The 260,146-nt window shown below is 36.3% G+C and overlaps 8 protein-coding genes across 10 annotated transcripts; all 8 read right to left on the reverse strand.

Annotated features, from left to right (window-relative positions):
- Window positions 1-9,507: 9,507 nt before the first annotated feature.
- On the reverse strand, window positions 9,508-110,794 carry LOC112043482 (uncharacterized). 2 transcript variants are annotated; one of them, XM_024078902.2, is made up of 7 exons: window positions 110,445-110,794; window positions 22,507-22,703; window positions 18,883-19,011; window positions 16,851-16,970; window positions 15,868-16,030; window positions 14,832-14,960; window positions 9,508-14,328 (listed from the first exon to the last, which is right to left on the reverse strand). In XM_024078902.2, the coding sequence occupies exons 1-7, from the start codon at window positions 110,513-110,515 to the stop codon at window positions 14,103-14,105; spliced, it is 1,035 nt and encodes a 344-aa protein (XP_023934670.1). In that variant the 5' UTR covers window positions 110,516-110,794; the 3' UTR covers window positions 9,508-14,102. The 2 variants fall into 2 exon arrangements, with proteins under 2 accessions (XP_023934670.1, XP_023934671.1); XM_024078903.2 differs by lacking the exon at window positions 110,445-110,794 and adding an exon at window positions 76,488-76,654.
- Window positions 110,795-111,404: 610 nt separating this feature from the next.
- On the reverse strand, window positions 111,405-115,452 carry LOC112043449 (uncharacterized). The gene is made up of 2 exons (XM_024078856.2): window positions 115,275-115,452; window positions 111,405-111,652 (listed from the first exon to the last, which is right to left on the reverse strand). Exons 1-2 carry the CDS (start codon window positions 115,449-115,451, stop codon window positions 111,473-111,475), a joined length of 357 nt encoding a protein of 118 aa, XP_023934624.1. The 5' UTR covers window position 115,452; the 3' UTR covers window positions 111,405-111,472.
- A 2,552-nt stretch (window positions 115,453-118,004) lies between these two features.
- On the reverse strand, window positions 118,005-128,497 carry LOC112043481 (sorting nexin-4). 2 transcript variants are annotated; one of them, XM_024078901.2, is made up of 10 exons: window positions 128,307-128,497; window positions 128,128-128,234; window positions 126,998-127,136; window positions 125,840-126,017; window positions 125,130-125,268; window positions 124,843-124,970; window positions 124,318-124,480; window positions 123,257-123,418; window positions 121,691-121,805; window positions 118,005-121,112 (listed from the first exon to the last, which is right to left on the reverse strand). In XM_024078901.2, the coding sequence occupies exons 1-10, from the start codon at window positions 128,382-128,384 to the stop codon at window positions 121,062-121,064; spliced, it is 1,260 nt and encodes a 419-aa protein (XP_023934669.2). In that variant the 5' UTR covers window positions 128,385-128,497; the 3' UTR covers window positions 118,005-121,061. The 2 variants fall into 2 exon arrangements, with proteins under 2 accessions (XP_023934669.2, XP_052740692.1); XM_052884732.1 differs by lacking the exon at window positions 128,128-128,234 and having other exon boundaries at window positions 128,307-128,447.
- A 47,139-nt stretch (window positions 128,498-175,636) lies between these two features.
- On the reverse strand, window positions 175,637-176,754 carry LOC112043456 (cytochrome P450 6B4). The gene is made up of 2 exons (XM_024078863.2): window positions 176,574-176,754; window positions 175,637-175,806 (listed from the first exon to the last, which is right to left on the reverse strand). Exons 1-2 carry the CDS (start codon window positions 176,752-176,754, stop codon window positions 175,637-175,639), a joined length of 351 nt encoding a protein of 116 aa, XP_023934631.2.
- A 1,999-nt stretch (window positions 176,755-178,753) lies between these two features.
- Window positions 178,754-183,780, reverse strand: LOC112043505 (cytochrome P450 6B1). The gene is made up of 2 exons (XM_024078970.2): window positions 180,419-183,780; window positions 178,754-179,921 (listed from the first exon to the last, which is right to left on the reverse strand). Exons 1-2 carry the CDS (start codon window positions 181,788-181,790, stop codon window positions 179,752-179,754), a joined length of 1,542 nt encoding a protein of 513 aa, XP_023934738.2. The 5' UTR covers window positions 181,791-183,780; the 3' UTR covers window positions 178,754-179,751.
- A 3,110-nt stretch (window positions 183,781-186,890) lies between these two features.
- LOC112043446 (cytochrome P450 6B1-like) lies at window positions 186,891-190,698 on the reverse strand. Its single transcript, XM_024078852.2, has 2 exons — window positions 189,348-190,698; window positions 186,891-187,732 (listed from the first exon to the last, which is right to left on the reverse strand). The coding sequence occupies exons 1-2, from the start codon at window positions 190,696-190,698 to the stop codon at window positions 187,566-187,568; spliced, it is 1,518 nt and encodes a 505-aa protein (XP_023934620.2). The 3' UTR covers window positions 186,891-187,565.
- A 5,993-nt stretch (window positions 190,699-196,691) lies between these two features.
- On the reverse strand, window positions 196,692-198,059 carry LOC112043444 (cytochrome P450 6B1-like). The gene has a single exon (XM_024078851.2). The coding sequence runs from the start codon at window positions 198,057-198,059 to the stop codon at window positions 196,692-196,694; it is 1,368 nt and encodes a 455-aa protein (XP_023934619.2).
- Window positions 198,060-206,940: 8,881 nt separating this feature from the next.
- LOC112043442 (cytochrome P450 6B4-like) lies at window positions 206,941-209,149 on the reverse strand. Its single transcript, XM_052884792.1, has 4 exons — window positions 209,038-209,149; window positions 208,555-208,665; window positions 208,027-208,209; window positions 206,941-207,107 (listed from the first exon to the last, which is right to left on the reverse strand). The coding sequence occupies exons 1-4, from the start codon at window positions 209,147-209,149 to the stop codon at window positions 206,941-206,943; spliced, it is 573 nt and encodes a 190-aa protein (XP_052740752.1).
- Between the last annotated feature and the right edge of the window lie 50,997 nt (window positions 209,150-260,146).

Consider the following 260,146-nt stretch of genomic DNA (forward strand, 5'->3'; position numbering starts at 1 on the left):
CCTCATGTCCCAGTTATAATATAAAATGCTTTTTATATTTTTATTCTTTACAAGTTCGCCCTTGACTAAAATTTAACCTGATGGAAGTGGGCTAACTTGTTAGGAGAAGGATGAAAATCTACACCCCATTCGGTGTCTATACGACATCGTACCGGAACACTAAATCGCTTGGCGGTACGTCTTTGCCGGTAGGGTATCTAGCCAAGGACGAAGACTCCCACCAGCTAGACCTGGATCAATTAAGAAAACCTTAATCGGCGCAGTTGGCGATCGAACTCTGAACCTCCGTCCTGTAAATCTATAACCGCGCATACCGCTGCGCCACGGATGCTGTCAAATTATTACTCCTCGTATTACTTGCTGCCTCCAACTGGTTAAGCTATTGGTTATTTGGTCGATTTTAGGCTTTTTTGACGGCCTCCGTGGCGCAGTTGTATGCGCGGTGGATTTACAAAACGGAGGTCCTGGGTTCAATCCCCGGCTGGGCAGATCGAGATTTTCTTAATTTGTCCAGGTCTGGCTGGTGGGAGGCTTTGGCCGTGGCTAGTTACCACCCTACCGGCAAAGACGTATCGCTAAGCGATTTAGCGTTCCGGTACAATGCCGTGTAGAAACCGAAAAAGGGGGTGGATTTTCATCCTCCTCCTAACAAGTTAGCCCGCTTCCATCTTAGACTGCATCATCACTTACCACCAGGTGAGATTGTAGTCAAGGGCTAACTTGTAAAGAATGTAAAGAATAAAAAAAAAAAAATTAGGTTTGGCGATTTGGATATCTGGGTTAGGTCATATCGACTGAGCTGGCTTAATGAATGTATAAATAAATATATCTGCTCATAAACTATACTAATATTATAAAGCTGAAGAGTTTGTTTGTTTGTTTACTTCATCGCGCTAATCTCAGGTCTGATTCGAAAAATTCTTTCAGTGTCAGATAGCCCATTTATCGAGAAAGGCTATAAGCTATATATTATACTCGTATTCCTACAGGAACAAGAACCACGCGGGTGAAACTTGAAGATATTGGCCCGGTGCATATTTTATATGACACCAACTCTACGAGTGCAACTAATGGTCGTTGCCGACTTTATTTTGATTCGAAACGCAGCCACCGATGAGTCGGAGCTTCGAGCTGATGAAAACAAACACAAGCTTTTGTCCTAAGAGAATGTTCGACGAACTTCGTAAACATTGAGGTGAATGATTATAGCAAGTTATTTTGCATACAAGGTTACAGGTAATATTTTGCGAAAATATCTTGACTTACTCGTATAAATGGAATATACTCTGATATTAGATATGTAGATGGGCTTACTTTATCGAGTTGATTTTGTATTTTTTTTCAAAACAGCCTGCTCTGTATGCTTACTTTGGGGCTAGATAGTGATGTGTATTGTTTAAGTATATTTATTTATTTATTAAATAACTAGCGGACGCCCGCGACTTCGTCTGCGTGAAACCCTGCTACTACACCTAACCCTACTGTACCCTACCCCTACCCTACCCCTACCTTACTCCTACCCTACCCCTATCCTACTAGCCCTATGGTAGGGACCATGCGACGGCGACGGAAGCTTAAATAATGGAGTAACTTCTCCCAGTATTGACCACTAATCACCCCCTGATAGTTATTTTGGAAATATATTTCATGTACAGAATTGACCTCTCTATAGATTTATTATATTTCTCAGCTTCACTCGACCCGATTTTATATTAACATATTGTAGTATACTCCTATGCTACAGCCAATGACACAGTTTTTTAAAGTTAATAGGAATTTTTCAAAATATCACCATGGCAACCCAAACACCACCCCCGCGCGGCCATAGATCGCCATCTTCATTCTGTGTTTCTGTGTTCAAAGCCTAGACACGCTAATTCAAATAAAAATAATTTTAATCGTGGAAATCTTAGAATTTATAAAATTTAAATAAAATTATTTAGTTAGTCATGCCAAAAGGCAAACGTAAACGTAAAAGTAATGAAAAATATGCAGATATTAGGAAAAAATTACGGAAAATCGAGGCAAGACTCGATAGGTCAACGCGGCGTCGAACCGTATCTTCAGGGGCGATGATGTTAGAAGAAAAACATCATTATTCAGGGAGTAAGTCGTCAGGTCAGTTCAACATCTTGTATAATATAATATACCCACATTTTCTTGTAAGAAAACGATTTGCTATCATAATTTAATTTCATACGTAATATGATGACATTTAGTGATGCGGGATGCCATCTGAGCTATCTATCCCTGTCACAAAACCTTTTTTCACTTAGCCCAACTGGGGCTAGGTCCATTCTCAAAGATCATATTAATTTATGATTCTTGTTACATTTTTACAATGTAAATTAGTGATGCGGGACGCCAACTGGGCTATCCCTGTCGCAAAACCTTTTTTTCACTTAGCCCAACTGGGGCTAGGTCCATTCTCAAAGATCATATTAATTTATGATTCTTGTTACATTTTTATAATGTAAATTAGTGATGCGGGACGCCAACTGGGCTATCCCTGTCGCAAAACCTTTTTTCACTTAGCCCAATTGGGGTTAAGTCCATTCTCAAAGATCATATTTATGATTCTTGTTACATTTTTACAATGTAAATTAGTGATGCGGGACGCCAACTGGGCTATCCCTGTCGCAAAATCTTTTTTCACTTAGCCCAACTGGGGCTAGGTCCATTCTCAAAGATCATATTAATTTATGATTCTTGTTACATTTTTATAATGTAAATTAGTGATGCGGGACGCCAACTGGGCTATCCCTGTCGCAAAACCTTTTTTTTTTCACTTAGCCCAACTGGGGCTAAGTCCACTCTCAAAGATCATATTTATGATTCTTGTTACATTTTTACAATGTAAATTAGTGATGCGGGACGCCAACTGGGCTATCCCTGTCGCAAAACCTTTTTTTCACTTAGCCCAACTGGGGCTAAGTCCATTCTCAAAGATCATATTTACGATTCTTGTTACATTTTTATAATGTAAATTAGTGCGGGACGCCATCTGGGCTAAAAAATGCTGGTCACGTAAAAAACACTTATTAGGCATTCTTATACTTCTTGTTACCACAAAAAAAAAAACTGATAATGCTATGGCATTGATAAACATTTCGGTTTTAATCGCTTATATGGCTTCACTCCTTGACCAGCCTGACGAATATAAATCAAACCCTAGCATGCAGAATATGCCTGTGGCTTCTACCACAAATCTTTCAGCGATCCCTATTTGACCACCTCGAACAGTACTCCGAGCCCAAGCTCAGCGGGTAATCAATCTTGCGCCCGGAGCCCGACACCAGCCACTGCGATCGTGCTAGTCTCAAGTGATGCACCGGCAGAGTCCCAGGAGCCAGAGATCGATGAAGAGATGCTCGCTCTATTGGGTGATTGTATTGTAGACAACAAATTTGGGAAGGCTATCCATAAAGACCTAAAGACCATCATGATGGCTTGAAATACTTAGTAAGAGGCTACAAAAGGAGGTTAAAGATAAGATACTCCAAGAATATTGAATACCCGAAAATTGCGATTTGTTGGTCGCGCCCGTCCTTAACCCTGAGGTTAAGGCAGGCAATGGTCAAGAGGGATTCATCACTAACGACTAAACAGAAACGCCGTTGCGGCTATTAATCAAGCTATTGAATTATCACTAGCTAAGGAAAATCACACAAAAATATTGAAGATGTTTGTTTTTCAGATTTCTTAAGAAGTAATAATAATCCTAATAATAATCGATTAATCTCGAAAACCCTGCCTTGGAAAACGGGGCTGAAGTCTGAAACAGAGAAGCCTCGCCGCAGCCAGGGTCATCGTGTAGCGCTGAACAGCTCTCAACAGCGGGGGATATCCGACCAGCCAGCACCGAGAACTTACAAGTACCCGAGACAGTACCTCTAAAATTATTTAGTTAGTTTGCAGCGCTATATTAAATGTTGGAGTGATATTACAGATGATCCCATCATTTCATCGTGGTTACATGGATATGAAATTCCTTTTACTTCATTTCCAATTCGTATTCGGAATAATACTTCAGACTTTGTTAATCAATCTAATGTCTGTTAGATATAATTGCTATATCTATATCTATATAAATCTGTCAATCTAATGTCTGTTATATATTAATGCAAAATCTAGATGCACGCACACATTAATGGCGAATTTATTTTAAACATATTTTTAGTTCCGAAACCAAATGGCGATAAAAGATTACTTTTGCATAAATAGATTTGTTATCACATTTTTAAAATGGAGGTATAGAAATATCTCCAAGCTTATTACACACAACTATTATTATATGGCAAAAATTGATATATGAAGCATGCCTATTTTTTTTTTTCTAAATCATTAGAAAGACTTGGGACTTACAACTCACAACTTGTAATTTTTTAGGTTTTATGTTCGATGCGATAGAAATAACTATAAAGTTACCTATTGAAAAAAAAAAAAAAAAGAGATTAAAGAATCATTAATAAAATACATTAATCAGAATAAGTGTAAATACTATCAATCTTGAAATGAAAGTAGCTTGCTTTGGTCTGAAAGTTTGTGCTTAAAAGCTTAAATAGTAACGAAGTATTACTGCGAATTGATAATGTTCCTGCTATATCATACATCTGAATGAAATTGCTAGAGAGATGGCAAGATGGCAGTAGTGTGAAACAAGAAATATAACAGTGATTGCCTCGTATACTATAATAGTTTCCCTTGTATGCTAAAGATAATCTTGAAGCCTATTCTATAAGGCATAGGGACATAGGAACTTTGTGAATATGTTTCTTTTAAAAATAGTTTATATTTTCGGTAAATCAGAGATAGACCTCTTTGCTTGATGTAATGTATGTGCCACTTCTCGTTACATTTCTCGAAAAACGTTCTCAATGCATGGGCTGTCAATGCCTTTACTGTTTCATGGTTTCATTTATCATTTTATGCATTCCCTCCGTTCTCCTTTATTTTGAAAGTGTTACAAAAATAATATGCGATAAAGCAGAAGGCAAAGTATTTGTGCCCTATTGGCCAACTCAAGCGTGGTAATCTATCCTTAAAAAAAAAAAAAAAAAATTACAGTAAAAGATCCTATTTATTTTGGTCCAAGTATTAGTTTATTTGAAATTTCTTCTAGGGTTATCCTGGTTGCCGTGACATATTCTGGCAAGCTTTATTAAACAAATCAATGTTACCTAATTCAGTCGAGATTATGTGAGCTTCTTTAACTATTAACACGTATCAACGATGGGTGTTTTAAGGAATGGCTGGATTATTGTAAAAAAAAAAAAAAAACAAATTAATTATTTAGATCCTTCCAAACCTACCTACCTATCCTACCAAATATGGCACAGTTAATAGTTACAAATCAGCTTTATTGTTGTTCATAGGTTTTCAATCTGTTAATGACAGAATGAAACGGTTTATAAAAGGTGTTTTCAGATTAAGACCACAAAGGTCCTAGGTATAATCTGACCTGGCCCATCATCCCAGCATCGTGCTTAATTATTTATCTGATTTTTGGCCTGGGAACACTTAAAAAAAAAAAAAAAAAAAGGAGTCTTCTACTTTGCTAACCTTGGCCACCACACTTCGAGTACAAACTTTAGCTCTTATTTAATTAACTAACATGAAAATATTTGAGAATATTGAAATAATTATAAAAATTCCAGATTTGATAAAAACTTCAAATTTAAAATTATTTCAACCTTTATTAAAACTACCGTTTTTTCAATGAAAAACCTGAAATTTGTCCCGCTAAAGATATGAAATCGTATACACAAAAAACTAGATTATTACGCACAAAAAATTAAGACTGCTTGTTTCATAGTATCAAAAATCATCATCAGAATATTTTATCCCAAAGGCTTAGCCATTGGATAAAAGACACAATTCAAAACAGTGGTGAAGATACGTCAATATTCTCTGCACATAGTAGGTACTCGACATGCGATCATTTCAGCAGCTAATAGACTTGGGGTTAATTTTGATATAATTAGGAAGACAGCGGGATGGACTCTGACATCCTAACGGAAATGATTAAGAATTAAAATTCTACATATGTAGTTCACATAACTTTTATTTACTCTGAACATCCTACAATATGTTAATATAAAATCGGGTCAAGTGAAGCTGAGAAATATAATTAAGGATCAAACGAACTTACCTGGAAGTGAAGTTCGATCATAATTATATGATCAGCTTCACTCGACCCGATTTATAAATAAGCACCCTCCCATATGTAGCAAATATTTATTTACTTCCCTACCCATTATGTGAACTAGTCAATATCCCTAACTCTAAACTAAATGAAGATGGCGATCTATGGCCGCGCGGGGGTGGTGTTTGGGTTGCCATGGTGATATTTTGAAAAATTCCTATTAACTTTAAAAAACTGTGTCATTGGCTGTAGCATAGGAGTATACTACAATATGTTAATATAAAATCGGGTCGAGTGAAGCTGATCATATAATTATGATCGAACTTCACTTCCAGGTAAGTTCGTTTGATCCTTAATTATAAGTATAGATGTAGAAGAAAATCATTCTATCCAATAATTTCTAATTGCTTCCTACACTTCTGGACTGAGCTTGGTTTTTCTTTTCAGTTTTTTTTATACTTTATGCAGTCGGGTTTTTTTTATTTGTTTAATTAATTTATTCAACTTGATGCATTTCTAGAGAGGCCAAGGTCTTTACGCAAGTTAGAGAGATTTTGCTAGTAATCCTCTCGCACATACTTCTATGGCGTACAGGCCAACCACATAGCAATTTTTAGTTGGTTCATTTGTTAAGTTAACGACGCACTTAAAAATACGTGAGTAAAGTGGGTACTTGTTTGTATACAGGGTGCTCGGGAGTATTTCCCATTACTCTAGGGTTATGTTCTGTAAGGAAAATTAATAAAAATGTGTTCTAACACTGCGATAAGTATTTTAAAATGAAAGGATAGTTATAGGCGTGTTTTACATGGATAGTCGGAATTATTTGAATTACTTTGTTTTAAAACATATTTTTTTATTTTAGTTTAAAAAAAATAGTTATGCAGTTTGCTTCCTATAAGTGGATCAACACTTTGAAGTTATGGGAAACTAGCGGACGCCCGCGACTTCGTCCGCGTGGAATTCAGTTTTTCACAAATCCCGCGGTACCATGGGTTTTCCGGGATAAAAAGTAGCCTATGTGTTAATCCTGAGTAAAATCTATTTATATTCCAAATTTTAGCCAAATCGCTTTAGTAGCCGCAGCGTAAAAGAGGAACAAATATACTTACATAACTTACACACAAACTTTCGCCTTTGTAATATTAGTGTGATACTCCCGAGCATCCTGTATAATCCATTGAAGTATTCTGCCAATATTGACTAGATCGAGCCAATAAATTCAATCCGGCGGACTGTAAATGCGTACCGGATTTAAAGGGATGTTCGTGGAATTTATGCTTCCTTCCAAGTAACTAAATTTGTGCACGTTTATTTGCCGTCAGATGTACGCGAATGGTCTTATTTATGGCGAGACGTGTTTGTATCTTGCGGACTTCTGTTGCAAGTAGGTAAACGTTAATTGGTATATGTATTCACGTGGGTAGGCGTTTATAAATGCCAACCCCATCTTAGAAAGTCCAGCCCAAAACTACTTACACAATTTTTTCTTCTTCCGAAAATGCACATAACGGAAAAGTTGGAGGTGCTCCTGACTGGATTCGAACCTACGTACGCCCTCCTCCGAATCGAAGGAAGAGGTCATATCAATTTTTTTTATCAATTTACTTGACGATTTCAGTCTCTGATTTCAGTAGCTAAACTCTTCCTACCTAGTAGGTAACACCAGAGCTTAGTGACAAAGATCGTCTGGACTAGTTCTGTCACAAAGGCTATTGAGGTAATAAAGTCTTCTTGCAGTCGGGTAATTAGAACGAGTATCCAAAGCTGCTCTAATAGGATCTTATCAAATTTGGTTAGGCAGGGAGTTATACAACACATGCGGAGGAGGGGAGTGTTAATCGATTGTGAAAGAATTCTTAACCCTACGTTCATTGGTCACAAGTCCAGTACTCTGCTCGTAGTTTTTCTCTCTGCCATGTATAGACCCGGCATCCGCACGGTGAATCCATGGATTGCTTAGTTATACGTCTCAATATAAATCTCAGCAATATAACCAAAGTATGTTTTCTGTAATTTAACGAAAGTTTCAAAGAGGTCCTATATGAAATAGTACTTATAGTACTCAGTGGCTTGCCTGGGAGGGACCCTTTATCAAAATTAGTTGGGGGGCCCAATAGATATGCGGCAAATCCCGAAAATCTCTTCAGCAGTTTTTTATGTGTTTTTCTCCGGGAAGCTCCAGATGAAGATGGTTTGTGGATTTAATTTTACTAATTTTCGCTTTCACACTTAAGGGCCCCCTGTGTTCCGGGGCCCCGTATCATTGATGTATGTACTAAAGATAAAGACATTCGTTGCCTGTGCTTTTACGGAGATTGGTCGTGAGATCGTGCAAGGCCAAGTCTAATGGAAAAGATCCAGTGGGAATCCAGAACCGTAGGACCGATTGATTGACCAAGGCAGCAACACAGCACACACCATCCATGGTGGAGTGTTCTCATAATGTAACCTATCCTAACCTAACCAATCAACAAAAGTGAAGAAGCATTACACAAAAGGTGTCACACTATCTAAGGATCACATAATCTAAGGATCACATAATCACATAATCTAAGGATAGATGGGCTATCTAACACTGAAAGAATTTTTCAAACCGGACCAGTAGTTCCTTAGATTAGCGCGTTCAATCAATCAAACAAACAAACAAACTCTTCAGCTTTATAATATTAGTATAGACGAACGCAATAGCCCGTGTGAAGTCCAAAAATTAATGGTGCCTTTGTAGATTCCAAGAAGCTAAAAAGCATGCTCCTTTTGTTTCTACAAAAAGTAGTCTATGATCTCCTGAAGGGTCCCTTTAGGTTTAGGTGGTTTTCTATTAGTAAAAGAATATTCTAAATCAATTCAGCAGATCCTAAGATTACCCCCACTAACGAGCTCTTTATAATATACTCAGAGACATAATTATCCACCCACTTTAGTATCATCATTTCAACCCATATTCGGCTCACTGCTGAACTCGAGTCTCCTCTCAGAATGAGAGGGCTTAGGCCTATGTCCACTACACTGGCCAAATGCGGATTAGCAGACTTCACACACGTAGAGAAAATTCTCTGGTATGCAGGTTTCCTCACGATGTTTGCCTTCACCGTTTGAGACACGTGATATTTAATTTCTTAAAATGCACACAACTGAAACGTTGGAGTTGCATGTCCCGGACCGGATTCGAACCCACACCCTCCGGAATCGGAGGCAGAGGTCATATCCACTGGGCTATCACGGCACTTTAGTATACTCGCGTTATATTAAAGAGGGCGGATAATTTTGCCTCAGAGTAGGTACGACTGTTCCGGTAAAGGTTACTAAGGTAAAGGCTGCTTATGATGTGGTAGGGTACGAGCACCAATATACAAACACAATTTTAAACCAAATTTGTATTTTCATTTCGTCCTTAAAACTATAACAATATTAAATAAGCTTAATGTATACAATTCAATAGATTACTTAGGCGTGGCACTTAACTATTTTTATATTATAAAAATTACGTACCTTAAATAATTTATCCAATAACTCGGCCAGTAAATGCCTTCATCACAAAACGAAAATTTAAATATCTAGCCTACCAAATTTTTAATATTTACACAGGATGTAACGAATGACTCTACAAGCAAATATTGTCATAAAAATTTTATAAAATAAACAAAATATATACCGAATAAAAAATATGTTTACTTCATGTCAATCAAATTAATAAAAAAAAATGTTTAATATAATACAAAAAAAAATTAACATGCGTTAGAATTAGTAAAAAAAGTCAAAGTCTTTAAAACGCAAACAAAAATATCATTCAATATTTGCGAATGTTCCGCATATCTTAAATGTATAAATAAATTGATTCATTACACCCCTGTATACACGGATGCACTTCTAACTCTACCTAACTACACACATTCTTAGTCGATTGTCTTTTGTGAGCACAATTTTTATTGAATAGAAAATGATAACCAAAAAAGGTACTCATGGACGTGATGAATCGTGCATTTTGGCAACACTTTTGGCTCCTTCCCCAAATTAAATGAGACAAGTATTCTTTTTACACAAACAAAAATGGAAAAATCTATTATTTACGTCACAAAAAAACCCTTTTGTTGATATCACTTCAGTTATCATTTGACTATGATCTCTTTGTAAATGTATCAAACTTGGAATAAGTATATTGGAACGCTATCGCTTTGCAATGAGTGGTTTTCAATTACCCAGTTTAGGAAATGGAAATAATTCATAGATAAATTCATTCGCACCAACCCATTCTCCACTGAGAATCACTAGTAACGTAGCACCAGAGACGTAAATGAAACGTCTCGGAGTTATGTATTTAAATGACGTAATTAATGATGATAGTTATTAATAAAGTATATGAAAGTTAAAGATTTGAAGGTGATAACAACGCTAAATTAACAAAAATATCACAATTCGGGTATAATAACTAAGATATCACCAAGGAGCACTAATTTTGATTTACCTCCGACAATATTTAAGCATGCAACCAACAAATTAATCTCACGAAATTATTAAAGACCAATCATTCAACCAATGGTCAACCGAAAATATTGGTTGACATTTGTCTCTTTCTCTTCGCGTAAATATCTCGTTGGTCGCATGTTAGTGTCACTCAATGGCAATAAAATTTTGAAAAGTATGAGTAGCGCAGCTGACAGTAAACTTAGTTTAGTGTTCCTTGTATATCACGAATTTCCGCAAAGTAATGCCTGATTTTATCCAACATAACGGATATCGGATTATAACAATATATAACTATTCTTATAGTAAGACAGTAATTTTATATGATTATTATACGTATATGCTGCCAGATTACCATTTTAATGTATGCATTTAACTAATTTAAATGGAAAAATACTACTTTTGTGGTCAATAATCTTATTCATAGTTAAATAAGAAGTATTTTGTCTGGCAACACAGTGACAAAATATAATGAATAAAGACATACAAATGTTTAAAAGAACATAGTTATTAAAATTTTACACTAAATTAGGAACATATTTAAACTACTGAGCCAAAAATCATACGTAACCACGCGACAAACATTACTATAATTATTATTATTATTACAATGATTTATTGTTTTATTACATGATTTTACAAAATACAATTAGATACTATGGACTAGACCAACAAACGTTCAGGGAAAATTGTATTGATATAAAAAATAAGACATTTTCACTATAAAAATTGTGATTATACAAGTATTTAGCACTCCTCAATGTGAGCTTAAAGTAATATTTATGTAATATTACAAATAAAATTTCTCTTACGTATTACATGCGTTTAAAAATATACACATACCAATGGTTTTAAAAATATTATTAACAAGTAAAGTAAGGGCTGCACCTTGAATATTTTGACGAATACGAAAAAAGAGTTTTAGATTTTTAAATTAACGTTACATTGCAGATTTCTCATATGCACGTTTATGAGACTTCAAAAAATAACATTAGTAATTATTTTTTGTTTTTAAAGTAAATGAAGATTAAGTGGCACCAAAGGTTCGCAATCTGGGTAGTTTACCCTACACTGTAATCTTTATTATCATAGAACTTTTAAATTTACAAAATATAATTAAAAAATATTATATAATACATAGAATTATAAAATTAATAGCTGTATTCGAAAATTAATAGTCTTTACCTTTAATTACTATAACAAAAATTATGTCGCCTACACACCGCCTGCGGCGTTTTATGTTGTTTAATGTGTCAAATGGGGCAAGTAAGTTGGCCAATACGTTCTACACATTGGGTAACATATTGGCCAATGTAATGGCCAACTTGAAATGTGGGCATTAGCGGGTATCTTACCAACCTACGAGCATAAATGTTTGTGGAAACAGACTGCGATTGCTTGATATTTTCCTTAGAATGCTGAGGGCCGGCTCATATCTAGTAGCGAGGCTCAATTATGTATTCTGTGACACAGTGTACTGAATTTCTGAAATTAGTTTCATTTGTCTAATCAAATGGTTATTGAAACTGCAGACGTTGAAATTTAAATTGTTCAATTTACTTTTACCCGTGAAGTCTGACACACTGCGTAGAATGTGGGCAGTGAAAAAATATCGAAATATGGTTATTTTGATGGTTTCAATAATTTTTTACTGTCTACATCCCCATGCGCGTTGCAGACTTGTAGATTTACGAGTACTTGACCGTGTGTGACTGGCATTAGAGTTTGAGGTATTTTGAAATACGTAATTTAATATGCATGTAATATAAAATTGACTTTATTTGTTAGTGAAATTTAATAGTGTTTGAATTAATAATATTGACTTAATATTTTACTTTTTATTACTATTGAACTTGAATATTTAAAACGTTTTATTTCGAAATCACAAGTTTATTATTTCATTTCTGTAAGTCTAGTAATATTTTTTTAATGTGTTTTATAGACGGTAGTATATTTCAACCTACCCACAGGTTATACGATGCGACTCGGTCCTCGGGTGAGTCAGTCATGTTTCAACCGCAGTTGAGAGCGGACATCCCTAATTATTATTATTGGTATGGGATTAAGTAATTTCTTGAAACTTAAGGTGCAAAGACACTACACAGACTATTTCAAACTATAATATTGTGTCAATTTAATATGGTGTGAAACTAAAAGTGACAGCAAAAAAAATATTGTTTTAAAAAGTTGCTACTACTCAATGAGCGTTGTGTTTATTTTCGCTGTATCTAAGTGTGTTGTGAAAAACGATGTGTCTAAGTAATAAAATATTGCTTTTCTATATCGAATAAATAAACTGTGGTGAAATTAATAAGCGATAGCGGAAGACCAAAGTGATTGAGCAGGTTCGAAACTGGTGTTTTTTGTATAATTATTTATAAATTATCGATAAAAAAAATTTTAATTCAGGGTTATTATGTCAAATACCGGGAGGATATAAAATTATTATGGTAAAATTAAAAATACTATTTTATTCATTAGATCCTCAATTATGAATTAATTGTAACGTTATAAAAATGTTATTTATAATGATGACTATAAACGAAATGGTGCACATATAAACGAAATCAAAGAAAGATCTACAAAATATCATGTACCTTTAATAGAGTAAGTAGGCATGTGAAACTTCTGCAAAAATCTTGCAGAAGTTTCAATGTTTATTTTGTTGTTATGTCCATAGCGCACTCTATGCTCTATGAGTCTATGACATAAAGTTCCGACTGTTTCGAATATGGAATTACGAAGTTGCCTATTTACTAATTGGTATTCTTCTGCGTGTTTCCTATTTTTTTCCAAGTTATTACATGAGATTTAGATAAATATGAAACGCCACATAACTTGGTTTAAAAGCTTTAGTTACTCACTTAATCCAGATTTCGATTTTTGACTTGAGTTTTAAAATCCCAATTATGCAACCCTTTCATAATCTGCAATTAATGATTTTGAACACACATTTCAATATGATTTTAGGTATTTTCAAAATAACCCTGCCCATTTTCACATCAATGGAATGGTCGTTAAGACAACCGGTCAAAGTAAAACACACAAAATACACTCAATAACTAGAATTATTACGCATAGAACTAGTGTCAATAAACGTACAAAGCTTTGACTCCACTTAACATCACTATTGTAGTTCTAAGCATAATAATTCTTTGCTCAATAACATAATTACAAAAGTTCCATCATGAACGTTGATCACCAAATGCCACTAATAGACAACCAAATTTTGGTCGGACCGTATTAGTCTAAAACTCAAAATTAAATGATGGCCGACAAAGCTGAGTCCAACTTTAGTTTAGACAAAATTCATTTATCATACACACGTAAATAACACGCAAGTTATTTACCGTACAATTTGAGCTTATATTGCGTGTATGAAAAAAAAAATATTTTGTCTATGTCTCCTGTTAATTACTTATAATACGGACAGCCATTCCAAATTTGAACACTGATTTGTTTAACTATACTTCTTTTCAAGTGTCTTCTTTATTTAACCTTTACCTTCATTCGGTATAGCTATACACACTGTCGCAGGTCTCTTATTGTCTTTGAACACCGTGGAAGGTGGGGCACTTCGCGATATCTCGTCTGTGGTGGTGAGCTTGCACTCTACCACGCGGTAGTTGAAAGTTGTGGGACCGCAATCGAAATCCGAATGCGGGGGCACCAAGTTTGGAATATTCTCGACTTTTGACTCGTCCTTGAATGGCGGGCAACTGGAAAATGAACACAAATACACATGATTAAATAGTAAAAGTGTGTAATATTTCGTTATTAATTTGTAGGCTTTGCTAGCGGATGGTAAAATAATATTACCTGCTAATACTTAATAGTGAGCCGTGATAGCCAAGATAATATGATCCCTGCCTTCGATTCGGAGGGCCTATATGCATTTTAAGAAATTAAGTATCACGTGTTTCAAATAGTCAAGGTAACATCGTGAATAAACCCCCATAACTGAGAATTTTCTTGTTTCTTTACGTGTGTAAAGTCTGCCAGGCCATAGGCCAGCGTGGCGGACTATTAGCCTAACCCCTCTTATTCTGAGAGGAGACTCGAGCTCAACAGTGAGCCGAATATGGGTTGTTCATGATGACTAATACTTATTATTGAAGTTATTATTCAACTTTAACATAGTTATCAATTTTATTAAAATAAAATCCCAAAAAAAAAATAACGCTAATGGCTTTATTATTATAAATTAATATACATATTTTACCTCATAGGCGGCGGAGTCGGTGATCGAGACAATGGGAAGCTAGCTACTTCTCTGGAGATCGCTAACGACTTGATCGATCCGAACGTCTGTTCGGGGCTTAAGGGCGCACCCAGTACTGACGCCATTCCTCTGCAAAGAAATAATGATACGATATGTTAACACACACAGCAGTAATTAGAGAAACTTTTAGGCTTTAGAGAAGATAGTTCTGCTGCGAGCAGATGCATTTTTATCGACAAAAAAAAGATGGAGGTTCTCGATTAAAACGTATGTCATACTTGACATTATTACGCGATTAGGTATGGTTCAAATTCAAAGGTATGTAACATTAGCGTGTTTAGCCGTGATTCCGTTATTTTACACTCGTCGATGAATCTTTCGCCAATAACGTGTTTATTCGATTTTTAACTTTGTTTATATGGAAACTTGGAAATCTTGCTTGCTTGCTCTTGCTATGCTATTGCTATGCATATCTTGCTATGGAAACACCGCTGTTACTTTACAGAATGCAGGCGCTGATGGCTCAAGCTATGGTAAAGTAAAGTAGTTGCCTAAGAATGACGGGCTTAGCATTTTGAAGGACATGGCTGTTTGCAAAACTGCAAAACCTGCGCAGCTGTCATAACGAAGGGCATATTGCAGCACGTCCGTAAAACGTATTCCTTACATATCCTGCGAAATGTTGCTCTGTATATGTCTAGTCGATGGTTTGCCATTAACCATAAGGTGTATCAATTGCTTGGTTTTTCATTAGTATTAAAAAAATATAGAAGCGTGCCACAATTGAATCTCGTCTGGTCCTTTACTAATCACGGGACAGCACTGTTAATCACACAACAGAATCTTTAGGCACTAAGAAGGGTGAGACAGCGCGCGCGGCGGGGTGTTTCGCCCTCGATCATGCGCCCTATTCCGACGACTGAACACTATGACAGTCATACTGCGCGTGCCGGCGACGCGGGCTCCGTGGTGCAAACAGCAGGGAAACTCTCCCTAGAGCATGCCTCCTACTCTGACCGATCACTATGATACTCACACAACAGAGTCGCTAGGCACTAGGAAGGGTAAAGGCGGCGGACAGGGTGCGTCGGCGCGCGCCGGTGACGCGGGCTCCGTAGAGCGCGGGCAGCGAGGTGTCTCACCCTCCTCGATCATGCCGAGCCAGCCGCGCAGCCAGCGCCATAGACCTCCTGGGCTACCTGGAATTTGAAAATGAATCTATTAATTTAAATTGTGGTGCGTGTATTAGGAGTCAAAGGTAGAGACGAAACATCTTAGCATGCCATGCATTAACCGAGCAGGTGTCGATCGGGTTGATTTTCAGAAAGAAAATCTCCGATCAGAGTTCGTGACCTTAGACTAATTTATTTAGGGTTAAGAAGCTCCATTCAATCGATGAACACTCCCCTTCTCCGTTCTTGTTGTTCTCCCTGCCCAGAGACGTTTCAGTCAAGGGCGCGTCTAGTGTTAAGCCATTAGTCTTGATACTTTGTAATTTTTGGGACCTGGGATTTTTCTACTTACTACTTTAAACCCATAGCATTATCTACGCTATATTTACTAGCATATTGAGTGTAAGATTTGGCGAAGGTATATAAAGTTTCTATGACACGCATCAGCATTCAGCTCAGACCAATTATAGTATAGGAAATGGCTCGCTAAGCGTTACTTTTCTGTCAAATATGATTAACGATCTAATGTAAATTTATAAAAACTGTCTCTATAGTATCGATGTTTCATAGTTGTAATCGTGTTTGTCGGTTAAAGAGCTCCGTATAATACTTTTTTGTGTAGTTGAATGTTGTAAAAAACAGGCAGAACCTTCTAATTTAGTATAAGATGTATTTCAAATATGTAAATGTTAACTATCCCTAAGAAATAAAAATAAAAAATAAAAATCTAAGCTCGTTTTTCTCAGAAAATGACAGACAATTTTGTTCGTGACTATGAGTGCGATACAGGTCCTTCTATAATTGGTCTGAGGTTTGAGGCCTTCATGCATACATGAGATGTACTCACGTGAATATTTCCTAGTGCTCTGCGGGCTGAGCGGGTAGAAGTCCCCGTGTATGGGGCAGTGGAACGCGAGCCGGCGCTGCCGGCGTTGGGCGGCGCGCATCAACATGCATAAGACTATTCCTGGAAATTAAAATTAGGGTTAGCATAATATCCAAAATCTGAAAATCAGCGCTATATATACCTGCGTAGTAAACAGAACTTGACAGAATATAAATTACATCATTAATTTACTCTTTGGTGCATAGATATAAATATATAATTTAAGTGAAGGAAAACATCGTGAGAAAACCTGCATGCCAGAGAATTTTCTTAGTTCTTTGCGTGTGTGAAGTCTGCCAATCCGCACTGGGTCAGCGTGGTGGACTATTGGCCTAACCCCTCTCATTCTGAGAGGAGACTTGAGCTCAGCAGTGAGCCGAATATGGGTTGATAACGAACATAGATATAAGTATACGAATTACATAAAAATGTATATACAAGACTGAAGTAAAACATCTTTTAAAAATAAAAAACATAGCGCCATCTATGACCCGCAGATATAACTTCATCGCAACAAGTACAAAAGGGATTGTTTCAGTGTTCTATAAGAACGCCATCTACTGGTACTTTAAAATAACAAAGACTGTTTCACTGTGCCTATAGATGGCAGCATTTACAAAGCTTCGCCCGATTACACTTTTCTTAGTGCATTCATCATCTTATTCCCCAAATCGAGCGTACAATAAGAAGTTTTACTTCATTATTACAAAAAAATACTAAAAAAATTCAATATTCTGTCATTCCATCTATATCTAAATCCGTTAACCCTAATCTATTTACCCTAGTCATAAAACTAGGGTTGCCAATGCTAATACCACATTGAGGATAAACCCAGATTTGTCCTAATAACACTCGGATATTGAAGCTCAAGGTTCTATAATATGTATTATTGTGATTGTATTCAGGAAATGTTACTTTGTTGATAAAAATGCTTCCTTTATGTATAGTACGAGATCCGACATAAGAAATATAAACCCTCATCTGTTATATTTTATTTAGGATAACAAAATATATTATCACACTAGCTGACGCCGCGCGGTTTTACCCGCGTGGTTCCCGTTCCCGTTGGAATATCGGGATAATATATAGCCTTTCTCGATAAATGGGCTATCTAACACTAAAACAATTTTACAAATCGGACCAGTAGTTCCTGAGATTAGCGCATTCAATCAAACAAACAAACAAACTCTTCAGCTTTATAATATTGGTATAGATTGACACATTGACACGGGACAGGTAGCTGCAGCAGCGACAGAGATTTTACCAATACGCTGTGGTAGAGGAAACACCTCGAGCAGGTCCCAGGACTTGTGATCTCGAGAGTAGGTTTAAGGGATCCCTTTAGAATACATCAACACTCACCTTCTCTGCCCGACATGTTCTCCATGCCCACACTAAACAATTTATGATAAACAATAATTATATCACAACATTATTGCACAAAATCACTAACTAACTGGCAGCGTGACGGTATCTACGCTGCCTAACAAACAACTGAGCTCAAGTCATTATATACCCAATTATTTATACCAATACGGATACCTCTCCTCTACAATAACATAAATGATGAAAGTTATTACCACCTGTAATCGAGGAACTTCTAAAAACATTGCAAATAGGTTGCCTAGTTAAATTGTGGCGGTTACTGTGAATATTATCTATCATTTATTTCTTATCACTAATAAATAACAGATGGGAGTATACATTATTTCTAATGCCGGATCATTAAATACAATATTTGTAACTAGCGGACTAGCTTTTTTATCCACAATATAATTTTTTATTGAGTATTGATAAAAAAAAAAGAAAGAAAGAAAGAACGAATTGATAACCTCCTCCTTTTTTGAAGTCGGTTAATAATATAATATATTTAAGACGGTTAGGTAGGTAGATGTATTCTTGCATGATTTAATTTATGGTATGAGATCAGTTTCATAAAAAAAGTTGCTAGCATCCTTCTACACTAAAATTTGCCAAGCGACTTTGAACCTACCAGCTAACGTCATAAGAGCGCCGGCGACGATGCACACGGGGCCGAGAACGCGCGAGTTTCCGGTGAAGGCGATCCTCGCCGCATAGTGGTCGGGCTCCTCGTTCTCACCGCAACCTCGATACGACGCAGCTGGGGAGGTAACATAACATACAATATAACATAATATAACATTATTTGTCTAATATTTGTGTAAAGGACCTGCGATACCTAGATTTATAAAATAGATAGATAGATCTATGCGAGTGCTGGGAATCTCCTGGACTGAGTTCCGCACGACCGTCTCTATACTCCAAGAACTCGTAAAACAACGTCTCTCGACATTAGTACACAGTCGCAAACTTCAGCTTTTTGGACAGGTCTCCCAGCGAGGATTCCCTCGCAAACAGACAGTATCGAACGCCTTGCAAGGGAAGGTAAAGGGAACTAGGCCACGCGGTAGGTCACCCATGCGATGGACCCACCAGATTAAATCTGCTGTAGGTGGTCCCTTGCATGAATGTACACGACTCACTACGCAAAGGGAGAAGTGGCGAATGCTTGTGAGGCTGATGGAGATGCGACGTCTGCCTCCAACACGTCCTAAAGACCACGACCGTTCTGTCAAGAGCGCAGCGACAAAGAAGAAGAAGAAGATAGATCTATGAATGCTAAGTGTCACCGCACACGGGCCACGCGACAGCCACAAATGCCGCCACAAATGCCGCCACAAGTAGCAAGAAGGGGCCACAAAAGTAGCAGAAGCGCGCGACAACCACTTGTGGCCAGTGGTCGACACTTGCCGGCGGTGGTAGCTACTACTTTTTTTAATCCATGCATGGGAGTATCATAATGGACTCGAACAAAGAAATTTTAATTGCGCTGCTTTTGATAAGAAAACGTCGTCGTAGAAAACGAATCCGTAGTTATTGGATACATCAAATTTCTCCTTAAAGCTCCTGTCTTTATATAGGTTAACCAAACCTCAAAATAGGGTAACCTATTATGGAGTTTGTACTGTAGCGTGGACCGTGGTGTGGCTTTGAAAGATGGCAGATGTCAAGGGTCTAACCCTTCAACCGTCCAAGTGTAAACAGGTTCTACTTCTCTAAATACTTGTTCGTTTTCCGCCATCGACTCATACATTAAGAAAGAAAGAAAGAAAAATGCGTTTATTTCGAAATTATGCCACACATAACACACAATATCTCCAGTGCATCCAGCGTCCAGGACAATACCCTGCGATGTGTGGCATAACCCAGAAAATGGCCATAGCTCAGACGCTCATGACCATTTGAATTTGGACACATAGCGCTGATTTTCAGTTGGAACCACAGAGTGGTGTTACCCCCACTAAGACTGTCAGCCACACCCAATTCCTGATATTTATAGCCCCTCTTTGACTCTTTAATAGTCCGACGTGCCTTATGTGGTACATGTGAAGCGTTTCCGAGTTTGTGTACCATATGTGGCACACACCTGTATTACAGGTACAATTTCTTTAACGATTGATCATTCCCTAATTTGATTAAGCAAAATTGTTAACGGGTTTTAATTAAATCCGAGTCAGACCAAGTTATTTATAAACTGGTCCGAATTAATTTGAAAGACAGAGAACTAAGTACCTACTGTATAAATAAAACCGGGAGATAAATATAAGACTAACCTAGATTCAACACTGCGACGTTTATTAAAAGTTTTTAATCTAGGGTATTCATTGGAAATGCTCTCAAATGTTTATTCAGGGATTGTGGAAAGTTTCCATCTAATTTTAGAACGCTCAGATCACATTTCTAGAGAAATTGGACCAAATTTAAGATAGGTACGTAGGTATTTAGCAATCAATAACATGCTGCAAAATTCCGAGTTCCATGCAAATCTTTCATGTAGTCGCTTCAACACTTTATAATTATTTATTCAATGGATTACCTTCTTTTTTTCAAATTTTACGAATGACTAAAATCAAAGAATATTTCCAAGGAGAATACATGCACTAAACTCATGCACCGTAGGCGCAAGGCGCATTATAAGATTTTTTAAACTGGCTTTACAGCTCTGGATTCTTATTCTATTGAGCCTTTTTGTTATGCTTTTTAAAAATCGGATGCTTTAAATCCGAAGCATTCTCAGATGTTGACCCAGCAGCGTTTCGATGCCAACGTATCATCTCCCTCTGGGATTCGTTTCGAAGAAACGTGCGTAGAGTGTTTTCTGTCACAGATCTGCATGACGTTGTCGATTATATAATAGATTCGTCGGTTTTTAGGGATCAGCAAGATAAATTTTTATACCATTTAGAATAAATGGAAAGTTTAAAAATTTTAACTCACTATATGCCTTTTGTAGCGCAAACCAATTTGATATTTTATAAGATTAGCGTAATATAAAAAATGGTTATTTCTTCTTACACATTAAATGCAGATAGTCACGAAATCGTATAATTAAGGGACATAAAGTATGTACGAATAGATATTGTATTTCAAAGAAAAATATAATGCCTGGCCGGAAAGAGTTATTGGTTCTCAGGATCCACATGGAACGAAACGACAAGAAAATTGCTGTCGCCCAAAGGGATCTTTGAACGGATAAAGGGCCTTAAGGCTTTAGGCAATATTTCATGCGACGCTATCATATCGATGATCGCCTTTGAAGGCTTTATTGCTCAATACGAGAAAATGCTTTCGCTTTATATTGTACTAATAAGACGTATTACGTTGACCTCTGTCTAGGGCATATTCTTTTATAGGCTCAATAACTATCTAGCTAAAAAGAGAGCTTTTAGTTTTGTTATTGATGGGTGTCTTTAATGGTGGTATCTATAATAATATTATGAAAAGGTAAAGTTTATTGTGTTGTAGGGGGTAATTTCTGAATCTACTAAATCGATTTCGATATGTCTTTTGCCACTATAAATCCACATTATTTGCGAGTGTCATAGGCAATGTTTTATTCCCGTATTCCCACAGGAACGGGAACAACGCGAGTGAAACCGCAGGGCGTCTGCGAATGGATACGAGTATAACGTCTGTTTTGTCGTTTAAATGAACTTATGGGTCGAGAGCAAACGTTGCCAAATTCTAAAAATGTAATAGGTACTTGGTTATATTAGTATATCTGCGAGTATCTATTTCTATCATAGACGTGATAGCCCAGTGTATATAACCTCTGCCTTCGATTCAGAGGGCGTAGTTTCAAATCCGGACCAGCGCATGCATTTCCAACTTTTCATTTATGTACATTTGAAGAAATTAAATTTCACGTGTCTCAAACGGTGTAAGAAAAACATCGTAAGGAAACCGGTACACCTGAGAATTTTCTTAATTCTCTAAGTGTCTGAAGTCTGCTAATCCGCCTTGGGCCCGCTTGGTAAACTAATGGCCTAACCTCTCTCATTTTGCGAGAAGACTCGTGCTATGGATTGGTAACGATGATCTACATCACACCCCTACATTTATACTGTTTCAACTAAAAAAGCAGTTTTACCAAAAATAATGTTTAATAACAGCAGTTATAATCAAAACCCAATGACTTGTTTTTCAACGCCCAAATCCCAGGGTCTTTTATATGTCAGGGTCTTATAAAAGTAAGGGTCAGCTTATTATAGACAAGAAATTTGGATTTTCGGGGTAAACAATGGTGGGAACTTACCAGTGAGAACACATCCGACAAGCATGAACAGAAATCCAAATATCGGCAGTATGATCTGGCAGTTGGCTGCAACCACCACACCAGCGACGGCTAGACCTCCTTCCACCTTCTCCACCCTGAGCCGGGAGATGGCTGGTGGACATCGCGGCTTGCCCACCGGAGCACGGACCAGCGGCTCGCCAGGCGGTGACGTCGTCCTGGAAAAGATATTTCAATGCGTTAGTTTTATTATGAAATCATCAAGAATATTTTTATTTTTGAATATACAATTTCGAAAAGCGCACATGTCAGGTATTCTGTACACGCATCTTAACTTTATTTTAAGTTTTTGACTTTAATTACCATTAAATCATAACATAACTTGACGTTTCAAAAGTGTTTGATAACTAAACCTAATTGAAATAAACGAAATTTGAATTTGGTTCATCTTAACGAATATAATACAATATACGCTTTCGTCTATCGAACCGTTATCACAACGAAGTTAATGTAGTGTAGTAAGTTAAAGTTAAAAGACGTAAGTATACTGTAAAAAACGTACAGGACAATACCGTGTGAATCTAGCAAAGTTTAAAAGCAAAGTGGGAATTCATTTATTTCAAGTAGGCTTAGTTTACAAGCACTTTTGAAACGTCAAATTTGACTATTTCCAGTTCTGAAGGCAGAACTGCTGAGAGTTTACCTATAAAATGTTTTGATTATGAGTAAAAGATAAATCGGTGTCAATATACAATCGAGCTACGTCAGTTCAACCACAGAATACTCGTATAACAATATCATGTTCACACTCACAGGAAGTTGCATAAAGCGGCTGAGGGGCGGACAATGGCTGTCATTCAGACTTATGAAATTAAGTTTTAGTGAAACGCGGAAACGCTCAACTGAACGCTATTTTATATCATTCGCAAATTTGCCGAGTCATTGGGGTCATCTCATGACATTTATTAATAGAAACTGTTATTTGTTTTGAGTAATTGAGTACCCAAGTGTTGAGATTATTTAGCTAAACAGATACTTAAACATACTTATTCATACGTATTCATACTTCAAGTTACCACAAAACGAACATTTGTCTAATATGCATACATTTATTGGTAAAATTGTATGTCCAACATTTGCTTGATACATGCAGCACAAAGCTGAGCTGGAGCTTTTTCAAGGTTGTGCCAAATATGGCATAGTGGTGCTCTGATGCTAGTGTTGTGTTAAGTGTGGCACAATTTTTGGAATAAATGATTTTTATTTATTTTAAAACATCCCGACAGTCTTAATAAAACCTTGTCAAAGCGCATACGTATTTTCAAATCAAATTAAAATCAAAAATCATTTATTTCAAGTAGGCTCAGTTTACAAGCACTTTTGACACGTCAGTTGACCGGTTCGGAAGGCAGGTTCTGCTGAGAAGATACCGGCAAGAAACTCAACAGTTGCTCTTTTGAAAAGTCATACAGTTTCTTTTAAGCCTCTCCACCTATATGCAGACATTCGTCACCTCGCAACAAATAGTCAGGGCTCCAGAGCGAGGAATTTCTTCACAATGCGCGCTACCTCAAGAATAGGCTATTTGACACATTTTTTTAAATGGTCTTAAATTTTTCATTATCATTCTACTAGATTGAAAAAAATATCATATTTTTTGAGACGTAATTACATGAAAATTTTAATTTTGAAATATTTTTTTGACAATACGAGCCAAAACGCCTGTCGGCCATTGATGGTCTATATTTCAACTGTTTCAAGACGCCATTATGAGAAATGCTTTACAAAAACAAGTAGGTAACATTGTGACGTCACAAAATGGACGACAGCGAAAATTTGAAAAAGTCATAATTTTTAAATTAAGTTTTATAAGAAATCCTTAACTTTAATTAATTAATATAGATATATTTTTGGTTTCATGTACACCACGAAATTAATTTGATATAAGTCAACTACCTTATTACATCTTACTAATACTAGAAATAATAGACTACCTATATTATTTAACTTCATTAAATATTATTAATTGAGTATTATTTGCTAGTCAGTATACGTGTACGTTACACGTTTATTTTACAAAGTTTTGAAATGGCCAAAGGCCAGTAAAATAATTTGGCTCAGCCTTGAAGGTTCATCCAAGTGTGAGTGTTCCGCTAGATATTTTCGTTTCTTCACACATTGTTTCTTCGCTATTGGCACTTTTACGACTCTTTCGTTTATTTGTTCCGACGACTGATTTGCGTCGGTAATTATCGGTATACGTTAACTTTATCTATTTATATAAATACAATAACAATCTGATGTCTGTTCAGAATCTATACTAACACTAGCGAACGCTTTAAACTTTGTGTAAAATTCTGATTTTTTAAAAATCCCAAGGCAACCATAGATTTTTGAAGGTTAAAAGTAACGTATGCTCTGCTCCAAGGTCCAATTCATTTTGACAAGGTCGAAAAATTATAATGAAAATTGGGCCCGCGTGGTGGACTAACCTCTCTCATTCTGAGAGGAGTCTTGTGCTCAGCAGAGAGTCGATTATGGGTTGTTACTCAATTCAGACTATAGTCTATATCTGTGCTAATTTTCATCCATAACCGTTCAGCTTTACTGGATTAAGCAGCCGAAGCCCCAGCAACAGATGGTATTAAATATGGAACCAACTAAACCGCCCCTATAGCCAAGTGGCACGTCGATTCTTCTTCTACGATCGCAATCGCTTCGAAAACTAGAAAAATCAATCGGAATGACATTTGCTATCGACTGGTCACGTGATCCAGATCTGTCATTCCCATACATTTTTCCAGTTTTCGAAGCGTTTGCGATCGTAGAAAGAGAATCGACGTGCTACTTGGCTACAGGAGCCTCTTTGATTATGACATATACTTATATATTTCATTTAACAATCAACATTAAACATTTTTCAGAATACCTTTTAAACACTTAACACGACGAATTGTTCATGAATGTTGGATTTACTACGGACTAGCTACAAAGTCGGTCCGTGACAAATACTTCATTCATTACAGATACCCATGTATTTGTTTCTGAACGAATGAAAAAACAAATCTACATAATAATAAAACTTTGCCGTATAACAAAATATTGTCTAAACTAGTATTATAAAGAGGGAAAGATTTTTGTTTGCATGTTGTAGCAAATACCTACAAATGGAGCTTCCAAACTACTGGAACGATTTTAAAAAGTCTTTCAACAATGGAAAGTTGCATTATCAGCGAGTAATCCATAAGCCTAGTCCAGTACTGAGCTATCAAAATTCATATTGTGGGTCTACACTATTTACAAAAAGATTACTAAGATTATAGATATTCGTAATCAAAAAGTATATTTTACATAAAGATGTTAAATACCTTACTAACGCATGAAGAATTAGACGCTCATAAAAGGAAATTTACCGTCAAATTTATGTTAGTTGTGGTCAACAACGAATTATTTAAACAAATTACACCTAAATATCGTCTACAATGTCGAGTTGTGTGTTCAGAAAGTGAAAAAACTAGCATTAAGTAGTCCGTGATTGAGAAAGTAATAGGGTACTTACCTAAAGGTAGGTAATACAGACTGCCCTTTCAAGGACCTATTCTTCATCTGTTTACAGTTATTGCAAACTTTATTTACGTAATTAAGTGGGTTTGTGAAATAATACAAACAGTAAACAAAGAATGGCATAGTATTGAGAAAGCATTCTCCTCGCGTCCGCCGTGAGCAAACCGTTCACGACAATTATTGTTGAGAAATGTATTATGTTGTTTTCTTATGGAATACCTATGTTAATATGGACCACGGAACAGCAGCAATTCAACGTACAGATAACAGAAAGAATATACAGGGTGCTCGGGAGTATTTTCCCCTAACTTCAAGGTGTTGACGAGTCCGTTAAAAGAAACCGAACTGTATCTGTACTAATATTATAAAGCTGAAAAGTTGGTTTGATCTCAGGAACTACAGATCCGATTTGAAAAATTCTTTCAGTGTTTCATAGCCCATTTATCGAGGAAGGCTATAGGCTATATATTATCCCCGTATTTTTACCGGAACGGGAACCACGCGGGTGAACCCGCGCGGCGTCAGCTAGTAACTAATATGTTTTTACTAAAACATAAAGACTTTTTATGTTCTCATACAAAGTAATTCAAATGATTCCGACTATCCATGTAACACACGCCTGTATCTATCCTTGCGTTTTAAAATACGTAAAACTTGATTACGTCATAATTATAAAAATGCGTATAAGGGACTCATTACAAGACCTATTTACAAGAGAAATATTATTTTCCCCGAAAATATTAATTTTAGTATACATTTTCCTTTAAACATTTTTAATTACTTTTTGGTAAAGAATACAACAGTGAAAGAAAAAACATCGTAAGGAAACCTGCATACCTCAGAATTTAAATCTTAATTCCCTACGTGTGTGAAGTCTGCCAATCCGCATTGGGCCAGTGTGGTGGACTATTGGCCTAACCTCTCTGATGAGGAGACTCGTGCTCAACATTGAGCCAAATATTATGGGTTGTTAATGAAACGGGTTTAACATTAAGTGTTTACCAAACCTTATATTTCGTTTATCCATCCCAAAAACATTAATTCCTTATTCAACCATTATTTCGTAACGCATGAATTAATTACCATTTAATACCCTTGTGACGTATTTCCCATTACATTTCCCTACGTCATGCCAGTGACGTCATGTATAATGTCATTTTTATATAATAAAAATAGGAAATCGTAACATAGGGTGTTGGGTTGAGCGTAACCTATTTTTATATAAACTTATATAGATTTTATTATTAAAACATATGTAGTAAAAAGGTTGCATTTCAGTGACCTACTCTTAATGAGTTTTATATTAAGTAAAAACCTTATCATCAGCATCATTATCAAACATAATTAGCTCACTGTCGATCTCGAGTTTCCTCTCAGAATGAGTGGGGTTAGGTCAATAGTCCACCACGCTGGCCCAATGCGGATTGGCAGACTTCACACACGCAGAGAATTAAGGAAATTCTCTGGTGTGCAGGTTTCCTCACGATGTTTTTCCTTCACCAATTTAATTTAATATTTCACTCTACCTCAGAATACATTTATGTAACTCTACCATGAGTCAAAGCGCGTCACAGATTTTTATTAGACTGGTCATCTCATGACGTGGCGCGTGACGCCGACGTCACGGGACGACAAAATCCATACGAAGAGGCGACACGTTGATTGCACAAACAAATGAAAATCGTTATCTCTCGAATCTCGATTGATACAAACATTGTCAATTTTTTGTGTCAACAGAGCCCACTTGTGTTGACGTGTGATTTAAAATCATGCCAAGTGTGAGACCAGGCGCTGTGAGGTATTGAGTGTGCACAATTCGAGGATCGCATTCTGTTAACAGTTTTGACTCGGAAAAGCATGCAGATTATATTTCTACATGTTGCCAGGTTTGTTGTGGTTGGTGGCTTGTATTAAACACTACCACCCCCTTTGGTGTTCAGGGTATGGATTGAACAAATGCTTTGTATCAGTTTTATTGCTTATTTCAATTAAGAATATCCAATTTTTTATCAAGACATTATTATATTATAAGCTAATCTATTAAGAAAACGTATCACTTCAAAACTACTGGATGAATTCAACTGAAACTTGGCATATAGTTAAGTATGGTACGGGAAGTAAGAGAATATAATATTTTCAAATTTACCCAAGTTAAAACCCAATGTTTGAAAATATTCCAACCATACTTCAGGACGGTTACCATACATGGCACACAATCAATGTAACCTACCTGAAAATATGTACATTTTTTTTTTGGCCGTGCCCTTGACTACCTCACTTGATGGTAAGTGATGATGCAATCGGAGATTACAGCAGGCTAATTGTTAGGAGTAGGATGAAAGTCCTTTTTCCCTTTATTTTTTTTTTGGATAGGGAATTTGATCCCTTTCGGTTTCTACACTTACTGTAGTTCTATAAAACAACACAATTCCCGCTCTCTCTATAACAATAATAGGTTAGATGAAGTCTAGGTTAATATCATTAAACATTTAACAACGTCGGTCGTGTTTACATAGGTAGCTACGAGTAGAAACGACCCCGTAGTTAGATGTTAAAGCTCTTACAGCGTAATTTACATAACGTAAGGTCAAGTTGAAGGTTGCTCATAGTTCGCATTATAATTGTAACTGGAGCTAATGAAAACTTAGACCTTAGAATGGAATTTATTATTTCCACTTACTTAAATTGAAGTTAAATGAAATCAGATTAAAAATCGACCCAGTTTTATATGGACGCCCGTGTTTTGGTGCGAACACATATAAGAGCGGGAGCACACGCTCAGTTCTTTATGCGTCACAAGGAAGGACATAAATATGCTGTAAGTTTTTAACCGACATCAAAAAAAGGAGGAGGTTGTCAGTTCGACGCATATGTTTTTTTTTAATGTCCTCAGGACTCCGTCATTTCTTAACCAATTTTGATTTTTTTTTGTCTGAATGTGTATACTCCTGAAGTGGTCCCATTGTCATCGTATCAGGGTATGATGATGGGATCCTGAAGAAATCGAGGGAAACTTTCAAAAATTGGAAGGACAACTATAGCGTTTTATTTTTCCCCATTAACCTTTTTATAGCACTACAACTTAATGAAGGTCTGGACACAGAAAACATATGTACAAAATATGGAGTCGATCTGATGGTGGAATTGAACACACACGAGGGAACTCTTTAACGGTTTACAACAGTTACCTTGTGTTTGGACTTCATTAATTTGTGTCGACAAGAACTTTACACTTAGATAGGATGCGACTGTCATTAGGTGTCTGATGATGAAGACAAAGGATAGGTACTCGAACTCCTCAATGGTTAACAATAGCTACCTCTTGATTTGGGTCGATTAATTTGTATTTATGAGAACTTTACTAGAGATGGGTTAGACTGTCATCAGCGGTCTGACGATGAATACAAATGACAGGTACTAGAACTCCTGAATGAAACCGCCTTCAAATTGATCATCAGATTATTTTTCACTTTTTAGTTTAGGCAGTATGCTTTATGTTTTTGAAGTCGGTTGAATTTTTTTTTATTAAAATTTTTCATTTGTTAATTGTGATTGAGGTTTTAATAAATTAGGTTAGATAGCCCATTTATCGAGGAAGGCTATATATAGGCTATATACTCATACTCCTACGGGAACGGGAACCACGCGGCTGAAACCGCGCTGCGTCAGCTAGTAATATATAATACATTAATAAATATGTAGCAGATAAATAAATATGAAATTTATGTATCTTTCCCCTGCTTACATTTACCACATCCTCGTATTTACGATACTTGAATATGAGAAACATCGTTCGAAACACTAAAATCACTCAACTTTTGACAGCTGTTTACCTACTTCACATTTTTTGCGCGCAATATTTATTCAAAATAGACTGTAGGTTACTCATTTTAGCGGAATTCTACTGAAGAGCTATTTGCGTGTTGCCAGTGATGGGCAATGACATCTAAAACGAAGTCAAAAACTGAACCTGGGACTCTAACCTTGAACGCCATGATCGAGAAGGTAACGCGCTTGCCTGAAAGTGCAACTTAGAAGTCTTAACTTTCATTATCAACCTATACTCGGCTCACTGCTGAGCTCGAGTCTCCTCACAGAATGAGAGGGGTTAGGCTAATAGTCCACCACGCTGGCCCAATGCAGATCGGCAGACTTCACACACGCAGATAATTAAGAAAATTCTCTGCTGTGCAGGTTTTTCCTTCACCGTTTGAGATATAATTTCTTAAAATGCACACAACTGAAAAGTTGGAGGTGCATGCCCCGGACCGGATTCGAACCTACGCCCTCCGGAATTAGGGCAGATCATATCCATTGGGCTATCACGGCTCGCGGCTTAATTTTAATATGTACGAATATTTTGCAGAATAATAAATAAATACCCAGGTGATAGAGAAAACGGAAGCTGGAACCATTCTATGATTTCGTAACACGAATCAGAAACGAAAAGCCAACTAAACAACGCAAGGGACATCAACTACGTAACAATACAGATTACTGTAAAGAAAACGTTTTCAGATTCTCAAAGTAGATTTTCTAAAATAGAAAAACGTGAAAAACGTGATCCGACGTTTCAGCCCGTAAATCTGGCAACTGTTTTAGTGCGTTTTTATTGTTTGGGATTCTCCTATTTTCAGAGTTAAAGATTTATTTTATTCTGTTACTACAAATTTTTCAGAACAGCTGGTAACTTTTTTTTCTTTTTGGAGTTCCATAGGTACTTACAAAAACGGAACCCTTTCGAGATCGCGGGTCTGTCTGTCCGTCTTTCACAGTATTTTTTCTCTGAGTCTACTGGACAAATTAAATTGTTTATTACACATATCAATTACTGTGACAAAACACAAAGGTGACGTCAATAGACGAAATTTGAATATAGAGGATACTTTTAGGAGCACGATGGAAAACAAATAAAAAAAATTGCAAATACACCGTGTGACGTCAATATGATAGAGCTAGAGCTAGTTAAGATAATTTCTACAATATAGGTAAGTAAGTATATTTTTTTTAATAAAATATCACTTATTGCAATACTTATGTTCGACCTGTTGGCCTATTCACTATTTTAGTCTTTAATATAAACCTATTAAGCCGTGATAGCCCAGTGGATATGACCTCTGCCTCCGATTCCGGAGGGTGTGGGTTCGAATCCTGGGCATGCACCTCCAACTTTTCAGTTGTGTGCATTTTAAAAAATTAAATATCACGTGTCTCAAACGGTGAAGGAAAACATCGTGAGGAAACCTGCATACCAGAGAATTTTCTTAATTCTCTGCGTGTCTGAAGTCTGCTTATCCGCATTGGGCCAGCGTAGTGGACTAAGGCCTAATCCCTTTCATTCTGAGAGGAGACTCAAGCTCAGCAGTGAGCCGAATATGGGTTGATAACGTAAACCTATTAAAATAAACATGAAATCAATTGAAAATATGTAATTTACATACTCTGTAGTACTTATTTAGCCTACAACAGGCTTATTCACTATCTTTGACGTATGCTAGTTGACATAAATACGAAATTGAGATTCTATGTAAAAATGTCATCCGGTGCTTACTGGCGGATTACACACAGTAGGTAAATGACATTTTGTCAATATATTTGATGTTTATTTTAATAGGTTGATAATAAAGACCAAAATAGTGAATAGGCCAGCTGATAGATTAACTAATTAGTAGGGATGGAAGCACACTAAACACAAAAGGGATAAAATTACAATACAATGGCCATTCGCATAATATATCGACGTATTTGACGCCATATCCAGGTCGACAGACGTAATACTTCATTCTACACACCAAAAGTGGGTATGTATACTTATTAATATATTTTTTTGATGTACCGCTATAAAAACATATTAATAAAGAATACCATGTTGTCACGCAAAATGTTCCATTGATTCGAAACTAGCGGACGCCCGCGACTTTGTACGCGTGAAACTACCCTATCCTACCCTATCCTACCTCTACCCTAAGTATACCATGTCCGTCGCCTGGTTCTAAGCTACCTCTCCACCAACTTTCAGCAAAATCGGTCCAGCTGTTCTTGAGTTGTAAATAGTGTAACTAACTACGACACTCTTTTATTGACACGTATAGATAGATGTAATAGGAACAGATCTTTTATACTATACGAAACAGATCACGCTTGACCATAAATTCAGCAAGTAGATGACCAGTGTAGCTGTGACCTTTCTTACGAGCGGAAATCCTCAGCGCGTTCCATCATTGTAAGCATCATCGCTTAGCATAAAGCGTCAAATAAAAAAAACTTGATATACTTTTATTGACGTGACAACGTCTTATAATTCGATGGAGCCGGCAGCACACTCAAAAAAAGATGACGTCATGCGTCACCCTCGCTCTAGGGTTGCCAATTACAAGAAATAAAGTATATTCTGGTCTATGAAGATTATTAAACAGTATTTTAGAAAAATGAACATTTTCTTTTAAAAAATGCAACCATTCCATCAGTATTTTCTTATGACTTTGTCACTTTCAACTATCGTCTTTACAGACAACCGTTTTATTTTCTGGAGTATAATGAATATGGTCTAGAAATGTGGATAGTATGACTCTTGCTAAATAGAACTATTATAAAAGAACTTAATTCCCAAGAGCGGTCCATCTAACTGTTATGTAAATACCACAGACAATGGCATCAGTAGGATGGTTTCCACACTACCGTTCCGTCCGTAGCTTCGCTTGCATCACTATAATGCGAGAGTATAAAAATATACTTCCTCGTATTAACTTTTGTAAGACCTATATGTTTTTTCATCTTTGTAAATTGTGACGAAGCTAGACTGGGGATCTTATTTCTACTATATTTCTATAATTCACTACATACTCGCTTATCATCTTATTAACCCCCAACGCAAAAAGAGGGGGGTTATAAGTTTGACGTATCTGTCTGTCTCTGGCACCATAGCTCCCGAATGGATGAAGCGATTACAATTTTGTTTTTTTTTTTATTCAAGGTGACTGTTCTGCACTGATGCGCGATTGTTCTTAGACACGTTTGATGAAAATCGGTTGATTGTTTAAAAGTTGTGGGGGTTAAAAGTGGGGAAGAATAACCGAATGACTGCAAATATACTCGAATCGGGTCTCAAATCGAATCCCACTGAAAGAGAATATTGATGACTTGATCGAGAGTATAAATTATTCATGACCTTCGGAGGTTTTTCAAAATTTTGAATTTTATTTGTAGGTACTGCCAAGTAGTATTGTGTTCTTTGGACCTTAAGATACTCAGTTACTTAATTTAGTTAAAATACTCGTACCAGTTTTACTAGTTTACCTGGCAGGATATCATTGTATAAGCAATTGATTAGTATTTCTTCATCATCATCATCATCATATCAGCCGATGGACGTCCACTGCAGGACATAGGCCTTTTGTAGGGACTTCCAAACATCACGATACTGAGCCACCTGCATCCAGCGAATCCCTGCGACTCGCTTGATGTCGTCAGTCCACCTGGTGGGGGGTCGGCCAACACTGCGCTTACTAGTGCGGGGTCGCCATTCCAGCACTTTGGGACCCCAACGTCCATCGGCTCTTCGCACTATGTGCCCCGCCCATTGCCACTTCAGCTTCGCAACTCGTTGAGCTATGTCAGTGACTTTGGTTCTTCTGCGGATCTCCTCATTTCTGATTCGATCACGCAGAGATACTCCTAACATAGCTCGTTCCATCGCCCGCTGTGTGACTCTGAGCCTTCTTATGAGGCCCATAGTTAGCGACCAAGTCTCGGAACCATAGGTCATCACTGGCAACACGCACTGTTCGAAGACTTTTGTCTTTCTTATCACTTTATTAGTATTTCTTATCACGTATTATTATCATCATCCTTCAAATACTGGTTTGAAGAGAATGGTTGCCGGTAAATTTGACGGGTTTAGGGCAGTGAATTGTGGGACGTTTTCTTATCAGGGATATACTCGAGATAATGTTCAAGAGATTATTCGGATAACACATCCCTATCTTAACCGCATATACCCTTTTTTTCTTCTTTTATTATCTGCCGGCCAATATGAAACATTTCGTACAAACAAACTTTTGAAAATTAGAAGCAGGCGTTACTTTGCGGAAATTCATCATGATTATATAATGATTTATTTATTTTGCTACCCTCCACGAAAAGGAAAAGGATACTCTGGTTTCGGGGTGAAACGTACGTACCTAGAGAGTTTTTTGTCGGACCTGGGTGACGTTGTTGCATGGGTTCGTCGGCTTTTCGCGGAGTTTTCCCCGAAACCGGAGCATCTCCAGTCAACATCTGAGGATGCTCCTCAGTCAACATCTCCTGATAATGCTCCGGTTTCGGGGTGAAACGTACGTAGAGAGTATTTTGTCGGACCTGGGTGACGTTGTCGCATGGGTTCGTCGGCTTTTTTCGGAGGATAGCAAAATAAATAAATCATAATATAAACTTTTCAACTTTATAATTAGCAAAACAGTTCACTGGCTCCTGAACTATGTTCCTATCACATCAAGTTATATTGACACCGATTCAATATCAGTACAAGTGCAATTTCCGATCCAGCGGCCGTGGACAAACAGCGTGGCTGATGCTATTCTATTCTTGTGTAACCGGCGCGGAAGATGGTCAAGGTTCAACCATTGTAGTTGGATTCCGGCTCGTATTATACCTCTTACCACCATTATCAACTCATATTCGGCGCACTGCTGAGCTCGAGTCTCCTCTCAGAATGAGAAAGGTTGGGTCAATAGTCCACCACGCTGGCCCAATGCGGATTAAGACTTCACACACGCAAAGAATTATGAAAATTCTCAGTACTAGAATGCAGGTTTTCTCACGATCTTTTTCTTCACCGTTTGAGACACGTGATATTTAATTTCTTAAAATTAAATATTTAGTTAGTTTGATACTTTTTTCTATATTTCTACAACAAACAATAACAAACTAAATATTTAGTTTGTTTATTTGTTTGAATATATTGCCGTGCCGTGCCGTTAAAAACTAAATTATTTTAAGTGTGAAATAATGTTGCATTATTTAATTTTGTAAATTGTTTTGTTTTAAATAAATAAGTCAAATAAGGACGTTCTCAATCCCCGTATAGTTTTTCTGTCCCTTATTAACCGGTTTTGATTTTTTTGTAATTGAAAAAATAGGGGACGACCTAAAAGAGAAACTCTTCTTTTTTTAAGTCAGTTAAAAGGGTAATATTAGTCATGTCTATAAATATAGCTGATGAGCAGCTAACTATCGTGTACCTAACTAAAATAACGTACCTACTCAGTCCCAAGGCCTATTAATATTTACGATGTTTTATTTTTTTTTTATATCTTTAACATTGACATCAGATAACATTAGCAAGGAAAGAGATTATTAGTAGATAACTATCTCTCCCAAAATGTCCTCGTTCCCATTATTTTTTGAGATTAAGATAGTATAAGAGTCAGTGTTAAAAAAACACCGTTAATTTATTAGACTACTAGCGGACGCCTGCGACTTCGTCCGCGGGAACCATGGTTTTTTCCGGAATGAAAAGTAGCTTGTGTGGTAATCCAGAGTAAAATCTATTTCCATTCCAAATTTCAGCCAAATCGCTTCTGTAGCTGCAGCGTAAAAGAGGAACAAACATACTTACACACTTTCACACTTACACACAAACTTTCGCCTTTATAATATTAGTGTGATGTGATTTGAGGGTGTATGACACACAAAGGGTAACTAGGGATACAATTTCTCATATTATCTCAAAGCAAAATCTAAAAAACGTTCTTTACACTTGAATATCTGAATCTTACTACTACCACTTCATAGATTATACCTATCAAATTTATGTATAGTAGCTTGCCAAACTTTCAACTTATAGTTTATAGTATCACAAAGGTCACTAAACCTATTCGTATTTTTAAAAATATTTCACCAATATACAAACTATATTATCAGCAAGCCACTTATGTTATAAGTATTTACTCACCATACAGCCACGTTTACTACCAACTACGCGGGTGAAACCGCTGGGCGAGATTTTATTTAAAAGCTACTACACATTTAGAGCCGTGATAGCCCAGTGGACTATGACCTCTGCCTCCGATTCCAGAGGGCGTAGGTTCGGATCCGGTCCGGGGCGTGCACCTCCAACTTTTCAGTTATGTGCATTTTAAGAAATTAAATATCATGTGTCTCAAACGGTGAAGGAAAACATCGTGAGGAAACCTGCACACCAGAGAACTTTCTTAATTCTCTGCGTGCGTGAAGTCTGCCAATCCGCATTGGGCCAACGTGGCGGACTATTGGCCTAACCCCTCTCATTCTGAGAGGAGACTCGAGCTCAGAAGTGAGTCAAATATGGGACGATAATGATCACTAAACATTAGCTTAACTTAACCTCTGCAAAATTTTCAATGACACTATAATGTACTAATTTCTACATAAAACATTATAATTATAGTATGTACGTATAATTAAAGGCCGGGGTCGATGCAATAAAAATGTTATGCTAGCTATTCACCATCCAATAAGCCCACATGCCGGCAGTGCTGACGGCTTGACATCCGATAAAACTGAACGTGTTAGTCACGATGTGCTTAACATCAAGCAAATCGCGCCCAACACATGATCAGTTTTATCGGATGTCCTGCCGTTAGTGCTGCACGCCCATGAGCTTATTGGATGGTCAGTGGCCAGCATTACACAGCTATCTTCTCTTGAAATCTCTATTGCAAAATCGCTGTTGTGGAGATGGCTGTGAGTTTAAACGTTCAGCGTCTAACTTTATCGTAAGTTTGTGGTTCTAAGCCACATATGCTAACCAGCAACAAGACACCCAAACATGTTTATCATCATGATCATCATTAACAACCCATATTCGGCTTACTGTTGAGCACGAGTCCCCTTAATTTCTTAAAATGCACACATATCTATACCCTATACTAATATTATCAAGAGATGAAGTTTGTGGTGTTGTAGTTCTCTGCATCTACTGAACCGATTTTAATTTTTTTTACCACTAGAAAGTCACGTTATTTATGAATGTCATAGGCTATATTTTATCTCCATATTCTCACGAGAACAGGAACTACGCGGGTGAAACCACGGTAAATCGGCTAGTTGAGCTATAGTTAAATACTTTCCAGAGGAACTGAGGCATAAATAGTCCTCATAGTCGTAATTATATCAAAATCTCTTGTCTTTTTTGTAGCCGCACTCCTCCGATCAGCTCGACCGGTTTTAATGAGTATTTTTTGTTTATTTGGTAGATATTTATATGGCATAACTACATTCGCCGGGTCAACTAGTACCTAATTAATATGTGTACCACATACAACTACCTGAATAAATTCATTAAGATAATCAAACACATAAAAGGTCCGAATATTCAACAGCACATATTTGACTCCCTTCATTAATGATTTACACGCTCAAGCATCATGAATAATATATAACGATTATGTGGACATAGGCCAATACATTGGGGTTTGACGTAAATTACTGAAGTGCGTTATTAATGTACCAATTTGTTAATAATTGAGATCCTAGGTCAATTGTACATGACATGTGTAACAGAATGGTTAATTGTTATATAACAGAAGCCGCAATAGATCAAGGGTTATGAATATCCTTCAGGAACCTTGGATTTTTCCGGGAAAAAAGTAGTATATGTGTTAATCCAGGCTATAATATATCTTAATACCAAATTTCAGCTAATTCGGTTCAGTAGTTGAGGTCTGAAAGAGTAACAAACATTCATATCCACAAAATCATCAGTCAAATCTCGGGAAACCATGGATTTTTTTCGGGATAAAAAGTAGCCTTAATCCAGAGTAAAATCTATTTCCATTCCAAATTTCAGCTAAATCGCTTCAGTAGTAGCGGCGTTATAGAGTAACAAATATCCAACCATCCAAACATCTATACAAACTTTCGCGTTTATAATATTAGTAGGATAAGTTAGCCCTTGACTTCAATCCCACCTGATGGTAAGTGATGATGCAATCTATGATGGAAGTGGGCTAACTTGTTAGGAGGAGGATGAAAATCCACACCCCATTCGGTTTCTACACGACATCGTACCGGAACGCTAAATCGTTTGTCGGTACGTCGTTGCCGGTAGGGTGGTAACTAGCCACAGCCGAAGTCTCCCACCAGCCAGACCTGGACCAATAATTAAGAAAACCTCAATCGTATGTGTAGGTACTCTTATAACAGAAAATATACGCTTTGAAATCTCGGTTAGAAGCCACAAATGCAACTAACTTTACGAATTCAAGTACGTATAGAAAGCTCGGAATTGAGAAGCTTTTACTTTGCGGTTAAAAGCACATGCGACATTGAATCAGCCATGTCTGCACTCTGCACAGGTAGCTATTAGTTACTATCGTCTCTGAGGGGGCAATTTTCTGTCATTAGATGTGACTTGTCAACGCCTTGAAGTTATGGGAAACTGCCGAGTACCATGTATATGTATATAGGTACTCTTATAACAGAAAATATACGCTTTGAAATCGGTTAGAAGCCACAAATGCAACTAACTACGAATTCAAGTACGTATAGAAAGCTCGGAATTGAGAAGCTTTTACTTTGCGGTTAAAAGCTCCAAGCGACATTGAATCAGCCATGTCTGCGCTCTGCACAGGTAGCTATTAGTTATTCCCGTCTCTGAGGGGGCAATTTGCTGTCATTAGCGGGAGAGCAGACAGCACAGAAATAGCGTCGCCCCCCACCAATTGACTGTATCCTGTACCATTGTACCGTTCACGGTGACGTTAGGGCTGTCACAGAACAACTACGGGATACTACAGTCATGATGTATTTTGAGCAGAATTTTAAACTTAGTTTTGGATGTAGACAGCTGTGGTAGTGCCTGGTAAGCCTGGGAAGCGCACCACGAGATGGATCGTAGGTATACAAAAAAAATGTGAATGAGAAAAGGGCGACTCCGTCCGCGTGGAATTTAGTTTTCATAAATCCCTCGGGAAGCATGGATTTTTCCGAAATGAAAAGTAGCCTATATGATAATCCAGAGTAAAATCCGTTCTGTCAATTTCCGTTTTAAATTTCAGCCAAATCGGTTCAGTAGTTGCGGCGTTAAAGAGTAACAAACATCCATACAATTTTTCGCGTTTACTTATAATATTAGTAGGATTTCCGATTCCGCTGTTATTCGTCAACAATAAGTATGTCTTTTTCTCTTCACATAAGATATCTACGAGTAAACTAAACCTATTAAACTATATTCAATCAGAGGAGACAGGGTTCCGTTAGAGCTGTACAAAAACACTGCCAAATTTAATTGGGGTTTAGGTTTCTCTTTCCGCACCTAATTAGCATTTTAGTTTATGTACAAAAAGTTTTAATCACGGAACGAAGTTTTAATCACTTTAAACATACATTTTTGATCATTTTTAGGCAGGTAAACTAGATAAGATGTTTTTTTTTAAACAGACTATTTGCCATATTTTTTAAACATGACCAATATTCCCATTCTCCTCCAACTACTCGGGAAAGACTGTATTAGGAGTGGGTACGACAATAGACCAACGGGGCGGGGATCGAACAACCACCGCTCGGTGACGAATCCGACTCGAGGTATTGGAGCTCTTCAACTTTAATCTTCAATAAGGATTACTCAGTTCTGATGGTTCTATAAAGATCATCACATTGTTTAACGTGAACGAAGTCACGGGTGTTCTCTAGTTTTGCTATAACTATGGCAACCCTAGTTAAGACAAGTGTTACATTAAAACAAGACATTTCGAGTTGACGAGAGATTTTAAGCGGCCAAGATGTTCGTGGAAAGTTTATGTTCATTACGTCGTGAGATGAAATAACGGTTATTAGCCAATGCAGTGTTCTATTTATTGTTTAGAATGAGTTCGTTCGCTACAGATGTGAGCCATATGTCGTTGGTGGACGTTGGAATATTATTGGACAAATATGATTGCTACAATAATAGTGAATCTTTTGAGTGCTTCATGAGGATCCTCCTCACAATACTCGCCTTTCTCTCTCATCAATGATTACAGCCTTCTGTATATGACCATTGAGCCAACATACGAATGAAGGCTTCTCAAAGTGTTGGTCGGAGCTTTTCTCCATAAGACTGAAACGAATATTAGTGCAATAATAATTGGCTAAACTGGGCCTTAGCCATGTGGCACTTCGATTCACTTTCTACAATCGCTTCGAAAATTAAAAATAATTATGGGAACGACATTCGTTATCGGTTACGTGGTCAAGTTATCGATTGGATCTGTCATTCCCGTACATTTTTTTTACTTTTCGAAGCGTTAGGGATTGCATAAAGAGAATAGATGTGCCACATGGCTAAAGGCTCAGTTTAGACAATTATTATTATTGCAGTAATATTCGTTTCAACCCATATTCGGCTCACTGCTGAGCTCGAGTCTTATCTCAGAATGAGAGGGGTTAGGCCAATAGTCCACCACGCTGGCCCAATGCGGATTGGCAGACTTCACACACGCTGAGAATTATGAAAATTCTCAGGTATGCAGGTTTCCTCACGACGTTTTCCTTCGCCGTTTGAGACACGTGATATTTAATTTCTTAAAATGCACACAACTGAACAGTTGGAGGTGCATGCCCCGGGCTGGATTTGAACCCACACCCACCGGAATCGGAGGCAGAGGTCATATCCACTGGGCTATCACGGCTCGTATTACGCTATTCGTTTCAGTCTTATGGAGAAAAGCTCCGACCAACACTTTGAGAAGGCTTCATTCGCATGTTGTAATGGTCGTATACAGAAGGCTGTAATCATTGATGAGAGAGAAAAGCGAGTATTGTGAGGAGGATCCTAATGAAGCACTCAAAAAATTCGCAAGAGGTGAAGCAGATTTTTTATTACTTTTTAATGTTTTTTTTTATTATTTTGTCAAAAATATTACAACAAAATTAAATTACAAGTAAATTTACAAGGTATTCTAAATTAGTGGGATCGCGTTCTTCGTGGGAGACGACATTTATATTTATTTGAAGGCGCACCATTATATGCTTTATTTTTAAAACCAACGTGGGTGATGTGGTTTAACGAGCAAGGAGAATAATTAAAACGAAACGTATAAAACGTAACTATAATTAAAACGTATAAAACGTAACGTAAATATAATTTCGGAACTATCAACTTTTTCCGCCACTTTTAAACGTTCTTAGTTTATTTTCATAATTTAAGAATCTGAAAAATATTCAGTAGTCTATGTTTTTGGTACAATTCTGACCTATATATATAATTTGACACAGTTTATAAGGGTTGACTGTTTTTTTGCGTATAGGATTAGCCTGGCTTTCCAACATGGAAATGCATCTAGTAAGTATTCATGAGACGTGATAGCCCAGTGGACCTTTCCCTTCGATTTGGAGGGAGTAGGTTCGAATCCGGTCAGGGGACGTACCTCGTAACTTTTCAGTTATGTGCATTTTAAGTAATTAAATATCACTTGTCTCAAACGGTAAAGAAAAAACATCGTGAGGAAACCTGCATGCCAGAGAATTTTTTTAATCATCTGCGTGTGTGTCTGCCAATCCACATTGGGTCAGGCGTGGTGGACTATTGGCCTAACCCTTTCTCATTCTGAGAGGAGACTCGAGCTCCTCATCGAGAGCTACTCGAGAAAAATTAGCTTGTTAGCAATCAGGTGTATAAAATGTTCTAAGGATCCCTGACTATGATTTTAGAGATTTAAAGTTAGATTAAATTTTCGTTTCCGTTATTAACCCATATGCGGCTTACTGCTGAGCTCGAGTCTCCTCTCAGAATGAGAGGTGTAAGGCCAATAGTCCACCACGCTGGCCCAATGCGGATTGGCTGACTTCACCCACGCAGAGAATTAGGAAAATTCTCTGGTATGCAGGTTTCCTCACGATGTTTTCCTTCACCGTTAGAGACACGTGATATTTAATTTCCTAAAATGCACACAACTGAAAAGTTGGAGGTGCATGCACTGGACCGGATCCCACATCCTTCAGCATCAGAGGCAGAGGTATCACAGCTCAAATTTTCGTTTTCAAGTGCGTTAAAAATAACATACATATCAAGATGAAAATAGGATAATATATATAAGCCATACTGTATGCTGCAACCCTAATGCTATTATCAGTTGATGGTCCACGTGGCTTCCCTGTGCGGACATTCTCACTTTATTCAATAAACACGACCATAATCCCGCCATTAGACGAGTAGGTAATAACCGCAGCGAACAATAACACACGAGCGAACTAAATATAGAATTTATTTCATTTTTATTTAAACATCTCCCCTACAAGATTGTGGTATATTGTCAGCCATTGATGATCACGTAAGCTGACATGCCTGCAGCGCTAACGGCTTGACAACCGATAAACTGATCGTGTGAGCATCCTCAGGAGATGTTGACTCTACATGCACTTTGCAATTGCACGTTGTAGAATCAACATCTCCTGAGGATACTCCGGTTTCGGGGTGAAACGTACATACAGAGTATTTTGTCGGACTTTGGTGATGTTGTCGCATGGGTTCGTCGGCTTTTCGTGGATGATAGCAAAATAAATAAATCATTATTATAATCATGATGAACTTCCGCAAAGTAACGCCTGCTTCTATCCAATATTTGATCGTGTGTTGTTCGCGATTGGTATGATGCACATCGTGACCAACACACGATCAGTTTATCGGCTGTCAAGCTGTTAGCGCTGTAGCGCTGTCAGCTTATATGATCGTCAGTGGTTGACATTACACAATACTCACACTTAAGGTTCAAATAACTTCTGATTCATAATAAATCTATACTAATATTATAAAGCTGAAGAGTTTGTTTGGTTGAACGCGCTAATCTCAGGAATTACGGTCCGATTTGAATAATTATTTCAGTTGTAGATAGCCTATTTATCGAGGAAGGTTATATAGTTATATTATCCCCGTATTTTTACGGGAACGGGAATCACGCGGGTGAAAGCGCGCGGCGTTAGCTAGTTATTAAATAAAAGAGAAGAGATTTTGTATAAAGGAACTTCCTAGCGATAGTATCGCAGCATACGATTTGCGATCATCGTGTTACGTGCTCTATCTAGCTTTTTACTTGGCTAGCTCGTATAAATAGCTTGAGACTCAGTTTGAGAAAGGCTGATTAAATTAAATAGTCAAGTTATCAAGTTATAAATATAATCTCATCTGAAATTGTTATGTACAAAATAAAGATTACATTATGTATCGACAATATATTTGAATACACAATCTTCAGGTAGTAATTAATATCAAATAGCTAAATAATAAAGGTAATCGGTTAAAAAAGATAAAATTGACCAGACCCTCAGAAGCTGGGGTTTTGATAGGTTATTCATGATTTAGATAAAATATGCAACGATCTCGAAAATGTAGGTACGTAGATACTACATCGCTATGAAGCTTGGCTGTTTGAACGATATTTATCACAAAGGAATACGAAAGTCGTGAGGTCGCATTTGCGTTCAAAGCTATTCTTTGATCTCGCAGTAAATGCTCACGACATTTACTGCGACATCAAAGAGTCACTTTCCTAACCAATCATAATTCCTTACCATTCTTATATCATCATCATCACCATCAACCCATGTTCGGCTCACTGCTGAGCTCGAGTCTCCTCTCAGAATGAGAGGGGTTAGGCCAATAGTCCACGACGCGGGCCCAATGCGGATTCGCAGACTTCACACACGCAGAAAATTAAGAAAACTCTCTGGTATGCAGGTTTCCTCACGATGTTTAATTGATATTTATTTTTTTAAAACGCACACAACTGAAAAGCCTAACCCCTCTCATTTTGAGAGGAGACTCGAGCTCAGCAGTGAGCTGAATATGGGTTGATGACTTGATGACGAAGTAATACATAGAGATTTGCATTGTTGTATGTCCAGAGTAATGAGCGCCACAGCCAGTAGAAGCGTGCGGAACGGATGCCGTCACCGGAGCGGAAAGGCAGTGGGTTCATTGTCCGCTCCCGTTCATCCACGTACACCGTTTGGATGAGAAATGCACTCTTTAATGATGTTAGATTTAAAATGGATATTCAAAATATCTGGGAACTTTAGATTTTTAAACGATTGTCTAATGTTGAGTTCGTACAGTGCATTTCATAGATGTATGGACTGCCTACACTAAGGTAGTGCGAATCTGTATTTAACAAGGAATTTTCTATTTTTTAAAATTTGTATGTGTGAGTCAGAGCCGAGATAGCCCAGAGGATATGACCTCTGCCTCCGATTTCGGAGGGATAGGTTTGAATCCGATCCGGGGCATGCACCTCCAACTTTTCAGTTGTGTGCATTTTAAGAAATTAACTATCACGTGTCTCAAAGGGTAAAGGAAAAACATCGTGAGGAAACCTGCATATCAGAGAATTTTCTTAATTCCCTGCGTGTGAAAAGTCTGCCAATTCGCATTGGACCAGCGTGGTGGTCTATTGGCCCAACCCCTTTAATTCTGAGAGGAGACTCGAGCTCAGCATTTAGCCGAATATGGGTTGATAATGATGAATGCTTACCCTAGTTAAAACATTTGTGCACGCCACTGGATGGTACCGTAATTTACAATACGTCTAGGAATGACATTACAATATCTACTCTTTAGCTCCACCATAATAGAGCTCGACGGTTAACATTCGACGGTTTCTCCTTTCGATATTTAGAATTTTTAAGTTTTATTTATTTTTACGATTATCGGTGGGTTACCTATAAACACACTCTTAGAATTTTAGTATACTGTGACTTTTATTTTATTTGTTTATCGTGTTTTATTTTAGCAATACAGCTATATATATTCAAAAACGTACTCTAGGTACCCGTTTCGATATGATGATAGAGATTATTTCAGATACCCATCCTACTCATATTATAAACGCGAAAGTTTGTATGGATGTTCGTTACTCTTTAACGCTGCAACCATTGAACCGATTTGGCTGAAATTTAAAATGAAGATAGATACTACCCTGGATTAACACATAACGTTATCCCGGAAAATCCATGGTTCCCGCGGGATTTGTGAAAAACAAAATTTCACGCGGACGAAGTCGCGGACGTCCGCTAGTGATTTATTTATTCAGAGGGCCTAGTGGCAGTTTGATACTGTTACTAATGCGTTAACGTAAACGCAAATTTCTAAGAAATTGAAACAGCGCTAACTAGTGGCACTACTGCACAACTGTTTAAATTCCATATAAATTCGCGTTTACGTTAACGCGATAGTTACAATATGAAATATTGAAAACTTAAACTAGGCACACTGTACAGGGAAAGTATGTGAACGTATGTAGTTTATTAAAAGTCTAGCAGATATGTACACTCTTCGTGCTATTTGGGTATAACTTACTTATTTTCTATAAAATAATGTGTTAGAAAACAATTTACCTAGTTCACGCGATAAGCTAGGCCAGGAGTCCACGACCCCTATTATCTCAGAACTGCGACGTAAACTATAGACTCACCTAGTAGCTTAGTAAACAAGCAAACAGGCAAGTAAACAGGCTTATTAAGATAATGAAGTCAGCCCACATTCTGTCCTCTGATAAAACTTTAATTCAGGGCAATTTACTAAAGCCCATAGAGGAACGTTTAAAGGGCTACATAACACTAATAGTAAGGTTAGGTAAAATTCCATTGTTATAGAGTACTTGGAGGTCATTGACATGAATTCTGGCACAGCCAAATTTTGGTGTCAGTCGTCAAAAGTTGACACCTCACTACTTACTATGAGGTTAGTAAGAGGTCGGGTTTGACGTCATATTAGTGTCTTATTATAACGTCGAGTTATAATATGATACTAATATGACGTCTATTCGTTTGTTATTTTCATGTGTTCTGATTTTACAATTTTAGGAAGCTTAATAAACATTTATTTATGAATAGAAGTCAATATAATTTTGAGAAAATTTATGATGAATAAAAAACAACAGAATACTTGGAAGAAACAGTCATCGATAAATAAAGAGCTTTAAGGAATAAACAAACAAAATTACAACAATTCGTGGCTTGATTTCAATTACTACTTTTCGTCTATAAAATTACTAGCGGACTGTTACGCAAGCAACCAATCGCAAGAAAGCTACGAGGATCGGCGACAAACAGAGTTTTTAGCTGTTATATTAAAAATATTCGTATCGGCAGTACACCAGAAAACATATTATAGCAAAACTTGGTTCGTAACACTCCCGATGTTGCGCGCGGGATAAATGAAAAACCCACGACTGATGCACGTCACTTCCCCGCACGCACAATTTCACGCAGTCTTTTCCCCTGTCGCCCGCATATCATAGGAGTGTTATCAACGAACTTGCCAGACTATAGTAGTCTTCTCAATTCGGTCGGTATTTTTTTTTTATGTATGTACACCGATTACTCAAAGACGCCTGGACCGATTTCAAAAATTATTTTTTTGTTTGAAACGGTATAGTCCCCTGGAGAAATTGAGGGGAACTTTCAAATATTATATGGGTGTCTAGTGTGTTCGTAAACTTTTCCATTTAGTACTTTTAAGCACTACAATTTCATGAAGGTTTAAAATCGATCTGATGAGCCATAAAACAGACGAGGGAACTCCTCGGCGAGTTACAGCAGTTACCTTGTGTTTGGGCTTGATTAATTTGTATTTTTGAGAACTTTCCACATAGATAGGTTGTGACTGTCATTTAGGGGTTTGGTGATGAAGACCAAGGACAATTAAGGGAACTCCTTAACAGTTTACAGTAACTACCTTGTTTAGTTTGGCCTTGATTAGTTCGTATTGCTGAGTTCGCATATCATAGGAGTGTTATCAATGAACTTGCCAGACTATAGTAATATAACTCTATTTACTTCTTTATCTGTCCAACTAAAAATATCGTATCGTAGTCGTCGAATATAAAGTGATAAACGAACAAAAGCTAGGTCGCGTGTCACTCTTTTATACAATACGTACTCGTATTGTCGTTCCCGGTGGTATGAAAAGAAATGGGCCACTTTTACTGCTCGCTTGATAACAACGCACTCTACTAAACTGGCACACGGTTGACAAAAAAAAGCGGCCAGCTCCTATTCTATAATTTTTTTGCGAAACCAGGAAAGTACGTCTCGACTGTCGCCTTAGACTTCAATTTGCTACTAGAGCAGACACCCCGCAGTTTCATCAGCGTAGTTCCCGTTCCCGTGAGAATACGGAGATAAAATACAGCCTATGCCACTCACAAATACCTTGGCTTTCTAGTGGAATTTTCAAAATCGGTTCATCAACCGTCTTTTTGGAAAGAGAATTGTAATCAACCTACTTTAATGATTCACGAAAGGTTACAGGTTATAGATCGTGGTAGCCCAGTGGATATGACCTCTGCCTCCAATTCCGGAGGGTGTGTGTGACTTGACATGCTTATTATACAGATGATTACTGATTTTTCAATTCCGGACTAAATATAACGAAATTAATTATAGGTAGAAAGAAAAATACAGAAATGCATCGATGCAAGAGGCGCGGGGGTGTAATACCACCTTCTTCTTAAATTCTGTCTAGGTAGAGAATTTCTTAGAATCCTAATAATAATAATAATTTAGACCGTGAACCCAGGCCTTCATGAACCAAACCCGCATATACTAACTACTGAACCAACAAGACAGCTACCGCCACAGTATGCTTCTGTATAATTAGATACATTGTACTTTAAAGTTTACATTGTCGAATAAATATTGTATAACAAATACAAAGTTAGATAAAAATAATTTAACCTTAAATTACACTGAAATGTGATTTCAGGTATCATTACAGAATAAATTACAACTTACACACAAATCATAAACCTGAACAAAGAACATACAAATTACATCGCCTATCAATTTCGATGATACAAATGTTCCATTATATTGTATTTCTATTATTTCTCTTTACAATGTAATGGATCGTGAACAGATTGTTAGATTATATTTTAAAGAAGAAGTCCGAAATTGGGCCCACTTTTCAGAACAATACAGAAATTAAAAATGTACTAAAAATCTTGTTTATTTGACTTAGCTACTGACTATTAGCTAACAAGAAAATAAGCTGATTTCGTTATTTTCACACTGATCCAACTTTATAAACGCACATCGTAGTGATTTATTGTTGTCTTTGCAAACGCGGGCTGTCAATGTCATAGTCAATCGCTGAATAAGATGTCATTGTCAAATATGGAATTGACATCATTTAATGTTCTATTTAGATCAAATCAAATTTCAAGATCAAATCCGTATTCAAACTGTCGCCTGTACAAGTGTGTATATTTAACATGTATTTTAACTGATTCGGCAAATATAGATTTCTTTGACAATTGTCTCCTTAATTGTTCTAATTTATGACCAATTTTCAGCTCTGTATCATTTGTATAATTTGGGCCCGAGTTTGCATCGAAACTGGGTTTCTCTTTTGTCTGTCCATGCTCCTATTATGATGGTAGACGTCCACTAAGAACAGATTTTCCAAAAGGACTGAATTAAGGTCTAAGGGCGGACGAAGTTGCAGGCGTTCGGTAGATAATAAATATACATGTGAAAAGATATAACTTGTTCGACCCTGGCTTAATAGCACACTGAAAGCAAACCACGGCACGTGGGCACAACGTGGGCACGTGTCTTTAACAGGATTACAATAAGACACTACGCACTACATTACTAATCCTTGTGACGGATAGAGAATCGCTTCAATGTAAACGTGACCGGCGCCGTGCCGCGGTCACAAAACAAACTTTCTTGATTCTCTAATAGCATGAATACGTAGATGAACAATATATACAAGAAGGTAAAATGCGTCAACGACATACCTCATGAAAAGAAAATCATATTGTCGAGCAATAACGGCAGAATCGTTCTCTTTCGTTGTGACAGGATTAAAGAGAGGGAACTTATATTATTGCCGATGTTATTGTAAAGTTTCCAAATACTATTAAGTTAACTTTGGCATACAAAATCTTGACTAGTAAATGTTTAAAAGATATGGCGAAAACTACGTTGGTGGACGAGTTGGTTATCGCAGGAGTTTTAGCACCAGTGCTTTTGCCGATGCGACTGTGTTTCTAAATTAGTACAAAATAGTTCACAAAACTCTAATATTTGATTAGTACACAATAGCTAACAAATCATTCTTTAAATAGCATTGCCACAAGCTCCCAGCTTACACGTAGTAAATAACTAAGAATTTCCTATTCAAAAATAGCACCAGCACCACCTTATTATGTCAGCATAGAATGCTTAATGCTCGCTTCCGGATAATTAAAATGGACGCCGCGTCACTGACGTTTATCTGAACGTTGAGGATAATCTTCGTCAATTGCTGCCGTTTATCTGACCCGATGACTGTGTAAAGGTCAGATCACAGAACCATTACGGAGCGTTTTATTCGTACCTCTATATATTCTTTAAGGAGAAATACTAGGAAATAGCTTTCTTTTCCTGCCAAGCAAATATCACTGTGTTTTAAAATGAAGGGTAGGTATGGTCGGTGAGATTACAGGTTGAAAAGCAGGACATTCAAAAGTGAAAGTAAGAAATCAAAATGCATTTATTCATTGTTTAGAAACATTTCTGAAACGTCAGATTTGTAAGACAATGGTGATCATGAAAGTCGAAAACTTAAAATCAAAGTAACAAGATAAACTAATATAAAGATAAATGTGATCGTTATCCATTTTAGTGTATCTAGGCTTCTTTCGTTAACTATTGCCCAATGACCCTAATGTACGCGAATACTTTTATAGAGCATTTCTTTTTCCAATCAATTCTGATTTTCTATTTCTTTAATTTCTTTAATTAGAGTACCAGTTAGTGCTATTGCTGCCATTACCACTAATAATGAACTTATTAGTTCATAAGCTAAACCTCTGTACAGTTGGATAAAATTATATTGATCAGTTTCATTAAAATGCGTACAAAATTCAATTAATTCTCACAAACTTTCTCCTTTATACTATTAATAGGATACTTTGTATACATACTAGTAGGACTGAAAACATTTTGATTGATTTATTGCTGTGTGCTCCTGATAGATGTTTGATAAATTAGAAACACTTAAACCATCCCCAAAACCATAATAAAAAACAGGGGCAGGCGTTAAAAGGTTATTAACCCAAATTTTCGGTGAAATTTCGCTGCCCCAGAGGCATTTTTTGTTACTAATAAAGGACGCTGGGTTTTCATAATGCTTTTACTGGTAGCTTTGAAATCGCTTATTTTTCCCATCAAAGGGTCCTTTAATGTAATGACTGGTAGGTAATCATCGTTAGAATATGTAGGTTAATTTATATTTTACATACTATGTATAAAAGTGGTGCTTGCGTTTTGTTTTGCTTTCTTTGTCAGGCATCAACAATTTGTCTGAAAAACTGATTTGCCTATGCATCAGAGAGTCGAGACTTTTTAAATAACTGGCTTTACGGCTCTGAATTCTAACCTTTTTGAGCCTGCCCCGAGAGCTAAGGTTTTTTTGGCCCAATCTTTGCTATCACTTTGTAATCATAACATTGAGCGGCGCCGACCATTTTCTGAGCCTTCCGTTCTTAACCCGAGTACTGGACTCCAACCCTGGTCGTTAAGATCCCAAGCCACAAAGACCCACTTTACCAACGAGGCAGTCATCATGCATTCGATTAGGGGCTATAAATTTTAAACTAATGTCGGGGTAGGTGGGTAATAAATAAGTAACGCCATTGCTGCACTGTAATCGAGTTTAAAAGACATTTCAAGGCAAACAAATGTTGAGGCAGCGACATGCCACGTGGGTAACCTTCAGCAAGGTTCACGGCTCCACGCAAAATGGCTAATTTCAGGAGTCGCACGCTTTTCCAACTGCGGCCGCGGCACGCTAGCGTCTTCACAAATCACAAGGCTATTGCCTTTTAACATGAAAGTCTGTACAAAGAAATAAATCGTCAGTGCCGTATGGGGTGGCAGCTCAGACCAATTATAAAAGGACCTGTATTGCACTCATAGTCACGAACAAAATTGTCTGTCATTTTCTGAGGAAAACGAGCTTAGATTTTGTATATATCTTATACTAAACTAGAAGTTTATGCCCGTTTATTACGCAATTTAATCACACAAAAAGGTATTTTTACGGAGCTCTTTAACCGACGAACACGATTACAACTATTTAATATCGATTCTATAGAGACAGTTTTTATAATCGCATTAGATCGTTGATCATATAGGTACTTTGACAGAAAAGTAACGTCTAGCGAGGCAGGTCCATACAATAATTGGTCTGAGGGTGGCAGGGATGGCAAAATGCCACGGGCCTACGGGTCGAAGGGGCCCGCAGTCAGCAAGGCCGTGAGCTCAGATTTTGTTATAGTTTGTCTCTTTTGCAAGTCTGTTTGGCTTGGAAGTCATCCTACTATCCTACTAATATTATAAACGCGAAAGTTTGTATAGATGTTTAGATGTTTGATACTCTTTAACGCCGCTACTACTAAAGCGATTTGGATAAAATGTGGAATGGAAATGGATTTTACTCTGGATTAACACATAGGCTACTTTTTATCCCGAAAATACCATGGTTTTCCGAGATTTGCTAAAACTGATGGTTTTAATTATATGAATGTTTATTACTCTTTCACGCCTCCACTACTAAATCGAATTAGCTGAACTTTGGTATTAAGATATATTATAGCATGGATTAACACACAGGCTACTTTTTATCCCGGAAAAATCCATGGTTCCCGAGGGATTTGTGAAAAACTAAATTCCTCGCGGGCGTTCGCTAGTAAACAACAATTATATTGAATGTATACAATGTAAATTGTTGAAGAAAGTTGACACACAACACGTCGGTCTGTGAAACTGAAGGTATGTTCTTTAACCCGTCACGAAATTTGTGCTCACCTGTATCCACAAATGTAAGAATGGCTAATAACATCCCGCGCGCACCTGATACGTAAAACGTTCGATTCTTCGTCCATTCTATTTGATAGAAAATATTCAAATTACAAAATAAATATGTTACTTAATTCTGTACTTTACTAACTACATAATAAGAAAACGAAACGAACCTTGAGTTTGTACACATCTTACAACTACATCCAACGCCTTCAAAAAGACTTCAAACAGTAGACAAACTTAAACTCGATTGTAAATATCCAATTGTTATATGTATATAGCTTTTTTTAGAGTGCCTAATTGTGTGAAAAGACTTGTCACCTTTAGCATGCACCTCATTTCATAGGTTATCCTTGGACATTACGATAATATTATTTAATTAATCAGAGATGTAGTTTTTTTCGGTAAGAATACTTCATCATCATCGTTTTCATCATTAACAGTCGAAGGATGTCCACAGCTGGACGTAGACCTCTTGCATGGACCTCCAAACAACACGGTCTTGAACCATCCGCTGTTATACTCAGGAACCATACTTACCCAGATCAAATTCGGGCGACTTGTAACGCAAAGGACCACTGCTTAAGAGCGCGCAGCGCGTCGGTACGATATGGATAAAATTCGAAGCGCAAACGAGACGCCGAATTATGACATTCACGTGAGTGAAAAGCACGGAGCGATTGACGCACGACGAAAATTTTATGACGTGAGCGCCAAAACCATTTTTACCTAATTGCAAGTAAATTAAACAACATAACGAAAAACAAAATAGCATGGCCATCAAGATATATACCCAATTTTCTATACAAAACAAAAATTTAAGAAAATAAGTTTGCTTTTCCTGAGATTGAAAGCAAAATGTGAGCAAAGCATGTATTTTTCAAAAAAATAAACTATCGAGAAAAGTTTTACAAATTGTGTATTTTGTATACTCATAACGAAGCTAACACTTTGAAATATCATTTACCCAAATATCAGGCACCTAACTTTTCCAGAATCTGAGATCCAGAACCATTTGTAACCATCAAATTACGTATTGCACACTCTTAAACATTTAAATCACAGAACGCATAAGATATAGAATTGATCGGTTTCTTACTGTGTATTTTCGTCTATTAGTGTTACGAGTACGTAAAAAGATATAATTGGGTTAAGGTTACTATAGAATTTACGTAAACTTTTAAAATTGGTTTTTGGTTGATGGATTATTAGATTCTTTAAAGCTTGTTACGTAGAACTGCATATCATGTATTTTGAAATTTAGTGCAAAATCCTGCGTATCGAGATGACAGACGTGTGCGAAAAAAATGGATTTTTTTTTAATTTTTGAGGTTTTGAGGAAAAATATTTTTTTTTTTTACCAAATATGATGTAACGTATGACGACGTACGAACGCGTGTATCGAATTTAATAATGCACATCGCGTGTGACTTCTATATTTAATACATCTATTTTTGTCTGCTCATAGTCCATACGCATTACTAATTTGTACACTTGTCTATATTTTCAATTTGAATATAATTACAATGTCTCGTAAATAATTTTTTTCTATAAGTTTTTAATAGTGTTTTTTTTATATTTTGTATGTATAACATTGTTATAAATTTTTAAAATATTTGGTATCTATAACATTGTTAAAAAATTAAAAAAAAGGAGAAATAAATAAATGAGAGTAAAAAAAAACTTATAGCTTAAATAAAGTAATACATAATTTTGTTACAATTCTAAATGCAAATATAAAGCCCCACTTTATATATGAAATTTTAACTATAATATGTGTTGGACAAAGTTCATCCACTCCTAGATTCAAGACGTTGTTAGTATACAAGTTCAAATTAAAAAAAAAACATGGCTAACATTTTTTTTTGCTTTTGTTTAAAAAATATTTTAGTGGATTTTGTAGTAAGAACAACGTTGTTTTAACAATTTTCTGGCAATCATTTCTAAAAAAAAAGGATTAAAAGCTGGAATCACTTTGATTTTTGGATTTGGATTTCATACCGTTCGACCTATACCGTAAGCCCCCCCCCCCCTTACCCTCATCAGCCGATAGACGTCCACTGCTGGACATAGGCCTCTTGCATGGACCTCCAAGCACAACGATCTCGAGCCGCCAGCATCCAGCGGCTCACTGCAACCCGCTTGATATCCTCGGTCCACCTAGTGGGGGGTCGCCCAACACTGCGCTTTCCGGTGCGGGGTCGCCATTCTAGCACCTTGGGACCCCAACGTCCATCGGAACTTCGAACTATGTAGCCTGCCCATTGCCACTTCAGCTTCGCGACTGGCTGAGCTATGTCAATGACTTTGGTTCGTCTACGGATCTCCGCATTCCTGATTCAATCACGCAGAGAAACTCCAAGCATAGCTCGCTCCATCGCCCGCTGATTCGACCTATAGGCATTCATAAATAGCCCAACATGTAATAAATAGTCCGTGTCGAACGGATTTAACGGTACAAATATTCACAAAGAGAAAATTTCTTATGACACCCAAACACGAGGGTCAAATGCCGATAAGGGGTTATATTTTCCGGTGGTTCTCGCTAGAGGTTGTAGGCGTTAGAAATAAATTGTAATTGCGGGTTGTTATTGGGTCAGGGTGTTGTATGTGGTTATCGTAGATCTACGTACAACATTATGTTCTTACCCTTGATTTGAAGAATTCCTACTTAAATAGGTATTTTCTTTATTACACTGAACTTTGACCAAATTTTTAATGAATGGGTAATATAAAAATAAAAGAACGAAGATTAATATGATAAACTAAAATTATTCTTGTTTCATTCTTAACCAAATATTGTAGTGGACATATCTGAGGAAGTTCCGGTTCCAGAGTGCAACGTAGTTTTATCTAACGTTAATGTTTGGGTTCGTTGGGCTTTTCGCAGATAGCAGGAAAGTAATGGTAGGTGTCCACTGGTCCGCATAGTATTGTTTGTATAGAAAGTACCTGCGGATACGGATCGCAACAAATGGATTTATAATTTTACGGTAGATAAAATCCGTTCGATGCGATCTGTGTGCCTAGTGAGAATTTTCAAAATTTTCATACTGTTACTATCGCGTTGACGTAAACGCGAATTTATATGGAATTGAAACAGTTGCGCAGTAGTGCCACTAGATAGTGCTGTTACTTTTCCTTAGAAATTCGCGTTTACGTTAAAGCGATAGTAACTGTATCAAACTGCCACTAGGCCCTCTGATCTTTGGACGCCTGCCGTAGATGTCAACTAGATCAATATATTTTTAACAATTTTCAAAGAAGTTATAGACAAAGAAAGAATTTAAATAAAGCAGACTTTGACTCAATAATTTATAACATGAGAGCGATAGTTGAAGAGTCTGTTAGAGCTAGACACTCGAGGGCCTCGAGCCGGGGCCTCCGGTCTCCGCTTTGGCTTGCCTTGAAGAGTTTGATAATGAATCTAGGTTGAGAGTACTTATCTAACCTAATAGGATTCTAGCTATAAATGCTTCAGAGACAACTATACGGGATTACTTTGTTTATTCTCATCTGTAAAACCTACAATGAATAAGAGAAATAATAGAGCTTAATAGCTCAACGATAAAGGGGGTGAAATCATCACCGAGAAGTCGTGGTTCGATGATCCTTGCCTGTTGTACTATTTCCGTCCCCACTTCTAAAACAATTCTTTTTGGACGCTCGACAGAAGTGATGGCTTAAACAAATTATTAAAAAAATTGTAAATTTTAAAAAACCCCCACACGCGTGGGGCAGAGGGAAGGCCTGCGCAGGTATGAAGTCGTGCGCGCGGGGCATACCTATCCCCCTCCCGGCCCGCGCAGACCATCGGGAGTGTTACCAACGAATTTGCCAAGCTATAACTAGACGGTGTTAACCACCTAAATTAAAGGGATCACAAGTTTATTTCATGCTAATAAAGCTTTCAAACAATGTCAGCGATATTCAGAAGGAACAAGTATAATGAAAAATAAATGTTTTACGTAGATAACTAGTTCCTATCACGTGTGATGGTGACAAAAATATTGACTTTTACTGCCTTTGTTGTTATAAAACGGAATTTTAACTAAAAACGATAACCCAAAACAAATGGACCATTATCTTTGTGATAAGATACGTAAACTGTCACTGCAATGGATAAACAGTAAGTAGGTAAGTGTAACGTACGCTAGACGATCTGCTTTTGGACTTCCTGATTTTGTGTTTTTAGTTTTTCAAGACAATAGGGTAGTTGACTCATATCAAATCAAAATAAACAATACAGTAAAAGCTTATTATTCGCGGGGGATACGTTCTCTAACTGTGTCACGAATAGAGAAACTGTGTACCTATATGGAATGGTATTTCATATGGGATTCTATGGGATACGTTCTTAGATGACAAAATAAAAAACAAATACTGTAATAATTTCATGTAGTACATGGAATAAGGATCCGAAATATATCGATATCAATTAATAAAAGGTAAAATCTTTGGGTTATTATCATTAATATATTTTAGTAATCTTTACAAACACCATTAGTAACATTAGATCTTATTTCAAGTAGAAATTTATAAGCGCTTTAGTCATTAGTAGAGACTCCACCAACGGTTCGGGTGGCAGGGTCTTCTGAGAAGAGCCGATATAACTCAACAGTTTTTTGTTTAAAATCATTATAGTTAAAATATGCGGATATCAAGGAGACGCGTGACTTTTTTTTTATTAGTTTCACCGACTTCAGCACGCAATTTGTTAAGACTCACTCTGGTTAGTCTGTGATGAATGCGAAAGGTAAAACCGTTTGACGTACAAAGATGAAATTTGGCAGGGAGGTAGTTTATAGATAGTAGTGTTGCGACAGTGCTGGATTTAAGAGGTCTAAGGGCGGACGAAGTCGCGAGCGTCCGCTAGAATATTATCAATAAATAGTTTAGATAAACAACTAGTTTTATTTTTTTCATATTCAGAATGAAAAGTAGAGTGTTTAACACGGATAAAAGAATCAATTTCTACTCGGACTATAGCCGCCCTCGCTACGCTCGTGCGTCTAAATACCTCGGGAATTGATTCTTTCCGCCCTCGGTTAACAATCTACTATTAGTCATCTTAGACCAACGGGCGGGTATAAAACCTGTGACTTTTTGATATCAAATCCAACTTTTTAACCGTGCTATTGATATTCATAAAAATAATATTCTAAGTACTTACGTTACGTCCTAAATTAAAAATAAATTACAACCAGAAAGTGCATGAATAATCTTGATTTGGGTTTTTGCCAGAGCAATTTCATAATGTGACCTAAATTAAAGCCTTTGATAAGTTTAAAATGAAATTAAATATGCATTTTCAACCGATGATAAACAAAGAGAAGGTTAAACATTCAACTTGTATATTTTTTATGTATGAACACGTGCAACTTTTTACTGAGTAGTCCAATTTTGGAAAAAAAAAATGTATGATACCTTCTTTTTGTATACTAGCGGACGCTCGCAACTTCGATCACGTCAAAATATGTGTAAAGCCTATTAGAATATTTATTAGTAGTAGAACTTTTAAAACTATTCTATTCTATTCTACATAGTATTCATATAAGTACCTTTCAAAAATGGAACTTAATGGGGATGATGACTAGGTTTGAACATACTGATTTTTATGATACTATCGGGTAAATAAGGTCAATGTTAACTAATTTATACTTAGAAGCAAAGCAAAGATTGTCTGGATATTTGTAAAATAAATAAGATTATAAAATTTGAAAATGTACCTATTAAAAATCTTTTATCGTAATTATATGAAAATTCATACAGTTTTAGCTTCCTTACATTAAATGTGACATTTCTCAATATTTGAACTATAAACATAAACGCACAAATAACAAAGTTATTAGTAATTATGTTTGAATGCCCATACAAATCTAACAATCATTATGACCTACGTCATTAAATCGTACCACTTTGCATGGGGCGTTTTTCAGGGATCCGTGGTAGCGCCGCAAATCTGACTCTTTAAATCCCTGTAGCTCCGAAAGTAATGATCGCAGATACCCTGTTACTTTTACAAACTTGCTTTACTATTAACATACTCCTAATTTATATACAATTTTAAAAAACTGTCATCATCCCTAATTTTTAACCGGGACGAGCTATAAAACAATACCTTCCCTTTAATGATTTTTAGTGGCAGCTCGGAGCTAGGTCTTGGAATGGTGTTACACTCTAGGTCTAATGTACCTAATAGTTAGTCAAAAGTGTTACATACTAAACCAGGTCCCTATTAGGTCTTTATGTCCTTATTTCTTTATTTTATGTATGTAAGTATGTTAATTCAGTATGGCAGCAACATTTTATAATATAGACATGTTATGTGCCTACAAAATCACGGCAAAAAGTGAGCCGAATTAGGGTTACTCCATTGAGCTTACACATGCATAGTTTTGTGTTTAATTCCATTATATATTTATGTATATATTACAGTTTTTAAAGTTCCTGAACACATAACTCGACATTGCATACAATATTTAGGTATCAATAAAATTTTCAATGAAAATAAGACAATTAGCCGCTTTTGTTCGCCTTTGTATTGACTCGCTAGTGACATATATTTTTTTTGTTTTACTCTTTACAAGTTAGCCCTTGACTACAATCTCACCTGATGGTAAGTGATGATGCAGTCTAAGATGGAAGCGGGCTAACTTGTTAGGAGGAGGATGCAAATCCACACCCCTTTTGGTTTCTACGCGGCATCGTACCGGAACGCTAAATCGCTTGGCGGTACGTCTTTGCCGGTAGGGTGGTAACTAGCCACGGCCAAAGCCTCCCACCAGCCAGACCTGGACAAATTAAGAAAATCTCAATCTGCCCAGCCGGGGATCGAACCCAGGACTTCCGTTTTGTAAATCCACCGCGCATACCACTGCGTCACGGAGGTCGTCAACATATCTCTATTACAAAATCTTTGGCCTACAGTGTATGTTCCTATGCCAAAGTGTTAAATATAAAGTTAAAGCAGTTAAGTAATTAACAGTTATTGCTCGTCTAAACTTTCGAACGTCAGATGTTAGATCATAGAGCATTGAAGTGAAATGTCACGTTGCGTGATGTACCGACGTGAAGCAGAGTTATTCGGTAAGGATGTTTTTAACTGGACTGTATTAGTTTTTATTGTACTATTTATATATGTGTGATAAACATGATTTTTCAAACCAAAATAGATAGTATCAAGAAAGAGAACAGAAAAAGTTAAAACTGTTATGTGACAAAAACAAAAAAATAAAACCGACTTCAAATACTATTTCATTAATTTTGATTTCAACACAAAATTACGAAACCGATTTTCATGAAAATCACACCAATCTGGAAGTTACACTCTTTGAAACAAAAAAAATATTTTCAAAATTGGTTAATAAATGACGAAGTTATTCTTTTTTAATGTTTGTTAAACATTAAAAAAAAATCATAAGCGTCGAATTGAGACTCCTTTTTATGAAATCGGTTGAAAATTGTATTGTTAATACCGTCTACCTGACATTGGTATTCTGTTTCAAGTCGGTTTTACAGAAAAAAATATTTGGTATTAATAATATTCCCAAATTCTGAGTTCAATAAACGACCAAATGTCGGATTATAAGGTACACGGTTTTTCGAACTTGTGACAGATTATTAAACAGTGTTTGACACTTGAAAACACCTCAAGGACGGTTTGAGACGTTTTAAAAGCCTACTCGAGCAAATCTTACAAATTTATGGATTAAAAGATTTGTAACAAACTTCAGATCGAGTTCGCTGAATACAAGTGAAAAAGGTTCTTTATTTAGCAGCTTAACTGTTGCCAAAATGTTATGCAATTTTAACCACTTGTAACTGCAATATATAATGGATTAATAATAGTTTTGGCAAGTGTTATGTAATTTTGCAATTGTGATATATTAATGTAACAGATTTAATATCTTTTATTGATATTATACTTATCGTTAAAAGATTTGAGACCAAATATGCATGTGATTCGGATTATGGTCTGATATTTTCATTTGTATTTCTTATTAGTATTTTTCATACACCACAACAGTATTTTTTAATTAATCTACATACCAGTACAAAGCGTGTAAAACCCAGGAAAATTTAATTAAACTAAAAAATTTAATTGCCGACTCATGACGTTATATAAACTCGAAAACAGGTTGACGGTTTTCTTATTAAATCTAACTTAATTAAGAAATCGTTCTTGTATTCGAAATCTTTATCTCTACACTTTCTGCTAGCATATTATTTGTCTGTTACTTACCTTAATATAAAATGTAACTCATATTATCTGGCAAGCTTTGAAATAACGATCTGTTGTTGCATTGGACTTTAAGGTACTTACCTGAAAATAAAAATAACCATTGTTAATAAAAATTATAGGTTATCACACTAAAATACAAATATAGTAACTAAAAATGTCTATAGTGTTAAGTAATTTAAATTTTTCAGTTTATCGTAGCGCCTGTCAATAAAAACGATGGAAATGAATACAGAACAATTATTACAAAAACCATATTATGTGTATAAAAAAATTGATTAAAAATGAACTAATGGATGGAACTAAAAGTTTTCAATTTTTTGTATTTAATTGAAGATAAAAATTCCATCTAACCCATAAATCATCTACAACGAATTCGCGGAACTTTCTTACTTACTTTAACATAATAGACTAGACTAGACAAAACGATCTCATGCTTAATCTAAATATATTCGTCTAGCTTAAATACACTCGCGGACAAAAAACAAACAAGGTTTTGACGTTGTACAAAAAAGTCGGTTCGATGAACTCCGCGGTCTTATACCGATCTCGTTTATATCGATACAACTGGTTTTGATGGCGACTGTACTTTCGATTGGCTTCAAATTGTTACGAACCATTAGACGTTTCCAAACCAAGCTATATAACCGTGTACATACATCGAACCTCAATATAATCGTGAACTGTTACGACTTGTTTGAGCTTTTATTGCAAGCTTTTATTTTGCTCGCTCTGTTGCTATGTGTAAGTCAAATCTACCTGGCTTTGATTTGGACTGAATTCGAAATTATATAAAAATAAATAAAACTCAATAACACTTAATAAAGAGCTGGCTTATTTTTTGCACAAAGGATAAGTCTGGCTATCTAACGTAACGTACGTACCGTAACGTTGGTAATTCAGCCAGTATATGCCCACGTGGAACGGTGGCCCGTTCTGTGGGCATAATTTCTTTAGCGATTAACATAATTTACGAGTAGCTTGAGGTTCTTATTGTATTCTTTCCCAAAAAAATAAATCTTAAAAACTCGTTTTAGACAATGACTTAAATCCCTCATTGACTTATTGCTACTCAACTGCGACCATATAAATGCAAAGTCGCTTATTAACAACAAAAGTTTTTATACAAATAATATCTAAATATTTTCTACAATATCGAGTTGTGTTGAACACACAAAGTGTAAAAACTATAATCATATAATGTAAGTAAGCACACAATTAACCATGTGTGCGCTCAGTGGAATAGCTAAATTGGGATCATTTTTTGCGATGATTTTGTAAGCACGTAAAATATCTATAGTATTAAATATCGTTGGGTGTAAGATAACAGGTTCTACAAAAAATGTGTTTGCCAAACAATAACAACCTGCAAAGGCAGGTGGAACCAAAATATTCCCGCTTGAGCAATGTCAAAAAAAAATAACCTTCAAAATGATGCATTTTGGAGCTGCAGGTGTTAATGAAATGTCAAGAAATTCAGTGAAAAAAACTGCAAGGGCTGGCTCAAAGATGATTTAAATTATTATACCGTTCTTAATTTTTTTTTCTTAGTTCTTAATGATACCTAACCAGTTATCATTGGTAATTATAGTCCTGTTTGCTCCTAGTTATGGGGGACACAACAAAACATTTCAAGCGAATTTCAAATGTGTTTACTTACTGTTGAAATTACCTAAATGAATTTACTTAAATATATCTGTAATGAATATTGTAATAATTTTTATCACTTTCTGTTTCGTTAGTCATCTTAAAAACATGTATAGTTTGTAATTATTATAACAGCTGTTTATTCTACTATTTTCTTTTGGAGTTTTATTTGTTTGAAGTCATTCTTTTTCTTGGACTGTCTTTTATAATAGATTTTCTAGAATGCGTTCTAAGTCATTTGGTTTTTTTTCCAGATACGCAAAAATAATGACTCCCTCCCAGCCTCCTTTTTCTTCTATGAGGGCATCTGGAGTAGGAAGCTAGCTACTAGTTACTCAAATGTACACCTTTAAAAAGAAGCTTGTACTAACGTATAAGCTGCTTGTACGTTAGTAGGTTAGGATAGTAATGTTTGACTTTGTAATCTATTTCGCAGGGAGGTAGTTTATAGTTAAAAGACCTGCTAAGAACTGATTTTATGAGAGGGTCAGAAAAGAGGGTCAGGAAAGTAAGGGGAGTCGAAGCCACGGGCATCCACTAGTTAGGGCTGCAACAAAAAATCTCCTAAAAACTAAAAGCTTAAAGCCCTTCCTAGTACTCAAACCCAGGTCCTTAGTCAACAGCCATGTGGGGCACGTCGATTCTCTGTCTACAATAGCAAAGTTCCGAAAATTACAAAAAGGAATGACATTCGTTATCGACAGGTCACGTGATCTAGTTATCGACTGCATCTGTCGTTTTCATATTTTTTTTAGTTTTCAAAGCGTTAGCGTATGTAGAAAGAGAATCGACGTGCCACATATCTAGAAGCCTGGTAACCACCAGACCAGTGGGATATTTTGTGCAGCTTTCAGCTCAGCAAGAATACTTTTCTACAGATAAAAAAAATATAGTTGATTTGTTGGTAGCTTCAACCCGCGCGTGTAAAACTTTCGTAGCTTTAGTTTGAGGTCAACGTATTGGCACTAAGCTCTCTTTTTAGGTGACACCAATTTGACACGTCACGCTATTGTTAATGACGGCACAGAAGTAGAAAGTGACGCTATAATACAACACGGTGACTCTCGGCGCGATTGATCTGCGTGACCTACAAAGCTCTACGTTGCTGACAAGGTGAAATGTGCTGGGTTTTCTAAGCTAACATTTGTATCTATACCTTTGGGGACGTTGGTAATATTTTGGTTAATAACTGGGATGTTCTTGGTTTGGTCGTTGGGGAAATTGCAAAGTTTAGCATTTTATGAATGAGATTGGTAATAAATTAAATAAAAAAAAACTGTGAAATCGGGAGATCCGCGTCACGAACGAAGATCTTATTCAAAATTAAATAAATGAAACAGCTTACTATCTAAAGTAGTACAGACTTTATGGTAGCCCTTCCATAGAAACTCTTAAAGTTTGAACGTCAAGTGTTTTTTTTCAAGAGCACCCGGCTTCGAAAGATGACAACGGTTGGACGACATACGACTGGGCCGCAGTAAAAGGAAGCGGCTACAATAAGGAAGGCTTTTCACATATTGACCGTCCAATTTTGGTTCGAGGACACGATGATGATAATAATGAGTGTTTTTTGTTTTATTAAAAAAAAAATCGATAACATTTTATAGTCAAATGTCGGTCAGAACTGTAAGATAGCGTAGCAAATAAACAATGATTCAGGTTTGATTATAACGAGGGGCAACCGTTAAAATAACCGTACCTAATTAGACACCGTGGTTTAATTCACATTGTTTTAAAATTTAGGTCTTATGAGCAAAAAAATTGGTAGGTACGTACGAAAAGGATTACGATGCATGTTCAAGTGAGATCGCAAGCCAAGCGGTCATTTGTTTTAAAAAAACATTTAAAAAGTTGTTTAGGCGTGAAAGCGTGACAAACAAACAGGCAAACAAATTCTAAATCAACGAATAAATAGTTAAATCGAAACGATTAAATAGGCAAACAAGCTCCACATTCTTAGATATTTGTAACTATAACTGACGCCGCGACGATTCACCCGCGTGGTTCCCGTTCCCTTAGGAATACGGAAATAATATATAGCCTTCCTCGATAAATGGGCTATCTAATACTAAATTTTTTTTTCAAATCGGACCATTAGTTCCTGAGATTAGCGCGTTCAAGCAAACAAACAAACTCTTCAGCTTTATATCAGTTAGGATATTTACGTATGAACACGTCAGCGAAGCATTGAGAGCACCGTATCTTGACATACTTATTTACTCGTATCTATGCTTCCAAAAATGTGTAATCTCGACCAAAATGTGTGAAATTTGGAAATCTAGAACTATTGTATATTTACACCTCAGCTGAACCAAATTTTAATTTACAATTCACATTGGAATTAGTGATTTGATTTACCTACACTGTTCTAAAAATTAGGTCTTTCAAACAATCGTGTTTTTACATCTATGTTTTCTTTTTGCCAGGGGAAATTTAGAACGATCTTATTAACACCTAGATGATTCAGTGCTTTTCAAATTTGCACTGTTCTTTGTAATGAGGTTTTTAAAATAGAACGAGTAAATATTAGCTTAAGTAGGTTAGGTATAACGTTGGTTCTCCTTTATTATTCTATTTTAAAAACTAAATTACGTGGTTTTTTCAATATTTTGTCCAAGTTTGTGAGGATGTAGGATTTAATCGATTTCTTAAATGGTTTTGTGTTGCTCAACTCCTTAATGGAGTTTTTATTACCATAGTTTTTTGTCCATGGTCGGTCAAATTTTTTTTTTTCTGAAATTCTTTCTTTTGTGTTTGCTAGTCCTATGCTTAAATGTTATAGTAGAATGTAGTGTGTTACTAGTCCTGATGTAATTAGTCTGAGTCTACAAGCCACAACAGATGCCTCCTTATATATACTGACAGACTGCTCCAATACGATTTGCAATATAAATATTAGACAAAGATATTTTGTTTGGCGTGTAACACGCCATGACCATTGGATCGATTTTTACATAATAAATCTTTACATAATGGTACGTATATAAGAGTTATACTATATACATATGTATATTGTTTTTCCTTTCAGTTGTGTGCAGTTTAAGAAATTAATTATCACGTGTCCCAAACGGTGAAGGAAAACATCGTGAGGAAACCTGCATACCAGAGAATTTTCTTAATTCTCTGCGTGTGTGAAGTCTGCCAATCCGCATTGGGCCAGCGTGGTAGACTATTGGTCTAACCCCTCTCGTTCTAAGAGGAGACTCGAGCTCAGCAGTGAGACGAATATGGGTTGATAATGATGATGATGATTTTGTTTTTAAAAAATTGGTAAACTTAAAGTACAAGGTAGGTACTATATAAACAAGATTACCTGCTTATTGAACTTTGGCAAACAGCCATTTGTTATTAAGTTTATTTTCTTATTAGGCATTATCTTAATGTTTTGAGTGTCACGAAGTAGATATTGATGAGAAAACTTTGTAATCACAATGCGTACATTAGTTTGAGTTAGGAGTGAAATAATATTTTTTAAGTATTAATTTTTTTAGAAAGAATACAATAAGGAACTTAAGCTAACTTATACAAATCATGTCCACGTGGAATGGTGGCAAGAATACTGGCTGCATTTCCGCGCAGGACAGCCAGGCTGATCCTTTGCAGAAAAAATAAGCCAGCCCTTCACTCACCAGTCCATGACTCACAGTCTCCACGGCAAAAGGAACAATTAGGGTTAAATTGGAAATGCGACCATTAGTTTTGTATAAAGTCAGTCACTGACAATTCAATAAGCTCACATGCGCTAACGGCTTGACAGCCGATAAAACTGATCGTGTGTTGGTCGCCCTGTGCATGACATCATGCCGAGCGCGACCAATACGATCAGTTTTATAGGACGTGGAGCCGTTAGCGCTGCAGGCATGATCTTATCGGATGGAGTGACGACTTATAAACCTAAGAATACATTATATTCCAACGCATCCAACCTTATAATCGAACCTGCAACTTCCTACAAAAGAGGTCTTATCACGCCAAAAACTCAAAAAGGTCGTTATACTCCATAAAATTGCCACAATAATATATTCAAATAACTTTCCAAAACATTGGTCACAAGTTCAATGTTCCGTGGGAGTTCTCCCAACATTTTGTACACTATAATAAATCAGGACAGGATAAACAAACTCATTTAGAACTCCATCGGACTATTAAGGACTCTTTGTCTTGCAACTTATTATCCTGTCAAAACAACAGCACTATATAATTTTGTATAGATTCGAAGGAATATAAAAAGCCTCCATTATGAATTTCTCACTAATACCTACCTCCTCTCGAGAGCCGGGACAGCCCAGTGGATAGGACCTCTACCTCCGATTCCGGAGGGTGTGAGTTCAAATCCGGTCCGGGGCGTGCACCTCCAACTTTTCAGTTGTGTGCATTTTAAGAAATTAAATATCACGTGTCTCTAACGGTGAAGGAAAACATCGTGAGGAAACCTGCATACCAGAGAATTTTCTTAATTCTCTGCGTGTGTGCAGTCTGCCAATCCGCATTGGGATTGGTGGCCTAGCCCCTCTCATTCTGAGAGGAGACTCGAGCTCAGCAGTGAGCCGTATATGGGTTGATAACGAACCTACCTCCTCAGTAATTCCTCAGTGCCTTAGTAAATCTTTACTCTGACCAAAGTCTTCGAACAGTGTGTATTGCCAGTGATGACTTTCGGATCCGATACCTGGTCGCTAACTGTGGCCCTTATAAAAAGGCTCAAAGTACCTCCGCGGGCGAAGGAGTGAGCTATGCTTGAAGTTTCTCTGCGAGATCGAATCAGAAATGAGGAGATCCGCAGAAGAACCAAAGTCACTGATATAGCTCAGCGAGTCGCGAAGCTGAAGTGGCAATGGGAAACCCCAAGGAGTGAGGACCCCGCACCGGAGAGCGCAGAAAGTGTCACGCAGAAAGTGGTAATCAAGCGGATTGCAGGGAGCAACTGGATGCTCGCGGCTCGAGACCGTTTTGTTTGGAAGTCCATGCAAGAGGACTATGTCCAGCAGTGGACGTTCTTCGGCTGATAATGATGATGATGATCTTCAATTGAGGTACATAAGTCATCAGGGCAGTGTTGCATATATGAAGTGAACGCTACTGGACTAGTTGCTAGACGAAAGTCGGGCTATCATAGCCTTCGCCTGCCTACTTTTTGCTAAGTACTTCGTCCGCGAAAAAATCGGATGACGGAGGGCTTTGTTTTATAATATGAAATCTTATAAACACGACCAAAACTAAGCAAAGCTGGTAAAAAAAGCTGGTATAAAAATTCTCAATTCGTCACGCGTATTTGTTTGCATAAAAATATACTCTATTATGTTTATTTTGAGACGCACTTAACAAGGTTTGAATTATTTATGGCTGCTGCGGTTATAAAATGACTGCAACTCGGCATAAAAGTTGCGTACATTTAAACGTATTCACAGAGGCATAAAAAAGAGGCTTTCGAGGTTTATGCAAAGAGCAACAAAGCGGAAGTCCGTACCGCGATGCAGCGGTGCAGCTTCGTGCAATGCATGCTATTAAAATTGCTGTGACGCAGTCATGATCAATATTTAAGTACTGCGACTCAGTAACAAGTGACTATCATCTCTTGGGTATCTATCTTACCTCCGGGTATATGAGCTATGTTTTCTTTTAGTAACAAAGGACTATAATCTCTCGTTTTCTTATAATAAAAAGTAGCTATCATCTCTTGGGTATCTCTCTTACCTCTGGCTATCAGAGCTATCATAGCTTGAACTATGTTTTCTTTTAGTAACAAGCGACTTTCATCTCTTGGGTATATATCTTATCTCTGGATAAACTTGGGAATCTATCTTACCTCTAGGTATATGAGCTATGTTTTATTTTAGTAACAAGGGACTATCATCTCTTGGGTATAATTCTTACCTCTGGGTATATGAGCTATCATAACTTGATTGTTTCATTTGTTCATAATGTTTATCACAGCCAATGTCTAAGTTATATTGTCAATAAAAAAAACCAGGTTCAGTTACAATCTTTGTTTTAACATAAGTCCACAGAAATTTCTATTAATTTATACGGAAGATAACTAAGTTAAGATTTAGAAGATGCTTAGATTTTCTCTTCTCTCTTTGGACTGTAAATTTTGTAATATCGAGGTAAACGCCCTCATCACGAGTAGTATGAGGCTTCAATGGTGTTAATCAAGCGAAATTTCCTCTCAAAAGGTGCACGTCCACAAGGCAGCATCGAACGCAACGCACGGCTAAGAGTAAATTAACCACAAGGTATAAATAAATTATTTTTTACAGAGTACCTCACAACGAACACTAAAAGACGTGACGTCACACTAAAATAAACATATAAAAGAAAGAAAAGATTAGCTGTAAGTGTAAATTGTTTTAACGCAAGTCTGAAATATACTATTACGTATACTAGTAGGTACTTACATCATGAAAAATTCAAACGGAAATGCAAATCAGCTAGCTGTGCACAGATGTCTGTTACCATGCGTAAGCTTGGCAAAGATACTTCGAAAATGACATGAATATACCTAAAAGTTTTATTTAGTTCAACATTTTTCTTTCAGAGAGGTAACAAAATCTCTGATGCTGATTGATGAAGACATTGTTCTTTTTGACGTCAAAGATACTCAGTGTATTTCTTTTCAAACTCCGGTGTATAGTGTGGGCTTTACTGATAGACATTTCTGACATTAATATTATTGCATAGAGAATGGCTAAAAATGCAAAATTTTGAGGAATTAAGTCGAAACCGTGGTACACTGTTATTGTTTAAGAACGTTGCGGTCGAAGCAGTCCGAAGTGGGCTAGTTGACGTGTACCTTTATAATTAAAGTAAAGTAGGTTCATGAAGGAAAATGTCTGTGCAAATTTTACTTAAATACCGCGAAATGTTTCAAATATTTTCTTACTTGTTTTGTGTACATTTTACTTTGGTTTAACATCCAATGTCGAAAGCTTTCAGGAATCATATTGTAATTTAATTCGCGACGCTTTTTAGGCTTGATGTATAAAGGTCGTTGAACTCTAATGAATGTATTTATTATACATACATGTGACTAAAGGCCTGCGACGGCTAGACTTTCCTCACTTTACAAAAGCTGAAGTTTGTCAGTTCATCTTCCCACCATAGTCAGCTGGAAAGTACATAAGTACGTCGACTCCGTAAGATAGCAGCTGAGGCACAAACTGCTACCTGGCAGCTGATAATATTATTCAATCACAAACGAACTTTAGAAATACATGATGTGCGGGTTTCTTCCCGTGAAATGATGCGGGGTACGGGCCTCGAGGGATTCCCCCGCGCAAGGACCCTCTGGGTACTTACGGGTACGGGAAAATATAGGTACCTACGTAAGTACGTATTAATGAAATCTGTCATATTCCAAAGCCATAGGTCGCCATCTTCATTCTGTGTTTCTGTGTTCAAGCCTAGACACGCTAATTCAAATAAAAATAACTTCGTGGAAATCTTAGAATTTATAAAATTAAAATAAAATTATTTAGTTAGTCATGCCAAAAGGCAAACGTAAACGTAAAAGTAATAAAAAATACGAAGATATTAGGAAAAAATTACGGAAAATCGAGGCAAGACTCGATAGGTCAACGCGGCGTCGAACCGTATCTTCAGGGGCGATGATGTTAGAAGAAAAACATCATTGTTCAGGGAGTAAGTATAATTATGATCGAACTTCACTTCCAGGTAAGTTCGTTTGATCCTTAAAAATATAAGATAGTCTGGCAATAACAGGCTCGTTCCATATTTTTTTAAAGATGTCACATTGGACACGACGTCATTCGTCGTAGTAAAATTGTCGTTTTCATTCCACTTTCATAACATTCCTTATCATGCATTTGTAATCGTCAAAGTCAGCTCATCCGAGTAGAGTACCTACAAAAGCTTTCAAATAAATTAAAGTGACATTTCTAGAAATATCTACGCTAAAAGCGTTATCGTTTCCAACTATTATCGTTATTTATAACGAGCACCACCACCTCGCATTATTAATTTTAAGCTAGCTACTTACCATCAGTGGCGTGCACTTCATAGATGCAAAAATGCTTTGCCTACCCTGATGACACATTGCGAACCTGTGTCTGTAGCCATGAGGCATGCTGATTCTCTTTCTACAAATGTTAACTCTTCTTGATCACGTGACCTGTTGATAGTGAAAGTCATTCCCATACATTCTTTAGTTTTCGAAGCGTTAGCGTTTTTAGAAAGAGAATAGACGTTACACATGGCTAAGGCCGCTGTATTGGCGAAGGAATTTTCCATTTTGTGCAGTTTGTACGTATGATGCCTATCCTAGTCAAAAACCCTATGCACGCCACTGCTCACCATCCAATAAGCCCACATGCCTGCAGCGATGCAGCTGACGGCAGGACATCCGATAAATCTGATTTACGGAATTGAAACAGCGCCATCTAGTGGCACTAGTGCACAACTGTTTCAATTCCTTAGAAATATGCCGCATATAATATGCGTCTACGTTTACGCGATCGTCACAGTATGAAAATATTGAAAACTCCCACTAGGCACTCTGTATCACGCACATCGCGACCAACATACGATAAGTTATTGCTCGTGAAGTTATCGGATGGTGAGTGGCTAGCATTATTCATATTTTGTTATTTTTAACTATGTGCCAAATCAAATTAATTAAATTAAAGGCCAGCGGAATGAGATAAGGATTTAGTTAAAAAAAAAAAACAAATACAAATTATGAGTTCATTTATAAACTATTAAAATGTATACAAATAGGATGTACGCACACGGCCCTATTTATAAACACATTTCAAATTAAAGCATCAAAATACTTCAAAATAAAGTGAACTTTAAATAGTTGTGATTAGGTTCGCTTTACTTTGAATTAAATTGATGCTTCAACCAAAACTTAAAGTTTTAGTCTAAATAATTCAATATTTAGAATTCATTTACATTACCCAATAATTAGCGAACTATTTTAATGAATTGTGTACACGCCCGTAGTTATAGTATTTAATGAACCGCACGTTCATTAAAAATACCTATCGTTAACTATCCCACAGGATTACTATTTTAATAGGCATGCACGTCTGCCGAAGATATAAAAACTTTGTGGTAATGGCAGATGAGCAAAGCGAATAACATTGGGGATTAGTATTAAAATTACAAAAAGTATTTATTTTCGTGCCGTGATTCCCTAGTGGATAGAGCCGTCATGGCGCGGTGGATATGACCTTCGATTAGGAGGGCGTAGGTTCAAATCCGATCTGGGGACCATTAACTTTTCAGTTATGTGTATTGTAAGAAATTAAATATCATGCGTCTCGAATGGCTAAGAAAAACATCGCGAGGAAACCTGCATACCAAGCATACCATGGAATGAACTTTTACTCTATGGACTCATTACAAGCTCGTATTCGAGGTGGATTTTTTAATTTTATTTCGACTTTTTACAAACGAACGCATATGTCTGGAGGTGTGGTATTTAGTATTAAAAATGTTTGCCATGTGAAGAGTTACTCTGTTTATCTAAAAAGGATAGCGACTCTATGTTCAAAATTCCCACTCTCGTAAAAATTATATTAAAGTTGCCAATTGGACTCTCTCTTCTATTGTAGATATCTCTATGACATATCTGTAATGCAGGCATAACTTTATAATCACTGGGGACATATTACTCATTACTAGATTGCTGATATAATAATGTGAATAACATTACACCTTTGGGAATACATCCTGTGAGCTATTAACCCTTTTTGCAATACTTAGTAATTACGCAAAAAGGTTAATTATTAGGTAGCTTGCATTAAATAAAGCGAGCTCAATACTATAACAAGTTCTTGCAAGCCTATATCCGCCTATAGCCTATATCAATGAGCATACATGAAGTGATGATGAATTAAATTACTTATTAGTAGATATAGATTATAATCTATATCTACTAAACACTTATCTATATCTACTAAACACTATCTACTAAAACTTTTTTACATATAATGTAAAAAAGATGGTATTGCCTGAATCTATACTAATATTATAAAGCTGAAGAGTTTGTTTGTTTGATTGAACGCGCTAATCTGAGGAACTACTCTGGTCCGATTTGAAAAATTCTTTCAGTGATAGATAGCTTTTTTATTGAGGAAGGCTATAATAGGCTATATTATATTTTCAAAAAAATAATCAAAGGTTAGAATAAAATAATGAACAAACTCAGCAAAAATTCGTACATAGTAATTATCGAAAATATCTATACTAATATTATAAATTAAAAGTATAAGTAAAATTATAAAAAAAAAATCGTCGAAAGTAAGTCTGTCTGTCTGTTAACTTTTCACGGCTAAACAGTTGAACCGATGAAGATGAATTTTGGTATACTTACAAACGGTACCTTGGAGTAAAACATAGGATACTTTTTGACCCTAACATAAAATTAGAAGGGGTGTAGGTAGGGGTTGAAATTTAGTATTACAGTTTTAACAATTTGTTCATAAATCATAAAAAAATACGAAATATAATGTGATTCAAGAACTTTTAAAATTCAACCCCTAAAGTAGTGATAGGGGTTCAAAGTTTACATTGATTTCCACGCGGACGAAGTCGCCGGCGTCCGCTTGTATATTCATAAATGTGTAACTAGAGTTAACGCGAGCTTACGTTACAACTGCGGAAGATTTAAATTAAATCTTGTTATCTATTTAGCCGCTCAGTTAATTACTGTTAGTAGCGCAGTGTAATGGAGAATTAACTCGCGTCTCTAGTGTTACGGTATGCCGCATAGCTATTACTGCACTGTACCATCTTGTAAATATTTAATGCATCGGCAGTCCAGTGTTTAAATTAAGGGTTGAATTGTTACAATTTTGAAGCGATTCCACTACGTTGCCTTATTATCAATCTATTTTAAAAGCCTAACTCAGTCAACCCAAAAAGATTAAGACAAATACCAATTCTATAAGAAGGTTGTAGTTCTAAGGCTGTACCTTAACTTATATCTGAGATATCGATTTTTTAGTTGATATGAGAAGACCCGAGAAGAAGTTATAATTAACTTGTTCTTAAAATAATGAAAATAAATTTGATTAATATGCTCAGAACAATTAGATATGGTTAATATATTTTATATAACATTTTATAAACAAACCATACATAAATTAAAACAAATAAGTTATGAAATGACATGCGTTTTCTACCTTCAATTCTAATTCCTTTGTTGGTAAACAGTACTCATCAAGAAAGGCTGTATGTAATATATGCGTCTTATGACCGTATGCCCTAAGATCCGGCATTAAAAATATATACCCTCATCTGTTATTTATTAGTGATAAGAAATTAATGCTAGATAATATATCTCAATACGAAATTTCAGCTAATTCGGTTCAGTAGTCGAGGCGTGAAAGAGTAACAAACATTCATATCATCAAAATCATCAGTTTTCGCAAATCTCCGGAAACTATGTATTTTTTCGGGATAAAAAGCCTATGTGTTAATCCAGAGTAAAATCTATTTCCATTCCAAACTTCAGCGAAATCGCTTCAGTCGTAGCGGCGTTAAAGAATAACAAACATCCAAACAAACATCCAAACATCCAGACAAACTTTCGCTTTTATAATATTAGAAGAATCCTAAATGAGTATCATATGAGAGTATATATTCCTTAAGCCGGATCTCGTACTAGTTTTGGCCTCATGTCCAGCGGTGGGCGTCCAACGGTGGACGTCCAACGGTTAATAATGATGACGACGATGGTTAATATTGGAATGGCTATAAATAAACTGCACTGAGTATGAAAATTAGCACTTTAATCCACACGATTAACACGCCAAATATTTATTTATAAATAGCAAAAACCTACTCATTATAAACAAAATATTACGTACATTATAGGTACTTTTGCATACATAACGTTAATGTACCACGTAATTTATTTTCGGCAAGGTCGATTTATATTTTATTTATGTAGGTATATCGCCAGACGAGTAAAATGTGTGTGTTTTTCTTAAAAGAAAATTAACTTTTTATTTATTGTCATGTTTTATTTAACACTTCACTTAGCATTGAGTGAACTGAATAAAAAAAAATTCTAGGTAAACTACTACCTTCTTAATCGTTCACTCTTGACAGAGTGGTCGTAGTTGCAATGATGAGCGACGCCTTCTGTTCAATGCTCCTTCACTTCTGGCGTTTGTCATCTTTAGATGTACCTATCTACTTATCTAAACTATAACATTCTGTAAATGTTTTAATTTTTTGTCTGTCCGAGCTTTTGTTGACCGGGCATCACGCTGAAACTACTGAATCAATTCAAATGAAACTTAGCACGGTTTGATACCCTAAGAACTATTAGAAGACCTTATACGATATTTTTGGCACGTAATTACATAAAATCAGAAGGGAGTAAAATACTGGTTAAAATTTTGTAAGGAAATTAAAGTCCTTCATTCTTCATGTTCATCATTATCAACCATATTCGGCTCACTGCTGAGCTCGAGTCTCCTCTCAGAATAAGAGGGGCTAGGTCAATAGTCCACCACGCTGGCCCAATGCGGATTAGCAGACTTCACACACGCAGAGAATTAAGAAAATTCTCTGGTGTGCAGGTTTCCTCACGATGTTTTCCTTCACCGTTTGAGACACTTGATATTTAATTTCTTAAAATGCACACAACTGTAAAGTTGGACCGTCCCGGACCGGATTTGAACCTTCGCCCTCCGGAATCGGAGGCAGAGGTTATAGGTATCCACTGGGTTATCACGGCTCCGTGTTACATATTGTTAAAACTACCAGAAACATACTCAAAATAATGTAATTCAAAATTTTTCAAAATTCCAAACCCTAAATAAAGGGTTAAGAAAGGGTTGAAGTGTTTTGTAAAATGATTAGTAGACTTTTTAACATAAACTTCATTTTTTTAGAATTGCAAAATTATGTAAACAAATATGGCCGTATTCATCACTGACATTAGTTGTGACGTCATCCTAGGGATGGGCCGTTGATGAACTATATCGAGAATTAACTACTACTAATCGAATTTTATATCAATTGTAAAAAAAATCACTTTACTTAAAAACTCACTTCTAAGTTGGCAACACTAATCACACAGTCAAAATACGCGCGATATTAACTATCTACCTCTTTCTGTTGCATATTAATTAATACCTATCAAATAACATTTTTTTCATTTGTATCTGTTTGTTATAAATTAAAAGAGTACTAAAAAATTTAGGCAGTACTTGTTAACGCATTATCTTTTTTTAACATATAAGTACGTAACTAACTAAACAGCGCTATGAAAAAATTACTTTATTCAAATTACTCAATTACGATATCGATACTGAACGGAATACATTCGATATTTACAATCGGTAAATCGTTCATTTTTAATCTGTGGTGACAATTTTACTTGGCACAACCTTAGAGAGACGAAACGTCAAATTAACATTTAAATGTAATCTGTGTGCATAATTTTGTGTTTAATTTCGTTTATTTCTAAAAATTTTGATTAAACCCTGTGTAAATTAAAAAAATGTTACGTTTGTATGATTCTCCATAGGTGGATTGTAAAGAACAAAGTGTTTGTGCGTGTTTTAATAGTTTGATGGTTCTGAAAACTGTTATGAAAGTTTGGCATCGACAAAAGGGTTTGTTTATTTACCAAATAGCGCAATTCAATCTGGACATGGTATACGTTTACATAAAACGTGCAAAAATATTAATAGATGGGGGTGAAATAAGGGTTGAAAGTTTAAATTAAGTTACACGCGGATCAAGTCGCGGGCTTCCGCTAGATCTCTTAGTAAAACTTATATTAAATACCGGTAGTATGAGTTTACACTGTACCATGTACATAATATTACAGTAACCATTTATGGATCAACCATTTTAATAGTGTCCCATAAATAGATAGCGTTACTAATAAGAAAGGACACAAAGAAAAATATATTGCCTATACCTCCTTAGTTCTATATACTTGGGGGGACCAGGCAAGAATCCTTTGTCATAGCTGGATCAATTAATTTAATTTCCTTCATAACGACAAATCTCTTTAATTTTTAAGTCTCTTTACTTAAATCTCTACTTTTATTGTAAATAATAATTTAAAAATTTTCTTCTCCACTTTTTTCTATTTGATGATTCATTGTCAAGAACAAAAAATAATAGGAAAGTTTTAGATTTTGCTTCGGTATCACTTTAAAGGGTTGAAATTTTCAACCCTATAAGGGAGAAGCTTTTGTCTGTTTTGAAGTCTGCTCTTTATCGTACTTAATTCACGAATATCTTGATGTTCTTATAGAAAATAAATATATTGTATAAACAAAAATATGAGAAATAGAAAAGTGGGTGCAATTTCAATCAAAATTTTAATCAAATATTATATACGTCGGTAATATTATATTATTTTGATAAACCCATTTATGATAGACAGATAAGAATACAATACCAATTTTATATTTTTATAAATATTCCACTACCAAACATTCATTTTCTATGTAATTTAAACATAGAGTTCATTAAAAAAATAAAAGTCCAAGCCTTTGAAACTTATCCAGCATAAAAAAGGCAATATTCGATTATTTTCAAGAGTAAATAATACATGAACAGGCGATTCTGATGCATGCAAAAGCAGCAGTATCTCTAATTTTATAAGTACATAAATCAGCCAAAGTTTATAATACAAACGTTTATAGTGAATTATTTGATACACACACAAAAAATCTTTACTCCCGCTAGCCGAACGCTTAATATAATCTTCACGTTCAAAGTTTTAGAAGCTTTCGTTACTCACCAAACCGGTTGCCCCTTCATGCTATCCAAACACAAGTGCATCACCCTCAATAACAAAAACTAATCACACTGGTCATGTTTGGCACTCAACACGATAAAAATTCAATTTAGACACCATCACTATCTAAACGTCCTGTCACGAAGACAGTCAGCGTTCGACTGGCGTCGAGTCAGTCTACATACCACGCCGCGACGTACTACGTCTACGGTATTGAAAAGTTTAACGTGAAACCGCGTCACTGAAAAATCAACCCTAGCTTTTACTATTAAAGCTTTTTTTGTATTGTATTATATGACGCACTGAGATAAAAACGTGGCATTTGAAAGTAAGCTCTATTTTAAAAGCGAATAGTTCGAGTTTTGTTTGTGTTGGTGCGGTGTTTACAACAGTTGGGATCGATCGCGTGTTAAAACTAGATGCGGAGGAAAGTAAGTAGGCGCATTTCCATGGATGCTGCAGGTTAGGTTAGGATTTACGAGGCGCGGTCAACTGTCGCATCTGGTCGCTTAATTTGCATACTATACCATCTGTTTCTTCCTGGATCTAGAAATTGAACTATTATTGATGACTATCTTTATAAAAAAGACTAGCAAACGACATGCTTTCACCCGCGTAGTTCCCGTTCCCGTAAGAATAGGGCGATAAAGTATAGCCTATGACAATCATTAATAACGTGGCTTTCTAGTGGTTTAAGAATTTTCAAAATCGGTATCCAACCTACAGTAGTATTGCTGTAAAAACGGAGTAACTTCTCCCGTTTTCCCAACATTTCCCTTCACTGCTCTGCTCCTATTGATCGTAGCGTGATGAAATGTATACTATAACCTGCCCAGGAGCATGAAGAATAAATTGTACCAAGTTTCGTTAAAATCCGGCGCGTAGTTTATGCTTCTATAACGAACATACAGACAGACAAAACTTTTACTGATTGCATTTTTGGTATCAATATCGATCACCAATCATCCCCTGATAGTTATTTTGAAAATATATTTTATGTACAGAATTGACCTCTCTACAGATTTATTAGTATAGAAGGATATATAGGTACCCACATGGAAGCAACATGCTCTGTTTTCTTCTACAAATAAGAACAGTAAAATTCTATTTTTCAAGAGAACAACTTTGAGAGTTTATCGTCGATTTCTTTTAATACACTAAGCTTTCTAAACCGAAGTAATATTGACTTTTTACAAAAGCTTCTATAGAATAAAACCACTTGAAATAAATTGCTTTCATTTGATGTTATTAAATTATCAAAGTTCTATATAGTGACTATATAGGCACTGGCAACACAGATAACTCATAACTGTTACAATTTATGAGTAATATGTAGTTATATTTAACGTCCTAATATCTTTAAATAATCACTTAAGTTTAGTTAAGTTAAGTTTGTTTGCTTGCTTGCTTGAAAACGCTAATCTCCGGAACTACTCGTCTGATTTGAAAAGTTCTTTCAGTGTCAGATAGCCCATTTATCGAGGAAGGCTATAGGCTGCATATTATCACGCTAAGACCAATAGGAGCGGAGCACCACTGAAGAATGTTTCAAAATCGGGGGATCTTTTCCTATTGAGAGCTTACGCTGCGTAAACGATTGAAGTATCGCAAAAATAATGTACGACAGAATTGTTCCCCTTTAAAAGTTTAAAAAAAAAAGTCCGTGACAGTTCCCACAGGATTCGTTAAGAACTGAAAATGCGGACGAAGTCGCGGGCGTCCGCTAGTCTGTCAATAATATGTAGCTAAAAACATTTTATTTGATTCCGACTCGTTTCAATTTCGTATTTAGAACCACACTCGAAGCCAGTGCACCTGAATGCATTTTGTACGAGTAAGTCCATACACGTTTCTTGTTAAAAGTTGCTAAGCTTCCGAAGATGTTAAAATATTTTTATTTGAAAATGAGGTAAAGATTATTCTACCCACGAATTTAAATCGGTCTTGTTTGTTTTTTTCAGGACTGATTTTCCTCTCGTTTCCATCTAAACGGAAAACTTGCCCTTCGATAAACCAAAAAAATATTTCATTTTTAAAGAGCAACTGTTTCCCGAACCAGTACAGTACAGCTAGGGTTGCCAACCGTAATATAATATATAGTATTGTACTATTTTTATTTTTGCCTATATACTTATTTTTACGCGCAAAAATATTTTCAAAACTGAATTCTAACAAACAAATCTAATTTGAAAAGCTTTATGGTGATTTAATCGAGTTTCGAACTTTAAACGAATGAATTACAACAAAATTAGCTTTTGGTTTTCAAAACATAAAAAACTAAATGTGAAAAAGACATTTATTAAAAACGTATGACAATTATTGACAGTCTTATTTTAGAAGAAAATATATTGAAAAATGCAAATAAATATTGCTTGTGTTGTTTTTTTTCGCTTATTCAGTAAAATACTATGTTATCTTTAAGCTTACTATATTTTTTTGTGGCTAAATCTGTGAAATACTATATTTCCCTCGATAAATTTTGGCAACCCTAAATACTAAAGTATCTATAAATAGTCAAACTTGTCGTTTAAAAGTGCATAAAACTGATGCAAAAATATGATTGGTGAAAGCTTAATTAAAAAAAAACGTTAATTAAAAAAACATTTATAAATGATCCCGTATGATTCGCGCTGCAGGCATTTTATTCTCAAGTGGATTCTAAATGTCACCGCACCCGCAATGCCGCGAGGTCTTTTAGATAGAATCCAAATTGCATTTCCAATCTAATCCAGATATATTTCTGATACTTCGTCGGATTCTAATTTCTATAAAAATTGGGCGATCAAGACTTTATTGAAATTATTGTAAGTAAATCTATATTTTACGATGTAATTATTTTTTATTTAATAAGTGCTCAGGATGTAAATTGCAATTGTTGTCCGTATTTTAGGGTCATATATTTTAACTGCCTATAAAAATATTTTAAAAAGGAAAGATTTTGATTTTTTGTTTGAGTTTAATAATCTATGAAACTACTGGACCGATTTGAAAAATTCTTTTACCAATGGAAAGCTAGATTATCAAAGAGTAACATGGGCTACCCATATTTTATACTCGTATTATTAGCGACACCGCGGGTTTTTGCTAGTAGGAAGGACCTGACCATTGACATTTTACATATTTTACCCATCCCTATGATAAAGGGGAAACGGAGGCCTGGTCGTAGACGTACATCTTGGCTCAAGAACTTACGCCATTGGCTTAATATGAGTACCAGATCACTCTTTCAGGCAGCAGTTAACAAAGTGAAATTAGCCTTAATGATTGCTGACCACCGATAGGAGATGGCACTATCAGAAGAAGAAGACGGTAAAGGCATCAAATGAAAGGATTTGATAAGAATAAAACAAAAAAACTAACGCTAAATGCGGACGGCTAGGGATAGTATTGTTTAGAAGTCAATGCAAAGAGTGAGTCCAGAAGTGGACGTTCATCGGCTGTTAATGATAATGATGATGAAGCTTAGTAATTGCAATTTTTTTTTTAATGCAAAAAGGCTCGCGTTTGACCATGATCTAACCTGACGATAAGTGTAGATACAGTCTAAGACTGGACACGCTTGCCTAGAAGGTGCCTCTCTCTCTCTAGTCGGTCCCTCATGACTGAGGATCGTGACCACCTTGGCGAGTCATCGTTTGCTTTACAATGCTCCTCCATCGAGTACGGTCGGTACGGAGAAGGTGCCTATTCACTCTTGTTTTGAAGATACCAAGTTATAAGTCAGGAAACACAGACTTGGGAAGGGTATTCCAAACCTTAGCCGTGCGTATGAGAAAAGAAAACGCAAAGCATTTGTACGGGTCCTAGGGATATCTACAACATAGGGATGAATATATTTTGTCTTTGAGTTTAAGCGAAAGGTCTCATCCCGAAATCTTGAAAACAGATTGACGTACTTGAAATTTGGCAGGGGGGTTGTTTACAGTTAGTAGAGATCCACTAAGAACTAATATTGTGAAGACCGGATTAAAGAGATCAAAGGGTGGACGAAGTCGCGGGCGTCCGCTAGGGCATATTTAAGAGTTTCCACAATAACAAATTACCGCGCAAATCGGTCTAACAACCACGAAGAAATCGGTTTGCATATAAAATACGTTTCGAATTTAGAATTTCTTTTACGAAACGACTTTCTAATTGGCTCTTAAATCAATAAATACTCGTAAATTACCGAGTCAATGATCAATTTAAAACTACTTATCAGAACAAAGGAAAACAGCGTTTCCATGAATTTTCCTTTTTCCGTTTCCCTCATTGTTTGTATTGAAAATTTGTTGTCAATAAGATTTTTTTTTTATAAATTGGTCCTGAAATTGTAAATAATGGAATATATATACAGGTTGCTCTGGAGTATTTACCATAACTTCACAGTATTAACAAGTTCACTTATCGGAGCCGAACTAATTCATTTTAACTAAACTTGCACTCCTTGCATTTTAAAATACATAATGGTATTGGTAAGACTGTCGATATCGACGAGATATTGCAACTGGCTCTCCGCACTTCACTAGTAAGCTACGTCATGATATTTATCAATGAATAAGTTTGGCTAGGTCATAATATAAGGATGCGATTGAAGGGACACAATTTACAAGATCTAAGATTTAGAACACAGCCTGAAGAATATAACCCTAGAGTTATGGGAAATACTCCCGAGCATCCTGTATATGTATATTATCAATATAATTTTGATCAGACGATGCCCATACTGCTGGATGTAGGCCATTTATAATCTTTGAGCTGCCTGCATCAGCAGCTCCCTGCAACTTACACACCTTGTGGGGTATCGACGATTGTGGTGAATTTCGCGGAATATTGTTTTTCATGTTTCATGGTCAGAGCTTAACTTTGATCACACCGTATGTTTTAAACAATATTTTAAAATAATTCTCTGTATCACAAAAAAAACGACTTCTTAAATCTTCGTCTATCCTGATGGTATAAAAAAACTTCTTACGAAAAAACACAAGCCAAGTATTACGAAAAAGTAGGCCCTTTAACTAGAGAGTCTGTAAATTATTTTTAGGAAGTACATATATAAAAAACAACTCTAAAATGTATATCTCTACGCAGACTTTCGTTTTTTTTTTCACTAAGATCACATGTTTCATTACTAATACCCAGCGAAGCCTTAACAGTTATTCTATTTGTAAAGTCTTTGCTTTGGGAATATCACGTTTCTTCTGCTAATTGAATGAAACGCTTCAATTAACTGGTGTTAAAGTAAAAGTGAAATAGGATTGGTTTAAAAATCCAATCACAGTTAGTCAAGGACATTTTCCAACACGTGGTTAGTTGACACCCGTCATAAACCGGTATATTTAGCTATTAATGTCGGCCAAAGGTTAAAATTATTTAATAGGGATGATGACAGTTTTTTAAATTGTATATAAATTCAAAGTATGCTAATAGTAAAAGACTTTTGTAAAAGTAACAGAATATCTGACTGAAGTATTATTTACCCGAATGTCTCATAAAAATCAATACATTGAAACCATCATCCATCCATCATCCCCACTAAACGAAAGCCGGTTTTATATTTTACTTCTTTTTTCGATACTTACGCCTCGCGTGATCACCGCGTAGTCCCCGTTCCCGTGAGAATACAGAAATAAAATATAGCCTATGACACACGAATAACATGGCTCTCTAGTGATGCTTCTAGTCTAAAAGATTATTTTTAGTCGGTGCAGTAGATCCAGGGATTACCCCTATATTAGTATAGATTGATTGTATAGATTGTCAGCCAAAGGTTATAATTATTAAATTAAATTAAAGACGGTTTTATTTTTAACTCCTTTTTGTTGGCGTTACTAAAAGCACTGTTGGTTCAGTGGTTAGCCTATGTAGTTTCGGATCACGAGGTTTTGGATTCGAGTCCTGGGTTTGACAACAAACAAAGAGCTTTAAGTTTTCAGTAAAAAATATCTGCCGGGAGTTTGAAAGTTGGTGGTGTTGTGTCTCGGATGGTTCCGCTCATTATCATTAACTGGTCGCTGCAGAAGAAAATATTATCATCCTTAAGTTAATTAAAGTAAATTAAGTTAGCCAACCTGCATTAGAGTAGTGTGGTAGGCCTAAGCTCCATAACCTCTCTTCTAAAAGGAGAGAGGCTTGAGAGGTTCGTTAAAATAAGATGATGATAATGATGGTGATGATGATGATGATGATGATGATGATGATGATGATGATGATGATTATATGCTAGCTGAGCTATTCCCACTAGTTCACTTCTAATCCATTGATCGTGTTATCGCGAATAGTTGGGTCATTGCTATGTGTGTGGCCAAACATTCGCAAATATATCTGCCACTTTGGGATAAATAATGGGCTCCGACTTCGCAAATATTGTAGCGAACATTACTGCGATGTGTGTGGCCAAGGCGTAAGTCAAACTTACAAATAGCACAAACAAAATATGACACATATTACATACTAGCTGACGCTGCGCGGTTTCACCCGTGTGGTTCCCGTTCCCGTATGAGTATGGGGATAATATATAGCCTATAGCCTTTCTCAATAAATGGGCTATCTAACACTGAAAGAATTTTTTAAATCGGACCAGTAGTTCCTGAGATTAGCGCGTTCAATCAAACAAACAAACAAACAAACTCTTCAGCTTTATAATATTAAGTATAGACTATAAACACTTACTTTAAATAGATATGTACTAGGTATATTTTTAAGAGCCACTTCACACAGATATATCGAAAGTGGCGCATGCATTAAACACTGCCTGATAGATATGATGATATAAAATTATATCTATCTGCTTTAAGGCTGCGCTGATCGCAAAAGTTATTGCGAATTGTATATCATAACTGAACTAAGAGGATATTAATTACCATAAGTATCAGGTATACCTAAATAAATAAATCTTCTGTTCGTTAAAAGCCATTGTAACAATGTTTCTTAAATAAATAACAGTTGGTTTTTTTTATAAAATTATGTATTTTTATTTTTTGTTGCAGTCTTGAGGTACATTATACGTCTAATGTAAATAAAGTGTGAATAAATTACGCATACATACTATTGTAAAAATCTAAGAACATATTTCTCTAGTTTCTCTTATTATTCCTAGTTTTAAAGTGAAATTACTTTTTACCAGAACTATTACTAGCATAAAATATACCATTTTGGTATTATTATACTACGCCCTCCATAGCATAAATATGAATGAGTAAATGAATATGAACATGAATAGCCGTATACTGAAATAACATGCTTTTTAGCTGCAATTCATTTCGGAGAACTACTAGCTAGCGTACTCTTAAGAGCGATTTGCTCAAAGCAAAAAAGAAAGTAGTTAGACGCGCTAAACGTAATGTACCGGTTTATTAAACGCTAGTAGCCCCCACTACTTTGTGTGTGGGTGGTGGTTTTGGTAGAAGTTTTTATTTTGTTACTAGCTGACGCCGCGCGGTTTCACCCGCGTGGTTCCCGTTCCTGTAGGAATACGGGGATAATATATAACCTATAGCCTTCCTTAATAAATGGGCTATCTAACACTGGTATAAATTTTCAAATCAGACCAGTAGTTTTTGAGATTAGCGCGTTCAAGCAAACTAACAAACAAACTCGTTACAATATTAGTATAGATTACTTTTTTTTTAATTACTGGTTTCTTATTTAATTTATTAAAAAGTAAAAAGACGATGCGTTTGTTCATTTAGGTAGCAAAGACTATGCTAGGGCTAATACAGAATAGACGACCTTTATACTATTAGTATAGATTGCTTTTTTTATTACTAGGTTATTATTTATTTCTTATTTGATTCATTAAAAAGTAAAAAGACGAAGCGTTTGTTCATTTAGGTAGGCGAGACTATGCTAGGACTAGCACAGAATAGGTTTTAAGAGGTGATTTTTTTGTTTTACAGTAAACTAGGTAGGTTGAAAAATTGGTTTATAATACCTAATCTACTAACCTCCCGCGGTTTAACTTGTGGTTCCCGTTTCCGTGGGAATACCGCGATAAAAAAACAGGCTCACATTCGCATTTATTAGGATTACAGACACAATTTCTACTATGAGTGGAAGGGGAGGCTAGTACTAGTCAGCCTATCTGCAAACCTCTAAAACGTCGGTGAGTAGGGTGCACCACGAGCAGTAGAGGCTCTACCGCTCGTGGTGCACCCTACTGACCGACGCTCTAGCGACCGACTATTTTAAATTGGTTAGATTTTGTAAATGTCACACGCCTGACATCTATTCTAATAGCTCAATTACACTCGCGCCTCGTAAATCAGCCATTAACAGTCAATTATTCTCACGTTTCTGCAGCGCAAACGGCAGCGAATACGTTTTATAAGTCTATATACGAGTATTGTCGTTATCAGACAAACCTTTTGAAATCCATGAAAGAAGTCGAAGAAGAATATAAGTCAAGTCTTGGAAGTCCATCGTCTGATAATAATAATAATGATGATGTTTACTCGTTTTTTGCCCATTCTTGCATATATTTGCGTATAATTACCAGTAGCATGCACTTCATAGGTGCAAAAATGCACTGCCTACCCTAAGGACTCAATAAAAACCCATGTTGGACCACAGAGCACATAGCTGGACAAAGATTTTTCTAATTTTTACTTGAAGTGCATACCCTATTAAATGCCTTATGCACGCCACTATAATTAGGCTTATCGCCCACGCTGTCTAAGTCACACAATATGCACAACTAAGCGTAAGTAAGTAGTTGCACTTACGTATTAATACAACAGCTTAATCTGGACGTCACGTGGGTAAATGTTGACGGAGACATGGGGATTTCTGTTTGAAATGTGACATTTAAAGGTCTCATTTGGATATTAGGAATACATCTAATAGACTAGGCGCTGTGAGGATGTGAGTATGCAAAAATCGAGGACCGCATTCCGTTTACAGTTTTGGACTTAGAAAAACATGCAGATTAAGATTCTGCATTAAGCCAGGTATGTTAATCCATTCTCACATACTCACTGCGTTTGGCATCTTCAAAGTACGGAGAGATACCAATAAAAATCGCCGATACCCCAATTGAAAAATAAATCGATCAAAATACAGGGCTCACTTCCGCAATTCGAAGACATTGTCATATTACCAAGAAAACACCAAGTTATCTAATTTTTCATTTAACTCGAGACATAAACGCTAGACCTAATCTACTAATGATCAGTAACCCTAGGCTTACTACTAGGCCAAGGTATTGCCTATTAAGTAACCTATTAAATAGATTAAATCAATAAACAAGCACAAGACGGAATCCATTTCATCTAACGACGGCAGCTTTCAGTCCACATCCCAACATGTGAGGATAAAACGCAGTTGTTTACACTCCACTCGAGTACGTTGCTTGCGTAACTCAGGCACGTTTCCATTGTGTTATTCCGTTTTTGCGTAAAACCGTAACGACATATATATTTTAGAATTTAAACTATCGTGAGTGTTATTCATATTAATTTATTATGAAACACGGCTAAAACTCACGTGATAATAGTTATGTTTGGATCGTGCTGCGATGCAAGAACCAGCTCATGACTAAGGGCCCCGTATGGGTTTGAAACTAGTCGGGCCTAATATCACGTGAGTTTTAGCCGTGTTTCATAATCAATTGACATTTATATTATAAAGTTTATAACTTTAAAATCTTCATTATCATTATCAGCTCGCTACAGGGCCTTTCCTCTTTATAGGAGAGGGAATATGCTTAGAGCCATCACGCTTCTTCGAAGTGGATGGGCAAACTTAGGCTATAATGATGTTTGAATGTTTGATTCTTAAGAGATTATTATCGGATGTTAATTATAAAGAGCACAGGGTGTGACATCTCCAACTTCCTAACTCTGAGCTGTGAAATTTTACTGAAACTCTCTTTGTAGAAAGAAAAGATCAGCATTTTGCAACCTAACCTAGGACTCGAACCCAGGCCCTCGTGATCCGAAGCCACATAGGCTAACCACTGGACCAACGAGGTAGTCAGTAGTTTCATTTACTTTATGGTTTAGTCTCGAAAGCTCAGACAACGCTCTATTTGCTTCACACATCAGGCATTTCTAGCTACTAGCAAATACCATCTTTTTCGCATGAACTTTAAGGAAAAAATATTAATTTTGTTAAAAAGTTAGACTTCGACGCTAAGTATTCCTTTTGTACTAAAATACTTGGAAACTAAAAATTTAATTTTTTATTCAAAAAACTTTTCCTTATCCGACATTTCAGATGAACAATGGAAACGATGTCGTACTGAAGATAATGTTTCTTAAACATACGTACCTACCTATCTATTGTTAACCACAACCGTTTGTAAACCATATTCAGGAATTTCTAGTATTGCGAACTATTTTCTCATCATGATTTCTATTCATTGAGTAATAAGACAAATCAATTGACTGCTAGTGTAATCCTTAACTGTCATGAAATGTTAGTTTACATATATTAGGTATAAAGAGGAAATCTTTGATTGTTTATTTATTTGCATAAAATAGACTCTGATACTACTGTAACAATTTGAAAAATTCTTTCACTTTTACTTACAGGGAAGCTACACTGTCCCCAAGTGCTATAGGCTACATTTTGCAAATTCCTCTCTTGGCGCGGTCACTGTAAGAACTCCATCCGAAGAAAGGCTGGACTCAAGTGTCTGGTAAACAACCTTCGGGCAATTCTTACTTCTTTACGAACTATCTGGAAACATAACCGTGCTCTCTTCATGTTTACACTCCACTGCTACGAACCCGTCAACAACTGTCACACTGATTACTTCCGGGGTAAAGGGGACGTACACGTTGACTTGGAATTTCTCGTAATCCACTTCGTTCCTTTTCTTCATACTCGTAGTAATGTTGTTCATATTACAAGTAGATGAAAGTCTATCGGCCAAGGGCGTAGTTATCGCCGTATCAATGATACGGGGCTCCCGGACTGCAGGGGTCCCTTACGTGTGAAAGCGAAAATTGGTAAAATGTATTCCACTATGTAATCTGGAGCTTTCCGAAAAAAAAACATAAAAAAATGCCTATAGAATTTCACTTCACTCTGATGACAAAAGTAAAAAAAATCATTATTTTTCCCGGGTTAAGCGTGCGCCCAAAGGTTAAGTCACTCTCACTCTTAACTTATTTTAAGCCAGCATTTTTGTTTCTTTGGCGAGAAATCTTTCCCCTGGGTTTCCCGATGGAAATTGGATCGATGGATTTGATACAGGGCCTTAAGGTACGCTATGCCACTGCCATCGGCTGATGATGATGATTTGATTGCGCAAGAAAATTAACAACAAATGTAGGTTAGGTTAGGTAGGGTCTTTGCGAATATTATATTACGCCATTTAAAACGCCGGTCGGCAACCACCTTTAGCCGTAATATCTATTTACGCACTTCTCTTAATGCGAATATTTTCTGGAAGACCAATATCCGGGTTATCTCTCACTGGACGTGTTTACGGTGGATACTTTTAAAACATCTCTTCATCACCAGCACTTCTCATAATAAACTGTATGAGCCACTTTACGCGTAGGTACATCGAATTAGGGTTGGAGCAGATTGTATTTTTAAAACTCCGGAGGTCTTAGGTTCCTCGCTGTTTGAACTATTTCCGTACCCACACAAACAAAAATGCACGATTAATTAGAGGTATAAAACAAAAAAAAAAATAGAAAAAACATCGTCAGGAGACAATATTCAATCGTGTAATTTGTTATCAATGGGGATGATGACAGTTTCTTTTAATTGTATATAAATTAAGCGTATGTTAATAGTAAAGTAATTTCGTAAAAGTAATAGGTTATCTGCGATCATTACTTTCGGAGCTACAGGGTTACGGATCCCTGAAAAACGCGCTATATAAAATGGCACGAATTAATAACGTCCTCATAAAGGTTCAAACAAAATTACAAATATCTTTGTTATTTGTGCGTTTATGATTATAATTCAAAAATGTCACGGTTAATGTATGAATTTTCATCTAATTACGATAAAAGATTTTTAATAGATTTTGTAATTTTAAAATATTATTTATTATGCAAACATCTCGACAAATTTTGCTTTTTACGTATAAATTACTTAACATTGACCTTATTTACCCGAATGTCTCACAAAAATCAATATATTCAAACCTATTAATCAGCTCCATTGCAATCCTTTTCAAACAGGAAAATTTGTAGAAACAATACGATACAATACATACAAGTTTAAAGATCATTACATTTTGTCCCCAAATTCCTACGGGATCGGGAACCACGCGGGCGAAACCGCGCGGAGTTTGCTAGTGACGGTATACTTGTGGTTTACTCCCATAAAGGTCCCATAGTATATAGGTACAATAGTCCCATAGTTAATGACAGTAACGCGAAGACACAGTTATCTGATTGTGTAAGTGCCGGCTCGGCTGCAATACCGCCTACATCTTCGTTAGGGGAGAAGGAGGTAAAATGGACAAATTTATAAACAGTAGTCAATTCCGTTTAGTTTGTTTAATACACCCATTAGGGTATACACAAATATTTACACGTTACAGTACCAAATATTTGGCTAGTGCCTCAAACTCAAATTGAATTTTCAATTTGAAGGGTGAGTATTGTTCTTGGTGAAATTACAGGCATATTGTAAAGGTAAGATTTTCCAAGTATACGCAGATGTCGGTAATAAATTGGAAAATTATCCTTGTTAAGTGACTGAAGGGATCAGAATAATTTAGAGATAATAAAACAATAATTCACTAAGTTACGATCATATAATTTTTCGAAATTATAATCTACCAGCTGACTATCCCCGTATATCCCGTTCCCGAAGGAATACGGGGATAATATATAGCCTTACTCGATAAAAGGGCTATCTAACACAGAAAGAATTTTTCAAATCGGACCAGTAATTCTTGAGAGTAGCGCGTTCAATCAAACAAACAAACAAACTCTTCAGCTTTATAATATTAGTATAGATACATAATATAAATTTTCACTTCAACATTCAAACGATACAAAGCTATAAAATGGCCATAAATTAGGATATTTATAGAGATCTCATGAGGCCACTTACAGAAAAGTCTACGTTGGCTAAATCGGAAATTACTTGTTAGAGGTTTTTAAAAGCTTCCAGTTCATTTTTCTTTTAATTATACAAAAATTCACATATTCACATTTATTTACATATTTATTGAAATTATTTTAATACCAACGGACGACCGCGACTTCGTCCGCTTGGATTTAATTTTTTACAAATCCCGCCAGAACCATGGATTTTTCCGGGATGAAAAGTAGCCATGGATTTTTCCGGGATGAGAAGTCCAGAGTAAAATCTATTTCCATTCCAAATTTCAGCCAAATTGATGAAGCAGTTGCGGCGTTAAAGAGTAACAAACAACCATACAAACTTTCGCGTTTATAATATTAGTAAGATTTTTAGGCTATATTATTTTAGTCTGCCTAATTCTCTATGCGACCTTAATGCTTTCTGTGTTCTTTACTGCCCCTTGAGAATCTCAAGCGCCCACTAGAGGACATTATCGCCCACGATGAGAAACTATGCTAAAGATAGATAGAGATAGAGTTGAATTCAAAACTCACATAGTCGAGATATAAATATCGCTACTGTAATTCATTCTTCACGAATCCTATTAAAAGTGTTTTACGAGTATGTGGTCGGAGCCTAAATCCGATTCTTGGTATGAATGATTTTTATAAGCTTGCTAATGTTATATATTTATATCGTTAAATGGAAGTGCAGATTGTTAGTTTTCGATGAAAATACGAAACAAGTTAATAGGACTCTATTACTTAGAATATGTGTTGTTTTTACACATTAAAGATTATGTTTGGCCGTAATTTTTAATAGCCCAATTTACAAATAATATTTACTTAACGATTATTATGTTTTTGTTTAAAGTAAATTTAATAACAATTTAACTATGTAGAGTTTAATGAACATACATAGATAATTAAATACCTATCTATGTAGATTGTAGATTAGCTATCTTTGCAGATTAACTCAAGTTTTTAGTTAGGCCAACATGCAATGGAAAGGAGCATGTTAAATATAAAAAAGTCAGACAGAGTGAAAAAATGTGTCATAAGAAACAAAACCAAAACCATAGATATAACAAACAAAATCAAAAGGCTCAAATGGCGGTGGGCAGGGCACACAATAAGAGGAAAAGACAAATGGAGCAAAGTGACACAATGGTACCCCAGAGAAGGAAAAAGAAGAAGAGGTAGACCACAAAAAAGATGGGACGACGACATCAGACAAGTAGCAGGCGTGACGTGGAATAGAGTGGCTGAAGATAGACAGGAAAGGAAGAGGTTGGAGGAGGCCTTTGCCGATTGGCAAACAGATTTCCAAAAAATAACCAAGAAACAGCTACTACACTCATAAATCTTTCGTTTATGTTTTTAGTTTGTAAAAATTAATAATCTGAATAAAAGGCTATTATTATTATTATTATTATTTTAGTTAGGCAATATTTTTTTTGACCAAAGAAACATACATACATAGAAATACTGCAAATGGGTGTTTAAAGTTGACCCGGCTAGTGTTCTGCCATATTTTCTTTCGTACTAAAATTCTGAAATCGGTTTTATTAAACTTCTAACTAACAAATTTTTAAGATTGAAACGAACTGTCACCCGCACCATGCTATAGCGAACGAACTGTACAGGTATTAACTAAATAATGTATCTACCGCACACACGCGCTACATAAACCTATCTGGTGGTGAGTGTCATTAACATTCTTAAGTAGGTACCTGCATCCAATACTAAAATAGATTTTCAATACTATCGTATTGTATTGACGATTATATCCCTACTGGCGGGTTGAATGACCTCGACAATGTAATGAATTCAACATCACAACATCCTATTTATATCTTCTAAGATTTACGTAGATAAGAAGATAGATTGTTCTAAAAGACTCAAGTCTTGCCAAAACGACTCAAGACTGAAGAAAAATAAATTAAGACCACAACAGTTATTTTATTATAGGATAGCCTATTTTGAGGAGTGTGCGGAGGGCGTAGGTTTGAATCCGCTCCGGGGCATGCGCTTCCAACTTTTCAGTTACGAGTACGTGCATTTTAAGAAAATAAATATCATATGTCTCATACGGTTAAGGAAAACATCGTAATGAAAACTAAGGGCCTAGTGGCAGTTCGATATCGCGTTAACGTAAACGCGAATTTCTAGGGAATTGAAACATCGCCATCTAGTGACACTACTGCACAACTGTTTCAATTCCATATACATTCGCGTTTACGTCAACGCGATAGTAACAGCTTGAAAATATTGAAAACTCTCACGAGGCACACTGCACACCTGTGAATTTTCTTAATTCTTTCGTGTGTGAAGTCTGCCAATCTGCATTGGGTCAGTGTGGTGGACTATTAGTCCCCTTTCATTTTTGAGATTCGTGCCTCGTTCAAGGAAGAGAAAGTAATTCGTGCTCAACAGTGAGCCGATTAAGGGTTGTTAATGATGATAGACTATGTGTCTCCAGATCGTGATCGGTGGTACGATCGGGTCTTTAACACTACCACCAAAATCAAAGTCATAGTCGTCGGGTAAGTACTTATAATATTATTAGATATTGGTGATAATAATTGGTCGAAAACTTAATCAGATAGTGATATTTCAAATCCTCTCGCGTATTGCTATATACCCTGTGCTATTAAAATATAGTGAAGATGATGTAAAGAGATGCCTGACAATGGGCCATTACAATATGCCGATGATGACGAAATAATGAGATGCAGTGCCCGCCACAAGTTATGGTGTTCGTGAAGTTAGCAACAAATGACTGCGCAATGAATCAATAACGGTACAAACGACGCGGGCGGGGAGTGTTCGCGTCTGTACGAATGCGCATACTCATTCCGCAGCTAACTTCACAAACATAAAGATCCGTGGCGAGGCGAGCACTGTACCAGAAAGCGCAGCGTAGATCAACCTCACATTTGAAGAAAAACCTTTGAACGCCCATCGGCTGAAGTAATGATGATGGTAAAAATAACATCCGCTTTTTATAATCATACAGCTCTTTCTTCATAATTAAAAGCTTGTCTTGCATATTCTTTGCGCTATCTTTAACCATTTTATTTTTAGCCATGTGAAGAACAAAACATCAGCGACGTCAAAGACGGGGAAAAGCTTTTGAGACCAAGAAAACATTCAATGTAACCATACCCAGTACACACACGTATTACTATATTTAGGTATACATACTTGTGTATTCTTATACGTGACCCGATTCTTTTGAATGCGTTATAGTCAGGGATCCCTAGAACATTTTGTACAACTGATTATTAACAAGCTAAATTTCGTAAGTAGTTTCATCTCGATGAGACGATCAACTTTTTTATTTAAAAAAATTCTTGATTCTGGTAGCTAACTCAGTTACCAGGAAATGAAGATTTCAGAGCGTCGGAACGAGTTAATGTACCATGCAATTTGTAGGATAATGTGGCTGTTAAATTGTATAACTATTAGTAAAAAAAACAGCTGGTTAGTAACAACTTTTAATAACCTCGTTATTAATACAAGTTGAGAGGAGGGTAGAGTAACAAAAGTTATTACTAACCAGATGTTTCTTTTTACTGTTGATTAATTAATAGTTCAACAACTTAACAGCCACAATGACCTGCAATTTGCGTGGTACAATATCTCGTTTCGACGCTCTGAAATTTTCACTTCCTGGTAACTCAGTTAGCTACCAGAATCAAGAATTTTCGTAAATCACGAAAAATTTGGTTGTTAGTAATCAGATTTACACAATGTACAAGGGATCCCTGACTGTTCTTCCCACTACGAATCAAATATAAAAATATACTTTATCTGGAACATTTAGTAACGGCATAAAATAACGTTTTATGTGTGTGTTATGTTTGTATGTTTGTGTTCGATTTCCTTCTCGATAATAGTAATAGTAGGTGATAAAGCTATTCCGAGGATTTATAGGTTATTTAATATCAGCTTCCTGGAGAGTTTGCATAACAGTTTATAGTGCATGATCTTAACCTACATTAAAGTAAACGAGTTATGTTAGGTATCTATGTAAACACCATAAAGAGGTGATTTGATTTTTCGTTTGTTAGGATTTAAGACAAAAGCTATTCGACATATTAAAAACAATCTACCCTACTACCATATGAAAGCTACATCGTTTAGTTTATAACGGACGCCCACAACTTTGTTAGCGTAAAATCCAGATTTTCACAAATCCCGCGGGAACTACTGATTTTTCCAGGAAAAAAAAGAGCCTATATGTTGCTTAATAATCTCCTCTATCTATCAGTGAAAGTCGCGTTTAAATCGGTTAAGCCGTTCCAGAGAAAAAAGCTTGATTGTGCTTTAGTATCGGCTTTAAAATTATAATCATTTGAGAAAACACAGTTATCTAATATAATGAAATTCATCGATCGTAGATCATTAGATGGGCCCTGAAGCGTCGCGAAATTGTCATTGGTTTCGCAAATACGAACTTACGAATGAAAAAGTAACAACCTTCTCGTTATTCGTGTTGTGGCTTGTGCTTTTACACTACCAAAATGATCACGAAGGCATAATTACGGGACTATACAAGAAAAAAACATGTCACAACATGCGCTTGTTGCATACTAAGATGTGCGTGCACGTCTTTGAGTAACGACATAACATTGTGCGTTCTTTAATATGGAGGGACCCATCTAACGATTTATAAATATCGATGATGCAATTAAAGACAGATACTTTTTCATGTTAACACGTAAACTATTTTGAAACGCCACCTAATATCGCACGATGAGTGTGCTGATTATTATATTTTTCCTTACTCACAAAGCGTGAAAATCATTGAGTTTCCACAGAAAATCGGTTATTCAGACTAAGAGTTTAACAATTTTGGCTCGCGACCAAAAGCTCGTCTTCTGAAAGCTATTGTGAATCAGTTTACCGCCAACAGCCAATGTAATCGCTTTGCTATGTCGAACGACATTAAGTCTTTGGTGACTTCCGTACCTAAATAATACAAACACAGCTACATTCAGCACTGTTTTTACCATAGATTTATAACACATAGATAGTGTGTATATAGGATTTGTAAGCCGTTTTATGTGCTCCGAAATGGGAGCCCTTGACGCATCGCTACGCTACGATACGCTTGTGTGTGTGTCAGCTAGGGTAATTAGCTTAGCTCTTACGCTCATATAGTCTCAGAAGTGGTTTACGTCTATAAGTTATTAGTCTAAGGTTATTATTACATACAACAAAAAAGGGTCGAGTGGAAAGAAACAGGTATACCTAGTAGCAAATCAAATCTAATCAAAATTCATTTATTTCAATTAGGCTTAGTTTACGAGCACTTTTGAAACGTCAGGTAATAATATTATTAGACTATGGTGATAATAATTAGTCGAAAACTTAAAATTAAAGTTACTTAAGAGGGTTCCTAAAGCGCCTTGGTCCGAGAACTAGAAGACCCCCAACAAACTCAGACAGGTTTTTTCTTTTTTAGTTAATCACCATTTAAAAATAGGTACATAAACGGACAGTCACTTAGTGCATTACATTACATACACACATAAATATTTGCAAACTTTTTTAACGTTAATTTAATCATTAGCACTTTTCTATACGACTTTTCTGTAAGCTATCATTTTCAGCCGTTTTGGTTTTTGTTTTTTTTTCATTAGACAAAAAATATTTTATTTAATCTACCAAATCACCCGCATCCCTCAGACTTCTGCTGTGGACCCGCGACGATCGAGTAACTACAAGTTTAGCATCACCGGCTCGCTACCATGAGTCAAATTCGTGTCCGACGAAACAGTGATAACGAAGTGATAAAAACATAATACACGTGTGTTATCAGATTTACAACTATTGCAGCATTATAATACTTTTTCAAAAGAACATGCGTCATTGGTAATTCCAATAGGAAATCTCTGTTATTTTGATGGTAGTATTATTATAAAAATTATGCAGTTTTTAGTTAGATCTAGTTTATTTATATACTCAGAGGCACAAATTTCCGCCCATTTTATTATGACGCGAGTATATTAATAAGGGTTAAGAGCCGTGATAGCCCAGTAAATATGATCTTTGCCTCAGATTCCGGAGGGTGAGGGTTCGAATCCGGTCCGGGGCATGCACCTCCAACTTTTCAGTTGTGTGCACATTAAGAAATTAAATATCACGTGTCTCAAACGGTGAAGGAAAACATCGTAAGGAAACCTGCATATCAGAGAATTTTCTTAATTATCTGCGTGTGTGAAGTCAGCCCGATTATGTCAGTAACGACCTATCGAGAAAATCAAATTATACCCCAAAGAAACAAAGACAAATCACAAAAGTTAAGACATAATTTAGTAGAGCATAAAAAATACATACAAAACCTAAAAACTTTGTTTCGGTGTTGTTTTTAGCATTTTTGGTAAGAACATACTAATCCTATTGCATACAAAGGGTTTCTGGATCGGAATCCTTATATTCTGTTAAGCCACTTTATTTCTGCAGTGAACTGTAAATATTTACTCGCCATATTTATGTGTCTAATTACGATAAATCGGAAAATAATTCTTTACACAGAACAATAACTATGGAATTGTTACTATCTACCGAAATAATACCTAATAACTTTGAATAGTTTAAAAAAAACTAAAAAAAAACGCTTTTAGCACGCACTAAAATTACAAATATTGAATTTAAGTTACGTGACTATTTTTTTCGTGTTTCTGACAGCAAACCCATTTGATATATATATCATGGGGGTGGATTTCCAACAGTCAGTCCGTCATCTTGGGGAGGCGCCATATTGGATTTATAATGACGTTTCTTAGCTAGTCATGTATTGTCATCAAACGCAGAGCGTGTGCAAAATTTCATCTTAATCGAAGACCGGGGTCAAATTGAGATTCCAAGATTTGTCTTTTCTATATAGTTAAAGTGATTGGGGAGGCCGCCATATTGGATTTGTAATAAAGTTTCTAAGCTAATCATGTATTGTCATTAAAACGCAAAGCGTGTGCAAAATTTCATCCTAATCGAAGACCGGGAAGTGGGTCAAATTGAGATTCCAAGATTTTCTTACACACACAGTTACAAGTGAAGCTAATACCAAGCGTGTAAAAATTGACTACAATATCGAGTTGTGTGTTCAGATATTATAAAAACTGTACATAAATATATAACGGTGATTTTGTAGGCACGTAACATGTCTATATTATAAATTATCATTGCTTGACTTTGCATAAAATATAATTAAGGATCAAACGAACTTACCTGGAAGTGAAGTTCGATCATAATTATATGATCAGCTTCACTCGACCCGATTTTATATTAACATATTGTAGTATACTCCTATGCTACAGCCAATGACACAGTTTTTTAAAGTTAATAGGAATTTTTCAAAATATCACCATGGCAACCCAAACACCACCCCCGCGCGGCCATAGGTCGCCATCTTCATTTAGTTTAGAGTTAGGGATATTGACTAGTTCACATAATGGGTAGGGAAGTAAATAAATATTTGCTACATATGGGAGGGTGCTTATTTATAAATCGGGTCGAGTGAAGCTGATCATATAATTATGATCGAACTTCACTTCCAGGTAAGTTCGTTTGATCCTTAATTATATTTCTCAGCTTCACTCGACCCGATTTTATATTAACATATTGTAGGATGTTCAGAGTAAATAAAAGTTATGTGAACTACATATGTAGAATTTTAATTCTTAATAATTTCCGTTAGAATTACATGAGTATAACAGTCAGAGTATATTATGAACCATTCATATTATTGTTGTTATATAATATAGACAACGCAAATTGTTTATGATCGGATATAACTTCTCGATTATAAATTTTTTGCAAAGACTGAGGATGTCAGAGTCCATCCCGCTGTCTTCCTAATTATATCAAAATTAACCCCAAGTCTTTTAGCTGCTGAAATGATCGCATGTCGAGTACCTACTATGTGCAGAGAATATTGACGTATCTTCACCACTGTTTTGAATTGTGTCTTTTATCCAATGGCTAAGCCTTTGGGATAAAATATTCTGATGATGATTTTTGATACTATGAAACAAGCAGTCTTAATTTTTTGTGCGTAATAATCTAGTTTTTTGTGTATACGATTTCATATCTTTAGCGGGACAAATTTCAGGTTTTTCATTGAAAAAACGGTAGTTTTAATAAAGGTTGAAATTATTTTATATTTGAAGTTTTTATCAAATCTGAAATTTTTATAATTATTTCAATATTCTCAAATATTTTCATGTTAGTTAATTAAATAAGAGCTAAAGTTTGTACTCGAAGTGCGGTGACCAAGGTTAGCAAAGTAGAAGACTTCTTTTTTTTTTTTTTTTTTTTAAGTGTTCCCAGGCCAAAAATCAGATAAATAATTAAGCACGATGCTGGGATGATGGGCCAGGTCAGATTATACCTATGACCTTGTGGTCTTAATCTGAAAACACCTTTTATAAACCGTTTCATTCTGTCATTAACAGATTGAAAACCTATGAACAATAAAGCTGATTTGTAAGTATTAACTGTGCCATATTTGGTACAATTTTGAAATGTTAATGGAATAGAAGGATCTAAATAATTAATTTGTTTTTTTTTTTTTTTACAATAATCCAGCCATTCCTTAAAACACCCCTCGTTGATACGTGTTAATAGTTAAAGAAGCTCACATAATCTCGACTGAATTAGGTAACATTGATTTATTTAATAAAGCTTGCCAGAATATGTCACGGCAACCAGGATAACCCTAGAAGAAATTTCAAATAAACTAATACGTGGACCAAAATTAATTAGGATCTTTTACTGTATTTTTTTTTTTTTTTAAGGATAGGTTACCACGCTTGAGTTGGCCAATAGGGCACAAATACTTTGCCTTCTGCTTTATCGCATATTATTTTTTGTAACACTTTCAAAATAAAGGAGAACGTACATGAAACAGTAAAGGCATTGACAGCCCATGCATTGAGAACGTTTTTCGAGAAATGTAACGAGAAGTGGCACATACATTACATCAAGTAAAGAGGTCTATCTCTGATTTACCGAAAATATAAACTATTTTTAAAAGAAACATAAGAAACATATTCACAAAGTTCCTATGTCCCTATGCCTTATAGAATAGGCTTCAAGATTATCTTTAGCATACAAGGGAAACTATTATAGTATACGAGGCAATCTCTGTTATATTTCTTGTTTCACACTACTGCCATCTTGCCATCTCTCTAGCAATTTCATTCAGATGTATGATATAGCAGGAACATTATCAATTCGCAGTAATACTTCGTTACTATTTAAGCTTTTTAGCACAAACTTTCAGACCAAAGCAAGCTACTTTCATTTCAAGATTGATAGTATTTACACTTATTCTGATTAATGTATTTTATTAATGATTCTTTAATCTTTTTTTTTTTTTTTTTTTCAATAGGTAACTTTATAGTTATTTCTATCGCATCGAACATAAAACCTAAAAAATTACAAGTTGTGAGTTGTAATTCCCAAGTCTTTCTAATGACTTAGAAAAAAAAAAAAAAAAAAAAAAAAAAAAAAAAAAAAAAAAAAAAAAAAAAAAAAAAAAAAAAAATAGGCATGCTTCATATATCAATTTTTGTCATATAATAGTTGTGTGTAATAAGCTTGGAGATATTTCTATAATCCTCCATTTTAAAAATGTGATAACAAATCTATTTATGCAAAAGTAATCTTTTATCGCCATTTGGTTTTGGAACTAAAAATATGTTTAAAATAAATTCGCCATTAATGTGTGCGTGCATCTAGATTTTGCATTAATATATAACAGACATTAGATTGACAGATTTATATAGATATAGCAATTATATCTAACAGACATTAGATTGATTAACAAAGTCTGAAGTATTATTCCGAATACGAATTGGAAATGAAGTAAAAGGAATTTCATATCCATGTAACCACGATGAAATGATGGGATCATCTGTAATATCACTCCAACATTTAATATAGCGCTGCAATCTAACTAATTATAAGGAAAATCATTTCTGAAGGAGTACTATCCAATATATCTTTTTAACACAAAATCATTTCTGAAGGAGTACTATCCAATATATCTTTTTAACACAAAAATTACAATAACAAACATAATAAAAAATAAACTTGTGCGTCGAATTAAGAAACTCCTCTTTTTTAGAAGTCAGTTAAAAACAATGTTTACGCAAACAAAGCCACGGAGTTGTGCTAGTTATTTACTTCAATGTCAAAGAACTATTAAAATAATAATTGTAAAAATGTTAATTGTAAAAATAATGAATTTTGTATATTGTATTGCAATTGTAACTTTATTTTATTTTTCATTTAATTTGGTAATTATGACTGTTGGTGTTATTTTTTCTTTTTGGTTTGTGATTTAATTTAATTTAATTTAGTAATTGTGACTGTATTTATCTTTTTCTTAATTTTATTTAATTTTATTTTGGTAATTGTGACTGTTTGTGTTTTTTTTTTGTTCACCATCTATACTTATAATAAGTCTGTAGACAGGTCCATTCTGTACATGAAATATATTACCAAAATAACTACCAGGCGGTGATGAGTGGTCGATACTGATGCCAAAAATGCAATCAGTAAATTTTTTGTCTGTCTGTCTGTATGTTCTTTATGGAAACAAAAACTACTCGACGGATTTTAACGAAACTTGGTACAATTATTCTTCAATCCTGGGCAGGTTATAGTATAATTTTCATCACGCTACGATCAATAGTAGCAAAGCAGTGAAGGAAAATGTTGGGAAAAGGGAGAAGTTACGCCATTTTTCACTGTAAGGGCTGGATTAAAGACGTCTAAGGGCCGACGAAGTCGCGGGCGTCCACTAGTGTATAATAAATATTTACACACTATTAATTTAGTTGAATGTTGTAAAAAACAATAATTCTTGCAAATAAAAAAATATTATTATTATTATTATTATCAATATACCAACAGCGATTCTAATTTCTTATCAGTCGTGTTCCAGTAGCGACTAATATCGCGTTGGTCGACCTCTTTCTGGACATGTGTACATTTATCTCACCAAGAATAGCTCATTATCTAGAACTACTAACATAAAACAGAAAACTGTTTGTTTGTTTGCGGTAACTGTAATATATTACGTGTTAATGTGCCGGGGAATTATGTATTGATAGAAGTGGGTGTTACTTTGCGGAAGTGACGTAAAACTTTGCAGTTTTCCCTGAAATTTCATGTTTTCGGGTAATAGACAAACTTGTTATTCGTTTAAAATCATCATCATCATCATCACGCCTATTTTAACGGCCCACCGAGACCCACCACGCTGTTCCAATACGGGTTGGTGGACACTGGACAACCAGTATTAGCTGTGATTGATAATGAGCGGGATTGACGGTTTAACGTGCTCTCCGAGGCACGGGAATGTCACTTCCCAACTCTGGGCTGAGAAGTTGTATCGAGAACTTAGAAGAAAAAAACGCACGAAATATTTTTTTTGTTAAAATAATAACCAATACAGATATGAAATTATATAACTTTCGAATACTTATTATTTATAATAATAATAATAATATAATAATATTATTATATATATTATTTTATATTATTATATATATTATTTTATAATGATATGAAATTAATCTTTACTGATATGAAAATATGTAACCGTTTTAATATTTTTAATGAATATTACGAAATTGTTTAACTACGTCACAATTATTTTTCACAGTTCACAATTATTATAATTAAGTTAATATTGTTAGGACTACTAACTCACTAGGTGCGGGGATAGGGCCTGGTGTCAGGCCAAAAAACAACACAGGTTTTGTACCCAGTGCGAGCGACAGTCTCCACAATATCACATATTCAAATTATAACCTAACACAGTTATATTGTTGTACATATCATAACGTGGAGAAAATAAAAAAAAATTCATTTCATTTCATAGCCCGACACAGGATTCGATTCCAGGACCGTCCAGGAAAAATACACAGTTTACACTGGCTAACCACAACGAGGTCGAACTTTCAGTGCTTCTAATTTTCCGTTCGAGTTTTTTCCATTTTTCTCCAGTTTCCTGATGAATCCATGAAACACAAAATAGTAGCTAAGTTCGGATCACTTTTTGCAATGATTTTGTACAGGCTCGTAAAATATCTAATAGCATAAAATCGTTGGAAGCGACCCATTGTCTAGACTTACTAAAAATATCTAGGTATACCAAAGTATATTAGCTAGTGCGTTAATTAATAGCAAGCAACGTGCTTTCTTCCTGATAAAATCGCGCATGTGTGAGTGTGTGTCTAAGTTCGTTGACACACAAACGACTGTGTTTAAACAGTTAATGGATGTGTATCACGTGTCATTTATCGATACTTAATTGATACCTAATCACTATGACATGACGAAATGTATTATGAATATTTTTTTTCTTCCAAAAAGGAAAAAACCGAACCTCAATATTAAAAATTCGGAACCCTTATAGGATTATTCTGTTGACCGTCTAACTGTATGTACGTCTGTTTATCAAGACCATTCAAAAGTAAAAATCTCCAAAAATCAATAATGTTCTAACTATGTTGACTGTTTAACTATGATTTTTTTTGCTTCGTAAACAAAAAATTAAAGAACCAAAACTGTGTAAATTTAAATTCTTACAAAAAATTTCTTAGTGATTTTTTTCCGACTTATATTGTTTGCCCACTAAAGCAAAATAACTATTTCCATTCCCTATTAACGTGACGGGTGATGTTTTGGGTTAAGTTCCCTAATACTTAGATTCAAGCTCCTCTAGGTACCCCCTGCATGATGAAATAAGAACAATTTTAAAAACACTATTGATGAGTTCCTTAACGATAAAGGTGCTTGGAGGCCATTGGATCAGCTTCCACCTTCACACAGGAAATAAAACTATAAGAAATTGTAATTGTTATCAATTGTAAATTATAGTAGGTACTGTATGACTTTTTCATTTCAAAAGAGCAATTACTGTTGAGTTTCTTGCCGGTATCTTCTCAGCAGAACCTGCCTTCCGAACCGGTGGTAGAATCTTTACAAATAGTCAACTGACGTATCAAAAGTGCTTGTAAATTTAACCTAACATAAATGATTTTGATTTTTCGAGTTTCGAGAAAAATGTAAGTATTTCAATGAACTACAGATAATCAATATGAAAATTTTCCAGCGACATCCCCGCAAGGGCACGTTGACAGTGATTAAACAAAACCGTTTGATTGAGCTGCGATGTGATAAGATTAGATACAGCTCTTCGAGATAACTGTTTGATTTGGTTTTATTTTGTGTTTTTATTGCTAATCAATACATTATCACGTTTTTTAACGAGGGCAGAAAATATAAAGGAAACCACTTAATACAATAGAATAAACATTTAATTTCATCATCATGCATCATTATAAACCCATATTTGGCTCACTGCAGTCACTGCTGAGCTGGAGTCTCCTCTCAGAATGGGAAGGGTTAGGCCAATAGTCCACCTACACACACGCAGAGAATTGAGAAAAATCTCTGGTATGCATGCAGGTTTCTTCGTGATGTTTTTTCTTCACCGTTTGATTTGAGACACGTGATATTTAATTTCTTAAGATGCACCCAACTGAAAAGTTTGAGGTGCATGCCCGGATTCGAACCCACACCCTCCGGAATCGGAGGCAGACGATATATCCACAGGTCTATCATGGTTGTTTTTAACACTTAATTTATTAAATTTAATTGTCAGACTTTCATAGTAAGTAATTGATATTCATCATTATCAGCTTATTTGAACGGCCTATTAAAGGGCCAGGCATCTCTTCTTTACAGGGAAGGGGATTTAGAGTTTAGACCCATCAAGCTGATTCAATGCGGGTTAGCGGGCTTCGTGATAATGTTTTATTTTGTGATGCTCTCTATCATAAGTTAATAATCTACTGTTCCACATGACGATAATCTGGTTAAAGCCGAAAGGGAAAAAGTATCTAAATACTAGGACCTTGCTCACGAGATTACCGTCGATTGAGTCAACTATTATTGTTCCGATAGTTGTTTCAGTCAATGGTCTCATAGAGAAAAGCTTCGACCAACATCTTAGGAAACTTTCACTTAAGTGTTGGATCAAGGGTCAGATACAGAAGGCAGTGATTCTTAAGACGACCCGTATTGTGAGGAGGTTCCTCACTCTGACCACCATTTTCTTGAGCACTCAAATGTCCCGCAGCGGGAGGGTTTATTTTTTTATAAATTTTTAATAGTGTTTTTTTTTTATATTAACATTGTTAAAATTTAAAAAAGAGGTCAATTAAAGAAATGCGAGATAAAAAAATTACCAGGCCCTTAGCGACCTTATGACCAAGGCGTCTTAACTTGCTCTCCGAGACACGGAGACAAACTTGTCTTTACAGTCCATACAAATTAGTGCGATTTTTTCAAAATACTTACTGTTGACTTACTTGATACGAGTATCTCATAATTAGAACCGGTACTAGAATCAAACAAAAATGACATTTCAAAACCCATCTGTAATCTTACAAATAACGAATTTGGATTTGGAATTTTCACTTTACCTTCTGGGATCAAAATGAAAATGCTGTTTTTCCTGTATCTCTAGTTTCCACGCCACCGATCAGGTGTACACTCGTGACTCGCATCGGATGGAAAGTTCGTCGAGTAGGTACGCCATCAAATCAATACCGGTATCAGATTGTGAAGCTTCATTACATACAGATAACTGCAGGGATTCATTTTTCAAGTGTGCAAGTTTATTATACGTAGATTTTTTTTTATTCTTTAAATTAACTTCGTCAAAGCAGGTTCAATAACAAAATCATCTAGTAAGCCTCACTCAAGCTTAGGTTCTGCACCTGATTGGACTTTATTAATGGAAAAGTATGAGAAACATTATAAAATCCCAGCGGAAATCTATTTCGAGATCTAGACCAGACATTTTCCTTTTGTCCAAACAAACTAAGCGAATAGTACTTGTAGAGCTTACTGTGCCGTGGGAGACTAACATTACGAAGGACCACAATATAAAAGTGAATAAATATTATGACCTAACAAATGAACTAACTAAAAATGGCTATGTAGTTAGTCTGTACGCCGTAGAAATAGGTGCGAGAGGATTACCAGCAAAGTCTCTCTATAACTTGCTTAAAGACCTTGGCCTCTAGAAGTGCAGCTAGTTCTATATTAGAACGAGTATCCAAAGCTGCTCTAATAGGATCTTACCAAATTTGGCTAGGCAGGGAGAACAACACGAGCAGAGAACGGGGAGTGTTGATCGATCGTCAAGGAATTCCTTAACCTTACATCCAGTAGTCACAAGTTCAGGACTCTGCTCGGAGTTCTTCTCTCTACCCCGCGATGAACCCGGCACCCGCACGGTGAATCCATGGAATGCTAAGATATTCGTCTCAAGTTAGCCCTTGACTACAATCTTCGTCGTTATCAACCCATATTCGGCTCACTGAGCTCGAGTCTCCTCTCAGAATGAGAGGGGTTAGGCCAATGCACGCTGGCCCAATGCGGTTTGGCAGACTTCACACACGCAGAGAATTAAGAAAATTCTCAGGTATGCAGGTTTTCTCACGATGTTTTCCTTCACCGTTTGAGACGCGTGATATTTAATTTCTTAAAATGCGCACACAACTGAAAAGTTGGAGGTGTATGCCCCGGATTCGAACCCACGCCCTCAGGAATCGGCGGCAGAGGTCAAAGTTCAAGTTGACTGACCGATATATATATATTTTAATGTATGTACATCGATTACTCGATGACGCCTGAACCGATTCTACTTGCTGATTAGTTTGAAGACGGTGCTAAACCAATGACGATGGCCAATTTAAGCCATGAATATTGAATTTTTTAAGGTATTTCAGACAATGCTCTTTCATGTGGTCCTTTGAGAAACGGCTTAAATAATACGACACCGTCATCCGTCCGTCCGTCCGAAAATCCATTTTTCTCGCGGGATTTGTAAGAACAGAATTACACGCAAACGGAGTCGCAGGCGTCCGCTAGTGTTTGAATAATTTGTTGAATTTAATATGAAAAGGTTTTCAGAACCTTTGCTTGTAACTATTTACCTACCATTAGTTTATACAACATAACAGTTCGTTTCATGGAGGATGGTGCGGGTGACAGTTCGTTTTACTCTTGAAACTTTGTCGCGATATACGATAATAGTACGTATTATGAATGCCACACATGCGACTGTCACCGTACCCATGCTATCTTAAAAACACTTTAGTCGAATTATCGTTCAAGAAATTAGAGGATTCAAGCGAGCATTAATTTTGATAGATGTCCAGGAAAATGCACATTCATTTGCGTGGGTGTGAGCTAGACCAGGTCAATGTGCTAGAAGAAAGGTTCCCTGGAGACAATGTCAACTCAAAAGTATAGAAGATTATCGCTTGGAGACTTGTAATAGATGCTTTAACAAAGGATCCTGAAATGATCATTTATAAACATCGAGTTAGATAAACGACAAAATTTTAGTAGCTTTTTGGGTAGCAATTTAGGCTTAGCCTTAATTAAAGTTGCTTGTTTATTAATAAATTCAACTGCTTTTTTGCAACCATTTTATTTCACCCGCGTAGCTACCGATCCCTTAGGAATTTGGGGAGAAAGTAGATTTTTATAGATTAAAGAATTTTTTAAAATCAGTCTTAGTTTCGGCGCCTATTCGACAAATAAACAAATAGATCTTCCCTCAATATAACAGTATAGAATCTAGATAATAATTGACGAACCAAGAAGATGGAGATGAGTCTTACAAATGGACGTCCACTGCAGAGTCAGCCACTGACATTAAACGCTCAGGAACGTGTTTGGAAGTCCTGCATACCAGAGAATTTCTAATTCTCTGCGTGTGTGAAGTCTGCCAATCCGCATTGGGCCGGCGTGGTGGACTATTGGCCTAAGCCCTCTCCTTCTGAGAGGAGACTCGAGCTCAGCAGTGAGCCGAATATGGGTTCATAATGATGAAAATGACTTTTTACTGACACAAAAACCTTAGTACCTATTTCATATCCTAATCGGATGTTACTCACTCCAATTAATCTACAATCAAAAGGCTTTATATTCGTATGCTTGGCGAAACATTTCTATTAAAGGTCAAGTGGTAACTACGGTTGGCCATGACCTGCGCTATCGGGAATATATATTCGCTATGCCGTGGCACTCCGCCAAGTTTAAAGAAAATTCATGCAACATCGTATTTATTAAGCTTTTCTACTGCCGAGCGTTTCTTAACTGGGCCACGGCATTCGCGAAAAAGCGGATTAAAAGTAGCGTTACAATTCTTGCTGAGACTTGGCCTCGTTGACGTAGGAGAGGTAAAAAGAACAATTTAAGCCATCTATAACACAACAAAATATGCTTAATAGGTTTTACTCTCAATTTTCGTGTCTTTTAAACACTTGTAAAAATAATATATTTTTGAAAAAATAACATGTGTCTTCTTGACTTTAGTTGACCTAGATAAAAAAATCGCGAAGTTGTGTAATTCTTTTTTTAAATAATATTTGCCATTATCTGTAAAATATGATCAATGTTATCATTCTACCTAGTATACTAATTAGTCGGAAAAGACAGCGTTATGAGTGGGTACGACTAGTTTAGCGGGAATCGAACTACGACCATACGGCCCCTTTACAGACTATCGTTAATCCATTGATGCTTTAACTACGTCTTTCTTGAATTTTCAGGTTTTCAGGGGCACCAGGACGATCGGAAAATAAATCCCTTCAAAAAGTCCAAAAAACGTTAAATCATGTTGTGCCAAAAAATCAATAGCATGGGATAAGTGTGGAGAAACAAAACATACATATTGTACCTACGACACATACGTATTTTTTTTAATTTGTTCTTTGTAACTATAACACTTAAAAATAGGGCTAAGGGGGGAAAGATTGCTTAGGGCATCAAGTTACCTTAATCCGGCACTGCCTAGGAGAGCACGTTAAGCCTTATTATTAACACGTCTTGATATTGATTGCTAAAGAATCCAACATTATCACCCTAAGCACGCCAAACACACATTGGAGCACTGTGGTGGGTCGAAGCTCCATATTCCCACAACTAAAAGGAAGCAATGCAATGTGCCGTTAAAATTAGGCTTATTAAAATAAAGATGATGAAATTGAATTTATATAAAATATAAAACTTGTAAAAGCCGTGGCCCTACACTCTCTGGGTTGCATGAGCATTTAAATTGGTTGAAATTAAGATTTAAAATTATTATCATTCTTATAAATTTGGACGTAAATCTGAATAAATAGTCATATCTAGGCAAAGTTTGGCTGTAGAGATACAAATTGCTGTAGTATTTTCTTTGACGTTGTAAAAAGGCGTTGCTACAGTGTTACTCCTAAAAGCTGTGATGTTAGTGTATCTTTAATGGGGATGATGATTAGGTTTCAATATATTGATTTTTATGATACATTCGGGTAAATAAGGTCAATGGTAACTAATTTATACATAAAAAGCAAAGATTGTCTCAATATTAGCAAAATAAATCTATACTAATATTATCAAGTTTGTTTGTTTATTTGTTTGATTGAACGCGCTAATCTCAGGAACTACTGGTCCGATTTAAAAAAAAATTTCAGTTTTAGATAGCCTATTTATCGAGGAAGGCTATAGGCTATATATTATCCCCATATTCTTACGGGAACGGGAACTACGCGAGAGAAACCGCGCGGCGTCAGCTAGTACGATTACAAAATTTGAAAATCTATTTAAAATCTTTTCTCGAAATTAATTAAAATTTAATTTTTTAATATCTGAACTATAAACATAAACGCACAAATTTCAAAAATATTAATAATATTGTTTTATGATGATGATAATAAGCTATTGAGGCTGATTTTAGTATGGATACAGGATATTGATACTGATATTAGTATTTACCGATTTAGTATAAACATTTAGTACTAGCCGACGTTTCACCCGCGCAGTTCTCGTTTCGGTAACAATACTTGGATAAAATATTAGGTACGTGGCTTTCTAGTAGTGAAAGAATTTTCAAAATCGATTCAGTAGATCTAGAGGTTGCCCCCTATAATACTACAAACTTCACCTCTTTATAATATATTTGTATAGAGTAGGTAGGTATATATAAAAGATTTGATTGCGACAATGTGTTTCGTAGTTTACTCAGTTTGTGCAACTGATATCGAAGTCTTTTGTTTGTTCCATTTATTTAATTTCCAGAAGCGGTTATCATTTGTTTACGTTCGCTCACAAGTAGGTAACTACGCAATACGGAATTTGGAATAAAATAATATCAATTTTATCGATAAAACCTCGACGGTCCAGTGATTGATTCGGGTTCCTGGAAATGAAATATTGTATTTTTCCTTATTCCCAGGGGCGTAGTTAGTAGTAATCTACAATATTCTGGTGGTGCTTCCCGGAAAAAAAAAACATTAAAAAATGCAGAAGTTACAAGAGTAAAAAAGCAATACATAAGGTGTTAGAGTTAGGTAAATCAACCAAATAGATTTTTCGGTATTTGATCTCGCTCGTTAATTGTGTCTAACTATAGTCCAACTAATTTTGAAACAAGGTCCCTCTAAGACACACACTACGCCACTGCTGATTCCCAATGTTTTTAATAGTAGTTCAGAGTTAGGAAGTCCATGGTGTTTCTTCTAATACTTTCTAAATATTAATCAGTTCTGCGACAAATATAGCCCACCCACTGCCATATCAGTTTGCTAATCCTTTGGGCTAATAATTAAACTTCGTTTAATTTCATTCTCCTACGGATTTCTTCATTCCGATTTTTGTTCTTCAGAGAGACTCCTAAAATTCAGGATGCTAGGAGAAGTAAAAGCTTAATATTTCATGGCTCGTTTCATTCTCAAACCCAGTAGGCTCGTAATCCGAGGCCACATAGACTAACCAACCCAACTTCTTCATTAAACTCAGAATCTCCTAAAATGAAGAAAAAAAGCTTTTCTTACTTTTAGGAGATTTTGAGTTCATGCTTAAAAGTTCGAACCTACTTTATCATACGAATTTAAACTTATCATAAACTAATCAAGCTCCAACGAGGCATGATAAACCTCATGGGATCAATTTCACTGGGAGCCAAACCAGCGAGCAAAGTCAGGAGAATAGCTAGCGGCAAACATAAAAAGCAGTCGTCACCCGCAGGTGACAGGTGACCAAGCCAGTTTGCTTCATAACAAGAATACTTGCCGCTCCAAGCAATCGTGGAGTATTGAACTTAGTAATCAATACAATTTTATAAAGTTGGTTTTGATTTAATTCAAATTTACCTTAGTAGTTAACCTGTAGAATTGATCCGATGGGCGTTGAATAGTATATTGAAAATTTTGAATTGTAATTGAACAATTTCATAGATATCGGTTCATCCCGGACGGTTCAGTGGTTTATTTTTGCAACAATTTTTTTAGCAGCAGCTTCTTACCTTCCAAATACGGAAGTGTTAATACAAAATCAATGTTTACCTACTAAACGAAAGCTGTTCTTAGGTAGAGCTTTTTACGTAAATAGTTACGAGTTTGCTACAATGATATTGTGTTTATTTGAAGTTGCCAGCCTGTAATATAAATCTATAGATACTTGTAGGAGATTAGCCTATGTACTTAATTAAACCTTTTTTTATTGATTTTACGAAATAAGTGCTAATTAATTTAGTAGATACCAAAAGTTGTGTCTTATCTCAAATGACCATCTTAATAACGTCAACCTTTAATACTCGTAGAGAAGTAGGTGCAGAATCTGATTACTAATTGGCATAATAATTACTAATAAATACTCAGTAACAAGGTTTCGTAACACTCACCTACCTACAACAAACACAATGAATACAAAACAGTACAAAGTTTAATTTTATCACTTCTACGCAACCAGTCTTATAGTTTCCACGACCAGTTTTCCGATTTTCCATTCAATAAAATAGATATTTTAATGATAGTAGATAATAACTCGATCTTGATACTCAACTCCACTCAAATCTTAATTACGAATCGAATTATTTAATTCTTAAACTCACCCGATCTCCTGATTTTCTAATGAATTGTTAGAAGACCTGGGGACCAGAGGCCTGTAGCTCGACCTGGTCATCTTGATACTTATCACCTTCACCCACTAAACACTTAGCAGTCCATTCATAAAGCGATACTAATGTCGCACGTCCATCATATGACAATACACAGTCACAACTGGCATTGTTTACGTATAGATAAATGGTTCGTATCTGCTTAATCAACTTGTGTATCAGTTTTGTTGATAAGAACGCCGAAATCAGATTTTTGTAACTAAATGTAACTAAAAGTGTTGATACACTCGGCAAGGGGCGATCAATAAAATTAAAGCCGGGGTGAAAGCTTGGTGACCACGCCTCCACGGCCCGGTCGGACGGGCTCCTGTCCTATACGAGACTTTAGCGCCATCTGTTAGTCGTTGTGTGTATTTGCAAGTACCTACACTTGTAAGTTTTCGACACAAACCACCGTTGAAGAGGTAGTTCATCATTGAACACCATTTTCTAGAACAGAAGCTGTTTTCGAAACAAACCACAACAAGCGAGACATTAACAAGCACAGCTTTTGAAAGGTCAAGTTTGTCGTCTGGTACTGACTCTACTACCGGTTCTATTATTGGCTCTTGATAGTAAAAAGTAAGGAACAGATTTATTAACAAGACACTGCACTACGTATGTATATAAACAAGTTAAAGTTTCAAAAGGGCTAAACAGTAGGGTCCTTTTGAGGTTCTTTTAGAATAGGTAAAGTTTATATCAGATATTGGTTCTGCCGAAAAACGCCGGCATCTTCGAATTGGCTTATCGGTTCTTTATACTAGATGCTTAGATAGCTATGAAACGTCTTGATCACGTTAGCTTTTAAACAAAAAACTGCATCAAAATCGGTTTAAAAGCTACTGCAGTCAATGTGACAGATATGTTTAAACAAACAAACAGAAAGAAAAGAATAAAAGGTAATCTATTTATTAAGAGTAATTTTGTGCCTTACCTACATAACTTATATTATATAAATATTAATTAAAGACTGTCATTAGTTAGATATCTTTTTTGTTTTCCTCAGTTTCTTCAGTAGGTTCTACAATTTCAGGTATGTTTTGGTTCGAGTTTTCTTCCGAATTTCCTGTAGTTTTCTCGTTTTCCTTCGTTAGTTCATCGAACTCCTTTTCAGCGTTGATTAAATCTTCTTCAGTTATATTTAGATCCGGAAATCGTGCCTTGAAAAAAAAACATTAAGTATTTATTACACAATTTAAATAATTGGTTCTTATTTCGTTGCTCAAAACGACCCAGGTCTTTTAAATCCGTTAAATAAATAAATACAATAAATACTGTAAAAGCTACTGGGATTATCGAGAATGTAAATGGACTAAACTAAATGACAAGTAATGAATAAACAAAAAAAAGAAATTCAAGAGCCTCAATAGCTCAACGGTAAGAGCGGTCGGACTCATCACCGAGGGGTGGTGGTTCAATCCCCGCCCCGTTGGTCTATTGTCGTACCCACTCCTAACACAGTCTTTCCCGACTATTTGGAGGGGAATGGGAATATTGGTCATATTAAAAGAAAGAAAAAAGATATCGCAAATATTCTTTTTAAAAAAAAAAACATCGTCGACTTATTTTCGTCTTAATGCCCAATACTAGGCTCAAGACTACTCTGTCCTATCCATATGTAAGACAGAGGGATTTTCAGACCCATCGCTGCTCTGATGCGAGTAGTCATACCTAAGAGTACCATGATGATGTTTGGATCAATCGCTATTATAGCTTGGCAAGTTTGTTGATGACACTCCCATGATATGCGGGCGACGGGGGGAACGGACTGTGCGGGTGTGAAGTCGAGCGCGCAGGGGGCAGAGGGAAGGACTGCGCGGGCATGAAGTCGTGCGAGCGGGGCATCTCTACCCCCCTCCCGGCCCGTTTCTTCCCGGGAAGCGGGTGCCGATAAACGTTAAACGCCGTAAAAGTTGAAAACATTCTACTTAATAGGTCACTGTCATATTTATTATCAGCGAACGTTTTTGTTTCTTTTGTGAGAAACCCTTCATATCGGACCTCCCAACTAATTTTGATATAGGGCCCCAGCAAGGCACGCTACGCCACTGGTCTTCAGTCCACCTAGTGGGTGACCAGTACTACGCTTTCCGGTGCGGGGTCGCCATTCCAGCACCTTGGGTTTCCATCGTCCATCGGCTCTTCAAACTATATGCCCTGCCGATTGCCACTTCGCGACTCGCTAAGCTATGTCAGTGAATTTGGTTCTTCTACGGATCACCTCATTTCTGATTCGATCGCGCAGAGAAACTCCAAGCATCGGTCGTTCCATAGCCCTCTGAGTGATTTTGAGCGTACTTATGAGGCCTATCCTATTTGACCCTGCTTGGGCGACCGGTTTATCACCGATATGTACCTACGCGCGCGCGCTTGGTTCCCGCATGGTCGTCTGGTCGTCCACGCGTTCCCAATCGATTTACAATTTAATTTCAAATTAAATAGAGATAATTTTCGTATGAATTGAATATGAGGTTATTCTATAGTTAACGACCTTTGTGTGAAAGAGCTTGTAAACTAAGCCTATTTAAAAAAATTAATTTTGACTTTGACTTTGAACTATATCGCGAAGGAAATATCTGGAAAAACAAGTAGTAGGTAGTTAAGTAAATATTTATAACTACAACTGCAATCTTATACTTACCTACCTACTTGATTCGATAAGATATCATTGTTAGTATTATTATCTCTTGGTACATACCTATTAAGCTCTTTATTATTAGGTAACTACCTACTTACTTTACTCTTAAAATTTCTAATAAACGTCGTCGTTATCAACCAATATACGGCTCACTGCTGAGCTCGAGTCTCCTCTCAAAATGAGAGGGGTTAGGCCAATAGTCCACCACGCTGGCCCAACGCGGATTGGCAGACTTTACACACGCAGAGAATTAAGAAATTCTCTGGTATGCAGGTTTCCTCACGATGTTTTCCTTCACCGATTGAGACACGTGATATTTAATTTCTTAAAATGCACACAACTGAAAAATTGGAGGTGCATGCCCCGGACCGGATTCGAACCCACACCCTCCGAAATCGGAGGCAGAGGTCATATCCACTGGGCTATCACGGCTCTTCTAATAAACGTACCTACTTAATAAATAATACAGATCTATAATGAACCCTTACGGTTTAAGCAGTGCATGTATGTATCTATGGACTGCGCGGTACCGAATGAAACTTCCAAATATAATGCATCGCGTCTGCCCCTGTAGCCAAGTAGCACGTCGATTCTCTTTCTATGATCGCAAACGCTTCGAAGTGTTCGTTGATAATACTCCCATGATATGCGGGCGACGGGGTGGAAATACTGCGCGGGTGTGAAATCGTGCGTGCATCAGTCGTGGGTTTTTCATTCATCGCTACACGCCCACCGCCCCGCGCGCCAAATTGGGAGTGTTACGAACGAAGTTGTCAGACTATAATATATTTTGTAATTTCTTCTTGATTTTTAATTTGTTTTTTTGTTTTTTCAACTGAATAAAGGATTTTATTATTATTATTATTATTATTATTATTATAATACCATTCACCGACACGCACGCAAATATTCTGGTCATAACGTAGCGATGCAAGGGCTCCCGTTTCGGGGTACATAAAACGGCTTATGTATCCTGTGACGACATTATCTACGAGTCATAAATATAATATGCGCGTACTAGTCCATTTACTCGCGCTCAAAACCGACAAAATACTCGACATCTCTGTTTAATTCCCTCGCTACTTCCCACGCCACTCGTGCACTGTGCAGGGCGGGTTAGTAACAGTCCTAGCCTAGCACCATATTTACAGCCAACTCACGGAGTTGACCGTTTCTATGGCATTCTGGTATAGACGTTAGTGAAGTCGAGCGCGCAGGGGGCAGAGGGAAGGACTGCGCGGGCATGAAGTCGTGCGAGCGGGGCATCTCTACCCCCCTCCCGGCCCGTTTCTTCCCGGGAAGCGGGTGCCAATAAACGTTAAACGCCGTAAAAGTTGAAAACATTCTACTTAATAGGTCACTGTCATATTTATTATCAGCGAACGTTTTTGTTTCTTTTGTGAGAAACCCTTCATATCGGACCTCCCAACTAATTTTGATATAGGGCCCCAGCAAGGCACGCTACGCCACTGGTCTTCAGTCCACCTAGTGGGTGACCAGTACTACGCTTTCCGGTGCGGGGTCGCCATTCCAGCACCTTGGGTTTCCATCGTCCATCGGCTCTTCAAACTATATGCCCTGCCGATTGCCACTTCGCGACTCGCTAAGCTATGTCAGTGAATTTGGTTCTTCTACGGATCACCTCATTTCTGATTCGATCGCGCAGAGAAACTCCAAGCATCGGTCGTTCCATAGCCCTCTGAGTGATTTTGAGCGTTTTTTCAACTGAATAAAGGATTTTATTATTATTATTATTATTATTATAATACCATTCACCGACACGCACGCAAATATTCTGGTCATAACGTAGCGATGCAAGGGCTCCCGTTTCGGGGTACATAAAACGGCTTATGTATCCTGTGACGACACTATCTACGAGTCATAAATATAATATGCGCGTACTAGTCCATTTACTCGCGCTCAAAACCGACAAAATACTCGACATCTCTGTTTAATTCCCTCGCTACTTCCCACGCCACTCGTGCACTGTGCAGGGCGGGTTAGTAACAGTCCTAGCCTAGCACCATATTTACAGCCAACTCACGGAGTTGACCGTTTCTATGGCATTCTGGTATAGACGTTAGTTGACCCTCCATCCCCCGCTCTTGCCGAGGGTTAAAATTAAAAAGAGAACAAAGACAAACCTGTAGATCCTTCAACGTGTTCTGAATGTTCTCCTGCTGTGACCGCAACCGCCTCGGCAGTGTGAAGGCGGTGTGGAACAGACGTAGCATGATCCAGCACAGCGCCGCTAGAGCGCCGTATGTGAACATCGACTTCAGCATAGCCCAATAGTCCACGGACACTTCTTGATGCTTCATTTTTCTCTCTCTCCTCTTTTCTTGATGCTCTTTATTACTGGTTTAGCGGCTCTGAGTTCTAGCCCTTTTGAGCCTAGTATCACTTACTCTCAAAACACAATAAGATAGAATACAGGATTACCGATAATTGCCCAAAACAATTTTAATATCAACTCTCGAAAATATTATTCCAAGATTCTGTTTTTTAGCTTTTAGCTAGCTTTTTAGCTATCAAATTATACTCTTTCAGATATTAATAATTCATTGTAATTTTTCAATGAATCCAAGTTTTCAAGACAATGTTTCAGAGATATTTATTTGGTTTTACAATAATTTCAATTCAAAAAACACATCTTCTAAGAACCCACTATAACATTAAATATAGGAATTAGTCGAACTATATATCTGTACTTATATTTCTTGTTTAACGGGGCACATATAGTAACATTTCTATTTTTTGATACTGCGATGTACCTATTCGTTTTATGGCATTAAAATTTTCTTTGTAAAAATATAAGTACTAAACCGTAAACACCACAAAAAGACGATGCTCTTTAATGACAGTTGGTGATGGTAGTGACCCATTTCCTATCGATTCGCGGTGGACACGACGTACATACAAATTATTCATGTAGCAGAGGTCGCCAACAATTTCTGTAACGTGACGTTTTGAAAAAAAAATCACTACTCCCTAGTCTACTTATAATTTACTCAATACAAAACTTCAAACCAAAACACTAAACTAGTCATACAGGTCGTTTAGAAATGTTAATGCTTCCAAATAGGTCTGAAGTACTACGAATAAAACTTTTTAAATAGGTACCTACCTATACGGTACAGGAGAGGGGTAGCAATGCACTGCGCGCACGACTTCAGACCCGCTCGTACGACTTCAGACCCGCTCGTACGACTTCACACACGCGCAGTCCTTCCCCTCCCGCCGCCCGCATGTCATGGGAGTGTCATCAAAGAACTTGCCAAGCTATATAAAGTATGGCATTAACTAGGTACGTACATACTAGAGATGGGCCGAGTACTCGGTTGATACTCGGTACTCGGCGTACTCGGCGAATTTTTTGATACTCGTACTCGGCCGAATAACTCGGTCGGTGAATGCCAAGTATACCTTGTTTAAGAAAAGCATTATTTAGGTACATAATATAATTAAAACAACAGTGTTAATCAAAAAGTATTTATTAGTAATTTATGAAATCTTTGAAAATCTCAATTTAATTTAAATAAAATTAAAATTAAAGATTTAAAAGAACAACTGAGTTTCTCGTTGCTCTTTTCAACAGGAGACTGCGCCTTCTGAGCTGGTGGTAGAGTCACTACAAATAGTCAAACTTGACGTTTCAAAAGTGCTTGTAAACTAAGCCTACTTGAAAAAAACAATTTTGAATTGAATTGAATTAATCGGCCGAGTACTCGGTTGAAAAAAAATTGACCCGAATAAAACTCGGTACTCGTTACTCGGTAAAAGTGTTACTCGGCGCATCTCTAGTACATACAATACATATAAAAATTTAAAAATTTCGCACACGTTCAAAAATACAACTTCTTTTTTCAAGACATTAGAGGTCCAAAGAATACCAGCGTCTTTTTTAGACAGATTGTATTGGTCGCTTAGGTAGTCTACCTAAAAACCAACAGTTTGCGATATATGCGATCGATAGACAAGCAAGTGGCAACCGATTAAAATGGTTTCGTGTGACCATAACACACTGTAGAATCATAAACTACTTAAATTAATAATACTAGAATGGAAAGCGATAACTTTATTTTTATTCTATCTATAAAATTAAATCAATAACTTCTACTTAACCACAGGACGTCTATATACCACTTGTATATAGACGTCCTGTGGTTATAGGTCTTATATAGGTCTTTTTATAGTATCTGCAAAGTACTTGACCCATCTATTAAGTATGGGGCACATAGTTCAAAAAGCTTATGGAAGTAGGAGTCCCAAGATGCTGGAATTCCAAGTTGTTGGTAGACCCCCCCCACCAGGTGGACCGACGACATCCAGCGGGAGACGCTGAATGCTGGCGGCTCGAGACCGTGGTGTTTCGAAGTTCACACAACAGGCATATGTCCATGGACGTCCATCGGTTGATAATGATGATTATGATGACCTATAATTTTAATTTCTAGTTAAGCTTGCATATAATTATCATCACCATTTGATCCATTCCTGAAAATAGGCCTGAAATTCGAGATTTGTGAAAAATTGAATATCTCGCTGATATAATGAACATATGGAATTTTTCGAGTTCAAGGCCAAAAAAACATCGCTGAAATATGAAAGGTGACCCAATGCGGATTGCAGACTTCACACTCGTAGAGAATCAAGAAAACACTCAGATCAGCAGGTTTCCTCACGGTGTTTATCCTTCACCGTTTGAGACTCGTTATAATTTCTTAAAACGCACACAACTGAAAAGTTAGAGGTTGTCCAGATCAGATTCGAACCTACGGCCATAATCATAGAAGATAGAGATCATATCAGTGTCACGACTCTTAAAAAAAGGTTATTTGATATTAATTAGAAAAAAATAACAAAAACAGGTATTAAATAAACGAGTATTTTATATTTAAATAGTTTTTATAATATAAAAATTTACATGTTCAAACTGTACAGTGTAGGTAAAACGACTTGTACTAATAAACAAAAGTAAAGGCGGATTTACATTTATCTGACGTGTCGTGTCGCGACGCATCAGAACAGAATCGGTGTCATACATTTTGTATGGTAACGTTTACACTTATGTGTTGTGACATGTCGTGATGGCTTCTGATCATACAAAATGTATGAAATCGATTCTGTTCTGATGCGTCACAACACGACACGCCAGACAAATATAAATCCGGCTTAAGACGACGCTAGTAGTGACAGAACTGGCTACCGATTGGCTAGTTAGTTTAAATGCCATTCAAAACACAGTAATGGCTGATTTTTTTATTTGATCAGAAGCCATCAAGACATGTCACAACACATAAGTGTAAACGTTACCATACAAAATGTATGATACCGATTCTGTTCTGATGCGTCGCGACACGACACGTCAGACAAATATAAATCCGGCTTAATATGACGCTAGTAGTGACAGAACTGGCTACCGATTGGCTAGTTAGTTTAAATGCCATTCAAAACCCAGTAATGGCTGATTTTTTTATTGCAAGAAACCTATTTTTTCTGAAAATATACAGGGTGCTCGGGAGAATTTCCCATAACTTCAAAGTATTCATGAGACCATTGCATATCGGAACCGAACTGCATAACTAATATTTTATTAACTATAAAAAAATATGTTTCAGTACAAAGTAATTCAAATAATACCGACTATCCATGTAACACACACACACCTAAAGCTAACCTCCGTGGCGCAGTGGCATGCGCAGTGGATTTACAAGACGGAAGTCGGACGGGGGTTCGATCCCCGTCTGGGCTGATTGAAGTTTTCTTGATCCAGGTCTGGCTGGTGGAGGCTTCGACCGTGACTAGTTACCACCCTACCGATATTGTAATCAAGGGCTAACTTGTAAAGAATTAAAAAAACGTTACATTTTAAAATATAAAGACGTCATTGTTATAAGAATGCGTATCCTTATACGCATTCTTATAACAAGACACATTTTAAGATTTATTTACAAAAGAAATATTATTTACTCTAAAAATATTCATTTTAGAAATCATATTCCTTGAATATCTTGAATTAATTTTTGTTACATAATATAACCATAGAGTTATGGGCAAAATAACTCCCAAACAACCTGTATAGTAATATTTATAACTTAATAGTGAAAGTTAGTTAAACTATACATGCCTATCTCCAAAATGGCTGAACAAATCTGGATGAAACTTGAAAATGAGGTAGATTATAGTTTTGAATAACACAAACTAATTTTTATACCAGCATTTCCACATAAGATAAAATCTCAGCACGTGCCTTCATGTTAACAAAACTACATGAAAACAAATAATTTCGCCACCAAATAATGAACGCACTATTTAAAATAAAAATATAAGTAGGTTCTTGGTATAATCAATATTTTGCTATCTAAACACATAATAATTATAAATAAAGTAGAGTCCGCGCCACTAAAGAAGTCCCGCGGCTAAAACCGGAACTAAAATTGACAGCGCCTTACATAAATGACAATAAGACCGCCATTACCAAATGGCAATGGGCGCCATTAAGACATTAGCGCCGCGTCTATGGGACTTATTTTGTGGCGCGGAGTATAACATAGAGAAATTGAAGGCAGCATTGCCTTGCATATCAGATTCCTGTGACGTCACTCCTAGCGCCATCTTAAGAGTCTACATCAATAACTATTTTTCCGTGTTGCAAATACTGGTTAGCAGAGCTACTGAAGATTTATGGTAGGCGTCCACGTATCCGCATCGTACGTATCAAATGGATTTTAAAATTTTACGGTAGACTCGTGCGATCCGTACGATTCGGATCACTTGCGTGACTTTCTATACAAGGAATACTTTTTTTATAATTCTTTACAAGTTTTCTACACAATATCGTACCGGAACGCTAATTCGCTTGAGGGTACATCTTTGCCGATAACTAGCCGTAGCCTCCCACCAGCCAATAAATAGAAATAAAAATTGTCTATCAAATCTAACTAAAACTTAAACTAAAGTTTCTGTTAATTAATTTTACGCAAAGTTTTAAGTTAGCCTAAAGTTTAAACTAGCCACGGCTGGTGACCTAATTAATACCAAACCAGACCCTGGTCAATTTAAAAAAATATTAAACCCTAAAATAATCCAAATCGGGAAACGAATTTAAAATATAAAGCAACACGGAGCAAAATTATCATTGAAGTAGACGGAAAAAAGCTTAAATATCTCAAATTTGTTCACATTTCTACTTATAATATGTATAGCCAAAACGAAAGTATTTAAAATTCCACAATATAGGCAGTATCTATTCAAAAAGGTGATAATATAAAAACGTGTTGATGCCCTTAAATAGTAGGTAATAATCATTGATATATAAAACTCGAAGATACACACATAAGGCCAAACAAGCGAAAGCTCTCTTGTATTTCACAAAAAAACATTGTATGTTTACTTCTAAACTATGTATAAAGCCCTAATTAAACTTGGTTATAATAAAAAATAATTTCTTACAAATCTCGAAGGGTTTACACAGATATGTGATTTGTGGCTTTAATTTATTATTATTTTATATCAAATACTATAAATAATTTTGTATTTTATCAAGCATTTTATATATTTATTATTTTTTTTATATAATCAGGCATTTTGAATTATATATCAAATACTATAAATCTTCTATTCACTAAATACAAAATAGCTTTTGGAATGTACCTATGCTATAATAATATAATTTCTAACATTATTATCGATCCAACGTTAGAGATGTTTTTTTGAAGAATTATTAAAAAAAATTACAAATAGCTGTTTTACATTTAGTATTCCAATACAAAACGAAAAACTAAACTATTTACATTGGAAATGTAAAAGTATAAATTTGCATGATGATGGATGATTAAGCCATTTTGTATATCTCTGGTTTTATATATCAATGGCAATCATACAAACATTTGCAGGTAATTTGGTGTTCAGCTGTTTATTTTGACCGTTCAAGGCATGTTCTGAAGGCATTCCTTGATTTGTGTCCACGCTTGCAAGTTCTGAAAAAGATTAATTAATTTATTTATTCAAACAACAATATTTTTTGGCTGAGGGCATAGGCCTTCGTGATATCATGAAAACCCGAAACTCCTAGCTCCTACTTTTATTTAATGTAATTTCAAAACCCAAGCCCTTTAGTCAGGGATCCGTAGAACATTTTGTACAAATGTTTTTTTTTACTGTTGCTTAGTTAATAGTTTTACAACTTAACAGTCACATTGTCCTACAAATTGCGTTGTACATTATCTCGTTCCGACGCTCAGAAATTTCATTTCCTGGTAATTCAGTTAGATATCAGTAATCAAAAAATTTCGTAAATAATAAAGTTGATCGTCTTATTGAGATGAAGCTACTCACGAGAAATTAACTTGATAGTAATCAGTTGTAAAATTTTTCCACGGTTTCCGGACTACTTGTTCTATTCTATACTAATATTATAAAGAGGTAAAGTTTGTGACATTGTAATCTTTGTATCTACTTAACCGATTTTGAAAAATGTTGTTTCACTGGAAAGCCATGTTATTTGTCAGTGTCATAGGTTATTTGTCATAGGTTATGAGAAATATGATGTTTATACCTTTTTCGCGGCTTTGACTTGTAGAGTGATGAAACCGACGAGTGATTCGTGCAAGTCCTTGTCTTTTTGCTTTTGGAAATATTCGATTTCCACAGAAGTCTTTCTTGTGAAATCCCTGAAACAATGTACAATGTCAACAAAACACATTCGTCTGATTTTTGTTTTTAAAGAAAAGAATATGACAAATATTCCCGTTTCCCAAAATTTTGACATCACACAGGCAGAAAGGAGACTCTTATAGCAAAAGGCTTAGTTTACAAGCACTTTTGAAACGTCAAAAACGAAATAGCCGTGGATAGCCCAGTGGATATGACCTCTGCCTCCGATTCCGGAGGGTGTGGTTTCGAATCCGGTCCGGGACATGCACCTCCAACTTTTCAGTTGTGTGCATTTTAAGAAATTAAATAACACGTGTTTCAAACGCTGAAGGAAAAACATCGTGAGGAAACCTCCATATCAGAGAATTCTCTTAATTCTCTGTGTGTGAAGTCTGCCAATCCGCATTGGGCCAGCGTGGTGGACTATTGGCTTAACTCCTCTCATTCTGAGAGAAGACTCGATCCCAGCAATGAGCCCGAAAATGGGTTGATAATGATTTTGAAACGTCAAGTATAAGTCATGATTTAGGGTTAAAAAGCAAAATTGTAACGTCACACTAAAGTTGAGTCCCACAAATGTAATTCGGCATATTTGTGATACACGACGTTAACTGTGGGCGTGTGTCCTTGTCAAATATATGAAATTCGAGACTAATTTATTGATAGCCTCTGAAATTTGAAGTGATTGAGTCAGTAAGTGCACTCACTCCAGATCCCGCTTAGCCTTTTCGATGTTGTCCATATCGACGAGTATTTTGGCGTCGAGCGCGTTACACTAAAGGTAGTCTCACAAACGTGAGCCGGCAGAATTCTGACGTCACCCCAGAATGGTTGGTGTCCTTTGTGACATAGTTTATGGATAGCCTCTGACTATTGCAACAGTCGGAGTTAGTGCACTTACTCAAGATCCCGCTTGGCCTTATCGATGTTGTCTCTGCCGACGAGTATCTTGGCGTCGAGCGCGCCACACTAAAGGCTCACAAATGTGAGCCGGCAATCTGACGTCACCCAAGAAAGATGGGTGTCCTTTGTGACCTAGTTTATGGATAACCTCTGACTGTAATGTCAGTTAGTGCACTTACTCCAGATCCCGCTTGACCCTTTCGATGTTGTCCCTATCGACGAGTATCTTGGCGTCGAGCGCGCTACACTAAAGGGAGTCTCACAAATGTGAGCTGACAAAAATCTGACGTCTTCAGAATGGTCGGTGTTCTTTGTGGCCTACTTTATGGATATGCCTGTGACTATTGCAACAGTCGGAGTAAGTGCACTTACTCCAGATCCCGCTTAGCTTTCTCGATGTTGTCTCTGCCGGCGAGTATCTTGGTGTCGAGCGCGTCACACTAAAGGGAGTCTCACAAATGTGACACGGCATATTTCTGACGTCACTCCAGAATGGTCGTTTCCTTTGTGACATAGAGTATGGATAGCCTCTGACTATTCCAACAGTCGGAGTTAGTGCACTTACTCCAGATCCCGCTTAGCTTTCTCGATGTTGTCCCTGTCGGCGAGTATCTTGGCGTCGAGCGCGCGCGTGCTCTGGTCGCGCACGATGTCGGGGTCGGTGGTGCCGAACAGTCGCGACATCAGCCCCGACTTGCCCGCCGCCGCGCGGTTGCGCTCCGCTATCCTGTCCAAAAAATAATGAATAAGTGATTTATTTTGCTACTAGCAGATCCCCGCGACTCCGTTCACGTGAAATTCTGTTTAACACAAATCCCTTTTTCCCAAAAATTTTTTGACGGTTTTTACGCGGCATACCGGAACGCTAAAGCACTTGGCAGTACGTTTTTTCTGAGAGGAGGACACTCCAAGACATTTTTGAGTGTCCGACTTGCACGGATCTGAGGCACAGGGCCATACACTCTGGAAATTTGATAACGCGCATGCTGAATAGCGAAGAATATTGGCTCGCATACGCACAAATGATAAGAGACAATGAGGAGAAGAGAGATTAGAGAAAATTCGTAAGAGTGAGACATGAAATGCGGTTCCGTGCCACCCTTAGAGTACAGAAGAGGTTATTTTAGTCCGTGCAAGTCGCACATGCCCTGTCGAAAAGCAGGAGTCCGCAGAGGTAAAAAACGTCTTTACCAATAGGGTTGGTAACTAGCCAAAGCCAATGCCTACCACCGGGTTAGACCTGAGTGGAATTATCTCGTGATAGAACCTCAGACCAATTATAGAAGGACCTGTATCGCACTCATAGTCACGAACAAAATTGTCTGTCATTTTCTGAAGAAAACGAGCTTAGATTTGGTACATATCTTATACTAAACTAGAAGATTTTGCCCGGTTTTTTACACCATTCAATTACACAAAAAGGTATTTTTAGGGAGCTGTTTAACCGACGAACACGATTTCAACTATGAAACATCGATTCTATAGACACAGTTTTTATATAATCGCATTAGATCATTGATCATATACTTTGACAGAAAAGTAACGTCTAGCGAGGCAGGTCCTATACAATAATTGGTCTGAGGATAGAACAGATACTCCTTGAGCTGCTCCACCGCCTGTACTCACCGGTTGTTGAGCGCGTCGTGCGCATTCTCCAGCGCCCGCTGCAGCGCCTCGTGGTTGGCGCACAGCTGCTGCAGCGCGGCCGCGTAGAACAGATACTCCTTGAGCTGATCTGCCAACTGTTCCTCGTCTTCCGCCACTGATTCTATAGAATCTGCTATTGAATCTGGGAAAGAAAATTCAACTAAAGAACTAAAAGTTTACGCACGAATATTGTAACCGTACGATACGTGTTGCCATCTACAGGCATATTAAAACAGTGTTCGTTATCACCAGTAGATGGCGTTTTTAGAAAACTTTAGAAACAATACCTTTTAGTACACTTCAAGAACCTAATACAATGCAGTTACATCTGAGATTCATAGATGGCACTTTGATTTTTTTTTTTTTAAGAAGTTTTACTTCAATTGTGTGGTCTACAGCACACACAGTTTTTTGTTTATCTCTACTTATATTGTTCAGACTGTACAGATATTCAAATTATATTCTCTTATTATAATGTAGATGAAATTGTAACAAGAATCATACCAAAATAATGTCCAGCTTTCTGCAATCCATCGCCCATTTCCTTCTCAATGACACTCCATTCACTAAACAGCTTTCCATAATTCGCATGCAGTTTGCACAATGCATAGTTCTTCTCTATTATTTTTGATCTGTAACATTATTGTAAAAAAATTCAAGAGATGATTAAATAATAATATACATACAGTCATACAAGCACAACATACCAATGATTAAATTATTCAATTATTATTTATCAATGAATAAAAAGAGAAATCTGTATATTTAGAAAAAAAAGAACAATTTTATACCTTGTGTATAAGAAATTTCCTAAATTGGTTTCCAGTTGTTTGCCGTAAGTTTTCACACCTTCAATTTCTGCATCTGGCTTCTTGAGTCTGATGGACACTGACAGTGACTTTAGTTTGTTCTCAGCTTGCAGTAGGTATCCTGTAATTTGTATATTACAATTCTATAATACAAATCGAAGTTAAACTAAAAATTAAAAATATAATATCGCTTTTCCTATTTGACATAAGGAACACACAGAAGCTATCTCGCGCCTCCATATACATCTTAAACTACTTGTTTATTTTTATTCTACACAAGTTAGCCCTTGACTACAATCTCACCTGATGGTAAGTGATAATGCAATCTAAGATGAAGGCGGGCTAACTTGTTATAAGGAGGATGAAATTCCACACCCCTTTCAATTTCTATACGACATCATACAGGAACGCTAAATCGCTTGGCGGTACGTCTTTGTCGAAAGGGTGATTAACTAGCCTCGGCTGAAGCCTCCCACCAGTCAGACCTGAACCAATTAAGAAATCCTCAATTGGCCCAGCCGAGGAACAAACCCAGGACACTTTCGTCTTGTAAATCCACTATACATACCACCTTATTGCCTTCCTTATTGTATTCTTTCTCTGTAAATAATGGATAATAACTGGGCTGATTTCTTCTTGTCCCTACAAGAAGAAATTGGCCGTTTTAGCCAAATTTAAAAAGTAAGACTCACCACTATCTGTGATAGTCTCTCTCCAGCCATGCTCCTGCTGTAGAAAATTGATGAACTGGTCGTCGAAGCACAGCCGTGGGTGAGATGCAACACGCAGGAGGAAGTTCTCCAGCCCTGCCCGTCTCCTCTCTACGAACTCTGGATCAGTTGTATCCGATTTACGCCATGCGTATAGTACCTAGAATAGTATAAATTAATAATAACAACAATCTACACTAATTAAAAAAGAGCTGTTATAGCCCAGTGGATATGAACTCTGCCTCCGATTCCGGAGGGTGTGGGTTCAAATCCGGTCCGGGGCATGCACCTCCAACTTTACAGTTGTGTGCATTTTAAGAAATTAAATATCACGTGTCTTAATTATTAAATTATCTTAATTCTCTGCGTGTGAGAAGTCTGCCAATCCGCATTGGGCCAGCGTGGTGGACTATTGGCCTAACCCCTCTCATTCTGAGAGGAGACTCGAGCTCAGCAGTGAGCCGAATATGGGTTGATGACGAAGACGAAGATACTAATTTTACTACAACTACAATATACTGGGCATCAGTGAAATGCGAAGAACAGGCGAAACAAAAGAAAAACATGAAAGTACATATACCAAAAAGGAAAACCGGTGTTTAAAATGGAGTAGGTTTCCTAATAAAACAGACTTAGCAGAAACACCTACGACCTTGAAGAGTTTTGTCAATGGTTATCAAGCAGGCATCCACTAATATAATATAATATAGTAAAATATAGTAATATATTTCGAAAAATAGTAACAATATCTAATTACACTCCTCCAAAAAATAGCTAGACCGAAAAATTCATTAAAATTGCTTTTACTATTACAAAGAAGTGTGGCAACTGGTTTTATTCCTGAAACCAAAAAAAAAGTAGCAAACCCTAAACAAACAAGGACGTTCGGTTGTATGTATCTTTAGTTCCTTACTGACTATTTAGTTGTATTGTGTTGTTGTTGTTGTTGTTATATATTGTGTTGTTGTTCAATCCCGTTGTGACCACGATCCATGCAACTGGGTGGTGGGTAGAAATATCAACAATAAAAATCTCGTCGTTTTATCGTGGTATGTACTCGTTTAAATAATATTCATAATGAACAACCACGAAATAAGTTTAAAATCATTATTTACTTGTAAATGAAAAATAAAAGTATACCCTTTTCTCTGGCAGTGGAGGAATGACAACATGTGGATACGTAACTTGTAGATAATCATGTATCTGTTCAAACTCTGTGTATCTTCTCCATATTGTGCTTATCTTTGACTGGACCATTTTGTAATCTGGATCTGTCACTCTGAAAAAAAAAAATTTTTTTTTTATTACAGCCTCCCACCAGACAGATCTGGACTGATTGAGAATATGTCAATTGATCCTGCCGGGGATTGAACCCAGGACCTCAATCTTGTAAATCCACTGCACATACCACTGCGCCATGGATGCTGTCAAAAAGAATAAAGAGAAACAGTCCAATTGTGTTGCTATTGGTTGAAATTTGTCATTTTTTAAGATATGTAATTAGTCTCATTTTAGTCGTACATTACAGTCTACAAAATTGTTATTGTTATATTTTATTTAAATAAAATGTATATTAAGAAGCTTAATAATATGCCTCCACAAGAACCATGCATTATCATTGTGGTTAAACTGTGAAACATTAATTAAAACTGTCAGCAACACACAAAAACTAATTAAAGCAGATTGTGGAATAAATCTTTCCTGCCCATAAAGTGCTAAGCAATGATATTTATATAGAGATGGGGCACTAGCGCATCAAAACTGAGGCAGAGAAATGTGGAAAAATTTACCTAATTTCCTCATTAAACAACAAACGTTATTTAAACAAATAATACCTAAATATCCATTGAAAAAGTCGAGTTGTGTGTTCAGGAAGTGTATAAACTATATATTAAACTATTAATTTGAGAAAACAAGCAAATGGCTTAACACACCTTAGGATATGCTCCACATGGTAGAAAATTTTCTGTTATTCTTTACAAGCCTTTTCCATTAAATTATTATAATATGGATGAATTTTTCTCTAGCATTACATTAATAATCTGATAAACTATTCCTTACAGTTGTTTATGCAGTTTCAAAAAAAGATTTTTACAAATACCTCCACTACTGTAATTATAATAAAAAAAAGGTAAGATAGGTGGATTTTTAAGACAAAAGTGTTAGTGAAATTACTTTTGTCGAATGTACACTAGTATGGTGGGCTTGTGAATGGTCTAATTTCTCTTTTCGTGTAAGTAGTCTAGATAGTAACCAATAAAATGTCTTACTTCAAATCAATCAAGTAAACAGTGTAATGATCTCGCACATGCAACGTTCCGTTAGCGCGTTTCTCCGACTCCACAATCGATATATCAACATGTTTTAGTAGAGTATCCTAAAATAAAACACTTATGTTTTGATAATGTTAAGAACAAAAGTAGGCGGTTGAAAAACAACAAATAGGTACTTGACTTTCGAAGTCCTCCACGGTCTCTATTTTAGTTGGAGACCTCGACAATTTTATCGGCGAGTCTTCGGTCGACATCTTCACAATAAATTTTGTTTATTTACAGAAGAAAATATGTGAAAATATTCAAAACTTTGATGTTCAACCAGCAATGAGCAATCTTCGAATTTGCAAATTAATTGCACTTGTCAACTGTCATGTCAATGTCATGATGACAGCATTTAGTTGCGTTGCCGGTAACCATTTTCCTAATTCCCCATAAATCGAAGCGAAATTCCCTAATTAGGGAAAGAAAATATCCCAATTCCCCAAAAACTCCTTCAACAAAAAAGGAAAAAGCGAAATGCCAGTTTTAATCTATATTTATTAGTGCTTTTCACAATTTACTTTACAATTTCACATTTTTTGTATTGTATAATTTTATTGAGCATTTCGTTCGATAAATGAATAGTTGCAGATCAACTAAACCCTCCATTGGGAAATTGTTCATAGATGAGTTTCAATTCCCCAAAATTGGGGAATTCCCACAAATTAGCAACGCTGGATGCCAGTGTCAAATCCCAAATATTTGACGTATGAATTACAAAGAAAACAATAAATCAAGATAAAGAAAAATTTCTTATCTATGGTTTTTATTAGAGTTCCATTCTTTGTTATATTTTTGAAAATCTGAATATAAATGAGGTTTACAGTTTACTCATAGATAGGTATAAGAGTCGGTACCATGCCATGGGAACTTAGAAGAACGTGAAATCTTTATGAAGCAGCGTCATCTACATTCTAGATTTAAGATTATTGTGTATGTAATAAAATGTTTTTAGAGATTGAAACCGTATAAGCACGGAAAAAAAGCGAAAAAGAAGAATAATTTACCAATAATACACTGTAATCTTTGGTCGGTACGGCTTACTGCATCTTAACGATATATTTTTTTGTTTCGTTCGTTCGTTTGTTATTCTGCTCACTGTTGAGCTCGAAGCTCCTCTTAGAATGAGAGGGGTTTGGCCAATAGTCCACCACGCAGACAAGTTAGAAAATTCTCTGGTATGCAGGTTTTCTCACAGACACACAGGTTTGAGACACGTGATATTTAATTTCTAAAATGCACAACTGAAAAGTTGGAGGTGCATGCCCAGACCGGATTCGAACTTTACCTTACCTTACCTGACTTTAGCAGCCGATAGACGTCCACTGCTGGACATAGGCCTTTTGCATAGACTTCCAAGCACAACGGATTCGAACCTACGCCCTCTGAATAGAAAGCAAAAGTCATATCCACTGAGCTATCACGGCTCTATTATGAAGAGGATTATAATAACTATTAAGGAATTAGTATAGATTCTGTAAGATGGTGACCACTGATTTGAAATAACAACCGATACTTTTTTTTTATTTTTTTTTTGATTTTGTTTAAGTAAGCGCTTAGCTGCAATCACGCCTGATGGAAAGCGATGATGCAGCCTATAATGGAACGCTCTTCGCCTATGGTGGAAGGAATCTTCTATAGAAGATGCCTATTCACTCTTGACTTGAAGATACCCATGTTGTAGGTAGTGGAGAAAACGGAAGCTGGAAGAGCATTCCACATATATTTCCAATATAAACGTTTTGAAGCCTTTGCACCGATATTTCCTTTAGCCTTTCATGCGTGAATAGCTATATTATCAGCAAATGACGTAGGTAATATTTTATCCCCCAAACAGGAACTATGCGGATAAAACTCCAGGCTCCGCTAGACAATTCATCATTATCAACCCATATTCGGCTCACTGCTGAGCTCGAATCTCCTCTCAGTATGAGAGGGGTTAGGAAAATAGTCCACCACGCTGTCCCAATGCGGATTGGCAGACTTCACACTCGCCGAGAATTAAGAAAATTCTCTGGTATGCAGGTTTCCTTACGATGTTTTCCTTCACCGTTTGAGACACGTGATATTTAATTTCTTAACTAGACAATTATGTTAAACCTTTTAGGTATCTAAGTCTGAGCCCAGACGAATGACGTAAAAAGTTCGAGACGAGTGAGACGTGAGACAGCCCTGACACTCCTGACAGCTGTCAGCCTGTCAGCCGGTAAGATGTTAACGAAGTCCGTTGCGCTTGAAAGCCTTCCGAGTTGTTCCCGTGACTGGCAGATTGACATCAACTTTTAGAGCACCCTGCCAGTAGCCCGGCACTTTGAGTAAAATTAGCTGGGTGCTTTGATCGCGAGTATTTTATTATATTAAGTCCCCTGTTTACCATCAAACAACTTATAAATGAGAGTATCGCTTACTAGTCATTTCACACCTAATAATAATTATAATTAATTTGTTCTTAAATTATTATTAGTGAAAATTGACTAATAACCTTAAAATAATTACTTAGATATAGTCAAATTGAGAAATCTCCTCCTTTTTTGATGTCGGTTAAAAAGTTGTACTATAGTGTCAATGATTACTTGAGTGAAAAATTTAAATAGGTACATTAACCATAATAGTGACATTTATATTAACATGAATTAATTCGAACTTTGTTTTATTTTTATTATTTGTAAATTAATTTGCAATATTTGTTAACTTTTGCACACCAACTATGGCAGGATATGTGTTTAAATATAATAAAAAAGACCTACGTAAATGTACCACAGTCTGGCGAAATAAAATTGATTGATTGATTGATTCATTTCTAATTGTTAGTTGGTTAGTTGGTAATTACTTTTAGGATGAAAAATATAATCCTTTTTGCTAAAAATATATTTCTAATCTCATTCCATTTCATTCTTCTTTTATTCTTTTTTAACAAAAAGCAAACATGAGAAAAGGTTTCCATCATACGAATAAAATATTTGTCCGGATAACACGGATCTAGAAATTTCTGAAATGCATAAGAATAATCCGCTGAAGCTTGGTATAATCATGATTTATACGACATCCTATTGCAAGCCATTATTCTCTCCTTGCATTATGTGGCCCTGCAGAAATATAAGTTAGAATTATCCGAAGATGAATCATAGATACTTAGTTAGAAATTGACGAATTGGATCTAGATATTCAATTTTAGGACGAAATTTGGAACGAGGAAATCCATATGAGAACGAAATTAATCGATGTAGCCCACAGAGTAACCAGAGTGAGTTACAAGCAACGGTCTGAAGCCTGTGAAACCTATTATAAAATAACAAACGTCCCGCGTCTCCTTAACAAACGCTTTTACAAACTTTTTTCATAATTTGTATTCTTAAATTTAACACTAACAAAAATTACGTAAATTAATATAATAATAAATATTTTCTTTTTTTTTATTCTTTACAAGTTAGCCCTTGACTACAATCTCACCTGATGGTAAGTGATGATGCAGTCTAAGATGGAAGCGGGCTAACTTGTTAGGAGAAGGAAGAAAATCCACCCCTTTCGGTTTCTACACGGCATCGTACCGGAACGCTAAATCGCTTGACGGTACGTCTTTGCCGGTAGGGTGGTAACTAGCCACGGCCGAAGCCTCCCACTAGCCAAAATTACCAATAAAAATATTTCATCTTATTTCTTTAGATTTTATGAACAGTTTGTAAAATATTTAAAAACTTAAGACGCCATTTTTCTTGAATAATATTTAAAATTACTGATGCGACGGTTCGTGTCGTACTGACTCGAGAATGTATTACTTTTTTAATTTCTTGGAGCGGCTACGACACCGTTGTGTTCCGTACGCTCCATCTGTATATTATTGATTAATCTGTGACGTAGCCCAAAGGGCGGGCCATATCTGTCGCAGAACAGATGGCCGCTGGGGTAGACGTGTTTTGGACTGGAGATCACGTACCAGCAAGCGCAGTGTAGGACGCCCTCCAGCTAGATGGTCTGACGATATTAAGAAGGTAGTGGGAAGTGGCTGGATTAGGCGGAGGATCGTGTGAAAAGCCTATGTCCAGCAGTGGACGGATACAGGCTGGTGATGACGATGATTCAACTTTATTCCTACACCGAAATCAATGGTCAATCACAAGTTGTTGAATAGGCTAAACACTAGATGTACGAATTTGTAAAAAGGAAAATTTCTTCTGCAATACAGCTTAATGAGTAAAGTTCTTACTTAGTGGAGTTACTCAACGACATGCAAGATTCGTGGTAGGTACCCCTTATGTTCACGCCGCGCTCGAGTGAATCCCAAAATCCCCTATTGGGTTTCCCGATTACAATTTAAGGCTACATTTAATAGAGTGGGGGAGCAATGTAGCCTTTTCATGCCTCTACTTTAATCGTCTAAAGTAAATGACGTCACATTTAATCTTTTCCCTTTCTGCGACATATGACCAGATATTTTATTGAAATCCTAGAAAATCTTTGATAACATCGATGCTTTAATATCTGAAAGGTTACTAGTATGAAGATATCCATTTTTAGGGTTCCTTTTTGTCAATCGAACGCTAAAATAGTTTTGCCACATCCGTTTGTTCGTCTGTCCGCGATCTAGCTCTGCGACTGTTAGTACTAGATTAAATTTAAATTTTTATTAATAGAAATTATTATTAATAATTTTTTATTAATTAAGAAATTATTATTAAGAAATTATTATTAATAAAATTATTATTAATAAACACACCAACAAAGTAGTTAGCAATTAAAAGTTTAGTTTAGTTTGAATGAGTCTTTAAAAATATGGGTATCAATATTTTTTTGTGAAATATTAAGGTTCAAATTGACTATCTTTGTGTTCTCCTCTTCTGTCAACTTAACGAATATGGGTAAGTTAAAACATTTCACAGCAGTAGTAATGAAATTAAAAGGTAAACTATATAAGCAGAAATTAAAATTGAAAAAGTTGTAGCTTACTAACTGGTGAAATATAAAAAGCTTAAGGACGGAACCCTATACACTACGCGTGGCAGGACACGCATTTGGTCTTTTTTCAAAGCCTTTCCTGTATTTACTAGTTCATTTTTATAAAATGTTTCGGTCCACATAAATCGTGGGACATTTTGGCGAAGAATATCCTTTTATATTTCTTATTGATAAAAAATGATAACAATCTGCCAAACATTCTGTAGGAAGGGGTGCTATTAAAATTTGTTACCGTATCTTTGGGTCATCTTTTATTCATGACCGAAGTTTTGTGCAAAAATGGGTTGGAACAAACACCGGCTGAAGCTGAAATGTTTTTTTTTTTAGATTTACGACGAGGATATTATCGTATAGGGTTTTAGGTATACGAGTAGCTTTGACTTTCAATCTGAAACTCTTCTTCGATCCTGGGCACGCACTTCCTTTGTGATCTTGTAAGTAGGTAGGTAGGTATCTAGTAATATTAAGAAAGTTAAGGAAGTTATTGGATAAATAATCTCGACTAAGTTAGAGAGTAAGAGTAATAATTTGGTAATAATTGTAAATCTCCTCCTCAAAACTCGACTCGACTCTCGTAAATCAGTATTAAACTTCCCCATCATCAACATTTCAATGGGGTAAGAGATAGCTCGGTATTTTTCTGCATTCCTGCAAGGAACTTTAGCCAAATTAGTTGTACAATTTATGTCTCCTTAGATCTCAAAGCTTTCATGAGCAAAGAAACATGAGTCTATCGTTCTTTTGCAATATCTACGGATATTTCGCATTTTTTTCTGATTGTGTATGTGGCGTAGGTAATGGGACCTCAGCGTCACTAGGGGTTTTGAACGAGAACGTAGCGTAGAAGCATTGCCTGATGGGGCCCAAAAGCAGAAGCAGAAGAAATGGGCAGAACAACTCTCTAAGGGCTCCGACCTCGGCTTAGATAGCTGTTCTGGAAGGGTGTTTTGGTCTAAGATTTCACATCATATGCAAGCATATATGCCATGTATATATATGTGTATATGCTATGTGTATGTATGTATATGTTATGTATATGTATGTATATGCTATGTATATATCACAAAAAATGTAGAATAGGTATAAATATGCATTTAGTTTGGATTCATTTTTTATTATCAAAGCTGATGATGATGACTAATGTTAGATCATTTAGGTATATAAAAGCTTGCTTAATTAAATAAAAGTATTCTTAAATACTTATTAAAATATCTCTTCCATAGAAGAAAGTATGTTTCTCGTTATCCAGATGTTATTCAAGGCCGCTCCACTGGTTTCACAAATTCTTCAAGTTACTGAAGTCACAAAGTTGCTGTCAAAGTAATATTAAAAAACTTGTCCATGACTATCTTTTTAACAAGAAGTTTGTCCTATCTGCTTCGTTTAGTAGAAGTTATATATCAAAGAAAACTTTACGGGTTTATATTTAGAAAAATATTCAACAAGATACTCAACAGTACGAAACTTTGGTCCGCGTTTACAGAGTGAGATCAAAGTTACAAGTCTCTTCAAATTATTCAAATTTATTACTGTCTATAATTGGACCTTTTGAAACATTTTTGTAAAATTACTTTGAGATGATAATAATGATACATACTCGCATACTTACAGAGTTTCTTTCATAAAGATGGAATAGAGAAGCGCAAAGTAACGTATTTTATTTAAATTATTTAGAAAAACAATATTTGTTAAGTATACCTTTTTTAATATGACCAATACTTCCGTAATATTGTAAATAATTCGGTTGACTGTGGCCTGCTCCTCAGTAAATTATATTTCAATCCCAATTAATACTCATCCTCGATTCCTCGATCACATTCAATTTTGTGTAAGGCATTTGTGCATACTAAACTTGGAAACAATTCTTATATACCTCGGTCATGTCTTTCTTTTAATAAATTGAGATTGATTGACCAGGAAATTGACCTCTTCTGTACCTCGGCTACCACTGCCCGTAAGTCACTGGCCACACAGTACTTTAACTTGTTTATGATAAGCTAGCTTGTTTACTTATCAATTTAGTTTTGTTGTTTTTTTTTCTCTTTTGCCTTTTCATTTAATTTATCTCTATTACTATTATCATTATCTCTTTTTTTTTTTTAAAAGATTATGTTTTATTGAAGCATGTCTTCCTTGCAAGCTTGCTATATAATATGTAAAATTTATTTGCGAAAACTTGTAATTGGCTATATTCTGTTTTCTACGTTGTTACTTTTATTATCTTTGTTTTTAGCTGTAACTTTTCCTTTCTTTCTAAATAAATAAATAAATAAAATATTTCCGTTCCCTCCAATCAGTCAAAAAAGCTGTATCAGGAGTAATCATATCATAATAGGATAATGTCCATCGAGCGGGGATCGAATCCATTTACCGTCTGGCGCTCCACTGTCATCTCCCCCGATGTTAAGCTATGCGCCTTAAAGATGCCTATTCACTCTTAATTTGAAGTTGCCCATAATGTAAGTTTGTCATGTCATGGCCAGACCTTCCTCATTTTAAGTTGAAAGTCTGTCAATCCATGCTCCTACGAGTATCATATGTTTTAGTTTGGATCGTGGTGGGCGGTAGGTTTGAAACTCAAGATACGTAGCATCATAGAAACCCTTTGTTAGAGACCCGTAAAGTTTGATTTTGTTAGTGTTTTTCGAAGGGTTGCCATGATACTGCCATGAAGTGAATGGGGACTGGGGGTGTGATTTATCATAACTATAAAGCCGATTCAAATACAATAAAAGATATCGTTTTTTATTATGATTAAGACTTTCTGACATAATAGTCTTTCTAATAGTAGTTAGGCTAGAATTTATTTATATTTATTAACTTGTGTGTAATAAATATTAAGTCACTCCCATCGGTTCTTAAGTTAAGCTATTTATATTTGTTTATTTTAGGCATGCCCTTGAGTTACATTGAAACTTATCGCTGAAGATTGTTTTAGCGTCTTCAAAAACTTTATCTACTTACCCATGTTGGTAGGCAAAGATTTGATAAAAGAGATATGTCACTAGACCGTCAAAACTGAGGCGAACAAAAGCGGCTAATTGACCGCATTCCAATGAGTCGCATAGTAAATAACGAAAGTTATTGAAATAAATAATACCTAAATAGGTAAGTATATTTATGTACAATCTCGAGTTGCGTGTTTAGGAACTGTATATAGATAAAGTTGTTTGCATATAAATCATTGTACATAACACTAAATTTATATTATCAAAATACTTCCACCGAATTGTTTCACTACCGTGAAATACGTAAATAGTTTCAAGTCACGAAATTCGTTGTTGTACTCCTGAAACTATCTACTAACTTTATAATGCACGGACGTAAAGTACCTAAAACTAATGGGACAGTTCAAAAGATAACTTAATTATACTCGTATACTTATTTAGGTTGTCTCGTTCATTTTGATTAGCTTAAGTAGATTTGGGTCACGAGGTCCTGGGTTCGAATCTGGGTCGGGTTATATGTATACGGAGCTGTTCTTTCCTCTACGTAATTTTTAGTTCGGATTTGGGAGTTGATGTTTGTTACACATGTATTTGTTACTTGCGAAGATTGTATACTATAAATATGTTACGTGCGTACAAAATCAACTGAAAAAGTGATCCGAATCCGAATTTAGCTACTTCACTAAGCTCACACATTCACAAATTTTATATTTATGTGTATATAGTTTTTACACTTCTTGAACACACAACTCTGTATTTAGTTATTATTTGTTTAAATAACTTTTGTTGTTAATTGTTAACAACAAAAGTTATTTAGTATTTAGTCGCTTAAACGACTAAATGAAAAGAAGACAATTATCTAACAACTTTTCGGCTCAGTTTCGATGCACTAGTGCCATATCTAATAGTATAAAATCTTTGGCGAGGAAAGATATGTAGAAGACGTGGCATAACAGATCTGTAGAATCGCATAAGTAGGCACGAAACATCCCGCTACTCAAACAAATAAGTCTCAAACCTCACGTGCCAGTAGTTTGGGTAAAAAAAATGGCCCCCAAAGTTTTATCACCCAATCTACAAATGAGATGCTGTAATCATACTTTCAAAGCGCTTTCAAACTGTAAGTTCAAAGGAGTGAGAGTACTTTTACATGCTAACGATTTGCGACAAAGAATACCGAAATAAAGGCTGCAAAAAGTTTCGCAGCTGTGAAAAATGTAAATACGCTTGCCGTGCCTTCATTTTTTCTTTTTTTTTACAACACTTTCTATTTTTCATGAAGTGTGATGAGATACCTTTTCAAGGCACGCCGGAGTTTACTTGTTGCTCTGCATTTTCTAGTAAAAACTTGGTTGTATTTAAATATTAATAACTTGTCTTATAACAAAAGTTACAATAAACAATTAAGTTGTTTTTATTTGTCAAAGTTTTTATGAATACGGATATTATATATTAGAAATCATAGCCTCAGTCGCAATACTTATTATGTAAACTAGCGGACTTCCGCGACTTCACCCGCGTGGAATTCAATTTTTCACAAATCCCGCGGGAACCATGGACTTTTCCGAAATGAAAAGCCTATGTGTTAATCTAGAGCAAATCTATTTCCATTCCAAATTTCAGCCAAAACGCTTTAGTAGCTGCAGCGTAAAAGAGGAACAAACATACTTACACACAAACTTTCGCCTTTATAATATTAGTGTGATGTGATTTAACATATTCGCCTTAAATCCTTAAAACAAAATTTATAAAAATAAATATAAATAAATTTAAACGTTCTTCTATGAATTACAAATTACCAAGAAGCTATGCAAGTGTTATTTTTTTAAATAACAAGGTGCTAGTCTGAAATATTTACAGTTTTTATAAAATGACGAACGTCTGACCACTGCAAGCTTTCGCTATTATAGTCTTCTTTGATAAATAAGGAGGACTATCACCAGATGTCACATTAATTAGTTCGGTGAAGAGTCTTAACGTGAGCCCCCCACTTCTTCATTCCGTTATCACTTCCGACAGCTCGGTTTCATAACAATTTTCATTTATCAAATTATCATCCGTAATAAATTCTGAGTTGTGACGGCTTTCGGTCTCTTGAAGGCGAAATAAGATGTCAGCCAACCCTCTCTTCCTGAAACCTCTTAAGTAATAAATAAATGGCCCTAATACCGGCTTGTATATCAACTGTATGTAAATACGTCATTAAGGCGGCTCCTCTGCTGGCAAGTTTATTGCAACAATATTTTCGGGCAATTTTCGGGTACTATTTTGACTTCTATACATCGCGACAAACACACTATCAGTTTAATCGGCTGTCAAGCCGTTACTTGATCGTCAGTGGCCGATATTACTTGATGTTTGCTGTGTGGTTGTACATGCAGTTGTGCTTAAGTCAGCCATTGACCATCAAATAATCTCACGATCTTGTAGCGCAAACGGCAGACATCAGTTCGGTTGCCGTTTCATAGTGGCTACACACAATTGAAGTTGGCTTGAGCCACGCCCACGGATGTCAACGCAATAAAAATGAATAAAAATAATTAAATTTATTTGTACAATAGGTACACAGATCGCTATCTAGCTCCAATGTAAGTGTAGGTTGTGTTATAGGCACTAAGATATATACACATGTTGCATATCAACAACAAAAGAATGCTACTGTTCACGGCATATCGCTGTTCTACTCGAATGCATGATTAGCCAACGCTTCGCGGTTTTACCCTTGTAGTTCCCGTTCCCGTAAAATACGGGAAGAGAATCTATCCTGCAACACTTAACAAATAGCGTAGCTTTCTAGTGGTAAAAGAATTTTCAAACACATACCTTCTACAATACCACAAACCTAACCTCTTTATAATATTAGTAAAGACAATAACAACGCGGGAATTATTTGTTTTCTAATTATTTGATGGGAAATAGAATCGATAGCAAAGGATGGTCCTTAAGATGGGGTTGATTTAAGTGAGAGTTTCATGAGGTCAACTGTACCAAAGCGATTTTAGTTGTATTGTTTAAGTAAGATTGACTGAGGGAAGGGTTAAATTGCTAAATATAATAATGGAACAAGGGCCATAAATTACGAACAAGTTAAGGGCATTACCGCGTCCCAAAACTTGTATTTACTTACACACAGTCATGGCTTTATTAAATTTCCTCAAGATACCTTATTTCTAATAGACATAATTATTAAGCTTCAATAGTCTAGCTGGTGGGAAGCTTTGGCCGTGGCTAGTTACCACCGACAAAGACGTATCGCCAAGCGATTTAGCGTTCCGGTACGATGTCGGGTAGAAACCGAAAGCAGTGTGGATTTTCATCCTCCTGCTAACAAGTTAGCCCGCTTCCATCTTAGATTACATCATCACTTACCATCAGGTGAGATTGTAGTCAAGGGCTAACTTGTAAACAATAAAAAAACAAATATTTCCGTGATTAAGGAAGCTAGACTCAACATAATAATGTTATGCATGGGGTCATGGTCCTCGCTATTGGGCTATTGACGTATTACCTTCTACAATGCTTGCTTAAAAACCATAATGTTTAATGAAGTTGTCATATTGTTTATGTTTTCATTAAATAACAAGTTAAAGCCGTAATAATAGATATGACTAGCGGACCCGGTCAAGCTTCGCCTCGACTTATGTACACTTCTTTCCCATCCCTATCCTACCCTACCCTACCCCTACCCTACTCCTACCCTACCCCTACCCCTACCCTACTCCAAGTATTTTTTGACAATACGATCCAAAACGCTGTCAGCCATTGTGGTCTATATTTTATCTGTTTCAAGGTAATCGACAGGGTTTTTGACGTTTGGGAAATTTAAAAAATACATGATTTTTACATTAAGTTTTTTAAGAAATCCTTAACTTTCATTAATTAATATCGTTATATTTCGGACCCTTATTCCATGAATTAAGTAGGTACACGAAATTAATATTGTTTATATTAAACCCTATTACGATCTCAAGTAGTTTTAACTACAAGTTTGGTATTGAGGAATGTCTACCATTACTGGCGTTAGTCCATAATAGCGATCTCAACGGATGTTGTTAACAAAGGGTTAGTATTTGGTTGAGAAACAATTTCGTAGCATTTGTAGAGTTTCTTTAGTTTCAGTGTTTTTGCAGATTGACAAAGTGAAGATATTTTTTCATTAGAGCTCTTTCTCAAAGAAACGCTAATAGCACCTTTTGAGAAATTTTAATTTTTCTTACTAAATTAAATCGACAAAACTCCAATCCAACCAACGCAATACCTCTCCGATTTGAGTCCAACTTTACTGGAGCTATGATGCTCATCAAATGAGATTCTATTATACACATTACTGTAAATTGGGTTGCATAGATTCTCTTTGTAGAGGAGGCAATCACGGCGATGTCTAGAAAGCAAGACAGCAGCATTAAAAAAATTGATTCAAGATCGAAAATTTTCCGAAGAAAAAACATTGATTTTTTTAAAACTATTCAAATTAGTTGTAGACTATAAGATAATACCATGTGCGTTTTGTTCTTAAAATAACAGGACATTACCTGTTATGTGAGTGGCCCAATAAGTTCGTAGCGCTTTTAAAGTTTCTTTAGTTCTACAACATTCGTTGTTTGACAAGGTGAAGGTATTATTCATTCGATACCTAGATCTCTTTCTGCTCTGCAAAAGTGTACTAATCGCATTTTTGAATAATTTATTTTAAAATTCTCTCATTTATTTATTACTTCATTTTTTTAAATTTTTAACAATATAAGTATAAAATACAAAACATTATTAAAAATTTATAAAAAAAATTCACCCTCCCGCTGCGGGACATTTGAGTGCCCAAGGAACCGGTGGTCAGGGCTCCAGAGTGAGGAACCTCCTCACAATACGCGCCGTCTCAAGAATCACTGCCTTTTGTATCCGACTCTTGATCCAACAGTTAAGCGAAAGCTTCTTAAGGTGTTGGTCGAAGCTTTTCGCTATAAGACCATTTACTGAAACAACTATCGGAACAATAATAGTTGACTCAACATTCCACATGGCGGTAATCTCGTGAGCAAGGTCCAAGTATTTTGATACTTTTTCCTTTTCGGCTTTAACCAGATTATCGTCATGTGGAACTGCAATATCAACAATTATTGCACGACGCACTGACCGATCGACTGGCACTATATCAGGTCTATTGGCTACAATATACCTGTCAGTGATAATCGTTCGGTCCCAGTAGAGCAATGCACTGCTATTTTCAAGAACTGACGCTGGGTCGTACCTATAGCTTATTTTTATTATTAATTTACCTAAATAAAATAGTCATCTCATAAAACAAAAACTATATCAACAAAACTCCAACGAGGATCTAACATCTTTAGATTTAAGTCCAACTTATTAACCGTGGAACTATGGTGCTTATCAAAATGAGATTCCATTTTACACTTTACTGTAAATTGTGTTGTATAGTTTCTCTTTGTAGAGGTGGCTCAGTTGGCAATATCGAAGCAAAGGAGGCAATCACACGGCGATGTCTAGATAGCTAGACACGATTGGATTGCACTGATTAATTCAATATAGCCAGCGATAAAATGTATTATTATTGGATTAAAAAGAACTTTTATTAGACACTTAATTGGGAATAGGGTAATTTTGTTATAAAGCAATTTAGCTGCCTTATTGGCTTAGTTATACCTATTAGACCTTTATCGGAATATTCTATTTTCGGTACAGAGACAGAGGGTACAGTAATCTTATAATTCACCCCTTGCATGCGTGGGGGTTGTAAATATTGTAATTTTCACTTAAAAGCTCGTTATAGTAGAGGAGCCGAAGAGGGGATTTTTGCAGTTACTCGAGCGCGGCAGATGAATATAAGGGAATTTACCTTGCATGTTGTTGAGTACTTCCACCAAGTATGAGCCCTTAATATTGGTGAGTACATTTATGGCAACCAAAAAAACTAACTTCAGAAATACTTAAGGAGCACGTCAGATTAAGATAAGGTGGATGAGTTAATAGCTAAAATCTTTGTATTTCGAAAATCTGACGATTTGAGTGTAACTTATTAGAATGGGAGGGTTCCAAAGTTACAAAATAAAAACCTTATATTTCTGTTATCCAGCGGTTAAGTTTTTACTTATTTTGAATGAAATAATCTCCTGAATAAACGATCATGTATTCTGATGATTTCAGTAAGGCAAAATAATAAAAATTGTCTCTTAAGTCTGTAGTTTTTTTCCCCACCGCTGAAAGCAAAAGAAGTATATAACCATTTATTCTTTCTATCATCTAATCTACCAAATCTAACCAAATCCAATGACGATGTAGTAACTGCAAAATTTAGCAGCCCGGGCCTCCTACTATTATTATGAAGGATACGGTAAATCGAAACTTCAAAGTAACGTAAGTTTTATACCGTAGAGATTTACTGTAGAACTATTTTGTAAACCAGTAGTTAATTATAAATGGATATAGTTACGCCGGAATGTTATGTAATTAATATTGTTTGGTGAAGTTGCTTGATGCGGTCTAATAGTTGGGTCACTCGGAAGTTAAGAGGTAGGTACTTACGAATTCCATAACAAGCAGTAGGCTTTACTTGCCAAAGCCGTGATAGCCAAAAGGATATTACCGCCAAGCGATTTACCGGTACGATGTCGTGTAGAAACCGAAAAGCGTGTGCAGTTATCACGTTTCCATCTTAGATTGCATCATCACTTACCATCAGGTGATATTGTAGTAATTGGTCCAGGTCTGGCTGGTGGGAGGCTTTGGCGTGGCTAGTTTCCACCTTACCGACAAAGACGTACCGCCAAGCCATTTAGCGTTCCGGTACGATGTCGTGTAGAAACCTAAAGGAGGGTGGATTTTCATCCTGCACCTAAAAAGTTAGCCCGCTTCCATCTTAGAGTGCATCATCACTTACCATCAGGTGAGATTGTAGTCAATCTCTGCTTAAGGGAGACTTCTTGCTGTCGAGCGTTTTCAACGGGGTTGATGACTAGGCTCGAATATATTGTTTTTTATATGACACATTCGGGTAAATAAGGTAATATTAACTAATTAATATGTAAAAAACAAACATTGTCTGGATGTTCGCAAAATATCGTTTTCTTATTTGACTACGTTTGAATGTGCAAGTGGAAGGACATAAGAGGAGAGGAAGGCCAAAGAAGAGATGGTTGGATTGTGTGAAAGAAGACATGTATGTAAAAGGAGTGGATGATGAGTTGACGAGTAATAGAGACGAATGGAAAAGATTGACATTGACCGACCCCACTTAAGTGTAGGGTAAGGAGATAATGATGATTATTTGACTACGTTTCTCTTACCATTAACCTCTAAACAATTTATCTTCCTCCTTTTTATCTGGCACGAAGTCTTTGAACACACATAATGTGTCCGGTGTAAATACGGACATAAAAGTTGAGCGGTACAACGAGCTCGTAAATAAAGATAAACTTGTGTAGTACGTTCACTATATACATTTACTACAACTTTCCGTCTTTATGTGTAAAGTAACAGACGCTCCGCGGTTCCTACCCCGTAGTTCTCGTTCCCGTGTGAACATTGAGATAAAATATAGCCTTTGATACTCATAATACAGTGTGGCTTTCTATTAGTTAAAGAATTATCACAATCAGGCTTGTATTGATTTTATTATTCTTAGGCATTGTTTATTAAAAGTTATCTATATACTATATACATAAAATAAATCTGTAGAGAGATCAATTCTGTACATTAAATATATTTCCAAAATAACTATCAGGGGGTGATTAGTGATCGATGCTGATGACAAAAATGCAATCAGTAAAATTTTTGTCTGTCTGTATGTTCGTCATAGAAACAAAAACCTGAGGTCCTGGGTTCGATGCCCGACTTTGCCGATTGAGGTTTTCTTAATTGGTCCAGGTCTGGTTGGAGGCTTTGGCCATTACCACCACGGCAAAGACGTAGACGACCGCCAAGCGATTTACCGGTACGATGTCGTGTAGAAACCGAAAAGTGTGTGCAGTTATCACGTTTCCATCTTAGATTGCATCATCACTTACCATCAGGTGATATTGTAGTAACTAACTTGTATAGAATAAAAAAAAGAAAGAAAAGGTAAAGGAGTAGCTATTTCATAGCCAGACTAAGGATTCGAACCCATGGCATTATGATTGGAAACCACACAGAATAACAACTGGATCATCAAGCCACGATTACGTTAAGTCCGACAAGTGCTGCCATCTCTGAAAATTACTGACCTCGACAGTAAGTATTTATTGGTGCTTTTTATTAGCGAGCCGACAGCGAGGTTACGCGTCGTATAAAACAGGCATCGCTTCACACAAGTTTATGTGCCGCCCCGTAGGGGGTTGGAATCGAATCCAATAGAACGAAGCACGTTTACGACCCCCAGTGCAGTTGTACACGACAAAACGATCCGGACAAATTGGAGATTAAATTATTGATTTATCTCTAGAAAATTAACTCTGTCTCTATACAATGTGGTGCGGTGCCATAATTTATTTGAATTAATTTATAATTAAAAATTTTGATTACCCCCGATGGTTTTTATTTCATTTATTATTCTACAGAAAACATATTTAAATTAAGCCTAACTATCGCGCTAATCTCAGGAACTACTGGTCCGATTTGAAAAATTCTTACAGTGTTAGATAGCCCATTTATCGAGGAAGGCTATAGGCTGTAGGTACCTCTCGTGGTTTCCTTTTAAGGTGCAGCACCCTTGAATACCGTATAAAACAGTCGTTTGAGGTCAAACTGAGAAAATAACATGAGTTTAGAGCGATGTTAAAGCTTTATATCGTTTTATGAAAAGTTATAAACCGTACACGGACAACAGTATCGAAAACCTTAAACAGAATAGGTAGATATGGACATTGCTTTATACATTACTAGCTGACGCCGCGCGGTTTTACCCGCGTGGTTCCCGTTCCCGTAAGAATACGGGGATAAAATGCCTATAGCCTTCCTCGAAAAATGGGCTATCTAACACTAAAAGAATTTTTCAAATCTGACCAGTAGTTCCTGACAATAGCGCGTTCAAGCAAACAAACAAACAAGCTCTGCAGCTTTATAATTTTAGTATAGATAATATATTCACATCACGTCGTATAGCATTGCATTTCAACAGTTTCCCGAAATATAGTTTAATTCACTGCTAGAACACAACAACTGAGTCACTTAGTGTTTGCCGAAGCACTCCTAACTCCGTTACTTGGGGGTATTCAAACAACTAGCCCAAGTATGTAAACTCGATTGTCACAAGTTACAAGTTACAAATATTACTTCAAATATTTTGCGGTTCTAATAGCGCTAGTTCTGTTCTTGCTTGATGATAATATTATACTTAACAGATCAATCTATACTATTTTTTTACTATTACTAAATAGAGATATATTATAGAGAGTTAATGTTTGTGGAAGTGTATAATCTCTGGATCTATTTAATTCCAAAGATATCAAATATTTAACAATTATTTAAGTACATACTATAAACAAATTGTGTATTCGACGCTCAACTCAAGAACGACTGAAGAACCGATTTGGCTGGAAATAAGTGGGGAGGTAGAGAGGGGTAGAGTAGGGGTAGGATAGGGGTAGAGTAGGGATAAAGTGTACAAGTGCAAATACTCGTAGGTCAAAGCTTAGCTTGACCGGATATATTATAACTAATTTAAGAATAGTCACATATAAATGGAATACACTTAATAAACAACAATACAATAAGAATAATTTATGTATTTTAGGCAAGTAGACAGATATTATAATACATTTTGAAGAAAAAAGTTGAAATGTGCACACTATAAAATGTTTTTCTTGTATAAATAATTCAGCACCATTTTTAACTACAAAGAGTAAATACAAGTTTTATACCACTTAAGAAAGCTCGATAAGTTTTCAAAATATAGGTCGTACGAATGATAGAATTTAAAATTGACGAATAGAAAGAAAAACACAAAATATAAATTTAAATTTACACATTTTGACAAAAAAACTAAAATTTTAAAATTTTAAAATTTTAAAATTATAATCGTCTCGTAATTAATGGATCGCAAGTAAGTTTAAATGTTATTTTAAAATTAACTTTTATATAATATCTACTACAGTACTCCATTTGATTAGATTTATTTTGCCAGTATTAATTAATTTCCGGCTCGACATTAAATGAGTATTAATTTATAAAACAAACTTTTATCAAAAATTTGAAGATATAATTAATATTAATTTGAAGCAGCTGCTACCGATCTTTATATACCGCTGTCATTTGCATTAAGTTAATTAAGATTTTAATTGGAGTTCTTCAAAGATAATGCAGAGTTTTCTTGCGGTTAATTTTAGACTGTTTTTTTTAGTGCGATGAGGAAATAAAATAACCTCTGCTATTAAGTGACTATGAAGGCCAAAGATTTTATAATAGAGATATATCACTAGTATAGAGAGACTTACCTGCATGCGATAGGCAAAGCAAGCAGTGAATGTTGCACATATTGTGGAGAAGTAGATACGCCCAACCATACAATCTTTGAGTGCGTGGAGTTTGAGGGGGAAAGGAGCAACGCACGCCAAGGCGATGTACCCTTGACAAAAGCAAACTTAGTGCTATATATGTTGGACAGCAAGGAAGCATGGGCTAAGGGCGCGAAAATGCTACACAAATTATGGGACGACGCGTGAGAGACGAATGGGATCGCCAGAAAGCTAATAGCGAAGCGTGATAGACTACCTCCTTCCTGAAGTAATGCACGTATACTGCGGTACCAGGAAGGAGATGAATAGAAAAAAAATAGTATAGAGAGACTGGCCCAAGAGCGCGTGGCAGGTCACCAATGCGCTGGACTGACCAAGTAAAAACCGCTCTCCATGGATCGCTCCACGAATGTGCTAGGAGAGCCACACTACGGGAGGAATGGCGACCTTAGATGGCGACGGATAGTGAGGCTTGCCACCGCACCATCAAATGACGACCACTCTGTCACGTACCACGAGTGTAACGACAAAGAAAACTGAGGCGTACAGAAACGGCTAATTTACCGCATTTCATTGAGTCGCATAGTAAACAACGAAAGTTAACAACATAACATAATACCTTTTGTTTCTTACCTTGTTACCTTTTGCTTGTGTGCGCTTAGTGGAGTAGCTAAATTCGCCTCACTTATTGCGGTGATTTTGTAGGCACTAATCATGTCTAAAAGTTTTAGCAGAACTCAGAAGTGGATTACAAAAATAAGATATTCAGTGTCGAAAAAAGGTTGAAACTATGATTCACAATATTTGTTAGAATAACATAATTAACAAATCAAACTGTAACCAAAATACCTTGAGTGGAGTCACGCACTTGTGAACGTTGTGTGTAGGGTTAAGGGCACCCTTGACAGTTAAACAACACTCTTCCACTCAAGTCACTCTCCCCGCCTACCTCAAGTTACCCATAAAGAATTACACAACAAGAAATGTGGACGGCTCGAACGCCACGAGTATACTGAAGCCAACCGCACAACGAGCGCTTTAAATTTAAGCCCTCTAACTCTTTACGGAAACAATTCGCGTCACCTGACGTCATATCCGTCTCAGACCACTATTTCCTAAAAAAGTATAAAACGTCGTTGATTAAGGCTATGCAAGGTTCATTGATTGTCTTAATAAATTCACGTAGCTGCACGTAAAGGCAGTACAAGAGCAGTTTGCATTATACAAAGTCACGAGAACGGTTCGCTATTGTTTGGTCGTGAGAGAGTATTAGAAGAGGCGTTACAATGAACCATGTATCCATCCATGCGACAGTATGTTGTAGTATATTGTATTTATATGAAGGCTCAGAGTCACACAGCGAGCGATGGAACGAGCTATGTTAGGAGTATCTCTGCGTGATCGAATCAGAAATGAGGAGATCCGCAGAAGAACCAAAGACACCGACATAGCTCAACGAGTTGCGTAACTGAAGTGGCAATGGGCGGGGCACATAGTTCGAAGAGCCGATGGACCTTAGGGTCTCAAAGTGCTGGCATGGCGACCCCGCACTAGTAAGCGCAGTGTTGATCGACCCCCCACCGGGTGGACTGACGACATCAAGCGAGTCGCAGGGATTCGCTGAATGTAGGTGGCTCAGTATCGCGGTGTTTGGAAGTCCCTACAAAAGGCCTATTTCCTGCAGTGGACGTCCATCGGCTGATTGGTGACTTTTATTGAGTTGCAAGCTGCGTCTGCAAAAAAAAATTAACATTGAATACTGTACTGCATTTTTTCATTTACTCACAATCGTAGTGAAAAGTATAGTGTAACACGCGGGGCTAAACTCATTATAAAGTCGGTTTCTATTTAGGCGGCCCTCGCCTTACGGCTCGTGCTCTATAAATACCTCGTATATAATGGGTATTTTTAGCCCCTTGTATAACAATCTACTATATTTTAAGTAGGCTTATTTGCAAGCACTGTTTTACTATTTTTAGGTATTCTTTAATATCTCTATATTCCATGAGTAAACTTTAGTTGTAGTAGATGAATGGTTTAGGAACAAAATGGTTCATAGAAGAAATACATACAAAGAAAAAATGTTTACTTACAAAGATGTTACTGAGACATATTTCTTTAAGCCGAATTTAAATTTTAAAATTGAAAAACATCTTCGTCTTTAAAATTAAACCTAAGTTCTTGCTAAAGTCAGTTAGTGAGTTAGCGGGTAAAACTTCCCTTAATTTATTTTCAAGAACCTATTCACTGATCTCTCTACGTTCTTAAACCAGTTAAGATCTTCAAAGCTGTATGTAACGACTGAGTCTGTTACGATTTTACTACATTTTTGTTTATTTTTAAGTTTTTAACTATTTTTAACTTCTATTTTACGTTAATTAAACATATTTCATGCATAAATAACGTAAAATATAATTATCTATACTAATATTATAAATCTGAAGAGTCTATTTGCTTGTTTGATTGAACGCGTTAATCTCAGGAACTACTGATCCGATTTGAAAAATTCTTTCAGTGTTAGATAGCCCATTTATCGAGGAAGGGTATATATAGGATATATATTATTAGGTGAAACCGGGGTCAGCTAGTACATAATATATCATTATACATTTTACTTTAAAACGTATTTAAAATAATTAACTTTTAAAACAATGAATTTAACGACATTTTTATAGTTTGTTTTCAAATTCTAAACTTGAAACCGAATACACAGATCACAAATTAAAACATTTAATTTATATAATTAAATTAAATTAATTAGTAATCCAGTTACATAAAAGATGTTTATTCTGCAATTGGAACGAAGTTTGTACGAATGGACTTTCATATTCACTCAGTAATTAGATAGTAGTGCTTCAGTAATTCAGACAGATGTAAAATGAGGTTAAAAACGAGGTAATATGTTGGTAATTTAATCTCATACGGAGTAGGTCGAGGTCAATACCTCTTACTACTCAGCGTGAGTTAATGTTAATGCGTTAATACAAGTGCCAATAAATTAGGTAGCCCTAATTCGATAGAGGCGTCTATGACGTCATCGTCTGTGTTTGTATTATATCCTGTGACGTAGACGGCATACAAACATACGGGTTGGCCCGTTCTTTTATCCTCCAAATGGTATACTTATATTACATTTACATACTTTCTTACAAGGTTACAAATCTAGTAATCTTGACTGACTGATTGATTCGTCAAGGCAAATCAAAGCTACCAACTAAAACTTGTTATCTGATAGGTATTTTTAAACTAAAATGTAGTAAAGATTAATTGCCCGACTAGAATTGAACCCATACGGAGTTACATGACTAAGGGCCCAGTTTGGGTTCGAAACTAGTCGGGCATACTCCGACGTTGTATTACGTGAGTTTTAGCCGTGTTTCATAATCTATTAATATAAATAACACTCACGATAGTTTGAATTCCATATGGCTCTTCTTGCTCTATAGTCAAATAATGACTTCATCATCATCATCATTATCATCATCATCATCATCATCATCATAATCAGCCATTGTGCATCCACTGCTGGACATAGGCCTCAGCAGCGCCAGCCGGCTCTATTTTTGGCTTTTTACATCCAATCGATCCCAGCCACCTTCTGGGAGTCCTTTAACTTGCTGAAACAGTTTATTTTACTTTCACACAATTCATTGTACCAGTGTTCACCGGAAACAATTCTCTGTTAATACACCATTATGTTATCTACAGTTTAATCAGCAACGAAAGTACGGGGTAATGAATCATCATTAAATCCATGTCATTATTCATCCAAGATAAGGCCAGTAGTCATTATAATAAGATTTCTTTGATCTATATCCGGAAACAGACATCTATTGTCATGGAATTATTAATTATCGAAATGAGACATCAATCAAGTGAGAAAATATGTTTTTGAAGTCATTGTTCTTAAGCCGGTTATACATTCTCGTAGAGAATTAGTGATTGTAATTGTAAGGAAAACCTGTATCTTTAATATTATTAAATACATTCATCCAGTGGCGTAGCGAGCCTTGTAAGGGCCCTGTATCAAAATTAGTCAGGGGCCCAAGTGAAGATTACTTACAAAAGAAACAAAAGTGCTCGTTAAACATAAATATTATGATAGTGACTTTACCTATGTAGGATGTTTTCAACTTTTGGGCGCACGCTTAACCAAGAAAAAATGAGATTGTGGATTACCTACATTTTAAAAATTTATGCTTTCACTCGTAAGGGGCCCCTGTAGCCCGGGGGTCCCGTATCATTGATACGGCTGATACGGTGGTAGATACGCCCCTATAACAATATAATAAATTGGATTTAAATTTTGACCAGTTTTTAAATAAATACAAAAATATTTCTAACATGTTAATCTTGTTCTTATAATAAAGTAATTTTCATTTTACTTTTTAACCGACTTCCAAAAAGGAGGAGGTTCTACGTTCGGCTGTATGTATGTTCTTTTTTTTCTTTTTTTATGTATGTCCAGCGATATTTCCGTCATTTATGGACCGATTTTAAAAATTCTTTTTTGACTCATATTTTTCACTTTACGACCAAATATTTTTTTTGATCATAGTGTGCAATTACAAATCAAGACAGCACTATTAGGTTAACGTTAAAATAAAATTTAAATAAAAAACTCTAACTTTAACTTAATAGTTATCAATCATTTTATCAATGTTTACATACTTTTTAGACGAACGAATTTTTTCAACTGACCTTTTCAAACCATTTAATCGCAGTACTACATCACAAAGACAAAAAAGCTAAGACAGGATGCCTCGAAATTATTGCTAAAACACAATGAATACAGTTTAATTGTCGATTACAAGGTTTGGGGGAGGACGGGAGGGAGAGAATTTCTCCACTTGTTAAGGCTAGTGAAGCTTCCGCGAGGCGTGTTCTGGAGAGTGTGGATCCGGTCTTATAATATTATACCCTTTGTTAAATTCACTAGAACTTCTGTAACAATAAATCCTTTGTCATATTAACCATCATATACCCACATTGGTATCAGAGACCGACGAAATACCTATATTTCTTTCTTTATTCGTAACTGCTGGATAGTCGACGTTTTTACTGTCAGATTTATCGCTTCAATATGTTGCACACCGTTGGTTCATACAAAATGGACTTGAAGGTGACAACTTGGTGACTTTATTTACGGTCTGTCTTAATATGAACTAACTGAAAATGAAGTCAAGCCAAGGACCTGACAGGTTTAAAAGAGATTTTGCTGTTACGCCGTTTAAACCCAGTTCTACCGCATATATCTACTAGTAAATATCGAATATTATTTTTTTAGTACCTTTTAAGAATTTATTTTTAAAAAATAATTATATTTTTAAGTACATTACACTCTTTCACTCTATGTGTTGAAGAAAATAAAAATAGTAAACCTGTAAAATAGTAAACTTAGAGTAGACTCTCGACACGCGCTTGATTCGCGCGTATTGCGCGCGAGTCGAGATACTAGGGACGCGTTGTTGCGTTCAGTTAACGCTCGAACTCTAGAGCGAACTCCATATTTCGTACTAAATTCCTCCTCAAATGCTCGCGCGGTGGTACGCACCTTGTGGACGCAACGGTCGCGAGTAATACGCGCGAGAGAATCGCGGCATATTCGCCCTTTCAGGACTGAGCCATAACAGCATGTTATCGTTTGCGGTAAGAAAAGTCCGGAACGTCTATCGGGCACGTGGCATCTGTTTCTGCTTGAGTTTCAATTTCCAATATATTGTAGTTTGTTACATTTTCCGCTGTTTTCTTGTTTGTGTTCGCAACTATATGTAGCTAGTTGGGAATATCGTAAAGTTTTCCAACTTTCAAAAAAAAAAGGCAAAATTCATTTATTTCAAATTGGCTTAGTTTACAAGCTATTTCGAAACGTCAGGTCATAATATTAAACTTAAGATAATGGTGATAATAATTATTCGAAAACTTGAAATTAAAGTGACGAGGGTTCCAACCAGACGAGGGCGCCTTGGTCCGAGAAGAGCCCTCAACAAACTCAGCCAGGTTTATCCTTTTTTAGTTCATCACCATTTAACAACAGGTAGATATTTACTCTGTGGTTGGCATAATTTGATTGGCTGGGTTTGAAGAGACATTTCATAATCAGATAATTCTATGTCATATTTGGGTAGAAGCACTGCATAAACAATGCATGGAAAAGAAAATATTCAGACACGAGATACAAAAATAAAACGCAGTATTACCATTTTCCCGGAAAATGTTTTCTTGGTTATAAATCTTACGCTACAGAATAACAAATAGGATGGCGTTTTTCAGATTTATTTGTCGTACTTCACCTCCCTATTGTCATCAAAGCCTTGATTTAGAGAGGATAATGTAGGCCTAATAGGAGAATTCTTTAGAAATAACGTGAAATTTTGGAGATCATTGTAGAAATTTTCAAGTTTTGTTTGAGTTTTCTTTTTATTTATATTATGCGCATGGTTCACGTTTCCGAAAGAAAACAGGGATAAATGGGCTATCTAATACTAAAAAAATTTTTCAAATCGGACCAGTAGTTCCCGAGATTAGCTCGTTCAATCAAACAAACAAACTCTTCAGCTTTATACCTATATTAGTATAGAGTATAGAAGTATTGATATAGATTAGTATAGATTTTTCAACTACAACCCCACCTGATGGTAAGTGATGATGCAATCTAAGATGGAAGCGGGCTAAAAGTGTAAGAATAAAATTCACACCCATTTCGGTTTCTACACGATATCGTACCGAAACGCTAAATCGCTTGGCGGAATGTCTTTGCCGGTAGTGTGGTAACTAGTCAAGGCTGAAGTCTCCCACCAGCCAGACTTGGACCAATTAAGAAAACCTTAATCAGACCTAGACCAATTAAGGAAACCTTAATCAGCCCAGCCGGGGATCGAACCCAGAACCTTCGTCTTGTAAATCCACCGCGCATGACGCTGACGCATTATTATTTATAATTTATAATCAGGTCGATAGTATTTTATACGGATAGAAGATACAAATTGCTGTTTAGAAAATAATTTCAGAATTATTAGATAAATATTTTTTGTTTCTCTCCCTTGTCTACAAATTTAATATAGACAATACTGTAAAAGTGTTCAAAACAGTCAATAGAAGTAAGTGGAATTGAATTCATATCCGGTATAAGCTGTCAATATCATGTAATATTGTCAAATGTCATTAAGAAAACAAGTTAAAAAGGAACATTAAATCGTAGACAGAGAAGGATGAAACAAAATAATTCCTTAAATTGCTTTAAAAACGAATGATCGCTGATCGCGAAGATCACTGAGAATCTGTCAGTGTGTGAGCATGTTGCCATAATAAAAATTCTTAAATAATGTTGTCAGCTAATGAAAAAAATTCATTTTTATATAATTAATTTTAAAAAATGCGGGTTCCAAAAAAATATTTTAGGATTTAAGCCCTTTTTTATGTTCTTTTAAGATAAAAATAACTTGTTCTGCTTAGTTGAAACTCGGAATAAAGGCCCAGCCTACATACAAAATAGGGACATGTCCTTTGGAGAGTTTCTTAATGTTTGTCCTGGATTTAATAAGCAGCTCGAGTGTATTAGGAGTGTGTCACATAGGGTACCCATTCGGATGACAAGCAATTGAGTGTTGGTTGCTGCATTAGTGACTGTGCAGAATTGGTACTGATCCTCTAAGCCTGAGTGCAGTGCTTAGCTCAACGATACATTTCTGGAATAGCAAAAGATGTCAGATTGTCGACTGATAGCAGCGGAGTTGAAATATCTCTCTTTTTCATTGAAAGAGAGAGTGATATTTTTTATTGCTCTGCTATTGGTCGACATTTGTATTTTTTCGTCTTAAGAAAATGTCGTGGTGCACATTGACGGCCTCCGTGGCGCAGTGATGTGTGCGGTGGATTTACAAGACGGAGGTCCTGGGTTCGATCTCCAGCTGGGCTGATTGAGGTTTTCTTAAATGGTCCAGGTCTGGTCCAAGTCTGTGGGACGCTTCGGACGTGGCCACTTTACGTTTTACTTTACAAGCGATTTAGCGTTCCGGTATGATATCGTGTAGAAATCGAAGGGGGTATGGATTTTCATCCTCCTCCTAACAAGTTAGCCCGCTTTCATCTTAGATTGCATCATCACTTACCATCAGGTGAGACTGTAATCAAGGGCTAACTTGTAAAGAATAAAAACGGAAATTGGATGAAACATGACTTCGTTTTGGTAAGAAGTTATTTCAACAGACTTATAAAATCTATCATTGTCTAAAATATTGATATCTCTGTACATATAAACTGTTACATATAAATTAAAAATAAAACAACCTATTAGAAGTCTATGGTTAGATGCGTTGGATTGCTACATGGTAGGTACCTACATGGTACAATTCTTACCTATACTAAAATATTTCACTTCAAGCTGGGCCATTTATTATGCCGAGAGAATGAATGTCCCTTATTTGTCCTGTGAAAGATAAACGGAACGAATATACTTACCGCCTACAGCTGTATTTTTCCCATAAAATACGTTGAAGATAGAGAGAAAATAACTGACTACAATCATCATCAACATGACTATCGGTCTACTTCTCGGGATGGTTCTCGTCTCAAAATCAGAAGTGCTTTTTTATTTATATAAAACAAAACTTAAAATTACTTAACCAGCTCTTGGGTCACCTGACGCATGATAAAACTGACAATTCATTGCGAACTTGCGATCGAAATGGAATTGACTATTTTATATTATTTGTGATAACAGTGCCTGCTCTAGTTAAAAACCAAAGCACGCCATTACTGACGACAATGTATAAATAAATAATTTTGTTTTTTTTTATTCTTTACAAGTTACCCCTTGACTACGATTTCATGTGATATGTTAGGTAACGATGCAATCTAAGATAGAAGCGGGCTTACTTGTTAGGAGGAGGATGAAATCAACACCCCTTTCGGTTTCTACAGGACATCGTACTGGAACGCTAAATCTCTTGGCGGTACAAGGACCCAGGACCTCCCTCTTGTAAATTCACCGCGCATACCACTGCGCCACGGAGGTCGTCAAAACGTCTTTACTAAGAAGTTCGCGTGCTATATGCTAATTACTATTAATTTTCCAAAATATGTAAAATTTTAAAAGCGTGAATTTCATTTCATTTTCAATTATAAATTACTGAGCGCGATAGGTACTTCACTACATGATATTTCAGCTTTACAGCGGCAGGGTTTAACAATTCAGCTCCACGCTACGATTTTAATTATTCGACAGTTCCGCCATTTTGAACTAGAACTCTCATTTAAACTAGCAATAGTAATAACGCTGTGAACCGAATTGCTGTGTTTTGTCGTTAATAAAAGTATATGCAGCAGTCGCGCTGTGCCATTTTAGGCAGCTTTTCCAGTAGTATAAGATCCGACTTATGAAATATATACCCTCATCTATACTAATATTATAAAGCTGAAGAGTTTGCTTGTTTGTTTGATTGAACGTGCTAATCTCTGGAACTACTGGTCTGATTTGAAAAATTCTTTCTGTGTTAGATAGCCCATTTATCGAGGAAGGCTATATATTATCCTCACATTCCTACCGGAACGTGAACCACGCGGGTGAAACCGCGCGGCGTCAGCTAATTTGTTATTTAATTGGGATAGGAAATAAGTGATAGAAAATATTGCTAATATTGCGGCCGAACAGTATCGTATCGTATCAGCCGATGGACGCACACTGCATGACATAGGCCATTTGTAAGGACTTCCAAACATCACGACCCTGAGCCGCCTTCATCCAGTGAATTCCTGCGATCGCTTGACATCGTCAGTCCACCTGGTAGGGGTCGATCAACTCTGCGCTTTCTAGTGCGGGGTCGTCATTCCAGCTCCTTGGGACCCCATTGTACATCGGATCTTCGATTTATGTGCCCCACCCATTGCCACTTCAGCTTTGCGACTCGTTGAGCTATTTCGATGATTTTGGTTTTTCTGCGGATCTCCTCATTTCTGACTCAGTATTAATTGATTATGGCCAAACAGTATTAAATGTTTATTTCTTTTTTAATTTAGGTACTTAATCTCCTTCAACTGTAGGTTGCCAGCAAAAATCAGTTAAGTAATGTTATTTATATACTTACCTACCCTCATTAGTTATTTATATTCGTCTAATATGTCAAATGAAATCTTACTTTATGCTAAATTTAACTGTAAAATAATCTAGTTCATGGTTTCCTAGTTTTTGTATGAAAAATATGTTTGGCCGCAATTTAACTAGACAACCTATTTTCAATGTGTCACTTTTTTTTTTTTTTATTCTTTACAAGTAAGCCCTTGACTACAATCTCACCTGATGGTAAGTGATGATGCAGTCTAAGATGGAAGCGGGCTAACTTATTTGGAGGAGGATGAAAATCCACACCCCTTTCGGTTTCTACACGGCATCGTACCGGATCGCTTGGCGGTACGTCTTTGCCGGTAGGTTGGTAACTAGCCACGGCCGAAGCCTCCCACCAGCCAAAATTGAGCCACTGTGACCATTATCTATCGTTTATTTCATAGCACTAATGAATAACAGATGAGGGTATATATTTCTAATGCTGGATCTTACTACTAGTGCATCTAGTATAGTAGTAAAAGAACCAAGTTGTAGTAAAATTCCAAGTAGTAGTAGTCATTCTGACTTGTGCAAATTACGCAAAAGCAATTTATGTCTATAGTTATATTGTGTACCGTTTTTTCTACAATTAAAATTATGTCTTTTTTCTCACATTTATTCATTTCAATTATTTAAAATTAATAACATTTTAAAAAATACAAAATACAACACATATTTGGTATCATCATCATTATCAACCCATTATCAGCTCACTGCTGAGCTCGAGTCTCCTCTCGGTATGAGAGGAGCCAAATAGTCCACCACTGGCCTAATGCGGATTGGCAGACTTCACATCTACGCAGGTTTCCTCACGATGTTTATCCTTCACCGTTTGAGACACGTGATATTTAATTTCTGAAAATGCACATAACTGATAAGTGGGAGGTGCATGGCCCGGATCAGACAAAGGACAGAGGTCATATCGACTGGAGTGTGAAATCTTACGCGCGGGGCAGAGGGAAGAACTGTGCGAGTATGAAGTCGTGCACGCGGGGCATCGCTACCCCTCCCGGCCCGCGCGGACCATTGGGAGTGTTACGAACGAATTTGTCAAGCTATACTAAGTATACTTAGTATACTTATTCACAATAATTTCCTGTATTCATGTACAATTCATGTGTAGGACGTGATAGCCCAGTGGATATGACCTCTGCCTCCGATTCCGGAGGGTATGGGTTTGAATCCGGTCCGGGGCATGCACCTCCAACTTTTCAGTTGTGTGCATTTTAAGAAATTAAATATCACGTGTCTCAATCGGTGAAGGAAAACATCGTGAGAAAACCTGCATACCAGAGAATTATCTTAATTCTCTGCGTGTGTGAAGTCTACCAATCCGCATTGGGCTAGCGTGGTGGACTATTGGCCTTACCCCTCTCATTCTGAGACGAGACTCGAGCTCAGCAGTGAGCCGAATATGGGTTGATGACGACGACGACGATGTACAAAAAGCATTAATTTGAAGCTGTCGGATGCTATATTCTTCACCACCCACTATACGCATGAATACGATTCGTGATATCAGCAATATTAGTGAAGCAGTGACCCGGTTCACGAAACTACCCTTGACAAATGAGGTGAATTAATGGTCTTAAGTCACACGGGAAATTGAGTCCTTGTTCCCTCAATTTACATTTACCATTATGCGTAATTGTAATTTCAAATATAATTTACTAAATTGGAAGAAAAATTAACAAGCAATCCAATATAATGTATTTGTTTAGGATATTAGCAATAGATAAGACCTCAAACTCTTCGTTACAACTTTTTAAATAGTTCGTATAGAGCAGAGTTTCCCAAACTTTTTTGTGTCGTATACCCCTTGCCATGTTTTTCCGTGTTGGGTAGACCCCCTACTTATTTGATATTGATTTTCTGTATCCTACAACTTACACAATTTTATAAACATATGTAATATTTTTTTTACTTCATAGTTACTTTTAAAATAATGTATATTGTGTTTTGATATTATAAGATAATATGATGTAAAAAATAGGTACTATCAGTGTATGTTATGATCCACTATCTTGGAAACCATTTTCATTTAATGGACCCCCATTTTTTTCGCTGACATAGACCCCTAGGGGTCGATATAGACCACTTTGAGAATCACTGGTATATATAGAGTTTTTAAATAGGCTGGATTATTTTTTACCAACTATTTTAACTATCTTCCGGACACAGTCAAAAATCTTTTAAATGATACGACTATGTTTACGATTACGAACTTACATAAACAAAAACTAACAGAATCCTTTTTGGGAGAACCGCAGCAACAGAACTCACATAATAATTATGTAATTTATTTTATAACACATTCGCTCGTAAAGTATCGCTTATTTCACCAATTTCAATATCGAAATGTATCCCGTTACGTACATGTGCCGTAATGTAATATAAAACCTTTATCATCCATCTAAAAACGATGGCGGACAGGTTATTTGAGATGCATCCCCATGATATGGGTATCAAGCGTGCTTTTTAGTTTTTTACACTATTTATAATTCAACTTATTTTCCCCCATTTGACATTCGTTATTTGCTAACTGGACACGCGGTATGAAAACGAACGTGGCCTGTTAGTGTCTACTTAACTTCATTAGGCTAGTAACTTCAAAATTTAATGTAGGTACTTAGCAAACCGTACATTTAGCAAATTAACTAATGAGTTTTACTTTCAATTAACTCAATTTTAATTAATTAAAATTCCGTTTTTAAGCTGTAGGTACGCTGCCTTTAAGTTGTTACCTTTTGTAACTATGAGGTGCTATGAGCAATAACACATTTTTAAGTGTCCGCGACGTACGGTGGGTAAACAAAGCAACATATTGAGCACGCATCTACAGCTCGTGCGCATTAACTTGACATCTCCAGACATCGCCAATAACCGCCATTTTGAGGGAATTTATTTGTGGGAGTCTAAGCCTAAGAAGATAAGTTTTTGATTGATAAGGTATGAACATAATATAATACAGTAAAAACACGCTTTTATCACGCACAAAAAATTACAAATGGAGTATATTCGTATTCCTGACAGCAAACTCTTTCATTTGATACCCATATCATGGGGGCGCATTTCAATCCGCCAGTCCGCCGTCTTGGGGAGGCCGCCATATTGAATTTGTAATGACGTTTCTTAGCTATTCATGTATTGTCATCAGAACTCAGAGCGTGTGCAAAATTTCATCCTAATCGAAGACCGGGAAGTGGGTCAAATTAATTTTCCAAGATTTTCTTCGATGCATAGTTAGTTACAAATAAAGCTAATAAAAGCTTGTTAAAAATAAGTATAGTTACCTTCTCAGTAAGTTAACTTATCCTTATCCCCAATACTTAGGTACCTTAGTTTACCATTAAGTCAAGAGTGAATATGCATCTTCTAGGCAAGTGCGTTTCACCATAAGCTGCATCATTTGGCGACCTCCGTAGCGCAGTGATGTGCTCGGTGGATTTACATGACGGAGGTCCTGGGTTCGATCCCCGGCTGGGCAGATTGAGATTTTTTTAATTAGTCCAGATCTGGCTGGTGGAAGGTTTCGGCCGTGGCTAGTTATCACCCTACCGACAAAGATATGTACCGCCAAGCAATTTAGCGTTCCGGTACGATGTCGTGTAGAAACCGTAATGGATGTGGATTTTCATCTTCCTCCTAACAAGGTAGCCCGCTTCCATCTTACATTGCATCATCACTTACAATCAGGTGAGATTGTAATCAAGGAGTAACTTGTAAACTTGTAAAGAATAAAAAAAATAATCCTTTGCCAATAGGCGTAATTCCAAGCAAGCGTTTGCTAATAATATAAAAGTATAGATTTGTTATTTGGAGATCTTGTATGACATAGTCTACTTATTTTACTGATAATGCACCAAATTCAAATTCAAATTAAATTATTTATTTGCTAGAACGTGGTATAGGTATGTTTTGATCTTAAGTTATTGAGTTACCTAGACATTCAACTGATTACAGAGTGCAATTTTTTTTTACAATTAAATTCAAAATTCAAAATTCATTTATTTCAAGTAGGCTCAGTTTACAAGCACTTTTGACACGTCAGTTGACTATTTGTAAAGATTCTACCACCGGTTCGGAAGGCAGGTTCTGCTGAGAAGATACCGGCAAGAAACTCAACAGTTGCTCTTTTGAAAAAGTCATACAGTATTACAATTTACATTTGATAACAATTAAATTACAATTTCTTATAGTTATATTTCCTGTGTGAAGGTGGAAGCTGATCCAATGGCCTCCATGCACCTTTGTCGTTAAGGAACTCATCAATAGTGTAGTAACCTTGACTAAGTAAATGTTTTTTAACACATTGCTTAAAGTTGTGCATTGGCAAGTCCATCACAGTCTTGGGGATCTTGTTATAGAAGAGTACACCCAAACCCACAAAAGATTTTTTAACTCTTTGGAGACGATATGCAGAAATGACTAACTTATGCCCGTGTCTAGTAAGACGTGGGTTTAGATCTCCTTTTCGTTTGTACAAATTAATATTTTGTCTCACATAAACTATACTGTTATATATATACTGACAGGCTACTGTTAAAATGCCTATTTCTTTAAACTTTTGACGAAGGGACTCGCGTGATTTTAGTTGATATATTGCTCGAATTGCTCTTTTTTGAAGTACAAATATAGAATGTATATCAGCAGCCTTGCCCCACAACAAAATACCGTAAGACATTACGCTGTGAAAGTACGCAAAATAAACAAGTCTAGCTGTATCAACATCAGTAAACTGTCTTATTTTTCTCACTGCAAAAGCAGCTGAGCTGAGTTTACCTGACAGTTTTTCTATATGAGCACCCCACTGAAGTTTAGAATCCAAGGTCACTCCCAGGAAAACTGTGGAATTCTCTATTTCTAGTGTTTCACCATTGATCATTATAGACTTATCTAATTTTATAACATTTGGTAATGAAAACTCAATACATTTAGTTTTCTTTGCATTTAAAAGTAAGTTGTTAGCAGTGAACCAATGCGACACATGCGATATGGCACGGTTTACATCGTCGGAATTATCTTTACTTCTGTCACTCTTAAAAATTAGGGATGTGTCGTCAGCAAACAGTACCATCTCACAGATGCCGCTAACATGGTGTGGTAAATCGTTTATGTACACTAGGAATAGAAAAGGACCCAGAATTGAACCCTGTGGGATGCCCATTGTGTTAGAAAAACCGCGAGACTTTGAATCATTTATGCATACCTTTTGTGTTCTATCACTAAGATAAGAGGCGATGAGATCGAGTGCAACACTTTTTATGCCATAGTGGCTTAACTTAAGTAAAAGAATGTTATGGTCAACACAATCGAATGCTTTGGACAAATCACAAAATACACCAATAGCATTCTTAGCATTTTCCCATGCATCATATATATGTTTTAAAAGTTTAGCACCTGCATCAGTTGTACTGCGACCTTTAGTAAAACCATACTGTTCAGGGTGAAATAAATTATTTAAATTAAAATGACTTAAAAGTTGATTTAAAATGATTTTTTCAAAAACCTTACTAAGTGTTGGCAGTATTGTAATTGGTCTATAATTATTAACATCAGTTTTGTCACCTGATTTAAAAAGTGGTAACAGTTTGCCATGTTTCATTAGGTTCGGAAAGATACCCAAATCCACGCATTCATTAAAAATAATAGCTAAGTGGGGAGCAATGACATCAATGATGTTAGATATTACTCTCACTGACATGCCCCACATGTCTCCAGTTCTTTTTAATTTTAACAGTTTAAAAGTTTTTTTAATGTCTGATACAGTTATATGATGAAATTCAAAAAGAACGTTGCACTCTTTAACATGGCCTCTTAATATCCTCTGGGCTTCCGTAGCAGAAGAGTCCAGTGAATCTGTTAACAAGATAGGAACATTCTGGAAAAAGTCTTCAAAGGCATTAACAACCTCGTTATCGGTGTTTATCTTTTAAAAAATTAATATTAATAATTTATCCTAATAACCATATTTTTGACGTGAAAATTTACAAAAATTTAAGTTAATAATATCTACAACACTGAGCCGTAGAATTAAAAACATACCCAAAAAGTTATCTGAGAAGTTTAGGGCAAAGTGTCGGCATTAATTTAGCTTTACCTAAGCTACTTTTAGAAATCTCATAATATTCTAAATTCGGATAAACACATAAAAGATACTCAGAGAATAAAAATCCGTTAGCGAACAAAATAAACGCGTTACAAGATAAAAGGGAATTTTGTGCGGATTTTGCAAAAGATTTACACTATGTCTAAATAATGTTTTGCTCAAAGAGATACGGGTGTGGCGGGATTTTGTTTTGGGCAGGGCGCCGATTTCTTTTAAACGTTTTTTTATTGTCCAAATTATTGTAGTAGGGGAGCCGAAGAAGAGATTTTTGCAGTTACTCGAGCGTGGCAGTTGAACACTATACCTAGCAAGTTGTTGAGTACCTCCATCAAGTATGAGCTCTTAATATTGGTGGGTACGATTAGGCAACCAAAAAAAATCACTTCAGAAATACTCATCCAGCACGTCTGATAAAGATAAAGTGGATTAGTTGATAGCTAGAAGCTGTGCATTTCGAAAATCTAACGATTTGACTGTAACGTAATGGAATGGGAGGGTTCCAAAGTTGCAAAATAAAACCCTTATATTTCAGTATCTGAGCCACAAGCGAAGTAAATTTTTTACTCATTATGAAGGAATATAGCCTCAATAGCTCAACGGTAAGAGCGGTCTGACTCATCACCGAGGGGTGGTGGTTCGATCCTCACCCCGTTGGTCTATTTCGTATCCACTCCTAATACAGTCTTTCCCGACTAGTTGGAGGGGAATGGGAATATTGGTCATATTATAAAATATATGGCAAATATTCTTTAAAAAAAAAACGTATTGTTATGTAAACTTGTAAAGAATAAAAAAGCCTAGTTTTACTAGGCTTCTTTTTTTTATTCCTTTTAATATAGCCCTTAAAGTTAGCCTTTGACTGCAATCTCTTAAGATGATGCAATCTAAGATGGAAGCAGGCTAACTTGTTAGAAGGAGGATGAATATCCTCACCCATAATCCGGGCCCCCTGGTAGAACACTAAATACAACGTAGAACGCAGAACGTAGAACACACACAAAACAAAGCACAGAACCCGGAACGCAGAATGATGAACACGGTACGATAAACTCAGAACACCTAAACGTTATCGCCGCGTTTCAACGACTTGCGGTACGGACGACTTCAGTGTGCTCGTGGCGTTCGAGCAGTCCACATCTCTTGTTGTGTATTTTTTATGGGTTACTTGGCGCTTTTAACCCTACACACCTCGTTCACAAGTGCGTGACTTCACTCAAAGTCATTCTCTGCCATTCTAGGCTCCTATTGTTTATAAAGTTGTCCAGACAAAATATGTTGTTAATCATAACCTTTGTTCGACATTAGTTTCCTTATTTTTATAATCACCTCTGAGTCTACTAAAATACGATTCTGAATGATTCTGACTGAGTTAGCCCTGAATGTTACAAATCACGAAACCTGAATTTAGTTTCGGGGACACATGCCCAAAATTACAGCGGTTAATATTTGAAGCTACCGTAGAAAATTCACGTTTATTTTAGTGTATCCGTGACGAGCAAACCTTGTTACTTTAGAGAGGATGTACTTTCTCGAAATTGAAACCTCATTTAACGATATTCTGTGAAATTGAGTACCAACCTACACTTTTCACTTACGCCACATTAATTTTATTAGTTTCCATAAAAGGAGCTGCAACTAGCAAGCGCTGGTGACTTCGTCCGTATTTCAACCCCAATTATGTTTAAAGGCTGTAGGTATTGTACGAGTACGCTACTGTTCAGCTTCATAGACTATCTTTGAACATAAAGAATAGACGTAGACATAACAATTTGAAAATTAAAAGTCTGTCTTTAACCACAGGAGTGAAAAGAGGGATGTTATAAGTGTCGGTTGGTCTGGTTATTATTTGGTTATTTTTGTTTGAAAACCGATGTGTCTGCCATGCTTCTTATATACTCGTATAGGCTATACGATGATGAGCTGATAAGCTAATTCGAAAAATTCGAAAATATCTATACTAATATTATAAAGCTGAAGAGTTTGTTTGTTTGTTTGATTGAACGCGCTAATCTCAGGAATTACTGGTCCGATTTGAAAAATTATTTCAGTCTTAGATAGCCTATTTATCGAGGAAGGCTATAGGCTACATTTTATCCCCGTCTTCCTGCGGAAACGGGAACCACGCGTCATAAAATAAAATATCATTGAGCAATTAATATCGTTATTCTAATCAAAGATATCATCAGGTATTTTCAATTTCTTTTTTAATTTAAATTAGTCTTTGATTGAGAATTAGTTGCATCGTAAAAGAATAACAAAGCCCTAATAGTATCTACTTAGGCCATCTTTGTTTTCACTAATTTGGTTCCGCAGTGTTCCCGTAAGCTGACAGTATATCTCGTCCTATTTGGGATGTAGGCTGAAGCATTCAGGTCTATAAATAATGAGCTAAACAGGAGAACATATATTGTTCTCTTAAGTAGAACAAGATTAATTGCGATTGGATTCGATTTGTAGAGACGTTCGTCACGTGCCGATTTGGAAATGCTCACACCGCAGACTTTTTGTCGGCCGACAATTTTGTCGGGATAACTAAACGGTCTGTCGTTTACAGAATATGACTGTTCTCATCTCTAGAACTGCAGCTAGTTCTATAAAAGAACGGGTATCCAAAGCTGCTCTAATAGGATCTTACCAAATTTGGCTAGGTAGGGTCAACAACACGAGTGGAGGAGGGGAGTGTTAATCGATCGTCAAGGAATTCCTTAAACTTAACCTTAACATCCAGATCACAAGTCCTAGACTTTGCTCGGAGTTTATCTTTCTACCACGCGATGGACCCGACACCCACGCGGTGAATCCATGGATTGCTAAGATATTCGTCTCTCTTTCTTTTAGCTGAGATCCGAATTTTACACTCTTGTCTCTCTATCATTCCGTTCTACTGGCCCTCGAGCTTGATTCTGTTTCTGCGTTTGCCAAAAATTACAATCATGTCTAGTATAAGCGAAACTTGAACGTTCTTCGTGTTCTATCACACTATCTGACAACAGAATAGATGACTCTCAGGGGACACTCGGTAGATGTGATACCTCCTGTTAATAATAGAATCTGTCTGTGATTTCAGAATATTTGTCTACAGATAAGACGTTTTTACTGCCAAGGAGCGGCAATAGATACCTAATAATAAAGACGGCCAAGACGTATGGCCAAACGATTTAGCGTTCCGGTACGATGTCGTGTAGAAACCGAAAGGTGTGCAGATTTTTACCCTACTCCTAACAAATTAGCCGGCTTTCATCGTAGATTGCATCATCACTTACCATCAGGTGAGGTTGTAGTCAAGGCACCCGGTAAGGCAACCGGCAAGAAACTCAAAAGTTGCTATTTTTTTTAAAAAAAGAGCAACTGTTGAGTTCTTCAGTTTCCTGCCGGTTTCTGCTCAGCAGAACCTGCCTTCCGAACCGGTGGTAGACTCTTTACTGACGTACGTCAACTTGACGGCTAATGCCGGATTTATATTTGTCTGACGTGTTGTGTCGTGACGCATTAAAACACAATCGGTATCATACATTTTATGTGGCAACGTTTACACTTATGTGTTGTGACATGTGGTGATGGTTTCTGATGTGCCGCACACAAAATGTATGATACCGATTCTGTTCTGATGCGTCACGACAGGACAGACAAATGTAAATCCGGCTTAAGTTGTAGAGAATGAAATAAAACTATATTATCTATTGTCGCAAAGATATAGACAAAAAATAGAAAAAAATAAATGTTTCACGTCAATAAAGTGTAGTGTGCAAAACAATTTTCACGACGTGCCTCAGCGATCGGGTCGGTACAAATAATTGTGTTGCGAATATAAATAACATAATATTTATTTATTTCCGAACATATACCTTGTTTAATATAATTTAATTAATAATATTGTTCTATTAATGTACAGACGGCAGGCGTTAATAGAAGTTAGAACATCTTCGTATTACGAGAATATTGTCACTTTGGTCATTTTGTCCCTACAATTTAGAACGAAGATTATTTATTAACACGAGTGTATTGTACATGTTTTGGAGTATGTCATAATAAAAAAATATATACTGTAGAATATAATTATGTACTGGCTGACGTCCGCGACTCCGTCCGCGTAATAAATCCTGACTCATGCAAAGTTCACAGCTCTACTTGACATCGCCAAACTTATCTTGTTGAAACGAAAATATTCCTATTGACAACATATAATAGGAATCGTGTTAGCCAGTGGATATGACCTCTGCCTCCGATTCCGGAGGGTGAGGGTTCGAATCCGGTCCGGGGTATGAACCTCCAACTTTTCAGTTGTGTGCATGTTAAGAAATTGAATATCACGTGTCTCATACGGTGAAGGAAAAACATCGTGAGGAAACCTGAATACCAGAAAATTTTCTTAATTCTCTGCATGTGTGAAGTTTGCCAATTCGCATTGGACCAGCATGGTGGACTATTGGCCTAACCCCTCTCTTGATGATTTTGGTGGTATGAATGTTTGTTGACATTTCAAGTAGAAATAGATTTTAGTCTAGATTAACACATAGGCTTCTTTTTATCCCGGAAAAATAGACGGTTCCTGTGGGATTTGTAAAAACTAAATTCCACGCGGACGATGTCGCGGGCTTTCCCTAGTAGATCAAATAATAAATAAATATCGTGATATTTCCACCAATCACTCTGTAGGTATAGATGTCGTAGGACGTAGGATATTCGAACAAATCGGATCATTGCAAAAATCCTAGGACATTCGCAAAGGAAAATTGGATAATTGGATTCACAGGAAGATTTTCGCTAAGTCGACCTATTCCTTGGAATGCCCTGAAACTTTCTGTTATTATTTTTACACAGACACGACAAAACAAACAAAGTTCACAAATATAACAATACTCCGCCAATAAGTCTTTGGTTGTTTGTAACAAAATATGATTATAGCTTATAATATATCTTCATCGTTCGTAAATCTTTGTTTATTCTAAAATTATACATTATGTAAGATATTTTATCACTGTGTGTTTTAACGGCAAAGTCATTATTTTTAATGACAATAAACGTATAATACCTACCTACTTACCAGTCATCTATATCTATACTAATATTATAAAGCTGAAGAGTTTCTTTGTTTGTTTGTTTGATTGAACGCACTAATCTCAGGAACTACTGGTTCGATTTGAAAAATTCTTTCAGTGTTAGATAGCGCATTTGTCGAGGAAGGCTATAGGCTATATATTATCCCCGTGTTCCTACGGGAACCGGAACCACGCGGGTAAAACCGCGCGTCGTCAGCTAGTGTATAAATAAAAAACAAACAAGTAAGAGTCTCACCCACCAAGGGTTGCATTAGTCTATGGGTACATAATTGCTTGAACTGCATGGTTGATTACGTACGTAAGTAGGTACTTTAAACATAGACTATGTTTTTTTTGAGTTAATTACAATTGGAGGCACAATTCTGGGTTCGAATCCGGTCTGGGGCGTGCACATCCAAGTTTTCAGTTGTGTGTATTTTAAGAAATTTAATATCATGTGTGTGTGTGAAGGAAAAACACATTATATATCGTCATTTCTGTGTGAGTAGGGGTACCTATCCGAATAATCTTTTTATGACCATTCATCAGTAGTTATTATAGAAATAATATTTAAATGTAAATGACTTTTGGTACAGCGACAATGCGCTCTGGGTCAAACGAAATGGTTTTTGGTGTATTTATTGACGTTTCGACGCGGAAATTGGACGGCAACTGTATCAAACAAACAAGGCTCTGAAATTTAGCGAACAGCATACCAGAATATACAGCATACCATAATAGCAACAGAAATTAATTTAGTTTATGTTTTGTGTATAGCCAATAGTCTGACGTAAATTATAGGTTAGAAGTTTTAGAATTCGAATGTATGTTATACAACAAACGAAGTGTTTTTCCTCATTAATTCTCTTTTTAAAAAAATAACAGACAAATAATTGAGTCGAACCATAGTGCGTTTTTCTTCCATCTTCCAGACTTTTACGCGTCCGATAGCAAATAAACCTCATGAAAATTATCCGACAAGGTTTGTGCCTGATTTGAAATATATCTTTAGACCTGTTTTTTAACAAGCGACTAAACGACGTAACTCGTGAAGATAAATAGACAAATGTCAACCAATAGCAGTGCAACCGGAAATATCTCTTTCTTATACAATCCGGCGGCCATATTTGAATTCTATTAACTTTTTGGTACGGACTGAATTGTCTCTTTGTTTACTTATTAGTCTATGACTGCCTCCTACTGTCTCAATACTTTTTCTTTTTTTTTACAAGTTAGCCCTTGACTAAAATCTCACCTGATGGTAAGTGATGATGTAATCTAAGATGGAAGCGGGCTAACTTGCTAAATCGCTTGGCGGCGTCTTTGTCGGTAGGGTGGTAAGCCACGGTCGAAGTATCCCACCAGCCAGACCTGGACCAATTAGCAAAAACCTCAATCAGCCCAGCCGCGGATCGAACCCAGAACCTCCGTCTTGTATATCCACCGCGCCACTGCGCCACGGAGGTCGTCAAACTTGTATACCTCATCATCATCATCATCATTATTATCAACCCATATTCGGCTCACTGCTGAGCTCCAGTCTCCTCTCAGAATGAGAGGGGCCAATAGTCCCCACGCTGGAACAATGCGGATTGGCAGACTTCACACACACAGAGAATTAAGAAAGTTCTGTGGTATGCAGGTTTCCTCACGATGTTCTCGTGAAATCCTTCACCGTTTGAGACACGTAATATTTAATTTCTTAAATTGCACACAACTGAAAAGTTGGAGTTGCATGCCTTGGACTGGATTCGAACCCACGTCCTCCGGAATCGGAGGCATAGGTCATATTCACTGAGGTATCACGGCTCTACATTATTATTAGCAGCACCGTAGGTACTCCCGACGTTTGACGGATTAGTTTACCTGTCCCTTTCAAACTGACTTATTGTTATTATAATATTATGTATGTTTTTGTTTAAAAAATAACGAACAACGTCGATCCAATAATATGATACCTACTTCATTTGTCTGAGTGGATTCTTCACTCAGCGTCTGATACAATTCAGACAGAAGGTTGTGTGTGTCGGAAGATAATCCCAGTGATCTAAATGTAAATGTTATAGCGTTGCCTTTCTTATCCACGTTGACGTGAGTCCTACATTCACTGCTATTGTAAGACAATTGGAGATATAAACAGCTTAGTATACTTATCTGATTTCACTTCATTTTTATTTAAAAACTAGCGAACGCACACGTCTCCGTTCGCGTGTAATTCTTTCTGTATTTTACAAATTCCGCGGGTGTAATATACAATGTAACTGAAAAATTCCTTAAGAATTATGCATTTAAATAAGAAAAATTCCATCCAAATTTGATTTAAAAGTGATTAAACGACAAATCGCAAACATATACGAGACCTATACCTATACATCATTCGTACATAGGAACGACTTTAAAAACGTATTTTGCAGTTAAGTTAAAAATCAAAATTGAAGCGAATGAAGTCATAGGCGTCAGTACGGGTCATCATCATCATCATTATCAGCTGATGGACGTCCACTGCTGGAGATAGGCTTCTTGTATAGATTTTAAAACACCACGGTCTCGAGCCATCAGCATCCAATCCTGCAGCCCATCTGATGTCCTCGGTCGATCTCGTAGGGAGTCGACCACTGCGCTTTCGAGATCGCCATTCCAGCACCTTGGGGACCCCAACATCTATCGTCTCTTCGATGGACGATGGACTCTGTGTGCGGTAGGTATGTCAGTACGGGTAGGTACATCGATTTATCTTATGAAGATTATATTTTTAATATTTTCCGAATACTTTTCTTCGTACTACCAGAAAAATATTTTGAAATCTAAAATCCCAAGTTCCTATTGCACAGCAAATCTTTGGTAGACGTAAGATTTGGATTGAACTGAGAGCATTACAAATTACTTGTTGGATACTCCAACCGCTCGTCGCTCAACTCATTTATTTTCCACGTTGTCCTTGCAAGGATTAACAAAATTTTCTGAATATCAGATAAATCTTGAGATCAAAATATATCAAGATTGCCCATGCTTTATGTTGGCAACTTTGCTATGTTTTAGAGTTCGGCATTTGGAAATATAAATCATTAACAGACGCATTACACGGGAATAAAATATAAGGGTGTAACAGCACCAGCATCCTAACTCTAGGCTGAGAGATTGTACTGAAAGGAGAGATGTCTGAAATTGAGCCCACTTTTCAGAACGATACAGAAATCTAAAATGTACTAAAAATCTTGTAAATTTGACTAGATTCCTCAATCAGAAGCTTAGCCTAATCTTAGCCTTAAAAAGTAATTTAACTGATTAGGCAAATATAGATTTCTTGGAAAATTGGCCTCATGAATTCTTCTTAATGGTCCTAATTTATCGCCAATTTTCATATATATCGCCAAATTTCATATAATTTGGGTCCGAGTTTGTATAGAGACTAGGTTTCTCCTTTCTAGGAAGAAAGACAAGCTCAGTATATATAGTCCGACCCAGGACTCGAACCCAAAACCAAGGCAAGATGCTGAAACTTTAGACAGAATAGTATAAAGTAAGGTGTACTTACGTACATTACACGAGACCCCAAAATAAGTACGTTACAGCTAAAAAAGATTGGAAATGAGGTGAGCTGGCTTAAAAGCACTCGCGTATAAATTTCGCGGCGGTAAGCCATGAGCTGTCAGTTTTGTACTGATAAAGATTTTTATACAGAAAAAAGTTGAAAGATGCGATTTAAAGAATTCTAGCACGTTGTAGATTTATTGGTTATTTTGCATACGTGTGAGTGGTTTGAACTAAACATGAAGAATTTTAACTTTATCTTTGAAACTAGCGGACGCCCGCGACTTTGCGTGGAATTTAGTTTTTCACAAATTTACAAAATACTTTTCCTCGGTAACGATGGATTTTTCCGGGATGAAAAGTCCCTAATAAATAAAAAAAGTCCATAATAATCTAGAGTAAAGTCTATTTCCATTCTAAATTTCAGCCAAATCGGTTTAGTAGTTGCAGCGTTAACGAGTAACAAACATCCATACATACTAAAAAAATTTTAGTAAGTTTTTTGGCTGGTGGGAGGCTTAGGCCTTAGAAACAGAAAAGGGTGTGGATTTTCATCCTTGCCTCTTATTAAGTTAGCTGGTTTCCATCTTAGATTGCATCATCACTTATACCAGGTGTGATTATTGTCAAGGGCTAACTTGTAAAGAATAAAAAAATTCTGATTGAACGTACAACTTAATCTCGTTGGCCACTAGGCCATGCTTTAAGCAGGTATTAAATAAAATCAATATTTTACATATTTTGAAGCGTAAGTACACAAATCACCATCATCTCTGTTAAGTTGAATCGCGTCTCAGAATAAATATACACATAAATATAACGAATTTAAAATGGAAAGGATTATAATCAGATTTTTATTATTATATAAAATCTGTTAAAGATAAATATTTTTTATAATGCTGAGGCCACATTAAGGGAAAACGTTAATGCCCGTCAACGCGTTATGTATGGCATTAATTTTTTATGCAATATTACAGTGGCAACACTTGAACGGCTTAACGTTAACTTAATGCCGGTGAAAATTAACTCATTAAATCGTGGGTACACTAAGGTTTAACGCCTTAATTCACGACGTTTGTCGTTAGTGTGGCCCGAGCATAATACAATCTTTGTGCCGTTCACCGTTACCTTTGTACCGAGGTAGATATTTACTGGGTAATACCACATGATGCTGGTGGCTGGAGACTGTGGTGTTTGGAGGTCCATGCAAGAGGCCTATGTCCAGCAGTGGACGTCCATCGGCTGACAATGATGATGATGTTTTGCCGCGTGTGGTAAGAAGGTAAGGTGGCAAAGAAAAGCGTGTTTATCGCCGTTTACTGTTCAACTGGTTTATTATAGCTAAATACATTGGGTTCTTAAGTTGTTAATTGTTAGTGTGGTCTGCACATGTGTACGCCACATGTGCGGGCCACTTGTCGGCTTGCAATTTGGTATGTTGTCAAGTTGTGGATAATCTACGAACTAAATGTTAATGTGGATACGCTAATAATGATTAAACAATAATATTTATATTGATAACGCTACAATGTCATCATCATTAGTCTATGCTATCATTAATCAATGCTATCATTAGCACATGGTGAGGCGCTCGATGATGGGTACTGGAGCCTTTACAATTAAAATGAAAAATCATCAAGTAGTTACTTAAACCATTTAATAGTATTCAATCCTTATTAACTCAATATCTGTATTCATAACATTAACATTAGCATAACTTAGAATCCTCGTTATCAACCCATATACGGCTCACTGCTGAGCTCGAGCCTCCTCTCAGAATGAGAGGGGTTAGGCCAATAGTCCACCACGCTGGCCCAATGCGGTTTGGCAGACTTCACACACGCAGAGAATTAAGAAATTCTCTGGTGTGCAGGTTTCCTCACGATGTTTTTCTTCACCGTGATATTTAACTACGTGATATTTAATTACTTAAAACTTAGAATCCAATGCATATTAATTATATCTTTAAGTCTAATTCAAATGAAAAATTAACAAGTATCTTTACTTAAACTAGTTTTTTTTTAAGAATATTTGTCATTTTTTAAATATGACCAATATTCCCATTCCCCTCCAACTAAGTAACTTCGGGAAAGATTGTATTAATAGTGGGTACGACAATAGACCAACGGGGCGGGTAGGTATAACATTAACATTAGCCTAACTTGAAACCTAATACCTATATCAATTATCGGAAAATGATTGCCCAACACAAAGCTAAGTGCAGTTTCAATAGGTATTTGATAAAAGTTTAAATTACCTACATTATAATAATTATATCTATTTACTAGCTGACGCCGCGCGGTTTCACCCGCGTGGTTCCCGTTCCCGTAGGAATACGGGGATAATATATAGCCTATAGCCTTCCTCGATAAATGTGCTATCTAAACCTGAAAAAAATTTTCAAATCAGACCAGTTTCTGAGATTAGGGCGTTCAATCAAACATACAAACAAACTCTTCAGCTTTGTAATATTAGTATAGATATCTATTGTTCTCACAAAATAACGGCAATGATAAAATTATCTCAGAGCTCTTATTTTTGGCACAACGGGTACGAATAACTTGCCAACCGTGACACCCACACCTACATAACTAGTTCTAGAAATGTATGGAAGTTACTTAAGAGTGTGCAATATGTAATTTGGTAGTTACAAATGGTTCTGGATCTCAGATTCTAGAAAAGTTAGGAGCCTGATATTTGGGTAAATGATATTTCAAAGTGTTAGCTTCGTTATGACTATACAAAATACACAATTTGTAAAATTTTTCTCGATAGTTTATTTTTTTGAAAAATACATGTTTTGCTCACATTTTGCTTTCAATCTCAGGAAAAGCGAACTTATTTTCTTAAATTTTTGTTTTGCATACAAAATTAGGCATATATCTTGAACATGACCATTTTGTTTTTCGTTAATGTTGTTTAATTTACTTGCAATTAGGTAAATTAGGTAATTAGGTAAAAATGGTTTTGGCGCTCACTTCATAATTTGCGTCGCGCGTCAATCGCTCCGTGCTTTTCACTCACGTGAAAGTCATAATTCGGCGTCTCGTTTGCGCTTCAAATTCATATCGTACCGATGCGCTGCGCGCTCTTAAGGTCTTAACTAATTAAAATTTACAGATAGTCCAAGTAGGTATTCATTTGCAAATAAATTCAAAAATTATAGCGTTTTGCCGTCATATCTATAATTATTGTAATGTTAACCATTACATCATCATCATTATCATGAAATACCCGAATAAATCCATATTGGGCTCACTATTGAGCACGAGCCTCCTCGGCCAATAATTCACCACCCAAAGCGGATTGGCAGACTTCACACATAGAGTATTAAGAAAATTCTCAGGATGCAGGGTGACCTTACGATGTTTTTCCTTCACCGTTTGACAAACGTGATATTTAATTTATTTAAATGGACATAACTAAAAAGTTGGAGGTGCATGCTCAAAACAGGATTCGAACCTACGCCCTTCAAATCGAATGCAGAGGAATATCCACTGGGCTATCACGTTTCATATATTTTAATGTTAATACAATTATAGATGTAATAGTATATAGTACTCTGATATAACAGTAAGTAACATATTTTGCGTACACTTATAGTTTAAAACAATTAAATATAAAAATTTAAAAATTCGTTCAACAGACATAATTTGTCTTTAATAAAGGTTAAAGATAGCTCATTAAGCCCGGAATATGCACTTCGCCTCGTGACTAATGGGGATGATGACTAAGTTTAAATAAATTGATTTTTATGAGACATTCGGGTAAATAAGGTCAATGTTAACTATTTTATACAAAATAAACAAAGAATGTTTGGATATTTGCAAAATAAATAAGATTATAAAATTTCAAAATCTATAAATTTTTTTTTATCGTAATTAGATAAAAATTCATACAGTTTTAGCTTCCTTACATTAAATGTGACAATTTTCAATAAATGAACTATAAACATAAACGCACAAATAACAAAGATATTAGTGATTTTGTTTGAACGCCCATACAAATCTAACGATCAGCGAGCCAACGACGTCACTAGTTCGTGCCATTTTGTATGGAGCGTTTTCAGGGATCCGCGGCAGCGCCGCAAATCTGACTCTTTAAATCCCTGTAGCTCCGAAAGTAATGATCGCAGATATCCTGTTACTTTTACTATTAGCAAATTGCTTTACTATTAGCATACTCTTAATTTCTATACAATTTAAAAAAACTGTCATCATCCCTATTGCGAGCAAGAGGCAAACCGATAACACTACTTTTTTTCCACAGAATACGAGAGTACATAGACAATCTTTAACATAAACATATTGGAGTAATTGTGAATATAAATGTCTCTTTCACTTCTTTCTTGGAATAAGATTTAAATGTATCCCTCCTTTTGGTGCAGTAACAACGCGCTCTGGATCAAATGAGATAGTCTTTGGCGTGTTCTTGGATACTTCGACACGAAAATTGCGCAACAGCTTTATCACGCACAGGCGACTCTGGAATCTTGCAATAAGCATACCTGCAACAATCAGATTTTGTTCAATAAATTCACCTCAGCTAAACGTTTTGACAGCCTCCGTGGCGCAGTGGTGTGCGCAGTGGATTTATAAAACGAAGGTCCTGGTTTCGATCCCCGGCTAGGCCGATTAAGATTTGATTTGGTCCAGGTTTGGTTGTTGGGAGTTATCACCCTACCGGTACACACCCTACATACCACTAAGCGATTTAGTGTTCCGGTATGATGACGTGTAGAAACCGAAAGGGGTGTGGATTTTCCTAAGTTAGCCCGCTTACATCTTAGATTGCATATCACTTACCATCAGGTGAGATTGTAGTCAAGGGCTAACTTGTAGAGAATATAATAAATAAAATGACCGGTACCGACGACTTGAAATATTCTCCGAGGCACAGGGAATAACTCCACTAAGTTTCCAAATCTGGACTGAGAATTTTTACTAAAAAATTCTTGAAATCAAGAAAACTCAAACCAAATTAAAATAAATAAGTACTCAAACCTCATAATCAAGTTCCACATAGGATATTTTACATGTTTCGATTCTCTTTCTACGATCGCAAACAGTTCTAAAACTACATAAATGTATGGGAATGACATTTATTACATACATACATACAGGTAGGTCAAGTGATCAACATCTGTCATTCCCATACATTTTTTCTAGTTTTCGAAGCGTTTGCGATCATAGAAAGAGAATCTTCGTGCCGCTTGGCTACAGGGGCAGATATAATTATTATAATTTAAGCAAGTTTTTAAATAATTCAACTTACCGATGCAGTATCGAGGTCCAGTACCAAAAGGCATAAAAGCGCAAGGATGTCTTTTACTCTCATTCTCGGGCGAAAACCTCTCTGGATCAAATTTGTTGGGATCTGGGAAGTATTTCTCATCGTAACTGATAGCTAATGTTGGCACAAATATAATAGTCCCTTTCTCAATAGTTATATTCATCCCTGGTATATTATAATTTGTGTTTGCTCGACGTTGTAAATCTATTACAGGATATTTTCTGAGAGCTTCGTTAAAAGCTTTTTCCATGTAAGTAAATTCACTTATTATCTCATACGTTATGTTTCCATTGTGTCGATCTAGTACTAGATCAATTTCAGAAATTACTTTATCCTGTATTAGAGGATTAATGGCTAGTTCGTACAACATAAAAGCCACAGTAGCCGCACTGGTTTCATACCCAGCTACATATAATATAAACGCTTGAGCAGCTATTACTTCATTAGTCAACACACAATCAGTTGGATTTGTTGTTTCTTCTGTTTTTGTTATATTCAACATTTTCCCTTGATTTATGAGTTCCAAAACTAAATCAATGAAGTCCTTTCTGTTGGAAGGCATACCATTCCTAGCTTCAATTGTTTCTTTTATTAATCCAATAAAAAAGTGCGTTAGTTCTTCGCTAAAAAATGATGTATTTAGTTTTTTTAGCACACCGGGATATAATAAATCAAACTCATTTGCAATACTTCTTGAAAACGTCATTTTGTCAATTTTAATCATTTTTTCTAGCAGTACATCGCTGTCAGAGCCTATATCAAGACCGAAAATGGAAGCGAAAATAGCTGACATTGTAAATTTTTGAACCAGTGCGTAAATTTCTTGTTCCTTTTCAACTTTCGTGATTTTTTTGACATAGTCTACAAATATATCACCTCTGTCATTAATTAAATGGACCATATTTTTCAATTTACCCGTTGTAAATAAAGGAGAAAACAAATTTCTCAAGGGTCGCCAGATCTCTGACTCCGCGTGGAAAAGGTTAGCTCCTAAACCTTTTTCACTCATTCCAAAACCGCGATCGTCGAAACAATTAAAATCTTTTATCAGAATTTGCTTTGCTAAATCCAAGTCCCTTATTAGCAAACTAGGTTTAGTCATTCTATAAAAACCGACAACTTTCTCATTCGGATATTTATCGTAAATCTGTTTATGTACAACGGCACCAGTCGATTTTCTAAGAACGAAATCTTTGATATTACCAAAAATTAGTGATGGTCGCGGACCGCAAACATTTTTTGACTGCCAGTACTTAAAAGTTCTTTTAAAATAATAGTACACTAAAATGCTGACAGTTAAAAGGACAACCAACACGTAAAGAAAAAACATTTTGCAATGTTGTCTTGATGATGACAACATGGAAATAATAACTGCACGAATCAGGTGTCGTGCTTTTATAGGACTTGATACTTGATACTTAATTCGTATCCATTATATAGCAGTAAAAAATCCTTTGTCTGACAGTTATACAGTTTTATTTTGATTAGCCGTCTTTATAAATTATATTATTCACCTCTTGTTTTTGTTTCAAGTTTTATAAATAACAAATATGTATGATATACCTATATGTACATTTAGTACATTGATTTCCAAACTTTTACTGGACCGATATAATGTCCAGTTTAATTCAAAAAAGCATTCAACAGAATAACTAAAATGTAAATAAAAAACTTTTTGTTCATTATATTGTCCGACTGTTTATTGATATCGTGCCAGTCAAAATATGTGGTTTTTCACAAATTACGTAACAAAAAATAAAAGAAAATTTGGTGCAAATGTAGATGTTTCGAAGTAGTTAAAATATTTATAAGTCGAAAACATCCGAATGGTGGATATTATTTCCAAAAAGTACTTATTGGGGTGTAGTTAAGCTAAAAGCTAGTAGTATTTTAATTAGTAACGAATCAAATCATCGATATTTTGAAAACAATTCCATTTTTATCGCTCAGAATTAAGATAACGACTGTATTGACGAAAGAGATTTTGGAAAAACAAAATAATCTTTTGTTTACATATTTTTAATTACTAGGGTCATAACCCAGATTTGCAACGAGCGGCTGCGTATATCAACAATTCTTGAAAGGCATAGGTAAATATTGAAAGCCATTTATTTTTAATTATTATTTTTTACATTGTATAATTATATTAGTTCTTATAAATGTAACATTATAATATTATAACAATCGTGTACATATTTTAATTAAGACTAAATTACAGCTAATATTACGAAAATTAGGGTCAGTTCACACTGAGACGCGACGCGGTGCGTACTTTTTTGGACAGAGGTGATTAACAAAAGTATATGCAGGAAATGGAAATGGTTACTGGAAATGTTTAGCGATCCTTTTAAGGGATGATTTATATTAGACCGGGTCGCGCCTGGGGCGTGCCATGTACGTCGTCCGGCCAGGGCACAGATTTGATACGTTAAATACATTTTGTATGAAGCAGTTCATATTACACAGTGCATGCAGAATAATCCATGTCCAGCCCAGGCCAGTTTACTGACGTACAACGCTTATCTTACCACTGCATCACCTCGTCTTGTTCAGCCTCAGGCACGCGTCACGGGGCTATCACGTCTCTATATCTAAGTGTCTTAAGGTTTTAATAGGGATGCTTAAGTATCACTGACCTCAGGTATATAGAAAAAAATATTCCATCAACTTTTTAAAAGAATTAAAAAAGAGATTTTTTGAAATCTATATTTGTGCTCATGTACACCAAAATAATTTGTTAGCTGTTAATCCCTACTATCAGCCCATAACGGGATCGCTATAAATTTCCAGCAGTAAGTATATCTCATTTTGGCTGGTGGGAGGCTTCGGCCGTGGCTAGTTACCACCCTACCGATAAAGACGTACTGCCAAGCGATTTAGCGTTCCGGTACGATGTCATGTAAAAACTGAAAGGGGTGTAGATTTTCATCCTCCTCCTAACAAGTTAGCCCGCTTCCATCTTAGATTGCATCATCACTTATCATCAGGTGAGATTGTAGTCAAGGGCTAACTTGTAAAGAATAAAAAAAAAGGAACCATCGGTGGTCTACAACTGGTCTCGTTGTGAACTGACCCTTACAATCAAAAAATCTTTTTGATATTGCGTCACTTCATATCATAAAAATATTGAATCGCTAATGAATAAAATTGTCACTTCTTTTTACTTCTTTCGTGGGATAAGATTCAAGTATATCCCTCCCTTTGGTGCAAGAACAACGCGCTCTGGATCAAACGAGATGGTGTTAGGTGTTTTCTTAGACACTTCGACGCGGTAATTGTGCAATAGCTTTACCACACACAGGCGACTCTGGAGTTTTCCAATAAGCTTTCCTACAAAATAAAACAATGTTCAAGTTAAATTTAAACATCATAACCATAATCGTAGTGATAATGCTAGATAATAATGCAGACAGGGCCAAGGCTGACAAATGTTTGTCACCGTTACGTTCAGTGTTAAATGTAACAATAAATGAGAACACCGTTTTTGCGATAATTACACCGTATACTGTCCTGATACTAATATCTTCTCAAACTGAATTGCTACTGAGAAATTTCCAAAACAAAAAAAAAGCAACATTTTTCTAGCCTGAGCCAGGATGCAAACTCACAAGCAAGTTATCCAAGTTATCCATAGATCAACGGAGTAGTTGTCATTTTCACATGATCCTCAATAGCACAGTGATTCCGAAAAATGAGACCAAATCGGGAATACGTGTACTATTATGATTGTACTTTCTGCTATTTGTCATATTTAAAAAATGGTATGGCTAATATTATTTAAGAAAATGTTTTATACTTGTTTCCAATCTATAAATCAAATTACTTACCGATGCAGAATCGAGGACCGGTACCAAAAGGTATATACGCACAAGGATGTCTTTTACTTTCATTTTCGGGGGAAAATCTCTCTGGATCAAATTTATCAGGATTTGGGTAATACTTCTCGTCGTGACTTATACCTAAAGTTGACACAAATACAATCGTCCCTTTCTCAATAGTTATGTCCGTTCCAGGTATGTTATAATTTGCTTTTGCACGTCGCTGTATCTCTACAACAGGATATTTTCGAAGAGTTTCATTAAAAGCTTTTTCTAAGTACGACAATTCACTCATTGTATCATACGTTATATTTCCATTATGTCGGTTTAATACTTCCTCAATTTCAGTAATTATCTTATCTTGTATCGGAGGATTCATGGCTAGTTCATATAACATGAGTGCCATAGTAGCAGCGCTAGTTTCGTAACCAGCTACATAAAATATAAACGCTTGAGCAGCTATCACTTCGTTAGTCAATTGGATACAGTTAACTGCACTTTCATCTTTGGTTTTGTTGGTCTCTAAAATATTTCCTTGATTTTTTAGTTCCAACACTAAATCTATGAAATCTTTTCTATTAGACGGCATACCATTTCTACCTTCTATACTATCCCTAACCAAACCGATAAAAAAATTCGCGAGTTCTTCTGTGAAAACCGAAGCATTAAACTTTTTTAGCACACCAGGGTATAGCAAGTCAATCTCATGTGCTATGTTCCTCGAAAAAGACATCTTGTCAATTTTTATCATTTTTTCTATGAGTAAGTCGTCATCTGAACTAATATCTAGTCCAAATATACAAGCGAAAATAGATGACATTGTAAACTTTTGAGCGAGTGTATATACTTCTTGCTCTGTTTCTACTTCTGTGATTTTCTTGATTTGGTTCACGAATACGTCACCTCTTTCATTGATTAAATGGACCATATTTTTTAATTTACCAATTGTAAATAGAGGTGAAAATAAAGTTCTTAGTGGCCTCCATATATCAAATTCCGCATGAAACATATTCGCTCCTAAGCCCTTTTTACTCAATTCCGTGCCGCGGTCATCGAAAGTGTCAAAATCTTTAATCAAAATTGTCTTAGCCAAATCTAAGTCTCTTATTAACAAACTAGGTGATGTCATTCTATAAAATCCCACAAATTTCTCGTTCGGAAAGGCATCGTAAATCCGTTTAAGTTCTACGGCAGTAGTTGATTTTCTCAAAACAAAATCCTTGAAATTGCCAAAAAAAGGCAGAGGTTTCGGACCGGGAACATTTCTCGATTGCCAGTATTTAAAAGTTCTTGTAAAATAATAATACACTAAACAACATATAATCACAAACACGAAAAGAAAAAACATTTTACACAGTTGACTTGATATACTGCAAGACATTAATAATGTATTGTACAAATTGAGTTTTGCTCTTTTATAGGCTTACATAATATTCATATTAAACAAACAACATAATCAACTAAAGATAAAGAGTAATTTATTGCATTGTCCTTACCTTACCTGAGTTATAGTGAATTTAATAACAGATATACAAAAAGAAGGAGTTTCTTTACATGTAAAATAATAAATTTTGAATTTCCGCTGTTTTTTTTTGCCTTTGGACCTATTGACTTTTTTATCTAAACTGTGATCTTAACTGATGTTAAGTGACGATGCAGTCTTCGATGAAAGCAGGCTTACTTGTATGAGGTACAAATTAAGGCCTGGCCCTGGTCGTTAAAATGGCCTGATAATGATGGTGATGGATAATAAAACAGCATTTTTTGCGGTCATACCCAAGCTCAAACTTTTTAATAATAATCAGGGGATTTTTCTTGACACATTGTTTTTTTCCTATTCCATACACTGAAGTAAAACTTACACAGAACTGACCGTACCGACTAAACTAAAAAGCAAAAAATAACATAATATTATGTTCTAACTATTGATCATTTTGAAGGCGGTGCTAACTCGATGATTTATTAGGTCGAGCCATGTAAGAATATCATAAAGATTAGATTTCTCAGACAGTGTTCTTTCAGATACGGCTTAAATTAACACGAATCGGTTTAACACCGCCTTCAAACTTAACTAAGAAGTTAGCGCATACTATGAGGTTATTTTTCCCTTTTAGGTTTATTCGCTACGTTTTATGTTTTTCTAACTAAAAATAATTATACAAATCGGCCCAGAAGTCTTCGAGTAATTAGAAAACATACATACAAAAAAAACATGGACTCGAATTGAGAACCTCCTCCTTTTATTGAAGTCGGTTTAACAATTGTGAACGTTGTAAAAATCCCTTAGTAGCTTCACTTAATCTAATAATGTACATAAATATAAGCATCGACTTATTGTATTAGCAGTTGATTTTTTCTGAATAAATAAAAAAAAATACGTGATGTAACCAACGCCATTATGTTGTACCTACTAGGTACAATTTAATGTCTTTGTACGGAACGAATCTAAATTTGGAATACTACGAACACTCTGCCGGCTTCGATAAATTTATACGAGTATGCTGCTGCATATTATATTCTTTTGAATATAATATTATACTAAATGATTTGCCAACCGTGACACCATTATAAATAAACGCCCCTTAACTTAACTAACAAAAAGTAATGAAATAAACTAAGCTAAAACAAAATATTACTAAAATTTTTCTCTTTTGTATGCGCAAATATGGCGCTCACTTAAAGTTTTTAATCTCCTACGACAAGTACCATATCATCACCAGAAATTTTCATTTTCAAGAAAAATAACTTTAAAAAAAAAATGTGCAGCTTTGTTGTAGACACGGTCGTGTGTTGTACGTGAATACACGCTATCATTTCATTCATTTTTTTCATATTCTTTTGCTTACGCTTGACTGCAATCAAAATAGAAAGCAATAATGAGGTCCAAGATAAAGTGCCTAGAAGATGCCTATTCACTCTTGCCTTGAAGGTGATCAAGTTGTACGTGTCAGGAAACACAGACGCCGGAAGAGCATTTCACATCTTAGCAATTCTTATTAAAATCGTTGATGCAAAACGTTGACTGGACCTCGACCACAAAAGGATGCTATTTGTCATGGCGTCTCGTTGCTCTGTGGTAAAATAGGGAATGATGAACTAGATTGTAATGTCCCTATACACAATCTCTAAAGTATAAAATATAGGTTGCACCTTTTGAATGCTTCTCTATTGCTGGACATAAGACTAAAAAAAGCTTATGACCAGCAGTGGAGAACCATAGGCTGATATTATGATATATCTCTTTAAAATTTTTATATCCTAAAACACCTGCTTATTAGAAATGATTAAAGTTTACTGTGGATTTCTGACGTCAAGTCAAGTTGTTTCATGAGGCTTTTTGATCATCATTATTGTATAATTCAACTCTTCTACTTTCATTTCTTTCACTTCTTTCTTGGAATGAGATTTAAATGCATTCCTCCTTTTGGAGCAATAACAACTCGCTCTGGATCAAATGAGACAGTTTTTGGCGTGTTCTTGGAAACTTCGACACGGAAATTGTACAGCAGCTTTATCACACATAGACGACTCTGGTATCGAGCAAAAGACATACCTGCAACAAATTGTACCATATTCTATCATTGCAAAGTTACAGATTGATTTATTTTCAAGACATCATGGGATATTGTATATAATGTATATACTCGTAAATGTAAAGTTAACTCAAGTTTGTTGGGTTGAAACCCTTGTCATTTTAGAAAAATGGATACAAATGATTTTTTATGGTATATTTGACAAACTTTCGGTCTAATTTTAATTTCGGTTAATTTCAAGATTTTCAAGTTTTATAAAATATAAAATGGCATCATGCCAAGACCAGCATGATATTTATTTGTGACTCACAAATCATGTAGATAAAGGTGCATTGTCGTACTCACCAATGCAGGTCCTAGGGCCAGTTCCAAAGGGAATAAAGGCACAAGGATGTCTTTTACTCTCATTTTCAGGTGAAAATCTTTCTGGATCAAATTTATCAGGATTTGGGTAATACTTCTCATCGTGACTTATAGCTAATGTGGGTAACAATATAATTGTCCCCTTCTCAATAGTTATATCGGTCCCAGGTATATTATAATTTGATTTTGCACGTCGCTGTATATCTATTACAGGGTATTTTCGGAGAGTTTCATTAAAAACTTTATCCACGTAAGACAATTCATTAACTATCTCGTAAGTTATATTTCCATTGCATTGGTGTAAGGCATCATCGATTTCGGCAATTAATTTTTCCTGAATAAGAGGATTTATGGCTAGTTCATACAACATAAACGCCACAGTAGCAGCACTGGTTTCATACCCAGCTATATAGAAAATAAACGCTTGCGCAGCTATCACGTCGTTATTCAATTGAACACAATCAATTCCACTTTCATCTGCTCTTTTTGCTGTCTCTATTATATTGCCTTGATTATTCAGTTCCAAAATCAAATCTATGAAATCCTTTCTGTTAGAAGGCTTACCATTCCTTTCTTGCATAATATCCCTTACTAAACCAAAGAAAAAATTGGAAAGCTCTCCAGAAAAGAATGTCGTATTAAATTTTTTCAAAACACCGTGATATAATAAATCTAACTCTTGAAAGATATTTCTTGAAAAGGAAATGTTATCAATTTTCATCATCTTTTTTAAAAGTAAGTCATTATCTGGATTGATATCAAGTCCAAAAATACAAGCAAAAATAGATGACATTGTAAATTTTTGAACGAGTGAGTACACTTCTTGCTCTGATTTGACTTTTGTGATTTTTTTAATTTGGTCAAGAAAAATGTCACATCTTTTATTAATCAAATGTGCCATATTTTTAAGTTTACTTGTTGTAAACAGAGGTGAAAATAAACTTCTTAGGGGCCTCCAGATATCTGCTTCAGCGTGAAAAAGATTAGCACCTAAACCATTTTTGCTTATTTCCATGCCACGATCGTCGAAATTATCAAAATCCTTTATCAAAATTGTTTTTGCCAAATCCAAATCCCTAATTAACAAATTAGGTGTTGTCATTCTATAAATGCCAACAAATTTTTCGTTTGGATATTCATCGTAAATTTGTTTAAATACTACGGCTCCATTCAATTTTCTAAAAACGTATTTTATTATATTGCCAAAAAATGGCAATGGTCGGGGGCCTGGAACATTTCTCGAATGCCAGTATTTAAAAGTTCTTGTGAAATAATAGTACACTAATATCACAAATACTATTGAAACGTTGAGAAAAAACATTTTACACTGTCACTCTGAAGTAGCACAAAAGAATAGTAGAAAATACTATATTATGAATACGGTTAAAAACCTTAATACATTAAGTTTATTTAATTTTCATATAAATCACTAAGTGCGCAGGTGATAAAAATTAAAATATTTACTTCTTTTGGAAAATTAAAATATAGAACAAGTTTTTAATCCGCTAAATGTAATGCATACCGATTTTCTGCAAAATCACGAAGTTAAATTTGAATATAACTTCTGCCTTCGATTTGGAGGGCGTAGACTTCAGTCTGGGGCATACACATCCTACTTTTCGGTTACATGCATTCGAAGAAATTATATATCACGTGTCTCGAACGAAAGATATCACCTGCATATCTGAATTATCTTAATTATTTACGTGTGTGCTGAAATCCAAGTAATTTAACCTACGGTACCCTACACTGCGCGTGGCTCGAGGTGAACTTGGCCGTTTTTTTATTTGGATCTACAGACACGTGCCGTGACCTTCATTTAAATCTTTGTTTGCAAAGTTCGAGCGTGTACGATAACGAGTATAATAATTAATTATTATGTAAACTTACGTAACGTAACAATAATTAGCTCGTGTACACTTTTTGTAACGTTTTGTGAATCACGCTATCCATACCATACCTTATTTCCAAATTTCAGGTAATTCGGTTCAGTTGTCACGATGTGAAAGAGTAACAAACATTCACACTTATTTAACCATCAGTTTTACGGCAAATCCCGCAAATACCATGGATTTTCCTAAATTAACTTATAGGCTACTTTCATAGGATAAAAGTAGCCTATGTGTTAATTTAGGCTATAATAAATCTACGATTTAAATTACAACCAAATAGAAGTAGTAGTTATAGAGTAACAAACATACAAACTTTCGCGTTTATAATATTTGTAGGATGTAGTCGTACAATAACGAGATAGACTTAACAATAATTTGGCGCGTGTTTATGTATGTTTTTTATAATATTCCCACATATCAATTTACCACAAACTTAATGGTAAATTAGATGGCAGATAAATCCGTATTACCGGCAATTTGCATAGAATACCTAGGCAATATGTCTAAGACGTTCAGATAATGTATGAAATAATAGTATTCCTAATTATAATAAAAAATAAGTTACTATGATAATTTATTATGAAAATTTACATTAATGATAATATTATTTAAATATATTGCTTACGGTACGCATCGGACTCGTCGCTACATTTTTGTATTTAAAGTCATACAAGTGTGTCCACTGATCCAATACGTATGATGCGACTAATGGCAGGCGTCCACAGATTTGCATCGTACGTATCGGACTCATCGCATCAAACGTATTTTTAATTTACGTACGTATATAAAATCCGTTTGATGCGATCCGTGCGATGCGGATCAGTGGACGAACTTGTATGATTTTTTATACAAAGAATACTAAAATCCGTTTGATACGATGAGTCGAATACGTACGATGCGGATCAGTGGACGCCTACGTTTAGGGGCCTTTCAAGTAATACGTAAGCACTGTAGGTTGAGTGTCTTTGCTTTGATTATTTGTGACTAAATGATGCCGCGTGGTTTCACCCGCGTGGTTCCCGTTCCCGTAGAAACATGGTGATAATATATAGCCTACAGCCTTCCTCCATAATTGGGCTATATAACACTGAAAGAATTTTTCAAATCGGACCAGTAGTTCCTGAGATTAGCGCGTGCAACCAAACAAACGAACAAACAACAAACTATTCAGCTTTATGACATGGGGCGTAGGGTAGTATAGATGGTGATAACGTCAGCAGTATATAGAGATATAGAGAAAAAAGCATCAACAATGATTACGTAAGTTTGGCAGGGGAGATAAGAGCTCCGCATACAAGGAGAATGGGTGGTAAAATAATTGTACAAAATCTGCTTGCGTATAACTTGAACGGATTACATAATGATTTTTCATTTTCTTGGAATAATATTTAAATAAATCCCTCCCTTTGGAGCAGGCACCACATGCTGTGGATCAAATGAGAGGGTTTTCGGCGTGTTCTTGCAAACCTCCACGCGGAAATGGTACAACAGCTTCATCACACACACGCGACTCTGGATTTTTGCAAAAAGCATACCTGCAACAAATTATCCAAGTTATTACTGATAACAAGTTTTATCAAATACCTTAATAGCGCTACAATTTAAAAGATATTGTGTAAAATCTGCAAAATAAAACATATTATGCAAGCTTAAAAATTCTGCTTCTCAGCGAGCTATGTATAAACAGAAGTGATATGCAAAAACAGAAGTGATATGTATAAACAGAAGTATTGGATAGAAGCAGGCGTTACTTTGCGGAAGTTCATCATGATTATTTATTGATTTATTTATTTTGCTATCCTCCACGAAAAGCCGACGAACCCATGCAACAACGACACCCAGGTCCGACTGGGTACTTGGTCCTACTGGGACTCTAGAGTCAACATCTCCTGAGGAAGCTCCGGTTTCAGAGTGACGTGACGTGACGAAGTGAGAAACGTACGTAATAATTTAAAAAGAAGTGAAATGTATAAACATAAGTGATATGCATAAACAGAAGTAATATGCATAAACAGAAGTGAGATGCATAAACAGAAGTGATATGCATAAACAGAAGTGAGATGCATAAACAGAAGTGATATGCATAAACAGAAGTGAGATGCATAAACAAAAGGAACCTACTACTAAAACTTCGCTTGATTCGTTGTCCGTTCGCCCGTCCGTCCGTCCGTCTGTCATCAGGCTGTGTCTCTTGTTGAGCCGTGATAGTTAAACAGTTGAATTTTTCAAAGATTACCTAGTTCTGTTGCTGTTGTATTGACAAGTGCTATAAAAACAGAATACGACAAATATTCAAGGGGGCATACAACAAACGTGATTTTTTTGCCGTTTTCATAGATACCTAATGGTATACTGAACCCTTCGTGTGCGAGTCCAACTCGCACTTTTCCGTTTTTTTTTATATCGTCATTCTTATCAAATAAGTAAAGTAATTCAGGTATTTAAAGAGTATTTTCTTTTTCACATTATGTAATGTAAAGATAACGGTTATCAGAACGAAGTGCAGACGAGAAAGTCAGAAAATTCAGAAGCCAGACTTTCCACTTCCACCACCACTCGATTTTGATTGATTTTCGGTCATATCCAATGAACCTTGCGTGATGACCAAATAGACGTAGTGGTTAATGACTGAACGTCGCAGGATGTAGGTATGAGTGGACCTCCTCTCGTAATACACATACACCCAAACACACCACCCATCCGTAATATAAATCGCAATATCCTGACGTGAAACACTTGAGGGCATCGGACTCATACTTTGAGAACTCACAAGAGCAAGACAAGCATACACGTAGACATGCCGTTCTCGTATAGACAACGAGCGAGCGAGGCAATCCGATGGAACTACGGAGTTAATGTAGTGGAGATGTGATTGTAAAATTCCATACAAGGAAAACTAACCGTACGAGTTGATGCGGTTTAGGTCGGGTGCTGCGTGTCATAATTATAATATAGAAGGAAATATGCTAAGTTTAACGTTCTAACTACAAATCGTTAATGAGTCCTCATGAGAAAAACGCAGCTAAGTTAAGAGGAAGTATTTAGAAAATGCAAGTTTCGTTATTTACATATTTCGTACCTAACGTACTCGTAGTTTGACTTTAATATTAGTAAGAAGTTCGTTAGAGGTTAATAAATCAGATTACTTACCAATGCAGAATCGAGGGCCTGTACCAAAAGGTATAAAAGCACAAGGATGTCTTTTACTCTCATTTTCTGGAGAAAATCTCTCTGGATCAAATTTGCTTGGATCTGGAAAATACTTCTCATCGTGACTTATAGCCAATGTTGGTATTAACACGATTGTCCCTTTCTCAATAGTGACGCTCGTCCCTGGTATATTATAGTTTGCTTTGGCCCGTCGTTGTATATCTGTTACTGGGTATTTTCGAAGAGTCTCGTTAAAAACTTTTTCCATATAAGTCAATTCATTAATAATTTCATACGTTATGTTTCCATCGTGTCGGTCGAGTACTTCATCAAGCTCGGAAATTAGCTTATCCTGTATTCCTGGATTCATTGCTAGTTCGTACAACATAAATGCCACAGTAGTCGCACTGGTTTCGTACCCAGCTGCATAAAATATAAACGCTTGAGCAGCTATCACTTCATCAGTCAATTTTACAGAATCAATTAATTTTACGGTTTCTTCCGTTTTAGTTGTTTCCAAAATATCGCCCTGATTTTTTATTTCCAAAATTAAATCTATGAAGTCTTTTCTGTTAGAAGGTACACCATTTTTTGCTTGCATGCTGTCCCTTACTAGATTAACAAAAAAGTTACCAAGTTCTTCAATGTAAAAAGAAAAGTTAAATCTCTTTAGTATACCAGGATATAATAAATCTAAATCTTGGGCAAAAGTCCTTGTTATTGATAATTCATTAATTCTAGTCATTTTCTCTACGAGCAAGTCACTATCAGAGCTAATGTTAAGTCCAAAAATACATGCAAAAATAGATGTCATTGTAAATTTTTGCGCGAGTGAGTATACCTCGTGATCTTTTTTTACTTCCGTAATTTGTTTGATGTGCTTAACAAATATGTCACCTCTTTCACTGACTAAATGGACCATACTTTTCAATTTACCTGTTGTAAATAAAGGTGAAAATAAACTTCTAAGGGGCCGCCAGATGTCTGATTCAGCGTGAAAAAGATTAGCACCTAAGCCTTTTTTACTCAATTCCATGCCGCGATCTTCAAAATTATCAAAATCTTTAACACAAATCGTCTTCACCAAATCCAGGTCTCTTATTAACAAACTGGGCGTGGTCATTCTATAAATACCAACAACTTTTTCATTTGGATATTCATCATATATTTCTTTAAGTATTTCTGCAGTAAGCGATTTTCTAAGAACGTAGTTTTTTATATTACCAAAGAATGGCAATGGTTGTGGGCCGGACACATTTTTCGATTGCCAATATTTAAAAGTTCTTGTGAAATGATAATACACTAAACACCCGAATATCACAAACACTGCCGGCGTGTAAAGAAAAAACATATTGCACGGTTGCTCTGATGTATGAATAGATAAAAATAATGTGCGATTTCAGACGCTTTTATAGTATTATTATAAATTATTATCTATCACATAGCAAGGGAGCCGGTGGATAGGAACGTTTGTAAAGTTGAAATTAACTATCACTGAAGTATGATTTTGAAAAACAGATTGTGACGAACGTAATTTACACTAAAAGCAGGTACATGAGACCTAACATGCGTTATATGCGGGAACAGTGCGTTTTGTGACAGATCTCTTCTAGGAAAGTGCTATCACCAAGATCCATTGCTACGTTTGGTCTGAAGTTGACGTTGTAATAACAATTTCTTAAGATACATTTCTTTCCTCATTTCGTATATGGTGAGGTATTACTTAAGTAACTACTACAATCAATTTTGCCACATTAGTTACTCAAATAGCTAGATCAACTTAGCCATCTGCTTGTGTCCCTAAAACATAAACAATTATAATGACATTATACATCATGGAGGCAAAGTGGAAGACAAAACTAGTAGCATAATATAATAAACATTATCTTTACATTATTTAAAAAAACAATGCAATTTTTATTACCAATAATAAGATAACATGTATAATATCTTTAATTGGCTAATACAATCTTAAAACAAAACATTTCGTTTCCATAATATGACTTGCAATATTGGGTAAGATACAAACGACTTGGTAATCGCTTTAAAACACAAAGTCAAGCATTTATTTAACTGTTTATGACATATTTTAAGACACGATAAACAATTATGAAGGACAGGATTGCAGGCAAAAGAAGAAAGAAGAAGTCCTAGCTACGAAACATAAGTGGACTGGCATAAAGCTTGACTGGCTTCATTTAATGGAGAGACACTTAAAAAGAAAGAAAGAAAATAAATTTATTCATATCTAAAAGTTACAGACAGTCAGTACCCTCTCCTTATTACAGCATGTCTGTCTGTAAACCTTAAAAAGAAAGGGTGTACAGCTCAGTATAATATGCCCTGCACTACATACAAGCATAATACACGGCGCTGATTTTTAAACTCGTGTAACGTCACAGGTAATATAATTATATGAATACATTCAAATGAACTTAATTAAAATAAGCAGCAAATATGTGTTACAATTTAAAAATAAATAATTACTAATTAAACTACAGATAATATTTGGTATAATATAATTTATATATAAAGGAGAAGGAGATAATACATAATTACTTAAAGGAGAAGAAGATAATAAAATTCCCTTCTATAAGGAGGGAGGCCTGACTTTGTAGTGGGCCGTTAAATGAAGCTGATAAGGATGATATCATCATCATCATCATACCAGCTGATGGACGTCTACTGCAGGACATAGGCCTTTTGTAGGGACTTCACAAATATCACGATCCTGAGCCGCCTGCATCCAGTGAATCCCTGCAATTAGCTTGATGTCGTCAGTACACCTGGTGGGGCCAAAGATTGATATGCCAATTTGAAACCTTATCAGCTGTTTACTTATCTCTACTTGCTTTACATCACTGTTTAGTGTATTGTGCTCATAATATAATGTTTGTAGATGTATTATTCATTTCACTCTACTTTTGATCTTTATCATGATAATTATGACTTTTCTTTAAATATGACCAAACCAGTCTGGAAAAAAAACATAATTTTTGCGGGATTTGCGAATGATTTCTGAATTTCACACGAGCAACATCATATTCATTCATGTATTATAATGACATTCATATTGTTTTTTTAGAGCTTACCTAGATTTTGGTGTAAAAAAATGTATATTATTTATTACTGACCTAAAATGGTGATCGTATTCGTCGTTATATAAATAACTTTTACATTATTTTCACCATGAGAGCCGTAATAGCCCAGTGCATATATGATCTCTGCCTTCGATTCGGATTGTGTGGTGTAGGTTCGAATCCGGTCCAAAGCAAAGCAAAATTCATATTTTTCAGCTATGCGCACTTAAAGAAATTAATTATCACGTGTCGATCAAACCGTCGAAACACCGTAAGAAAACCTACATCCCTGAGAATTTATTTCTCTACGTGTGTGAAGTCTGCCATTTCGCATTGGATCGGTGTGGTGGACTATTAGCGTAACCCCTTTTTTATTCTTTACAAGTTAACCCTTGACTTCAATCGCACCTGATGGTAAGTGATGATACAATCTACGATGGAAGCGGACTAACTTACCAGGAGGAGGCTGAAAATCACCCTTTCGGTTTCTACACGATATCGTACTAAATGGTTTTTTAGCAAAGGGATCAATGAACTACCTTTAAGATGGCAAAAGTGCATAATATAATAATAATAATAAATAGTGTTTTGTATTAATTTTGTATCCAAATAAATAAAAGACAAAAAAAATAATAATGATAATATAATTGCTGAATTCTGGGTTACAATAGTTCTTACAATAATAGTATGATTTCCAACACAATTTACTGATTAAATCAGCGTGCAAATTTTTACCAATATTTTACAATAATACTGGTAAAAATTTGCTCGCTGATGCTTAATAATAGTTATGTAAATCATATTAAAAAATTAATAACAAAAACGACTGTGGAAAATATCAAATAAATGTCAAAATGTCATAGTATAATATTTGCTATAAAGTCTGGAAAGTTCATTGATAACACTCTCATGATACGCAGGCGACAGGGGGAAAGACAGCTCGGGTGTCAAATCATGCGTGCGGGGAAGTGACGTGCACCAGTCTTGGGTTTTTCATTCATTGCTACACGCCCCACGGCCCACGCGTAACATCGGGAGTGTTACGAACGAAGTTGCCAAGCTATAGGTCATTATTATCGATAATGCTTTGAAAAATATATATAATAGGTACATATATCAGTAATTTAGCTAAAAGAAAAAAAACATCTTTAGTAAAGTTAAAACAATGAAATAATAACCACTAGTGTAATTTAAATTTAAAAGCAGGAAAAGTTTGTGATCGAACTTGGAACTTCATTATATATTATTACTAGCGGATGCCCGCGACTTCGTCCGCGTGAAACTCGATGTAAACTTTCAACTACCGCTACCCTACCCCTACCCTACCCCTTCCCTACCCCTACCCTACCCCTACCCTACCCCTACCCTACCCCTACCCTACCCCTACCCTACCACTACCCTACCCCTACCCCGTTTTCTAATTATTATTAATATGAACTTTATACAATAACAATAAAGCTCAAATTGACTACGTTTTAGTTACAAATCATTTGTATGGGAAAAAGAAAAGGGCTATTTTAGGGTTTTTGGCAAAAAATTAAAGTTTATAATTAACAAATAAAAAATAGGCGTTGATCGTAGAGGGGTGAAAAATTGAAAGTATTATGAGATTTTTTATTGTAAGTCATCAAAAAATAAAAAAAAAATTACCAAAAAAAATTATAGTTTTTAATTAACAAATAAAATATAAGGGTTGATCGTAGAGGGGTGAAAATTTAGGGTTGTATGTATTTTTGTATGCTGTGTCATAAAAAAATAAAAACAAAAAATTTTGCCTAAAAAATAAAAAAAAAAATTTAGGGGTGGACTACCCTTAACATTTAGGGGGATGAAAAATAGATGTTGGCCGATTCTCCACCCTGGCCGACAATCACGCTAAGGATCACAAAAATCGGTCGAGCCGTTTCGGAGGAGTTCAAGTTCGAACACCGCGACACGAGAATTTTATATATTAGATAAGTATAGATTTGAATGGCCATACAATAAGCATTTCTTTTATACAGAACGATTCTTCTAGTAGTCTATTTTTGTCTTAGTTCAGTATAAGATATTAATTGATCACGAGTTCTAATATATTCAGGATTCTTCACAAATATACAAATCTCCTTAATGTCTATACAAGGAAGCGGTAGCAACTTAAGCGTCTTAAATAAGTAAACCACTATTGCCAGAATGCATTTCTTAAAAACTCCATCCATATCTACCGAGTTGCCCCAAATAGCTATTCCATAACTAAGTACAGATGACACGTATCCATGATATGCATGAGACTGCCTCTCTAGTTAATGACATACACAAACTTGTTTCCTTAATTGCATAGATCTTCGATGTGTTCCTTCCAGTCGCTATGACAGTCCAGTTTTATACCTAAAAATTTAATTGTGTTAACTTTTTCGATGTTTGAATTGTTATATTGAATTGAAATCGGTTTTTCTCTAGCCCTATTAGTTTAAAACACAACAAATTTAGTCTTGTCAATAATAATTTGTAATTTATTTCTTACCAACCATTGTATTATCATTATCATTATCACTGAAGGTAAAACTTATATCATATTCAAATAAAGCTTCGTTTTTACATTTAATAATTAGAGTTGTGTCATCGGCAAATAATATACAGGGATGTTTAGAAGAATTTAGCAAGACATTGATGTATAGTAAGAATAATTAATGCCCCAAAATACTTCCTTGTGGAACCCCAGAGGAGTTAATGATAAAAGAAGTTTTGATATAAAATTTTTCACCATTTATTTTTTTCCTGACTTTTGTACACTGCCAAATAGCTTTTAAACCAATCGTTAGCAATACCACATATAGCATTCTTATGTATTTTAGATAGCAATATAGCGTGGTCAACAAAGTCGAATACCTTTCTCAATCCAGAAATATAGTAACAACTGGTATTCATATGTAATATAGTATCAATATTCAAGCTTTATGTGACCAGCTTGATCAGGTTAAAGCAAGCTTTTGTTGTCGAACTGTTTTTCTGAAATCCGTACTGTTCTTTTGTACGAATATTTGTTTCAGTAATGAAATGATTCATCCTTGTGTACATTGCCTTTTCAAAGATTTTCGAAAATATAGTAATTAGAGTTATAGGTCTATAATTAATAATTTCTGCTCGATTGTCCTTTTTACTTAAGTACTGTAGGTGCAGCTTGCCTTGGCTTTGATTATTATTTTTGATGAAATGGGAGTTGGGTATTCCAGATGGTATAACGTAAGCAGTAGTTAGAGATTCTCACAAATGAAACGAAATCATATGCATATGCATGCGTAAGCATGGGAGAAGGATATGAGGTCTGCTTACTTTTGCTGACAAAAGGGATCGGGGGTAAATAATTGTACTAAATCGGCTTACATAATACTTGAACGGCCCCTTATATAATGATTTTTAATTTTCTTGGAATAAGATTTAAATAAATCCCTCCTCTTGGAGCAAGAACAACACGCTGTGGATCAAATGAGAGGGCTCTAGGCGTGTTCTTGGAGACTTCTACGCGGAAATGGTTCAACAGCTTCATCAGACATACGCGACTCTGGATTTTAGCTAAAAGCTTACCTGCAACAAATTATTTTATGGTAATCCCAGTGTAGCTTAAGTGTTTTATGTTCTGTGGTTAATCCTAATTACACAAAAGTTTTTTTAATTGTATGCTAATAGTAAAGCAATTTTCTAAAGGGATATTTGCGATCATTACTTTCGGAGTTACAGAGATTTAAAGGATCATAATTGCGGCACTGCCTCGGATCCCTGAAAAACGCCCCAGCCACGAATTAATAATTTCGTTAGATTGTATGGGCGTTCATACAAAATTACAAATATCTTTGTTATTTGTGCGTGTATGTTTATAGTTCATATATTGAAAAATATCATCATCAATATCACGTCCGCCCGTCCCTCCGTTCGTCCATCATCAGTTCGTATCTCATGAACCGTGATAGTTATACAGTTGAATTTTGATTATGTACCTAGTTCTGTTGCCGCTGTAGGTAATGGCAAGTACTAAAAACCGGCCAAGTGCGTATCTGGTCACGCGCAGTATGGTGTTCCGCAGAATAAATGAGCACGTTAAGCCCTTAGGTTAATTTTACACGAGCAGCACGTTGCCAACTGCAGAGTCATTTGCTACCCACGAATCGTTGATGAGTACACATTAGAAAAACGCAGCTTAGTTAAGAAGAAGGGGTTTAGGAATAGAATCTTTGTCACTTACTTTACGTACCTTAATAATAATAGTACGTATTTTGTTGGAGGTTATTTAATCAGATAACTTACCGATACAGAATCTAGGACCGGTACCAAAAGGTATAAAAGCACAAGGATGTCTTTTGCTCTCATTCTCGGGAGAAAATCTCTCTGGGTCAAATTTGCTTGGATCCGGAAAATACTTCTCATCGTGACTTATAGCCAATGTTGGTACTAACACGATTGTCCCTTTCTCAATAGTAATGCTCGTCCCTGGTATACTATATTCTGCATTGGCCCGTCGTTGTATATCTAATATTGGGTATTTTCGAAGAGTTTCGTTAAATACTTTTCCCATATAAGTCAATTCATTAATTATTTTATACGTTATGTTTCCATCGTGTCGGTCGAGTACTCCATCGAGCTCAAAAATGAGCTTATCCTGTATATGAGGATTAATTGCTAGTTCGTACAACATAAATGCCACAGTAGCCGCACTGGTTTCGTATCCAGCTACATACAATGTAAACGCTTGAGCCGCTATTACTTCATCAGTCAATTTTGCAGAATCTATTAATTTTACCATGTCTTCCATTTTTGTAGTTTCCAAAATATTGCCTTGATTTTTGATTTCCAAAATTAAATCTATGAAGTCTTTTTTGTCAGAAGGTATACCATTTTTGGCTTGCATACTGTCCCTTACTAAATTAACAAAAAAGTTACCGAGTTCTGCATTGTAAAAAGAAGATTTAAATCTCTTTAGTATACCAGGATATAATAAATCTAAATCTTGGGCAAAAGTCCTTGTAAATGACAATTTATCAATTTTAGACATTTTCTCTACGAGCAAGTTACTATCTGAGCTAACGTCCAGTCCAAAAATACATGCAAAAATACATGACATTGTAAATTTCCGCGCGAGTGAGTACATCTCTTGATCTGTTTTCACTTCAGTAATTTGTTTGATGTGCTTAACAAATATGTCGCCTCTTTCATTGACTAATTGGACCATAGTTTTCAATTTACTTGTTGTAAATAAAGGTGAAACTAAACTCCTAAGGGGCCGCCAGATGTCTGATTCAGCGTGAAAAAGATTAGTACCTAAGCCCTTTTCACTCAATTCCATGCCGCGATCGTCGAAATTATCAAAATCTTTAACACAAATCGTCTTTACCAAATCTAGGTCTCTTATTAGCAAACTGGGCGTAGTCATTCTATAAATACCAACTACTTTTTCATTTGGATATTCATCGTATATTTCTTTAAGTACTTCTGCAGCAAGCGACTTTCTGAGAACGTAATTTTTTATATTACCAAAGAATGGCAATGGTTGTGGACCGGGAACATTTCTCGATTGCCAATATTTAAAAGTTCTTGTGAAATGATAATACACTAAACACCCGAATATCACAAACACTACCAGCGTGTAAAGAAAAAACATTTTGCACGGTCGCTCTGATGTATATGAGTAGTTATAAACAATGTGCGATTTTAGTTGCATGCTTTTATAGTGTATTATAAACTACCTATCTATCACGTAGCAAAGGAGCTGGTGGATACGAAATATACTTATAATAAAACTGTAACCAGTTACCGGTACATTAAAGATGTTTTGAAAATTTTTGTTGGAGGGCATTACACAATCTATACAGAAGCCAAAAATATATATTTTTTTAGTTTTTGCCTATCTGTCTGTCTGACCGTAATTTTGTCGATTGGACATGACGCTGAAACTACTGAATGAGTTTAAATCAAACTTGGCACAATTTATGACCATAATACGAAGAAGATTATAGGATAATATTTGTCAAGAAAATTAAATCAGAAGGGGGTGAAACAGGGGTTGAAAGTTTCTGTGGACAAACCTTAATTTTGTATTGTGTGTGAACTACCACAAAAATAGTAAAAATAATGTCATTTAAATTTTTACCCCTAAAAGGTTTAAAGAGGTTGAAGTGTTTTTAATTCATGTTTTGAGTTTTGTAAAATGATTAGTCGACTAATTAATATGTTTAAAATATGCAAAAATATAAATAGAAGGGGCTGAAATAGGGATTGGTAGTTTATATATTTCCACGCGGCCGAAGTCACGGTCGTCCGCTAATCTATACTAATATTATAAAGCTGAAGAGTTTGTTTATTTGGTTGGTTGAACGCGCTAATCTCAGGAACTACTTAGATTAGGCAAATAAAGATTTTACCTATTTAAAAAATAAGCCTCATGAGTTCTAAATAATGGTCCTAATTTATGGCCAATTTTCAGCTCTGTATCATTCGAATAATTTTGGCCCGAGTTTGTATGGAGATTGACTTTGGCCATTTATGCTACTCAAGTAGCTTTAATGGTCAACTACACCATCTGCTGGGCAACGAGCAGATGGTTTAGTTGATCATTATAGCTACTAAAAAATAAACAATTATAATGACAATAATATCACGGAAGCAAAGTGGAGGACAAAACTAGTATAACATTATCTCTTAATTACTTAAAAAATAATGCAATTTTTATTGCATTATTATTTAAAATATGTATAATATCTTTAATTGGATAATGCAATCTTATAACAAAACATGTTGTTTCCATACTCGTAGTATGACTTGCAAAATTGGGTAAGATACAAACTTGATGATAGCTGTGAAATACAAAAACAAGCATTAATTTAACTGATGCTACAATAGGCCAATTCCCCTTTCTTATAAGGAGGGAGGCCTGACCTGCAGTTAGCCGTTAAAATAGGCTTATTATCAGCTTATTTTAACGGCTGATATACATGCCAATTTAAGGCCTAATTAATAAAAACAAATAAAAGAGAGATAAGTAGATAAATAACTATTATCTACTTATCTCTACTTTCTTTATATCAAATCTAAAGAATAAAAAAGTCTTTAATAGGTTTGGTAGTACTCTTCAATAACAAGATCCCCAAGACTGTGATGGACCTGTCAATGCATAGCTTTAAGCCATGTGCTTAAAAAAATTACTTAGTCGAGGTTACTACACCATTGATGAGTTCCTTATTGATAAAGATGCTTGGAGGCCGTTGGATCAGCTTCCACCTTCACACAGGTAGTAAAACTATAAGAAAGTATAATGTTGTCATCAATTGTAAATTATTATATTGTACGATTTATTTTAAAAGAGCAACTGTTGAGTTTTTGCCGGTTTCTTCTCATGAGAAACTGCCTTCCGAACCGGTGGTAGAAACTTTACAAATAGTCAAATGACGTGTCAAAAGTGCTTGTAAACTGAGCATACTTGAAATAAATGAATTTTGAATTTTGAATCACCGTTTAGTGTATTGTGCTAATAATATAATGTTTTGCAGTATTATCCATTTCATTCTACTTTAAATCGTTATCTTGATAATAGATTGACTTTTCATGAGCGTGAACTATCTGCTATTATTTAGGGTTGTTATTTCTTTTGTTCACTTCTATGTAACCCGGAAAATCCATATTTCCCGCAGGATTTGTGAAAAACATTCTCGCAGACGAATTCCGCTAGTTATTAAATAAGTTTTATAACTTGGCAAATTCGTTCATAACACTCCCAATGGTTTGCGCGCGCCGGGAGGGGGTAGCGTATGTCTCGCGCGCACGACTTATGAAATAATTGTGTAGGTACACCTATCTAACGTTTCTGCTTACTGTTTTACTTTACTTTTCTTTTTTGTAATGTTTTTCTTTTTGTAATGTAGTCCTATTTATTGTAATTTTTGTAATTAGTCCTAGTCCAACGGAAAACATTAGAAAATCCTACCTGGTCTCCACGATACAGATCAATCTAGTGTGGAGACCACAGGCAATCTTATGGTTTTTTTGTATCTATTTTTGCTCAATAAAGATTTTATTTATTTTAAATGATTTTACTTCACACCCGCGCAGTCCTTCCCCTCCCGTCGCCCGCATGTCATGGGAGTGTCATCAAAGAACTTGCCAAGCTATAGATACGTAATTTAATCTTAACTTTCGCTTATGAGAAATTCAGACAAACTAGACGTTACGATAAAATTAATATAAATAAAAATAGATATGACGAGGGCAACATCATATTCATTCATGTATTATAATGAAATTCATATTGTTTTTGTTCAAGAGTTTACCTAGATTTTGGTAATGTAAATATGACCTATAAAGGGTGACCATATTCCTCGATACATAAATTACGTTCACATGTTATCATTACCATAGGAAAAAGCAAAGTATTGATGAAATCTCTAAGTTATCTATTATTAATGGAATGGCGACCTCGCACCGGAAAGCGCAGTGTTGGTCGACCCCCCACTAGGTGGACCGAGGATATCAAGCGGGTTGCAGGGAGCCGCTGGATGCTGGCGGCTCGAGATCGTTGTGTTTGGAGGTCCATGCAAGAGGCCTATGTCCAGCAGTGGACGTCTATCGGATTATCTATTATTATTTATTTTTCTTTTGTTCTGTACACCTAAATAGATGTAAAATATAGTTTAATATTATTGTTTTACTTAGTACCTATTCGTAAGTAGGTTATCTATAAAGAGCAAAGATTTGATTGTTTGTTCGTTTATTAACATTCAACAGGCTCTGGAACTACTGAATCTATTTGAAAAATTCTTTCACTTTTGGGAAGCACAACTATCTTCATCTATATTTTATGCTCGTATTGTTACGGGAACGGAAACTATCAGTAACATCTGATAGATAGATACATGAAAGAGTTTAATATTATGTCTATAAGCTCACCAACCCACATTGGAGTAGCATAACGAGTCCAAGCTCCATATCTTCTCTCCTGTAAAGAGGCAGACCAGGGCCTGTACGGCAATTCTTTTTCTACAAACGCTAACGCTTCAAAAATTAAAATTTTGTTAGTTTTCGAAGCGATAGCGTTTGTAGAGAAAATCGACATGCCACATGGCTTTGGCCTGGCCTTGTAGTAGATTGCCAAAATTGTATGTCATAATGAATTAACGCTTTTTAGGACACTTTGAAAAATGAAAATTATTATCCTCATATCAACCATTAATTCATGCTGTGATCTTCTAAAACTAGAAGCGTTTTAGAAGATCATTTCGTAATATTCTAATGAATAGAAGTTCCAACAGTTACATATCAGATGTTATTATGTTTCATACAAAACCAAATAATTGTTAAATTGCAAAGCATAAACGTACAATCATCATTAGTTCATAATTTCAGTACAAAAAACTTCATAATTATATATTTACGAGTATATCCCACTCATCTTACGAGTACATTTAAAATCGTAAGTAGTATGACAATGGGCTCTAAGCAGTCATTCGCACGAGAGTATTTTGACAGACATTAAAAAACGTTAAAATTTGGTATGTAGTGAAATTGAAAATGCAACACCGCTGGAAAAAAGCATCGTTTTTAAAAGCGCTGTCGTGTGAACATATATCTACTTGGGAACATCGATCGTAGATTGTTAGCTGAGCCCCGAAGCATCGCGGAATTGTCATTTGTATTGCAAATACTTACCCATAAGTGTTGCCAGTGATGACCTATGGTTCCGAGACTTGGTCGCTAACCATGGGCCTCATAAGAAGGCTCAGAGTCACACAGCGGGCGATGGAACGAGCTATTTTAGGAGTATCTCTGCGTGATCGAATCAGGAATGAGGAGATCCGCAGAAGAACCAAAGTCACCGACATAGCTCAACGAGTTGCGAAACTGAAGTGGCAATGGGCGGGGCACATAGTTCGAAGGGCCGATGGACGTTGGGGTCCCAAGGTGCTGGAATGGCGACCCCGCACTAGTAAGCGCAGTGTTGGTCGACCCCCCACCAGGTGGACTGACGACATCAAGCGAGTCGCAGGGATTCGCTGGATGCAGGTGGCTCAGTATCGTGACGTTTGGAAGTCCCTACAAAAGGCCTGTGTCCTGCAGTGGACGTCCATCGGCTGATATGATGATGATGATAATACCCATGGAAAGTAGCACCTTTCCCTTTATTCGTGTTGCGGCTTGTGTTTTTACATTTCCAAAATGAACAAGAAGGCATAATAAAAAAAGATAAAACAGTAAAATATTTTTTTAAGTCCACGTCCACTCACAGCATGCGCTCGCTGCGTACTAATAAGATGTGTGTCGTAATTTAACGTCCGTTAAAAAAACTCTCGTGCGAATGAGGGCTATTTAACCAATTACCTACTGAGTTGCTGTGTAACAATTAGTTGCAAATTTTTTATTCACTGGCAAGCCTTTGACTCCGGTTCATACAATGATAAGTGACAGTCTTAGCCAAAGACATTTTACACTATAGACATGTTACGAGCCTACAAAATCACCGCAAAAGTGCTCCGAATTTAGCTACGCCATCGAGCGCACAGAAGGACAGTTTTGCGTTTACTTACTTTAAATGTTTATGTAGGTATCTATATAGTTTTTCCACTTCATAAACACACGTTATAGAAAATATTTAGGTATTATTTGTTGAAATAAATTTCGTTGTTTACCTATTTATTCGACTAAATGAAATCAAGACAGTTAGCCACCTTTCTGCGCCTCAGTTTCGACGTATTAATTTTTTCTGTTGCGTTAGTAACATATCTGCTAGTATAAAATGTCATCATTCAGAAGAAATTATATTATCGGCTAGTAAAAATAGGGGATAATAGTTTGTATGGAGAGTCCTTCACTTTATACAAGTTTCATTTGCAAAAATTGGTATGTGTACTACCAGAAAAATACTAAACTTAATGTAATTAAAGATTTTTCCAGAATTAAAAGGTTAAAAAGGGGTTGAATTTTTTTTAATACAAATCGGTCATAATTTGAGTTACATTTTTGTTTGTTGTGCTGCATCGCTATTGGCTGCATGGCATAATTTGAGTTACATTTTTGTACTAAAACATCGGAAATTATAGTAAAATAGGGGTTGAAAGTTTATACGATTTTCCGAGTATGGTCATGACTAAAATATTTTACAGTCAAGGACTTTTATAAAAATGACAGTATTTTTAAATTATTTTATTCTCTAAAACGCACTCATCCGAGTATATTCACATCTTCGCTGAAATAAATCGCGTACATGAAAACCACATCCAGTTCATCCAGTGCCACGAAAAGTCTGAAATATTAGGAATATTCCACCACACACACACTTAGGGTTGCCAGGTCGCCGAAATTGAAAGCCGGACAATCCAACCAGTTTCGCCTGACAATTGGGTAAAAAGTCCCGACATTATTGGGGATTTTGTGTACATTACATACAAGCCGTGAAGGCCTAGTGGATATGACCTCTGCCTAATTAAACATCACGTGGCTCAAACAGTGAAGGAAAAACATTGTGAGGAAACCTGCATATCAAAGAATTTTCTTAATTCTCTGCGTGTGTAAGGTCTGCCAATCCGCATTGGGCATCCAGCGTGGTGGACTATTGGCCTAACCCCTCTCATTCTGAGAGGAGACTCGAGCTCAGCAGTGACAAGTTTTTTTTCATATAAATCAATCATTTATGATTATTACCCTAAATTTTGTTCCCACACACACTCTTCCTTCGCGCGTTTGCGAAATGTAAAGCCTATCAAAAGCCGGACTAGCCGGACACCGTTTATTTCGGCCGGACACGGAATAGAACAACCTAACTATGTCCGGCTTTAACCGGACTCATGGCAACACTACACACACTCCACTCTATTACAAATTGCAAACTTATTCCATTCAACGATAAATAAGCTTTTGCATGCAACCACGTCTGATTAGTCCAACGGGGCGGAGATGGAACCACCACCCCTCGGTGATGAGTCTGACCGCTTGTACTGCTTTGAACTATTGAGGCTATAAAAAAATTGTTACACGACATCATCTATATCTATATTTATACGTATAATAAAACTGGTCGAATTTTATACATTTATTCGCAATTTGAGATTTTACTTACACCATTTGTAACAACAAACGTTTAGTTATAGATTCTCTACATTTTGTAAATTCTGTACATTGAAGATATTTTGAAAATTTTTGTTGAGGGGCGTTATATAATTGATACTGAAGCTAAAAATATTTTTTTCGATTTTTTGTCTGTCTGTCCGTGTTTTTTTGTTATTCGGACACCACGCTGAAAGTACTGAATAGATTCAAATAAAACTTGGCACGGTTTAAGACCATAATACAGTAAAGGTTATAGGGTACTTTTTATTGCGAAAATAAAATAAAAAGAGGGTGAAATAGGGGTTGAAAGTTTGTATAACAAGTCCTTAATTTTTAGAGTTACAGTTTTAAAAATTTGTTCATAAATCATAAAAAACATACAAAATATAATGTAATTCAAATTTTTTTTAAATTCAACCCCCAAAAACGGTGAAATGGGGTTTGAAAGTGTACATTGATTACCATGCGGACGAAGTCACGGGCGTCCGCTAGTTACAAATAAACGTTCCGCTCACCTACCCTTAAAGCCTCAAGGTTTACGAGTCCCGATACGATATCTATCAAGCCGATCAAACTACTTTGTATACAAATTCGTTGGCCGGTTTCCTTTATAGCTTTGACACACGTCCGTTCGAAGGGACAGTATTGTTTCACGGTCTCTTTCGTCTTTAGATTAATCCGTCGAAAAAAACTATTTTATTCCTTGTAATTTTGCTTCAGTCCCTGGACAAGTTTCGTAGCGATACTGATATTTATAATTAGATAAAATAATAAACGATATTAGCATTAATTTGACATAAAGAAAACTATGATCTCCAGCGACTGGCTGGTGATTGGCTGGTGGGAGGCTTCGGCCGTGGCTAGTTACCACCCTACCGGCAAAGACGTACCGCCAAGCGATTTAGCGTTCCGGTACGATGCCGTGTAGAAACCGAAAGGGGTGTGGATTTTCATCCTCCTCCTAACAAGTTAGCCCGCTTCCATCTTAGACTGCATCATCACTTACCATCAGGTGAGATTGTAGTCAAGGGCTAACTTGTAAAGGATAAAAAAAAAAGACTTATTTCGCATAGAAATAAAATATAATTACGGTATTTTCTAAGGAAATTTTACTTTCGTTGAAGTGGCACATTAACATGAAGGTATTCAATTTACAGACACACGGATCTTACATTTTATATAGATCATAGATAGATAATTAGTTTTTCTATATAGATAATTTTGTAGATATCTCGTATATAGACACAGTATAATAATACTTTAACCTAAGCGGCTCGAGACCGTTGTGCTTGGAAGTCCAAGCAAGAGGCCTATGTCCAGCAGTGGACGTCTATCAGCTGATGATGATGATGATGATGAAAAAAAAGTAACCAACAAACTCCGAACGCAAATAAACATAAGCTTTAAACAATATGTATTTCTTTAGCAAATATTTTCAGCATCATACGAATATCTTCGACGTTCAAAACATTCCATACGACCGCAATGAAGCAATTCCGTACACAATGGCATGCCGCCCGTCTAGCATGAAGAGTTTTAAAAATAAACACCCAGTCGCCACATTCTTTGCTTCGTAGCCTTTCGTCGGATAAACTTAAGGAAGAGAACTGTGGTTAAGGAAACTGTGTGTGAGACGTAATACGTTTCAAAGGTTTGATCATGTTCCACCTTTACTGTTCTAGCATAGGCTGTTGTTTAACTGTTACTATTATGTCTAATATAATACTTATGTCATACATATTCAAAAAAATAATAACAAAGAAGTTGTAAATCCAAAAATTAATTATAAAACTATGAATTAAACGACTGTGGAAAATATCAAAAAAATGTCTGGCAAGTTCGTTGATAACACTCCTATGATATGCGGGCGACAGGGGAAAAGACTGCGCGGATGTAAAATCGTGCGTGCAGGGAAGTGACGTGCATCAGTCGTGGGTTTTTCATCATCAATTCATCGCTACACGCCCCCCGGCCCTCGCGTAACATTGGGAGTGTTAAGAACGAAGTTGCCAAGCTATAGTCATTATTATCAATAATACTATGAAAAATATATTATATCATACATTTAACAGCAATTTAGCTAAAATAAAAAAACATCTTTAGTAGAGTTAAAACAATAAAATAATAACCACTCGTGTATTTTAACTATAAATGCAGGAAAAATCAATTCTGTGATCGAGCTTATCGATCGATATTGACTTAGAGAAAGTCATCTAATTTTTTACCATTTATTATTTTACTGCCTTTTTTACACTGCCTTCTTTCTTCCAAATAGCTTTAAACCAATCGCTACAAATACCTCGTAAACCATACTTATCTTATTTAGACAGCAATATAGCGTGGTCAACAAAATCGAATGCCTTGCTCAAATCCAGAAATATAATAGGGGATAAATAATTGTACTAAATCTGCTTAAGTAATACTGGAACGGCCCCTTAGATAATGATTTTTCATTTTCTTGGAATAAGGTTTAAATAAATCCCTCCTCTTGGAGCAATAACTACACGCTGTGGATCAAATGAGAGGACTTTCGGCGTGTTCTTGGAGACTTCTACGCGGAAATGGTACAACAGCTTCATCAGACATACGCGACTCTGGATTTTAGCTAAAAGCATACCTGCAACAAATTATTTAATGTTTTTATACATTCTGAAGCTTCAAGCTTGAAAAATTAAAATATCTGTGTTATTTGTGCGTTTATGTTTATAGTTCATATATTTTAAAATGTTTCATCCGCCCGTCCGTCAGTCCGTTCATCATCAGGCTGTTTCTCATAAATCGTGAAAGTTAGACAGTTGAATTTTTTATGTAGTTAGTTCTGTTGCTGCTGTAATGGCAAGAACTAAAAACCGGCCAAGAGCGTACCCCACCACGCGCAGTATGAGCATGTTAAACCCTTAGGTTTCATTTACACGAGCAGCACGTTGCCAACTGCAGAGGCAACTGCTGCCGACGATTGCTACCGACGACTGCAGTCAACTACACCGATAAATTTTCTCGTTTTCGATAAGTAGTCGTATCCAGTGAACCTTGCGTGATGACCAACTGAACGTAGCGTTGTTAATGGTTGAACCTTGCGTGAATATACACTCGTGGCCTATCATTTCATTTCATTTCATATAACATAAATCGCACCATCCTCATGAGAAGCATTCGAGGGCATTGGTGTACTAGGGACACGTGCTTTGACAATTCGCACGAGCGAGGCAATCGGAGTTAATATAGTAAGTGGATTGAGATCGTAAAATTCCGTATAAGGAAAACTAACCGTACGAGTTGATACGGTTTAGGTCCGGTGCTGCGTGGGTTCAATGAGCTACGAACTTTAAACAATAATTGTAAAAAACGAAATATGCCAAGTTTACTACTACTTCTACAAATCGTTGATGACGTGCAGCAGCTAAGTCAATTGGAAGGGGTTAAGGAAAGGAAGCTTCGTCACTTACATATTTACGTACCCTAATAATAGTACGTATTTTGTTCGACTTTATTAATAGTACTTTTTTTGTTGGAGGTTATTTAATCAGATAACTTACCGATACAGAATCGAGGACCTGTACCAAAAGGTATAAAAGCACAAGGATGTCTTTTGCTCTCATTCTCTGGAGAAAATCTCTCTGGGTCAAATTTGCTTGGATCCGGAAAATACTTCTCATCGTGACTTATAGCCAATGTTGGTATTAACACAATTGTCCCTTTCTCAATCGTGACGCTCGTCCCTGGTATACTATATTCTGTTTTGGCCCGTCGTTGTATATCTGATATTGGGTATTTTCGAAGAGTCTCGTTAAAAACTTTTTCCATATAAGTCAATTCATTAATTATTTTATACGTTATATTTCCATCGTGTCGGTCGAGTACTCCATCAAGCTCGAAAATGAGCTTATCCTGTATATGAGGATTAATTGCTAGTTCGTACAACGTAAATGCCACAGTAGCCGCACTGGTTTCGTATCCAGCTGCATATAATATAAACGCTTGAGCCGCTACTTCTTCATCAGTCAATTTTTCAGAATCAAATAATTTTACCGTATCTTCCGTTGTTGTAGTCACCAAAATATTGCCTTGATTTCTCATTTCCAAGATTAAATCTATGAAGTCTTTTCTGTTAGAAGGTATACCATTTCTGGCTTGCATGCTGTCCCTTACTAAATTAACAAAAAAGTTACTGAGTTCTGTATTGTAAAAAGAAGAGTTAAATCTCTTTAGTATACCAGGATATAGTAAATCTAAATCTTGGGCAAAATTCCTTGTAATTGACAATTTATCAATTTTAGACATTTTATCTACAAGCAAGTTACTATCAGAGCTAATATTCAGTCCAAAAATACATGCAAAAATACATGACATTGTAAATTTCTGCGCGAGTGAGTACATCTCTTGATCTGTTTTCACTTCAGTGATTTCCTTGATATGCTTAACGAATATGTCGCCTCTTTCATTGACTAATTGGACCATAGTTTTCAATTTACTTGTTGTAAATAAACGTGAAAATAAACTCCTAAGGGGCCGCCAGATGTCTGATTCAGCGTGAAAAAGATTAGCACCTAAGCCCTTTCCACTCAATTCTATGCCGCGATCGTCGAAATTATCAAAATCTTTAACACAAATCGTCTTTACCAAATCTAGGTCTCTTATTAGCAAACTGGGCGTAGTCATTCTATAAATACCAACTACTTTTTCATTTGGATATTCATCGTATACTTCTTTAAGTACTTCTGCAGCAATCGACTTTCTGAGAACGTAATTTTTTATATTACCAAAGAATGGCAATGGTTGGGGGCCGGGAACATTTCTCGATTGCCAATATTTAAAAGTTCGTGTGAAATGATAATACACTAAACACCCGAATATCACAAACACTACCGGCGTGTAAAGAAAAAACATTTTGCACGGTTTCCCTAATGTATATGAGTAAATAAAAATAATGTGCGCAGTTGCATGCTTTTATAGTGTATTATAAACTAATACCTGTCTATCATATAGCAAGGGAGCCGGTGGATAGAATGGTATCTATACTTATAATAAAAGTCTCTATGCTTTTATTAAAGCTATTTTTTAATATATGTTGGATTAAGTATTTGTGCCAGTTTAGCAAACCAATAAAAAAAAAAATAAAAAATAAAAATAAGAAAACTGGAATAGGTCAAATTCTGTCGTCGTCATCAATCCATATTCGGCTCACTGCTGAGCTCGAGTCTCCTCTCAGAATGACAGGGGTTAGACCAATAGTTCACCACGCAGGCCCAATGCGGATTGGCAGACTTCACACACGCAGAGAATTAAGATAATTCTCTGGTATGCAGGTTTCCTCACGATGTTTTCCTTCACCGATTGAGACACGTGATATTTAATTTCTTAAAATGCACACAACTGAAAAGTTAGAGGTGCATGCTCCGGACCGGATTCGAACCCACACCCTCCGGAATCGCAGGCAGAGGTCATATCCACTGGGCTATCACAGCTCTGTACTTTACATTAATTCTGTACATTGAAGATATTTTAAAAATGTTTGTTGGAGGGCATTATACAATCTATATAGAAGCCAAAAATATACATTATTTAGTTTTTGCCTGTCTGTCTAACTGACCGTAATTTTTTCGATGATTGGGCATGCCACTGAAACTTCTGAATGACTTTTAATGAAACTTGACACGATTTAAGACCATAATACGAAAAAGATTATAGGATACCTTTTATCAAGAAAATTAACTCCGAAAATGGGTGAAACAGGGGTTGAAAGTCTATGTAACCAGAAAAATAGTAAGAATAATGTCATACAAGATTTTTCGAATTTTTTACCCTAAAAGGTTAAAAATAGCTGAAGTTTATTTAATATAAATCGTTCATATTTTGAGTTTTGTAAAATGATTAGTGGACTATTTTAGTATGTATAAAATATGCAAAAATATAGATAGGAGGGGGTGAAATAGGTTTTGATAGTTTATTTATTTCCACACGGCCGAAATCGCCGGCGTCCGCTAATCTATACTAATATTATAAAGCTGAAGAGTTTGTTTGTTTGTTTGGCTAAACGCGCTAATCTCTGGAACTACTGGTCCGATTTGAAAAATTCTATTAGTGTTAGATTGTCCATTTATTGAGGAAGAAGAGCCTATTAATCAATGGAGTAATTCACACTGAAATTGCATGAGACAGAGATGTACATGAGACGAACATTCGTTATATGCTGGCCCATTGCGTTTTGTGACAGGAAAGTATTACGGCCAATATGCTGCTACGTTTGGTCTGAAGGTTGTATTGACGTTGTAATAATAAGGCTTCAAACTTACCCCTCAGGTTAATAAACACAGACTTTGTGGAAAGTGTTTAAGCTATAAGCGTTGCTGTGTTATATTCTAAGGATAACTACTACAATAAACCACTCAACCCCTCTCCGCGCGTGCAATGCGAGCAGCAGCGCGTCGCGCAGCCGCTTCGCAGTTTGGATCGGGCCGCGATGCAAGAACCAGCTCATGACTAAGGGCCCCGTATGGGTTCGAAACTAGTCGGGCATATTCCGACCTAATATCACGTGAGTTTTAGTCGTGTTTCATAATCAATTAATATGAATAACACTCACGATAGTTTAAATTCTAAAATAAAGGAGATGTCCAAAATTTGACCGAATTTTCAGAACGCTATAGAAAAATAAACAATTACAATGACATTAAAAATCACGGAATCAAAGTGGAAGAAAAAACTAGTAGCCTATAATGAACATTATTATTTTTAAATAATTTAAAAAACAATGCATTTTTATTGCCAATAATAAGATAATATATATAATATCTTTAATTGGCTAATGCAATCTTATAACAAAACATGTTGTTTCCATCGTATGACTTGCAATATTGGGTAAGATACAAACTACTTGGAGATAGCGTTGCAATACGAAAACAAGCAATAAACCAACTCTTGCTAAAATAGGCCAATTTCCCTCTTCTATAAGGAGGGAGGCCTGGCCTATAGTAAATGATTAATAATCAGCCTATTTTAACAACTGATATACATACCAATTTAAGGCCTAATCAGCTATTTATCTACTTATCTCTACTTTCTTTACTGTTTAGTGTATTTAATCACTGTTTAGTGTATTATGATTATAATACAGTAGAACCCGCTTAAGACGATCACGCTTTTTATTTTGTATTCTTTACAAGTTAGCCCTTGACTACAATCTCACCTGATGGTAAGTGATGATGTAATCTAAGATGAAAGCGGGCTAACTTGTTAGGAGGAGGATGAAAATCCACACTCCTTTCGGTTTCTACACGACATCGTACCAGAACGCTAAATCGCTTGGCGGTACGTCTTAGTCGGTAGGGTGGTAACTAACCACGGCCGAAGCCTCCCACCAGCTAGACCTGGACCAATTAAGAAAACCTCAATCGGCCCAGCCGGGGATCGAACCCAAGACCTCCGTCATTAAATCCACCACGCATACCACAGCGCCACGGAGGCCGTCAAAAACGCTTAAAACGATTTCCCGCATAATACTTCATTTTACGCCAGTCACACGCGTATAAAATGCGACAAAGAAAAATGTATGGGAATGACAAATCTTGATCACGTGATCTGTCGATAGCAATTTCCCAAACATTTATATAGTTTTCGAAGCGTTTGCGATCGTAGAAAGAGAATCGCAGAGCCACTTGGCTACTGCTGGTAATACTTCGCCAACTCGCGAGGGAGTCAAACGGCCTCAAAAGTTTTGACGGCCTCCGTGGCGCAGTGGTATGGCAGTGGATTTACAAAACGGAGGTCCTGGGTTCGATCCCCAGCTGGGCAGATTGAGATTTTATTAATTTGTCCAGGTCTGGCTGGTGGGAGGCTTCAGCCGTGACTAGTTACCACCCTACCGGCAAAGACGTACCGCCAAGCGATTTAGCGTTCCGGTACGATGCCGTGTAGAAACCGGAAGGGGTGTGGATTTTGCATCCTCCTCCTAACAAGTTGACGGCCGCGTGGCGCAGTGGGTAGTCTGCTTTCTGCATCCACGGCCGTGGGTTCGATTCCCACAACTGGAAAATATTTGTGTGATGAGCATGAGTGTTTTCCAGTGTCTGTGTGTATTTATACATTATATAAGTATTTATATGTAGTATATAATTGTATATTAATATTATAATATCAACTATCTTAGCACGCATAACACAAGCTTCTCTGTATGCTTACTTTGGGGCTAGATAATGATGTATATTGTTTAAGTATATTTATAACAAGTTAGTCTGCTTCCATGTTAGACTGCATCATCACATACCATCAGGTGAGATTGTAGTCAAGAGCTAACTTATAAAAAATAATAAAAAAAAACCCGCGTATAATTCCAAATGCGACAAAGAAAAATGTATGGGAATGACAAATCTTGATCACGTGATCTGTCGATAGCAAATCTCATTCCCATACATTTATATAGTTTTCGAAGCGTTTGCGATCGTAGAAAGACAATCGCCGTGCCACTTGGCTACTGCTGGTAATACTTCGCCAACTCGCGAGGGAGTCAAACGTATGCAAATCGCCATACCTACTAATTGCGGCAAAGTCAATATTGGTTAGGAAATTAAACCACCCTCCGCAATATCGGATTACGCGCACGGGGAAGCGATGACCACTCGATTCGCTGTTAGCGTGTAATCTATTAATTGAATTGATACTGGATTATAATGGACTCGAAGTTTTCATCGTCGATTAATTTTAAAATACAGTAAATTTTCATTTCTATGTTGTTGAGACGGTTTGTCATGCTTCACAAAGCATTTTCGCAAAGCCAGAAACCGCAGTTTTTGAATTTGAGAGTTTAAATTAGGAGGAAACGAGCGAATCCAAATTAGTTCCTTAGTTTATTTTTCATTGAGCAAGCTTTTGGGAAAGGCTTATTATAGTGTTAATGATTATATTAATGATAAAAAAGCTTGGCGTTAAACCATGTGCTTAGTTTTAAATAAGTTTGTAAAATGGTGGTGAACAAAAAAAAAACCTTGGCTGAGTTTGTTGTGGGCTCTTCTCGGACCAAGGCGCGTTTGGAACCCTCGTAACTTTGGTTTTAAGTTTTCGACTATTATTACCACCATTAAATTAAATTAAATTATAACATAATCTTGACCTTTCAAAAGTGCTTGTAAACTAAGCCTAATTGAAATAAATGAATTTTGACTTTTTTGAATTTTGACTTTTGATTATTCTTACAAGTTTGCCCTTGACTATGCCTAGCCTACCTAGCCATGTGGTACGTCGATTCTATTTCTACGATCGCAAACGCTTCGAAAATCAAGTAATGTATGGGTAGGGTTAGGGTAGGGTATGGTAGCGGTAGGGTAGGGGTAGTTGAAAGTTTACATTGAGTTTCAAGCGAAGTCGCGGGCGTCCACTAGTCATAGAATAAAAAATACTTTGTCAATTTACCTCAACTAAACATAAATTACTTATGTTCTAGATAGAGAAGTTCTATACGATAGTTAGATAAGTAGTACCTCCATTTGCCCAAGTTTGATACACTTTGCAAAATGCCACGCTGTTAGAATGTTGCAAACTTTCGATTGACATAGTTAAAGAAGGGGAAAACAATTAAGTGCTTTGTCATTGTACTTACTTAGTTTGTGGACATTAAGAAAATAAGGAAATTAAACGTTTTCTTAGTACTGTGATTAATCCACACTAATAGATAGATAGATATTCTTTATTTGCACACCACAAAGACAAATACAAGTGAAATAAAAACATATTAAGAAGAGATAAGCATACAAAAGGCGGCCTTATCGCTAAGTAGCGATTTCTTCCAGGCAACCTTCGGTTTAGGAAAACTTAAGGACATCAGCAGGTGGCGTAAAACAAAAATAACCATAGTATTAGTAATACACATACATACAAATAATTTACATCCTAATACATAAACAACACACTAATGTTTTTTTTTTTATTGTTTACAAGTTAGCCCTTGACTACAATCTCACCTGATGGTAAGTGATGATGTAGTCTTAGATGGAAGCGGGCTAACTTGTAAGGAGGAAGATGAAAATCCACACCCCTTTCGGTTTCTACACGGCATCGTACCGGAACGCTAAATCGCTTGGCGGTACGTCTTTGCCGGTAGGGTGGTAACTAGCCACGGCCGAAGCCTTCCACCAGCCAGACCTGGACCAATTAAGAAAATCTCAATCTGTCCAGCCGGGGATCGAACCCAGGACCTCCGTTTTGTAAATCCACCGCGCATACCACTGCGCCACGGAGGCCGTCAATGTTATGAATGCGAAAGTAAATCTGACTGTGTGTTAAGCTTTACTGCTAAACCTTGATTAAATTTCACTCCTATAATTTTCATACCAGCTAGTCTATTCAATATTTTGGTTTTTAAAATCAAACTAATAAAATGAACATCAAATCATATGACAAAATGTCTTTTACTTTAGTAAGTATGTATGTAGTAGAGGGTATGTGATATTCACCATTAAGCACCGGTTGACATTTTTACATGGAATCTCAATTTCGTAATGCCAAATAGCATACGGAAAAGATAGTGAGTAAGCCTGCAGCTTGTGCCTAATATGAAAATCCAAAAATGCAAAAATGAGTTGTATTTGTTTGTTACGCTTTCACTATTAGCTACTCAACGATCGTCATATTTAAAAAAAAAGTTATAAAGAATAGGACATAGAGTACCTACTTTTTACCTTGATAAAACTTATATGTATATGTCGCCGGGGAAGCTTGGCTCACTGAAGGCTCTATGGCCTCAGACCTAATAGTTATCATGTTTGCTCTGTGGTTATTTCGAATCGACTTGTTATCTAGTGGTCTGATCATTTTGCAGTCAAAATACTGTTCCGTTTTGATTTGATTAATAATTGGTCTCTCAAGTAATGATGACAGTTGACAGCAGTAGAAAAGAAACTCTTTAGGTTCTGTGTTGAGATTTTGCTGTCGTAATGGTCAGCAAAATCTACGTTAATTAATTTAATAAATTTAGAATCAAGTTTTCATGTAATTAGGTTTTGATTATTTACTCTTGAAGTAATTAAGATTGTAAAACTTTACCACCATAACGAACGTGGCGGCGATCGACCAATAGGAGATCACGTAACTCTCATCCAATGGCATCGCGTCCCAAATGGCGCGTACGCGTGTACCGTCACTGTGTATTCACTCTAGTGAAGCATCCTGCCTCCGTCTGTCTCCGTAGTTTGCTGATTTAGTAATTCAGTTCTAATCGCGTTTTTAAGATGGAATAATCGTCTTCTACAATCTACTTGTTAAGTATAGTGAAATAGTGAAATGTTAAGTAGTGTTAATAAGAAAAGGAAAGTTATTAGTGACTTGGGCTATTAATTGGTTCAATTCTTTGTTGAGCAGCTTGAGGCGTCATGCTGCTTGTCGCGTTAGTGATTTTGTTCGATAATGTTTCGTGATCAAGTAATTATTGATCTTAAATTGTTTACTGTGGGCATGGAGAGCATGTCGGGCAGGGTTGGTGAGTGTTTACTAGTATTAAAAGGCGCCTTTAAACCACACCCAATGGTCACAAGTCCTGGGACTTGCTCGATGTACTTCCTCTACCACAACTACCAGGGTAAAATAGTAAAATTAAGAGTAGTATTGTGTAAGCGATTAAGCATAGCATACCTATTGTAATTGGCAGAGCCGATGACCAAGGTTAGGTCAGCGGTTCTGTCCATATTTTTATTAATGACTCTACGATTTTTACGACATCAGAAGTGGTATCGCTCCAGCGATCCCTTTCTGCCGGTCAATCTGTACCAAATCCTGACATTGACAATGAAAGTGCAACTTAATTTGAAATTTGTGAAATCCCTGATGAAATTAATTTTATTTGATAACTACCCTCAGTTTTTCTTGTGGTAACTAAGTTGGACTTAAAACCGTAAAATAGTTTTGACAATTTAATATTGATGCGTCATTGAGTTGAATCGGCAATGGTTGCCGTGATGCCCGTGTCGCCATATCGCATCCAAATAAATAATGTAATAACGTAAAAGACAAAGAGATAAGAAAAGAAAAAGAAAAAGAAAAAAAAAAAATTGAGAAATGTTCATTACGTTTTATATATTTATTAGTATTTATATATTTATTTTATTATATATTATGTATATTTTATATTTATACATGTATTATATATAAATATACTATTTTAATTATTATATATATATATTTTTTGTTGCACTATCCCGCATTTAATTACATTAATTCCTTTATCCAAAGGTTGTCTGGTAGATATTGCTATAAGCAATAAGACCGCCTTTGCACATACTTGTTTTCTATGTTTTCCTTTGTTATTGTTTTTGTTTTATTTTGTGCAATAAAGTATAAATAAATAAAAATAAAAAAATACGTTGCAATCTGTATTACTTTTTTAAAATTTATCGTTTGCAAACGTTATGCGTTTGCGAGTCGAGTACTTTTAGTTAAAAACCGCGACGGTTTGAGCCGAGTGTGCGAATCTTTTACCGATAATTTCAAAATAGATATTGCGTTTATGTGGCGTACGGCATTTTCCTTAGTTAGATTGCGTCTCTTACTTTTCATTTAATTCAGATTGTACCAAGGGTTTACTTTAAGAACTTCTCCGCCTCTTTACATCCCCAAAATAAATTATTGATGATGGAAGACAATTCCTCAGAAGCTTCCAAGACTTATTGTGACAGGCATTGCAACGAACTACACATAGTGACTCCAGGTAACGAAATACTATCTTTGGTTATTTGCAATGCTCTTTTTACTGTAAAGTACATACAATATTTGGTATAGCTTCGTTAACACTTCTTGTATGTAGTCAAAATTGGGTAGTACCTAAACTTCTTAATCTAGTTGACTATGACAGTAGGGTCATCGATATAGAAGCCCTGCATGTTTACATCCAAAGTAGAATGGCCGAGGCGGTGGTAAAAAAAAAACCACTATTAGTAAGTAGACTACTTGGTTTTAATTAAAAACAACCAAACTTCGCTTCACCTTTGTTTAGCAATCCTTATAGTGAAGTACACAGAGTGCTCAAGAGCGGTATCTGGTCGTCATTGGAGGCCTTGCAGGGTCACAGATAACCAATTGAGGCGACCTGTTCGCCCTGGTGATCTTCTGGCGGCCGTACCGCCTCTGGTATCAACGGTGTCAAACGTCTAACGCCACTACAGCCGCGCAGCCCGCTACTACTTCTGCAGTCGTTGCAGCCTGCGGCTATTGCGACCGCTGGAGCTGGCGTGCTGCCTGTGTCGTCTACTACATCGACCACTGCGTGGACTATTTATTCCCGGTGAATATAGTTTCAATTATTTTAACATTTACACAAACATCATCACAAACACTTTAAAAGAAAGAGTAATGAGAATACTTATAATTTTACTTATTGGCGGCGTGGAGTCGTTTATAACTAATAAAAGATGCCATGTGGCACTCAAAAGATGTCGTTGGCGTATGGAGCCGACCAGCGACCACCAAAAGATGCCATGTGGCACTAAAAATATGTCGTTGGCGTATGGAGCCGACCAGCGACCACCAAAAGATGTCGTTGGCCTGAGGTGCCTTGTATAACGACCAACCTTGTCTATCCCCTGTGGACCACGGCGCTAGATAACCGCTTAGCACCACAGCATCGACCTTCCCAAACTCCCCTAGAGCCTTCGACGTGGATCTATCTCACCTGATTCCCTACCTATACTACACACCACGTTATAACTGTATTCATATGAAAATTATGAGCAGTGTCTACGTGTACACTTAAAACACAACATACTTACTTATTTTATAATTATAATATTTATCTGTTGTCGCGTGGAGCGAGCAGTGTCAATATAAATTATTATTACCTGTTGTCGCGTGGAGCGACCAGTGTACATTTGAATCATTAGCTGTTGTCGCGTGTAGCAAGCGTCAATATGAAATAAACTTATAAATATTCTCTTTCTCAACATTCATAGCAAGTTTGTGTTGTCACACTTATAGTTCAGCCTTGTCTAAGATAACTAAAATATTTTAATTTTAGATACTAAAGTTAAGCCTTGTTTAAGGTAACTAACTATTCGAAAAACACAAGTTTCTAGATTCAAACAAAGCCTAGGTTAATTGTGAAAGTATCTAGCTTCAGAATTTTTTTTTTATTTACAGAAAAGAGCTGGAGGCGCTGCAGAGCACGCACCGCACGTCAGTATGGCCGTGTCGCCGGGGAAGCTTGGCTCACTGAAGGCTCTATGGCCTCAGACCTAATAGTTATCATGTTTGCTCTGTGGTTATTTCGAATCGACTTGTTATCTAGTGGTCTGATCATTTTGCAGTCAAAATACTGTTCCGTTTTGATTTGATTAATAATTGGTCTCTCAAGTAATGATGACAGTTGACAGCAGTAGAAAAGAAACTCTTTAGGTTCTGTGTTGAGATTTTGCTGTCGTAATGGTCAGCAAAATCTACGTTAATTAATTTAATAAATTTAGAATCAAGTTTTCATGTAATTAGGTTTTGATTATTTACTCTTGAAGTAATTAAGATTGTAAAACTTTACCACCATAACGAACGTGGCGGCGATCGACCAATAGGAGATCACGTAACTCTCATCCAATGGCATCGCGTCCCAAATGGCGCGTACGCGTGTACCGTCACTGTGTATTCACTCTAGTGAAGCATCCTGCCTCCGTCTGTCTCCGTAGTTTGCTGATTTAGTAATTCAGTTCTAATCGCGTTTTTAAGATGGAATAATCGTCTTCTACAATCTACTTGTTAAGTATAGTGAAATAGTGAAATGTTAAGTAGTGTTAATAAGAAAAGGAAAGTTATTAGTGACTTGGGCTATTAATTGGTTCAATTCTTTGTTGAGCAGCTTGAGGCGTCATGCTGCTTGTCGCGTTAGTGATTTTGTTCGATAATGTTTCGTGATCAAGTAATTATTGATCTTAAATTGTTTACTGTGGGCATGGAGAGCATGTCGGGCAGGGTTGGTGAGTGTTTACTAGTATTAAAAGGCGCCTTTAAACCACACCCAATGGTCACAAGTCCTGGGACTTGCTCGATGTACTTCCTCTACCACAACTACCAGGGTAAAATAGTAAAATTAAGTGAGGTTAAGCATAGCATACCTATTGTAATTGGCAGAGCCGATGACCAAGGTTAGGTCAGCGGTTCTGTCCATATTTTTATTAATGACTCTACGATTTTTACGACATATAAATTATTGATTATTAATAGAGCGTGATAGCCCAGTGGGTATGACTTCTGCCTCTGATTCCGGAGGGCGTGGGTTCGAACCATGTCCGGGGCATGCACCTCCAACTTGTGTGCATTTTAAGAAATTAAATATCACATGTCTCAAACGGTACCTAAAGGAAAAATATCTTGAAGAAACTTGCATACCAGAGAATTTTCTTAATTCTCGGCGTGTGTGAAGTCTGCCAATCCGCATTGGGCCAGCGTGGTTGACTATTGGCCTAACCCCTCTCATTCTCAGAGGAGATTCGAGCTCAGCAGTATTATAATTATTGTGTTACCGAGGTTTAAAAAAAACAATACAGATATTAATAAAAAGATATATCTATAAAAGTATTATACTACTAGTGTACTATTTCTGATTGTAGCTAATGCAAATAAACAAAATGAATAGCGATTTAATTGGACTCTCAAACTGACAAACAAATTAATATTAATGAACGGTTTTAGGTGGGAATGTCCTCCAGTAATAAATAATTAGAGCTCAATGGAGATCATTTAGTTGAAGTATTAGCAATTAATTTGTGTATAAAGCGAGGTTTAAATTCGTGATCAAAATTTAATGATTCTCTGTTCAAAAATTTTTGTACCTATTGTTACGAACTGGTCTTCGAGGATTTGGAATTAAACACCTGGTGACTCGTATAAGACTTTATTCCACTCCTTAAGCCAAGTACCAATACACACTTCCAATTGCTACGTAGGCAATTCGTTATCGAAAATCGTAGCCAAGTTCAGTAGTGTTCACTTCAATCGCTTGTGTCACTGAATATTCACTTCACTCCGTTTCGAAGTTAACTACCCCGAGCGTCGAGTCGGTCGCGTATTTTTACCCGCCGAACAGGCCCGATATCGTTCTAGTACCGTCTATACACGTGTTGTCTATTCTATCTAATTCGACGTAAACAAAGCAATAACAATAGATAGCGATCAAAACAACTCTAAGAAGTAAACGACTATGAACCCTCTGTCTGTAGTAATAGGGTTCTCCGTAACACTATTTTTGGAAACTATGAAAATTTATAAAACATAGTCTAGTATATAAAATACATGACAACAGCAAATTCATAAAATATAATACAAATAGGTACAAACAACCAGACACTGGAACACATTTATCTATATATAAATCTAATCTGAATCTAATCTAATCTAAATCTATCTAATCTAATATAAATAGGTCATTCATCACGAAATATCGAAAACTGCTTGGAGTACAAAGATGAAATTTGGCATGTAGGTATAGTAAGAAAACGTCCGCCAAGAGCGAATTGCGTGAGGGCCGAATTAAGGAGGTCTAAGAATGGACGAAGTCGTACAACAGCAAGTGCTCATATCACACATTTTCCAGCTGTGGCACGATCAGAGGGCCAAGTGGCAGTTTGATACTGTTACTATCACGTTAACGAAAACGTGAATTTCTAAGAAATTGAAACAGCGCCATCTAGTGAAACTAGTGCTCAACTGTTTCAATTCCATATAAATTCGTGTTTACGTCAACGCTACAGTAACAGTATGAAAATATTGAAAACTCCCACTAGGCACACTAATCATACTTAGTGCACACTCGGTGATTGGCTGTCAAAATTCAATAGGGTAATTAACTCACATAAAATTTAATATAAATAATATTAATTTTGAAATATATCGATATCAATTTAATAAAAGTTGAGGATTACAAAGAAAACTTAATTTTAAAGTTACGTAATAAATATTTTTTTCCAAACGGGAAAAACGCTGTCGTCCATTTTGTGACGTCACGATGTTACTTAGGAATAAACTATTATTTTGTCAAACACTCCGTTTGGTTAAGATTTGGTGTTAACGTGATGAAATTAATTTAAAATATATACCATTAATGTCTCGAAAACATTAATATCCTTTTTTCAATCCAGTAAAACGCTAATTGCCAATTCAAGACCCTTTTAAGAAAGCGTCAACTAGCCTATTATATGATAGGCTATTAAATGATGATGAAAAATTAAACTTCTATTGATTAGAAACCATTTCTTTAAAGAGATTAATTGTTACCTAGCACCAGCAACAGTAAAGCAATTTAACATTGTAGAGTCAACATCCCCTGAGAATACTCCTGAGATTTTTCAGTAAAACATACGATGAGGGGTTGTATTTGGAACTGACGTGGCGTTGCCGCACGAGTTTGTCGGATTTTCGTCGAGAATACCAAAATAAGTTTGTTATTCATTTTATTTACCAACTTGCCAAGTACCGAAGATGAAAAAGACACGGTCTGAAAAATTTTCAGCTTTTAAATAATAGCGTACATTTGCCTTCAGAAGCTCTCTAATTTACATTTTTTTTTATTTGACAAGTTTGTGCTTGACCATCGTATCTGATGGAAATCTTTGGTTTTTGACGAGTTTCCCATTTTGATCATAGAAGGCAAGATAGTCCGGAAAGGGGCACCAGGGCAACAGGGACGTAAATGGGTGGACGATATTAAGGAGTGGATCAAGAATAATTATAGCCAACTGAAAAATATTTCAAGTGGTCAGAAAAGTTTTCTCAGTCTGATCGCCAAACTTCAATTTGAAGAGGGCACCTGATGATGACGTCTTTGGATTTTCAGGAAACATAAATGAAGTCTCCTGAGTACCAGAGTAACAATCAAAACCCAATGAGCAAACAGACAATATTATTGTTGCAATACAATCGATGCAAATTTCCACTTTTAATAAAATCTCACATATTTTTTAATAAGGATAAATGTTTTTCATTTCAGTGTGTATGCTTTTTATTTTTCTAACTTTAAGGCCGATATTGGTATTTGTTTACGATTGTCAACAATACAAAAGGGTCCAAGCCACTTTTATGGCTCTCAGTAAAACGATCGCATTAATATTAAGGCGCTTTCACATTAGTCCGTTGGATACTCTAGAAACGCTTGTGTTCGTTTCGCATATTATACGCAGATCATTTTAATTGACATCAATGGGTTCTCACTCTAATCTTGTGTTGTGACTTCTTGTCATAATGATATTATGACATATTATGAAAATGTCATCTTGCGCTAATTCATACACAAGTACAATGATGATATTGTATCAGATTAAAATGAATTATATTCATACTAACAATGTAGACAATGTTTGTTTGAAAGAGAATTCCAGATTGATCCCATTTTTAACACAAAATTACTGAACTGATTTTTATGAAAATTAAATGCTAGGACACACTAAAAACAGAAAAATAAAATCTTTTTAACAAAATAATTGAACCGACTTCAAAATCACAAAAATAAACTAAAAAGCGAATAATAACATCGTATTTGCTACCTTCTGATCACTTTGAAGACCGTGCTAACAAGATGATGCATTATTTAAAGCCGTTTCTGAAAGAACCACGAAACTAAAGTTTATGATTTAATCGGCTTTAGCATATACGATGTAATTTTTGCTTTTTAGTTTATTTTTGTGATTTTGAAGTGGATTAAATTTTTTTGTTAAAATTATTTTATATAGACACCAGCCAAGTGTTAAATAATAAAAGGGATTACAGAGTGCTTAAAATTCCTACCTAAAAGCGTAGCGCGTCTAATGTGTACACTCCTTAAGCATCGCATTATGAAAAAAAGGTCGATAGGCTTTCATCGCTCCATTGTATAAAAGTTAATAAGAGCTTTTTCGTTTATTCGTAAATAAATATTAAGGGATTTACTGTACAGCGATTTGAAAATACCGGATAGATTTTTGATGGATTTTATTGCTTCTGAAGTACCATAAAAAGTTTATATGAGATATAGGTTCTTGTGCCAGTATTTCTTTTCGGATTTCGAGGATAGGCTAGGAATCCACCGGTAAAGACTAGCGCCAAGCGATTTGGCGTTCCGGTACGGTGCACCGTAGAAATCATCTGAGGTCTTTGAGGATTTTGACGGCCTCCGTGGCGCAGTGGTATGCGCGGTGGATTTACAAGACGGAGGTCCTGGGTTCGATCCCTGGCTGGGCAGATTGAGATTTTCTTAATTTGTCCAGGTCTGGCTGGTGGGAGGCTTCGGCCGTCGCTAGTTACCACCCTACCGGCAAAGACGTACCGCCAAGCGATTTAGCGTTCCGGTACGATGCTTTGTAGAAACCGAAAGGGGTGTGGATTTTCATTCTCCTAACAAGTCAGCCCGCTTCCATCTTAGACTGCATCATCGGATTTGAACCCTGGACCTGATTGTCCGTAGCTGAACCAGCTAACCACGGGACCAATGAGGCAGAGGCATCTAAATTAGATATTATACAGGTAAATTCCAATGCGGTGTATGCAGCGTACGTAAATTTCGAATGGCTTTGTATTGTTTAATTAAAGTTGGTAATGGTATTCCAAACTGAGACGTGTGTCGAAGTATTGACAGGCCAGCGATACGGCTACTGCAACTTTATACTCTATGGCCTATTTCAAATTGCTACTGATACACACTGGTAAATCAGTAGCTAGATAAACTTTTAAATGAACGAATATTATAAAGAGGTACAGTTTATGGTGTTGTAGGGGTAGGGGGGTAATCTCTGTTTCTACTGAACCGATTTTAAAAATTCTTTAAATCAGTAGCTAGATAAACTTCTAAATGAACGAATATTATAAAGAGGTACAGTTTATGGTGTTGTAGGGGTAGGGGGGTAATCTCTGTATCTACTGAACCGATTTTAAAAATTCTTTAAATCAGTAGCTAGATAAACTTCTAAATGAACGAATATTATAAAGAGGTACAGTTTATGGTGTTGTAGGGGTAGGGGGGTAATCTCTGTATCTACTGAACCGATTTTAAAAATTCTTTAAATCAGTAGCTAGATAAACTTCTAAATGAACGAATATTATAAAGAGGTACCGTTTATGGTGTTGTAGGGGTAGGGGGGTAATCTCTGTATCTACTGAACCGATTTTAAAAATTCTTTAAATCAGTAGCTGGATAAACTTCTAAATGAACGAATATTATAAAGAGGTACAGTTTATGGTGTTGTAGGGGTAGGGGGGTAATCTCTGTATCTACTGAACCGATTTTAAAAATTCTTTAAATCAGTAGCTAGATAAACTTCTAAATGAACGAATATTATAAAGAGGTACAGTTTATGGTGTTGTAGGGGTAGGGGGGTAATCTCTGTATCTCTGTATCTTTTACCACTAGAAAGCCACGTCTTTTGTGGATATAATATGCATCCCACGAATATTACAAATACAACTGTTTATATTAATATATAGGATTTAATAGAAGCAAAGTTCTATCTTGACAAACTCTTTGGCACTGTTGGGAACGGTCACGGTTACCCAATTCCGAATCTCATAGGAGACACCTCTAAAGAGTCGTTCCCTCTATCTTACTCAGACAGAAAAAAGAAGTGTTAGGAATGCCTTTCTATAAATCCTCTGAATAGAGATGAGAGGTTCTGTGCTTTTGTGGCTGAATTCTTCTCCAACTAATGCGCGTTTGGAACCCTTGTAACTTTAATGTTAAGTTTTCGACTTTACTTATCACCATTATAACTATGGGCCTTATTAGAAGGCACACAGTCACCGGGCGATGGGGTGAGCTATGCTTGGGATTTCTCTGCGTGATCGAATCAGAAATTAAGAGATCCGCGGACAAACCAAAGTTACTGACGTAGCTCAACGAGTCGCGAAGATGAAGTGGCAATGCGCAGGTCATAGTTCGGAGAGCCGATGGACGTGAGGGTCCCAAGGTGCTGGAATGGCGACCCCGTACCGGAAAGCGCAGTGCTGGTCGACCCCCCTCTGGGTGGACCGAGGACATCAAGCGGGTTGCAGGGAGCCGCTGGATGCTGGCGGCTCGAGACCGTTTTGTTTGGAAGTCCATTGACTTATGTCCAGCTGTGGACGTCCATCGGCTGATAATGATGATTATGATTATAACTTAACCTTACGTTTCAAAAGGGCTTGTAAACTAATCCTACTTACCAAATAAGTAGAGACCTTCTGACACGGTTTTAACTTAAAATAAGGTCTCAGCCACATCAGAGACTGTAAACTATAAAATAATAAATTTTCATTTCATTTTAATTTCATTTCATTTCATTTCATTTCATTCATTCATGACTTTTAGGATTTTTTCAGCTTGGATATTTTTTTTATGTCAAACTTACAAAAAAAGGCGTACCAGAGGGTCGTCAAAATAAAACCTTGCTTCTATTATATCGATAGATCCTAAAACGCAATAGGTCTTTTTCACAAAATCCCCCGTGAGATGAAATTGGATTTCATTTGAGTGGAAGTTTTTTGCTCGGCGCGCCGTACTTTTGTCACCGTTTTTTTTTTTCAATTGAATCAAAACACGACGCCCTGCGATTTAAATTAAAATATTTTTTCCCATCCGAGTGTTACTCGCTGGTGGAAATTAGCACTTATTAGTATTGCAGATTTTTTGTGGATTCCGCTTGGGGGTTGGAAGTAATTTAAACGAAAATATATGTCCTTAATTTCATTTTTCATTGTCATCATTAACAATAGATAGATATTTTTTATTGCACATGAAAAAATAAAACAATATACATCAAGTAATAAAATAAGTATGAAGAAAAATGCACAAAGGCGGTATTATCGCTAATTAGCGATGTCCTCCAGACGACCCATGATACTTATAGAAAACGGATAGTGCAGTAATAAATAAACTATATGCACTTTACACACTAATAGGTAATACATACATAAAATAGTAAGACATACATAAATTATATATACACCTACATACGAAGAATAATAGGTACATCATTATTATCAACTCTTAATCGGTTCACTGCTGAGCTTAGGTCTCCTCTTAGAATAAGAGGGGTAAGGTCAATAGTCCACCACGCTGCCCAATGAGAAATGACAGACTTCACACACGCAGAGAATTTAAGAAAATTGTCTGGTATGCAGGTTTCCTCACGATGTTTTCTTCACCATTTGAGACACGTGATATTTAATTTCTTATATATTTATTTCTCTCCCAGGTACGAGAGTATAGCGCCACTAACCAATCCAGGACTCGAACCATTTTATAGTCCGATGTTGATTGGATTGCGTTTTTTGGTGGAAAAAAGTATGTTTCTTATAAAACTCGATTTAAGATATTTATTTGTTTATCTTCTTTACCTAATGGAAGATAAAAGTAAAAAAATATGCTGTTGAAGTTCAAACGATCGTTTCTTTGTTCCGTTGTCTGTCGGATTTCAACTTGTACAAAATTAAGTGATTTATATTTTACTCGCCAAAGGATTTCCAAAGTTAAGTCCAAACTTTTCTTTTATCAAGTAGACAGACACTTCAAAAGCACGATAATACCCGAATTTAGTTTTATGTTAAAAGAAAAGACTCAAAAATATGTTAAAAAGATAATCTGAGAGAAAAATATTTATCATATTTGTTTTGCTACTTGGTTATACTCGTACTATAGGTTATTTAAAATTATTTAATATTTCGATATTATAAACGTACTATTGTAAAAATGTGTCATATTGTAATTTATTACGAAAATACAACTAGGTAGACCATAAAAACCAGATAATTGAAGGAAGGAAGAACTTTTGTAAAATAGTTGAAGGCCACTTTTATAAAATGATTGAAAGTAACTTTTGTAAAATGATTAAGGCTACTTTTATAAAATGATTGCAATATAGTTTTCTACTATGATTGAAAGCAACTTTTGTAAAATAATTAAAGGCCACTTTTATAGAATGATTTAAGTATACTTTTCTACAATGATTGAAAAAACTTTAGCAAAATTACTTAAAGCACTTATAAAAAGTAATTGATATGCACTTTTCTATAATGAATTGAAAGTTTTACTACTTTTATAAAACGATTGAGAAACACTTTTCTACAATGATTGAAAGACACTTTTGTAAAATGATTGATGGCCACTTTTATAAAAAGACTAGCAGATGCCCGCGACTTCGTCCGCGTGAAAATCGATGTACATTTTCGAACCCTTCGCCCCTTCTATTTACATTTTCGATTTTTTTATATAAATATGAAAAATACAAAATCATAACCCCTATACAATAAAGTGCGCGTTTTTTTTTTTGCTTGGGTAAAATGCCCAGCCATAACCACGGTCGGTAGTCCCATCATAAGCCCCCGGCCGAAGTTTTTTGTGCTTGGGTAAAATGCCCAGCCTTAGCCACGGTCGGAGGCCCTATTACAAAACCCCGGCCGAAGGCCGGTGTACAATAAAGTGCCCGGCCGAAGGTCGCGCGTTTTTTTTCGCTTGGGTAAAATGCCCAGCCTTAGCCACGGTCGGAGGCCCGTGTACAATAAAGTGCCAAATGCCGAAGGCCGCGCTTTCCGTGCCGAAGGCCGGTGTACAATAAAGTGCGCGGCCGAAGGCCACGCGTTCCGTTTTTTTGTGCATCGGTAAAATGCCCAGCCGTAGCCACGATCAGAAACCATATTACAAACCCCCGGCTGAAGGCCGCGCGTTCCGTTTTTTGTGCTTGGGTAAAATGCCCAACCTTAGCCACGGTCGGAGGCCATATCACAAACCCCCTGCCGAAGGCCGTTGTATAATAAAGTGCGCGGCCGAAGGCCGCGCGTTCCCATGTTTTTGTGCATCGGTAAAATGCCCAGCCGTAGCGACGATCAGAGGCCACATCACAAACCCCGGCTGAAGGCCGGTGTACAATAAAGTGCGCGGCCGAAGGCCGCGCGTTCCGTTTTTTGTGCATCGGTAAAATGCCCAGCCGTAGCCACGATCAGAAGCCACATTACAAACCCCCGGCCGAAGGCCGCGCGTTCCGTTTTTTGTGCATCGGTAAAATGCCCAGCCGTAGCGACGATCAGAAGCCATATTACAAACCCCCGGCCGAAGGCCGGTGTACAATAAAGTGCGCGGCCGCTCTTCTTTTTTTCTTGAGTAAAATACCCAGCCGTAGTCACGGTCGAAGGCTGTATCATAAACTCCCGATCCAGAATACAGTGCGCGGCCGAAGGCCGCGCGTTCCGTTTTTTGTGCTTAGGTAAAATACCCAGCCGTAACCACGGTCGGAGGCCCTATCATAAGGCCGCGCGTTTTTTGTTCTTGGGTAAATTGACCAGAAAAAAAGGAGGACTTTTCATACAAACTTTTAACCCCTATTTCACCGCCTTCAGATTTTATTTTCGTTATAAAAAGTATATTTTATCCTGCTCCGTATTATATTCTCATACCGTGCTAAGTTTCATTTGAATTCATTCAGTAGTTTCAGCGTGATGACCGGTCAACAAAAAATACGGACAGACAGACAAGAAATCGAAATAAATATTTTGTATCGATTGTATAATGCCCTCTAATAATTTTTTTTAAATATATTATACTATACTATATACTATACTATGTACAGAATTTGACAAAAGTATAGATTAGCTATTGCGCCAAATTCGTGCTATTTTTGTTTGTTGGCCGGCACTTTCATAAAGGCCCAGAATGAATGATCTCGTTTTAGGTCAATAATAAGTAGTTATTGCTTGAAACAGTAATAAAACTTGCATACCATTATACGATAAAAAGCAGACAATTTGACTATTTAAACACAAAAAGAATTATCCAATTTGAACCTGAACTTTTAAGTAGTTCCTATGATTAGCTTGGCGCGTTCAACCAAATAAACAAACAAATTGGTCAGTTGAGTATAGAATATGTGCCTCAATGTCGATATTACACAGTTTTAGTGGAAAATTCGTTTCTCCAAATAACGCCTGCGAATTAATTCGAGCAATCCAGTTTTTTCAAGATAACTTTTTTTATATCTGTCCGATCTTAATGAAACAAAGCCTATATGTTGGGCTGAACTTTGCTTAATCTATTTGTGAAAACCGCGTCAAAATCCGTTCAGTAGAACCAGAGAATAGCGCGAACATACAGACAGAAGGACAGACAGACAGACAGACAGACAAGAAAATTAAAAAAATATTTTTGTATTCTATTGCTCATTTCTAATCGCCCTAACTTGATTTTAGTTAAATTTGGGCAAAGTACAGACACTCGATTTCTACTCTTTTATTATAGTATAGAAGATAGATAGATAGATAGATAGAAGATAGATAGATAGAAGATAGATTGAAAGCTACTTTTATAAAATGGTTGTAAGCCACTTTTATAAAACGAAAGTAACTTTTATAAAAAGGTCTGATCAGCACAGTCACTTTACTATAATTAATTGCTGGTAGCAGTAACAATAACTTAATTCAAACATCGCTTGTTTATAGTGACAAGTTATTAGTTAAGTAAAACAGTGGCATACATAATATTAATTTATCATGCTGTATGTTAATTTCGGTTGCTGAATATTAAAATACATTGGTGCATTAATTGAGAGAGGCGCAAAGGCGTGTCCTAGTGAATTATTAATGTTGTAAAACATGGCGAATATGCAAATTGAGATAAATCGCCTCTTTTTAATACAATTTGAAAAACTTCTTTTGATTTGTGGAAACCACATTCACATTCACAAGCACTGAAGATATTATTATAGCCATCATCTTGTTTGTTCAATGGCGTGCATTTCATAGATGTAAAGATGCTCTGAGAACTCATCACGAAGTTGAATATACAATTTTGTACAATTTGATGTATGAAATTCGTTCGTTCGTTTCGTTATCAACCCATTTTCTGCTCACTGCTGAGCTCGAGTCTCCTATCAGAATGAGAGAGGTTAGGCCAATAGTCCACCACGCTGGCCCAATGCGAACACGCGCAGAGAATTAAGAAAATTCTCTTATATGCAGGTTTCCTTACGATGTTTTCCTTCACCGTTTGGGACACGTGATATTTAATTTCTTAAAATGCACACATCTGAAGAGTTGGTGGTGCATGCTCCGGACCGGATTTGAACCCACACCTCCTGAATCGGAAGCAGAGGTCATATCCACTGGGCTATCACAATATCCTGTATGAAATTACTTACTATTAATAATGCTCTAATTAAAAACCTGCACATCATTATATTCATTATCTATGGTGTAAGGTCTTAATGGTGGTGCTTTTTGTAATAGTGTATGTTTAGAAAAGCACTGCCACCATGCAGCAATGATGTGTTCCGGTCTGCAAGCAATGGAAATTCAGACACTTAACGCCAACACCATTGTCTTTAGAACAAGGACTGGTGGACATTGTGAAGTTGTAAACAAGCCAAGGCCGAAGTCTAATAATTCAAATTTAAATTCAAAATTCATTTATTTCAATTAGGCTTAGTTTACAAGCACTTTTGTGTCAGGATTATGTCATAATGTAGGTAATTTAATCTAATGGTGGTAATAATAGTCGAAAACTTAAAATTCCGATAACAATTTATTTAAAACTAAGCACACAGTCTATAATACGGTTGAACACCAAGCTTTTTTATCATTTATATAATCATTAACACTATAATAAGACTTTCCTAAAAGCTTGCGTTTAATAAACACTTTGAACTTTTTGAGAGACATCCCAGTGGCTTCATGTGGTAGTTTTGTAGTATCAGACAAAAATAAACTAATTTCAAACAACGACGAACAAGTCAATAATTAAAAAAATAAAAACCCGACTGCCTAACCTGCTCGCACCTAGCCATCCGACTCGCGTATTTTGTATAGCGATTAAGAAATAACGTTTTTCTGACTTTAGGTTTTTTTTAAATATAGCCATGATACAATTTTGAAATCCTCTTGATGAGCCCTTAAGTTTGATACCCATATCGCAATATTCGAAAAAAAGTATTTTTTTTTCACTTCGAGTCCATAGCGTCCCACAGTCGTTGTGATAAGAACACTTGGGTTATCAAGACAAATCTAACGATATCTTAATTACGTAAATCCGTTCAGCGGTTTGGAAGTTAAGAGGAAATATAAATATTACATACATACAAGATACGCGCGAAAAACATAACCCTTCTTGCAGTCCAGTAAAAATAAATGATTTAAATTAACTCTAACTGGTAACTGCATTGTAAAAGTTTTAAGTTAAAATAAAATGATTTAGGTTAAAGCATTGGCGTCAAGACAGCCTTTCATTCTTACCTTTCAAGCAAGGATGAAAAGGCTTTGAAGGGCATGAATGTGTGTCAGGTGACATATTGCCGGAAGGGAGCATAGCACGCCGGTATGAAAAGCAAAGAGGAAAAATAAGAAACGTGAGTCATTTGCCTACTCGTAGATATGAAATACGAAAACTATTTTGAACGGAAAATATGCATGGACGGATTGATTATGAAAAGAAATAAATGTGGCGTAATTGAAAATGAAATTATGTTTTTTTAGAAAAATATGTATGTATGTTTTGAGTGGTATGCGCGGTGGATTTACAAAACGGAGGTCTTGGGTTCGATTCCTGGCTAGGCTGATTGAGATTTTCTTGATTGGTCCAGGTCTGGCTGGTGGGAGGCTTCGGCCGTGGATAGTTACCACTCTACCGACAAAGACGTACCGCCAAGCGATTTAGCGTTCCGGTGCGATGTCGTGTTGAAACCGAAAGGAGTGTGGGTTTTCATCCTCCTCCTGACAAGTTAGCCCGCTTCCATCTTAGACTGCATCATCACTTACCATCAGGTGAGATTGTAGTCAAGGGCTAACTTGTAAATAATAAAAAAAAATGTACATAATATAATCAAGAAGATTTGCATCACGAGGTCCTGGGTACGAGACCTATATCGGGACGGGCTGTGATGCTATGAATTATTCAGCTTTTCCGAGTACACACAATAGAGAATGATTCAGAATGAGTCTTTACAAGTCGCGTGGTGAAGCCGGTGAAACGCAGGAGATATTATGGTGCACAAGTGTGTGCAATAGCTGCACTCTCTATTCCCTCACTCTCATAATCCGATGGGACGGCAGACCGACACGACCGGTGAGAGTTTAGGCGCAGGACCGACGGCTTTACGTGCTCTCCGAGGCACGGGGGTGTACCAACACCACCAACTTCCCAACTCCAGGCTGCTATTAAAGTTTTTCTTGTGAGAAAATTCCCAATAACAATTTTTTTTGTTGGCCTGACCTGGGATTCGAACCCTGGACCATTGTCCGTAGTCATCTACCTAATGTATGATATCCACCATCGGGTGACATTTGGTACATGTAATGTTAACTAGCATACGTCAAAGATAGTGAATGCACTGCAGCAATGTTATCCTGTAACTACGTTGTGTATAACTCGCAAATGCGAGTTTTGAATCACCTCTATCTTTCTCAGTCTATAGTATCGTGTTAGACAGAGAGGGATAGAGGTGAATTCGAAACTCGGACTTGCGAGATATAAAAACATCGTTACAGGATAGCGCTACTGGTACAGTCAATCAAAATAGAACATTGATTGAAAAAACCGTTATAGCCCAGTGGATATGACCTCTGCCTCCGATTCCGGAGTATGTGAGTTCGAATCCGGTCCGGGGCATGCACCTCCAACTTTGCAGTTGTGTGCATTTAAAGAAATTAAATATCACGTGTCTCAAACGGTGAAGGAAAATATCGTGAGGAAACTTGCATACCAGAGAACTTTCTTAATTCTCTGCGTGTGTGAAGTCTGCCAATCCGCATTGGGCCAGCGTGGTGGACTGTTGGCCTAACCACTCTCATTCTGGAGAGGAGACTCGAGCTCAGTGAGCCGAATATGGGTTGATAATGATGATGATCATAGAACATTAGACCTAACATATGGTATTTTGAATTTCCATGGATATATTCTATTTGAAACTCTTACATTCTTTTATGCGAGTACATTACATTTATTTACTAATCCTTTACGACCACATTCAGACTCGTTTACAGTTCGCGGTTGTTGTAAGTATTTCATTAAAAATAAACTCTCTAAGAGATAAATTGTAATGTTCTTATTTTTATACAGCCACCTTACTTTTAAAACACAAATAGTCTTTCCACGTGGATTTTAAATCGCATCCATTAAGCCTGGCCTGTTAAGATGAAGAGTAACAATAGAGGAAATAGTATATTCTGTTCTCGTACTAAAATGAACAATGAATAATAAAATTATGCTATTCTTTTCACCTGCCAAAGGTATGCTAGCTATGTTTTTCAAAAATGTATATGTGTACGTGACATCATCATTAATGGTCCACAACAGGGTCAGCCCTCCTAGCCAAGCCACGTCGATTCTCTTTCTACGATCGCTAACGCTAACTAAAACTAGAAAAATGTATGGAAATGACAGAACTTGATCACGTGACCTGTCGACAGCAAATGTCATTCCCATACATTTTTCTAGTTTTCGAAGCGTTAGCGATCGTAGAAAGAGAATCCACGTACCACTTGGCTAGGGGGGCTGGCCTTCCTCTATAGGATAATAGCGGACGCCCGCGACTTCGTCCGCGTGGAATCCAGTTTTTCGCAAATTCCACGGTAACGACGGATTTTTTCCGGGATGAAAAGTAGCCCATGTGTTATCTAGGTTAAAATCTATTACCATTTCAAATTTCAGCCAAATCGCTTCAGTAGCCGCAGCGTACGCAAACTTTCACCTTTATAATATTAGTGTAATGGAGTGCAAACCCACCTTGCTGCTCCAATCTGGGTTGGCGGGCTTAGTGATAAAGTTTCTTAAGTGAAATTTCAGAAATTAATGATAATGACCAAGAGCGACAGCTTAATGTTCACTCGCTTTGAGGCAATGGTGTAACGCTACCAACTTTCCAACTCCAGGCTGAGAATTTAAATGGAAAACTCTTAAAGAAAAGCTCAGTATCTCATAACTCGATCAAGGACTCAAACCCGGGACCCCATAATCGAAAGCCACATAGATTAACCACTGGACTAAGGAGGCAGTTGTTATATACGCGTTTGTATGCGTGTGTATGGTTTTGTTTGTTCATACATTGTTATTGTCAGTAATTACATTTTTAATGTCTACTAGCTGACGCCGCGCGGTTTCACCCGTGTGGTTCCCGTTCCCGTAGGAATGCGGGGTTAATATATAGCTTATAGCCTTCCACGATAACAGGCTATCTAACACTGAAAAAATGTTTCAAATCAAGTAGTTCCTGCGATTTAGTCAACCAACTAAGAATTGTAAGTGAGCGTGTGGGCTAACATCGCTATATCTTTTAGTATACGCTGCGATTTAATCGGCTTACCAAGAATTGTAAGCAAACGGGTGCTCTAAACGCGTCAATCATTAAAATCGGCTTAATATAAAGTCACATTCATTTATTTCAAAAAGGTTTACATTACAAGCAGTTTTGAAGAAATAATCTGTTTATAGTTAGGTAAACCTAAGTGCTTAAGTGGCAGATCTGTAATATAGTCAAAGAGGCACCTGAAATTTTCAAAGATTAAGAAGCAAAACAAAGCTCAAAATATATAGATTAATATAGGATTTTGGTTAAAAATCATCCTAACATTAAACATAAAATTTGCTTTGTGCTATTTAACAAAATATTTTAACATACATAAGTCAATAATCAAAATGGATGCATGTTTAAATACTTAGATACAATCTGATTATATTTAAGAGGCTTTGTAATTGACTTAAAATCATTATTTAAAAAATATTCATAATAATGTAGTTTTAGCAGACTCACAAGTGGATTACAAAAATAAGAAAACTAATGTCGAACAAAGGTTATATTCAAAATATTTTTCGGGACAACTTAATTACCAAATTAAATTGTAAACAAAATCCCCTACCTTGTAACCTTAGAAGGACTTCCTTGATAGTTAACTAATACTTCCCTTTTCCACTCAAGTCCTCTCCCAGCCTATCTCAAGTAACCCGTAAAGAATTACACAACAAGAAATGTGGACGGCTCGAACGCCGTCGAGGAGGGCTTTATATCGCAAGTAAATCCCGCCAACCGATCGCTACCCCTCTCTAACTCCCTACTCTTTACGGAAACGAGTCGCGCCACCTAGCGTCGGCATGAGCCAACACGATATCGAGCGACGATATATCCGTCTCAGACTACTATGTATTTTCTATAGTAGTTATCTTCATAATTTTATTATAAGTAATATATTTTGTTATTTTAATAAAAATGTATTTTAAGAATTTTGAAACGTTCACCTCAATGGGGTTAAGTATGGGACGTGTAGGGATTAAATGGGGTTAGGTCATTATTTTATAAATTCCTGTCTTGTTTCAAGTATTACAATTGGATATTTAATGTAAAATGGAGTGTGATTAAAACTCCTTTTTAAATTCATTCCATTTTCATCCCCTATGAAAGCTTATATTGATTTTCTGGACAAAGCCGAGATAGTGCTCTAGTAGAAAATAATATACAAGAATAAAGTGTGTCAGACTGTTAACCATCGCACTGCAAGACGAGTAGGTTTCCATCCCTATGTCATTGACATCCCTAGAACTATTTGCTTCTGCCAGGGCCGGCCCGTCCATACGGCAAACGGAGCAGTCGCTCCAGGCGCCAAATCTTATACAGCGTCAAAAATGATAATCCTTCTCAACCGTAGTAGTGGTATAGGCATTGTAGATGCCTATAACAAATTATGAATATTATTAGGAACAAACAGGAGAGGCGCCATAATTGGATCTCGCTCCTTTTTAAAATTTACTTCGGGCCGGCGCTGGCTTCTGCATTTCTTACGCGTAGTTAGAGTATAGAACTATCTCCCGAAGTCAGTATTTCCTAAAAACCTGGGTATCTTTATGTTGAGAGTAAATAGGCATTTTCTAGGAAAGAACGTTTCATTTTAAGCCACATACATACTTACCATCAGGAGCATTGAAATCGTGGTCAAGCGTGAGCTTATACCTCTATCACACTCACATTATAAACTAGCTGACGCAACGCGGTTTCACCCGCGTAGTTCCCGTTCCCGTAGGAATACGGGGACAATATATAGCCTATAGCCTTCCTCGATAAATGGGTTATCTAACACTGAAAGAATTTTTTCAAATCGAACCAGTAGTTTCCGAGATTAACGCGTTTAATCAAACAAACTAACTCTTCAGCTTTATAATATTAGTAGGTATACATGCGAAATTTTGTGTGTAAGTATGTTTGTGAAAATTAGAATGAAAATAGATTTTACTCTAAATTAACACATAGGCTACTTTTCATCCCGGAAAAATCAATGGTTCCTGTGGGATTTCTGAAATAATGAATTCCACGCGGACGAAGTCTCGGACGTCCGCTAGTTCCTTGAAAATAAAAAGTTAAGCTAGCTAAGGAAAGATAATTTACATATGAAAAATTATCTTCATTTGTTTTATTTTGAAATACAAAGTTTAATTTCCACCCACTTAGAGCGTTTTCATACCACCCTGTAGTTTTACGTATTGCCGTTTCCTCTGAAAAGAGCTCCGTACTTTATTGCCGAGGTTCACGCGAACATTTGCTTCCGTACCTTATAGTCCGGTTCTCCAGTAGAATTTTAACGATGTAAAACACCGTTTGTCCTAACTATACCGTTTACCTGCTCATCAACAATGCTGGATAGTAAACTTTAAACTTTACATTCTCTTTACACGTGTCTACGCAATATCTGAGCGTCCGATCTTTTTACCCGATTGCAAGAAGGGTTATGTTTTTCGCACTTATCTTGTATGTATGTATGTATGTATGTAATATTATTTATTACCTCATATCTTCCAAACCACTGAACGGATTTACGGATGAAATAATACTCCGTTGGTTGTCCGTCTGTGTTTGTTTGTTAGTCAGTCTTGTTTTCAGCATAGATGTATCAAGTAAATATCGAGTAAATTAGGTAATACCAGATCCCCATTAAAAAATATACTACTTGCCTATTGTAAACATTCTTGCGTTTGAAGTTACTAAAAGATATTGCTAACTTTTTTTCGGCAGGCATAATGCCTGGCGATTTTGTTGCAAATTGTTAAAAATTTATTACAACCTAAATTAATATTATATGACAAAATCAGAATAAATTAGGAAGCAACGGTGGTGAGGCGTTTTTCTTTCAAGTCATCTTCCAGATTTCGGTTCGTCCGATAAACAAATGAATATGCAATTTCGATAACAGCACATTTCGGATATTCTATACATAACTCCCACAAATATAAAATGTCTAATTACATATTTAGATAAAATTATTTTTAAAACAAAATAATTTTAGTGTTTTTCGAAGGCTAATTAACACCAAAATGTAACTCAACAGTTACTTTTATAAATTAGACACTGGTTTTGGAAAATAATTAGTTTTTTTTTTAATTCCTGGACAATCATATTTTAAAACATGTACCCATTTCGAAATTGCATATTCAAATGTGCCCCTTGAAAATTGTCCGACAAGATTTTAAATATCTTTTTGTATCCATTCAGCAAAGGTTGTAATTTTATAATAAAAATATTGGTTTAGGTTATAATTTTTTTTTTTTAATAAAAAGGACCATAACTGCGTACATCTAATTTTAATTTCTAATTCGTTTTTCAATTTGAATGCGAAACATCTTAATTTGCAAAGAAAATGTTTATGTAAATCTAATTAAATTCTACTTCAGTGTTCTAGCTGTAACAATATGGCTTCCCCTCCCGAGGGAAATACGTCCTTTCGACTAGAATTTAAACATCGTCGTTTGAAGGATCAGCTATTATTATGATTAGGTATATTAGGTATAAGAGCCGTGATAGCCCAGTGGATATGACCTCTGCCTCCGATTCCGGAGGGTGTGGGTTCGAATCCGGTCCGGGGCATGCACCTCCAACTTTTCAGTTATGTGCATTTTAAGAAATTAAATATCACGTGTCTCTATCGGTGAAGGAAAACATCGTGAGGAAACCTGCATACCAGAGAATTATCTTAATTATCTGCGTGTGTGAAGTCTGCCAATCCGCATTGGGCCAGCGTGGTGCCTGCCTCCCATTCTGAGAGGAGACTCGAGCTCAGAAGTGAGCCGAATATGGGTTGATGACGATATTAGCCGTGATAGTGGATATTGCCTCTGCCTCCTTTTCCGGACTATGTAGGTTCGAATCCTGTCCTTTTTTTTAAGAAATTAAATTCGTTTTCCGTTGATATCCGCCATTCCAGCATCTTGGGTCTCCAACGTCCATCGGCTCTTCGAACTATGTGCCCTACCCATTGCCGTTTTTTGCTATCAACTATTACTATCTATACTTATAATAAATCTGTAGAGAGGTCAATTCTGTATTTGAAATATATTTCCAAAATAACTATCAGGGGGTGATTAGTGATCGATACTGATGCCAAAAATGCAATCAGTAAAATTTTTGTCTGTCTTTTGTATGTTCGTTATAGAAACAAAAACTACTCGACGGATTTTAACGAAACTTGGTACAATTATTCTTCAAATTCCTGGGCAAGTTATATTATACTATTCATTACGCTACGATCAATTGGAGCAGAGCAGTGAAGGGAAATGTTGGGAAAACGGGAGACGTTATTCCATTTTCACAGCGAGTAAGGGCTGGGTTAAAGGCGGACGAAGTCGCAGGCGTCCGCAAGTAATAAAATAATTATTTAAATGACACACTTGCCTTCACATTTGCGATGTCATCACCACATTGTGTCAGTTAAAAACCCCATTTCATTATTTGGCCAAAGAGCTTTTAGAGAAACAACCAGGAAAGTTACCGAGCCTTGTCACTGCGTAATAATTACGAGTTGCGCTTTCATTAAAGCCAACTTGGTTTAGAGCTTTTACGTGTAAACGGGGAACACAAGTAATTAGAAATATTTAAACACCTCATTTTGTTCTTGAAAATTAAATTATAGAAAGCTTACGTTCCGCTCGCTGGTGAGGTGGATTTTTGCATCATCATCATCATCAACCAAGTTATATTTAAAAAAAAAATTGTCTGAAAAGGACGAAAATTTCATAAAGAAATCGAGAAATGCTTAACCTTTCCTTGCCCGCTAGTATTTTATCGAAAAGCCCGTCTGCATTGAAGAAGCCGACAGTCAGGGAATGCGGTTTTAATCTACCGTTGTGAGCCATTTAAAACATCTTTATATTCCTCTATCGCGCGGAGCATGATACTGTGCTCGCCTATTGCCCTTAGTTTACTTTATATTTTTTAACATGTCACGTAACGGATACGATTATACGACGACGACGACGACGTAACGGCGACCGGTCGTCCATTTAGGAGTCAAGTGGTTAAGTACAAAACTATAAAAATTCCTTGTGGACTACGGAACCCTAAAAATGGCATAGTCGTAGTCGAGTTATAGCCAATGTCACCCGGGCCACGAATCTTTTAACGGTTCTGAACTGAACCTTCCTTTTGACCTAGTTGGGTAAAAATTAGTAGTAAGTACCTACGTAGATTTATTGAATGAATAAAGTTATTAGGTCAAATGCACATAAGTAATTATACATTACCATTATTATCAACCCATATTCGGCTCACCGCTGAGCTCGAGTCTCCTCTCAGAATCTGGTTCAGGCCAATAGTCCACCACGCAAAGAATTAGGAAAATTCTCTGGTATGCAGGTTTCCTCCCGATGTTTTTCCTTCATCATTTGAGACACGTGATATTTAATTTCTTAAAATGCAAACAACTGAAAAGTTGGAGGTGCATGCCCCGGACCGGATTCGAACCCACACCCTCCGGAATCGGAGGCAGAGGTCGTATCCATTGGGCTATCATGGCTCGTATTATACAATGTCAATTTCATTTGTCTATTCAAATTCATTGCTTAATGCATTGAACATTTTTGCTCACGACAAATGGAAAACATGTTCCCTTTGTTAGTAAGTTATTGTACTCGTACTACAACAAAAACCAACTACAACAATAACTATTTTCTCTCCCCATCTGTTTGTACAACAACTAAAAACAACCGCATAATAGGCTCCTATGACCTCGTTAGGAGAGTAGCCAAAAAATTGCAGCGTATTTGTGCACAAAAAGCAGTATTTTTCATACAAATATAACCAGCTTAGCTTCATTTTGTTACAGCTGCTCGGAAAACTTAGCCACAGTTTTCAATTTTCAAACTTTTACGGTGAAATAAATTTATTATGATTGAAAATTTTCATTTTTATTAAACGTAAGCTAATAGAAAAGTCGTATTATAGTATTAATGATTACGTAAACTTCTCGGGACGAGCTCTGTCAATGGTCATAAAAACTCTTCTACTACCTTACTTTATCAGCCGATAGACGTCCACTGCTGGACATAGGCCTTTTGTATGGACCTCCAAGCACAAAGGTCTTAAGCCGCTAGCATCCAGCGGCCCCCTGCAGCCCACTTGATCTGTTTGTGTTTGGCCTTGTCCATAAAGCTAATGCCCAAAGAATGACCACGCTGGAGATGCGGGTTGGTCATTTGCAGGGCTGGATTTTTTCCGTACCGGTTTCGCTGCTGCCCGATACCAGCCTATGCCTCGTCAATCAGTCTGCAGGGTGCACCATGAGCAGGTGAGGTTGGCAGTTGGGGAGACTGACTGGTGCTAGCCTCCCCCTTACACCCCAACTCTCTACTACTCTTCTACTATAGTAATCACTTTAAATAGTTTAAAAAACTAAAAAACACGCTTCTAGCACGCATTAAAAAATTACAAATATTGAATTTAAGTCACGTGACTATTTTTTTCGTATTCCTGAAAAAAAACCCTTTCATTTGGTATTCACATAAGCCAGCACACAGCCAGTCCATCATCTTGGGGAGGCCGCCATATTGGATTTGTAATGACGTTTCTTAGCTAGGCATGTATCAAAACTCAGAGCGTGTGCAAAATTTCATTCTATACGAAGACCGGGAAGTGGGTCAAATTGAGATTCCAAGATTTCTCTTTCCTACATAGTTAAAGTGATTCGGGAGGCCGCCATATTGGATTTGTAATGACGAAGTTAGCCACGTACTGTCATCAGAACTCAGAGCGTGTGCAAAATTTCATCCTAATCGAAGACCGGGAACTGGATCCAATTAAGATTCCAAGATTTTCTTACATACATACAAGTGAAGCTAACATAAAGCGTGTAGAAATTAAACTACTTTTCCAATAAAGTTATGTTAATATTTACTCGTTAAAAAAATATTATACCAACATAATAATTATGTAGTTAAGCCGTCATTATGGTTGATCGCGCCACGTAAACACAGTGTAGCGAGGAAGCAAAACGCCACAAAGTAATTTATTTTCTGCATTCAGATGTTAATTTGATAAATGGTGGGCGAGACAACTGCTATTTATCATTACGACGGTTAGCGGCAAGGTCACCAGTGCGGTATACTTTGTCACCGTAACAATTACGTAATGATCGGTTATTCAGTTTTCACCATACACTTAGAGTATAAATTATACTCTTATATTATATTATACTGTATAATTATACGTAAAAGGCTGCCCTGGGATTTAGTTTTTGTAAAATGGAATTTTACATATTTGAATATAATTAATGAATGATACCGGAAGCTCTAAAGAAGAATGGCGAGATTGCATGTATTTTGGGACTAGCTGATAGAAGTAGCGTGCATAATGGAAACCTAATAATAGTTGTGTATCGTTATTAACAAATAAGTAAATGGTAAGCAGTCTTAAAAAGCAGGGAAAAAAGATATACCTACCTTAAATTAATAGGTACCCTATTTATACAAATGTGAAAAACACCACCGCTGACATACACCTGCGTGATTGCTTCATGAATAAGAAAATGCACGTGGCATTTTTGTTAATAAAATGCACCTTTTTTTCTTTTGATTCCCGTTTTGTAAAATCTCAATATTTTTTTACAAGCATATTACAAAATAATAGTTTTAATCAATACAAATGTACGAGTGTACGATACTTCAGAGTGACTCCCACTTTCGCCAACCTCCTTTGTAATTTTTAAAAATAATCTATATTCTATGGACACCAGAAGGCTTATTAGGTGTTCGGTTTACCATTCAAATAAAATGTCACTGCATCGTTTTTATCGTATTATCGGAATTGTGACCATCTAATATATTTTTTTCAACGAAATGATCTGGATTATTTCAACAAACTTCTACTTAATTTTACAATGATTTTTTTGTTTCACGATCATCTAACATGATTATTTCAACAAAATTACGTAATAACGGTTTTTCGTTGAAATAATCATATTAAATGGAAATTGAAAACAAACACATTCATTGTTATTCATGATCTATTTTTCATAGAAATTTACGACTATCATAAATAAATAGCAGAACCTCTCGGTTTCACCAGTATAGTTCCTTTCCCGTGGAAACACGTGGATAAAATATAGTTGTTACTCTCTGATAATGTAGCTATCTATTGGTAAAAGAAGTTTTGAAATCAGTCTAGTATTTTTTGAGCTTATACGTTAACTTTCTCCTAACAAAGAGGAAATATGTAAGTTTAAGTTATGTAAGTACATACAAAAATTCAAATATTTCTTCTTTATTAGGGGAAAGTTTTACTAAAACACAAAAGGTACAACTAAACTAATGAAATATCTCTTTAGGATATTAGTGTTTATCTGTACTAATATTATAAAGAGGAAAACTTTGTTTGTATGTTTGTTTGTTTGTAATGAATAGGCTCGAAAACTACTGGACCGATTTTAAAAATTCTTTCACCATTCGAAAGTTACATTATCCACAAGTAACATAGGCTTAATTTTATTTTGGAAAAAATAGGGTCTCGTAAGATATTTGGGTTTTTCGGACACAACGTGTGAAAAATCAACCAGAAAGCTAGGTGTAGGGTAGGGGTAAGGTAGGAGTAGGGGTAGGGTAGGGGTAGGTAGGGGTAGGGTAGGGGTAGGATAGGGGTAGGTTGAAAGTTTACATCGAGTTTCACGCGGACGAAGTCGCGGGCGTCTGCTAGTAATTAATAAATTAATTAATAGAATCACACTATAGGTGAATGAGTATCACACTAATATTATAAAGGCGAAAGTTTGTGTGTAAGTGTGTATATTTGTTCCTCCTTTGTGGAGCGCCTACTGAAGCGATTTGGCTGAAATTTTAAATGGAAATAGATTTTACTCTGGATTAACACATAAGCCACTTTTCATACCGAAAAAATCCATGGTTTCCGCGGGATTTGTAACAAACTGAATTTCACGCAAAGTCGCAAGCGTCCACTAGTTCATGGAATAAATCTAGGGATAATAAACTACACATAATAAACTTTACGGCTTTAGTTTATAACATGAAAAAATCCCATCTGACTAATGCTCTATCTGTTTTATTTGGTCCACTTCAACCGGCAAAACTAGTATCTACGAACTTTAGATACTTCAGTTGGGTCCGATATGTTGGAAATTCACGTAGGTTTTCCTTAGTTTTCCATAAAGTTTTTTAATATTACAAAACTACAAGAGCGTCGAACGTTCGAAATGTAAAAATTCTCTTGTACGCATTGCTGCATGTAATGAGAACCATGACACGGAAATATGTGGATGGGTTATTTTATATCTTTAAAATCTCGAAAACCGCTAGATGTACAAAGCTGAATTTTAGCAGAGAGGTAGTTTATAGTTAGTAGTTATCCACTAAGAACGGATTTTGCGATAGGGCTGGATAAAAGTGGTCTAAGGGCGGAAGTCGCGACCGTGACAGAGCAAGCTATGTTCGCTATATTTTTGCGTGAACGAATCACTAATGAGTATATTCTATTGGTTTTCCAACGTAGCTCACGTTGGCAAAATTTAAGTGGCAATGAATGAGGCGTATCTAGGATTATTTCCTAGGGTGGGCCCAGGCCCACCTTAAGGGGCCAACCTTAAATACCGCTAAACCGAGTTGACACTCACTATCGAAATGTCGTTTACAATGTTTGTGGTCGCTGGCTTCTGAAACGGGTCGACTGATTTTATTGTTTTTTTTGTATATTTATATAGTCCATCATAGAATTTTAAATCGGTAGCCCAGAATTCTACAGTGGGCACTGGACCATTTTAGGGTGGGCCCGGCCCACCCGGCCCACCCGCTCTATACGCCTACCTATGGATGAGGCACATAGTTCGTAGAACCGAAGGACGTTGGGGTACCAAAGAGCTGCATTGTCGACCCCATGCATGGCAATACGGTTAATGTACTACTTATTTCTGTATCATGAAAATGTGTTATTGTGCCTCATTATTGACGCTTTTTTGAGATCTTTTTTATAGTTAAATTACAAAATGTCAATACTAACTAGCAAAGCAATTTTAAAACGAAAAAAATAATCTCACTATGCAATGCAATTATGTATGTTGCATCGCATACAGATGGCTGCAAGTTTTATAAAAATTAAATATTATTACAAATACTATTTAAATTTTGGAATATAGATACACACGGAATACGGCTCACTGCTGAGCTCGAGTCTCCTCTCAGAATGAGAGGGGTTAGGCCAATAGTCAACCACGCTGGCCCAATGCGGATTGGCAGACTTCACACACGTAGAGAATTAAGAAATTCTCTGGCGTGCAGGTTTCCTCACGATGTTTTCCTTCATCATTTGAGACACGTGATTATTTAATTTCTTAAAATGCACACAACTGAAAAGTTGGAGGTGCATGCCCCGGACGGGATTCGAACCCACACCCTCCAGAATTGGAGGGAGAGGTCATATCCACTGGGCTATCACGTATCGTATACAAAGCTTTTATTTTGTGGTTGTATCAAGGCTCCACTCGGGCATACAAGTGCGGGTGGAAACAATTTTAATTACCAAATTGTTTTTAGTCTGTTGAAGCTAACAACGATGTATTTTAATTAATGTTTAGAAACAGTAACTTTCATTTCTGGATATTAAATAAAAGGTAATGTACGTGGTTAGTATGGTATGTTAATGCCTTCCAACCTACTTGTTATTTTTTTTTAATATTTATATTTATAATAACCGAATTTAATGTAGCATAATGGTTAGGCTTAATTTGACTACGTATTTTATAGAATAATAATTAAATAAAATGAAAAAAAAAAATAATCAAGCGAGGTTTGCGATGTTTCATTTAACGATATTTACTAGACGTTCTCGGTTTAAAATATTAGATTCTTTTCTAAATGAAGTATTATTGGTTAAAACTATTTTACTTGGATGTTAAAACTGGCTTAGCTTGTATTGCCTATTGACTTATCAAGTAGATGGTTAAAACTTAAAGTTAACGATCGTTCGCACGACAGGTGAATTTTCCACTTAAAATCATTAAGTGTTGTTTCGTAAGCTTTTAATAGACTTTTGTACTTGAACTTTTTGTAAACTTTAAAGATTTTTCTAGCGCGAGCTATTTCCAATTATATAAACCTTGCCTGAACATATGCATTTATATAACGAAAGCCCTATTTAGTTCAAATTGATAGTTTTTGAGAAAAACTTATATATTATATACCTACAAATATACATTTTTAAATCAACTAAAAAAGTGCACACGTTTTATGACTATTTCATGAATATAAATACAATATCATGTGTGTTAAAGAGACTCAATTATATATGCTTTCTACACAAACTAATATAAGTCAATTATACTAAAATAATATAAAACTCAAACATGAGCTATACATCAAATTATACAAAAGTAGAGAGAATATTTTCATAGTACAATTTTCGCATTAGAAAGCTTTCAAGAAAATTCAACACTAGGGTGTTCAAGTAGAAAACAAAAAGGTGATAAATCGTTCGCTAGATGTATTGGAGATCAGTGTGCAGTGTTCCAGGTAGGTTCCACCATTTATAATTGTCAGGAAATCGCATTATCAGGGAAACAATCTGCGAGCGATCGAGAGTAACGCCAGCGGCAAGATAAATAGTTTTGTGCTTTTAAAATCTATACTGAATATTATAAATGTTGAAGTGTGTTTGTCTGTTTGTTTGTCTGTGTTTCACGGCAAACCAGAGCCCTATAACACTCGCGAATAACGTGGCTTTCTAGTGGTAAAATAATTCTCAAAATCAGTTTGGTATATCCAGAGGTCCTCATCATCATCATATCAGCCGATGGACGTCCACTGCAGGACATAGGCCTTTTGTAAGGACTTCCAAACATTACGATACTGAGCCACCTGCATCCATTCGCCAGAGGTCCTACAACGCTACAAAATTCATCTTTTTAGAGTGAAATTCCGAGGCCACAATGGATTTTTCCGAGATATAAACTAGCCGCAAGTTCCAATATATACCAAAATTCATCAAAATCTAACAGTCGGACAGACATAATATCGCATTAATACTAGTAATATTAGATTGATTATCGGCTTATAAGCTAAGTCCTTACGGAGTTCACTCCTAAACCGTTAAGCTACTAATGGTAAGGGATGATCCACATTACAGTGCAGCGCACGTAGTAAGCTCGACGCAATGGGGTGTTCGTCAAGATACAAATTGGACGGAAGCTCGGTCTATTCAGAGCCTTCAAGGATTTGTGCCTCGATAATGAAGCATCATCAGTTCGAACCTCAACGTGATATACATTAAGAATATGCAGTATTATTATAAACTTAAGTAAGAACTTGTTTGTTAGTAGTACCATCACCAGCCTGTATCCACTGCTTGACATAGGCCTTTTTCGCCACCACACACGATCCTCCGCCTTCCTCATCCAGCCACTTTCCACTACCTTCTTAATATCGTCGGACCTGAATCAGGCTGAAGGGTGTCCTACACTGCGATGGTACGTGGTCTCCACCACCACGTACTAGATTAGTAGTACATGTAAGCAGTAACCTTCGTAATGTCATATCTACTGCCAATAAAGCTGAAAGTTTGTTAGTCAATGGTCTTACCAGGCAACTTAACTCCTGATAGGTAACTTATGGAGTTTGGTATGTTTTGGAAGTTATGATTGAGAAGTAACAGGTTTCAATGGCCCGAATAATATGCAAGTATAAAATGTATTTTTAAAATATTTTCATTGAATATCATGAGAAATTATGTCCCCAGTTTCCAGACCGTAAAAACTTATAGTTCAATCTTTAACGGGAAGTCTTTAAAGTGGTAGAAGTCCCTTTTTCCTAAAGGGACTTCTACCACTGTCCAAACTCCATAATAATGGGGATGATGACTAGGTTTGAATATACTAATTTTTATGATACATTCGGGTAAATTAAGTCAATGTTAACTAATTTATACTTAAAAACAAAGATTGTCTGGATATTTGCAAAATAAATAAGATTATAAAATTTCAAAATCTTTTAAAAATCTTATATCGTAATTAGATGAAAATTCATACAGTTTTAGTTTCCTTACATTAAATGTGATTTTTTTTTTAATATATGAACTTTAAACATAAACGCACAAATAACAAAGATGTTAGTAATTTTGTTTGAACGCCCATACAAATCTAACGATCATTATGTACCTACGACGTCAATAATTCGTACCATTTTGGGGCGTTTTTCAGTGATCCGTGGCAGTGCCGAATCTGACCATTTAAATCCCTGTAGCTCCGAAAGTAGTACTCTTAATTTATTCCTAATACTTTTAAGTATTATAGACAATAATTATGTATAATAGGAGCATGATATCATACTATATAGGTAAGTACATGATAACAAATGTATGTATGTATGAAAAAAGTATGATTACAAACTTTTAGCTTTTACAGACAGTTCTGGCTATCAAGCTCTTGTACTATATTGTGTTTCATACACAGGCGACTGTAAAAAACGTCAAACTTTCCCCGACAAAGAGTCGACTGCATTGTATTGAATGTGTACCCAGTGGGAATTGGCGGAATTGCATTGTGTTGGAACATCGCAGCCATGTAGCGCCAATTTAGTCTGCGCTCAAAAATCCCCACATCCCTCGGGTGCTTCCACATACGACGTGATGTCAACCGTTGATTCTGCAGGCGTATTCACTATCTTTAATGTATATTGAGATTCTATGTAAAAATATCACTGGTGCTTACTGATGGATATCATATATTAGGTTTTTTTTTTTTTTTTTTTTTTTTTATTCTTTACAAGTTAGCCCTTGACTACAATCTCACCTGATGGTAAGTGATGATGCAGTCTATGATGGAAGCGGGCTAGCTTGTTAGGAGGAGGATGAAAATCCACACCCCTTTCGGTTTCTACACGGCATCGTACCGGAACGCTAAATCGCTTGGCGGTACGTCTTTGCCGGTAGGGTGGTAACTAGCCACGGCCGAAGCTTCCCACCAGCAATATATTAGGTATTAGGTAAATGCCATTTTGTCAATAAATTTGATGTTTATTTTAATAGGTTGATAGTCAAGATCATAATAGTAAATAGGCCAGCTGATCTCATAGAAATAAAAATCATTTGAACTTGAGCATTGAGCATTTTGACACAGGAGTACCAACATCATCAAATCCTGATTTCCTATAGAAATATCTCCTTTCCAATAAAATAGAATCATCAGAAATGGTCCATAAACAACGGAGTTATGGTTAAACATACATGAAATGATATACCGTCGAATTGAGAAAACTCCTACTTGTTTTGAAGTCGGTGAAAAAGAGTTGTTGTCAGAGACGTAAGTTTGGTAAATAAAAATATTGTTCGTGAAAATGGACTGATTCGCGCAATTGGCACAAAAGCGTTTTCCTATCGCAAATAGAACTCACTTTATTTACACTTCTAGTGTGAATCTTCGTGTAAATCCGAGGAAGATTTTCCGTTTCCTTTTCAAAGCAAAAAAAAAAAACGTGGAAAGCATTTAAATCGATTTTTAAAATCGTGATATTGTTAATGCATGTCAACAGCCTGCAGACTGTTGGTTAATTACTTACTGGTAATTAATGGTACTTCTACGGTCGTACCATATCACAAAGAGTAATAAACTCCACATTTGTGAAATCCTGTTATTAAGTCTTAGAAATAACCTTGGAGCTGTAGTACCGCCTTGCAACACCCCATCAAAAGACTAAATGGCGTAGAAAACTGCGCCATAAAACTCGCAACAGAGAACGTTTCAAGATCTCAAGCTAAAACAATTAGGAAGCACGATTTACATAAATTAAGCAAATGTTTTTGATGGCGTCAATTCTACTGGTACATTGCGGTAAACTGCCTGTTAAGTACACGAACTCAGAAAACTGAGACATTGGAAGCTCATAATGTATTTTTGTTTCTTTGTTGTTTGAACAACTTATGCGTTACCTATTTCTAGTAGCACAATATAAATCATAAGTTTCGTAGAACTCGAAAAATGCCTAAAAGTTTTGAGGCAGATACCCTGAATTGTTACCGAACTAAATCGGTGATATACGACCAGAAATTCCCCAGCTCACAATACAGTGTATTGTTGTACAGAGAGTAAAGCTATTTTAAAAGGGGAAACGAAAAGAAAAATAACGTGCAATGTAGGTAGATAAGAAAAACAACACAATTGGGAATTGCTTTCAAAAGCAATTGAAATTTCAGCCTCGTGATTTATTTGGATTGTTTTTATTACTGGATATCCAAGTGAGGATAGTTTTATTTCAATTTAATCCTACAATTATTAAAATAAGTAAAAAGAATGTGTGAAGATTTGCTACAATAAAAGATACAGGCTGTTTGATAACACTAGTTAGAGTTCCTTTTTGTTCTCGTAACACGTTTATTTATAAGTTGACACTAACACCTTAGTGAGTGTAAGCCCTCATTCGCACGAGAGTTTTTTGAATGGACGTTAAAAAAGCGTTCTAATATAGTTATATTCCAAAATCTTTATTATAGGTTTTTCTTTATTATAAGTTGTAATGGTTATTATTTGATATTTATAATATTTTGTGTAAAATTATTAGTGTTTCGGCGTCCATCATAGAATTTCCAATAGGTAGCCCAGTATCCTAGGGTGGGCCCCTGACTATTCTAGGCTCATACTAAACCTAACCACTTTTTGAAACTAGAAAGATAAAATTAAACCCCAGAGAAAGGGGAATTGGATTCAAATTACAAAAAACATACTCTACATAATTTATATGTATGGAAATTGGATGAAAAACGGAATTTTAACATATCAATGGCTGTTATTTTCATTTGTTCTGACAAATAAAAATGCCTTTTGTCGAACAGATTAGACGGACCGGGATAATGCGAGACTGGCTGCAATCTGTGGAAAATAAATAGAACGGCAACAAAGCGAGATTAATACACGCCTGTCGAATATTTCGGTGTAAAGGGTTTGTCAATAAATCGCCGGCTGATTTATTGATGCCGATTCAACCATCTATTGAAATATATGACTACTGTGTCGGTGGTCATGTGAACCAAAACAATGTTTGTTACTGAGTTCTGGCATTATAAAAATTGTTTTGAAACTAATTCTCAGTAATGTATATTAACATCATCATTATAAAAATATTGCTAAAGATTTTTTTGAATTGCAGCTAAAATTCTTCGAACGATTCTTTGTCTGTCTGTCCGAGTTTTTTTGTTATTCGGGCATCACGCTGAAACTACTGAATGAATTCAAATGAAACTTGGCACGGTTTATTAATACGGAGAAGGTTATAGAGATTTTATTGCGAAAATAAAATAAGAAGGGGGTGAAATAATGGTTGAAAGTTAGTATGGAAAGTCCTTAATTTTTAGAGTTATAGTTTTGAAAATTTGTTCATAAATCATAAACGAAATATAATGGGATTCAAAAATTTTTAAAATTCAAACTCTAAAGTGATGAAATAGGGCTTGAAAGATTACATTGATTTCAACGCGGACGATGTCGCGGGTGTCCACTAGTATTAAATAAATATATGGACATATCTACATCGGACGAAAGATGGTCGATATTTAAGTCTGTAAAATGTTTATAACATATCGCAATTATAAAATCGACCATTCGACGCGATGTGCCGATAGATGGCAGTGTAAGTAACTTTGTATCGCGATATCGTTTGGTTCGTACGAAAGGTATATATTGTGATTTTTTTTGCAATAAATAATATTCGCATTGTAGCGGCCAAGTGCCTTGGTTATTTAATTTCTCTTCTATGCGGATCCCGAATTTGTTCAGCAATAAAGAATGTTAATTTGACTTGATTTAATCTATTTGTCGTAAATAGATTGTAGATCTAACCTATCCTATATTTGGTTTTATTTTTAGCCTCGAAATAAAGTTGAAACGTTACTCGAATTATATTTACAAAAGAAAATTAAAACGTCGGGTCGTCGTAGATTCTGACATTACCATACATTTCAATCTCGCGCCAAGTGGTGGAGGGCTCCTTGTGCATAATTCATCTCAGCTCAATCTTAGCGCAGATATCTTACTCGGATAAAGCGAATCATTTATCAGATTGGCCGATGCTAAATTATTCAGGCATTGAATGTAAGCACTACATTTTCTTTTTACTATCGGATGCCCCGCGTTTTCATCCACGTAGTCCATGTTCCTGTGGTCATACGAGGATAAAATATAGTCTTTGACACTCACAAATAACGTGTGTCGGAGTATAAGGGGTTTCACAACAGAAGCGGTTGTCTGCAAATCACAATTATTGAATGAAAGTCTGTCAGGTCTAACAATTCCCACTAAGAATGTTACCAATAAACCCTGAGTAACAGAGAATGACCTTGAGTGGAGTCACGCACTTGTGAACGATGTTTGTAGTGTTAAAGGCGCCTTTGACCAATATCTAACACTCCCCTTTTCCACTCAAGTCACTCTCCCCTCCTATCCCAAATAACCAATAAAGAATTACACAACAAGAGATGTGTACGGCTCGAACGCCACGAGCACACTGAAGCCGTCCGTACCGCAAGTCGTTGCAACGCGGCGATAACACGTGGCTTCCTATTGATAAAAGAATTTTTAAAATCGGTTCAGTAGATCCAGATATATTAGGTTAGTTACATACAACCTCTTGGGTGGAGCTTAAACTCATATCCGGTGAAAAAAACGGAAAGTCTACAAGCGCCCTAAGCCGTGATCAGATAAATTAAAAAAGTTTCTTTTTTATTTTAATTAAAAAATAGTCAAAATATCGAGAGTATAAAATATCTAAGTAGCTCCGACTGGACGAACAATTGTGACGGATGACTCCCACGTGAGGCATTTATAACAAAATTAAATAATATTTCGTAATTTTAAAATTATGTCCTTCAAATATATATTTGACCTTAGAATTTATCTTTATTTTTTACTGCTATTTTACCTAATCTTTCAGTTATGTGCATTTTATGAAATTAAATAACACGTGTTTAAGGAAACCTGCATACGTATGTATTGGCGGTACGTCTTTGCCGGTAGGGTGGTAACTAGCCACGGCTGAAGCCTCCCACCAGCCAGACCTCGACAAATTAAGAAAATCTCAATCTGCCCAGCCGGGGATCGAACCCAGGACCTCCGTCTTGTAAATCCACCGCGCATACCACTGCGCTACGGAGGCCGTCAAAAATATTCGGTCTGTTTTCCACGATCTAAAAAAGCGGTTTTAAAATGGCCTGCTAAACTGTTTGGAAACTATCGCTCGGCTCGGCACGGCTCCAACTAGCGCGCCATCTTTAATTCATGGCGACATCGTTAGCACTTTTGTTCTAGCTATACCGCCTGAATGAAAAAGTGCCTCAATATTGAAACAACAAAGGACAAAAATTCTAAATTTGAAATCTCTATGAAGAACTGAAATATAGATACCAACGAACTAATGAAGTAAACTTTCGAGATTGATCATCTTCAAAACTCATCTCAGACTGTCATTCAGCATTAACAAAAACAGAAGCAAACAACGTCACACTAAAATGGATGAAGGGTCAACGGCAACACCGGAAATGACAGGGCAGACGAACTATTTTTTTTTTATTCTTTACAAGTTAGCCCTTATCTACACTCTCACCTAATGGTAAGTGATGATGCAATCTAAGATGGAAGCGGACTAACTTCTTAGGAGGACGAAAATCCACACCCCTCTCGGTTTCTACACGACATCATACCGCTAAATCGCTTGGTGGTACGTCTTTGTCGGTAGCTAGCCATGAAGCCTCCCACCAGCCATACCTGGACAAATTAAGAAACAGTCAATCGGCCCAGCCGGGGATCGAACCCAGGACCTCCGTCTTGTTAATCCACCGCTCATACCACAGCGCCACAGAGGCCGTCAAAAAAGAATTATAAATGTGAAAAGAAGTATGTCTATCTGTTACCCTTTCACGGCTAAATCACTGAATCGATTCGGATGAGGTGTACTCTTTATCACACTTCACATTACATCATATCACATCACACTAATATAAAGGCGAAAGTTTGCGTGTAAGTATGTTTGTTTCTCTTTTACGCTGCGGCTACTGAAGCGATTTGCCTGAAATTTGGAATGGAAATAGATTTTACTCTAAATTAACACATAGGCTCCTTTTCATCCCGGAAAGTTCCCGCGGGATTTGTGAAAAACTGAAGTCGCGGGCGTCTGCTAGTATACTAATAAAGGATTAAATTTAGATATGTATGTCGGCTTTTAAACATTCTCGTCGTTTCACTGTCGGCTAAAAATAATTGATATGAACAAAGATACCAACCAAAAAAATAATCCAGCCTCCATAATCGGCCATTTTTATTAATCCGATTATCGTATTTGTACGATGCGATCCATTGGTATCTGTTTCTGTGCTATAATACAAGCTTTTATTTATCTCGCCCTTTTAGTATGAGTCTCAGACTAAATACACAAGGACTAGTATCGCACCCAAATTCACGAACAAAATTTTCTGCCATTTTCTAAGGAAAACTAGCTTAGATTTCATACATATTTTAAACTAAACTAGCAGTTTTTGTTCGTTTTTTACACCATATAACTACATAAAAAGGTATTTTTACGGAGGTTTTTTACCGACGGACACGATTTTAAACTACGAAACATCGATTCTTTAGAGACAGTGTTTATAATCGCATAAGATCGTTGATCATATACGTTGACAGAAAAATAATGCCTTGCGAGGCAGGTCTTTATCTAATTAGTCTGAGGTATGAGTACATAATGTGGGTGCGGGTTAAATCTTCGAAGCGAAATAAGAACCAATTAAAGATTCTAATTATTCAATGACAAGTTAACCCTTGAATGAATGAATTCATGAATGAATGATTGAATTACTAATGAATTAATGAATGATAGTTTATTTACAAAAATGCTCCTTGTCTGCGATCTCACCTGAAGATGCAGTCTTAAGATGGTGGCAGGCTGACTTGGAGCTAGGAGGTACCTACAGGTTCATTCTCTCTGGCGGTCTGCACGTCAACGTACCTGAACGTTAAATCGCTTGGCGGTCTTTGCCAGTAATGTAGTCGAAAGATGAATATAAGAGCTTCTTTGTTACGAAGGGAAATACTTGTAGTAATGAACTAGAAAGATGGCTATAGGATCTTTTTTTACGTGGGAAAATACTCAGGGAAACCTTCTCGACGAAGAGGAAAGACGAAAGAAGGTTATGTCTGATTTTTACTGACTAAAACACTACGGCTGCCTGTAACCTACTTTATATTATCAGACTACTTAGTGGAGACTATTTTTGTTGCAGAGTCGCCATTCCAGCACCTTGGGACCTTTACGTCCATCGGTTCTTCAAATTACGAGTATGTGGCGAATTGCCACTTCAGATTTGCGATTTTTCTGTATTCAAAAGCTTGTTATTATTTTATTTAAATATTTTTATTGCAGGTAAACATATTTATGGAACATACAAAAGCTTAAAGATATATTTTTTTTTCTTTACAAGTTAGCCCTTGACTACAATCTTACCTGATGATAAGTGATGATGCAATCTAAAATGGAAGCGGGCTAACTTGTTAGGAGGAGGATGAAAATCCACACCCCTTTCGGTTCCTACACGATATTGTACTGGAACGCAAAATCGCTTGGCGGTACGTCTTTTTTTTATCACACAGGAGGAGGATGAAAATCCACACCCCTTTCGGTTTCTATACGGCATCGTACCGGAACGCTAAATCGCTTGGCGCTACGTCTTTGTCGGTTGGGTGGTAACTAGTCACGGTCGAAGCCTCCCACCAGCCAGACCTGGACAAATTAAGAAAATCTCAATCTGCCCAGCCGGGGATCGAACCCAGGACCACCGTCTTGCAAATCCACCGTGCATACCACTGCGCCACGGAGTCAAACGAATGTCATAGAACGCAATGGCAGAAGGCGACCTTATCACTAATAGTTATCTCTTCCAGGCCCGAAGGTATTGATTATGAAAGCTTGTTATTATAAAAATTACTTTGTTTTATTTTATGTCACAGTTATAATGATGTTTTTTATAATATTTTAATGGAATCAATGTTACAAACATTTCTCATATAAAGGACTGACACATTAAGCCTCGCATGCCTTTTCAAACGACGAAGTAAATTGTATTTGGCTTGAACACCTGGTCGTGGTAAAAACTGATTTGAATACCTATTACATTAAATTCTTAGCACAAAGAGATATTAAACACGTTTTATAATAGAACTGTCAAGTTTTATTTCAAGAATGGTTTCAATTTGCCATTTCTTTAGTGTTTCACCTCTTTACATTATTATTTACTGAGGATTTGCGTTATAATGAGACATCGAACGTGAACTGGCTTTGGCTGTTCGGTACTAAATGCTCGCTCACCAGTCTGCAAGATGTTTTTCGCGCGTATCTTGTATGTAGGTAGGTATGCATGTAATATTCTTTACTTCCTCATATGTTCCAATCCGCTGAACGGATTTACATAATTAAGATATTGTAAGATTCGTCTTAATGGCCCAAATGTATTCAGGTATTGATAGGTTCGTGAGATGTTAAAGACATGAGGTGAATTTTGATTTTTTTTATTATTGCAATATGGGTATCAAATTCAAGGGCCCATTATGAGGATTGCAAAATGGTATACCATGGGCATGTTTATAGGTTTTTAACCTAGAATTTGAAAAACGCTATTTTATTTTCAGTTTTTATACATTATGCAGTCGGGTTTTATTGTATTTTTAATTATTAGAGTATACTGTCAATGCTTTTACACCAGTCAGCTTTGGGTCAACTGCACCTCAAGTGCCTGTAGCAGCATCAGAGTGTAGTATAGTAAAAGCTCATCATTCGCGGGGGATACGTTCTCTAAATGTGTCGCGAATATGGGTATTTTATATAGGATTATAGGGGATACGTTCTTAGGTGACAAAATAAATAACAAATATACTCTTATAAAGAAAAACAATTAATTGAAATTATTGATTAACTATTGCCTATCTTCAGTCTTAGACAATGGTTTGAAGAATTTTGAATTTTTTTCTTGCTTGACATTTTTTAAAAGCTTCAGGGTGATTTTAAGCAGTGGCATTCTTAAACCATCCATTCGCAATTTCGGCAATAGATATTTGCAAGTTAAAGTTTATTTGCAGATTTTACGTCAATCAGATCCGCGAATAACGAAATGTTTGGCCGCGAATTGGGACGCAATTTTTTAATCCGCGATTAGTGAAAATGTGAATAAAGGAAGCGTGAATAAGGAACTTTTACTGTATAATAACGCATACCGCTTTCTGATGAAACTGAAGGAATATAAATTATTTACTAGCAGCTACCGTCCCTATTTTATCATCCGACTTGAATTGGTTCTTTCATATAATTTGTACTTCATTAAGTACTTAATAAAACAAGACCTTCTAGTATTTATAAACATATAAAGGTAAAATATTGCCTAAACTAAGCTTACCTGAAACACAGAATAGCCGTATTTAGGTACATAATAGTCTGAACTACGTGTAAGTATTCTGTGGCGTAATCCCAGCCCGACTTATGACCTGATATAAAACCTAATAGGGTAATAGAGAATATGCGAATTAAAGTGTTTTTCAGATAGCATGAGTACGGTGACAGTCGCCTTTATGACGTTTTTAATACGTACTATTATCGTGAATCGCGGCAAACCTTCAAGAGTGAACTGTCACCTGCAACATCCTACATGTAGAGACCTGTAAAACATGATTTTTATATAATACTAGCTGATGCCGCGCAGTTTCAATCGCGTGGTTCCCGTTTCCGTAGGAATACGGGGATAATGTATAGCTTATAGCCTTCCTCGATAAATGGGCTATCTAATAGTGAAATATTTTTTCAAATCGGAGCAGTAGTTCTTGAGATTAGCGCGTTCAAACAAACTCTTCAGCTTTATAATATTAGTATAGATACTTACAATTTACAGTATAATATTGACACTCACAGCAAATTATTTGAATTTTAGTTATTAAAAATGTGTAAAATCCCTGGGGAATTTAATGATATTAACTATAACGTTCGCTACCGGTGGTTAGAAAATTGACGTAATTTTCTTCGTTAACAAGCTCAGGCAGACGTTGTCATTTACAAAGCGCGCTAGAATGTCGGTTTTTATAACTTAAAATTATAATAATTATGTGTCAGATATTTTATTTTTCAGAAAATAATGATATTTTGTCAGTGACTTCGGTTCATGAATCTTGTCATTTCTGATCACGCAGAGAAACTCCAAGCATAACTCGCTCCATCCCCCGCTGAGTGACTTTAGGCCTTCTTAGAAGGTCTATATTTAGGCCCGTTTCCGTAGGTGTACAGGGATAATATATAGGCTATAGCCTTCCTTGATGGGCTATCTAACACTGAAAGAATTTTTCAAATCGGACCAGTATTACTTGAGATTAGCGCGTTCAAGTAAGCAAACAAACTCTTCAGTTTTATAATATTAGTATAGATTTTTTTTTTATTCTTTACAAGCCAGCTCTTGACTACAATCTCACCTGATGGTAAATGATGATGCAATCTAAGATGGAAGCGGGCTAACTTGTTAGGAGGAGGATGATAATCCACAATCCTTTCGGTTTCTACACGACATCGTACCGGAACGCTAAATCGCTTGGCGGTACGTCTTTGTCAGTAGGGTGGTAACTAGCCACGGCCGAAGACTCCCACCAGCTAGACCTGGACCAATTAAGAAAACCTCAATCGGCCCAGCCGGGGATCGAACCCGGGACCTCCGTCATTAAATCCTTCGCGCATGCCACTACGCCACGGAGGCCGTTTGGTGCTGAAATGGCGACCCAGCATCAGAAAGCGCAGTGTAGGTCAACTATAGGTGGACCGAGGACATCAAGCGGGTTGTTGAGAGCCGCTGGATGCTGGCGACTCAAGACCGTTCTGTTTGGAAGTCCATGGGTCCATAGGGTGGTAACTGACCTCCGCTGTAGCCTGACCTCAATCGGCCCAGCCGGGGATCGAACCCAGGACCTCCGTCTTGTAAACCCACCGCACATACCACTGTCAATTCCAACTCAATTGGGAACTACGCGGGTGAAACTGGGGAGCGTCTACTATTATCAGTAAAATATAATTCGCTAAACCTACTAAGCCTATCTAGGTTAAATAGCTACATGCGGTCATCAATTTAAGGTATTATTTTTCCCCGTCCATTGTTTGGGGGCACGCTGTGTGACCTCCATTAAGCAATACGTGTAGGAGAATACTACCTAATGGTCGTTTTAAAAAGGGGTAATATAAATGCTTACCCTCGAAGGTAAATTATGAACCTACACGTAAAAGAATTCCTATTAAATCAATATACGTTTCAACAATAAAACATTACTATTTTGCCTTTAATTAATCTTTGAATGAAAAAAATTGACAAGAAGACAATTAAATTAATTGACAAAGAGAATAAGACAAGTAACTGTAAGATACCTAAAGAAGAATGGCAAAAGTTAGTTATTAGACTATAATTTAATAGATAGATTTCTAGTATCAGGGAATAGTTACATTAATAATAAAAAAGTACTGAGAGTTTTTAATGTTACATACAAGTACTGAATTAATTATTCACATTTTCCTTGAATGGCAAAAAATGGATTTCGTCCAGCCGCCGCGCTGCTTTTTGTCGGCCTCCTTTCAGCAAACATATAATTTCGGTTTCCCCGGGTTGACATATGATTTATGGCTCAAAGCACATATGTTCACATCCGCAGTGGCACTTAGGTGTGCGTATTAAATTTCACACTTATTTATCGGTCTGGGAACTTTGGAATATAGGGGGTTCAGTTCATCTTCAGACCTTATTGACCCATTGCAGCAGGCCTCTCCTTATAGAAAAGGAGATTCAGAGCTAATCAATCCATCATATAACGCTGCTCTAAATGCAGCCTGTAGTCTAGTGGCACGTCGATTCTCTTTCTACGATCGCAAACGCTCCGAAATCTGGCTGGTGGGAGGCTTCGGCCGTGGCTAGTTACCACCCTACCGACAAAAAACGTACCGCCAAGCGAATTAGCGTTCCGGTACGATGTCGTGTAGAAACCGAAAGGAGTGTGGATTTCATCCTACTCCTATCAAGTTAGCTCACTTCTATCTTAGATTGCATCATCACTTACCATCAGGTGAGATTGTAATCAAGGGCTAACTTGTAGAGAATAAAAAAAAAATCTAGAAAAATGTATGGGAATGACAGATCTTGGTCACGTGACCTGTCGATAACAAATGTCATTCCCATACATTTTTCTAGTTTTTGAAGCGTTAGCTATCGTAGAAAGAGAATCTATTTGCCACTTGGCTATAGGGGCAGGTGTGACAATATTTGACTTGTAACAGAATAATGATGATTTTTTTTTATTTTTTACGTGTTAGCGACAAATCTTACTTGATGGTAAGTGATGATGCAATCTAAGATGGAAGCGGGCTAACTTAGTAGGAGGAGGATGAAAATCCATACCCCTTTTTACTACTCGACATCGTACCGAAAT

Source organism: Bicyclus anynana, chromosome 12, assembly GCF_947172395.1.
Source record: "Bicyclus anynana chromosome 12, ilBicAnyn1.1, whole genome shotgun sequence".
Classification (NCBI taxonomy): Eukaryota; Metazoa; Arthropoda; class Insecta; order Lepidoptera; family Nymphalidae; genus Bicyclus; species Bicyclus anynana.

Bases quoted from the DNA above. Each gene is read 5' to 3' on its own strand.
- LOC112043456 (XM_024078863.2), bottom strand. From the start codon at position 176,754: ATGAATATAACTATTGAGAAAGGGACTATTATATTTGTGCCAACATTA. The intron at 175,807-176,573 runs GTAAGTTGAATT...TGATTGTTGCAG, and splicing joins TGGACCTCGATACTGCATCG to GTATGCTTATTGCAAGATTC.
- LOC112043446 (XM_024078852.2), bottom strand. From the start codon at position 190,698: ATGTTTTTTCTTTACACGCCGGCAGTGTTTGTGATATTCGGGTGTTTA. The intron at 187,733-189,347 runs GTAAGTAATCTG...AATTTGTTGCAG, and splicing joins AGGCCCTCGATTCTGCATTG to GTATGCTTTTTGCAAAAATC.
- LOC112043444 (XM_024078851.2), bottom strand. From the start codon at position 198,059: ATGTTTTTTCTTTACACGCTGGTAGTGTTTGTGATATTCGGGTGTTTA.
- LOC112043482 (XM_024078902.2), bottom strand. From the start codon at position 110,515: ATGACCAGGTCGAGCTACAGGCCTCTGGTCCCCAGGTCTTCTAACAAT. The intron at 16,031-16,850 runs GTGAGTACATCT...TTCAAATTCCAG, and splicing joins GAGCACTAGGAAATATTCAC to GTAGCCCAGGAGGTCTATGG. The intron at 14,961-15,867 runs GTGAGTATCATA...ATTTCTTTGCAG, and splicing joins GTGCCTAGCGACTCTGTTGT to AGGAATGGCGTCAGTACTGG.
- LOC112043481 (XM_024078901.2), bottom strand. From the start codon at position 128,384: ATGTCGACCGAAGACTCGCCGATAAAATTGTCGAGGTCTCCAACTAAA. The intron at 124,481-124,842 runs GTATGATTCTTG...TTTCTTTCCCAG, and splicing joins GAAAGCTGGACATTATTTTG to ATTCAATAGCAGATTCTATA. The intron at 123,419-124,317 runs GTGAGTACAGGC...TTTTTTGGACAG, and splicing joins CACGACGCGCTCAACAACCG to GATAGCGGAGCGCAACCGCG.
- LOC112043505 (XM_024078970.2), bottom strand. From the start codon at position 181,790: ATGTCTTGCAGTATATCAAGTCAACTGTGTAAAATGTTTTTTCTTTTC. The intron at 179,922-180,418 runs GTAAGTAATTTG...TTTATTTTGTAG, and splicing joins CGGTCCTCGATTCTGCATCG to GAAAGCTTATTGGAAAACTC.
- LOC112043442 (XM_052884792.1), bottom strand. From the start codon at position 209,149: ATGACTACGCCCAGTTTGCTAATAAGAGACCTAGATTTGGTAAAGACG. The intron at 208,666-209,037 runs GTGCTAATCTTT...TTTACAATACAG, and splicing joins ATTGAGTGGAAAGGGCTTAG to AACTCAGTAACTTTTTTGTT. The intron at 207,108-208,026 runs GTAAGTTATCTG...AATTTGTTGCAG, and splicing joins AGGTCCTCGATTCTGTATCG to GTATGCTTTTAGCTAAAATC.
- LOC112043449 (XM_024078856.2), bottom strand. From the start codon at position 115,451: ATGAAGCATCAAGAAGTGTCCGTGGACTATTGGGCTATGCTGAAGTCG. The intron at 111,653-115,274 runs GTTTGTCTTTGT...TTTTTTTTCAAG, and splicing joins ACACGTTGAAGGATCTACAG to GCACGATTTCCGGATCTAAA.